General features: G+C 41.8%; 1 protein-coding gene across 2 annotated transcripts; it reads left to right on the top strand.

Moving 5' to 3' along the window:
- The first annotated feature begins 46,091 nt into the window (after positions 1-46,091).
- On the top strand, positions 46,092-222,422 carry CHST11 (carbohydrate sulfotransferase 11). 2 transcript variants are annotated; one of them, XM_054088080.1, is made up of 3 exons: positions 46,092-46,351; positions 121,110-121,195; positions 217,503-222,422. In XM_054088080.1, exons 1-3 carry the CDS (start codon positions 46,249-46,251, stop codon positions 218,349-218,351), a joined length of 1,038 nt encoding a protein of 345 aa, XP_053944055.1. In that variant the 5' UTR covers positions 46,092-46,248; the 3' UTR covers positions 218,352-222,422. The 2 variants fall into 2 exon arrangements, with proteins under 2 accessions (XP_053944055.1, XP_053944046.1); XM_054088071.1 differs by having other exon boundaries at positions 46,092-46,366.
- Positions 222,423-223,864: the final 1,442 nt, after the last annotated feature.

Here is a 223,864-nt window from a genome sequence, read left to right as displayed (position 1 = left end):
TACTTCCAGAAGCTCTGAACTTTGTTCAGTTTGAATAAATTCTTTCCCAGTAAACTATTGTACGCTGCACTGTCTCAGGTATGAATTGGCCACTTTGAACCACTCTGGCTTTCCTTCAGATTAGTGGACCTGCAGAATAAAAAAATAACCACCAAAGAACCTCCTCCACAAAACAAGCAGGCAAACACCTCCAAAAAACCAACAGTGAAAAATCTTCTATCTCAATATGCCCTAAAAGCTGTATTTAGGTCAGTGTATGCTTTGGTTTATATTTAATTAAGAAAGCAATACTTTTAAAACTGAGGTTTCCATGGAAAATAACAAAATACTTTCTTGAATATTCCTCCTGTGTTGGATAAGCTGCATGCATATTTCTCAAGAAATAGTAAAAAAAGTCTCGTCATAGTGGAAATGAGTGTGATTTCCGAACAGTTTCATTCATTTCCTTCTATTTTAGCAAAAAGGTTTGGATTAGTTTTTTTAGTTGGTTCTTGGGAGTTCAGTAGTGCGGTAGGAATAGGAGATAAATGCACCAGCCCTCTGGGCAAAGCGCCTTATGCCTAAATTTCTACCCGGTAACAAGTTTATGTATTTCTACTGAGATTTCTAGAATAGTGTTGTAAGTTATTTTTATAAACTCATGTATAACTGAAGGATTTTTAATATTTTGTATGGTATCAAGAATGGTCTATGGTGGTATTTTTATGTCTAGTTTATTAAATAAATGGAACATTTGCACAAACAGATGCTCATTTTGATGCCTCTCCCAAGCAAAGAAACCAAATGACAGCAAGATCATGTTTTCAAAGACCAGAAGAGGGCACCTTGATAAACCCAGATGTGATTTTTTTTTTCAGCCTTTTGAGTGAAGGTAGGTAGTTCCTGGAGAAAAAGGGATTGGGGCTATCTTATGTGCATTTTTTGCATGTTAAACATATGAGAAGGACATACTTAAGGAGTTAATTAGGAAACAAACATTCCATTCCTTGCACTAGCTGCCATCTGTATAACTTCTGCAAACCCAGGAGTACATTCCTGAGCTGTTCAGGAGTGTAGTTGTTCATTTTTAAAGACATGCGTAGCAGCAGCATTTTTAAACAAGTACGAAAGGAAGTCACATCCTGGACAGTAGGGAATACAGACATGTATGAGCTTGGCTTTGCAAGATTTGACCCACGTGTGTTTGTTCTGATGGGTCATGTCATCCTTAATAATGTATATTTTTACCCTAGTGACTTTATAATTGAATAGTTGTTGTTTTTAATTACTTCTGATTTTACTTTAAAACTGGAAGGATTTTTCCTCCTCTCCTCTCCTCTCCTCTCCTCTCCTCTCCTCTCCTCTCCTCTCCTCTCCTCTCCTCTCCTCTCCTCTCCTCTCCTCTCCTCTCCTCTCCTCTCCTCTCCTCTCCTCTCCTCTCCTCTCCTCTCCTCTCCTCTCCTCTCCTCTCCTCTCCTCTCCTCTCCTCTCCTCTCCTCTCCTCTCCTCTCCTCTCCTCTCCTCTCCTCTCCTCTCCTCTCCTCTCCTCTCCTCTCCTCTCCTCTCCTCTCCTCTCCTCTCCTCTCCTCTCCTCTCCTCTCCTCTCCTCTCCTCTCCTCTCCTCTCCTCTCCTCTCCTCTCCTCTCCTCTCCTCTCCTCTCCTCTCCTCTCCTCTCCTCTCCTCTCCTCTCCTCTCCTCTCCTCTCCTCTCCTCTCCTCTCCTCTCCTCTCCTCTCCTCTCCTCTCCTCTCCTCTCCTCTCCTCTCCTCTCCTCTCCTCTCCTCTCCTCTCCTCTCCTCTCCTCTCCTCTCCTCTCCTCTCCTCTCCTCTCCTCTCCTCTCCTCTCCTCTCCTCTCCTCTCCTCTCCTCTCCTCTCCTCTCCTCTCCTCTCCTCTCCTCTCCTCTCCTCTCCTCTCCTCTCCTCTCCTCTCCTCTTTCTTTTCTGTAGAGCTTTTTCTTTTCTTTCTCCAGAAGGAAAACATTTTCTGGTGTGTATTTCCATGTCATTCATGCATGATGATATATACATATATATGGTAGCATCACATAAAGATTTATTAAATGCCAAAGCAAAATATTGAATATTTTTATCAAATTAATCATGCATTTGCTAATGCATGCTTTGGAAGTATGTACTAGAAAACATAGTAAGTTAAATGGTATTCATGTTTATCTTGTATTCATTAGTTATAAACACTTTTTTTGGACTATTACCAGAGTGTAATGGTAACCTAAGATACTACAGATAAAAATGCAGACAGCAAATTTCACAGTCTTCGGCATGGAATTAATAGAGTTTCACTAACAGCTCTAAGAATTGTTTTTGTGGGTCTTTGTAAGCTCCACCATCACAGCTGATCCTTTCCTTTAACCCCTCTTATCCTTAGTGTAAGTTGTTGGAGCAATCCTAAGTATCCTGTAAGTCTTCTGTTCCAATTTGCGTGCTACCTTCCCTCCTCCAAGACCTGCTGCTGGCCCAGGCTCCCAGTGCAGGAGACTCTCTAGTTGCAGAGATGGGGCAGGACCAGTTTCAGACAAGGTGGATATCCTGAAGATGTCATAAGCACTGGAAGTTTGGTGGTAGGGCATGTGTCTTGCTGTACCTTGTGGGAAGACCTTGCACTCGTAAAGCCTGCTAATTATCGTGTCTCTGGCTGTGCCGCTGCGGTACATCCCTTGCTGCATGATGCCACATGGCAGCTGGTGGATGACTGCAGGAGAAGAGCTATGGCTTTGTGCTGCTGGTGCACGCTGTGCCAATGCAAAAGTGTGAAGAAGGGGCCAGATGGCTGAATCTTTTACGTAAGACTTGATAGACTCCTTTCAGGTCAAAATACGGTATAAATGTTTGCAGTAAGATGGCAGCTCTGCTGGCGGTGAAGTTTCAGGAGCCCTTTCTCTTTGACGGCTGTTTTTTCTGATTGCTCAGTTGTCCTCTGCGTGGGATGGTGTGAGACTGCTTTCTTGCCAAGGTCTATTTGGCCTCCATAGATATATGAAACCTAAAAATAAACCAGAAGGAAGGCACCAATGGATCTGACACGCCATTAGCCTCCCTTCTGCATGCACAAAATGGCAAAAGGTACCTGAGAGATTTCTGTCCCAGCAGCAGCGGTTGTGTCAGCATGGGGTTTTGGTTTGGGGGCTGCCAGCAGGGAGGTGGGAGCAGGGGCCTGGGCATTCATCAGAGAAGGTGGGAAGGTGTTGTTTGAGACCGTCATGGGAGGTGGGAAGAGTTGTAGATGGGGAAGGGTGGGTTGTACAGTGCAAGGCAGCATCTCTGATGCCTGTGGGGGGAGTAGCAGTGGACTTGGTTGTGAGGGTGGCTGAGAGCGCTCCCCAGAGACCACTAAGCCTGGACAATGCAGGAGTGTCTACACAATAGCAAGCTGAGCCCATCCTGCGGGGCTTGTGGGAGCCAGCAGAACTGAGCCACACATTTTGCCAGGCTGAGATGTTCTGACTGAACCCAAAGGTAGCTCCAGAAGGTGCTTGTTGCTGAAGATCGGGAGAGAATGCTGCCGGGTGCCTTCATCAGGACGCTTCTCTCCCTCCCGGCACTGGGCAAAAGCTGCTCTTTTGGACTTGCAGGATGGCTTTATTGTAAGAGGCTGTAAGTCCTCATGGCCAGGCGTCCCAGAGGCGGCGTGGGCAAACAGACGTGCCTTGGGATCTACTGACAGTGCTCAGAGAAATGGCTGCATCTGAGGGGCAAGATGCCTATGACCTGCTGATCCACCATTGCTTCCTGGTGAAAGGAATGGCTCGTGGGCTTCAGGTCTTGCTCAGCCCCACACGGTGAGGGCTCAGCTCACCTGTAAAGACCCACCATGCAGCAGAAACTGTTGCCTGGGACTGCAGGGCACTGCTGAGGGGTGAGTCACAGCCTGGTGAGGGGTCAGCTGCACCTCCAGCATGGACCTGGGGAGTCACTGAGCTTTGGGGACTTTTTCCCCCCTGCATGTTCCCTGTTTGCACCCCTCTCACTCTGCTCTCATACTCCACAGTCAGAGGTCTGCTGGATTGTTTCTTTCTTTCTGTTGGCGAGAATCATATTTGTCTTCCTTTCATTTGCCACACTCTCTTGATTTGTGTTCTGTTCGGCAGAATTTGACTTCACACAAGTTCTGTTTCATTCAATCACCTTTTTTTCCATGAAATCTTCCTTGTAACAGACTTGTCTGAAGGAGTTCTCCCACAGCGTTTTTGCCTTTTAAATAAGCTGATGCACGGGCATATATATATACGAGGACAGCGGGAAGGCTTTCCCTGGTAAAACAGCACGACTGGCCTTGCTCAGGACCACCAGTGACCCTTGCCCTGCCCCACTGTGTTGGCTGACCATCAGGTGTCTGCAAGTGATTGCTTTCTGACAGGGAGATTGTGCTGTGGCCAAACCCCTCCATGAAGCATCTTCTGCCGCTGAGCACATCCCCTGCTGCAGCCTGGACAAATGTCCATCCCCCTCTTTAGAATTTAATGGGAGATGACCTGGGCATATAGTGACATCCGCTAAAACCCAGCTGCTTCTTTCTTCTGTATGTAATTGTCTCTGTGAGCACTTCTTTTCTTGAAAATGGATTTTACTCTAGTTAAGGCACAGAGTAAATCAAGCTCTGATTATTGCTTGCTTTCAAAAACAAACGGTAACACATTTATCCTAAAGATCTCTTTTCCCTTTTAATGTCAATTGATGTGCGATACCATCCACAATAAGAAGTGCATATGTGCCATGAGATGTGATGTAAGAAAAGCAAGAGCAGTGACTTGCATTTGGGTTTGACCTCAAGCTGGTCTTCCCACTCTGGGGCTTCTGCTGTCTTTTGGAGAAAGAGAGAGAGATATAGGTAAGTGGATGGATGGATGGATGGATGGATGGATGGATGGACGGAAGGACACACGTATATGTGTATATGTGGGCTGTGCATGGAGCAACTTAAGGTCTCTCCAGGTTAGTTTCTCTTTGATATCACCATGGTGTTGCTTTATCACAGAAGGAAGGAAGATCCAAGAGAGAAATGGCATGACACAAGCGAACACTTTAGTTTTGTAGTGTAACCTCTTCTTGTGAGGAGCTGGGTCAGCCCAGCACCCCCAGTGTATCTGAAAATAAAAGTACATGGCTTGTAATAACTTCCCCTGGATTAGAGAGGTGCCATGACAGAGCCATGTGTGGCAGAAGGCATGGCAGATCAGCACTGCAGTGGCAAGAGGGGATGCAGAGAGACTCACACTGTCCTTGTGTGTGTTTTTCTTGGCTTTGCCAGCACTATTTCTCCCTTAACTGCTAAAAATAACCACCTTAAATTAATGGCTTATCTTTGCATTATACCCTTAAACTTGCATTGGTCACTCCAACACCACACACTGAAACTGCTGCTCATTGCACATTTCTAGTTTAAATTAGATTACTTGAGGTTTCTTTTTGGTAACTGAAGTCAGATGGATAACACTGATTGTGTGAGTGTTTGGGTTTTTTTAGGGCAGCATTTTCTCAAATTAGAAAGAACTTCAACTTAGCTAAATTGAATTTTACATCCTATGAATCACAAGCTTTGTGTGTCTCCCAGAACTCTTGGAGTCACAGATCTGGATGTCGTAAAGTCATGCTTGCGCCTGTCCCTTGGGGTCTTGATCCACACCTGGCCTGATCCCAAGGCTGCCGGTGGGCATGGAGGCTCAGTGCATCTCTTGCAAAGGGCAAGAGATGACTGTTGATCACATGGGCTGAAAGTCCCATTTCTGCACCTTGTTCCCATCCTCCGAAGTGGAGCCACATTAAGTGTGTGTCAAACTAAGGTGGGGAACAGCGAGATTTGGTTCAAAATGTTTGCTTCCAGCAGCAGGCTTTAATTCCTTCCTGCTGTAGAGCTATTAATCCACCTGCTTCATCATTAGCTTCTCATTTAGATAAGCAGAGTAATGGCCATTGTAGTTGTATCCCAAGTGCACGCCATGTCCTGTCTACTTGATCCAACACGGTGGAGCATTTGTGGAGGCTGGGCCAGGAATCTGTGGTGCCCTTGGCCAGCATGCTGGTCTTGTTTGGCTCCAGCTCTCTGTCCCCTGGTCTGCAGGCTATGTCATGTCTTCTGTATATGGCAGGAAGATCCTCTTGAAGGGACATGTTGGAGCAGAGTCAACTCAAGAAGGGTAGAAAGGTGTCCGTGTCTGAGATGAGCAGTGCTTCCTGAGGGCTATAATGCCAGAATTCGGGGTTATTTCTGGAGGACATTTGGTGGGCATAACCCGTCCTGGGGCTGGCATGGGTGAAGGCAGCATCTTGGGGCTATCTCTACAGAACCTCAGGACCAATGTGAGCAGCTCTCACTGTAGAGCTGGAGGAGGAAACAAAACAGAGATGCTGCTAACCCTGTTAAAAGTGTTATTTTAATCAGTCTGAGAGATGGGTATCAGCCTGTGTTTACTTCTCTGCTATCTGAAGTACATCAAAGCAATGGAAAATGCATGTGAGCCATGGCTTTGTGCTCAGACAGCTATTTGGCTCAGTTTAATGCCTTGGGGCAATTAAAGCACAATTTTTAGGCTGGAACACTGGGTGGGAAATGCATTGGGGTTTATGCATGCGTGTCTTTCAATTTAGGAAGATAAAAATGAAAAATGTGTGTCAAAGTAAGAGCTAGACTCTTGACTAGGCTGAGGATGTACACACGAACCATCAGCTGGGTATGCTCTGAAGTACCTTTGAAGGTAAAGTCGTGGTGGAAATCAAAGCAGCCTGCAAAGAAAACAGGTGGGGAAGTTGCCTTAAAGCACCTTAAAGTAATGTCTCCATTTTAGACATGCTGCCTCCTACAAATTAGGGGGAAGAGAAGAGATGCACTCAGGAAATATGAGATGCTACTGATATTCTTAGAACAAGAGGAATGGTTAGTGACTCCCTATTTAAATCTTGCAGAGCTTTACAACTCTGTGTTAATATATATTTACTTTTGCTTTAATCTGCTTCTCACTTTTCCCCTCTTTGTTTCTTTACCAAGTTTTTGCTGTTTTAGGCTTGTCTTGGGGAGTTCTCCCAGAACATGCTTTTAGTGGTGCTAAAATCTTGTGGGAAAGGCAAACAAGGAGGAATGAGTCACCATTTCTCACCATACAAAAGGTACGGCTAAAGTAGTCGAGAAGGCTGGGGTTTTTTTTCTGCATTACACATAACTAAATGAAAGTAACTGCCACAAGATCTTGTAGTCTAAAAATACACCTGTGTTGAAAAAGTGATTAATCGTATGCACGCAGGGTAGGAGGTTAGTAAAATGATGATCTGGCTGTAGCTTCCAGTGCAGGGCTGGAAGTTTGGGTGGGAGGAGAATCTACAGGAAGCATCACTTGTATATTCAGTGTGGTTTTTTAATATAAATTTTAAATAATCATCTTGTCCTGGGAAAGAGGATATCACATTAGAGGAACCTATGGTATAGGCTCTTCATGCTTAGTATTCCCCTCCTTGGGGTCTGGATTGTTCAAGACTTCCAAAAAGGATTTGTAATTCCTTGGTCCTTTTGAGGCTCAAACTTTTCATGCCTCAAAGCTTTTCCGCACAGGTTCTGCCGTGCTCTCTGCCCTGTGGATGAATTGGAAGGAGGGCAATGTGACGGCTAAACAACAAAGGCTTCTGCATGAGCCTGTTCCTCAGAGATACCTGCAGTCCACCTAGGCCTTGCTGTCCCTCAGATGGCATCTTTACTTTCCACTTCCTAGGGTCAGCATTGAATTTCCCAAGCATTTCTGAGTGAAGCGTTGGAGTTTACAAAAGATTTATTTCCTGTGAGAGTAATTGTTAACACTGCCTTTTAAGCATAAGGTCATTTGCTTCCATTCTGGAGTTGTTCTGGTATGGCACAGATGTTGTAAGGTGTGTTTGTACCATCACTAAAGAGTATTCAGGTCTTCTCAAGCAGCACCATGAGCTGAATTGATGGCTCTGGAATGCAAAAATGCCATTATCCTACCTAAGATCTTTCAGCCAAGAGATTTGTAATGCTCTCTCTGCATGCAGATGCTCTTGTACGGAGCTGCCAGTGAGTACCCTGTGTCTGCCCCGGTTGCTGACATCAACCACCACGGACAAAAGATTACAATAATTGTCTCTGGAGGGTGATTTGTAGTGGAAACTGCGAGCTCAGTTACCTGCTGAGCTCACTACTGGTTTTGTGGAGAAAGGGAGTCCTGCATTCATCTGCTATTCACTCTAGTGGATTTTCTTTTCAGTCCTTCCTTTTTTTCCTGAAAAAGGAAAAACCCCACCAAAAAAAAAAAAAAAAAGTAAAATAGGTTAAGAATCAAAACCCTGAAAACAAGAAACTGTTAAGGGGGAGCTGTGTTCTGCAGTCTTTTCCCCTCCCCCAGGTTAATTGACTGAGGACTGAAGTGGCTCATCAAGCAGCCAGATGAGCAGTAGAGGAAGTGATGGAGTGGGAGGATAGGAGAATAGGGTCAACCTTTTTGGTGAGAGAACTAATCTAACAGATCAGTTAAACCCATTTCATCTCGAGAGAGGGCAAAATTCAATGCCTAATACCTGTAGAGTGGGAACTTTCTTCTTTACCTCTGCTAGTAGAATTCCAGTACCTCCCTGTGTAATTTTAGTTTCAAGGAAGATTTACTCTGTCTTCCAATTCCTAGTGGTTTGGAAGCAAATAATTTAACTTGAACACTATTACTTTTCACAGCTAGAGGACAGTGTGTGTAGGCTCTCCAGAGCCAGAACGACTGTGTCTCCACGGCCCAATGGCTCAGTAGCTGGTTTGTTTGAAAGCTCTTCCGCACAATTTTCTTGACTACTTAAGACATTATTCTCTAAATCTGCACTACTCTAAAATAAAAGACAAAAAGGAAATCTCTACTGCGTGTGCTTAAGGCTTCATCTGTAATCAGCACACATCTACTGCAGAGCAGAGGTTCTCATTCTTAAGTGCTCTTTTACCACCGCTCAACCAAAGGAAAAGTGATAGTTTTCTCGCTGGCTTGGAGCAGAGGAGTTGGTGGCCCTGCCCCACAGCTTCAAAGAGGTGGTGGCCATATTTATAGGTGGGGCTGACCATCTCTGCTCTGGGACACCAGTCTGCAGCACAGGCAACCATAACAGCAACTCAGTGCTGCAGGAATTCTGTGGGCATTGTATTTGTGGAGACCTGTTGGAAATTTCAGCAGCTTGTTTCCTCATGATTTCTTTTCATACTTGCTGTTCAGCCTAAAATCCTACAGATACAGCCATTTGGTAGCATTTGTCCCTTTCTTTGTAGTGGGTGGAAGTATAAAGATTTGCAGATTGGTGCTCAAGGGGATAGAGACAGAGACAGATATACCTTGCCCTTGAAAATCTTGGTTATTACATTTTAAATAAAATTTGATCTGAACTTTACATGACGTGGGAGTTCAGCACAGAGAACAGCTTTATCAACCTCATCCATGCTCATTCCTAAGCACCATACTTGACAGCAAATACTCAGAGGATAATGCCATTTAGTATAACATCTTACTGATTCTCAAGTTTTCTACTGGGAAGCTGTTTTTATCTTCCATGGCACCAGTGATATAAAAATTACGCAGTCAGGAGAGGGCTTCTTTCACACTGAGGTGCATCAGAAGCCATTGAAACACAATGCAGAGTTCTGTATTATTTAGGTTACAATTCCAGAGTCTGTCAAGACCCAGGTTGGCTTGGCATATGACAGTGCCAAATTTCCATGTCATCTTGTGCTCTTTGCACAATTTGGAAACTACAGCTGCAAGTTTGACATGTGAGATGTCTGGCTTCTGATACCAGTTATCTTTCCACAGGTTATAGGAGAAGCCACTACTACTAGTTACAATAAACATCTACCTTCTAAATGGCTGAAGACAAGACAGATCCCACCCCAGGGGATGTAAAGCCTTGGCATAACTGACGGCTCTGGACTATGATATAACAATACATATTTCAGTGGAGGTGTTTTTCTGAGCTCTGAGTGGGGATGAACTGTCTCCATGGATCAGTTACTTAATCTTGTTAATATAAATAGAGAATTTTTGTTGCAATGGCACAAATCTCATTCCAGCTGGCATTCAAAGCTGTCGGTCTGGTGGGCAGACAGGCCAAGTTAGGAACAGCTACAGGAATTGGTTTACCTGTCATGTAAGGCAAAATGATATGTCACAACAGAGCCCCACGCAGAAATTCCCATCTCCCTCTAAATTCTCTGTGCTTCTCAGGCTGGGCAGCGTGCTCAGTCAGCACAACAATATCACTGCTACCACCTAAGTCTGGGGCTCTCAAAGCTAACTTCAGTATCTCCACTTGATGCTTCACTGTGCTGTGTTGTTTCAGAGCACAGGAGGGGATAGAAGAGAGGAAAGCTCTAGTCTGCTGCAAATAAGAAACCCACACCCTCAATGGGGCAAATCAACATACTGATTCTGCTCTCAGCCACATCAGGCAGGGAATCTGACTCTTGCCTAATAGTTCCCTATGGTCAGTATCCACGGCTGATCCTACATTGATTTCTTTCAGCCTTTCTTTGAAAAATTGTCTTTAGAGGATTGTTAGTTTGTTGTTTATAGTAAGAGACAATCTTTTCTCTGAACGGACTTTAGAGACCAAACAGTCTAAGCTCATATGACTTGTTAATTGAAGTCAGAGCCAACGAGCATAAAATTGTACACAGCCACCCAGAAAGGGTGAGACTGTACTTGCCAGTCTGTGCAATTCAACATGCATTTTAAATCACATCTATTAATAACAAACTTGTTTACAGAAAACAGACCCATAGAGGAGTTTATAACTGTAATAAAACTCTACAGAAAACTCTTGTGGCTTTTGCTTACTTTTCCCTTAACAAGCTACTCCTGGAGCACAGCAGAGCTGTCACTCTTAACTTGCTTGAAAATTGCTGAAAATTACCTACAGTAACTGACTTGGATATATTTTTCTATTGCTGTTTCCTACAAGAATCACCGGTTTAGCACAAGTTCAGTATGTTCCTGGTTAAGCAGCTTGTACTAGGCATTGGCTAAAAAAGATAGTGTCCCACAAGCAACATCCTCCTCTCTCCGCAGGAAATATTTGGAATTAGAGCTTAGTTGGCTTTTGCATGTGGAATTAGAGCTTCCATTACAAAACCTATGAAATACTTTGAGTGTTAACTTAGCAGAATGAGATCCTGTTTTGCAGAGGATATATTTGTATCTATTTCAGACAATGCTGTTTATTCGAAAGATAAAAAATAGCATTACTATTAAAAATGAGAAACTGCATTATTATTCACAGAGGAAAAGTTCATTGCAGTGCTGATAGCTGTTGACAGGTACTTGTCGTGGTTGTGTGCTGTGATGTGCTAATTATTCTGAAGTTCAATCAGATAGCATTTTGTGTTTTCATTGCAACTGTAAAAACACAGTATTTGTGACACGTTGACAAGTGCGTGTTTAATTGCTCTGTGGATATCTTCCAAGATCATGCGTTTTCTACTTACTTTGCGAAGAAAGACGCATAATTAGCTCCAGGGCTACAGGATGTACTGCTCATTATTGTATTTTTATTTCTGCTACCATGATAAATACAGAATGGTGACAAATACAAAAACCCATTGTTGATGTTGAATGCTACTTCAACTGGATTGCACAGGTGGAGAGTTGTGGCTGATTTTGCAAATCACGTTCATGAACCACCCACGGTGAGACCCTGTCCTCCTCCTCAACTTTCCTCTGCCTCACTTCCCTTCACAGATCTAGAGTTAAAGGAAATTAAATTAATTAGACATTAAAAGGATTGACTAATATGTACCTGGGGACAGACTTTATTATTGGTACTGCTCCACATTATATCCATTGTCTTCTTTGCCTGTTTCTTTGTAACTGTGTTTGTTCATCTCATCTGTCAGGGTTATGGTGTTCAGTGATGATCTTTAAAGTCCCTTCCAACCCAAACCATTCTATGATTCTATGATGATTCCATGAACTGCCTTCTTTTCCTGCCTCTTATGGACCTGCCCAATATTGTAAAGCATGGTAATAATGAGCCAATTAACAGAAGACTAAATTCTATGTGAAAGTTATTTACAATAATTCCAATTTTCACTGCAGCTGAAAGCTGCCATGTTGAATCCTAGCAAGGAGAGTTTTGAATACATCTACTAACCACAGAGAGATTTAGGAGGAAAAAAAAAAATCAAGTTTATTTATTCTTCTTCTCTTGCAAGGCTATTTTTCAGTTGCTTATCCAAATGAAGCAGAAGAAGAAGGCCGTTGGGTGCACATATGCATTAGGTTGTCATCAATCAAGATTCATTACATGCAATTTTGCAGAAATTATAGTTGTGACACTTAGTTTTTTTCCAAAATGCATTATATGGATTTGAAGACAGATACATACATCTCTTTCGTCGGCTGAAAGTAGTTAAAATGTAAATTAGGTTCTTTTTTTTATTTGCCGCTTGGTTAGCAGAACCCCTAAGCCAGCCTCCAGACCCAGGAGTATTCAGACTCACAGGCACATGAGAGCAGCCCCAAAGCTACTACTCTGCAGCCTGGTTTGTTTTTTCCCTTTCAGAAGTGTCTAGATCAGAAACGTCAATGTCCCTCACAAAATGATTGATACTTGTTGAGAACCTCTGTGACAGGGAGAAGTTATGAGCTGGAGATGAAAAGCATTGTCGTAGTCTTTCCTACTTGATCTGGAAGAACCAGGTACATGGTTATAACTCAAAAAACTTCCTTCTGCTCTCCTTTCTGGTACTGTAATCCCCCGTTGGCTTGGTTAGCTGTTCTCTGGGTTCAATCAGCTTATACCTTGAGATGATACGTCAATATGCTTCATCACAAGAAAGTATAAACATACCTTTTCAAATGGGAGACTTATTAAGTATGGCTGTGTGAAGGTGGGTGCAGGAGTTTGTCTTGTGTTTTCTTCTGTGGTATTCAGAAAGCATTAACGCTTTCTGGGCAATTTTAATGTTGAAGGACAGTTCTGCCTCATTAATTCTCGCTATATTTAGAATTCAGAACAGCCAGAGCGTTTGAAGGACCAGTCAATCAAGCTGTCCTCTTCTCGCTCTTCCCGTTTAACCTAATATTTCCCTGCCTTTCCTTGAGTAAATCTCATGCTCCAAGCAAGCTGGGAAGCAAAGCAGGGGCTCATTTGAAAGGGACAGACTTTGGGCCTAAATTTCAGTATGCCTTCCCTGTAACTTGAGCTGGGGGAGGAAAGGATCTGCTACTCGAAGGAGAGGAAAAGATGTGCCCTTCAAGTTACAAGCTTATGCAACATCACACTGAGATTGCCAGGATCTTCCAAAGAAGACTATGAAGTCAAAGTTTAACATTTATAGCCTAAATAAAAGTACAGGGGAAATTATTTCATTAAAAACACAACAAAGGATAAATTTTACTTGTTTCTCCTGTTCCTTTCTTTGCTGATACAAGGACCAACCACTCATGTATAAGAGATATCCTCATCTGAGCCTTCTGCTTTACTCCTGAAATGACCATAAAGGTGTTCTGTTCAGCTTTTCTGCCCCCTAATGCTATTTCTTTAAAAACAACTTTTCTCCTTATAAGACTAACTCAAATGGTTTTGATATGTAGGCTCTTACTCTGATGCTTGAGGGGAAAATGCATTCATTTGTTTTCATACACTGATATACCGGCTGTGATCACATGACAGATATACGAACTATTCCTTGCTTCCTCCCGCGCTGTGGCATTTTTTGAGTGTAATAGCTAGTGAAATGAGTTCCTTGTGGTAGAATTAGGAAACATGAAAGTAATTGCCAGTGCAATTGCCATGGCTCTCATGTGGCATGTGCGATTTAGTGTCTTTAGCTTGTTTAAAACTGTTTCACAGTCTTAGTTCCCTGTATTGTGCATCTGCTTGTATTTATTAGGCAACAAGAGAGTAACTCTTGTCTTCTGTACACAAGAATGACATTTTGCCTTCCCTCCAGGTTGATGGAAGGGAGCCACTTCAGGAGTTGTTGATTTTTTTACATCTGTATTTTACATTAGGTTTGGTTTTCCTGTAAGCTTGTGGATGTCCAATATCCTTCTTCTGAGCAGCACTGTGCATGAAAACAGACAGGGAACTGACGTTTCCATACACATATACACACGTACAGAGCCAGAGAAGGCAAACAAGCTTGGAATTAATCAAATTTTATCTCTAATGTGCTCAAGGGAAAATATTACTGCTGTGTCAGAGCACTTGGGGGAGCTGCCATGCTCTGGAGATGGCAGAACCACAGAAATAGATAAATTGAAGTTTGTGTTGCGACAGCTTGTACTATACCTGTTCTGCATATGAATGGAAAGCTCAAGTTCCTGTCCTTACCATTTTGGCACCCTTCCTACATTTAAATATTACTTTGTCTAGCCTTTCAGCTTTTTAACATATAGTGAATGCTGTTCTCCACATGGCTAAGGAATACAGGAGGAGAGATGCCTCTTTCAACCAGTTCTTGTGTTAGTGTGCTGGCATAGGCACCGATAAATATTTGCTCCTCAATAGTGGTCTGGCTGATTATGAACTTGCCCTCCCCCTTTCTGGGCTTTTTAAGAAGAAGTCAGTGAATCACCCTGCTCCTCCATGGTGGTCTCTGGCCTTTGTGGTTACAACCTGACCTGGCTTTCATGTTACAAGGATTCAGCCATCCAGTGGTGGATGCCCTGAAACCCATCACGTCTCCTATGAACGACTCATACCAACCATCCAATATGCAAGTTGATTCTTTCAAAAACCTGAAGGTGCAGACATGGCCGGTATTTTTACCTACCGTAATTTGATAATATTTGGCCTGTGGGTTTTCTTGAAAGAAAAATAAACTATACAATTAGTGCTTGGCCTATATACAGTTCACTGGAAATACTTCTAATGTCTCAAATCTGGTGTATTTGAATAATATTCTGCCCCATAAATGTTATGTAGTAACTCAGGGTAGTTATGTACATATGCTCATAAGATTCACAGCATTTCCCTTCAGAAGGTTAGGAGACCTAGCATATTTGTAGTAAAGGCTGGAATATTTTCCTTCCTCATAAATATTTAAATTGTTTGCTGAATGGATGCAGTACTAGTAGATGCATCAGCTTACTTTTATCTGTATTCTGTTAACTCAGCCTTAACATAAAAGGTCCTTATTGACTTCAGTCTGGAAAACATTTTTTATGCAAAATACTTCAAGGTCCACCCTTGCTTTATCAAGAAGCACATTCAAATGATTTAGGGGAGTCAGAGATAATCCAGCTGTATCTCACCATACAGATATTGAAGCATAAAGGCAAACTCAATAGTGGTTTGTAGCAAAAGGCAACTATATGTTTCAGGGTTCACATCTGGACCCTCCCATCCTATGTCCTTGTAACAGAGCAACACCAGAAAATTTTTCTTTAACACAGCTGCAAACGGCAAAAGTCAACTATAACAACAGTTGTGACTGCAGAATAACAGGAGTTGTCTAGAAAGTGTTAAGGTTACTGAGGCCCAGAGTTTTCAGCTTTGAGCTCCAAGCATGGATAGGAGTTGGGTGAAAGAAATATAGTTAAGCATGAACCTAAGCATAGGCTTTCTCGAAGGATCATTCAACTGCTGTCAGAGAACCAACACCAGAACAGTTTTTAAAGTAGCTGGATTGCATTTAATTAGCCTATTTAATGTTGCAATGTTCACAAACAACTTTTTCCAGTCCAATATTTTGAATAAAAATCTGGGCTGCCCTTATAGTAAATACAATATAACACCTGGTTGGTTAGTCATTTGAGGCTTGACTTTCATTTATTTTTCTCAACTTCTTTCCTTTCATTAGTCAAAACCCAAACAAAGGTATGGTTATTAGGACACAAGGCTCTTTGCATAGATGTAACTTATTTCTCTACATAAAGCCAGAATAAAGTATGTGAGGACAAGGCAGCCCAAAGCTGTATCAAAGGATACAGTTAGGAAGACTCTGTGGTCATTTGGCTTAATCTTCTGAAAAGTTTTAGCCTGAGTGGTAATGGTTTTACCAATCAAGTTAAAATGTGCATTATTGTTAGTGATCCTTTCAGGCTCACTGGTTGTACCTGGTTAGAGTTACTGGGTCAAAGACTTGTGTTTCAGATAAGAATTCATCACCCCTTTCTCCAGACATCTAAAAATATGCTTCTAATCTAGGTTAGGCATCAGGCTCCCTTCTATGGTTGACGTAGAGAGAGAAAGGATGAGACTGAGATGCACGTACAAAGGATGATTCTTCCCACTTTTCTTGGATGAATGTTTTAAAATGAAGTGGTGAGTGTGGTGATCCACTGCTTGTCCTGATGCAGCTATATGCAGTCTATTGGGATCAGCCCCAAGTAGAGGCTGTGTTTGAGGAAAATGCTCAGCTATAGCATTAAGCAGTCTCTGGACTGTCTTTCTCAGGCATGAGCAATGTCCCAGGCTTTTGAGGTAGGATGACACTTGTGCTAATGTTGTACAAAGTCACTGTTGCCAGGTATTGGGCACTGAATGCTCACAGCATCACTTTAAAGGGAGCTGGCCATCAGCGAGGGCCAGTAGCACATCCACATACCCACATATTTAACCTTATTTGGGATTCTCAGAAGTGACAGCAAGGAAAGTCACGTATCTGTTTCCTGGTGTAGGAGCTGGTGTAGGAACTAGCTTGTGTCTTTTCCTTTCTTTTTTTTTTATTATTATTTTGTTCTCATCTTCCCACCCTGCACACCTGACTGATGCTGAATACAGACCATCCCTTGGGGAATGTAACATTCATTTTTAGTAGGGAAATGGTCTTGCAATCATAAAAAATTGATGACTGTCTGAAGCAGCAGTTAATCTTGCTTGAGAACTGCATCATTAACCTACAGCACACCGTACACATTATGGACACATTTATAAATGGGAGAAAGTGTAGACTTCAGTTTCTAATTTCCTTCTTGTGGAGGCTCATAAAAGTCACAAGGAAAACACTGCCTTTGACAAACTGCCGTGCCAGACCTTTCTGCTTCTGTAGTTCCTTTCAGAGGAAGGATGGTTTTCTGTGGCTGTGCCAGTGGACTAGAACAGAAGAGAGACTTTTGTGCTCTTCCTTAGGCAGGCATGTGACTTTGCGTTCTCTGCAGTGATGCCAGACATCATGTGGACATCTGACTATCATCATGTGCCGCAGCCCAGAGCTTGGTGCAAGCAACCTTTCGGGCTCAGTGACATGAATAGCTGGGATCCCAGGCATGAAATGCCCAGCCTATCATGATTTCGTCACCAGATGTCTTGGCTGGACCTTGGCTACCCTGGAAAATATTATCATCCTCGGTAATCTCTGGGATGCTGTTTCTTCTCAGATTTTCAACTGTGATATGGCATTTCCTGTATGACCCTCTCAACTCTCACAGAAGGCATTTGCTGACTCAACCATCTCAGTCAAATAACTTGTGTTGTGAGTCATACCCATATGTGACCTGAAACAGTAGGTGTGTCCTGAGCCTCACATGAGGTCACATCACTTGAAATGGGAACAGAAGGTGTGGGACATCTAACACAACATTGGGAATGCTCTCCCTGCATTGCAGTTGCTGTAAACCTTCACCCACAGAATAAGCCTGCACATATATGTCCAGAAGCACCAGGCACATTGTCCAACTGTGAATTGGTCAACTTTTCTGCAAAGTATTTTGAGTTTAGGAGTTTTTTTGGCTGATAGATAAACAAGATTTTTTCTGCATTTTTCAAGTGGAAGACATCAATTAAAAAAAATTAAAATCACCTTTTCACAGCACCCTGCTCTTCAGGTATGTTCAACCCATTTCAGCAGCACAGTTGCAGAAACACACCTAAATTTGTTCAGCCATGAATTTTGTCCAAGATAACCCTAAATTTCCTTCCTTTTCACATGATTGCCAACCACAGATATATTTGAAAGGGACTAGTAAGTCACAGCTAGCAATCTGGTTCTCTGTTGCTCCTAAATACAATGGAGTTAGGGTTCCTAAAGAGGAATTTGCAAGTTAGGGGAAGAAATGGAAAAGATTCTGATCAGTGGCAAAAGAGAGGAGGACTCCTATTCTAACTACAGCTGGGTACCTTAAGCAATACACTTTGTCGTCTTCTGCCTTTTCTTTGAAGACAGCGACATTGGCCGGAACTGTAAAGAGTGGAAAGCAGTAGCTGAGAACTGTGTGCATATGCCACTTATATATAACCCCAGAGGTGTTTCCTGATAAGATGCAATCTGCTTGCTGTTCTCAAAGTCTTAAAATGGTGGCAACAGTACCCTAGTTATGCTGTGGCCTTATATAATTTTAAAACACACAGGTGAGTGGATCAAAAAAAAATTTTTCCAGGACCTATTGAGAGACTGTAATTGAAAGTCTCATTTCTCAAGCATACTCCTAAAATTTCCGTTCCTCCTTGTCCATTCACTATGGAAATTAATTTGGTACAGAAAAGTTATTCTTGGCAAATAGAGATCTGTCTTTGGGAAGTTTCATAGTGCAATCAGTCATTAAAACCAGACTTTGCTGTCCCAGCAGCATACCTGTAAACAACTGAGAGTGAATAGAGAGCTTAGAAATATCCTTCTTCCTAGTTTTTATTTCTTATTTAGAAAACAAACAAACTGGAAAGATTTCTTTGCTCAGGGAAGGAGAGGACTGAAAGTGCTTGTGAGAGCTGAGCTTAGCACTAGTGAGAAACACATGAATTACATTCAGTTCTGCTGATGCCCTGTGTACCTGACATAGAGAAGCCTGCTGTTTAGCTGAACCCCTCCTAAGCTGAAGGATAAAAGTATTTTCCTTACACTCCCAGCTTGCCCTCTTTAACTGCTGTCATACGCATCTTAAGGGTCTTACGTATTAAACAAAGAATCCTACGAGGCTGTGCCTTTTCTTAAACAGAAGGTAAAACATTTTGGGCCACAGATCCACTCGAGTCCTCACAGGCTCCATGTGTTGTATTCAGGGGTTTGCTGGGCCCATGCAAGAAAGCTAAGCTGTGAACATGGAACATTCACTTTGCACTACAGTTATTTCCTGCGCAGGCACCACACACGTGTGGGAGGCAGAGGTTATTTTGTTCCTCATGCATTTCAAGCAAAACTGTGTCAGGAGTTAACGTGTTGTGCACTGTAACTCACTGTCTTGCTTGCTGCACACAAACTTCTTCTTTGGAGGTGCTCCAAAGGTTGGTACGGACATCCTCTGCAAGGGCAGAATAGCCTCTTCCCAGTGCGTGTGTATTTGTCAGGAATATTCTGGAGTCCTGCTGCATGGCTGAAGGTTATGGGTACTACAATAATATAAACTGTAGTGGGTGACTAAGGCTTTTGTCTCTGCCTGGACACTGACTGCTAGGTGACTGTTGAGAATCACCTCATCCTGCCCTCATACCTTGCTGTGTCTTGGTCTGCCTTGTCTATTTAGCTTTTAAGTGCTCCAAGGCATAATAGATATTTTTAGTCAAGGAGTTATGAATAAAGAAAAATAATTTTCAAATTGTTAGTAAAGGAGGTCATGGGGGATTTCCCATTTGAAGCAAACCTACTACAGTTGTATATAAGCATCAGAAATGGACTCAGCCACTGGCAGGCAATAGTGTCAAAGCTGTACTGGGAAGAGTTGGGAAGTGTCGCCTAAGCAGAATGAAAAGCACTAAGGAGTGTGCATTCTGTGTTTTTTTCTTCCATTCATTTATGCTTTTGAAGTATCTGAGGACATATGATCCTGGACATAAGTCCTGCCTTTAACAGGCTTTGCATTCCACATCTGTTTAAGTCGTTATCACAAATTGGCATCCCAATGAAATTTAGAAGTATTAACCATATGAGCGCATTCTGTGGTCCAGGGGCTTCCTATATCACCAGCACAGCTTGCAGTCTCTGTAGGGACGGGTCAAGTCCTTTCAGGTTTGCTGTTCCCCACCACACTCGCCAGATCCTAAATATCACAAGAGGATTAATTCCTATTTCATGTGAAACAGAGCCTGCCGTCTTTCTGCAGCAGCACGTGTTCCACAATCAGATCTTGGTAGAATTCTTATCTTGGTCAGATCTATGATAAATGGCAAGTCATTAGGTCCTGACTGTCCAGACTAGTGATTCTCTCCAGAGAGCGAATAAATTTGCTGTTGGCAAGGGGGGCTTCCGTATTGCAGGCAAATATCAGCTAGAAACCAAACTGGGACCAAGCCAAATATAATTACTGAAGGTTTGAGAAAGTATGTCAGGATTTTGCCCTACGGACCTGAACGAGAAAGAGGAAACTCCTTTACCTTGCTCTAGATGGAAGCTTATTTTTCTTGTTACAAATTAAATTAAAATGACAGAAGAAAGTATAGTGAGTTATTAGAGCTGGTAGCTCAGCCTGACCTTTTCCACTCCAAAATCTAATCCCAAAGAAGCAGGGTTCCTGTAAATCTAATTTTGCCTTTGAGGCTGATTAATTATTTGATCATGGAAGCGTTGGCCAGCCAAACAGTTTACCTTTCCTGCATGGCTGCTGTTCCAGTTAACAATGTAGCCTCAGAGAATAATCAGTTTAGAGTTTGAACTGAGAAGCTGTAGAGAATTTCACACATTGTAACTGGATTCACTCCCACACCTGTTTCTTAAACAAGCAAAAATAGATGTCTGTATAAACACAAACAAACAGATTGGTTTTGGAGGGGTGGGGTACTGCAAGCAGCTACTTTGATTGCCGGTGATACAATAGAAATTGTAATGTGGTAGATTTTTTACCTTTTTATATTTCTTTACCTCTTCCTTAGAGTGGATGATACTGGGTAAGACGGCAAGTTTTTTGACTTTGCATTATGGTTTTCTGCAGTGCCTATAGAAAAGTACAGGGATACGTATGACATGTGTTTGACATCTTTAAGGCTTTTGTGACCAAAAATTTTGCCAAATGGAATTTGAAAATTTTGAATATCTGTTTGGGGTTTTGAGATTGCCAGCAGCCTTGCTGGATACAAGACCAAACACCACTACTGGCCACATCATGTGTGTCTGCTTATTTCTGCCCCGGGAATTGTGCTTAGGCATCTGAAAATACCTATCCCCGAAAGGATAGTGAGGTGCTGGGTTAAATTATGCAGGAAGACTGTATTATCTTCAGTGCTAGTAGGGGTCTTTAAGAAACACCTAGAAAACTGTCTGTTAAGCATAGCATGCTCTAGTTCGTCCCTGCAAGGATCAGGTTCTCTCCAGCTCAGCATTCATAAACTCTACGTATGAAAAATTCCTAGAGAAATGTGGACATGCCCACTCTAGCATGGACATTTGCCTTGCAGCCTCCCTGCAAATAAAATCTTCTCTGACAGGAAATGGCAATCCTGTAAAAACCTTCCACTCTTCAGAATAACCCTCTTTGTAACTGGTCACACATCCCTCTCAATGACGTTTCTCTGTTTCTGCTGAGACAAGGGCTCATCTGTAATTCTCAGCAGAAGAAGTCCACATTATAAATACTACCTCCCCCCTTGCCAAAAGGTAAAGGTTTGATCAGCAACTGCTTAAGAAAGGCATTTTGTTAAAAGTGTATTTCTCTGTATGACAACATGATTTGGAGAATATTCTGTTTGTGAAGAGTGCTTTCTCTCAAAGGTGACTGTCTGCCAGGGAGACTAGAATACTCTGGTGTGGGCTTCCCTCTCACCCTCTATCTGTATCCTGAAGCTGTTACATATCAGTTCTCAGTACTGTCCATTTCTACTACTCCATTTGCTCCTCTGCTCTGCTTATGGCTTATCGGGGAAGGTCACTCATCTACTCTGAGCTCAAGTTGACTAGCAGAGCATACAACCTCAGAGTAGGGACATTCCTTATCCTGTGCATCTCTTCCTGATCCTTGCAGTGATCCCATGAGAAAAATCAAAAAATGAAAACATTTTCAAAGGATTTATAATGTCGGGGCCAAGAAAGAAAGAAAGTATTTCCAGCCAACATCCTCATCCCAGCCCCCGCCAAAGCTCCCAAATATAGGCCATGGGGGCGATCACATTTAAATCAGCAATACAAAAGAATGTTTAATCTGAAATTACAGGGAATACACTAATTCCTTTTTCAAGCTGGGCACATAGTAGGAAGCCCTTTACTCTAAAGCAATGTTACAGTATCTGTTGAGGAGTTTGGTAAGTACCTCTGTGCCTTTGATGTTGAAATGCGGCGTTGATGGTAAACTGGTCAAGGCTTAGGTTCCAGTGAGCATAAGTTCATTGGTGCTGTGCCAACTCTCACATTCTCTGATGTGACAGCAGGGACCATCCCAGAGTATTTATTGATATAAAATGATAAAAAGAAGAGACAGAGCTAAAGAAAGCTTCTATTGTAAAGCTTCATTTCTATAGGCATGGTCACCCTCAGCACAACTTTGTTATCCCTACCCCTTAGCAGTTTCATCCTTTGTCCAAATGGAAAAAAACAAACTCAGATCTTCCCAATCATAAATTATCATTTAGGTAAAACAACCAGACAAAGCTCCTTTATCCCTGAAACAAGCTTCAGGTTGTGGATAATTATTTTGGAAAGTAGGGAGATGAAAGCAGCTGAGATCTTTTCCCCCCTCCCTTCTGAATTCTCTCATTCTTTTTGCCCAGCAGCTCAGATTTCAGGAGAAACCCTCAAGTGAATGATACTACATTACTTGCTCTACTCTCCACTTCTTGGTGGGACTGATGCGAGTTTATCATGGAACAAGGTGGTGGTTGGACTTGACCACTGACCTCCCCTTACAGGCATATGTCCTGTGCTGATGAACGTCCAGGAATGGAGGGTTCTCATTGCTTCCTTGCCATGGGCCTTTCTCCTGCATCTGTGTGGTATCCTAACCTGAAGTCATTCTTGCCATGCAAGTAACTCTGCTCCTGCCAAGATACTGGCAGGAAGCCTGTCATGATTACCTCCACCTGGACTTTAGGGACCTGAACCTCATAGACCTGGTAATGTCTGTCACCTGTCTCCACAGCACATGGCCAGGGCTGGCAATGGGACTCAGATCCCAGCTGGCAGCTTTGGGGTGACTTCCAAGATCCCAATGAAGACTGGGATGGTGGTAGGTCTGTTTCAATCACAGGCTCTGGTGCAGCTGATGGGATGGCAGTTGGGACCACAGCCTTTGGGACCTCACTCCCCTCCCTGATAGGCACAGGGGTGTTATAACCACTATTAAACTGTTGGGCAACATGACTTCATACGATAGAATAATAGAATAGAATCGTGGAATACTTTGGGTTGGAAGGGACCTTAAAGATCATCCAGTTCCAACTCCCCTGCAATGGACAGGGACACCTGCCCCTGGATGAGGCTGCCTAAGGCCCCATCCAACCTGGCCTTGAACACTTCCAGGGAGTTCCAGAACTTCCCTGGGCAATGTGTTCCAGTTCCTTGCCACCCTCATAGAACAGATCCATAGAATTGTTAAGGTTGGAAAAGACGTCTAAGATCACCAAGTCCAACCATCAGCCCAACACCACTGTGCCTACTACACCATGTCTCGAAGTACTGTCTACATATTTGTTAATACCTCCAGACATGGAGAATCCACCACTGCCCTGGGCAACCCGTTCCAATGCTCCACCACCCTTTCAGTAAAGAAATTTTTCTTCATGTCTAATCTGAAGCATCCCTAACGCAATTTGAGGTCATTTCCTTTCATCTTGTTACTTAGAATTGTAGAATAGTTTGGGTTGGAAGGGACCTTAAAGATCATCCAGTTGCAATCCCCCCCCGCCATGGTCAGGGACACCTCCCACTAGATCAGGCTGCCCAAGGCCCCATCCAACCTGGCCTTGAACACCTCCAGGGATGGGGCAGCCACAGCCTTCCTGGGCAACCTGTGCCAGTGCCTCACCACTCTCGTGGTGAAGAAATTCCTCCTTATGTCTAGTCTAAATCTGCCCCTCTCCAGTTTATACACATTGCCCCTTGTCCTATCACTACAAGCCTTTGTGAACAGTCCCTCCTCAGCTTTCCCGTAGCCCCTTCAGGTACTGGAAGGTCTCTACAAGGTTTCCTCGGAGCCTTCTCTCCCTCAGGCTGCACACCCCGGTCCCCCCGCCGCTACCCTTGGGGCTCTCCCAGCAGCGCTGCTGCCGCCAGGGGGCGCTGACACCGCGCCGCCCCGATCGCGGGGACCTTTGGCCGCTCCCCTCCCGCCGCAGGCTTCCAGCTCCTCCGCACCCGCTGGGCTGCATCAAAGGAAGGGTGGCCGGGAGGGCGGGGGAGGGGATTCTGCCCCTCTGTTCCTCTCTTGTGAAACCTCATCTGGAGTATTGTGTCCAGTTCTGGAATCCTCAACATAAGAAGGATATGAAGCTCTTGGAACGAGTCCAGAGGAAGGCTACAAAGATGATCAGAGGGCTGGAGCACCTCCCATGCGAGGACAGGCTGAGAGAGTTGAGGTTGTTCAGCCTGGAGAAGAGAAGGCTCCGAGGAGACCTTATAGCGAATTTCCAGTACCTGAAGGGGCTACAGTAAAGCTGGGGAGAGACTGTTAACAAAGGCTTGTAGAGATAGGATGCAGGGCAATGGGTATAAACTGGAGAGGGGCAGATTTAGACTAGACATAAGGAGGAATTTCTTCACCATGAGAGTTGTGAGACACTGGCACAGGTTGCCCAGGGAAGATGTGGCTGCCCCATCCCTGGAGGTGTTCAAGGCCAGGTTGGATGGGGCCTTGGCCAGCCTAATCTAGTGGGAAGTGTCCATTCCCATGGAAGAGAGGTTGGAACTGGATGATCTTTAAGGTCCCTTCCAACCCAAACTATTCTATGATTCTATGATCCCATGCAGCTGGCCCACCATATAATACAAGATGATAATGAAGCCGCTATAAATCTGCAGGGGAATGGTGTATCTTTAACTCCTCCTGAAAGGCCATTTATCACCGGGGAAGAAAAAACCCGGGGAGCAGCTTTGCTTACTGTGAGGAGGGGAAAAGAGCAAGGAACCAGAAGCGAAGCCGCACCAAAGGGAGAACGGCAATAGGAGGCAAATGGTTAAAAGCATCCCTACCACAAGGCTCACCCATGGCTCTTTTTCTCTAACTGTTCTTCATATAAAGGGAAAAAAAAAGAAACATAAATAAATAAAGTAGGAGTCTTCGGAGCTTCTCCTGCTACCAAAAACATCCAGCTGAGGTATCTGTTAGCTTATTCCTGCAGGAAGTCTGGCTCCACCAGAGTTTTCTTGTGCGCTGCCAGTTCAGGCAACTCCTGACCAAAAGCAGACCATAAACTGGGAAACAGACCAAAAAAAGACAGGTTTCTTATACAATTATTGCTAAATGCAATGGCAGCAGCTGCTGAGGCAGCTGGCCCAGCTGCTGGAGGAAGCAAAATGCCTGTCTGATTCCGCTCCACCCCCGGAGTATGCCTGAGTCCCAGGGAGCCAAATGGGCCACGGTGGTGGTGAGGGTGTGTGGAGCATGGGGGACGGGGGTGTCCCCTTTCAGCAGGCCATGTGCCACCTCCTCTGTGCTCCACAGCACAAAGGCAGGAAACCCCACCATCCCCTCTGGGGCTCTGCAGCAGCGCAAGTTTGGCTTTGATTCGCCTCCTGTTCCTCTTCTCGTAGATGCAAAATTCATTTTTTTTCTGTGCCTTGATCTGACCCTGCTGTGCTCTCTTTGCAAATGAAGAGGAAACTGTAGTTTAGCCAAAGGCCACCCAGTTAGTTAGATGTGATTCTGGGCCTTCCCTTGGGGAGCAGCTCAGTGTAGGGGAATTCCTGCTCCTGTCCCAGCGGATGAGGCTCTGCATAGACAAGAGGACAAAAAGAAGTTCATTTTCAGGCCTCAGTCCTTATTTTCTATTCTTTCACCCTAAAGGTCTCTGGGTTTTGTTATGGTTTTCATTATATGTAGGACTGGCCCTGAGAGCCTATAGAAGTCCTAAGTGTCTTAAGGGTATAGAAACTCCAGGCTCTCCTTCCTTTGTGGGAATCTCCTTAGTAAGCTAGATTTTTGCAGCTGAAGTTCAGTGCTAATTTCTCCATAAGATCCAGAACTCTTCCCCCCCTACCCCCTACCCCCCCCCCCCCCCCCCCCCCCCCCGCTCCCCTCCCCCCCAATTTGTAAATGTGTATCTTAGAGGTGGGAGATAGAAGCAGCTCATTTGATCCTCAACAGGTAAATGAAGGGGCAGCACAGCTCTTTTTATCTAATCTAAATCTGATACAGTATCCCCTCGGGCTGCATGGATATTGCTTCCCTGCAGCTCTCCCTTTCCTCTCTGGCGGGGACAGAAAGGAAGTCTTTCTGGCTATAGTCTGCTTTCATCCTATGTGATGTTATGGCTGCAGAAGCTGCTGGTCCAGGAGCTGCTGTGGCCGTCTGCCATGAGCTAAGCAGGCTGAGTTTGTGTCAGGAATGCACTGAGATGGTCCTTTGTGAGGAAGCCAGGAATAAGATAGCCTGGAGTGTTGCATGCATCAATCTGTGGCTGATATCCAGGGGAAGAAAGGGGATTCATCTGTCACACATGGTGTCTTGAAGAGGTAGGGGAAAGAGCCTGTTACCTAATCATCATCTTTCAGTTTTCCTGGAACTCTGAGCATCCCTCTAGTGACCCATGATTGTAGACCTGCTGGGAGAGGTGCTGTCTTTTCATCCAAGGTGTATCCAGTACAAGATTCTGTGGTGGCCTTTTTCACTGACTAGAGATCTGTAATGACACCATGGGTAATTAACAATGATGAACATTGACTGCAAAAGCAGAGAGTGCAGAAAACGTCCGAGAAACTTGTTCTGTTCAGCATCACTTAGAGAGTAGGTGAGACAGACCTTTTCTGTTATGATTGTGGGTGATATTGAAACTGTGCAAGGAGCCAGGTGACCACTGCTGTAGGAGAAATAGCTAAGGTTAACACAAGCAGGTTAGTTTGGATGGGGATAGTGAAATGCTGCATTCTGTCTTGGTCTCCCACTGCTGGTTAGCCCAGAAATCTTCCCTCTTTCCTGAAGCATTGGTGGCCCTGTATGGCAATATCCACGTTATCTGTACTTTGGAGGTAAAGTTGCTGAGGCAGAGAAGGTAAAGTACTGGCCTTACATGGAATCTTAGTAGTAGAGATGGACACAGAACAAAAGTCTGATGATGATGATACTAGTAATATTAGCCTTGTAGTGCTACTTCTGTAGGGAAGGAAAGACAGTACCTACAGGGCATGATGGCGACACCTCACTCTGTGTGAAGGATAGTGCTAATCCAGAACTGGAGATTCTCTTAGTGTGTACTGAATAGAAATAATTTGCCTGCAAAGCTGATGGAGAAACAAGGAATTGTACCTTTGAAAAATTGCCTTTATTAAACCAGTCTTGCTAAAATCGGTGGGAGTAATGGATTCTGAAATAGAGCTACTGAATTAGTCTCAAATGGTAACTGTGACAGCTAGTGGATAAAATTGGATTTAAGAATTGGACCTTGGGCATAGCAGGATGTCTAGGAAGTTGCTGTGCTGTAAGTGATGAACTCACATGGGGCATGGATTTCATGCTGGTGAATGGCAATGTAATGGATGTTCTACAGAAACATTACAAACGCAGACTGTAGAAATGCCCTTTAAAGAGGTGACCTGGGTGAGAAAATGCTTTGTAGACAAGTAATCTGCTGTGAGCACACTGCAGACCCAGAGGGCTACATTCACCCTTGCAACTGTGTATGGTATCTTCCCAGCATGTGAAGGAGGAAGAAGGAAATGCTCTTTGCAACGGAGTAGTGAGAACTGACAAATGCTCTTGAATGATTTCATGTGTGCAAAAGCATTTCCAGGGTCAGGCTTCAGTTACAAGGGTTCTTGAAGTACAGCATCTCTGGTAGATGAGGAAGGAATGATAACAATGATAACAACTCATAGCAATGACAACAACTATGCTCTTGTAGCATGGTAGGTTCTGGTTCCAAGGAGAGGATAAGGAAAAGGTGAAGGCAAGTGCAGAAATTTTTGAAAGGGGCTGAACACTTAGATAAGTTACGTTTCAAAGGCTGTCTGGAGGAGAGAGTGGGGTTTGTTAATGTTCTCCCAATATCAGCTTAATTCATTCACAGAAGGGAAAAAAAATGATTACTATTACCAAACTCACAAATAATACTTTCTAGTCTTGAAGAATCCAATTCTGTAAGTATTTTATGTGGAAGAAGAATCTCTTTGAGAAACACTTGTGAGCACTGCTTGTTGGAGTGTAAAGGGGTATAAGAGTTCATAGGACCAGAGCCTAAATAAAAGGCATGAAGGGTAAACAACAACAAAAACTCTCCACAACTCTACAAAGCCATTTTTCCAATGGAATTTCCTACTGATATGCTGTATAAAGAAATACAGCAGCTTTGCGGTATTAAACTAAAGGTTGTTGCTGGTTTCTTAGAGACCCATATTGCAGTTCTCCATCTGCCTGCTGGTTTCCGTATATATGTCTGGTATTAGGACTCTCTCTAGAATGCAGCAGTCATTCTTGGCACTAGCTATCAATATATTCCTTAAAATAATCAAATGAGGTCAATGTAATTTTTTTTTTTTAATTCCAGAATATAAAGTCATAGTTTCAGCATTTTGTAGTTCCTTTGTGTAAAGAGTCCACATCCGCCGGCAAGCACTGAGCAGAATCCTGGGTTAGCTGTCAGTTTTAGTGCAGACTTCCTACGCCTCTCAGATGACTTTTAACTTAATCCATCTCCCTGTCTCAACTCCTTCCCAGCAAGATGGAGGTGATAACACTGCCTCGTAGGGGTGACATGGGAATAAATGTAATCAAGAGATTGTGCAGGTGTTATTGTACTAACAAACACAAAATACCTAAGATTCCTTATCTAAATGTGAAGGTTAAGCAGGCACTAATACAACAGCACTCTTGAGAGGTAGCTGGTTTGCATTCTTTTTGCAGATAAATGGGTGCGTGCTTTGTCCAGTTTCAAACCACTCATTAAGAATACAGTCATATATTACTGGAGTGCTTTTTAGCTGCAAAATTGAATTGCAATGGGCATGTGATGTGAGTATATAATGTTACCCAAAATGCTAAGGACTGCATTTCCAACAGAGCGGAACACTCTAAATGGAGATTTGGCATTTTCTAAAGGGTGCATCTCCCATTGAGAACAAGAAGAGACTCTGGGAACTTAAGCACTTCTGAAAAAAATCTGGCCTCTTTACAGGAGCTGAGCTTTCTTAAAACTGAAAAAAAAATGGAGGAGGGGTGTGAGAAATCAAACCAGAAACGAGCTTGGAGCAGCAGCACCTTTCAAGCTGGCTGACAAATGGAATAGCACGAGTGCAGTATGCACACTCATTGTGGGAGACAGAATTATCACAGAACTGATAAGACACTCACATCAGAGCTTCAAAAGGTTAATATGCTCATCACAAGACAGAAGCTGGTCTTTACTGGCAGTAGTAGCTCTTCAAAGCTCTTCTGACTATTTGTTTTACCGGTGTGTGTCCATCAGTATTGTGGTTTTAGCTGCACATGTGGCCTTAAAGTCCTAATCCTGTTCTGACTAGGGTCAAATTCAAAGGCTTTCCTCTGCCCCATCCCCTTAAGCTTCTGATATGACTTTTATTGTGAGGCTGTCAGGCACTATGTTGATGCCTGGGTATAAAAATGCACACCTACATTTTCTTATTCCAGACTGTGAAAAGTTTTTTAGTTTTGGTTGGATTGAAAAACTTTGAAATTATGCAAATGATAATATTTTTTCTGTTTCTCAGTCACTGCTTATTTGCTCTTGTTCAGAAACTGCGTGCCACAGAAGTGCTGGAATACCAGAGCACATGGAAACATAGCTGCCGTTCTTTTGTAGCACCCTTGCCTTGGAGTGCTGTATGCTAGTAAAGGACGCACCCATCCTTTTCTTCTAGATGGTCTACGGAGGCACCCAGCTTGAATCGATTGGAATTAATGTGGTATATTATGCGTCCTATCAGATAATGAGTAGCTGTATCTGTTTCTGTAGGGATACAGGTTTTCAATGGACTTTGCTCTGAGTTCCTCTCAGGTCTGTATGGATCCTCCCTCCAGACACTCCTGGGTTGTGAGTCTGTGTACTTTTCAGCAGAATGTTTACCATTCTCTATGCTGCCATGCTTTCTTCCAGCTCTGTGTCTTGCCTTGTAATTCTGACTTTCTAGGCTATATAGTTAAAGTCTGTTTACTACTGATCAGGAGGAGTTTCAATCTGCCATATGTTCCTAGATGAACTACCTGTCATAAATGGAGGCCTCTCAAGCACCTTGCTTCAGGGGATGAATTCTAGTAGAGATTAAACAGAGTTAATGGCTGTCTTTTTTATGTAGATGAAAACCTTAGCAGCAACAGCCACACAATCCCTTTCCTCTATCCACTTTATACCTGTGTGCAACCCCACCTTAGACTGTGCTCCTCAATGTCCACTTCACAGGCAATACCACAGATGAGAAGTCAAGCTATGAAGAGGTGCTATACAGACAAACCAGTTTTTTCGAGGACACTGGAAGCATGGCTTCATTTCTTGCCCTCTGTACAGATCTGGTACCAGACCCAGGTACATCCGTTGCTTGTAGCCTGGAGAAGATCCAGCCCAGTGTGCATATGGGGTTTCAGAATCCACATTCTTCTTGTGCAACTGAAAGATTTTAAACTGAAATGCCAGACACCGTTAAACTGACACTTATTTGCCTTCTGTCTAGAGCAACTGGTAGATCAATATTTTTGGCTGAGAATGTATTTTATGCTAAATATAATATTTTACAAGGTAACTGACTTGAAAATATAGAAGAGTTTAAATGTTTTGCTTCTCAGATTTTATGTGCCATAAAATGATGACTGGTATCAAATAAGTGTAATTTAATTTTTATGTGACTGTTTCTCCCTCTCAAATTCTCAAATAAAATGCTCAGTACCTTTTTAAAAAGCCCACCTGCATTCAGAGACTGCTTTTTGTTGGCCCCTAGAGCACTAGTTTTAATTTGCTAACAGGAAAAAATCTATTGAAGGAGGATTATACAAGCTAAGAGACATTTTTAGAATGGGAGACAGAAAGTGAAATAGCAGCCAATGAACTTCAGGAAACAGACTCAAGCATAGAATAAATGGGTGCAGCCTTAACTGTTCATCTTCTTCTGCAATGTGTGTTCAAACCATTTAATTCCTGCCCCTTTTGCTTGCTTCACAGAATAGGTTCTCCAGCCAGATTGTCCTGCTGTCCCTTCTGTTGCAGCTAGCAGGAAAAGCAGAATTGCTACTGCTGTTTAAAAAGGTGTTTCATCATCTTTAAGTCATTTGGTCCTGCCCAAAGGAATCTCTCTGGTAGACTGTGCTACCTTGCTCTTCATTCAGCCTTGGGTGACCTTCCTCTTCAGTTTTATTTGTCAGCATGCCCAGGATGATGTGCTGAGAGGAGTCTAAGTACAAATATCTGGAAGTGCAGATGTGGGAGATGTTCTCTGAGACCAGCACTAGGGACCCACTCTGCTCCTGGAGCCCTCCTGTGCTGTCAGTGTCCACATCTGTACCATGCATGAAGTCAAGCAAAAGTGGCAGGAGGCCTGTGTGGATGAATGAGGAGATTTTAATCCAATGAGGGCTATGAAGTGCAACAGGAAGGGATTCTGCTAGTACATCTGTAGCAAATGGAAGAAGAGGAGAAATGTAGACCTGTGCTGAATGAGACAAAGGACATAGAAAAGGCTGAAGTGTGTCCTCAATGTCTTTGCCGTGGTCTTTACTTGTAGGACTTGCCTTCAAGGAATCCTAGGCCCCTGAGACTAAAGGGAGAACCTGGAGCCACTTTCGATGATCTTTGAAAGGTCATACTGATCAGCAGAGGTTCTTAAAGACTGGAAGAAAGCCAATGTCACTTCTGTCTGCAAGAGGGACAAGGAAGAGGATCTGGGGAACTACAGACTGGTCAGCTTTACCTTGATACCTGGGACAGTAGTGGAACAGCTAATCCTGGAAAACATTTGCAAATGTATGAAGGATAATATGATTTGGAGTAGTCAACATGGATTTATGAAGGTGAAAAAATGCTCAAGCAACCTGCTAGCCTTGTATGATGAGATGACTGGTATGGTGGACAAGGAGAAAGCAGTGGATGCTGTTTGTCTCTACTATAATAAGGTTTATGACACTGCCTCCCACTGTCTATTCTCACAGACAAACTGGTGAAGGGCTGAGACTTCCAGCCCTGGTATTTAGAGCTGACAGGTGTCCTGAACTCCAATTCTGGGTGCAGAGATTGTTAATACCTACATATTACTGGATAATATACTTGACTGTGGGCTCCCAGGTGGACGTAGCTGCAAAATGAAGTCATATAAAGGAACAAGACGTAAGATGCAGCCTTCCCGACAGCACCCTCTGAGGATGAGGATGGCTCAGCACTCTATTCCTTATCAGTCTTCAGCATTTCTTTCTCTCCTGGAGCACAAGGATCCCTCTGCAGTGATAAAACACTTAACTGCTTTCACAGATTTACTTTCGAGAAGCTCCTGGTTCATTACTCAATTTTCCAACACGTGGATTTTCTTTGCTCTTTGAACAGTAAAAACCTAGAAGTCATCTTCTTTATTCTCAAAGGGTTGTATGACCACACAACTTTTGCCAATATAAACAAGGTTTTCAATAGTTAAGGATTGCTGTGCTGAGATCATGGTGTACTACAAACAGTAAAAAAAAAAAAACCTAACATGTTTTGTTGCTGTTTAAATGGCTCAAGTAGACCATCTGCTTCTGAAACAGCTCATGTATTTTTGGATTTGGTTATGAACTGACCACAGCATTGCAAACAGCACTGATATGTGAAGATAACTGTTTTCATACACAACATGGGACTAGCAAGAGACCTGTGTCTATTAGGTGTTTAGACTTCAAATTGGTACAACCATGTCCTTGCTATATAACTTTAGTACCACCTTGTTTGTATAAAATAGGGAAAGTCTTAAATGGATGTTACTGCAATGGGAGCATCCAATGAATTCCTTATTTGTGGCAAAGGAAAGCAGTCCTTCTAAGGTGATTTCACTTAGCCTTCTGTGATTCACATGGGATGTGGAATTATGGCATTTGCTCTTAAATACAATTATGAATGAAACTGAAGACTAACCGACAGCTCAGTTATTTCTTCCTGATGCATTTCATTAACAGCCCCTGCACCTCTCACCTTTATGAAATTGGCAACTAGTGAGGTGCCTGTAAGAGGCTAATTGCCTCCAGAGTCAATTGTCCTGGAGCCAACTGTTAATCTCCTGGTGTTAATTGCCAAAAGCAGGAGTAATCAAACTAGGCAGGGGGCATAGGATCTGCATGTGTATTAAAGCTGTGTGGCAAAATTCAGAAGGTATTAAACTCTGCTCTGTGGTGCCACAGCAGAGCTTAGCAAGAGGAAACGTGATGAGGCACTAACTGAATGTACGGCTTGAATGGTTTGCTGCATTTTTCATTCATCACCTTCAGATTGCCACTCTACTTGTGAGCCGTAAAATAGGTGGGGTAAAATCTAAGCCCTGAGGAGATCAAATAAAATCTATCAGACATCTGACTGGGATGCCTGTGCTACTTGATGTTGGGATGACAGTAAGAGTATTGTGATGGGTTTGGAAAGAAAAAGAATAAAATTGCAACAGCTGTATAGCTGAGATCTTTGTTTCACCATGGCTTTTCAATCTGGGATTTCCAGAGAGAAGACTGAATTTAATCATAAGTTTAAATGAATCCCTGGTAACTTCTGTTGAGTTGATCCTGCCTACATTTCAAGGTACATCTTCAGGGTGTTTAACTCATGCTTTTGACTCTGGTTTCCTAACATAAGGTGACTGAGTACCTTACTGAGAAAGAAAGAGAGAAAAATGTGCTCTATTTTTATAAACTAAATTGCATAAAACCCCATGAAATTATACAAAATGTGTTGTGGGCCAAAAATCTGGCCTGTGTTCATTGTTTAAGTTAAGGGGAAGGAGGTAGGTTTGATAAGATGCCTATTTTGCACATATTTGGCTGCAAAAATCCTGCTAGGCTCCTCTTTCATTCTGTCAGACTGATGGCTTTTGAGCATCCCAGTTTACAGCTTCTGTCTAGACTATGGTTTGACCTTTTGTTTGTGGTGTCAGATGGTGACTTTGAAGAGCTTGAGTCTGCTGCTGTTGGTCAGAGATGGAAGTGGGTATTCCACTAACCTGAGCAGCTGGAACATCTGTTGGAAGGATAAAATGATCAGTGGTTTGAATGGTTTAGTGATAAGAGACTTCAGCTGGAGAGCTTTGTCAGTATGCGTGACAAACATTTTATCTCTCAGTTTACAGTATAATGATAATTCTTCTAAATAAGTAGAGATTACTTTAGATCTATTCTTTAATTTTTATTTTAAACCTGCACTTGGAGGAGAAGAAAAACACAAATCTTCTGCAACTACTGCATATTGCAATGGACATTTTGCAAATGAATAACAGCAATGATTAGGTTAGCTTACAAATGCCAGTCTAGAAACTGCCTGCATAAATCAAGAGACTGAGACACTTGAAAAAACCCACAACATTTTTTGATGCTGATGATTCAAACTGGGGGGGGGAGGGCAAGGTTACCTCATTGATAGCCTTGAGCTTAGCGAGAAGCATAAAAATAATAGATTCAAAGTGCACTTCTGTAAAATATATACTGGTTTGATTCAGATTTCAAGTTGGCTTCAAGCTGTACTTTTAACACATAATGCAGATATGCTGAAGAGATATTGCAAAGCTCTGCCCTTCAGAATGTGTTTTGCTCTGTGTAATATAGTACACTAACATATATAGGAGCTGTGAAGGGGGGGCGAGGGGAAGAGGAAATAAGCTTTGTGACCCAGTTTTATTCACAAATTAGAAGGCTTAATTTGAGGCACAATCATTTCATCAGGTGTGTATTGCAACTTAAACTGTCAGGATGATTGGGTCCCTGGAGAGAGAACTTCATTTTGATTTTTTTTTTTTTCTGGCCTAAATGATTCAATGACTCTATAAATGCAAAGCTACTTGATATTTGCTGTAGTATACAAGGATTTGGCACCTGCTGCTAGCGCTGTGACAGATGAAAGTAGTTACAAAAATTAACATAAATTTATAGGTAAGGTCATGAAAAGCACAACTGCAAAAGTTAAACTAAAGCCAGGGCCTGCCACTGGACTTACAAAAACAAAGTCATTTCTTTAACAGTTTTCTTCTCTCAGCCCCCTACCCTATGGCGAGTCTGAAACTACCAGTGTAACATCAAATAGAAGCAACAAAGGTATTTTAGGGAAATCTCCCCTATCGGATAGAAAGGACACCCTCTTCTAAGGGAGCTTCTCTAACTGTCCCTGAAAGTACAGTAAAGACAAGGGCTATTACAAGCCTTCACTTGTTCACAGAATCACTAGGTTGGAAAAGAGCTCCAGGATCATTGAGTCCAACCATTCCTATCAACCACTAAACAATGCCCTTGAGCGTCCCACCCAGCCGTCTTTTAAATACCTCCAGGGATGGGGACTCAACCACCTCCCTGGGCAGCCTCTGCCAGTGCCCAGTGACCCTTTCGGTGAAAAATTTTTTTCTGATATCCAGCCTGAACCTCCCCTGGTGCAGCTTGAGGCCATTCCTCCTTGTCCTGTCCCCTGTCACTTGGGAGAAGAGGCCAGCTCCCTCCTCTCTACAACCTCCTTTCAGGTAGTTGTAGAGAGCAATAAGGTCTCCCCTCAGCCTCCTCTTCTCCAGGCTAAGCAACCCCAGTTCCTTCAGCCACTCCTCATAAGACTTGTTCTCCAGCCCCTTGACCAGTTTCATTGCCCTTCTCTGGACACGCTCCAGAGCCTCAACATCCTTTTTGTGGTGAGGGGCCCAGAACTGAACACAGTATTCGAGGTGCAGTCTCACCAGTGCTGAATACAGGGGGAGAAACCTCTCTGGACGTGCTGGTCACACTGTTTCTGATACAAGCGAAGATGCCATGTTTTTTGCCATGATGTTGCTTTATTCCTGCTTTGTACCAGAAGAGGAAAGGTAATCTAGCATGCTCATACACCTTAAAGAGGACTCTGCCTTCAATGCTAGAAGAAACTGGTTTGCCTTCAAAGCAAAGGGCTGTTCAGGGAATCAGCCAGCCTGAAGGAGACCAGAAACATTGGTTGCTGTTGTTGAGCCCTTGTGGAAAAAGGGATGGTGTAGTTCCTCACCCTCATGTGGGATTTATGCCAGTGGTACGGATTGCTACTGGTTTGGTTCTGTAAAGCCTCAAATCTCATTTCAGTAAGAGTTGTGTTAATGTATATCTAAAGCCGTGCACACACTGCTAAAATCCACTTCCCTAAAGTGCTTTCTCATCATGGCTTATGTCCTACTCAGAATGAATCACAGATGGAGTTTTTTTCCTTAATCCCATCAGTTACACGGTGGGCTAGCAGGCTGTGGTCTGAACTAGGTCTGTTTAGTCTTTTACTTTGCAAACAAACTGGTGGTAATGTGGGAAAGGGGAGGAGGAAAAGTTTATATTCCAAACACCCAAAGGATTATCATATCTGCTTCCTCAGTGTATTTGATTTGTGAGTCCAGGTTTTAGTAGCGGAAAGGCTGCAGGGTGGCCTCTGTGAGAAAAAGACCAGAGGCTGCCTCCATGCCAGACAGCTGGCTGCAAAAGAGATCCACCACTGTCCAAACCTGAGCCCATCAGCAAAGCTGATGACACCTCTGCGGAGATGTATTTAACAAAGGGTAAAACATGCTGCGTGGCAGTTGTGAGAAAGAAGAGTGAGGAAAAACATTGAAAGAAACAGCCCTGCAGACACCCAGGTCAGTGAAGAAGGAGAGCATGGAGGGGCTTCAAGCACTGGAGAAGAGATTGCTCTGCAGCTCATGAAGAAGAACATGGTGAAGCAGGTTGTCCCTCTGCAGCTTATCACGTCAGGGCAGATCTCCACACTGCAGCCCATGGGGGTTCCCATGCTAGAGCAGGGGAAACATGTGAGGAGGCAGAGAGGAACTATTATGGACTGAGCACAATCCCCATCTCCCTGTGCTGCTTGAGGGAGGAGAAAGTAGAAGAGTTAGCAGTGAAGGAGTGAAGATGAGCCTGGAAAGAAGGAGGTCTTGGGAGGATGTGGTGGGTTTCTTTAGTTCTGTCTTAATTTCTCACCATCCTACTCTATTTCTAGTTGGCAATAAATTAAATTAGTCTTACTCATGTAAACTCTGTTTTGTCGATGATCGTAACTGGTACGTGACGTCCCTGTCCTTATCTCAACCCATGAGCCCTCCCATTTTACTTTCTACTTCTGTCCTATTGAGGAGGGGGAGGAACAGAGCAGCTGAGGGGGAGTCTAGCAGCTGGCCAAGGTTAAGCCACCATGCTCAGTTACAGTACCGCCACACAGAAGGTTGGTTTGGTAACTGACACGCACAAAGGTAATAGAAATCTCTGGTCTTGGTAAGAATAAATAGCTAGCACCATGTGGAGATACAGACTTCCCTGAATGGATCTTCTGACAACACAGCAATATCTCAGTCCACAAGTGGCTGATCTCCTCTAATCTTAGTCTCCCTGGTCATGCCAAATGCTGGCTCAATTGTATGGCATGATTTACTGAAAGGGCAGCACTCTGTCAGTAGAATTAGATCAGTTTGTTTTTCAGTAGCCCGAGTTTGAAGTCCTCCCACTCAAATGAATACTGTACCAGTAGTTGTTATTTATAAACTGATATGAAGTCCTTTTTGTGCCATTGGAAAAGATAGTTTGCAGTTGCATTGATGGAAAACTTTCTTCTCAAGGTTACCTAAATGTTTCCTTTATGAAAAAACAATGTGTTCAGGATGCATTTGCAGTGCTATTTGATTTTGAGGCCAGTGAAAAGGGAACTAAGACAGGTTTGAAAATCATCGAAGTTGTAAACTTCTATGCATGTGCATTCTCTATTGGTTTTACTTGAATATTGACTACAAGAAAGTAACGAGGCAGCATCGGTCCTCCAGAAAAGCATGTCATATATAGCAAATGGCCATTCTTCTTCCAGTGTAGGTCAGACAGACAGCTTAAGGGTATTCACTCCTCATCAGCCTTTGATAGATATTGTAGAGTCAACATGAATATGTTATCCTAGCCTATCTCAAGGAAGAGATAAGCTTTGATAGAACTATGACTTGTGTTTCATAAACCAGATCTGAAACCATATAAGAATAGATCAAGAAAATATGCTGTAGTTGCTGCTGTGCTCTGTAAGAAGTTGTTAACTTGCTCTGCAGAAAAAAGGTGATATAAATATCCCTTTTCACATTCTACACTGCTGAAGGAAGACTTCTCAAAGGATGAAAACGGAGCAACCTTTCTAATTGTGCTAAGTTTTCTTTATATGGCTAAACTGGTGGTAAACTCAAACCTTTTCCTTAGGTCAAGATATGCTTCACCATATAAGCTGTGGTTTTCCATAGTCTACTATCTACTGAGCTTATAGATGTTCTTTGCTGAATCCGAGACATGTTTTCCTTCATAGAGACTTCATAGTGTAGTTGGAATTGTAAGCCCATTGTAGGCGGTTCATACAAATAGGGAGCCACACCAGAGAGGAAAGGTAAGGAGTAACTCATTCTATTGATACAATACTGATGGAGTGACAAATGTGTGAAGTGATTTGGAAAACCCTCTTTACAGGTCCAATAATATTATTTCAACAGCTGCTGTGTGATTTATCATCTCTGTTCCCTCTCCTGTAATATCACATAGACATCCTTTAAATAGAAAGAGTCCCTGAAGTCACACCTTTTAATTGAGGAGGGATGGTGAAAGAAAAAAAAAAAAAACAAAGTATGTAATTAGCTCTAGAAAATGTTTTTATTTTAGATGTGCTTCTAAACCGCTCCTTATAATTGCATAGTGCTTTTCAGTTAAGCACCTTATAGCACTTCTCAAGCCTAAGGTCACTGCAGTGTAGAGAGTGAGAAAGTCCTACTTCTAAGTATGAATTGCTGCCTTTCCTGTTCAGTCTGATTATTTGCAGTAGTGCAGTGTTCCTTTGGGGACAAAAAAAAATTGTTTTCAACCTTGGATTTTTTTTTACACCTGTACTTCTACTGGCTGCAGTGGATTGTTTTCTCCTAGTGCAAGCATCAGAGGAATAAGACATAGAAAAAGCATAACAACGTGAGAGGTATGTGACTTTCCACTTAAACCAATGTTGACTTGCTGTTGATTTTAGAAAATCTTCAACACACTTAAGTACTAAGAACTTCAAGCATACATTCAAAACTGAACATAGTAATTATACATGTAAGCTAGAATAAAAAATTGCACAGAACTTATTTCACCACTGAAAAATAACAAAGGATTTTCCTGGCAAAGAGGATGTGTATTTATCTTCAGTTTTAGCAAGAAAGGGAAAAAATGGAAAAAAAAAAAGAAGGATTTCCTGGTGACCAAAATGAACTAAAATCTTGTATGAAAATATTGAATTTTGAGATAGGGTTAAACTTTAAATCAGAAACTTTTTATAAAGGAAAATGTTTATATTTGTGCCTACTTGGATTTTTTGTGTGTGTGTAGAAAAATACATAGGAAAATAAATGGCATACTATTGACCTAAAAGAACCTCTAGGGAAATTAACATGCTCAAGCAACAATGAAGAATGTGGCTCCCATTTTTGACTGCAAGGTATTTTGTAAGGTATGTGACAAGAAAACAGGATATAATACTGAACGTTAGAGAAAAAAAATTATGAGTTTTGGCAGCATTTCCTTCAAAACAAAAAGAGATTTAGAAATCTGTGTTGGGATTTGTTTCACCTAACCTTCCCCGTGTATGATACAGGTGTCTGTAGCAGAGCTTGTCAGTTGATGGGCACTTTTAGGGCATGATTCCTCTCATGGCACCTGAGATGTCCAAAACAGACCAAATGAATTCTGTCATGTAAATGTCTATTCTTTTCTGTTGGCCAACACTGTATTGACACAGATTCTATGATTATTAATCCTCAGGGAGTTGTATCTAGGCTGTGACTCTTGGCTTTGTGCAGTTTCCAGGTCTCCTTCCATCCTGAATTCCCTGTGATCTTACAGTGATCTTTCTTTCCCAGTCCCAGAAGCATTACACAAGTCCAGGTTGCATGGAGCCTTGGGTAGCTGATCTAGTGGGACGTGTCTCTGCCCGTGGCAGGGGTTTTGGAACTAGATTATCTTTAAGGTCCCTTACAACCCAAACTATTCTATTTTTCTATGATTCTATGATTCTATGACATGTGACAAGTTGAAGGCCAGCTGGATGGAATATAAGATGAATATACCCCAGGGGTGAAAATAATAATGGTTGTGAAAAAAACACTTTACAGAAAACACCAGCAATTAATTTATATAACCAGAAATAACTAAAGACTGTTTAATAAAAGCCAAACAATCATGTTAAGGCACTCTTAAAATCCCCGAACATGGAAGATGAGCCTTTGATTCAAAAAAAGTAAAATGGCAACAATCTAAGCAACTGTTTTTCCAGTGCCTTTTTTTTTTTTTTGGGTGGAGTAGATATTTTCCTTGTAAATTTCCACTCACTCTCCTTGCCCCCCAACAATTTCTTCAATGATTCTTGTCACTTCTTCTACAAAGAAAGGTGTTTTTTCTTCTCTGAGTATGTGTGTTTGCTCCTATTCAGCTGGATTTCCCGCCCCCCCCGAGTAGCACATAAGGCACTCCAACTCTTGGAGATGAATCAATTTGCTCATGAAAGTAGCTTGCTTGGATTTTAGCTGAGAAAGTGCTCCAGGGTGAATGGAGCTAGCATGCTTATGTTCTGTAAAGTACATACAGTTTGTAGTGATCCGGTGGTGTGCTGCTTCTGCTAGCCAACAGCTACTGTATCCTGCATTCCTGGCTACTAGGTTTTATTCTGAGACCCTTGTGTCTAATGAGCAGCATAGCAGGAAGCTAGCAATATGTTCTGAAGAGTATGAGTAATCCCTGGTGTCTGAGAATATGAGCAACCCTATGAAAAGCCAGCAATTCCTCCTTATTTCAGCCTCTGTGTGCTCTGAGTCACACTTCAGATGATGCCCTAAGGTCAGTCGGAAAAGAGATATGAATTACAGTGCATTTTAAGGGTGCACACCATTGCTGGAGATAACACTTGTCCATTTAAAAGTTCTTTTTAACAAAAGCAATTCAGTACAAGGGGAATTCGCATAGGCAGAACAGCTTGCTTTGTAGCTGCCCTGGCCTTTACATTTGTTAAGTTTTACTCCAATAATTTCACTTCATAAAAATTGTTCTTGACTAGCAATGAGGAAAACGGCAAAGTGCACACAGGGTGAAAAAAAAAGAGAGCTAAGCTTCAGTGGAACTTGGCAAATATTTTAGTGTCTGCTTTGCCCAGGAATTTGTGTTGGCTGCTCTGGTTGCAGCTATGGTGACGGGATGTATCAGAATTTTCTTGAATTTGATTTTTGGGGAAGTGCTCCCCAAGTGCCATCATTTGCATTGCAGGACAAAAGCCAAACTCTAGCTAATAAATGTCATATGCAAAAGTCAGTCTTTTGGGAGATTTGACCACTGCTAACTGTTGTGGGGCTTACTAATGTTTCCTCTGAAGCTAGCGACACTGTCCTGGACAGTGCTGGAACACTGTGTTTGATCCACTACAGCTGTTGATCACTGTGGGCAGAGCCATAAGTATCCATCACCTCTAGAAATTACATGCTTCAAAGCAAAGCCTAACAGATTGCTTCTATGCCTGTCTCCTCCAAATCTTTTCACTAAGACGGTTGCAATTAATATTGCAGCAGTCTTGCATCAACCACAAAAAAATTTCAAAGACCACAAATCTATTTCAAAGAATACACATTGCACTCTTAGAAATACTGCCTCTTGTCAGTCTGGTTTGCATTACCTGGGAGGCATGCAGTCCAAGAAACAATAAACTTGTTTCATCTAGAATGAAGACAGATGAAATTCTCTCCAAAATACTGGAGCAGCCGACTGGGTAGCAAAGTGACATCTAGTACAAAGTAATTTAAAATCTGAAAAAAAAGATAACCCATCTATTCCTGGTAAGGGACACTGGAGACCTACCTGGTACCAAGAGGTAGATACTGCAAGAATATGGGATTCTTTTCTTGTTCAGCACTTCAGGTTGCACAGAGTATAAAGGCATTAAGGTATTACCTAAGGTATCACTGTAGAAAATCCAAGATGCAGGAAGAGTATTTCAGAAATGCAGCAGATTCCTCAGCTTTGGGAAGATGCTAGGTGTGGGGGTCTTCTTATTTTCAGGGAAGAGGAAGGGAGCAAGACATTAATTCCAGAAAGGATTGTCTTTCAATTTTCTTTGGTAGTAGCTTCCTGGGAATGGGTGGCCTTTCATCCGTGCATACAGTGAACTGCTGACAGAGAAATCTGTGTAGGTATGTAAGCTTTGTCCTACTTCCACTGAAATCAGCTGGGGTAGGGAGGTTCTCAGTGTCTTTTTTTTTCAATGGGTTTGGCGTCAGTGTCTTAAGAGACTCTTATCATCTATTAATAGAATAACATTGCTAAACATATTTTGACTGATAGGCAATCCTGGGTTGCAACACAGGTCCTTACAACGTATGAGGTAGTGAGGTGTCTGACCCTTAACAGGGGTCTCCTTTTGTTTGACTTCCTACCTTCAGACAGCACAGTTTAGGGCAGCTGAATGAATGAAAATCTACTGACTGTCTGGAATCATTAAAGCAATGTGCCTTGGGGGACAAACCCCAAGACCTAGTCTCTTTACAGTAGGGCTGTTTTAGGCAGAGATAGTTAAAAACTATTCCCACTATCCCCACAGAATATAAACTTGTGTCCAGAAGATTTGCTGATCCACCTAATTAGACTGCTTCACCCTATGGTGGCAGAAGTCATGGTGAGACTGAAGTCATAATATCCAAGGATAGACAGAGAGTCTGAAATTTGCTGTTTCTGTTTCAAATCTGAAGGTGTCTTACACGCCTAAAACTTGTGCATGTTCCTTCAATAGTACTAGTACCCCCTGCTGAAAACATTCTCCAAAAATTCCACCTTCTCTTTTTAAGGGATGAAAGTCATCAGTATAAAACAAAGTAACTCTTTCCTGAGATTCTTTCCTTACAGATGAAAAGTTGCACAGACACCTATGTCTCTCACTGAGACCTCTATTTTGTAAGGGTTTTGTTTCACATTTCAACATGTTCTTCAATATTGGTCTTCTTGCCACTTTTTGACAAGTTGCACCTTGAGTTTACTACACACTCATTGTATTTCTGCCTGTAGTATTTTTCAGCTGCAGTTTTGTTATTTTTAGAGCTTTATCAATAAATAGTGATGAGTGGTTTTGTTTGGTTAGTTTTCTGTAAAGCTGCTTTGTTACACAAAATAATCTACAAAACACTGTCTGGACTTCTTTTGATGTCACTGGCATCTGGTTCTTAATCTCTTAAGTCTTTCTTTCCAGAAGCCTCTTGGATGATGAGACTATTTTTATTCAGAGATACTGAATGCTGGTTATTATCATGGGAGTGGTAGGTGATCACACCTACAGTACTATTCAGACTCCCTGCTGCTCTGCAGCTGCTGAAGTTTCTGCTCAGAGGCATGCTTTAGAAGAAGTGCCTGAGCTGTTCATATACCTATTCTATAACTTGGCACCCCTCTGGAAAGACAATCGTGTTTCCTTGTGTTCCCTCAGTTGTGTTCTTTTCTGTAGGAAAACCAAAGCACAGCTGCCTCAGTCTCTAAAAAACAGGCTACTGCATTTCATTGTCCTCCCTGACCAGACATTAGAAAGGTTGTCATAGTTTGAAATATGCAGAGATGCTGCAAGTGGCTGAGTGGATGTTAAGTTTGTAATCACCAATGCCCGTAATGAATTGTAATGCTTTACAATATTCTTTTAATAGTAAATGGCAAGACAGCTGGTGATTTTCTTTCTGCTGCTTTAAAATGTCCCATAATTCTATCAGAGAATGATACTCAGAAGAAAAGAGTAACTATCGTTAAGCCACACTGAGCAGGTGACCACCTTCTCTAGCAGCATAAACAGTTTCTCTTCTTGTGTTATTTGATCAAGTACCAAGTTCTAGGCTTTTGCCCTCATCCCTCAGTGTCTTATCCACATTCCTGATACAGTCCAGTTCTTTCTGTTAAAATACTGCAGTTATTATTGTGCTGCGGTATATGTATTGACAGGTGGATGCTGAAATGCTAGGTTGTGCTTCTGCTTGACTTTTGTCGACCGACTTAAAAGATTTGCCACTTTGATGCATTACATATTAGTGCCTGTCTTTATCAAGCATTTCTCATAGAATGCTTTTGTGTTACATTTGAAGTTGAGATTTAAAAGAGAAAAATCAATTTAAAGTTTCCCTTACACTAGGAAGATTAGAAAATGGTTATTGCACATAAAAACTGCTAAAAAAAAGAAAACCAACCTGGAAAATTATACAGAAAGTAAGCAAAATATTGTGTAAAACCTTAATGAACCATGGGAATTATTTCTAATAAAAGGAAGTCTGGGCCAAGCCTAAATAACCTACTCTGTTACTAATGTCTATCTAATTATTGGTTTATCCTTGAGGTAAAATCCTTTTAATGAGCTTTTGAAAAGTCTGAATGGAAGACCCCGATTACATGTTTCTCTCATAATTACCTAGGAAGGAATACTCATACTTTTTGGGTTTGTTGGTTGTTTCTTCTTTTTTTTAAGATTAAAATCTGTTTCACCCCCTCACTTCCCAGCTTTAGGCTGTTTAGGGCTATTTTCATTTTAAAGACCCCTCCCCCAACCACATGGGAAGAATAGACAGAAATCTGAGGGGGAAAAAAATAATCCTTTTACACACGAAGATGGTATCAACATCAGCAAAATGATTTTCACTGTAACAAAAAAGGAAAAGCAAGAGCAAACCAGTATTTGGGTGCATCAGAGGGAGAAATAGAACAGTTGAGACAGTGCAAGGATAAATGGGATATTGCCAAGAAGCTGATTTAATTCAGCAATGTACTTTTCAACACCCATCTAGTTCTGAGCAAGCAGACAGTGCCAGTTTGAGAGCTCTGCAGTGTGGCTAATGTTAGGAACCAAGTTCAGGACTTGGCTGATCTGCAGTTGCTCATGCACCCGCTGCTCACTAGGAGCCCCAGAACCCCAATGCACGCGTGGACAAGGCAGATGCCTTTTGTTCTGTTGCACTAAGCTCTTCTGCATTCCCCCCACGTACGGTCTCGTATCTCATTGCCTGTTGTCGCTCTCCCCTCTGCCAGAGGTAGACTCTGGTGGAGGAACCTTTTTTTTTTGTTTGTTTGTTTTTTTTTGTTTCCCACAGACAAATGAGCAATCAGCTGGTTAATTCAGAAAACTTAAAACAAAAAAAAAACCCAACAAAAAAAACCCCTTTCATTTCTGGCATGCCAGGTGGCACTGTTTTCCTCAGGGATGATTCACTGCTACTGGAAGTCAGTGTTTACACTGATTATAAATATTAGCAGCTACCGGTCGGGACAGTGAAGAACAAACAACAAGCACTGGCTATAAAATAATGTCTCACGTTGTTTGGATATTAGGAAAAAGCTCTTCACCCAGCGGGTGGTGGGGCACTGGAACATCTCCCCAGGGCAGCAGTCACGGTGCCAAGCCTGACAATATCCAAGAAGCATTTGGATAATGCCCTCAGATCCATGGTGTGAAGGTTGGGGATGTCCTGTGCGGGGACGTGGACTCGATGATCCTCGTGGGTCCCTTCCAGCTCAGGTCATTGTGTGATTTTGTTTGATTCTGTGCTCGCACTAGAGCGAGGCAAGAGCTGGGAGAAGGCGTTTAGGATCTATGATAAAGTGATAGGCACCGCGAACAGAAAAACGTGGGAGAATCTCCCTGCGCGCACGGGGCAAAGCATCCTTCGGGGCGACTCAGCACGCGGTGGAGGACCCGAGGAGGGCCACAGTGACCCACAGGAGGTCAAGTTCACAAGGAGAAAGACCAGCCCCGCAGCATCTCCCAGGAAAGACCGCAGCGACTCCCCTCCCGCGGCAACCGCCCCCCCCCGCCCCAGGCAGCCCGGCGCATCCCCGCCCGCAGCCGCCGGGCGGGACCATCTGTGCCCTCGGCCAAGGGGGGGACACGCGCTCCGCCACGGCTCCCCGCCCGGCCCGCCTCCCCCCCGCACCGCGCTCAGCGCCCCTCCTCCCGGCGTGGTCGCGCCCAGCGCAGGCATTAGCGCCCCCCGCGGTGCGAAGCGGGGGCGCCCGGGCATCCTCCGGCACGGCGGCGGCTCCATCTCTATCCCCATCCCGGCACCTCGGAGCGGCTTCTTCCAGCGCCAGCCCTGCGCGCTCCGCCGCTCCCCTCTGCGCCGCCCGGGCAGCGTCATGAAGCCGGCGGTGTTGGAAGTAATGAGGATGAACCGGGTGTGCAGGATGGTCTTGGTCACTTCCGTGGGTTCCTTCATCCTCGTCATCTTCTATTTCCAAAGTATGTTGCACCCAGGTAGGGCACCGGCACCGCCGCATCGGTAGCGCCACCGGCTCCGCAGGTGCCGGGAGCCCCGGGAGCCGCCGCTGCGGCAGCGCCCGGAGCCCCGTCCCGGCCAGCGCCCGGGGCAGCCGCGGGAAGGTCGCTTCGCCCCCCGGTCCTGCAGGAAACTTCCCGCAGGAGGCTGGAAAGTTGTTTTATTTTAACATTTTATCGTGTTCCGCTTTATATCGCGCGGCTCCGCGGAGGCGAACGGCTCCGGGAGCATCCCGGTCCCTCCGTGAATGCGGCGCGGATGCCGAGAGGAGCATCCCCGGCTCCTCACACGCCGCCGGCTCCGCTGCTTTTCGGGGACTCGACGACCGGGCGAGGGGTACCCGCCGCCGCCGGCGGGCAACTTCACTCTGGTTCGCCCGAGTTGGCCGGAGCGGCTGCCCGGACGCCCCGTCCCGTCCCTGCCCGCGGCGGGGGCGATGCCGCCTGGCTCTGCCCCGGTGGAGCCTCAGGAGCCCCTGGTGGGGCTGGGCATGAGTGTCCGCACCGATCCGAACGGCGAAGTGGTGTACGGGGGTGTAATAACCCCTGTCCGAACTCCTAACTATCTTATGAGACTTTTAATTTTTCAGTTCACAAGCGCAGTGGACGCTAGTGAATAAAGTACTGAGAATAGCGGGTGCTGGCTCCTCTGGAATTCCACCATAGGTTAACTACTGAGTCACGCAAAGGTGGGATTGGGCCACAGAAACTTTACACGGTGTCTGCTGCGCGCACAGATTCGTCCTGGGTTGCGGTGAGACTGCTTTGTGCAGTTTGGCTCCGAATTCTATCCGTCATGGCAAACAAAAAATGAATTGTGATCTGTCCGTCTGCCTCACATTTTCCCCTTCCAGCCTGAGAAACAAGGTGGAAATTACACCTGCGGTGTCTTTTTGGAGGGAACTGAAAGCTGAGCAGCTATAAGAGGTTGTTTAAAATATTTAAATACCTGGAGGTATTTAAAAGACGGGTAGACAAGGTGCTCAGGAACATGGTTTAGTGGCAGATAGGAATGGTTGGACTCGATGATCCAAGAGGTCTTTTCCAACCTGGTGATTCTATGATTCTATAAGAGGGAGTGATACCTCTTAGCAAACCAACAGCTGTAGCTGGCAGAGCGGCCACGCTTCTCCACAGGCGAGTCTTCTCTGCTGTACCTGCAAATCTCTTGTACCAGCTCTTGAGCATTGTGGCTACAGGCATAGCTGTAGCAAATAAGGGAATTGCAGCTTGGTAAAAAGAAAAAGGACATATTCAGTTTGACTATTCCCTTCCCTTCTTGTGGCTAGTAAACAACAGTTGTGGAAAAATGATCTTTCCTTAAAGTTTTTGGAGTCAATTGGTGGAGGCTTAGTGTGCTGATGGGATTAGGAATCAGTGGATCTGCTGTTCTGTGGTGAAGCCAAGTCTCGTTTGGTCTTTTTCTATCAGCTGTCTGCTCTTCCAAAGTTGGTATCATTGGCTTGATGAATGTGCTCTCGTATGGTGTCCATCTGTGTTAATACCTTCCGACTCCTTGGAAAAATTAGCATATTTTTTCTTTCCTGCTGTGTCTGCTCCGTGCTTGCTGGTTTCACAAGGAGTGCTAAGCCCTTAGCAGACCTGGAGAAGGCTGTATTTCGGGTCTTCAAGGCATCATGCAGAGTTGTTGGTTTTAAGACATCTTCACCAATTTAATAGAAGGATGGTATTTTTGTTGGTTACATTCCATAGGTTTGCATATAGTTTGCACACATATTCAGAAAATTTGTCCAAGACCTATTATTTCTCCTTGTTTCAGATGAATGATACAGTTGGAACACAAACTCAGCATGCAGTAGGTGAAAGATTAAATTAAATTTTTGAATCTAGAAAAATCTCCTTTCAGAAATTCTCAATGTGCTCTTACTGCTGAAGGTTATGGCTTTATGTTTCTGCTATTGTGGAACTATAAATAAGTTTAGATTTTAGTACAATTCAAAGTATTTACTATAAACTCTGAGGAGCGGATGCAATGCTGTGAAATTACTGGAAGGATAATCTGCACCCATTTTCCCTTTGACGCTTATTTAGGTTATTAGCGTGAGTGGAGTAGATCTGGAAATAAACGCGATCACAACCTGTCTGTCTTTATTGTACCTCTCTGATCATAACCAATTCTCCTTTTTTCATGGGCTGTTTCTATAGTGAAAGCAGCTAAAAATCTATTGAGCTCTAATCTAGACCCACATAGAGTGTGGTCCTTCGGTTTATGTATGGTTTGTGAAGCTTGAACAGCTGCTTTCACTAGGTATCTGTTATGTGATTGTATGTGTTACCATCTTGCTGGTGCAAGTGACAGATTAATATGGACTTCTTGAAGAGGCATGAGATGGGGAGGTATATCACATATATCACACTGGCATGTATGGTATACATCAGGTAGCAGATAATTTTGAGGCATTGCATCCTTATTTTGAGATATGTTAGTAACCCTTCTTGGTGTTATCTGATGTTACTGGACCCTAGGCAGAGTGCATGTCAGGTAGGATGGGATGAGATGTATTAACAGCTTTCAAAATCTTGGCTGATGCCCTTATTATTGTGAAGGATGTTCTAAATTTTAGCTGGTCTCTGCTGGGGTGTGTGTCTTTGAATGGCTACTGGAGGGAGCTGTCTCTCATACTGAGGCTTGCTGCCTGTCGCTGTTGGTAGCTTACTGTGTCCTGTAAGACAGACACTTTATAATCAGAATTAGTTGAAAAATTCCCATGCAGACCTTTTGGATGGCAAAATAAGGTGAAGTTCTTTGCCAGAAGTGTCTGCTCCTTATTCAAAATTTGGCAATTTCTTCATGCCCCCGAGCCCTCGTGGTGAGTTTCAGGAGGCTTGCATTGTGCCTACAGAGCTTTTCATACAATCTTAGGTGTGATACAGAGAGGGTGAGAGATGCTAGAAGGCCATCAAATGGTGACTCCACCCCTGACCTTGGGGACCAGAAACTCTGTCTCTTGGATGGGCATTTTCTGTAGGAGGTCTGAATGTGGATCTCTTGCTAGAGACGTTAGAAAAACAAATTTCTGGTGGCAGCTTTTTTTCTCTGGGATAAATAAAGAGGAAAACGACACAGTTAACAGACACCTTTCTTAAAAACAAACAAACAAAAACCCCTAACAACAAAAATACACCCAGAGGCTGAAGCCATAAAGGCAAGCTTAGCCTTATCTTTGTGAACGTGTTGTGTCCCTTGCATTGTATCTTCAATACCAGCATATTAGAAGGAGATGAGATGCATTTTACTCCTTCTTCTTTATAGCTCCGTACCTGGTAGTAAATGTGTTTTCCGGTTAATGCACCTTTGCATTGTCTGAATTTTGACAGAGATTTGCCTGTGTACTGGGGAAATTAGTTCCTTTACCAGTTCCTTTACCAGTTGCTGCTGGGGGAAGGTGAGCCGTGCTGTTCTCTGGTGCTCAGGAGCATGGTAAAGAAAACTTTGGTTATGATCCTGGCTTTTGTGGCTTGTCTGTGGGCTTGGGGGGGACTGTTTGCCCCTTAGGAAGGAAATGGCAGTGGGGACTATGGAGTGTTTTCCTTTTGCTTGTTTAGCCTTTTCCAAAAAGTAAAAAACATTCTACAGTATTTGCTATAGCTGGATGGAGATTTTTCCCCTGTCTCTTCACTCGGAATATTTCCACCTTTCGCTCCCCTGCCAGGTGCTATCTGGGTGACTGAGCGCAAGGTGACTCTTGCTCCATGACCCTGGATCTGATGTCTGTGTACAACGGGTCAGTTGTGGGGTTTTATATGACAGCCCATCATAGTTGTATCTGCTGCCTTTCCTGTGAAATCAGTTCGTTCACTAGTCCTTAGGCTGCCTACAGTGACACAGATGTGTTTGCTTTATTCTGTGGACATCCCATCTGCAGTGAGCAGGGGACTGTATATCAGTAACTGGAGGCAGGAGCTGCTCTGCTAGGCTGGAGTCAGACTGGCAATGTACTGGGATCCTGCTAGATGAGAAATTCCACATGAGCATAGAATAATTAATACTATCTTTTTCTTAGCAGAGACAAGTTTATGAAGCTAATTTATTCTAAATCTAGTATTACTGTCTTTGTACAACAGACCAGAGTGGTTTTGCACCGTTTTCATCTACAGTTTTAGACTTGTACTGTTCTCCTGTGGATGCTAACGAAGGTTAGATCCTCAAACTTGCCTCCTGTCTGTGATCATCTCAGTTGCATGTGCAGCACTCTGTGATTGATAGCTGCTTGTTCCTTATGGGAGGCTGATGTCTACCTCTGCTCAAATGTCAGAACAACTCGGATCACATGAAGATTTTTCCTTATGTCTAAAGACAAGCTCACCATTGGTTTTGATGGAAGATTCTGTTTGAAAATCAATGCAGCAGTCTCCCATCTTGCAATTGATCCTTGCTTTCTCCCTTGCTTATAAATTGGAATGAGATCTGCAAAGCAGTGGAGCATCCTTTGATGGACCCTGTATACTGGTTTTAAATTATTCTCTTTGGGATACAGAGAAATGGGGTTCGTTTGACAGCCACAAGAATCTAGCCCTCGTTTAATTGTGTGTAATGAAATCCAACCCCCATAAAGAGGCAGAAACCCTTCTGTGTGCCTGCGAGGGGGCCATGCTGTATCCTTTTGTCAGTGTCCTTATAAGCTTTTCATTGATTTCCGTGGGACTGCATCATCAGTGTGAGCAAGCTTACTCTGGTCTCTCTTCACAAAGGTACTGTTAGTTTAGAACAGCTTTGAGCTGAGAGTTAAACTGCTCTCTGGTACTTCTGAAAATCTTCCTGGTTAGTGAATATTCAGCTTTTTCTGTCTCAGTACATGAGTGTAGTTTTTTTTGCAACAACTACTTGCAGAAATCTCTGTTTATAAATGCATTAAAGCAAAAATTACCCAGCATTGTTAACAGTAATGTCTTACCAAATTTTAATTTATCAGAATATTTATTACGCCATGGTTACTGTTTCCACAATTTATGTTCGTATAAGCTTTCAAATTTCTTTTGTTGCTGTGAATCAATATTGGGGAAACTGTGCACTGACTCTCATAGCATTGACATTCTGTATTCACGTATTTAAAAGTGTTGTGGCTTGGCTGAAGTCTAAGTTTTTCAGAGATAAAATCAATTTGAATGGGATCTTTATTTTTCCTTTAGAAATAAACTTGTGGAGCAGAAAGCCCCAGCGCTTTTTATGAACAAATTTACACAGTTGATTGGGTGCAACTAGTATGTCAAATGTATCTCTGTATAGGGTGAGCATATTCCTGGATTCCTAAATTGTTTCCATTACTTTTCAGAAGTGACAGGTAGTTTGTCTTGTATTGTACCAAGCAGCTAACTCTAGAAGTGGTTCAGAGAATTGGAAGAAATTAGATCCATGTTACTTTTCCCAGAGCCAGCACTACTGTATTTTGTTTGACTCTGTTGCCAGATGTACTGTATCAAATCCTGCCTGACAAAGCTGCTGCAGTTGTCCTTGTGTGAATGTCATTCCAGCACAGTTTTTTTTCCCTCTCAAGCCTTTTGGGCTGATACATATGTATTATGTATCAACTCTAAGGTGATCCTGAGGGAGTTAAGGACAGGGTTGGGGGATGCAAGAGTTTGAATATGATGTTTTTTCTTGAAGATTGTTCGTGTTGTTCAAGGCAAATGTTTGAGTTCTGTATGTGACTTGTCTAAGTGTCAGCATGTATAAAATCAAGTGAGGATTCATGAGTGAAGGTCCCAGTTCAAATCAATGAAAAAAGCAGGATTTTTCACCTCCACATTAAAGGAATAAAACTAAGTTCAGGAATTTTGTGTTTGTGTGGACCTGGAGTGTCTGGGATAAAGACGAAGAGGTGTCTGTGGTGGGTCATTTAGTTTCGGCAGCCTCCTACTATATTACAAGGATAATGTTTCAAAGCACGATAGTGTTTTGTTGGATGTTCCTGTTCCCTGCGGAGCCCATTCATGCAAGATCTTCACCGATGAAGTATTGGTCAAGATATTTGTCCTTACAGTTGCAATTCAAACTGTAGAGTTTGGTAAATTCCTCATTATTTGTGTTTCGATATCCAGATTATAGACAGTGTCCTTTTGTTGTAGGCAGAATGCTTGCATGTGACAAAGTGGTGTTTCTGGTACAAGCCTTGTGCTCTAACTAGAAGATGAGACCACCAGAGACCATAGCAAACCAAGAGAATTCAGTTCCTGATTATCTCTGGCTCATGCCCCCAGACAGAGGGTTTTTCTTGAATTCCAATTTTGTGAATGTAATCAGTGGAGGATGCAGAGTGTTCCCCTTTAATGTAATTGTTTGGCACCTGAAACTAAGGTTTCATGAATAAATCAAAATTCTACCACATGTACAGTTAGACTCTGCGTCACTTCTCTGCATAATGGTGTTATCCCCCATTTTTTATTTAATGCCAGATCAATGAATGTGGTTTGTTGGCTTGCCTTCTCCACATGCTCCTTAATGAGGAGTTATTTGTCGGTGAGATTGTGAGATTGTCTGGAGTAGACCCATTCCCTTCTCTCAAGCTGAAATCAGAGGTTTTCATATGAATAGCCTGTATTAGATTTCATCTTCCTACTCACTGTCTTCTTGGATCCTCACAACAGCTGTAGCATCACCAGTGCACAAATAACGTGCACTTATTCATAAGGCAACCAGTGCACAAAGGGTGGGGACCATCCTTTGGCAGTTTACATCATCTGCTGTGCTCCTTCTGTGATGCCCTGTTTTGTGCCTGGTACCCACAGGCACGATGGGGAGACCCTTGCAAAGGATGTGGGAGTTGTGGATGTGTCTTTTGGAGCTGGCTTTTTCACCTGTTCCACTCTATGAACTTTAAGAGGGTTGGAAAGCTTTGTGCTGGCAAGTCTTGGAGAGCCAGAGCAGATGAGAGCATCCTCGTTTCCGTGACATGCTAACAGGACTTTGACTGACCAGACTAATATAAATAGGTGTAGTGCAAACATTTGTCAACTTGCAGCAACCAAACTTGTATCCTTGCACGTCAGGGAGACTTCTCTGTATTAAAGGGATTTCCCTGCCTTATGCATTTCACATTTAAATATCCAGTTGGTTTTTATTTTAAACTAATATGCTCTTTTTGGTTGCTTTTTACACCTTGCCCAATGTTGGCAATGACAGTAAATGACAGCTTTGCTTTTGGCCTTATTAATTTTACACGTTAAAAATGAGATCCTAAATAAGGCATTAACACTTAGCTTGTAAGCATCAGAAGGGGATGTTATTAAAAAGAAAAAACATTAGATGGCTGCCACTGGAAACTTTGGAGTAAAATGTCATTAGAGCGTACTGCTTGACATTGAGACTAGATTTGGAAACTTAGTATTTTTCTCTTAACAAATTTGAATCTCTGGATTAAAAAAGCTGGGTATGAGCACTTACAAAACGCTGACTTAAAAAAAGAGGGAAGTGCGTGCAAAAGGAGCGTGTATGTACACATGCAGCCAACCATCTACTCTCTCCCTACAAAATCTGTACTTGGCTGCCCAGGTAATCCAAACACATTGATTTCTGAAGTGCAAACTCTTTTCCCTTGACAAGGCTTCTATAAGGAATGTGAAGTTCTTTGCTATTAGCAGAAACCCAGAAGTGCTAAGGGCTGCAGGTAGGTGCCTTTTATTTTACTAATTGAAATGTATAGTCAATGAGGTTTCTAATTTCTGTTACTTCTCAACTTATACAATGTTAGGAAGCATCCAGCTTGAGAGAAGTAATGACTTCATGAATTTTTTTCTAGGCTCTGCAGAAGCAGGAATTTTTATGGGGTAATATCAGTTTAAACAGTAAGAGTGCCTCTTGAAGGTAGCCTTCATCTTGTTTGGGCCAGGCTGTAGACACTGAAGGATGACTTTGCATCCATTACTATCAATCACTGCTGCAATGGCTTCACACTCCTATGAAAAAACTTAAAAGAAGGTGCAGGGGGAAATGGAAAATACAACCAATGCAATCAAGCAGAATTTCTCACAGCACTGTGATTCCAGGGGTTTTGGAGATGGTAACTCTATCCAGCAAATGGCATGAAGGAAGATGTACTGCATCATGGGAAAATGCGTGTGAAATGATCACATCCTGTAAATGTTGTTTGCTTTTCATTTTGCAGTGAGAAGTTGCCTTGATTTCAAGGATGTGAGTGAAGTGATCTGCATGTGGTTTTGCAGGATCTGACCCCCCCTTCTCTCTCTCGTAGGTGAAAGAGGAGGATATGGTCCTTCTCGGCCATGCTTGATCTGCAAAGGAGCTGCTGCTGCTTTGAACATTGTCTCAGGTTAAAAGATGCCATCCTTAGTAATCTTAATAGCAGAAGATTGCATCTTCCTATGTCACTTTGATGGGTAGTGGGAGACTATGGCTTGTAATTGTGGAGTCCACACATAATAATCCATGAGGAATAAAAGGCTTTGTTGGGTTTCAAGCCAGTTTCTAAACACATTATATTCTGTAGAAAGCAGAGGACCGTGTGGTTTTTTTTTCCCCCTACTTTGTTTTATTTTAAAAGCCAACACTTTCTGGTCATTTTTAAGACATTCTGACAATTCAAGATACATTTTGTAACACTAAAAAGGTAGGTTTCAGGACCCTCAGTAATGCCTTCTGAGGTCTCTTACCTGACATACTTTGTAGACAGTGATTTTTCATGCTTTTTTGGCTGAGAAATTATTATATAAAAGGGGTCAAAAAGTTGAAAATGGATAACTCGTAGGGATTTTTGGATTAGGGAAGGTAGACATATAATTAATAAGGTGGCTATAATTGGATCCAAGGGATGATCTCTACTGTAATGCCTTGTCTTGAAACAAAGAGCTTTAGGTAGTTAAAATCCTTTTAAAGGCTATTTGCTTTATTCTGCTCTAAAGTTGATTGGTATGCTGGCAGAACAGAAATGTCTGTATTATCTGAAGTGACCTGACAGGGAATAGCACATTCTGCACCCACACTGGTGAGTACCAGGAACTGAACATTTCCTTCTGGTAATCTGTGGTTTTACAGCCTCTGTTGGAAGTAAGAGTGGAGAACTTATAGTAACTGAGGGGGAGGGAAGTAACACTTTTATTAATCACTTAGTGATTAATAAAATGTGTCAGTTGGGGTCATAAATATAAAACTGATAAAGCCTGTCTTGATTATATATTTTGGTCTTGATTAGCTTTGAAAATACATTTGATTTTCCAGATGGGGATAAGCGCTTTATCTTTGGAGTTAAGTATGTGTATATGTGCACATAATTATGAAGTTGACGTAACTGCTTATCAAGTGGAACAAATACACCAGAGAATCAGGCTGGCTACTGACACACATACTCGGCCTCCCAAGCGTTGCTGTGTCCTGCTCTCTTGGTTTAGTAGTTGCTGCAAGATCAGTTTGCGGCGCGTTGTGCGAATTTCCTTTACCTTTGCACTGGCAATCCTGTGGACCATGGCTACTAATCTCTGCCTCTGTACCTTCCTCCTTCTCTTCCCAAACCAGACTTGGTGGTCCTTTGTGGTAAGTTTAGGGAAGCTCAAAGAGGCTGAATGTGGCTTCCTGCTAGGCTGTTGGATATGGGGTTTTGTACAGGGCAAGTCATAAAACTTTTAGGAGTCCTTATAAAAGGAGTACGTTGATGAGTAGTTTGAATATGCTGGTGGATTGATTTCATGAGGTCTGTGTGATTGACTGGAGGATTCAATGCTTGTTTTTCAGTTGATTTTACTGAGTGAGTCAAGTGTACTGTACTGGAGCAGAGGCCTTTTGCATTGCATAAAGGGCACACATCCCTTGTTGTGGTAGAAATATAGGATTTCAGGCTTCGTTGGAGCTCTGAATTGTTTCTTCCCCGTAAATCTGGGTCAGCTCCATTGATTTCCTTATATCAATTCTGGATCAAAGGTATTGTAATGAAAAGCAAAATTTGTCCCTCTGTGTCTTCCTACAGAGCAATATATAACAGAATAACAGCTTTGCTTTTCTACTTTCTCATGTATTTGTCCTTCACAGAGTACTTCTGCATTGAAGTGAATGGTAGCTTTTTCCGCACAGAGATACATGTTTTGAAAGGAGTGCTGTCTGTTTTCATTAGTTTGAGTGGAAATGACATTGACAGATAAGCTATATGTAATCATTAGCTTGCAGGCCATCAATATGATCGAAGTCTTCTGGTCTTGCTGTAGAGCTTCTCTATCCCACGCAGAAAAGGCTATTAATATTTCTGGTGTGACAGCAAAAGTGTAATGGCGTTAAAGAAAAGTGGGAAAAAGTTGGAGCTTCTGGAGCTATTAACTATTTTGAGATAAAGCTCTTCTGAGATAATAAATGAACTGAAATGGATAACATAAGACATGATTTAATGAAATTTGTCCTCATATTTGACTGTCTTTATCCAGCTTTTTTTTTTTTCTCCCTTTCCCCAGAACACATCAGTGTTTGTGGTGAGTCTTTACCATTCTGTTGTCTGTTTCCCAAATGCTTTTCTAAATTTCCCAGAGTAGAGAAAGAAGAATTTTTGCAGAGGACACCAGGACAGTTTGCAAAACAAAACTATACATGGGGCTGTTGTGTCTAAATGATTAATAATGCAAAAAGCCTGTATGTCAGTATAATGTCTGTGACTTACAGCCTCATCTATCTCAAGAATGCTGTAACCAACTTGGTAACATCTCACTGTGAGAACTCTTTGTGCATCTAGAAATGCGCCTCTTTCCCTCCCGTGTGGTTGGGCACCAAGGGAAAGAGGCCATAATTCTTGCATGTGCAAACTGGCTTGGATTGCTTCCTATCGCCAATCTTTACATAGACTTTTTTCCCCCTTTCTTTTAATTGTCTTTGTATTCTTTAGACCTGTTGCTTGTTTCTGCGTTCATTGGAATGTGATATGACCAGGGAAGATTTATTTCATGCTCCCTTTCCAGCTGTGAGGGGATTGTTGGTCATCAAATTGTACCTAAGCTGCACTTGCCAGAACAATTTATGCTTCATGTAGTTCTCCAGCACTGTGCGAGCCTGGAAACACTGCTGAACGTCAAGTGATGTGTATTCTATATAGGTTAATGACAAGCCTGTGCTTTCCTGTGATCTGCTGCAGCGGAAAACTCTCACTAGCAGCAAGTTAGGAGCACTATTTCTGGAAATCTTTGAGAATTTGGGCGCAAGTCTACTTCTGGGGTGGTAATACCGTGCTTTCATCAGAAGGCTTAAAAACGTTTCACAAAGTCGGTCATACTTTCTTTTTCACTCTACAGCCAGGGCAGCTGAGGCATGGACAGGAAGGGGATGTGTGCAGGGATTTGATTAATGGTTTCCCACCAGGTTAGTATTGCATTCAGGAATACATCTTGAGGGTAGGATAGTTTTGTGGAGTCTGATGCTTGTGTGATCTGAGAGCTGCAGTCTCCTTTAGGGTTGGAATAGATTTTAGCATGAACTAGATGTCAGGGACAGCCAACGTTCCATGACTCGGTCCAAGGGACACCACTGCAGCCCCATCCAGGTGTGCTCTAGGCTTGTAAGGATGACTGTGTGGATATTCTTGTGCATCCATTATGGTGCTTCTGCCAGGAAAATCCTCCTGTTGCAGATGCATGGGGCTTTGAGAACTCCTTTTGAGCTCTGCTGTACAAGGTGTGGCCTCCATGGTACCGTGACTCACTCCCCAGGTCATCAGAGTCCTGATGCTAAGTGACAGCCATCCTCTGCTTGGTTTTACTATAAAGCAGAACCATGAACAGTTCTTACTTCTAATTTTTCACTGTGTTTTGCCTTTATGTTTAGGTTTCTCAAGTGTAAATTTTCCCTGTGTATGCCCTGACAAAGGCTGAATGGCCTCTCTTTTCTGGATCAGAAGTTGAAGGCATACTTGAAGGAAAAACATCAAAGGCCCTCAGTAGCTCTTGGGAAGTAATTCTGGTTAGTGTCTTCTAATACTTCAGCATTGTGTACCTGGCTCGAAGCCAAGTTCTATAAATGGAGCTTGGAAGCAAGCAGCAAAACATCCTTCTTTTCAAGTTGAGTACGGCAACGTTTGCTGTGTAGGAATATTTGACATCTTCAGTGCTTCCATCACCCGAAAGATCCAGTCACTGACTAGGAGTGTAGTGTTGACTAGCGTAGCTTGTATGACTGTTTCCCACAACTGCACAGGACTAACAGCCTTAGTCTACAAGCCACATTTTGAAGGGACAGCACTTCAAGGCATCTAGGAATACTTTTTTCCTGTCTTTTCCCTCCCCTGCTGATCTCAAACTCTCTGTTCCCCCCTCACAGTCAAACAAGTGTAACCAAAACCATACCCACATCTGAAATTCTGGGGTTTATTTGCTTCTTCCTTGTCTGTCAGAGGTTATTTTTGCATTGAGTTGTAAAAAAAAGTTGCTCTGCCACAAGTTGTGGTTGCTACTAGATTGCCAACACACTATGTCTGCGTTTGTATATTCAGGAGAAGGGCTACTTTAAAACTTCAATTATAGCCCCAAAACACATATAGAGTCTTTTTCTTCCCCCACATTTAACTTCCTTGCTTGAAGTAGCAGGGTTGTGTCATGTTTGTCGTCTTTTCTAGCTGTAGGCAGTTTTAAGCACGACATAGTTATATGGCAAACTGGAAAAGTAGACACCCATCATCCTCATGTGAAAGCATGTAGGAATGGCACTATGGCTGCATCAAATACCACATACATGGAAATTAAAAGGAGCTTATTTCTGAGCAGACAACCAGTGTTTGTGTTTAGCTTATGTAGTAGTCCTTACCATTCCCATCTGTTCTGTGCCCTTTGGCAAGCGGGTTTGCAATTTTTTTAACGAGCAAAGACATTGTCAAGTTCTGGGAAGGAGTCAAATTTTATTTTACTTGCTGCTTTCTTTTTCTCTGTTACAAGATGATCCTTAGGGAGAAGAGGTTGACCCTAGGAAGGACGGAAGCTTTGTCTTCCTTGGCTGCTAATAATCTCTCTCAGTACAAAGTTGAGAGATCAAAATTACAGTTAAGCACTCATGACCCGAATGTATCGCACTTTCTCATATGCAAGTTAGGCAGCTGCAAGAGGTTGTGCTGTAAATGACCATGATCTGAAAACCCCGTGTTTGTGTTTCTGTATTCATGGCTAAAGTATGTCTGGGACTTCTTGTTAAAGACTTTCATCCAGAATAGAGGGTGCGAAGATCGGAGTTCATACTCAAGTGGACCATAGTGATTAGCTGGCATGAAGGAGTGGTCAGTTGGTTCCTGCTTTGCTTTAATCTCCGTCGTTGCTCTGCTGCAGCACCAGGACACTCTCTACCTCTGTGACTCCGCTGATGCAGAGTCTCTGGTGGGCACACCACAAACTAGGTCTTGTTGTGCCTGACTTGCAGTGGCAACACCGACGCGTGTAATGGAGCTGCTTTGAATCTGTCCTAGTTCAACATAGGTAGGGGATAGCCCCAACACAACAGAAGAGCAAGTTATTGCTGAGAACAATTTCTGGCTACCAAAGCTGCTAATTCTGATGGATTTATTCAAACTCAAGTGTGAGCCTGTGTTTGACCCCACTTACCGCCTCACTTTTTAATTGCTTTGAAATGGGCTTCTGTGCAGATATAGCTCCAAGGTACTGATGGAGAGAATGGTTATACTTTCATTACTGCTGAAGTAAGGATACATACATCCCTGTCTGTGGCACATGTGAGCCAAGCATAGATTGTCCACAACTTCCCACTTGTGTTCCTCACTGCCACTCTCATACTGCCTTATACCAAGCCCATGAGCTTGTGCTAGGTAAGTTGATGAGCTGGCCAGAGGCAGAAATCATTAACTGTCTGGTACTTTACACTTCTTTTATTGTTTGGGTCCAGAAGATTTTTCCTTCCTGGTCGGAAAGTCAGTATGTTCCTTGCAAACTTTTAAAGAGTTACTTTTACTGCAAGTTTGCTTCTGTTTATCCTTTTTTTTTTTTTTTATTTTAACATGTAGGTGTTGGGGGCATCAGGAATAGGGCTTCCTTTGAGGGGCAATGAGATGGGAGGTGAGGGTGACCCCAGGTTAGAGAGTGTTCTCAATGATGGAATGTAGCCCCATGGCACCCAAGCAGGGTCATGACAGGCTCTGGCTGTTGTCCTAAGTAGGATGACGTAACGACTTGAGAATATGTCCACCCAGGCGACAGAGCTTAATGACAAAAAAGGCGTGAGGTCAATCCAGGCAGACCAGCCAGTAAGTCTGGACATTAGGAGGAAAGTCTGGACATAGGACCACCCATGACATAGGTCAGGACTGAGCTTAAGTAGATCTGCAGGCTTGTGGACTGGCAGTGTGGATGGGGGCTCCTAGGGAGTTTGGTCAGGGCAGTGAAGGCCTCTTGGTGCCCTAGTTCATTATTATGATCTGCCGATTTATCAGCTTCTGAAAAAAGCTCTTCTGACATACATCACAGATAGCTTTGTGCTGTAGAGGAGACTGGAGACGAGTGGTAGCCAGTGAGAAGAACTTGCTATGTTAGCTGCTCTACCACCATGATCATAAGGGTTTCATGGTTTTTACAGCTGTAATGTGTTATGGTTAATCATTACTTTTACACTTTCCCACTTTTGGGTGGTAAATGTGAAGGTGCTCTAGGGGGTAAAAAAGGAACATCTCAAACCAACGTTGAAGCATGTAGCAGTTACAGCCAGGAATGCTCTGTGCCTGCTGAGCAGCTACTTCTTCAGATCTGGTCAAGTTAGTTATCCTTCGCATGGTCAGAACATCATCTGGTGTCATCCTGACGTTTGCAGCGTTGTTACTTTATTTAGGCCCACAATTTTGGTTCAAATGGACGGGTATAAGAGGATAAAATGTCTGTGGGATACAAACGTGTAGGTTATCTGATCTTGTTCTGTTGAGGGGGAAGAGTGCCTACTAGGGGAATCTATTTAATCTATTTAATGTTGAATATTCTTTCAAAGGAAAACTAGTTAATTTCTGCTAAATGGATACATATAGCCTGGCACATGTTTGTAGAGGAGCAGGACTGACTTGCCAAGTGTATGGTCCCTGGTAATGTTAGCTGGAGACGTTCAGGTACACTGAAGGTCATGGCCTTTGTTGCTTCCTCTTCTTCTGCCATGAACCTACTGCCCTCCTTGTCTAGTTTGCTGGTTTTGGTAGTGCTGGCATGCATTCCATGCTGGGCCATTCTTCACAGTTTATGTTGGTACACCTCTTGAGCTGGAACAGCTGGTGAAGGAGGCAAAACCTGATCAAAGCACATGCCTAATTGGATTTTCTGATCATGCTTTTAAAATGTTGGCTTTTTAAATACTCCCCTTAGTGGGCATTAATACTGAGAAGAAATGTATCACCAAGTAGGTTTTTGAGTCAGAATTATAATTAAAAAGAGATTACTGAACTTAATAATATTAAAATAGATGCTTTTCTTAAATAAAGAACATCACTGGAACCTGTGGATGCATGTAGGCAGTGTGCTGACACATTGCCTGAAGCTTGACATTAAGATAAGAGAAGCATTTTTGCAAATACAGACAAAAGGAGCTGTTGCTTGCTGGGACTTCCTTACTGTTGGCTATGCAGAAGGTTTGTCTAGAGGGAGGGGACTGTAATTCCAAAGGAGTGAGCAGAAGAAACCTGCGTGGGTTCAGCCAGGAAGTGTCAACCTGACTAGCAACAAATTCCACCATCTGCATTGGAATAATAAGTGGAGAAGTAAAATTATAATTGTTAGTTTACATTTTTAGCCTTTTGCCATGTGTCCTAGCTAATTTGCAAATTAATATTCTTTCGTAGTGTTGCCTGTCAATCAGGTGCGTTTCACTCTGTCAGTCACGACTTTAGGATCAGGTTATCAGGGCTAACAAATACTTCACGCTAAGTGGAGAGGTGAAGAGGCACAAGTGAGAGCAGTTAATCTCCAGTTGTAAGAGCAAGTTTCCCTAATTCTCAATTATATGTCACTCAATTCCATTACGACAGGAATTTATTAACCTTGTCTTATGAGCAGTTCAGTATGCTACGTTTTACTGCTAAAGATCACATTTTTATGATGCATTATTGATTAATATTGTTAGTGTTTGTGTTTTGCCACCAGTTATTCTTGGCTGTAATTTCAATCTTGTGCTTGACTGCTTTTCCCTTTTATTTTCATGGAAATAGGTTATTCGGGGGCAATATCTTAAGCAAGACACTTCCACCTGTGCACAGGACTGGGAAGTGTAAGAATTTCCTTGTATTTCACTGTGGATTTTCAGCTGCTGTTGAACGAGCCCTGGAACAGGCACTACACCTGCCAAAGGATGCCTTTCTGTGCTGTGGTGGTGCACAGGTTTGAAATGATACAACTGACCAGTTCAGAAAACTGTCACAGGTGAACAATAATATTAAATAAAAGTCAGATTTGTATCTGAAGACAGGATGGCCAGAAAGACTTGGAAGCCATAAGAATTTCTTAGGACTTCTAGAAAGACTGACTGAAAAATGAGACTTTTTAAAAAATATTTTTATTTTAGTCTTTACAGCATGGCTGTAGAACAGCAGTCACATAGGCGGTAATGATGCTTGGCTTTGCCAGTGACTATTGTAATGCTAGAAGTAAGCTGCAGGCTACCGAGGCTGCCAGTTCTCTTGTCTCAAAGGCAAGAAGAGAAAACAGGTACATCAGTGATGTGAAAAACAAATCCTTCTTGTTTTATCTTTATATAGTACCAATTACTCCTAATTTATGTTGGTCTGAAAGAGACAGATTTTGTGGCATCAAAGAGCTTGGTCTGGAGCTTGGCATTCTAGTGAAGCCAAGCCTTAACTGAAGTTAAAGTGGGGAGTTTGTCAAGTGATCTGGCTGCAAAAAGTTAGATCTCATGAAGGAGAATTTAAATTTAAGTCAATTTATACAGTGTTAATTTCTTCAGAGAAGATCTTAATGCAAGACCGACAATTTGGGTTGTGTTTGAAATTGATTCTGAGATTGGTCCTTGATGATTTTTAGATCTGGTTCCAAAGCTGACTTGTGAGTTGGGATTGAGGATCAAAGCCTAAATGTCATTTTGTTTCAGGCTTGAGGGTGAACTTGAAGGGTCTTGTTTTAAAGTGGGTTTTTGTTGCATATGTAACTTAAAGTGCAAAATCCACCATTGTACTGAAAATCTCCATTCTTTGAGGCTTGAAAGACTCATTGAAGATGAAGGCAAAGCTTTTTTTGTGTACTTGTAAGCATTATAAGAAGAGACCTCACTAAGAATAAAAAAGATCTCTTGCAAAAAGAGAAACATTGCTATGGAGTTAAAAGACAAATGTTTGAAGGCGATGGCTTTGTCTGTGTTTGAAGTTGTGGCATTTGTGAGGAAGGATGTGCTTCCTTTTTTCATGGGGAAGGAGGCTAGGCAGGATTTGTTAGCTTCAAGAGGATGGCAGCTTTGGTAGGATTAAGCTATTTTCAGCTGACACTGCATCATTGCATAGGGTGAATGTGCTTATGGCTGATACAGTGAGGAAAAGCCAATGCAAAGAATCATGCTTGCAGACATGGCTGTAACTGTAAGTTACATCTTTAAACCACCCTTACAGCCACCTTTGAAAACGAAGTGATGGGCAGAGCTGAAGGGGAAGTCTTCTGTCCCTCTTGGACAGGAGGGAAACCATTCATCACATATTATCATCTTGCCTTTCCCACACATGTGACATACTATGGGTACTGCAGTGTGGGCATATGCAACATCTGGGAGTTGTGGATGAAGGGAACAGGACCATCAGGAGATCACAAGTTGGGGGATATAGGGAAATGCTGCAGGAAGAATGAGGGTAAGACAGTTAAATGCACATATGAAGAAGGACTCTGTTCATTCGGTTGAACTCCTTCTGTGTTTCTCACATTAGTTATCTGTATATTGTCCACTGTTTGTCACCTGCATACAGTTGGCTTTGCACTGATCTTATCTGCTCCTGCTCCACTGCCCTGCTCGCTTTGGGACTTGCCTGTTTGAGGTGTTTCAGCAGATTTTTTTTTTTTCTTCAGTGTGTGTGTGCACGCTTGTGTGTGTGTTGCGAGTTGTTAGTGCGTTGAATGCTGTGGGCTAGTAGGTCAGCGTGGTGTGGCAAGACACTGGGGAGGCACGGGTGCGAACAGGCAGTTAGGTCAGAGTCACTGACACCATGCACAGTTGCAGCCAGATCGAGCTTTCAGTGAGCTGTCAGTGTGTCTCTACCCCAACTCATCAGAGCTGATGAGTTTCAGCAAGAAGCAGATTTACTGTCTACTTGCAATAAGTTTATTCCTTCTATTTTCCCTTTCCAGTAAGTCAGTCTTGAGTGGACTGAAACGCAGCCAGTTAAAGATCTGTACAGTGAAGAGGCACGTCTGTTTAGAAATTGCAAAGAATGAAACATTTGGCAATAACGGATGTGTCTTTTTTTGGCAGGATCCAAAGAGCTCGGAAAGCATTTTTTCATTAGCGATCCAAATTTTATCACTGCTCCTGTGCTTTAGAAGCTCTCTCGGCAAGGATGAGATGATGTAATTGCATAAATCCAAGATATCCTATTTTTCATAAAGGACAGGAGCTTTGGAGTTGGACTTGGTGCTGAAACTATGCTGGCTCTAGGTCACCTTTACATCTCCCTTGGGCACAGAGAGTGGGTCTGAGCTGCTTTAGGTTCTGCTGTCAACCAGAGGCTTCCAGGGGAAGCTTTGTTATGTAGACAGAGATGAAAAGAAAAGGGGTTTCTTTTATTTTTATTTAATTTTTTCACTCCAAGCTCTGCACCTCCAGCATGCTCCTAACAACATGTCTTTTTTGGTGATTCTGGGAAAACTTAGAGGATTTTGTTTAAAACTGTCTCTGGTAGCTTTGAACTAGCCCCAGAGTCTTAATTAAACATTGTTGGTCAGGCATGACTCCACAGTGAATCAAATCCTTTGCCTTTGGTGTTTTGTTTTATTTAATCACTAGACTATTTCTATTTCTGTACAAAACACTGCAACATTCCCATTCAGCTTCCTTTCTTAGTGTTCTGAGAGCGCCCCTTAAAGACTATTTTAACTGACCGTTCGTCTGTCTTTATTCAACTTTTCATTCTTAGTGACATATTCCTTCTTGAATCTTTCCTCTTTCTTATCTCCTGCTGAATGCTAGATTATTTTCAAAGCATATGTTGCTTTTCTGTTTGTCCTTCTCCTGCAACCCTTATTTGTATTCCATTCACTCTCTCTGGTCTTGCTTTACATTAAGTCAGCTATTGCTCAGCCACCTACCAGTGGTTTTATCACAGGAGTAGATGTAGGTAAAGCTTCTTTGAAGGGTGAGAAGTTATTCAAAGGCAGCTTTGGGGTACCTGTAAAATATTTACTAATTCAGTTAGTAGTTTTGTCTGAATACATAAAAATATATGAACAGCGTACATAGAGCAGATTACGGGAGCATCTTTCTCTTTTGTCACTGGGTTAGGTTTGCAAGCTTGGTGACTGCTGACAGCCCACAAACTAGTTTGCTTGGTTAAGGGAGTTGAAACTGAGTCTTGTCTGGTCTTACCCAACTGAGATGAGGAGCTGGTGTTCCTCAGGTAGAGGAATTTAACTTCTGACTCTGTTTTTCAGAAGGGAGCCCGTGGCACTGAGCTGTGGGGTTGCTTTGGATCAGTGTCCTCTTCATCTTACACAGCTGTCCTGCTTGGCCAAGAAGATCAGCCAAAGGCTTTATATCCTGGTGGTTACACGGTTTCCCTCGAGCACCTGTAATCACTGTCTTCAATTAACAGTTCAATTGTTTCTTGCTTTCCTATCCACTTTGTGTGCGAAAAATTCAACAAAATGAAAGAAGAAAAAACTTCAGCCTTTTTTAGGGAAGTTCTGATAAACTTTTTAGTTAAGAACTAATCAAAAGAAAATTTTCTTGTGGTTTTGCTGCTAAACTACAACGGTCTTTCTTATAGCGTAAAATGCTTTATAGAATTATCAGCTGGCTGACCTACAGCATCTGAAATTGTCAGTTTTCCATGGGAAAATTCAGAGTGCTTGGCAGCTCACTTCTGGACTCTGCCTTTTGCTTCCCTGTTTGCTGTCATTAGCCTGGCTTAATTACACTTTTCAAACTCCACGACTGATCTATTGAGATTGGAAGGTGGCCCATCATCTGTGAAACGGGGGAATTTCATATGCAAAATATTTACAAATTGCTAATGAGTTCTTAGACCTTTAACTGAATAGTAGTCATGTATATCATTTACTTAATATGAAATCTGCATTTCTGGAGGGACAACCAGTCTTCTCCTTCAGGCACCTCTGTTTACTCATCTACCAACCTGAGTCTTGAAGATCACCCACTGAGTCATCCTGGTCCATGCTGAGTGCTTTTCAATCCACCCACTTATCTGCATCCTTTGCTGCTTATATATTGTGCTGCTGGGTATAGCTGTGGATATATTAGGATCTCCATGCAGTGGAAAACCTGTCAACAAAGTGAGACCCAGCTCTGAAGAAAGCATGCAAACTTGAATTCAGGACTCCTGTGTAAGCAAAACAGTTAAGTGCGAGATGCCTCCTTGCATGTTTGGTTGCAGACAGGAAAGAGGCTGAGTTTGAATCATTAGAGTAGCATTTGTTCTGGTGTCTGGACCTCATCAGCACTGTCTGACGGTAGGCCCGGGAGGTTGTAAAAATAGTGGTTTAAACTGCTGAATACTCTCAGGATTACTGAGTGAGGGCCTCAAGCTGGAAACATTTGCCTGTATGGGTACTTTTTGCGCTTTTGTGCAGTGCCATGATGTGTTTTTGATTTATTTTGTTAATACGAAACCTGAAACCTTTTCTAAGCTGAAGTAAAAGAGGTGACAGTAAATGATGTTGAGATGAAGAACTAGAATGTAATCCATGCTAATTTTATTGGTGAATTGTTCATGCTACTTCTGTATCTAATATGAGTGAACAACACTAAAATAGATTCAGCATGTGCTTTATGTTGGCTGAGGGGATACATTAATGCTAATTTGTGGTAATGAGTATGAAGTACTAGTTGGCAAATGAGGGTGTTCCCTTTATAAACATGTTGTTTCAACATGCCATGCTTTTTCTGCTGCATCTAGTGCTTATGATGAAGTTCAGGAGATTATTCGAATATAGGTTAGTGCTGATGTAATGAGCTGGAAACTGAATTCTTGTTGTCCCTGTTGTATTTAGGAATCTCCTCTTTTGTTCTTTCCCCACCCCTCTCCCTGTGTATGTGATCACAGTGACCAGTTGTAAGTCATTCCTTTTATCCCTTAAGTTTCTATTGTGTGATTTCTGGTTTTGATGTAATTTGGCAGTATGTGAGTTGAGTTCAATTGACAAATGTATCAACACCATGTGGGATCTACAGCAGTGTCTGGTAGTAGCTGTTCATGCACAGTGGTTTCCAGCATTGCCTTCATAGTTTCTCTGAAGCTGCAGGCAGCTTCGAAAGAGCCTAAAAAGTGATTTAAAGTGAGCAAGTTTGTACGTGCTGTTACACCAACCCTATAGCTTCTTAAAGGTCTTCATGTTCACTGGAAAACTTCAAGGACTGCATATGGAAAAAACTGAAATTCCCTGGTGTTGGTACACTGTCCTTTCCACCGCGCTGCAAGAGCAATGGGGTACTGAAGCAAGCAACTTTCATATTCCACAAATGTTTTTTCCTTTACAGATATTCAGTAGTGTTACGGCTGTAAGTGGGGGTGGTGAATGGAGGAAGGGAATCTTGAAGGCAGACCTTTCGTGTAAATCCTTATGCTCCTAAGAATCATGGTTGTGTTTTGAGCCTTAAATTTAATAGATCTTTGTCCATGGCCACCTTGTGGCTGGTGTCATATGGATTTTCTTGCTCAAAACCAATGTCCCCCTCCCACAGAGGGTCAAAGTGGTTGACTCTGCCTTGGCAGAACCGGTGATTCCTGATGGATACCAGGATCCTAGGAAATGCTGTCCAGAGGAAAAGCATATAAAGTTGAATTTTAGAGAAATAAGATGTAGCTGCACTAAAAATGGTGCAGGGAATTTAAGGAAAAAAAAGTAGACGTAATTCTTGGAGAAGTTAAATGCTAGGAACTAATAAAGTGATATAAATTTTTATAAAAATATTTCATATTCTATATTCAGAAAAATGAGGTGATTACTATGCAGAGGAGGGAGTACCTTTTATGCTTTCCACAAAAAAACCCCCCATGTATACATGGAAAAGAGATGAAGAGCTTATGGTGTTAAGCTAGATTTCAAATATGATTGTTTTAGGGCAGATATCTAGATGAATACAACTTTGTATAGACTGTTATTACCAAACCTAGACTGTTTAGTAATATGCAACAGATGCGAGGCGATGAAGATCAGTCATGACTGAGTGAAGTGTGGAAGGTGGCAGGCAGTTTAACTGATATCAGCCATAGCTACTGGAATGCTCTTTGCAAACAGAAGTTTGTAGAAAGCAGTTTCCATAAGCAGAGAAGCAGGAACCAGACTGACCACTGCCAGAAATTTAGACCATCTCTCCAAGACACTTGGCACACTTACTAATCCTTTCGTACACAGAGCTTGCAGCAAGTGAAAATAAAAATTCAATTAAAATTGAAATCCTGAATGGTACTGGGGAAACCGACAGCAAAAGGCCAACAGGTATTTTGTTAGGATCGTAATTTAAAGCTGTAATGAAGAGTAGATTTCAAATGCTACAAAGCAGAAAAGGCTGCTGGCATGCTTCTTTTACAAGACAGTATTGTAAGAATGATCTTTACAGTAAATAGTTTTCAGATGTGCAAATCTTAAGTACAGATAAGCAATGACTGAATGTAGGGTGGAAGAAGGAGAATGAGCCAAACCAAACAGGACCTTTTCTACCGGTCCCAGAAAAAGAGGCAGTAGAAAATCTGAATAAAGCACAGAGCAGTAAATAGCGTGGGAGGAAAGGAGAAGGAAATTATGATAGTAATATCCCTGAACAGAGTGGTTGCTGAAGGAGCTGCTGAAGTGTTTTACAGATTGGTAAATTTATATTGGCCAAAGCACTTGTTAGAACTAAATGAAGAAAGGCTTCATGGCAAGGAGGAAAGACAGACAGACAGACAGAGGTACATGCTTGTAGATGTGGAGTCTGTAATATCTCCTATCACAGGGAAAAGCCAAGTGGTAGAAGCTGATTCACCAAGGAACCTTTGGAGACTTGCAGTGACAAACACGATTTTTGGCTGTATGAGTTTGGCAAATTAAACTAAGATAAAGACTAAGATAAAGCTGTGCAGGTGGAAGATCAAGGTGAGTTTAAACGTGTGTCAACCAGGTATGCACCCTGAGACCACTGAATTGTTAAAAAAAATCCCACAAACCAACCTTACTCATGGTAGGCTTTGCAGTCTGTAATAAAGCACGTGACAGATTTTATGAGAGTTCACTGTAGAACACCCAAAGGGCAGTGAAACAGCAATAATAATTAACATCTTCAAGGCTGAATATTAATGTGAAGCATACACCATTAACATGAATAAAACCTTGAGGGAACGGCTGAGACCTGTTTGTCAAACAAATGTTCATTCTTTCAGATCTGCTGTATATCTCCTTGGAAATAGATAACAGATATGTAGGTGAACCAATACCTTGACATGAGTATGTTAGAGGTCTCAATTCTGATTTTTTTTAAAACCAGATTCATTTACCAGTATTTGAATAAAGATCAAAAGGTAGTGGAGTGTAACAAAAAAGGTTACATTCCTTCCTCTCCTTAGGCAATTATTAATGACTGCCCCAACAGTTCCCAACTCATCCATTCTGCTGGACTGTAGAAAACAAAGAAGGAATTTGAGTCATGTACCTGCAAGTTGCTGAGTGTAGTCAGTGGGGTGGGAGGTCAGCTGGCTTTGTTTCCAGTTTTCTGCTTGTGGCAGAGAACTATTTGCAGAAACCTAGTATTAAGCCATGGCTCAAAGAAATTGGGTTCTTCACTTTATTCAAAGCTTGCATGTATTGTTTGCATTGAGAGTGTGCCTCATGCGGGAGTAGAGTCCTAAAACACCAGACTTTACACATCTGTATCATAAAATTTCCTTGGTGTAGAGAAGGAGGATGGTTTCCAAAGCTTGGCATCTGCCTGCAAGAGGAACCTTCTGCACTGTTTTTCTCCAGTTAAAAGCACTAGGTAAAGCAGCTGCGCTAAGACTGCTCTATGGGTTCCCAAGCTTAAAGTGTCATGAGAAGACTTATGATAGCTGATTCCACTTGTGCCCTTGCTGCAGAAGTATAGAGCTCCTTGCTATGAAGTGCCCAGATATTTCCTTCAGTGTTAGCTGTAAATGCTTCACTCTAGTGAGAGGAGGCTGCTGCCTGCAAGCACGTTGATGAGAATGGTGCAAGACAAGGGAGACTAGTTAGCATTAAAAAGGGTGGACAAGTACATGTACATTGGGTAAAAATAAACTTAGAACCACAAGGAGAGCCTGTGCAAAGAAAGAAGAAGAAAAAATATTTTAAAGTTTGACCAGATATATGACATCTTTTATTAAAATAAACAATATGACTATCTGCAGTAGCAAGAAACAATGATCTGTCCTGAATGTAACTCCCTGGAGTAACAAACTTGTGACTCATGCCTCTAAGAAAAAAAGAAGCAAACACCGAAGTGCTATAAAACTGATAATTACTTTATTCTACCTGGCAAATATATGGGTTATACCTTAAAACATAACACTGAATTTTAGATCCCTATTGGTTTGTTTCACAGTCTGTTGCCTGAAGAGAAAACACAATTAAGTAGTCCAGTTCCATACCCCAAAGGCTGATGGAAACCTTGTCTTAGATCTGTGTGCTATAAAATCCATAACACATAAATAAATGATAACTGTTCATTTTCTTTCACACGATGTTGTAGTTTTTTTGAGAACTTTACCCATTTTGCTCATTCCAAAAGCCTAAAATACCACAAGACAATTGTACAAGTCCATGGTGATGTTCCTAATGGCTTGCTTTGGCCAAATTTCAGATTCTTTTGGGGACTGCAGATGTAGGGCAGGAAGCACATGGTGAAAACGTGGAAAAATCTCAAAGATCTTGTTAGGTTTCTGGCAGCAGGTTTTTCACTCTAAATCTTTCCTTGTTAAGGAACCACTGTCATTCCCTAATAAAGTTAGCTAAATGAGCACTTGGCTGCATCTGTGGCTAAAGCTAGTTTGAGCTACTGTCTGCGGTCAAGCATTCAGATGCTGTGCTGAATCTTTTCTTGCAGCCTGTTCCAGTTAAAGTTGGTCAGAACTCTCTGCTTGCCCAGCAGCCTGATCCAAAGGCCGTCACTATAATAATAGCAACATTGTTCCTTTTACTAGGATGTGCCCATGAGACGTTAGCTGCTGTATAAAACCATTATACTCCTAAAATTGGTTGTTGAGTTGGACAAGGTAAAACAAGCTATAAAATTAATCACTTTTCTTCAGAAGCAGTGAAAGTCTAAGAAAAGTTAGTTCAGCTCAGTATTTTTGTTCAATGTTATTGAAGTGACCCAATCTAAGAGGAGATGTTACTCTTTGATAGATTTGACTTCTGTAAAAGCAGTTTGGAGCAGGGACCGCCACCTCCTCCTGCCTGGAGGCTACTTAGCGCAGTGCGTCTCTGCCCCATGACTGGGACTTCTGCAAGCAGATAATTGTCTTGCAAGCATGTGTCTCTGTGTTATCTTGACCTTGCAGCTTTTCTCTCTGATTATAGACTATATACTGAGACAAAAACTTGTTCTTTAAAGTTGGGGGCAGTTCTCCTTTTTTAGTACCTTTATGTAGCTGTAACAGAAGACTGCTTATTGTCACTGTCGTGCTGAAATAAGGCCCGGTTAGCATGATATTACTTGGAAAAGGTCAGATCTGTGAAATACCATGGTGAATAGAATCATTAAGGTTGAAAAAGACCTGTGAGATCATCCAGTCCAACCGTGAGCCCAACACCACCATGCCTACTAAAACACATCCTGAAGTATCATATCTACATGTCAAATGCTTCACCACTCTTTCAGTAAAGAAATTTCTCCTAATATCCAAACTAAATCTTCTGTGAAGCAAGTTGAGGCCATTTCTTCTCATCCTATCACTTCTTACCTGGGAGAAGAGGTCAACACCCACCTCACTACAACCTCCTTTCAGGTAGTTGCAGAGGACAATAAGGACTTCCCTCAGCCTCCTGTTCCCCAGGCAAAGCAATTCCTGTTCCCTCAGCTGCTCCTCATAAGTAGATAAAGCTTACTGTATGGCTTTCTTCTTTTCTCTAGTTGCTGTTCATCTCTTTCTTTTTTTCCTGGTAATTTAGGCTGTTTCAAGCATGATACTGCACATTACCCATCCTTGTGTTTTAAACAGAGAGTCAGTGGTTACTTCTGGTCATGGGAATGCATAGCTTTGACGTACTTTCAGAAAGTGAAATTAATTTGAAAAACTTCAGGCAGAGAGTTGATGGGTGTAAGACAGAGACAATCTAATTATATTTCCACGAAGTTTTTTGGTCAGGCTTTGTTAGGATGCAGTCTTATGTGCCACTTACTTCATGGCAGAAACTAGCAAGATGTCTTTTCTTTAGTCAGTAACTCCACTCCAGGTATTTTGGTCCTTCCAGTGGAAATCTAGATTTTTTCCATCAAGATTTCAAATCCATTATTGCTTTTCACACCTAACTTGATCCCCGCATAATTTCACTTGTGGGCTCACGAAGGTGAGAGCTTTTCTGGGTTCCCCAGGCTGCAGTGGGAAGTGATGGCTCTGGGTGGATCTGGCCTCCTTTACTGTGGGCTGTGCGGGTGTGAGAAGGAGACTCTAGTGTTCCGACTGCAGAGGGATTTGTCATTTATCATCACAGGGCTAGAGCATCTGAAGCAGACTGACTCATCCCCTCCCTAGTGACTCACTATATGTTTTCTTTTTCCTGGACAGAAAAATAACTCCTATATTTCGAAGAGGAATGCAAAGTGCGAGCCAGACCATAGATACCAGTTTATATCAGTAAAAGCCAAATACATATTTAGAAATACTTTTATTACAGGAGACCTGGTATCCTAGGAAATGCATGCTGATGTGGTTTAAGACAAGAACTGAGTCAAATGTCTGTTATTTCAGCTGTCAGGACTGGGGAAGGATGCCCTGGTGCAGAATTGCTCGCTCATGGTTGTGTCAAGGTTCAGTGCAGAGTCAGGCAGCAAATATGTCTCCCCTGATTCATCTCTGGTTCTGTATCCCTTCAGCCACCACACCTCTCGGGATTTCAGCTGAGTTTCTTTTCACCTATTTAGTATGTCAGCATACGTGGATTTCTTTTTTTACGTTACCTACCTGTGTTTGGGAGTTTTGCTTGGTTTTCATCACTGGTGGCTCAAAGAGCCTCCTCCCATGCCAGTTCCTTTTGTTTACTTGATTGTTTTAGTTAGGGATGAGAATTTTATCATAGGAACTCTTATGCTAGTCGCTCACTTCATTTAACTAGAAGGTCTGCTTCCACTGTTTTGCAGTGTGACACTGCAGTTGCAACCGTGCCCTCCTCCATGCTCGAATGTTATATGCTCCTGTAATGTGTATACAGAGGATCTGATTCACGAGTTTCTTACTGTGTATTTGCACAGAGGCCTCTAATAGGGTTAGTGAAGGTGAATTTTGTGTCAAACCACATAATGCTGTCCTATATCTGATAGTTTCCTCTTCTGATTTTAAATTTGCTTTTCATGTATACTTTTTGCCTATTATCTGGAACTTCCAAAATCACATGACAGCTCTCAGTTTGGAAGACCTGCTGCAGTGCCTTTACCCTTTAATGTAAGCTCCCAGGTAGGACTGCATTTACATACGTGGCCACCTTCTCTCTGGGAAAAGCTGTGCATCACAGGAGCCTGTTGCAGGTGCTGAATCCGTAGCCTTGCTGGGGAGCCAAGATAGTAGGGTAGGAGCAGGCAGCTGACATGAGCTGCTGCAGTTACACAGCCCCATTAAAGTAGTTTAGCTTTTGAGCAAAAATAGTTGACTGATTTTGTGGAAGGAAAATGCTAAGAGTTCAGTTCCTTCACATTAATTCTGTTTCTTTCAGATAGCTCTAAAATCCTCTGCTGTTCCTGCTTGCTAAGACTCTGCAATCAGATCTGCATATATTAACTTTCCATGCTTACAGCTTATTCAATTCTTTTTTTCTTTAGTACTTATATTGAGACAGCAGTGAATGATAGAAACTTACTCTACTGGAAGTCTGAACGTATGTGTGTTTAAACGTGAAAAAGTCATGTTGACTGGCATCTGGCATGTTGATAGCAGTGCTAGGTCTGTGCTCCAGGCTCTGTGTACATCATTGGGGTATGCAGTATGTGTGTGATGGTGGATTTAAACATAATTTGTGAGGGTTTTGCTTGCTTTTTGATGCCATAATAAATGTTTGTCCTAGCTACCCCGGAATGGCATTGTTTATCTTAATTTTAAACTACTTGATACTACTTCATAATAGCATTGCTGTGGGTTACAGCACAGTACAGGTCTATTGGGTGGGTCTGGATGGGGCTCAGGGAAGACACAGGCACAGATGGTTTCCCAGCTTTACACTCGGACACTTATCTCAGGGAAAGAATAACAATGTGGGCAGCTCTTTGCTGGTCAGAGCATTTATTTCCATGTTCACTCATGGAATCTTTAAGATACTTCTCCATCTGAACGTGGGCAGTGTGAGGGGAAACTTGTTTTGCATCTGTATGAGGACGTGTTTGGGGAGGCAGAACAACATGCCCTAAACATTTGACTGCAGAATAGAGACTTTTAAAGAGGGTTGAATAATACAGATGCTGTCCATGTTCTCTTTAGCTAGTCAAGATGGCAGGTTCAGACCTCTGTTTCATAAAAATCACTGTGGTGAGGCACTGAAAGAAGGCTGGATTCAGTTTGTGAAGGATAATATACTCTGATTGGGAACTGAAAGAAAAGTCTGTCTAAACCATATCAGTATTTTGCTAAGATGAAACTTTCCCATGCCTGACACTGCCTTGCCGACATTGATTATTTAGACTGAAGTGCCTCAAACTGTTCTTCAGCTCCTTTGTAACTTGAGTAGCACTTCTCCTGCGCACATACATGACCTTCAAAAGTCAAAGTGTCTGTGGAATAAAGATAGATGACTTTCAGTTACAATAGTTTTTTTTGTTTGCTTTGCCTAAATTGAATTGTCTTGAAATCAATAGCTGATTTATTTGAGGTTCACTCTGTGCTGTTGACTTATTGATACTTTTCTAAGTGCACAGTTTATTAAACATTAGAGCAGTCCTCACAAGATTTGCTAATATAAGTTTTGATTTTTTTTTGCATTAAGACTTCCTTTCTTTTCCAAAACTTTTTAGAAAGTCATTAACAACCTCCAGCCCACAAAATTTATATAAAGACATTTTTGTTGACTCTGAATTTGTTAAACCTACATTAGTGTGAGATGTTACTTGTTTCTAGACAGTTCTTGTAAATTTAGTTTAAAATGTTCAGAAATATGAGACAGACTGTCTTCAACTTGCAAAAAGATGATTCAAGATACTCATCTCTCTTCTAATGAATGATTGACAGAGATTGCTTAGAGTTCATCTAAGGAACCTTTCCCAAGTAGCAAGTATGGAAATGTGACATATGAAGGAAACATTTTTTAAGAAGAATTTGGGCATTCATTCTTTATTTCAGGATTTCAGCACCAGGGTTTGACGTTCTCTTGTTCTCTCTTCCTTCTCTTTTCCAAATGCTCAGATTTGATGTAGGTGGCTTGAAAAGGGACTAGATTATTGAAAAACTCCATTATACAATTTATTGACGTTCTTTTGCAAATCTGGCCAGTGGTGCCTAAAGAAACTGCTCGAAGTCCCGGTTCTTGACCCTTTTTTTCCCTGAACAACCCTAAGGGATTTCAGAACAACTTAACATCTTATCAAGATCTTATCTGATCTTGATAAGTAGCTTTGCTGTCTTGTTGCAATGAACAAGGGGAGCCGCAGAGTAGTGAAGCAGCTTGCTCCTTTCAGACAGCATCAGTGGTAAAAAATTGAGGATGATCCCTAGACATCCTGACTCATGGATGCACATTGTAACTGTTGAGGGAAAACATTCACTCAGCATGTACCAGCATTGAATATTTATTTTATTTTCTTTCTAATCACTGCATCTATCCTGCAGATCCTCAGGATGACAAAGTATTAGCTTTGTTTTGGGCAACCCTTTCCTATAAGTCCTGTGGTTCAGAGACTACGTGAACATGTAGGGTAGTCAGAGCAGAAATAACAGAGCTTTTTTGTTGTTGTTTTTGAGTCTCTTAAAGAATCACAGCAGAAGGTAAAATCCTAGTTAATGATAAATCCATCATTTGCGTATTATCTGTTTTTTGAGTATGCCTTATGGGTTTTGTTCTTCAGTTGCTACTTAGCCCAGAGGGAGTCCAAATTCATGTCTGCTGTGTTGTGTCCCTTATTCTACTTCCAGTGCAAACAATCCTGTGGTGACAACTGGCAGAGAGGCCTCGAGGTACTGGTTGGCAGTTTCATTTACATTTGACAGTGTCTGCTTATGGCGTAGATGGAGGAACAGGGGAAATGACATTTTTCCTAACCTCTGTTTTTCTTCTCTTTCTCACTCTCTTCTCCCGCTCCTTCTCCACTCAGAGCTGGTTGCCAAGGTGGAAGTCTGCATTGCTGGGTTTTCCCCCGCACCATTTGGAGCTTGGGGTGTGTGGCTGCAGGTAGCGCAGGGGCAGCAGTTCCCTGGCAGGCAGACTGCTGTGTTTGAGGCTGGCTGGATTGGTCTCCTGGTTTACAAAGGATCGTCTTTGCCTCTGCACTGCTAATATGCTTTTGAATAGCAGCTACCACTAATATATCTTTTTTTTTTTTTCCCCTGGTTCCTGAAGTTTGATTTTCTGAGGCATCTGCATACCTGAATCTTTTCCTTTTGCATTGGGCAACTAAATACATATTTGGGTCTGAGATATTCAGGCTGAAGCTGTATTTTCAAGCTTTCCTTCCAAAGCCCAATTGGCGTCCCTTCTGCTTCATACAAGAGCTGAGTTCCTTGTATTGTTTAGCAATTGTGAGCTGGTACTGGACAAAAAACACAATATATTGAGAAGGGCGAGGAGAACTGGGGAGACCGGGGCTTTTACCAGCCTGTAATACTCAGTTGGTGCCTGGGTGCATGAAGTGCGCCCCAGGAGGCTGGCATCTGCTCTTGGGCGAGCAGCTGAAGACAAAGTCACACATGGAGCTTGGCCAGCTTTGCTGCACAGTGCCTGCTCTGGGCTGTCTTTCTCATCTCACCCATCCTATCCTGAGGCAGATGGGCTTTCTGAATGGGCATCCTGCTTGGCTCCATCTGTGCTTCCCTCCTTCCTCTTCCTCAGAAAGCATGACTGGCCACAATGCTGTTATTTGATGTTAGTGGGGACCAAGTTAAAAAACCTCGGACTGCCGGGGAAGAATGTGGCTTTGGACAGGCAGCAGTGGAGGAGTTCTGGGAGTCTGCCTGTGGTTGCTTCAGTGCTCCTGTTTCTCCCAAGCCACTGTCCCTTCTTCTGACTCTCTGGCAGCTGTGGTGGGAAACACTGTGGATGAAATATTTGCACCTTTCCAGAAACAAGTCTATAAGATTTGCAAGCGCTGCCTGCAAGCAGATGTGAGGCTTGCAACACTTCCTCGTGATACATGGGATGGAAAGCCTGAGAAACTGCTTTCTAAATCCCTGTCTGTCTGTGCAGCTGGCTCCTATGTCTACCTGGCAGATGAGGCACGAGGAGAAGCTGGGCCATGCAGGGGCTCCTGCAACTACGTAGGCTCATCTGCAGGCCAGGGTGGTGGCCTGTCGCTGAGAGCAGCTGCCTCCAGGAGGAGGGAAGCAAGAGGTGGATGCAGCATCCAGCCATCTGCTGCCAAGGCAGAGGCAAGATTAATTTGACCCTTCTATGGTCTGAATCCCCGGATGCTGGGAGGAGGAAGGACTGTAATTAGTTTAACTGGCTGGCCACAGGTGTGTAACCAGGGGAAGCTGGAGAGAAAACAAATTATAGGGCAGATTCTGGCCCTGGCTGTTGCTTAAAACAAATGGATCCTGTGCTGCCCTTGGGGCTGGATGTGTTGAGGCTTGGTCTGTGGAGACAGATATTTAGTGATTCAGACTGTTGGAGAGATGTTGTGACAAGTAGAGAGATTGACCCTACAGATGAACCACATTTTAGTTAGTGTGCTCTTCAGAGTCCAGCGCTCTTGCTTGCTCCCAGCACTGCCTGTGGATGCATGTGTTGTCTTCATAGGCTTCTCTGCAATGACATGGGTTTGACTGATGCCCACCAGGCTGCTTACAAGGTGGAAAACCTTTGTGTGACTTTCCTAGGCTCCCTAAGCAGAAGAAATTGCGTGCCACAGCTGGCCTGCTCAGAGAGGACCCTTGCTCAGTCTCTGGCCTGCCGAGGGGCTTCACATCTCTGGAGGGTTTGAACAGAGGCAGAGCGCATCTCTGGCTAACATCTCAGGGGTCTCCTGTGGCAGCACTTTGTTGTACCAATGACATCTCAATCCCTGTCCAAAGGGCTATTCTTAAACTGATGAGAAAGAAAAAGATGAGAGATGCAGCGTCAGCATGCTGGGAAGTGCAGGCAGCCATAACAGACCCTGGCTTTCTGGACTCTTCCTAAAAAATCTATTAATTAAGTTTAGCTGCTGCTTTCTAAGTCTTTCATCAGGCTTGGCTCTTTTAAGAGCTAATGCTGTTTTTGAATGCCATGTGCAGGTTACTGTTGAAATATTTGATGTCTAATAGACTTTCTTATAAGTACTTACAGGAAACTTCATTGTGACTTGTCATGTGTTTAATGCATTGCCATTTTAATTTTAATGGTTGTAGAGGAAATACTTTTATGGAACACTAACCTTAATTGACTTTATTTTAAAAAGCCAAATACAGAGCGTAGTTTGTTACTGCTCACTTTTGATCTGTAAAAGATCATAGTCAAGTAGACCTTTTGTCAGAATTTTGTCCCAGACTTGCAAAGATCCTCTCTTGAGCTGGGGACAGAAGAGTGTGAAAGAAGGAGAAATCTATAATAGAAAAGGTAAACGTATTTTGGATCTAATGCATGTTTGGCATGGAATTGGAAGACGAGTTTAACTCTCTCCTTCACTCAGCAGTCTACTATTACATCCTATGCCCAGTGCAGCTGTCTCGAGTATATAAAGGAGTGTATCCTACACACTTTGCACAGTGGGTAACAGCTTCAGTGAAACTGCTTGTAGTGAAAGGTACTGAACTGTGCGAGTAAGGGCACAGTTCATCAGCTGTTGCACTGGCACCAGCTCAGGGCTGTGTCGTTTCTGCTTCTGCTTGGTTATTTAATGTCCCTCTATGCCCCCTCTGTCAAGCAGCCGCCCTTGTCTGTGATTTATCTGATTGTGCTCTGAGTTTGTTTTTAAACCTAGTTTATTTCACAGGACCAGCTGAAGGCACAGGCAGGTATGTTTTTTAGTTTACCACTTGGCTTTGTAGGGTTAACTGTCATCTCTGATGTGGGGACAGTGACAGAAATAAGTTATCATGCGGGTCATTTATTCTATTCGTTAGCCTACAACTGTGAGTAAAAATTCAGGGTCGTTTCTACATTTGCAGTATGTTTCCTCAGTCTCCCTGTGGCAGTATTGACTGTGCTCTCCTGCTCCTCCATCTCCGCTCAAGAGCTGGAGGCTTGTAAGTGAGCAGTGGGTTGTGCACCACCAGTAGATCTGCCATGCAGTGATGGATGTGCCAGATGTGCAGGGGTAGGAGTGAATGGGCAGAGCTGGATATCAGCCCCGGGATCATGCATGCAGTGCTCAGGGCTAGGAGGAGTCCTGCCAGGGAGGTGGTTCCTCAGCTGCAAACCAGCCCTGCTGCCTCCCACCTGCTTCATGACCTGATGTGTTGCTCCTGCATTGTGAAAGAAGACCCTGTCAGGGCCAAATGACTGTATTGAATGTTTGCTGCATTGGGCACTGTCACTGCTAGATCATGTCATGTAAGCTTCTTCCTGGATGTCATTTGGTGTAAGCGATAGGGTACTGACATTTTTTTACAGTCCTTATGCTTTAATGACAATTATTTGTCACACTTCTGTTTTTGGACTGCTAGCATACAGCACTGAGATCTTCTGCAAGGCTCAGATGGATATCTTAATTTAAAAAAACCCAACAAATCTGCCATACTGTGTATAGATACATTTAGAAGTAATTTAAGGGACTTGGAAAGCTGCAGTTCTCCATAAGGGTGTTCTCTGTTTCAAAGAGATCGCTGCTACTTATGGCAAGACATCTGTTATCTGAGCAGCCCCGCAAGGCACTGAACAATAGGCCTGTTCTTTGGTAGGTCTCCATAGTCACCAGCATCTAAGAATAGCATATGGAAGAGCTCCACTCAACAGCAGTTGATGTATGCATGCAGGTGTGTATTTTAATATTTTGTTATATGGGGTCTAAGACCTTAGCTGGTACAGTTTCTGCTTCAGGAGTACTCTGTTCATAGTTAGATCCAGGTGCACCATTGGAGAAACAACTTCTATGTCGCTTGTATTCACTTGGATGAAAAGCCACTTGGAAAAGCAGCATCCACTTACTTGCTACCAGCAGGATCATGGAAACGCTTGCTGATACAGCTACAGATTTTGTGCTAGGAGTGCTGCCTCTTAACATCTTCCTTTCGTCTTACCTTTCAGCATCCCTCCATACCAAGTTGAATCTCTGAAGTGTAATGAGAGCTAAGACACACAGCAGCTTTTTCCTTATGGGCAACATTAATATTTTCTCCTCTTTGCTGCTTTTGTTCCCAAGACTTCCAGGAACTAGATGACTTGGAGATTCCTGTGTCATGTTTTGTTCAAAGTTGCCCTAAACTTAATGGAAAGAGGAACAGATGCATAGCTAGGGCTATGTCTGCACAGAAATAATGTCTTACGGTTGAAGAAAAGAAGCTTGTAGCTTACAAGGTATTTTTTCCAATACCTATCTTCAGAGCTGGCAAGAACCAGCAATTTTTGTTCCACTGGAAACATTGCCTTTTCGGTGGAAAAAAACCCTAGTACAATTCAAATTAGAAGTCAGAGACAATGAGCATCTCATTGTGTTCCCTGATGATGCTGATTTCTCTGCAAGTATCCTCCCAAAGTCAGGAGGGTCTGAGAACTGAGGCTTTGAGTTCAGGCTGGGTGTGCACAGGGAGAAAAGAAGCATGTGCCATTTGAAAACTAATATTTGTGCTTCTTGAATTCCTTGCGCCACTGATATAGTTAGATTTTCTGAGAAGAAGAAATCTGATGACAGCCCAACGCTAAGAGGCAATAGAAACATCATGCCTGGAGGCTCTTCTAGAAACTTGTGAGGTCCCTGAAAAACACCATACCTAAGTATATCCTAGTTTAGGGAGAAGGGATTAGGGGGAGAGAGCCAGAAATCAGGGTGAAACTTCAAATGATATGAGCTGATATCATTTGTGCTCAGGCTTTCAATAATGCATCTGGTGTAGAACTGGCACGATGTTGTACATATGGTCTAAGGGAATGGATAAATAGAAGAAGCAGAAACTAACACAAACAGACAGGTATTTTCTTGTGCCCATGGTTTGGAAAACTATTTTGTTTGGGAGCTTAGGTGTATCTGAGTGCATTTTCTCTAGTAAATGGAATGTTTTACAGCTCAAATCTGGTCTAGACAGTTTTGCCACAAAATTTTAACATTCTTTAGAGATCATTAAAAAAAAAAGTTCCAGCTATGTTTGAACAAATGGCTTTTCCTTGACTACTTACCCTCACTTCAGCCGTAGGACTAGAACTAAAAGGTTCTTGTTCTCCCTGGTGATCTGGCTGCGAAGTAGGAGAAGAATTGTCCTGTGGATTAGATGTGGGGGGACCAGAGGAGGTATTTTCATTTTGATAACTGCTCATTTATTAATTCTTAGCCCAGCAGCAAGCTGCAAGGATTCAGGTTACAGCTCTCTTTGCTTTGGGACAGAATCTGCCCTTGTGAGTTCCTGTATAAATCTACAGTAGTTCCAAATGCCTCAACACTGATACTGGTTTAGAAGTATCTCCTGCAGAGCAGGGCAGGGATAAAGATTGCCTGTCTCCAATTTAGAAATTGTCTGTCTCAATCCTTAGTAAAGGTAAAAATTAAGTAATGGGAGTTTAGTAAAAAAACCCACAATCAAACAAACAAAAAAAACCCAAACAAACCCCCCTATCGGTTACCTTATATAGTTTCTGTTTCTTGATGGTTGGTATGACTGAAAGTAAGCATCTATTCAAGTGCTTGCAGAATTGGAGCCTACAGGTACAATCCACAGAAAACAGGAATATTGTTAAATTTGCTTCCTTATTTTCCCTGCATCTGTTCTCAACAGTGGAATTCACAACAAGGACTGCAAGATTGAGCCTGTCTTTGACCTGGACCATAAATCCTGCTTGAATATTGTTCGGTGGTAGGCCTTAAAAAAAAATAAAGAATTAAAAAGAAAAAACCCTGCCCCATACTGTCTGATGTACATAGAATTGAGGTTTAAAAAAATAGTTTTGCATTCATTCAGTTCCCAGGAACATTATGAAAACCGTTCTTGAAAAAAAACACACTGCTATTTTTTTTTCTGGGTTATCTACAAAAAGCTGTGCCACAGTGTGCAGGTCTGGACACATGAAGGTAGTCACCTGCTGGCAAGCTAGTTCAGTTGCGTGCTGGAGATAGGGCTTTCTCCCTCATTGCTGCCGGGGACTTATTGCTGCAATTATCGGTAGGAGCAGCAGGTACTCGGTGCTCTGCAAAACTGGGCTATTTTTACTTTATAAAGTAAAAAAAAATATATGCTGAAAGTGTTAGTATGTGTTGAAGTCCTGGAGTGTACAGTGGATATTTGTACATATTGCTCTGCAGTGATTTGACAGGTTTTTAAAACATTCACAGATTATTATTGTTACTATTGCTTTCTCCATGGAAAGTAAAGCTGAGGGAAATTCTTTCCTGCTGCAGTTACCTCTCATATTTTTACATGTGGCTATTCACTGGATCTGTAGCTAAGACATGGTCTGTAAAAGAGGGCAGTGACTGGAGCCTGAGGTTCACGTGTATCTGCCAATTAGGACTTTGTTTTTGTTTCAGTACTGGTGAAATATTCTGGTTCCTGTGCAAGCATTTTTTTCATTTCCAAGTTTTGTGGGCACTATGGCAGGCATCAGCCAAATCCCTGCCCAAAGAGGCGTTTCGCAGCCACCAGTCAAAGAATCGGTGTGAACACATCCAAACTCATCCACCAGACAGAAAATACTGAAATAGGAAGGAAAGTGGCCATGTACCTGATGAATGAAGCAAAGAGGGGAAAAAACTAGCCCTAGCATAACCTGCTTGGAACATTTCTTTCTCTATGAATTAGGCAGGGATTGTGTTATCTCCTGTTTGTACGGATAAGTGATGGGCAACCTTCCCTTAAAAAAAGATAAGACCATCAGAAGATCCTTTTAAGGAGGGAGGGCAAAATAAAGGACACAATGTAGGAAACTTCCCATCTTTTGGGAGTTTCAAAGGGTTTGCTGTCTGACAGAGATTGGCCCTGAGTTAATGAACTCAGAGTGAGAATCCCTGAATTAGAGGACCAGTGTGGTTGAATGATCGGGGTAGGTGGTCATCATAGCCTGCTATGGCTGCATAGCTTCTGGAAAACAAAAGAAACTTTGAAATGGGTAAGGAAATGAAACTGGATCCAGGCTCTCATCTGATTTCAAGCTGTCTGTTTCATCCATCACATTGTCTAATTTGCCGCCCTTTCTTTCCGGTTGAGTTTTCTCCCTCCTATCCCATGCTCTTGCATCAGGTGCGAAGCTCGGCATCAGCCTGCTTGAGCTCTCCTCTGTCCATCACCCCTTCCCTCTGCCCTTGGATTTCTCCTGTCGACAAGTGTATTTTTGCAGTTTTGTGGAGCACGTGGTCAAACTGAAAGTTCCTACCAGCACTTCTCAGGTGTAAGTACAGTGCGGTCAGAAAGACCTTGATGTGTCCCCAGCTACCGCCCGCAGCTCTGGGTGCAGTTTGTGCCACTTTTATTTTGCGAGCTGTATATCTTTGAAGGGGAGTAGGTTCACCTGTTGCTTCATACAGATACTAAATAACTGCTGGTGGTGAAAGGATTGCTTTGTTGTAACTGTCATTGTCAGAAAATCTGTCACATGGAAGTAATTTACTCTTTCTTATCTAATTAACAGTGTTACTTTCATCCTGAGGCTTTCTTTTTTAAATAATTTTGTTTCTTTCTTGTGTGGAATAAAAAGTTTCAGAACTAGATACTAATATTGATGCTGAGTGCTTGGGAAAGCGGGGAACTTATCTGAAATGTTCTGACTATATCATTGACTTCGCTTCACACATCAAAGCAATTCATCTTAAAAAAAAAGAAAGGAAAGGAAAAAAAGATAATTAGGAAAGCATGGAAAGTAGAAGAGAAGCATTGTTTAATTAAGAACAAGATTCGTAGACCACTGTATATGGGGAATTAACTCTGGAGAATTTAGGAAAACATGTTTTTATAATGAGAATTTAAACTAACCAGATTGTCTCCTTCATAAAAAAGGAAACATTTGGTTGTAGGGTATAACTGCCTCCACAAGGAGAACATCTCTGATCCTGGGGGTTTCTTGGCTTCCTTTGGTTCTGTGTTAGTCAGCAAAACTCAGTCAAGGGGGGAAAAAGCATATTTTAACAGTGAATGCAGTGAAGCAGTGGAACTGATTATCAATGATGTGATAAATCCGCTGTTGCTTGGAGTGTTTATTTAAATTGGATGGGATTCTAAATAGTATGCTCCATGTTAGCTCAAAGTTTTCGAGCAAAGAAAGTTGTAGTGAAAATGGAGGCTTGTTTTATGTAGAAGATCAAACCCATAACCATCAGCCCATTTTACTTTTGCTGCCAACTGAGATCTGTCAGAAACTGGGCAAAGGCTGCAGTCAGTGTTTGTTTCTTGGTTGAAGCTCCCGTGGACTATATGAGACCTCTGTGATTTGGTTCTGGTTTTCCTCCATAGCTGAAAGCCAAACGGAGTTTTATGGATTTGCAGCACTTGCAGGTTCTTGGCTTCTTCTGTTATGTTTGACACTGAAAGAGAAAGACTCTGTTTTGTCTATTTGTAATGTTTTTAGCAATGAGATCGCTGTAAAGCTGAGAGCAACCAGGTTATTATTGCTTGAAATCACGTGGGAAAACTGCCAGCTTCTGTGGAGTGACTTGTGGTGAGAGTTGCAGATGAAGAGTACATTTGTACCGCATCGTTTTTAATTTATTCTCCATTTCCAGGAGGCTCAGTATTAATTAGGAAGTGTCTTGGGATTTTTACATCATAAGGCTGGAGGAGGAGTGACCCTATCAATGTGAATTTGAACTCCAGCTCTGAGGTGTGCTCCTGATGGGAACTAGGTTGCCCAGGTTCTCAAAGTCAAGCACCTGTCTCCCTTTGAAATCAGTGAGTGACAGCTATCACTCTGCCTTTGAAAGGCTCAACCTTCATCTCTCCCTGCATCAGCTGCTTTCTGTGGAAAAGCAGCTGTTAAGTGTTTCAAAAAACTCCTGTAAAATACAGAGACTGAATGGGTGATTGGATGGTGTGCCAGGATGCCTTCCTGTGAGGTCCCGTCTCACTGCGTTGTGTGGACCAGCATGACAGTCCCTGATTCTGCACTGGGGCTTGTAGTCAAAGTCTCTCTATAAAGGATTACAGGATAATCAAGCTCCCTGCCACAACTGGTGCAGAATTTCCCTTTGTGAGATTGAACTGTTACGTTTGCTTCCCATAAAAACAAGGACGCTATAAAATCAGAGAGAGAAAGCATCCTGGCTTTTGATCACACTTGGATGATTTACACTCTTAATTTTGTGGAACTGCACTAATTCCTTTTATAAACCAGGCAAAGTAGTAGTCAGGGAAATTTTAGGAGTAAACTAAAGTGCTCTGTGAAGATTAAATTATTTTGAATCCCAGTGGCAGATTAAATAGTTTAGTGTGGAACATTAATATTTATAGAGATTGGTAGTGATAGAATTGATTTTGATGACTAATCCTTGTAGCTTTGTAACCATTACAGATACAATTTGTTAGCTGTGTAAATATATGATATCAGTGTATACACAAAATGTTAACGTAGTTAGATAAAAACCACTCCACTGCTCTTATGCTTTTACTGTTTGTTCAGTCAACAGTCCTATCTATTTTGCTGTTGCAGAGCAGTTACCAAAATGGCCCTATCTTATTCCAGTGGAAACTATTAGAAAAAAATGTCTGTGACCTTTAACAGCAGCAAAGTCTGTTCCAGTGCTACCACTTTCAAGTAACCTTTCTCAGGATATTAATGTGCAATGCTTGCACTGTGTCTGTCTTAACATTTAGTGGAACTTCTATCTTGACTTTTGAATTGACTAATTAAAAAAAAAAACCCCAGGTAAAAATACAGAAAAATAATCACCTGACATTTCAAATATAATTTTGTTAATGGATTTTTTTATATTTTTTTTTTTTTGGATGAAGGTTACATAAAGATGTGGAAATAAAAATTTGCAGCCTTTTAGCATGTTCTTCTGACAAAAGTACGTGTTCCTGGTTATCCACTTACTAACTGTGCAAGACTTAGCTTCTAAACTGCCTGGGCTTGTCGTTGGCCTCGATTTAGTTTACTATCCAGTGAAGTGATGTTCAGAGACTTTTGTCAATTTAGTTACATTGTGTATTTTGAATTTCTTTCATGTGCTGATATTTTAGCTTTTAATTAATCTAAACTCATGACTTAGGGCCCATATCATATGCACTTATTTAAAATGTTTAGCCCCAGACATCTGCTAATAATGTATCCGGCTTTTTCATAAAGGTGGATCTTCAGTGACTTCAGCACACGAGCCCTCTTGAAATATAATTGGAGATATTCTCCTGAGTCCTCTAGACCTTTTCAAACATCACCCAAAGCATTAAATATTTCCTAGACAGACGTGGTGCATGGGAATAACTCCCTTGTTCATAAATATTGGAGAGCTGCTCAGAAGAAAATGTCCTCTTGAAGACCTTGAGAATATTTCTTCTGGTGCAGTGGTCAAATCTTAGGGAGAACAATTTTTAAATCAGGTTCTCCCTACAAAGACTTTCTCTGTGGTTTTAAAAAAAACTAGGTTTGTTTGTATTTCCTTGCTCATTTCAGTCCAGAAATACAAGTTTGTTACAATGGGCAGGAGACATTGCTGGGCGACTAAACAGAAAGCCCAGAATACGTGGAGCATACTGCACCCTGCTCTTCTGCGTCCTCTTGTTCTTCTGGTGGGTTGACAGCTCAGTTTTTGGCAGCAGAGGCTGGCATAGAAAACTTCTCCCTTTATGTTTTGCCTCCTGCCCTGCAGCTCTTCCAGATGATGGGTCTGTGGAATTCAGGCTGAGGGATGCACATACATAACAGTCTTGTGTTGCAGGGTAAGGGAAATATGGAACAAACTGGCAACCTAAGAGGTCACTCTTTTTTTTTGTTTAGTGTTTTTTTTTTCTCTCCTCTTTGTGCACTGTATAATAAAGAAAATGCTGCCTGGAGAACAGGGGGCTTAGAGGGTAAATTGGCCAAGATGAAAACTGGATTATAACAACAGTGATTTTGTTTCTCTTCAACCTTATCTTGACAGGGTGATTTCTGAGTATTACATTACCAGAGATTGCATATAGAGTTCTACACATGTTCCTTATTAACAGGCAAGGTAAAGGTTCTCCAACAGAGTCCTATACAATCTGTCATGGGTTTTTGTTGGATCTGGAGGTCCCAGAAATTACATGACACATTCTTGAGAGCTGTTTACTGGTACCTTTGGCTGCTGGCTAATAACAGATATATAGACAGAGGAAATGTGGGCCAAAACTAGGGAATAGAGGCCCTGGTGGGGGGGGCCTCAGGCCCAGACTGGGTCTGCACATTCCACATCTGCAGTGGGGTGCTGCAACGTGGCAGGAGCAGGCACGGAAGGTGTTTCACTTGCCCTATTGTGGCTGCCCCTTCTCACCAGCCTCCCAGGACTTGCTCAAGAGAGGCACTGGATAGAAGCTGATGCTGGATGACATTTAATGATGTTCAGCATCAATATCGCTCTTCATTTCTACAGTTTCATGATTATCTGAGAGCGTTATCCTCGGTTATAGCAGTTTATAGGTGAGGATGGATACCAAATCCACATAGGGAGAAAACAGAAGGGTTTGGGTTGGAAGGGAGCTTAAAGATCAGACAGTTCCAACCTCCCTGCCGTGTCCAGAGACACCTTTCACTGGATCAGGTTGCTCAAAGCCTTATCCAGCCTGGCCTTTTAACACCTCCAGGGATGGAGCTTCCACATCTTCTCTGGGCAACCTGTTCCAGCATCTCATCACTCTCACAGTAACAAATTTCTTCCTAATATCTAAACTAAATCTATCCTCTTTCAGCTTAAAACCATTACCCCTCATCCTATCCCTGCACTCCCTGATAAAGAGCCCCTTCCCAGCTTTCCCATAGCCCCTTTAAGTACTGGAAAGCTGCCACAAGGTCTTTCCAGAGCCTCCTGTTCTCTAGGCTAAACAAGCCCAACTCTCTCAGCCTATCCTGGTATCAGAGATTCTCCAGCCCTCTGAGCATCCTTGTGGCCTTCCTCTGGACTCACCTTAAGAAAAGAAGGCCGAAGGGAGACCATATCACCATTTTCCAGTGTTTAAAGGATGGTTATGAAGAAGATGGAGACCCTTTTTGAAAGGAGTCACATGGAAAAGATGAAGAGTAACAAGAAGTTACTCTTGGGGAGATTCCGATTGGACAAAAGAGGAAAATTTTTCACAATGAAAACAATCATCAGCCATTGGAATAATCTCCCCAGGGAAGTGGTGGATTCCCCAACACTAGGACACTTTCAACAGTCGGCTGGGCAGGGTTCTGAGCTGTTTTGTCTAGACCGTGCTTTTGCTGAGAAAGGTTGGACCAGATGATCCTTGATACCCCTTCCAACCTGGTAGTCTGTGACTCTATGACTATCCATGAAGTTTTACTGGCAACGAGATGATTTCTCTAAAAATATTTTCAACTTGCTTTTACAAAACCTGACATTTCCTCTCACTTTTGCCTTGACATACTGTTGAATACAAATATAGGTGCATTACAACTTCTTAATATTTCCATTTTTTTTTCTGAACACCACAGCCTAAATATAAAGTGCTGAGCATCAAGAGCATGATGCTGTGTATTACTTCTTGCCTAGGGGAACAAGTACAAGCATTGTTGTGCTCAGTGAGCGCAAAGGTAAGTGCAGGGTTTATTGCCTTTCAGCTGCTTTCTCTAGAGCTCATCATTATGACTTTTCTCTCAAACATTCGGATGAGATACTGGTGAAGATGAAGAAGTTGTTTAGAGTGGTATAAAAGAGGGAATGGTCTCAGAAAGACAGTGAGGATAAATTGGTCCCAAAGTGTATATACTAAAAATGTCTTTTTGTATGTATAGTTCATGTGAGTCTAATGGAGTAAACTAAAGTGACTGCCTGATCACTTGTAGGTGGCAGTTTGGGGTACTCCTTTATAGCTGACTTATTCTGGTCTTGAGAGCAGAATTGCTTGAGGCTCCTTCTGATGTGAGGCTTGCCTTCTTTACCTCTCACTAGTCCCTTGGGAACAGGTGTTTTTCTTCAAATTAGCTGTTTTTCCTTGCTACTACTACCTTACAATCTTTTCTTTCCTGTTGAGCCCTCCAGCAAGACGTTACAAATTTGCTGATTCTCTGTCATCTCAACATCCTTGTGTTGGACATTTATCCTATGCTGCTCTGCCTTTCACTGAAGATACAAAGAGGGGCAGTGGCTGAGAGAAGATCATAGAATCACCAGGTTGGAAAAGACCTCTTGGATCATTGAGTCCAACCATTCCCATCTGCCACTAAACCAGTTGCATCTTATACCTTGAAGATTCAAAACTGTTGTTAACGGAAGTACAGGAGAGAAAAGCACAGAGGAAAATCGGTCTGGATGGCGTGTTTACACTGATAGAAGCGTGTCTCAGCACTCATGAGTGTAGGCAGTCCATTTAATCACAGGACCATTCAGTGATTTCGTTCAGAAGAAAATTATTTCTTTTTGCCTTATCTACTGAAAGCTCGCATCTTAATTACCATCTCTGTGACCTTGCTTTTATGGAGTGCAAAGGTATGTGGCTAAATCTGGGCACTGTTATCTAGCTGGAGGCAGTGGGAGTGGAGGTGTGCGGGGTCTTGTGCTGAATTGGATGAAGTTTCAGTAATGAAGTGGGAAGAACGCTTACTTCCATGGGGAGGAGCAGAGCATTTTGAGAGCTCTAGTGAAGATGATGTTGGGCGTTTCAGTGTCTGTGTGTTACTGAGGAATTTGATGGTGCAGACCAAGTTTTATCGTCATGCCTGCACTGATTAATGCTTCTTGTGAAAAATACCCTACTGAAGTCCAAAGGCTGTTTTATCCAGAAATGTAGCCTGGGAGCTGCAGATGGGTTTGTGAGGTGTGGCTTGCATGTACAGTGCAGTGTGAGCAATGGCAATGTCAACTCCTGGTAGAGGTGACAAATTTATGGATTCCTGGCACTGTGGCACAGTGAAGTGTTTCATATCCACTTGTGGTAACAGTGAAATACTTTGGTGATCAAAATTATTATATTAAATGTTGTGTACATTACATCTTTGCCAGAAACAGGTTGCTCAGAGAGGTGATAGTTGTCCCATCCCTGGAAATATTCAAGGTCAGGTTGGACAAGGCTCTGAGCAACCTGATCAAGTGGAAGATGTCCCTGCTTGTTGCAGGGCGTGGGTGGGGTTTGGACTAGATGAGCTTTAAAGGTAATTTCCAACCCAAAGTATTCTATTATTCTATGATTTGGACATTTCCTCCAGGAAGTCAAGATTTGTAAGGACTGGATAAGGTAGGACAGGCTTTTAAGTTTGTTGCTTCTTCTTCCCTTCTAATTCCTGCATTTCTCTGAAGAAGGATGAAAGAATTCTGAATAAGATTTCTGAGGAAACTGATACAGAGAAACTAGAAAGACTTGTCCTACAAAAATGAATGTGAAAATGAACATATTTGCTGTTTACCATATTGGAAGAGAAAAGGAAAAATAATCTAACAATTCTTTTCAATATTATATGTTTGTTTCTATAGTACTCATCAGACCTGAAGAGTAAGTGTCAAAACATAGACATATGTAAGATCATATAACATGTACAATTTGAAAACTAAGAAGACAACACATAACAAAATATTACTGTAATATGTTGAATAAACACTCAATTATCCTAACTGGATCTTGTGGATGTTTATCAATGTCCTTGGTTTTGTGGTGTTGAGGAAATAGGTTTTTGGTTTCGTGCAGTTAATTCAGTAATGTCCAATGTAAACCTACAGAGAATGCTTCCCCATCTTTTACAGCTGTAACAACTACTGTTCTGTGTCCTGGTTAGGAGCCATGGGAAGCCTCTGTTGGCTTTCAGACAAGTGCTGCGTAACTTTGCTGCCTGACAAAAGCAACAGCAGAACAAACTTCTGTCAAGGGTACAGATTAGTTGTAAATTTTAGGAAGCGTCTCCTCTTTCTAACAAAGAATAGTTTTGACTTGGAGAAATAGTGTGTGCTAGAGTTTTAATGTTGGAGGAAAATTTGTTGACTTCAATATGCTAAGCTGCACTGTAGCTGTAAGAAGTTCCTTCTGTTTGGGGGGGAATCTCTTCTGCGATTTGAGTTTGGCAAGATAATTCCTTATCTATTGCATGCTATATGCCTGGGCAGCATTTTATGAAAACATGGCTCTGAACCTGCCTGAGAGACCAATCATACTTGCCAAACTGCAAAATGTGTGATAGATGAACAATAAAATAAAAGCCTGAGCAACACTATCTGTTGTTTGAGAGAGACAGCGGTGAAGGAGTCAGGTGTGCACGTACAGAGATGCTTTGTTATCTGGGGGCTGTTCTGTCAGGGCAGCAATAGGCTGGTGAGGAGGTGGCATAGATGTGTTATTTATATATGAGGAAAAGAGTGTTATAAATCTGTCTGCTGTAGAGTGCAAGCATGCCATCAGTTGCCATCATTCAACATCATAGCAGGACGCCGTATGTGATAAATGTTGAAGGAGGCTTTGGGGATCCACTGTCTGTTAACCACCTCTTCCTGACACCCTCTGTAGAAGGAATCCAAAAGCCCTGGTGAAGGGTAACTTTCTTTTTGGGGAAAAAAAAAAAGTAATATGGAATAATAAAATCAGTGATTACCAGCTTCACAGACTGAAATTTTTAGAACTGCCCTGAATTGTCATAAGATGACCTTCTCTCCCAAAACAAGCAGTGAGAGTAGACAACTGGCCAGAGTGCCAGATGTGTCCCCTGATATGCCTGCGACAGGCAGAAAGCACATTGCCTTGGGCTGTCTGTTAACAAGGCAGAATGTAAATATTTTTTCCTCAGATTAGTATTGTCTGAAATGCAGAAGCTCCAAATACATTCACTTGCTTTGAGAGGGGCTGACAAAGAGTAATTCAACAGGCACTGCAAATACCCTGGCTTGGTCAGTATTCTTGAAGATTCCTTTTCTTGGTAATATTATCTCTTACCTTGGGAGTGTCTTCTGTGAGACACAGTGTGCATCAGTGGGGACATTCAGGGAAAGGTACTATGCTCTTTGGCAAAAGGTACACTCAGACATCATTGCAAATGGACACTGTAGCTCTACAATATGCACATAGTTAGTAGAGAAAAATAGTTCTGTTATAGAAAACCACAACAGTAACTCTTCTGTGTTTTCTAAGGCAGAAATTTTGTTTTATGTTCTGCCTTTTACCTCAAACAAGTAGTTTAGCCAGAGGAAAAGAAAATCCTCTTTTTCTTTTATTTGAACTATGCCAAGTTATTGACACTTAAAATTTTATTCATCCAGTATTAAACTACAGCTAAAAGCCAGAACAAAGTGACTTTAATATTCTGGCACTTATATTGTAGCAAAGATACGAAAGTCACAGGAAGGAGAGTATTCTAGTTATTTGTGTGATATCCTCGTATCTCCCAAGCCTCTATTGCAGCACTTTACAGCTGCAAAGAGCTGTGTTTGGAAAGTGGAAGTTGCAGATCTTTTGCAGAGAAGTAGCAAATCTCTCAAGTGAATCTGTGTTCAACCTCCTTTCTAAGTGATGTTTTCAAAATCATTACAATTCATGTAATTTACTAACAAATTCCTTTTATGCTTATGTGTCAGCAAGTGCAGTATCCAAATTGGATGTCATGGTGGAATAAATTCAATTTTAATATGTCACCCAGAGGATAAAGCTGGGTTCAGAGTCTCATTGGGCAAGATTGACTCTGTTTCATGCGCACTCCTTTTCTTATGGCCCCCAAATTAAAATCTCTACTGGAGCAACGTAGTAAGTGCAGTACACAACAACCACTCTCGCCTCTTTTCACCCCAACAGTAAGGTTAATAAAGCCTGGGAAATAGCTCGAACGGGATGGTGAAGGCTGAATTGCAGAAGCATGTACAAAGCAATGAAAAAATATTTTTGTTTTAGAAATTAAACCCTTCCCATGTTATGCCTTCCCTTTCTTTGAGCAGGCAGTGACTGGTGTCCTGCAGTGGTACTTTCAGCGCAGAGCCACGGTCTGTTGTTAACCATTTCCTGAAAACTAAGGAGTATCCCTCAGTTCAAACACAAAATAAATGTGAAATAAGGGTAGTTAAGTTAAGTACGTGCGCTTAGCACCTGTGTTATTCCTCCCATTTAGCATTCCCTGAGTGCTGCTTTGGTCCTTTGAGAAAAAAAAAACCCAAAAGGAACCTAAAAAAGTGATTAGTCTGGCTTTGCTTGGCATTTGATTACTTCTGTAATAAATATTTATATGCTTCTTCAATACACACATATCATCTTTACATTGTATTAAGTGGCAAGACAATCAATATTTAATTTTATGCAAGCCTTAAGCAAAACATGAAGTTAATGAAGTTTACATTCTTGCCAAATAGCCGTTAGGGATTAGTTCTTATGTTTTAGCCAGTGTAATGAATTGCTGTCTTGTAGACCTGATTAGTTTCTAACAATTTGCTGCAGTTTAAACAGCTCCTTGAGATGGAGGGACACGGTTTACGGTCCTCTAACTACAGAAGCAGAAGGAATCTAATGGAACTTTACGTTTGTTATTATTTATCATCATAAGATATGTGTTTTTGAAACTGATGCAATGTGTGTTCTTCTGAAAATGGTGATAATTCCAAAGGATGAATGCTGCCTCCACTTTTCTTTCCCCACATGTGGAAATGGTTGATAAGTATTTCAAACAGATATACCCAAATGCTTTACAATGTCAGTTATTAATAATAACAGGAACAGGGAGAGTAAGCCCTAGTGTTCTTCAGGACAGGTTTTAATCTGTTAATAGACTCCACATAATCCCACTTGTCGTAATTCCAGCAGGGGAGCTGAGCCAGTGTTTACCTTGCTCTCTCCTAATGCCAGCATCCTGCTGACCACCTGTGGGGACCATGTGGGGCACAGCAGCTGTCCTCTCCCAGCTGGGATGAGCGGTGCTCCCTGTCCTCCTCACCGACTGGATAGAATCTGCAGGATTGGGCAAAAGGCAGTCCTGTTGTAAGTGCAGGTCCCCTGAAGGGTGGGAGGCCTCAAGATCTGCAGTAGAGGTTTCTGCTATTTGGCCAACAAACCGGTTGTATGTGCAAAGAGAGTTCTGCAAAGCACAGGGCGATGCAGAGATGCTGAACTGGATCAGCTGGAGATCGTCTGGTTTTTTTACAGAAGCCCTTTACTTCTCCTTGTGTTATTCATGTTGAACAACAAAAAATTGATGTTGGAGAGGTCAGGAGTACAAAAGAACTTGATGCAAGGACTGGAGGAAGATAAAAAGGTGGAGAGAACTGAAATAATGTGGTGCCTACAGAAGCTGTAAAGGAAAGGCGGTTGAGCTTCCCAAGTGTGATGAGGGAAGGTATATGATCTGTGTCCAGTGGGGCAGTAGGGCTTGGTAACCTGGGTTTGCTTTTCTCTTCTTATGAAATCTACATCAAAAATGGGCTTGGCATGCTGTAAATTGAGATACAGGTAGGTAATATTTATTGCTAAGAATCTTTGTCTATAATTACTGGCATTTTATGGGAAGAAAACAAAAGTTTTCACCCTAGTTCAGCCATCCAGGCTGGGGAAAAAAGTTCCATTTCAGTGGGAGTTGAAATGTGAAAAGCTGAAACTGTTTCCTTACTTAGTACATTATTTCCTATAGATAAAATATTGTATTATTTTTAAAATTGTATTTCTTCGAACTTGCTCATGGGAGCTGAGCTGCAGCCCTGATGTGTGCTGATGACTCAAGGATGGGAGCACTACTGTGCAGCCAGGTTCTGCAAGGGTTCCTCTAATCTGCAAAGAATGATCTGAACAAGTTAATGAAACAGCAAATAAAGCTGACCTGGAGGCTATAACTAATTTGGATATTCCAAATTGAAGCCTCCCTTAAAAGAAGCTGTCCTGGAAAATAAATAACCACAGGGGGAGGAGGCAATTAATCCAGAAGCTAGGAATTTGTTTTGTAATAAGCAGAATAGGGAGCCAGTGTGAGCAGAGAGTAAGTTCTAGAGATGTTAAATATGTTATTGCAGGTGGGTAGTTCAGGGCCAGGGCTGATACAGCCTGATCTGAGAGAGATCTGAGAAGATCTCTCTGAAAGAGGCTTGAATATGTGACTGCAGAAGAAAGTGTAATAAATTAGCATGTGCGTGGTTTGCAGGGTATTTTTATCCTGAAAGTTGAAGAGCAGAGATATCTTGATTAAAAAGAGGAAAAAAAAATATAATGTATTCTTCAATCTGACCAGTCGTGTTCCTTCTGCCAAAGTGAAATTAAAATATTGTATAAAAGAAGTTGTTTGAAGTTGAATGTTTAAGAGTTCTGGTCTGGTATTATACCTCGCAGTGAGTTCCCTGGTTAAATATCTAAACTTTAGGTTGGTTATGGTAATGATATGATCACCATTAACACTGTACTCGTGCAGACTGAGATAACAACCCTAACTGAAGCTTATGACTTGAAAGACCATGGTGGATGTCAGGAAATAATTTTTTATATTCAGCCCAGCACCTAATGTTTAATTGGATACTTTAACTTTCTGTAGAAAAATAGATGAGGCCACAGTGAGTTTCAAGATACCCGGTTAGATGGACCAGTTATCTTCAATAGCACAATTTATGTTCCTGTCCAAACTTTTGTGTGTTTTATGTATTCATATGAAGTTCTCCTGCTCAGATTATGATACAGCAATGACCTGAGTCCATATCTTCTACTTGATGTTTTTCCATTCTCAGAAAGCTTTCTTTCAAAGGCCTTTTAGATCACTAGATCCTTCATTTCTTCTTCTTAGCCTCTGCTCCGATATACGCTATCAGGTTTCCCAGGCTGCTATGGCTTTGTACTCTGGCAGCGTTGCTCTGCGTGTATCCGCTGCCTGTCGTCTTTTCATCAGTGAATCCAGCCTGTGCTTTCTCCAGTGTTTTGTCCCAACACGTCTTATCATTCCTCCATAATGACGGAAGCTTTTTTCTTGTTTCTTTTTACTTCTGGCTCCATTCAGTGCTTATGATCCAGCCAGTGTGAAAGCACTTGCCCGTTCTTTGATCCTGGAGTGTTCCCTGGAAATGTCCTTACCTACCTTTGCTGCACGGGATGGCAGTTCACATCCTTCCTTTTGCTGCTGAAAGCCTTCTTCACCAGTTACAGAAGTCCAGGCTCACAGCTGTAGCTTTAGCTTGATGCATTAGCTGGCTGCTTTCCCACTCTCTTATTTTCCCTGCCTGCCCTCTACCTTCCTTGGGTCTGGCCGTGTAAGTTGAAAAAAGGGATCTCTTGTTGTGTCTTCTCTGGTCCTTATCACAGGCTCCTGTATAGCAGTTGAAGTTAAAAAGTCTACGTTTGCAAACCACATTATTTTAAATGCTGTAATTCTTTATTTTTTCTAAACTAGAAGGCACTGTAGAGACTACTTCTTTTATTACTACTTTTCATCTCTCATGATCCATTTCTTGGTATTACTTGTATTTCCTTAGGCTATCTCTGTAGAATAGCTTAGACCAATTCAGTTTGTGTGCTAAAGGCAGAATCACAAATCTTTCAATTTCATACCTTGTATTATTTCAGCAGCAGGTTTTAACAAGGCAAATTAAATTAGAAAAATCAAGTCTTTTAATCAGGGGACTTTTCTTAATTTAGGTTTAGCAATTTAGTAAATAATTTAAGATCCAGGATTTACTCTTGCCATTTTGTGGTGTTACTTGATTTATTTTTATTACATAGAGGGAGAAATGTTAGTATATTTCTAGTTATGCCCTGAATTGGGAGAGGAGACAGGACTTAACCCACTGAATGTGTTTGCAATCGTGTCCTAGTTTAAAGCTGTAGTCATTTCTGTTTCAGAGCCTGTGCATGTCTCTAGCTTGGTTGCATAGGTTGCAGGGGAATGTACTGTTAAAAATGAAATTAATATTTTTCACCTTTTTTGGCATAGATTTTGGAGGAATTAGTCCAAGATTCAGATTTTCTGTGTGATTTTGAATTGTAAGGATCCTTTTAATCATATCTACATAAATCTGATTGTGTATAGCCTCTACTCAACTTGCTTTTGACAGAGTCTGTGGTCGTTATGGGCCATATTACATACAGCCATAATGACCTAGCTCTCATTTTCTTTGAGTCTTGGATCAAGACTGCATGTGGGGAATAAGCCCAGACCCTTCCCTGCTGTGGTAGAAGTTCAGCTATGTTGCACCTCAGTCTCCAGCTTGATGGCAGGAGCCGATTTTGATGTGGGATGCTGGCTCGAGCCTGCAACCCAGATCCTTCCCTATTGACCCCAGATCCCCAAGTTACGGTTTTTCTGTAGGGCCTGTGCCAGCAGGCTTCACTGTGCTATCCAAATAAAGTCCCACCACACCTCACCTCCTTGGTCTGTGGAGCTCCAGTAATTGTCTTGAGCAGTTGTGAGCCCCGCCTTGGCACAGGATTTTACTCAAACATATTCTGCGTTCACTTGTACATGTGCAACCTTATCAATTCACACTTGTTTGTGATGCTCTGTCCTTTTAGGAATATGATTTATATTGTCTATGTGTGGCTGAGTTATCTAGAGAAGCTGTAGTTAAATATTTTACAATGTATTCCTGGAAGGCTTTCTGGTTTTCTGTCAGGTTTTTGGTGCTATTTTGGGGTCTCTGTGCTGGTTTTGTTGGCTTTTCATTTACTGTGGGAATCCTATTTTGGAATTCCCTGTTTGGGATTTCCAAGAAAAAATGTATTATCTTTTTTTGTATCCTAGGTCCTTCCTGCAATTGTGGTTTTGTAGTCTTCTAAATTAATTATATATGGACTTTTCTGAATGCAAGACTTATACAAAGCTGTGCATTTTTCTACTGTCTGTAGCATATTGTTATCCTATATTAGTAATAATGAATCAGTAACAGTTTTGAGGGAATCAGCATGACTAATATTAAACTTAAATAGCTCTATATTTTTTCATGTTCTAAATGTTTTGTTCTTATATGACCATTGTTTTATTTTGTCTGTTATGGGTTTGTCCAGAAAATTTAAGCACAACGACTGCATGCTCAAATTAATGGGACATAGCTGCAGGAGTGGAGAGAGCAGTCAGTGGTTGCTGTTATTTTAAGTGGCCTATAGTTCTTTCTGTTAGATTGGAGAAAAGCACATTTTTGGATTTGCCTGGGTGCCTAGAAAGTAAAGTCAGTCTTTTTTGTTTCACTGGGGGCAGTCAGCAGGTTTTTAGATATGTACCAAAATTTAGGGTGTTCTTTTTTTATTTGTAATTGTTAAGGCTTTGGAGCAAAACTCTCAGTTGCTTTACATTCATGTAGTGTTGTCAAAGTCAGTGGATTTGCTGAAATTTGTACTGGCTGTAGATGTGGCTCTGTGTCTTTCGATAGCACTGGAAATCATTAAAAAGAACAAGGAAAAAGCCTTGAGGTTTTTTTTTGATTTTTTTTTTTTCCCCCCCCCAGATACAAACACTTCTCTTTTCTCAATTAGAAAGAAAACTCTGCTTATTGGCTGAGAATGCTAGCATGTGTACACATTGAGCGATCTCAGACAATTCCTTGCTTCCTCTAGCAGAGAATTTAATCACTTTCCCAGGGTGGTACTTCATTGCTCCGTTTAATGAGTTGGTCAGGAGAGAGTTAGCAGAAGTGGAAGAGTTGGATGCTTGCTTAGGTTAGTCGGTCAAGCTCTGCTCAATAAGAGGCTGATTAAATAAACGTTTATTAATCACCAGCTTGCTGACCCAACACCATCTTTTGCTCCTCACCCAGTGGGACAATGCATGACTCAAAAGAAATTCAGTGTGAAGGGCAAAGAAGTGGAAAACCACCAGGATTCACTACATGTGCTATCCTCTTGAGAGGAAAGGATGTGAGTTAGAGCAGATTAAGGGGTTATTATTTCTATGGTGGACTTATGCAGTAGACACACATAACCAGCACTGCTATGCTTAGTGTAAAATACTGCTCATTGTGATGTAGCTTTGAAATCTGTGTTGTATCAGTGTGGTATCAGTCTCTGCATCTGTACCCTTATATGTGGGTCTCTAGGGTGGGCAAGAGGATAAAATATTAGTTCATGTTTAAGTGAAAGGTTAAAACTTTTGAAAAGAGTTGTTTTACCTGTGGCTGTTAGCTTGCAACTGGTCCAGTGAGTTTTGATCAACATGGCTGAGAGGTTTCTCTTCTTGCAAATCAGCAGACATTGTCTTTGTGGGTACTGAGGGTGGGAGAGAGCACCCGGAGAAGTCATGAGGACCCAGCAGAGAGAACTGCCAAGAAGGACTGCTGCCTCCTCAGCATGTCTGTGGTGTTGAGGGGAACAGGGACAGAGCAGGGGAACATGCGTGCTCACTGCATGTGTTTTGTGGATGTACATGGAAGGCTGCATCTGGCTTATTTTTATCTGTTTCTCAGCCAAACTGAGATGATTCAGGAAGACTCAAAGAGTGGGTAGTCCCTTGTATTGAAGAGGCAGCCTAGTGTTGCTATTCATGTTTTCTTGACAAAGCCCTGTCCCATAGCTCTCCTTGACTTTCATCACATATGTTATCAATGTCATGGACATACCGCCTGTGGCATTTTGGTAGCTGCGATTTTAATGAAGTTTAGTTTTAAAAATCCCAAACACAACTCTCTTTTTAAATCCCACAATGTGGCATTTGTCATCCTGTGACAGTGCCTTTCACCTTGCCTGTCTCTCTTTACAACTGACCCATGGATTAGTTATGTAGATATTGCTGGCAGTAATTTATCCTGTCACACATGCAGTGAGGAATTCATCATCAGAAATGCGGACTCTTACATATTTGTGAAGTGTCAGTTTGACAGAAGTACTGACAGCTGGCGTCTTTCCAACAGACCAGTAATTGCTTAACTGTGAAAAATGGCAGAAGACAGACAAATGTATTGGAAAAAAAGAAAATCTCTAAAATACAGAAGTGGTGCTAATGTGATATAATTCATAACTGGTTGCTCTTACAAAGAGTCACCTTCAAGAGTTTGGGTCTCTTCTCCCTTCATCTCTGGCAAGTGATTTACTTGATGACAGGTAGCTCAGCAAAGCTATCTGACTGAAATCAGATGGTGTCTTACCTTGTTCAGTCTTTGTCCACTTTCTCTTACCCACATTTTGAGAGCAGGATGGGGCTGACTCGGCTAAACGTATTTTACAAATGCTTTTGTCGGGTTACAGAAGAGCAGATATTAAACATTCATTTTTACTGAGATTGAAGTGGATTTTAAATATTTAAAGGAGTAATTTATGTAACGGGAATTCCTACAGATTCCTAAAACGATCATTTCTCATAATTTGGGTTTGGATATCCATATTCAATTAATCTAAAATTTCTATTGCTTTAGTATTGCTCACTTCATGCTAGCTCTTTGTATTAAAATGTGTTCTCAGTACATGCCAGCAGGCCTGTATTTTAAGCTAATTATGATTGTCATCATTATTATATTTGATTACTTTTTCCCAAGGACAGAAATTGTTGGGCAAGTGGCATGGGGGTGGAAATTGGAGCTCTGAGCCAACAAATATAACGATGACAGAACTGGGACACATTACCTGATCACTAAAATGATTCAGACCACTTGCAGATGAATTGTTTTCTATGTTAATTCATTCAAACATGGCCTGGAGGTTAGTGGAATTGATCCTGGATCAGGAGGTCTCTGTTTTATTTCCAGCTTTGTCACCAGTTTGCTTTCTGACCTTCAGCAAGTCGTGACTGCATCAATACCCTTGCATTGATTTTCAGCTCGTGGGCATGATGTGAAATGAATACTTCAGTACAGTGCTGCATTTGGGCTGAAGTGGTACCCCCAAGGTTAACAGGAAGACTGTGAGGTGAGGAAACCAAAAGTCCAGTAGTAAACTCCAGTGGGAGGCATAAACTGTGGGGCACCTCTGCTTCCTAGGCGAGAATTTTGGCCCAAGACTCAAGCCTATTCACTTGGAGAAGTGCATGTTCAGATTTAAGAACAGGGCACGACATATATGATGATGATATGAAGAAAAACTGTAATAGGATTAGGCATTTCTCAAACTGGATTGGTTAGCTCTTGCTAAATATATAAGAGCAGTTCTATAGAAATTTTAAATACAGACAAATAATGCAGAGAGGTTTTTCTAGTAGGAAGCCTGACGTCTGTATGTTTTTTGGCAAAGCTGTTCTTGAATGCTTAATTTCAGTTGTGTTATGTTTTATCATCAGCTGTATTCTTTTGGTTTTAAGTACCAGCTACTTTGCAGTTTAGTACTAAAAAATTCTTCAGACCAAAAGTAAGAGTCATTGAAGTCACTCATAGTGGGGAGAAGGAAGGTAAGAGGAAGGCAGGATGAGTAGTTGTTTGGTGTGCAAATTTGAGAAAGGCAATGGATGTTGCTGCTCTTGCTGCTGCCTGAAAAAATTCTGTAGTTTTTCTCTTTGCTTCAAAGTGAAATTCAGATTTTACACATGGAAAATTAATCCTACCTCCTAGTGATTATTTCACTTCTGTCTTCCATACGGATATTACCCTGAACAGTGTCTTTTATCCTAATGACATTGTTAATTCTATTCTGGTTCTTCCCCCATGTTTTTTTGGGCTGGGGCCAGGCCTTTGCTGCAGTGGGGGTCGTCTTAGTATTATTGCTGAAAGCAGACTGGTTGATGCTTGCAGAGAAGACGAAGCAGTATGACAGCAGTGGTACCAGCAGTCTTGGCTTACCTCGTCCTGCCCAGCAGAGAATCCTGTGCTCTTTGCTGTCCCATCCCAACACCCCATGCCCACTCTGCAAGGAAACTTCTCCATGCCCTGCTGCTCCATGCCCTGCTGCATGATCAGGAAAACCCAGTGTGACCTGAAGCCAGCAGACTTGAAGCTGCTATCACTGCAAGGAGGGTGACTGTGAGGTGGCTTCTCTGCATACCTCCCTTCAGCTTCTTCTCGTTGTGGAACATGGGCAGCAGCTTGCGACAGGATAAGTGAAGGGTGTGTTAAGTACTACGCTTTTATTTTTATCCAGTGTAGCGAAGGCAGTGGTGGTATAACTCTAAAGAACAACCTAATAATAAACCCATGCTTGCATTTAAAATCTGGGCTAGCGTCCCTGTTTGGCAGTTCGCTTCTTGCTTCTACTCCTTCTTTTGAAGTGGTTTGCATAGACATGGGTTGGTCATGCCTTTGGCTACAATTAGCAATACAGTACCAGCCCATATTTTAGAAAACAGCCATAATTCAGGAAAGCTATTGTGTTCGGCACTGGGTTGTATAGATTGTAATTTGAATAACCTCCTGGGTGTGACTCTGTGTAAATTCAGTACCACTGGTGCCTGTTTAGTGACAGCAGATAATTACAGCATCAGATAAGAAAGTGGACAAATCTTTCCTGTAAAGGCTGTCATTGAAAAGAGAAAGGTAGTAGAATTTGGTAAGTTTTTTTTTAAGAAAAAAGATTTTTTTTAAGCTTTTTATGGTTTTTTTTTTAATTTGTGCCAAATAGCTGCAGCTTTTTTTTAAGTTTTATTTTTACTTTATCATTTTCTCCCCATTTTCTTCAATGTTTTAAAACTAGCTTTTGCTCCATTGGCAAGGAGAAAGGTCATGGGAAGGAGAAAGCGCGGATTAGGGAGGAAGTGTTTGTTCTTGCTGTGTTCTACACTTCTCAAGTCAAACAGTAATGCTAGTTGCTGCAATGTCATCTCTATTAGAAATAAATTGCATCATTAGTGACCGTTGCGGGTGGCCTACAGTTCATCCCACTTGTCTCCTCTCAGTGTGATTTGGGGACCGAGATGTATTTAAGTGCTTGTTTGGGCCCTTAGTGCATAAACAGTGGTTTCATCAAGTGACAAGTGGTGGGGTTGGCTGTCACCCTGTGTATGGTTAGCTTGGCCCTGGCCTTGATGACTGCCTTAATGACTACTTTTTCCTGGGAAGCTGGAAGTCTTTCTGTGACTTTTATCATTCCTGTCTCTGGTATTGTGCTTGATGTGGTCAATAAAAGACCTTTTGTGTTTCAGACATTACCCCTGCTTTAATCCTGACCTAAGCTTTGCTGGGCAGAAGAGAAATGGCATTGCTGGGAGGGAGCTGCTGCTGTGGAAGGAGATTGCAGGGCTTGGGCGAGTGGTGCATAGATTTTCCCATGTTGTGTCTGGATGGTGGGGAAGAAGAATGCTATTTGGGTTTGGAAGAACCATTTTGGTCACTTGTTTCTTGATATTAAAGTCTGAGTATCTTAATCTCTAGTTGAAAGGGAGGGAAGAAGCCTGTGTTTTGTTTTGTCTGGGGTGAACAAACAGATGATATTTGAAAAACACGGGAGAAAGGAAATAAAGTCTTGAGGTTTCTTCCTTCAGTGTTGTCTGTGCCGTCAAAGCTCAATGTAGCTTGTTGATTTTTGGATTAGATGAATAGCATTGGGAAACCCTTGGTGCTGGAAACCTTAGTCATGTGCATATCTTAAATCTTGTGTTTTGGCTGTAAGAAATGCTAACGGATGAAGGAGAGGTACCCTTATACTTGTTTAGGACTGATTCCCTGTGCTTTTGTTTTGTTTCCCCTTTTCTCTCCTTGCCCTGGGTGTTTTATTTGGGGTTGACTTGAGGATTTGAGTTTATTTGAGGATAGGGATGACTTGACTGGTAGCTATTTTTTAGGATGAACAAGTTGGGATGTGCCTTAGCCAGCCCCTATTCCTGAGCACCATCTGGAGGGAAACCAGAAGATTCATCTCCCACCTGGCCATGGGGAGTCTTCTTCTGGGCTCCTTTGCATGGAAGGGAGTGGGAATGAAAACTGAAGTTGCATTCCCACCCTTTTCCATGCAAAGAAGCCTCAGTGCAAAGAACTAGGTCCAGCAGGGACTTTGTGAAGCAAAACAGGTCTGGAAAGAGATGGTTGACGTTCCAATGACCAACTGGAGACTGGTTTAGCAGTAGCCTAATAATGAGGGTAAAATTTGGAAAGCTGGATGATGCCATCAGGGTGTTTTGAAGAAAAAGCCACAAGTGAAACCTTATGGAGGAGCACACACTGAATCACCAAACATATTATTCTTAAGAGCTAGAACTTTAGCCTAGGAGAGGTTTTTTTTCAAACTCTAGAACTTAGTGACATTACTAGTATGGCAAGAAGATGGCAAATAAAACCTACTACTTAAAAGGACACTCCTCAGCGATGCAGGAATTAAATAAGATCCTCTGAGTGTTGGGATTGGGCTGGACTGGTGGAATTGTAGGCATTAGGGCTGTTGTCCTGTCTTCCAAAGCAAGTAGCACAGCTGCAACAGGAACAGTTAAATTGTCTTGACAATTGTCTTGACCACCCTATATTTTCATTTCCCCATAGTATAAGTAGTACACAAATGAACATCTGCAGAGCATGGAATTAATCCTGTTCATGTGGGAGGGTCTAAATAAAATCACTAGTTACCTGCACCCTGCACTCTTTTTTTTTTTTTTTTTTTTTTACATTGCAATTACCTCTGGGTGATTATAAGCTCTGATTTTTCAAGTTCACTCACATCCTCACCTATAGCCTTTGTATCCTTCGTTATTTTCTGGATGATGTAAGATAGCAACAAAAAAAGAATATAGCTAAGGTATTGAGCAATGAAATTAGTTCTAGTGGTTTGGATCTGTTTTCTTTTTTAAATATGCATATTCAGCTCTCGTTTGAAATTACAAAATATTTGGTGGAAGCCACAAATGCAATGTAACAAATACGTTTTCCACAAGGTTAATGATAGTGGGGTTGTCATCCTGGGGTCCTCTCGTTTTCGTTTTCTGTTCAGAGGTCCCATTTAAAGAAAATATTCATAGCTAAGCTAAAGGTAAAGGTGATCATCATTTGTAAGGCTGTATTTGCCTGAAATGTTCTTTTTTCTGACACTGATCTTAGCTGGAATGCAGTCTTGGAGGGAACAGTACATTTCTTGTGCATCCTGTTGAAAAGTAACATATAAAATCTTGGACTATTTTCCATATTCACAGCCTTTAATTGTTTGAAAGGATGACTGCTCCTTGTTTAAACATTTAGGATAGAGAATTGAAAGTGAGTGTATAAAATAGAAAGGAAAAACTACTGTTTGTTTAGAAACAGAAAAGCACTCAACGACATTGCTGCAGAGCCTCTTGTCTGATTGTGATTTGTGCGCCTGTGACAATGCTCTCGAACTCTGTCATCTTTCTTAACAGCTTTAACTGGAGGAAAAACAAAGCACTGAGTAAAAACTTTAAATAAAACCATGCATGCGTCCCAGCCTTGTAATTTGCCTTATCTCTCAAGCCTTTTTGTTCATCTATTTTAGCTAATGTAGGACCACTAAGTGGATGGGGTCTCATGGGAACAGAGAAGGGGAGGTCCCAGAGTGACAGTGCTGAGCTGGGAATAGGGCATTGAGATGGTGGAAAAGGGGATCCTAGCTCAGGGGTGGGATTAAAGCCCTGGAAGACTGGGGAGACACATGGGAGAGGGCTATTTTCTGGTTCCTCTTCAGCAACTGAGCCCAAGTCCCCATGCCTTCAGCATCTCCTCTTCCCGACCACCCCTTGCATTCTCCTCCGCTTCCTGGGCCAACTCATCCCCTGGACTGAGAGGGACTTAGATTCCCAGCGTGATGGCTGGCTTAGGGACCAAGTTGGAGTTTTTCTTGGCTCATTGCTTTGGGAGTGCAATGGAAGAGATCTGAATGGTGGCAGAAGACTAGAAGAAGTAAGGGAAGAGAAATGGTTGGCAGAGCCTCAAAGATTGGTAAGGGTGTGTAGGGGCAGCAGCAGAGTGCCAAAGAGAATCGTGTGGTGTGGGGAAAAAAGGAAATGTCAGAGAAAAGAGGATAAAAATTTACGAAGAATAGAATAGTTTTTACAGGAAAATATTACATTGAGAGCGTGATTAATAGAAGAGTTGAAAAGCAGTGTGTTCTTGAAAAAAATGGTTATTAAATAAGAGGCTACTATTAGATTGAAAATTCACGTTGCTGTTTTCTCTGAATATTACTTAAACTTTCAGCCTGGAAACCTTTAATCAAATAGATTGGAGCAAGGTCTAGAGAATGGAAAGGAGAAACCAAAGTAAACTGCCATTTAATAGCTGGATTTGAACAATAAAACATGATGCAGCATGTTACAACTCTTGAAAATGAAATAATTACAAAATAAAAACATACCAGCATCTGGTGGTGCGTGAAACACTGGCATGCTCTGTCAACACCAATAATGCATAAATATATTCACTCATGTATGGATGTAATGTGGTTACTCATATCATAACTGCATGAATAGCTGCACATATACATGGAAGTGGTGTCCTTCCCAGCTGAATAAAATGCTTTGACTGCTTTGCCTGCTCAGGGCTCAAGCAGTCAATCTCAGTAAATCTTCCTTTCACAGTAGACAGTTCAGGTGCAATTCTCAGCCACGAAGAAGGACAGAGATCTGTTCGAGTTCATGGAGCTGAAGATGATTTATCTCAGCTTAGAAAAGGATAATTTGTGTCAACTCCTTATTGTAAATGTGAAATCAAATGAATTTTTTTCTCTTGCTGGGTTTTGTTATTCAACACAGCTTATATATATCCCGCCATGGTAACAGTTGATTAATAGTTAATGAAGGATTAATGTAAGGAATTACTGTAAGGATTACCCCAAAAAGAAGGAGCATTCTGAGATTACTCCCTCCAAGTCAGTCATATTTGCCGTTCAACTCTGTGGCTTGAGAAAGAATTGCTTAAGCTGTAAGTTTTATTCTGATTTATATTTTTAAGCTGAAAGTGTAAAATGTTGTTAATTAAAATGCAGCTTAGCTGTTTCAGCTTTCAAGAACTTGTGACAAAATTAACCCACACAGAGTTGAGAGCAGCCTAAGACTGTAATACAGCACAGAAGCCTTCTCTGCAGCCTTGGAAGGTTAAAGATAGACAAATAACAAGTTTTAAAATGAAGTCTCCAAGTTGATGACCCTCTTTGTTTTAATGATACAATATTTGAATGTCAGAATTACTCCTATACAGGTGCATATGGAAATGAATAAACCAAAAGTTAAATTGGCAAGTGAATGTATATCAATCTGGCACATATAATAATGATTTAAAGGATGTTTGACAGTTTGTAAAAATAGCTGTAATTGGGAAATCATTGCTAAGCAGATACATCTCCCATGGGATTCTTGGGGGACCAGATTTTGGGCTGAAATGATTTAAATATTCTAATTTATGATCCAGAACAAAACATAGTAATTTGTTGCTTAGGTTTACAGAGAATGCAAAAGTTAGGGCAGTGATAAATGGAGATGAAGAAAATAGCAAGTCTTTAATACAGAGTTGTCAATCCCTAGTGACTTAGTCATTTTAGTATGGGTGCATATGTAAAGGAATAAATTCTAGGTGGTGCTTACTGAGTAAAGAACCTTACTCTGTTGAAAGGGAGATCTGAAAAGGGCTTGAAGATGATGGTTCCTCAGCTGCCCTGGCTGCTGCCTGGGATGCTGGAAAACTAATGTTGCTCAGGCATGTGTCTGAGTCAAGAGGGGAGGTTGTTCTTGCTCTTCTTAAAGGTCCTGCTGCAGCCTTTGCTGTGGTGATGTGTTAACATATGGGGGCATCGTGGTTTCACAAAGTTGTGGTCTTATCTTGGAAGATGTTTAGAAGAAAGCAAGAGAATTGAGGAATTGCTTAGAAAACTTGCCATAGACTGATGGAAAGTTAAGGGGTGCCTTGACCATGAAGTGTAGGTTCCCATAGAGAGAAGAGAACTACAGCTGCCTTCTTCTGAGAAGCAGACAGATACACCGCAAGATCCAGTAGCTGCAAGGTGAGGATAGCTCAAATCAGCTTAGCATAAGAGGATGTTTGGGGAGGAGGGTTTGACATCAAATCAGTTTCCCGAGGTGGATTTTCTTCTCCTGGGAAGTTTTGAAAGAAGATTTTTCTGAGTCTTTCTGAAATATGAACTACAGCTTAATTGTGTGTTATTTTAGGGAAGTCTTCTGGAAAGGTTGCTTTTCTTTTTTCCTCTCTCTCCTGATTTTTCTCCCTCTCTACATGAGACCTCACAAGTTCGAGAATGGTATTAGTTTCCAGAATGCGTCCAGAGGTCCAGATTGGGTTCCACAACGGGTCCAGAACAGGTCCAGAAGAAGACCACGAAGATGATCAGAGGGCTGAAGCACCTCTGCTAGGAGGACAGGCTGAGAGAGTTGGGGTTGTTCAGCCTGGAGAAGACAAGACAGGGAGACCTTATAGCGACCTTCCAGTATCTGAAGGGGCTACAGAAAAGCTGGGGAGGGGCTGTTCACGAGAGTGTGTAGCGATAGGATGATGGGGAATGGCTTTAAATTGGAAGGGGGAAGATGTAAGTCAGACATTGGGAAGAAATCCTTCATGTGTGAGTGATGAGGCACTGGAACAGGTTGCCCAGGGAAGTTGTGGATGGCCACTCCCTGGGAGTGTTCACAGCCAGGTTGGATAGGGCCTTGAACAGTCTGGTGGGAAGTGTCCGTGCCTGTGGCAGGGGGGTTGGAGCTGGGTGATCTTTATGGTCCCTTCCAACCCAAACCATTCTGTGATTCCTATGGAAAAACTTTTTAAGTCCATGCTTTAGTCTAGCAGTTTTGTTTTCTGTCTCCTTTGGAGTTACACAGTAGGAGTGATCTGTGTTCTGGATACTTTGTGGTCACCAGCTGCAACATTCCTAGAATTTTCACAATGCATTTGGCAAGCTACTAGGGACTGAAAACAAAGCTTATTATTTTGCATGCTAATTATGAAATGTTACTGTTACCAATAAAGATCATATCCAGTATTCTGGAGATTCAGTAACTGAACCTTGAAATACTATGCAATTTCTTCATTGCTGTGTAATGCAGAAGAAACCTACTTGTGTAGTGGCCTCATATATGTATATTATAATCCCAGGCTATATAGCAGATCCATAATCGGAGGAAGAATCTCAGTCAATTTAAAATTTTCAGTCTGTCCAGCATCTTATTTGGTAGCGATACCAAAATAAGTGTCTTTTGCAACTGCTGCTTGGTTTGGTTTTCCTTTAAATGTTCTCATTGGAAATGAAGTCACAGCAAGATCTTTCCTCATTCACTCCTTTTTCTTCTGGGATATGGAGTTGGTGTGCTTGTCCTGTCTGCTTGGGTACACATGAGGCATGACTGCATTTCCTTGCTGTAGACAAAATGCATCAGAAGATTTTAATTGAACTCATTGAAGTGGTGGGAGCAATGGAAGGAGACAGAGGAACGGAGCAGAGCCTCTGAAAGATAAGACAGCACTGAAAGCTCATATTCACCGCTCTGAATGGTCTTGTGTTTGGGGAATTTCTCCTTAGAGAAAGACAGATCCAGAGTGCTCAGTACATAACCCGAGGTTGGCTGTAAAGCTGGGCTCTATAATGGAAATACAGATTATGCTAATTGAGATGAAGTTTTATAGTGCTAATGTGTATTTTACTCTTCTGTGTGCTGAAGTGCAGCCTGGGTCTGAGGGAGCTGACAATGTCCTATTCATATGTAAAATGTTTTGAAGGATCTGTGCTTTGGAATATTTTGAAACTGCCATGTTAGGGGATTCTTACATCTGAAAGCAATATTATCTCTGTAGAGCTCGCTGACAGGGCGAGAATAGTGTGTGAAAGCAGCTTCCCAGTCTCCATGTACAGATGTACAGATGCTGCTGGAAGAAGGCAGGAGTGCAGGAGAGCTTCCGCAGTCCAATGGGGCTGAACATGGCCTGACAGTGCTTTGCAGACCTAAACCTGTCCTGATCCCTGTCAGCTGAAGTAATAACCAGCTGCTGGAAAACTTGCAAAGATCTTGCAAAGGGGCTGATTGTGTCTCCGTGCTTTGCTATTCCTTGGTGTTTAGAAGTATTAAACAGAATAGACACTTTGAATAAGACAGCAAAGCTCAGCTGTGTATTAATTATTAGTCTCAACATTTTGCAAATAGCTGAATTGGGCGTTTACTGTCTGTGGTACTTTTTTCCTTTTAATATCAGCATTTGGCCTTCACATTGTCAAGGAAATAGCATCCTTAATTTATAAGAGCTTATCTGCTTATCCAACAAGCTGCAGTCATAATCCTCTTTGCTGTAATGAATGACTGCTCTGGAAGTGATTAACAGTGGGATTTCATACTTTCTCTCCCGCTTATCGAATTGTTTAGTCCTTCTTTTTTTGTAAAGAAAGTTATTGTTCGTAAATCACAGGAAAGTATCAGGAGAATGTGATCACACTAAAAATATCAGGGGCACTGATGTATTACAGAGGTGGTAAATCTTGGTCCATCTGGACATGTCACTGGGACAGAAACTATTCGTTTGATTTCTGTTTCTGTCAGGTCAGGTGTGCATATGTGTGTGTGCCTGAAGTTCAGAGACCAAAAGTTTGAGTCTTTAATTGCTCCAGGTTAAAATGTCTGCTGCGGCTCTATTTTCTATTCTGCTTGGCTTGTGAGAAGACTTGCTGTGCGTTTGAGTATATCCATAGCAAATATGATTTTGTGTTTCATCTTCAATGCACATCTGCTGAAGAACAAGCAAAGGAACAGTAGCTCAAATAGACTACAGCTGCAGCAGCTGTCGTTTTCATTTTGACCATGATTCAAGATAAATGCTTTTAAAATTACAGCTTTCTAAAGAAACCTTCCTCCTTTAGAGGTTTTTCGCTCACTCCCTCTTTTTATTTTGGAGCAAGCTCATACATCATGTTTGTTAAGTAGACTGGTACTGACAGTGTAATGGAAATAGTGGGAAATACAGTGAAAAGAAATCTAGCTTCTCATTTTTTTTAGGACAATGCAAATGTAGCTTTTTTTCCCCTGGACATATATTTACACATTTTTTATTTCAAATTTTATCAAAGAGATGGGGTTATAGTCAACTATCTACAGGCTAGAAAACCAGGCTGATAAGAAGAACACAGTAGAGCATTCAGCTCTTTGCTACAAAGAGAACCCTTCGGCGGATGTGCCTGCTGATATTGTTACAGCGAGTACCTAGAAATTGGAAGGAAGCGTGTTTGGAAACCTATAGGCTTTTTTTTTTTTTCCCCCCCTAGAAATTTTCCAGCCTTCCCAGATTTTTCATTTTGCAAAACACACAGTTAACTTGTTATGGAAAAGTAGGAAAAAGTGTACTACTCAGAAAGAGAAATTTTCTTTGTATTTGATATACCGTATCCACAGTGTTGCTTCATGCAAATTCATAATACACATATTTGTTTGTGAAATACATATAGCTAGGAAACATTAGGTTGATGTGAATGGCAAAAAAAAAGAATATAAAATAGTTTATTAATTTATTTATGAAGACTTAGAAATAGATCCGGGGGAAAAAGAAGTAGATCATTTTGATCAATGTTTTGGGACATCTGTCTTTGCTAATGGATAGCATAAACCAGGGCATACACAGAGGTAAGCAGGCAGCTGGGGTGGTCAGCGATACATCCAGAATTGACCTGTGAAATTCTTTAATACCCCTGAATGTGCATATCATCCTAGGGGAAGCAAGGTTGTGTCAGAAAAGTTCTGACCACTACTCCAATATAGTTTGGAGTTTGCACTCACAAAAACTTACTGCATTGAAAAGCAGTGTATGCATGTGTGTGACAGAGATAAACGAAACAGAGCTCTCCTTATTTGAGAAGTAAAGCTTTTGGAAAAGTATTTTGATTTTGTTTTGCGGTTAATTTCTTGAGATGCCTAAAGAAATTCCGTATGGATTAACATTTTAAAAAAATTACTGAAAAAAAAATTGCTCATTGTTCATTAACAGGAAAGATGTTATGCTAATTTATGCCACATGCAATGTCTGTAGGGTGGCCAAGGATCTAAGTCTCTGCATAATTTCACCCAAGGATATTAACTTCCCCACTGTGCCCAATTAAACCTATTCCCATGCTAATCTGAGAACAAACAGGATAAAATACAAATTTATTTCTGGAAATCTGTCTAAAGCAAAAAGTAATTAAATATCTCTCTATTCTTTGGAGGGCATTTACAACCTTTGTAATTAGTGATTAGAGCTTAGAAACAAATGTTAAGATTCATTTCCTTGCTGTGCCAGATTTATTTCATGTAACTTCAACCATCAACCCAGCCAGCCATGCTGGTCAGTGGAAAGGAGGAAAGCCACGTCCAGAGGCATGTGGGGCAACCTCTCTCTGCAGTTGTGGCTCTCTGCTAATTGTAGGAGCTTAAAAGAGTTGCTTAGAATAGTCTTCTCTGCTTAGTAAAATGAATTTGATCTGTAGCAAGTAATTTGCTTTGTGGAAGTTTTTAACCTCTTTACCTCTGTTTTTCTGATCTGTGAACTGAGGAGTGTTACTTTGCTGGTCCATGGTCCAAGCTGTAATCATTTCACCAGGGTGCGATGTCATCTTTGTTTTTTCACTTTCTGGTATCTATCCACTGTCTTATTTCAGGAAGTCCCCTTGGTACATGAGTGGGAGTGGAAACATCAGGGGAGGGTAAGATGGCCATATTGAATTAATAATGCTAAACTAAAATATATAATAGTATCCTATTCCTCAGGAGGAGTTCTACAATATCCAGCTTTTGAGATTGTTTATTTTCTGTGTACTTACAGCCCAGCTCAGCAGGGTCTCTGGTTTGTCTGTGGTGCATAGTGGTGTTACATGTGGCAAGGTGCTCTGGCCACAGATTTTTTTGCTCATTTCTCATGCTGAGTAAAACCCTGTGTTTCTAGTTACTGTCTGGTGTAAGACAAGATCTTGTTCTCCGTTAACACAGAGAATAAGAATTATCTCAATCTCTGCATTTAAGACTTTAGCACGCTCGTGTACAATACCTAGTCTTATTTTTTTAGGAAAAAAAGAGATCTGCCAAGCTGCAGCAAAGAAAGATGCACTTTTGTCTGAAGAAAGTGAAAGAAGCCAGACAAGAGTTTAGTCATAAATCCTTGTACCTGTGGCTTCCAGATAAAGGGCTGATAATTTAGTCTAAAATCCTGAGCTGAATGCAGCAAAGCACAAGGCCCCAGATGTCACAAGATGTTGCTATCAATCCGTTGATCTTTGTGAACCGCAGCTGAAGGATTAGTGTTCGTAAATCATTGCCGAGAGAGCTATCTAAAATTCCCTTACTGAGGCTCTGGAGCCAGTGCTGGGTGACAGCATTTGCATTCGCTCCTCATGCTCCTCATTACTGATTAAAAATTAACCCTTTCATACTGTTCAATGTCCTTAGCCTGATTAGTCTCTGGAAGGGAGCATAGGAATTTTAATGAAGTTTGGAATGAGGTAGTCTTTTTTTTTTTCACTGAGTTTCCAATTTTGTCTGCAATTTGGACTTGGCTGAAGTGAAGTCTTGCAGAGCAGATTGTTGTCAATTATTATGGAAGGCTTGTTTTCCTGAAGCAGAACGAGCTGGTTACTAATGAAAAGCTTGTTCAGCATGATTTTAACCAAGTATCTGAGTGGTATGTGGACAGGATGTTCCAAATTGCAAAATACTCACTCCAGGAGCCTCTGAATACTCTAGAAAAGGGCTGCTTCCTAGGGTCATTTGCTTCAACTTTATCCTGAGGATTTTCATTCTTGAAGAGGTAGCATGTGCAAAATATTGTCAAATTGAGCCTTGTTTGGTTTGTATTCAGATGCGACCAGTTTACTCTGAGCCTCATTCTTGCTGGTGCAGCTGGAGCAGTACTTTTATAATACTATTCGCAGACATATTCTTATGATTGAGCTGTGGATGTCTCAGTGTCTCTGAGAAGGTGTTTAGTGTGGTATTTGAATGTATATTTCAATGCGTCATCCTATTTACCCAATGGAATTAATTTTCAGTGCTGCTTTGGGGTCATAGCAGAGGTCTATGCGAGAGTTTGGAAGACAAACCACATCCAGATCTTTAGCTGAAAAGAATCTTTAAACCATCAGTATGGATACAATTAGTTATTCTTACTTTGCTTTAAAAAAGTTTTGAGGACAGTAGCTTATTTAAACCTGACTAGAGACTCCAAAGATGTAACTAACTGTTTCAATGCTGGTGTTTTGCCTGGCCCAAATGTCACTGTTTTTCCTGTCTAGATGGGGTAGTGTTTAGGTGAATGTTCAGCCCTAACTCAGTTGTTTACAGCTCTAGGAGAAGGTGTCAGGTCATGTGCTTGCTCTTTGCTGTCAGTGAGATGCTCCATGGAAAGCATTAACCCTGGTCTGAAATTAGGGGCAGCTGGACAGCAGTGTTAGTTGGAACGCAATGTACCTCAGCCAAAAGAAGCAAGCAGACTGCTGTCAATTTTCAGTCTTTCATACAGAAATCAGACCAGAAAAAAAATCATGTTAAAAAAAAAAAATATATATATATATATATTTGACTTTTTTCCTTCAAAACAAGAACATGATAACATCTTCCACTGGAGTCTCACCACATTGCATACTTTTTCTTCAGTGAGTCAACTTGTATCCCAAATAGATGGAATGAATTATGTATATCAGCTTTAAGCAATGCTGTATTAGCGAATTTTGTCTTTGTACTTTATACCAATGTAATGGAAAGTTAAATATTAATATGTCCTCAGAACTTTTCTCAAATATTTGTAGTAAGAGGCAGTTAATTTAAGAGGCAGTGAACAGAGGTAAAGTTTTTACATTTGATCCTAATTATTGTGCAAGTAATTAGAATGGTCCAAGCAAGGTAAATTAAATGTTACCAAGTAGGAACACAGTTGCTAGATATCAGCTGGGGAACTTTTATTCACCACAAGTCTTTGAAATGGGAGCTTCTGACATTTACAGGATTGTAGGATGGTAGTAATGTAGGTAGTAATGTAAGTGACAAATGAAATCTCACTTGTTTCTCGCTGTAAGTCCAGTGGAAGAAGTGACAATTATTTTGTGTGTCTCTTCCAGCAGAGTCTCCTCTGCGACTTGATCCCACACAGGCTTGTGAGAAATGGTTTAATTTGCCCTTCTGAGACTTTGTGAGATGGTGACCTTTATGGTTTTAAGACTCCAGGATTCTTGGTTCCCATGATTTCCACCACCCCACCCCCTGGCTTTCTCTTCTGTCTAGACAATGCCAGTGTTCACATATCTTTTCAGGCTAGTAATCTCTCAAGAGAAGCACCACCATGTCTTCTCTCTCATTTTCTCTGTAGCTCCTGAAATGGAGAGACATAAATTACATTGATGTGGCTTCTTACTTTTAGTATTTTCTGTTGTCATTGGTCATTCTTTGGGAATAACAGAGGTCTCTGATTCTGAGACAAGGTCTTTGTGTTATAGATTACTAAGTACATTATAAATGCCTTTTGCCAAGTAGATGTGACAACTTAAACCTAGTTCACATATTTCTATATGAATAATCTTCAGTCTCTGAAATACCAAACAAAAATATGAAGGGTTTATACCATGCCTCCTGCCTTCCTGCTTGTTCTCGCTTCCAACCAGTGCCCATCATTCTGGGCATTATTTTCTTGTATTTTTGGCTAGATTCAAGTAGAAGATGCTCTCATAGGTGCCAAGATCTTGTATGTGCTTTGTCATGTGCATTTACTCTGTCACTTGTAATCCTTCCTCTGCCATCATGGGTTCAGCATCTGGGGGGACCTGGGGAGGAGATGCTGGTAAACACATTAATTGTTGGACCATGGCAGGAATTTCAAAGGCTACCTGACCTTTGTGATGACCTGCAGGCTTTCAGTATGCTCCCAAATTGTGCCTTTCCAAAGGCTGTGTTTAAATTGAAGGATCTAAATTTTAATTCATGGTCATATAAGGGATGAAGACTGTGGCAAAGCTACTGGACATTTTTTTCTGCACAGGTGCTAGAGGAAGTTTTGGCTGAAGAGCACTATGTTCCTGTGCTCAGGGCACTGTAATTCACAGGTCAAATTCCTGTTCTGGGTCCTAGTGGGTTTAAATAGAGTTTTCTATAATTTGTGCATGGATGCTTCTATTCTGAGATAATTTAAGGCCTGTATGTGTAGTTTCCTTCTCTCTGTGTATATATACACAGATGATTATTATGTTGATAAGCTTTTAATTCAGCAGGACTGTTTATATTTCTCTCTTGAGAAAATGAAATTTTGGTGCCTAGATAACATGTTCTCCAGACTTACTATTAAATTAATGAATATGTTTTAACAACATGGGCTAAGATTGCATTTTGTGCAAACCATTCCTAGAGATGGAAGAAAGGTCTTGTTCTTACAGCTCTGGTATTTAGGTAGCAAACTAACAATTCATTCAGTTGCTCACAGCCCTGGCTAAATTCAAGAGACTGCTGATTTTGCTGAAGTTGCAGTATTAAAGCGACTCTTTAATCATTAAAGGCATTTAATGCTGCTGTCATCTGCTTCACACACTTAGTGTGCATGAACGTGATATTTTAATCAGTTCTTGGAGCCATGCATATGCAATACTTATCATTAGATTGTAATTAACTGTATTTATGAATGGAGATCAGCCCAAGCCATAAATCTAAATTTAGGTATCTACTATGTTAGTAAGAAGATTTAGTGAAGATAAAAGGCTTGATTTTTTAAATTTTAACTACCACAATAGTGTGACGGAGTCAAAGTTTTGTTAAAATTAGTATAGCTGCAGTTAATGTCCATATGACGGTTTTCTTACTGCAGATTGCTATAGATGAGATCCAGACCCTAAAGGTCATGTCATTCACATGATGAAACGGTGCCTCAGAGAAGCTGAGACAGTAGTAAGCAGGTTGCAGAAGCGCTAAGAGGTGAGTTTGTCCACAGGCGTGTCAATGAGCGCTTTAAACTATTAATAAACATTCCTGATAGTTACTCACCTAAGGACAATTTTGCAAAAGGTGCGAATGGGGTTTCTGCTGAGGGAAGGGGAGTGTTCCCCTTTATTTTCATGCTGCAGTTAAATTCCAGGTACAAGGATTCTCCAGGTGTGCACCGAGGTGCTGCACACAGCTGTGCCCAAGGCATGCTCTTCTTGACACTGATAAACAGAGAACTGAGTGCTGTGTTGAGCTGCTGTGTTGCTATGCTAACTCTACGGTCTTCTTCTAAAGGCTTTATTGAAAACAAACAAACCAATTAAGCAATATTTGGAATCATAAAAAAGATTTAATGGCTTCTGTGACTAAGGTTCTGCATTAGCATTTAGCTTTTGCTGGGAAGACCGTTGCTTTCATTTGTTTGTTTGTTTACATCTGGGAATCAAATCTTGCACATTGTGCAAATAATTTAATCGTTATGGTTGTTGCTGCTGCATATAAAGTGTTGCTGTGTTAATACCTGCTGGTTAAGTGAAGCAGGAAGGGATACATTTACGCACGTTACTGTTTACTGTATTTAGTAGAAATGAAAAGTGAAGTAATAATTTGGGGAACAACACACTAGAATTATTCTTCTTTATTTTTGTAACAAGAAATTAGTGATTGAGGATCCTCCTTAATCATGGTGTAATGACCTGGATATTCTCCCTTCTCCTTTTCCCCGTTCTTTGATTTTAAAATGGAAACAATGTGTTTCGCTGTTGACTGGAAAGCTTCATTTTTGAAACTTTTCTTGTAATGGTGAGGGGGCTACACCTTGTTTTTCAAAACATCCCTGGAACAAAAAAATACAAGAGTATGGGGGGAGTGACAGAAGGGGACGAGATGGGCAGAAGCTCTGTACTTAGAACGTCTTTTGGATGTCCCACAGTCTCACTTCAGTTTTTCCTCCTGGAACCACTTCCAGACACTGGAAGCTGTCATTACTCATGCAGTCTTTTTATAGTTTTAACTGTTTTAAAAACTTTCTAAGTTAACTTTTGAAAAGGCACATTAGTGCAAAACAAAAGGAATCACAATACTTGGCTGCGTGACTGAAAATGCTCAGAAGTTAGTCAGGTGTTTTAAATGTAAATTAAAATTACAGCCTTTAGGAACATTACTATCCTAATTGTGAAGAAAATTAAAACATTTAGCTGTTTTTTTGCTAAGCGTGTATGTCTGACTCCTGCCACAAAACAATCTCTCTTTGTTGAGGGGAGAAGCAACATTTTCAATGTTCTTAGATAATTAACTTCAATTGAAAAACAGATATGAAGTGAATCTGTTATGTTTCCAGACTGGAATTGTATTTAATTTTCTATGGTTCATACTGCTTGACATATCAATTATGACTGTGTATTGGTCCTCTGTATTAAAACATTGCTTGACTGTATTCTCTGACTCTTGGCTTGAAGCCTGCAATATCGTATCTACAAGGGGTGCAGCCCAGAACTGTTGCTATAGGACACTTCAGTAGCTTCTGGTTGCAAAACATGGCAAGTGGTGGTAAAAGTATGCCTGACTCTGCTTAATGCCTTCGGATTCCCAGCAGGAACATCTCTTCTTTCCTTTTGGTTATGTCTTAATTAAAGCTTGATGAGACAAATCTCCCCTTGCTGCAACGCCTGTTGCAGACATTTGATTGCCTGATGCTCTTTCTGTAGTTAGCAGAGCAGGCTGGGGCAGAGGAGTGCTTGCAGAGCATGATGTGGGCCACGTGAGATTAGAAGGACCAGCAAGCTCTTGTTTACTTCATGACTACAGAAGGGGGTAGCAGCTGAATGATTTCTAATGTAGACTTTTATGGACACAAAGGTATAACTTGAAATCAGTGATCTCTGTGCCTGCGAGGGCTCAGATCAATATCTCTCCTGGAAACACTTTATCATCCAAAATTCTGCTTGATCAGACCTCTGACAAAGCTTTTGGTTTGAAAACTTGCCGGTCTCCAACTGGGATAACATAGCATATCTTGATTTTCAGATCAGTCAAATATTCAGTTGCAATACGTAGAGCAAAACATTGTTTTGAGCAAGAATCATAGAATGGTTTGTTTGGAAGGGACCATAAAGACCATCCAGTTCCAACTCCCCTGCCGCAGGCATGGACACCTCCCACCAGCTCAGGCTGTTCAAGGCCCCATCCAATCTGGCCTTGAACACTCCCAGGGAGGGGCCATCCACAACTTCCCTGGGCAGCCTGTTCCAGTGCCTCATCACTCTCACCATGAAGGATTTCTCCCCAATGAGTGACTTACATCTTCCCCCTTCCAATTTAAAGCCATCCTCCTATTCCTATCGCTACACGCTCTCGCGAACAGCCCCTCCCCAGCTTTTCTGTAGTCCCTTCAGGTACTGGAAGGTCACTATAAGGTCTCCCTGGAGCCTTCCCTTCTCCAGGCTGAACAGCCCCAACTCTCACAGCCTGTCCTCACAGCAGAGGTGCTCCATTCCTCTGATCATCTTCATGGCTCTCCTGTGGGCTCATTTCTACAGTTCCATATCCGTCTTATCTTGGGGATTCCAGAATGAACATAGTAAACTCCAGATGTGGTCTCACAAGAGCAAAGTAGAGGGGCAGAATCACCTCCCTTGATCTGCTGGCCATGCTTTTTGTGATGCAGCCCAGGATATGGTTGGCCTTTTGGGCTTTCAGTGCACATTGCCTGCTCATGTTGAGCTCATCAATGAGCACCTCCAAGTCCCTCTCCACAGGACTGCTCTCAATCACATCGTTCCCCCATTCAGTATTGAAATCATGGATTGTCCCGACCCAGCTGTAAGACCTTGCATTTGGCCTTGTTGAACCTCATGAGGTTCACAGTTTCACTTCACCAGCTTGTCCAGGGCCCTCTGGATGACATCCTGTCCATCTGGTGTGACAACTGCACCACTCAGCTTGGTGTCTTCTGCAGACTTGCTGAGGGTGCAGGATAGATTGACTGTGTATGCATCATGTATGGCTGAGTATCTATTCTAGAAAAACCCAAAGCTTTAAAATCAGATCTTTTAATATTAAGATCCTGTGTACTTCTGTATTTAGGCTGAGAAAGTCTCCAATGTTACCTCTCAGAGATGCTGACTATAGGAATCCATCTGACTCCTCCTTGTTGATTAGAGAAGCAGGTACCTAGCACTAGTGAAAATAGTGTTGCTTTGGTCTCTATACTTGAAGTTTTGGGCACCCAAGCTGGAAATCATTGGATAACAGCTTTTACTAGAGTGGTATCAGAGAGCTTTTTTATTTTAGCAAATTCTACAGTAAAGAATTTAGCTCTCAGACAATTAAGAATTAAGATACAACACTATCTAGTATTCCCTGATGTGTTGGAAAATCTCTTTTTGCTGTAGGTGTTGCAATAGGTTACTGCTAACCAATATTGCTAACCTGTATTAATTTTAATTTCCCCTTGCAGTAATGCGTAGAAATCCATTTGGGATGGACATTTGCTGCCGGAAAGGATCCAGGAGCCCACTCCAGGAACTGTATAATCCTACCCAGGTGAGTGTCTCATATCCATGACCAAACTTCCCAGCCCAGCATATGAATACAATCTCTCTTGAAGGCATTTTGGTTTGAGTTTTTGTCATTTATATGCAGCAGCTGCCTTCAGCTTGGAGAACTGATCCTGAGACCTGCAGAGATTAGCCATAAAGTTCTACAGTTTGAGCTAACGGCCTGATTTTTAAAGATTTTTAGTTGTCTAATGATGCAGACGCCTCTAAATTTTTTTTCCGTACTTAAAAGCTTTAAAAAAGGTACCTTTTATATCTAGCTAGAATCTGAGACATTGTAACTTAACCTGTCTATAACACAAAGAGTGGCTGGGAGAGGTGAGAGAATGTGGCATCATATACATGAAACACGGAGTGCAGTAAGACTGCAAGTTGCAACAATAATACATCAATATAATTTATATGGCTTTCAAGTAGCCAGCTGCCCTTCCTGTCCTCGTTCATTGCTGGTATAGAGTCTAGACAAACATAGTAGCTCGTACTCTTCCATACACTGTGAGCTATTTAACATCTGACAGTCTTTATGGGCCTGGGGGATAGCCTCAGCTAGAGTTCTTCTTGTGACAAGCAGCACAGGAAAGCTACCTGAAATCCATGCTCCTCATCACTCCTTTAGCTTAATTTATTCCCTACATGTGGGCTGAATTGGCACATTCAGGAGCAGCATTTCCTGTTGGCAGCCGAGAGGAAGTGCTGCCATTGAGAGAAAATGCCAGCTGACTATTAAACATATTTATTAAGGTTTAACAACTGCCTATTATATACTTATCCATCAATGAATACATTGAGTTTTACTAAATTGGCTATTACAGAAAGTGACTATCCCAATAAATCTAACTTGTTAGATTTAACAAGGCAGTAAATGTTTTAAATACTATTTGATTATGAAGAGACTCACTATATAGTGTGCAAAATGAAGTCTAAGTGATTTAAAGTATTTATGCGAAGAATTGACAACAACCCAAAGGTATGTGATATCTGTTATGTAGTGCAGTAAAGCTCCATTTGCTCAATAGTGTTGTTTTTATGAACATAGACTAGCTTTTTAATTCAATTTGAATTCTGTGCATGGCTGGGAACATAAGTTTATCATACTAAAATACTGGCCTTTATTGACCATTATGTGAGTTAGCATTGCATAAAAGGAAAGTGCATGTAAAAGCCCTGAAGAAGAACAATCCAGTACTACAAAGGAAAAATATTAGCATTTGCAGGTTAAATTTAAAGCCTCTTTGCAGATGCTCAAGAAGGGCAGATGAGGGAAAAAGAGACTGGGTGAGTGATTATTCTCTCTGGGATCTGCTGTGTGTCAGTCAAAACGTCCTTGCCCTTTAACATCATTAACAGCTATCCCATAAGAAAGAAATATCCACATCCATTCAAGGGCCATAATCCTAGAGCCCTTGCAAGCCTGGTCAACTGAAAAGATTTCCTGAGCATCCTAAAGCAACAGACACAGCTGGCAGCTCCTTCTCTGCTGCTTCTTCCTTTCTCTGTGCCCTGACCAAGCAAACCTTTAGCATCCCTTTCCAGGCTCGCCTGTGAGCCAGACAGAAAAGTCAATGTTTGAGGAAGTGAGGGAGTTCTGACAAGGCAGTGTTGAACTAAGCAGATGACGTTTTTCACACTGAAGTGTTTCCATCAGCTTGCTGACATCGGTTCTTATCAAGCTTTTAGATTTTGTTCCTTCCTTTGTTCTTGGGTAGTGTTTGGTTGCTTGTGGATGAAGCTTTGCATGCTGCACTCAACCCTAAAGGGACTGACTATGTCAGGGAAGCAGGTGCATGCATTTTGGAAATCACAGAATCATAGAATCATTAAGGTTGAAAAACAGTAGCAAGAAAAGGCTATGAGTAGAGGCTGCCGTAGAAGACAACAGATGACCCCTAGGGTATTACTTCAGCTATGTGGGCCACCTTTCTTTTTCCATTTTTGCCCAAAGAGATGTCTTGCTAACCATTCTTAAGGTGGTAGGTTAGAGACTGTTCTGTATTCTGGCAGTAGGGTGCTTCTTCCTCAAGAATTCATCAGTACTTGTGAGGATGGGTGGGATGGAGATCGTACCCCTAATCTTTCCAGATGAAGCAGTTGTAATCAGCTGTTTATAAAGTCAGCTCAGAAGTCAATCTATAACAATATGCAAGAAGACATTTTGGCCAAAATATCTCTCTTAGTGATGCAGATAATGAAAACACTGGTTAGATCTCTAATTGAGTATCAGAACCTGTTGGACTCCTGGTGTTGTGAACCCACATTTTTCTCCTGGGTGCCAATGGCTGTATGCCATCATAGGATCTCTTTGGCACTCAGTTTAGCTACTTTAGAGGAACAGCGGAGCTGATGGATCAGATATTTGTAGTTCAAAGGAATCTATATTATGCAAACACCAGACTTAGGCCACTGAAAGATGCCCTGGAGCTATGGCTTTGGATTACCAAGCTAAGTGCAGTTGTGATTTTTTAAGGGTAGGAAACTTGAAACATTTAACATGCCCACATGCAAGTTTTTTACATGGTATTGTATAATGAGAGAGCCCAACTAGGTGTTGCCATCTTCTGCTGTGCAGAGTGCAGCATATATTTTACGTGCTTCAGGTGTCCTTGCATAGGCAGCACTGTGCAACGATGACTAATACTGCTGCTGCTCCCAAGGTCATCCCAAGAACCCCTGAGAGAGGTGGTCAAGGGAAGAGACTCTATGGGGCTCTCTGCTTTGGGGTTGTACTAAGGGCCCATACATCCTCGCATGAAATGTACTCCTGGCTGTTCCCTGTCAGAGGAGATGAAAGTTTGGAAATCAATTAAAATAGGTGCTAGAAAGGGTCAATACCCTCTCAAATTTAAAGTGCTGTAGTTTGACATGAATAAGGGGTTTTTACTGTGTGTTCAGCATCAGGTTGCACTGCCCTCGTAAACCTAGATGGAGACAGGTTGATTTACACCAGCTGAGAATTTGACTGTGGATATTTACTGTGTTGACATGTAACAGCCTCTCTGATCCTGCACTGTTTTATTTCCTTCTATGGAGTTGTTTGACTTGTTTGCAAATGCCATCTTTTGTCTCTTGAATCTCTTTTTGGCTTGGTAAATAGTTGTGGAAAGGAAAGGGAAAGGTAAGAGAAAGAAGAAAAGAGAAAAGAAAAGAAAAGAAAAGAAAAGAAAAGAAAAGAAAAGAAAAGAAAAGAAAAGAAAAGAAAAGAAAAGAAAAGAAAAGAAAAGAAAAGAAAAGAAAAGAAAAGAAAAAAAAGAAAAGAAAAGAAAAGAAAAGAAAAGAAAAGAAAAGAACCCCCTCCAAAACAGAAAGGAAGATTTGGCTTGAGTAAACTCAAATGTAGCGGTGATCTGGAGGTGGTTAAAAGGGTGAATTTGTAAGGGTTGAATACTGGAATTACAGTCAAATTTTCAATGGACTGTTCATAATTCTTCATATGTTTTGTGGAGAAGGAAGGGATAGATGGGTGGAGATAGCACTGAATTAGGGCTAGAGAACGTGTCCATGATGAAGCCCATGTGTTACTTATGACTTAGATGAGTGTCTGTCATTGTGATTATTGTAAAAGCAGGAAGAACGCTTTTGCTCCTTTCCCTGTTGTAACAGGACAGAATGTGGGAAATGCGTTTGTCTGTGGACAAAAGATTTCTTCTCTAGGGCTTTCACTGCAAGATTTCTCATGATTGCTGCTATACTGTGGCAAAAAGAAAAATCAATGTAACTGAACTAAGTGGATTTTCAGGCTGTGGTCTCCGCATACTTGGAAGGCGGTGTGCAGCATGTATTTGAGACCCTAGCATCTTTTATTTCCCCCTTTCATTTTCAGGTAGAGGTTTAGTAATAAGGTGCAGAGCTACCTGCGGCAAATTTTGAGGGCTGGAATGGACCATTACTTTAATGAGTTCATTAAAAAGCCAATTTGGACTTGTATTAAGCAGAACTATTTTCCTTCACACATAGTTGTAAATGAAAAGAGAAAGATAATTCAACACACATCAAGTAGCAAAGGAGAAAACCTAAGTGTAACAACACAGATTAAGAGCTTTGCAGGAATGTGACATAAGCTTGCATTGTATCTTGGGTGGGGTGTTTTTTTTTGTGTATGAAACCCCAGGAATTTAAGAATACGGGTAAACAAATATTTGCAGGACATATTCTTAGAAGACAACGTATACATCTGTGTCTTGTAATTTGTTTGACTCTGTACAGCACTACTGCTCCAAAAATAACAGATAATTATGGATCAGCCTATGAGCTGGAGTCACTTGAAGTTCAGAATTGGCCAACATCATACTTTAGGCTTGCACACTGTAGCAGTTAACATTGGTCAGTTTGGTGCAATTAATGTGCTGCTGAATTACAAGAAATTGCAAACCAAAATAGGCCAAATGTTAAAGCAATGGGAAATAATTACATCTTTAAAGTTAGAATCTATCTTCTCCTTGTCAAGATTAACACTTAACTCTCATTAAATACAGGCTGCATCATCGTTTGCTCTAACTATCTAGACTGCTGAGAGGAGCACAGCAGAGATGCAATACAGTGTCTATCAGGATCCAAATCCAAGGATGAGTTTGTTTCTAGTTTGACCTTGCCTGACTTTAATTCCTTAGTCCCCATGACTTTTTCACTAAAGGTCACGCTTTTTGCTATTTTTTGCTTGCCTTTTTAAAAGCGTTTCTTTTTGTCAAAGAGATGTATTTTTACTTGTCTGCTTTTGATGTAGCTGGAGTCAGAGTGCCTAGTCATTTGCTAAACCTGATGAGTCAAAGCTGTGGACCTTACATTGCCTTTGTGTTATGTATTTCTATTGGACTGTTTTGGAGGAGTTGTTCGGAAATGGCCCATTTCTTTTATTACTTCCCTGTTTTTTTTTTAATACCCTCCTTCCCACCAAGTGAAAAGAATAAAGCAAGATGTTGCCTTGCAGACAGTGTTTATACATCCTCAGCCACCTCAGGCCACAAATGTTCCTTTTTTAGACCTGCTGCATGATTAATCATGACTTGGGGTGTCTGAATAACATCAGCAAACATCAACCTAGTTCAGCCTACATCACTCAACTTTCATCTGATTTGGTAACTTCCTATCTTCAATTGATTTCTGCTCAATAGGATAACTCTGTGGGCAGCTATACCAGTTCCTGGACAGGTGTTTGTGGTGAGCTTCGTGGTCCAAGATCTATGTGTACATCATCCATAGCACTTTGAGTCAAAAGTCCAAGTGCTTAAAACCTGGTGTTTCTGCCCTTAGTGTTCTTGAGGTGGTGAGCACTGTGCAGTTTGTTTCTGTGTGCTACAGATTCTTGTTCTTAGAAAGACTAGAACGAAAGGTCAGAGCATTGAATAGGATGAAAATTCCAGTTCTCCTGCTGTTTACCTCTAGCAGAAGGTGGCCAGGACAGACTACAAGGAGGATGAACAGCTCATGATGCTATGCTAGTACAAGCAACCTGTTGTTTTCATGAATTTCCTAAGCCAGATGTGTCAGCCACATCATGCAAAAAGAACCTGAGATGCCAGACGATTACTCTGTCAATCAAAAGGGGGAATAAAATGTAGGTCTCCAAAGTTACTTGCCAATTTGAGTAAGACAAGAAGATTACACTAGTGCTATATACCCATGATACACACTGATTTTTCTCCTTTTTTCACATATGTATGTGCTGTGTGCCAAATTTCTCCCAGGGCCAGCAGTACAGGTGTCCTGATGTGAGCTTTGGAGTATTAGAAACAGTGCAACTTATCTAAAGAGTAATACATTAGAATTTATTGATGCTTTGTAACTGAGACAATGGTCATAAATACGTATGTGTCCTTGAGGCCAAGAAGCGGCCCAAAAGTTTTACCAATACTGAAAAGATATGTTGTGTGATTGATGCTGGTCTTTGTAGGCAAATCTATGCAGATAACAGCCTGGTAAGCGTAGCTTATAATCACAGTATTTGGTTGAACATAGTTTAAAAACTCCTTAATAGAAAAGATGCAGAATAGAGAGGGAAGAGAAGTCGATGTACGATGCCAAAGTTTGGGTACATACTCCTGTCGATAAGCAACAACTTTATATCTGATTAGCCTCCCTTGCCATAGCAAAATGCCTGCTGATGAAGGAGGAACTAATTGATATACTCTGTGAATAACTTCTTATGCAAAGACATTAGTTGCTGTCGTGCTTAGAAGTCATAGAACAGCAGCTGGCCTGGGATGAAATATTACATTAACCTTAGCAGAAAAATTGCACTAGTGAGCATGCTTTGTTATTAATTACTGATTACGAGTGATAAGAGCCTGTTTTAGATGCTGAGGAAGAAATGACTCAGGGAGCGGAGGGTTTCAGGTACAGTGTGCTTCATAGATCATTCGTTGTGACATGATGGATGCCTTTGTAAGCCAAGAGGAATTAATCAGGCAAGAATGTACAGTAACTACCAGCACTCAAGGCCAAAATTATCTCCAGGACATGCTCATTCAAGTTACTGCATTGCATTGGGATGAATTTTTGGGCACCTGTGTTTAATAAAAGACTTGTTACCTGCATGAAATTAAAAAATACAGTTGTCACTCAAAATAGCTCTGATTTCCTTGATAGAAAAAGCAGCAGCAGAGACACCTGTTGAATTTCTCCAGTGCTTGACTCATATTTAATTGTTTTGAGAGCATATGAGTTTTAATATAAAGATTTTCTGGAGACATAAAAGTACTAGAAGAAATATTTAATATACAGGAGACATAGCCAAACCCAAAAGTTTTGTATATGTTGAAGGGGAAAGAGGATAACGCAGATAGGTATCTGTATGGAATGTGTGGGGTCCCTGTTAGACAAGCACTTGGGCAGCTGTGTGGAGAGAAGACCTGGGCTCCAGCACTTTGCCTGGTGCCATTCATGTGAGGTGATGATGAATGGCACCAGGCAAAGTGCTGGAGTGAAGCTTTTTGTGTTTAATTGTCTTCAAATAGAGCCTCTGGTGACCTGAACCATGCTGGTTCAGTCAGATGCTTGCTCTGAACTGAGTAATGTTCTTATACGGCACCTGCCTCTTTCTCTGCATTAAGTTCGGGTTTTTTCCTTCCCACTTTAAAATTACAAAGCAGAAAACTTAGGTAGTCGTAAGTCAGAATGCAGAGGGATGTGGTGGTTTTGAGGACTGGGAAGCAAAGGGCAGTGAGAAAATATCAGTGTTTGCAAACAGGTATATTGAGGACAGATTTCTGCCACTGATTCTTGCAGAGGCAGAATGCATCCTATCTGCATTTCAACACTCCAGCATCACTAGCTAAGCAGTTGTATTCCAATATTCTCAGCCTGGACCTTGTAAACTGTAGCCACTCTTGCTTATTTCTGGTGCAAAAGAAAGTTTATGGGCAGCTTTTTCCATTATGTGAGGGGTAGCAACTGTGTTTATTTAAAGATCTGCCATTTTTTTCCAGGTTTTTTTTTTGTTACCAAGGAGGTTTCTTAACTCTATGAAGCCCATTTGCAACAGGGCTGGACAATCTCTTTATATCCAGAGGGCCCAGCTGCAACCTTTGTCTCTGTAAGGGACTGTAACGTACCCCAACAGGCATAATTATGAAAATGAGGGAATTTAGACATAAAAACTAGATACTGGTATTTGTAATTCTCATTTACTATCTAACTTAAATACTAACATTTTGTTAAATTTGCAATTACTTTTGAGAAATTAGATTCCCCAGGTTCTGTTCTTACCTACTTAACGGTATATGATGCAGCACCTCAAGTCCTACAAACTGATCTGTAGTATTTATTGGTATTGTATGTAATATTGATGTAAATATCATCCATGTTTAGCTATGTACAATAGAAATTAATCTCAGTAGTGTAACCAGTTGCACCTTCCCAAAGCTTTCTTCAGTAGAAGTGCAATAATTTCTTTCTCTGTTTATGCAGAGAGATCCCAGATTGCTTCTCTGTAAATACCCCAGACAAAGTGAGATTAAAATACTGCATATTGAAAGTTGTGGCTGCAGAAGCCAGCATGTCTTTTGGCACTAGAGTGCTAAGGAAATTCATGGTACTGCAGGGAGGCAGCCTGTAGAGTTCTTGTACAAGTTTGTAAGTCATTAAGTCAAGCACAGATTATTTAAGGACACTTTCCAAGTAGGTTTTCTCTTTGCTGAAGTTTCTGCAGAGGTCAAGGGTGGGTTGAACGGGTGCTACAGTCCAATCCGTACTGCTCGCTTAGAGCGCTAGAGAAGTGAGTTTCATGGTTACAGACAGGGCTGAGCAAAAAGGTCAGCTGGAAAATATGCAATGTGGGGATGACAGAAACTCGCTGTGAATTCGTACTTAATTTTTCCAGTAGAAGTAGCTGGGAAACTGGCTGATGTTGTACCCATCTACAAGAAGGGTTGCAGGGAGGATCCAGGGAACTACAGGCCTGTCAGTCTGACCTCAGTGCCGGGGAAAGTCATGGAACAGGTGATCTTGAGTGCTATCATGAAGCAAATGCAAGAGAACCGGGTGATCAGGCCCAGTCAACACGGGTTCATGAAAGGCAGGTCTTGCCAAACTAACCTGATCGCCTTCTATGACAAAGTGACTCGACTACTGGATGGGGGAAAGGCTGTGGATGTAGTCTTCTTGGACTTCAGTAAAGCCTTTGACACAGTTTTTCACAGCATTCTGCTTCAGAAACTGTCAGCCTCTGGCCTGGACAGGCGCACACTCTCCTGGGTTGAAAACTGGTTGGATGGCCGGGCCTAGAGAGTGGTGGTCAATGGAGTTAACTCCAGCTGGAGGCCAGTTACAAGTGGGGTTCCTCAGGGCTCAGTCCTAGGTCCAGCTCTGTTCAATGTCTTTATCAATGACCTGGATGAAGGCATCGAGTGCACCCTTAGCAGGTTTGCAGATGACACTAAGCTGGGTGGAAGCGTGGATCTGATGGAGAGTAGGGAGGCTCTGTAAAGGGATCTGAACAGGCTGGACCGCTGGACTGAGACCAGTGGCATGAGGTTTAACAAGACCAAATGCCGGGTCCTGCACTTGGGACTACAACAACACCATGTGGTGTCACAGACTAGGAGAAGTCTGTCCAGAAAGCTGCCTGGAGGAGAAGGACCTGGGGGTGTTGGTTGACAGCTGACTGAACATGAGCCAGCAGTGGCCCAGGTGGCCAAGAAGGCCAGTGGCATCTTGGCTTGTATCAGAAGTGGCGTGACCAGCAGGTCCAGGGAGGTTATTCTCCCTCTGTACTTGGCACTGGTGAGACTGCGCCTTGAGTACACCTTGAGAAGAGGAGGTCTGAGGGGAGACCTTATTGCTCTCTACAACTACCTGAAAGGAGGTTGTGGAGAGGAGGGAGCTGGTCTCTTCTCCCAAGTGACAGGAGACACGACAAGAGGGAGTGGCCTCAAGCTGCACCAGGGGAGGTTCAGGCTGGACATCAGGAAAAAAATTTTCACGTAAAGGGTCATTGGGCACTGGAACGGACTGCCCAGGGAGGTGGTTGAGTCACCTTCCCTGGAGGTGTTTAAGGGATGAGTGGATGAGGTGCTGAGGGGCATGGTTTAGGGAGTGTTAGGAATGGTTGGACTCGATGATTCAGTGGGTCCTTTCCAACCTAGTGATTCTATGAAACACTTGGGTTGCATTTGGATTAATCTTACAGGCCTGTGGGGGTACTGATGGATTTGAGGTGATTTGACTGTACATCCCTTGCTTTGCAGTGGGATGGTCAAAGCATGTACGTGGGTCACACTGTGGTAAGTGTCTTCAGTCTCTCCTGTTGATGCTGTCTTGCATTCTGAAACTAAATAGAAGAAATGAGCAGGAATTCAGGGTAACAGACTCTTTATTAAGTCTCTTGTCATGATGATCTGAGGCTATAAAAGAGGAAGAGTCATGGTCTTATGACTTTGTGTGCTCACCTGTTGGCCTTACTAGAAGAAGGAGAAGGTTGTGCTTGCTCTGTCAATCTTGTTTGTCTGATATGCTCAGACCCTTGCAACAGTTCACTGAAGCTGGAGAGGCCAGAGCTGTTGCTGCTGGTGGGCAGGGCACTCTCCCAAAACCAGAGAACCAGGAGCCGAATCCCTGTAACCAGAGGATATCTGTTGCAAGCATGGGGGAACACCCTAATTACTGGTTGTTGGAGTTGTTCTTATGTTTGCTTGTTTAATCGTTAGATTGAAAGATTCAGTAATCATCACCTGAACTAGCCACTCTTAAACTGCTTTTATTCACTACTTTTCAGGCTTTGTTTCTTACTCAGATGGAATATGTGTGGAAAGAAAATGGAAAAAAAAAAGTATTTTTACAAAGTAGTATCTCTACAGCATTTCAACACAGCAAAAACAGTGTTTATATTATGTATGTCTTTTCTTCCTCTATAAAAATAACATAGTAGCAATCATATTGGATCAAGTAGATCTTCCTTGCTCAATCAACCTGTAGGAGTTGTATATCCTGGTGTAGATGGGATCTTAAGTTTGAGCAACTCCTACATTCATGAGGCAACAGCAAATTGAGGGAGCCAGAATAAAAAGACATATTTTTTTTCCTTCAAATTGAGACTATTGTGTGGTTGCATTGGAGTGGGACAGTGGATTTGTTTTCTAGGATTTCCAGCATACTATTAGCGTAGGTGTTCCTGTCCACTCATAACATGGGGAAAAAATGAAACCTAATCTCTTGAAAACTGATAGCAAAACTCCTAAGCTCTAAAGAGACCAAACATTTAGTTTGATCCAGGGGATCAGAAGGGACCTATAATTGCAACCATTGTTTTATCTCCCTTTCACCATTCAACACATTCTGTTGCAGTAGAAAGCGCTGAAGTCTTATGCTGTAAAGATTTGCTGGTTTTTTTTTTCTGGTCATGACATAATAACTATAGCCAAACCAAAGAGAGTTGGCAAACTTACAGTGCACTGGAGTTTATATGTATTTCTGGTGCCTGGAAAATCCAGGAAGGAGCGTTCCTTTCTTTTCAATCTTAAAACACATCTGAACCATTATTCTGAGTGTGGTTCCAGCACAGGGCTAAAAGCAGAACATTACATCCAAGTTGCAGAGGAGTAGTATAAAAATCACAATATTCCCACAGTCAAATTGCCTGGCTGCACAGCAAATTAGCAGAACTTTGTAGCTATCAAATTAATGTCTTAATATAAATCTTTTCTCTCTTCCTTGTAAATGTGGGCTGTCTCTTAGATAATTTCAGACAAGCACCTGGGGATTAGTAAGAGGAAGTGAATATTGATTCAATTAGAGGACAGAAGATGAACATACAAGCTGGCGTGGGGAATTGACATCAGGGGCCAAAGTAACAAAGACGTCTCTAGCGGCAGAGGGCAGTTTCATCCATTCAAGTCAGGCTTGGCTTTTGCCACGCATACATTTTACTTGTGAGATGTTATTTCAAGGAGTTACATTTACTTAGCAATATAGTTAATGTCATATTTTGGGAGCTAAGCCTTGATGTCAATAGATGGATGGAGAGCTGGAGAGCAGATGCATAGTGGTAGCTTTCAGTTCATTTTGATACATTAAATATTCATAGTAAGCTCAGCTGAAGGAGAAAATAAATGTTTCATTGAACTGGTAAGAAGAAGCTGAAATAGTTGGTACTTCTCCAAAGCATAACATCTTATTTAATGTAAATTGAATGAAGGTTCCTGTGGTGAAGGTGAGATGCAATATTAGGTACTTCCACAACTGCTGCATTTTTTCTGGAAGAGATTGTTGTGCCAGTGATGTCACTCTTACAAAGTAATAGCTGAGAATGGCTATTCTGAGCAGCTTGTGTAGGCACAGCAGAGGCTTCTCTGTTCTTTTTTACAATATCTTTAGACCTATAAAAACCCTGTGTATGGACTTTCTTACATTTAAATGTCACTTACTTATGGCCTGGAAACTTATGGCACTGTCCAGGCATGGACACTCTGTCACTAAGTGGGCAAGTCGTTCTCTCACCCCCTCTATGCTCGCTCCCATTTGTGCATGGTTTGCTGCTAATCCGGGTCTCCATCTGAACAATGAAGGCTCTGCTCTGTGCTCTACCTGATGTGTGGATTTGAGTCTGCAGAGGTACTTTTGCCTTGTTTCTGTGCGGTTTCTAGCCCAGATAGGGCTTGGCCTCTGTCAAGGACTCGGGGGCTCTAGAGTAGCACAAAAAAAAAAAGAGTGCAATATGCATATACAAATATGTGGTTGTTTATGTTTGGGAGTAAATTTTACACCATAGAAAACTTTGCATTGACAGTGTGATGGGGGAGTACAATGCACATAGCTGAGTCAAGCCCAGCTCCCAAACAGCCTTGTAGGGCTCAGTTACACAGCGTGCAGGGTGTCTAGCTGTAGGGATAAGAGTGATTCCGCTGCTTGCTCTGCAGCTATTTTTATTTTGTGTAAATGGGATTAATAAACTGTTGCTGAATTCGCAGCTGTGTGGAGAGGGTGAGGTTGTCTCCTTGTCGAGACCCATTTCCTGTTCTCGCCGTTCTTCCTCCCCATTTCCTCCAACTCTGAGGTCTCCTTCTCAGCCTGAAGACATCAGCTCTGCTCAGTCTCCCTCTCCCACTCCTACTGTTTTATCTTACAAAGATGAGAATACTTTTACATGGGTTACGGTGCAGGTTTATGATCGTGGCTTTATCAGAAAGTGGTGGAGCTAGCCAGTGGGAGAACAAGGGTGGACAGTTTGTGGCAAAGCAGATAGACAGGAGAGACTTTTCCCTCTGAAAATGATGCTCTCATTTATTTGTTTATTTTTAGTGAACTAGTCAAAAAAACCCAAACAAAACAACAGGCTACAGAAAAGATTTTTGTCTGTCTGCTGATAAAGAGAGCTCAATGTCTTCTTTAAGGTTTATAAGAAGCAGTATGTCTCTTTTATGAGAAGGCAGAAAAAAATCTTTTGTGCCAGAGAAGTAATGGCAGGCCAGGCCTTTTGTTTATTAAAAACGGAGGGAGCTAGAAAACAGGTGGCATAAAGTCTGCGGTTCCACCTCCAGCAAGCTCTAGAGAAGTCATGGGAAGCTGACATGTAAATGCATCGAAGGGCTTTGTTTTCAGAAGGGATGTAACAAATCTCTTTCTGTGTATCCTGCTTATGATCTCTGAATTACACAGCTACCAATATGGAGTTTTAAAGCATCATCTTCATGCCTTGCACAGAGTATCATGCCCTGGTCCCCTTTGATGGACCCATGCCAATTTTCACTTGGGCTCTTAAGTGAGTTACTGTATAAAATATTGACGCTGAAGGAAGAAAACTGCCTTTTTACCCAAGTGTAAATGATCTTGAAACAAAATACATGGGTTAAAAGAATGATTTCTTAGGCGGGTTTAATGAATAATTGATTTCTGCTTCTCATGGCATTATCAGTGTAGTGAAATTGGTGACTGAAGAAGTAAGACAGAAGGTATCATCTGCTAAAACAGTGAACCTCCCTGTCCGACCATTGGCAAAGTACTGCCACCTCTTATTAAAGGCTGTCCTGCAGTCATGCAGGTTCAAGATCTGTCTTCTCACTCACAAGTCAGACTTGTGTAAGTACCAACATGATAATAATCCATGTATTTGGTTGTCTGTATCTGAAAATAACCTAAAAAAGGTTCCTTCCTTCCTTACCTGCCAAGCCTGCTCCTTGTTTTAGTAGCTGTACATTGAAGTGATTCTTGCTTTGTGTAGATTGGCTTTGCACAGAGTATGTAGGTATTGGCTTGTGTTTCCAATGGCTCTTGCAGATGTTGGAGCAGCCCCTTATGTCACACATAAGAGGAGTCTCATCCAGCGGCCACTGAAGCCAGCAGAAAGACTCCCCTGTTGCTTACGTTGCTCAGGCTTCAGTCCCTTATTTGCACAGGCTTAAGGAAACACTCCATTCACATTGTTAGCAGCTCTCATTGTGTTATAAATGCTACATTGAACAACTGGTCCTGGAGAATTAACGTCTGTTCAATGATACTCAGCCCTGCATACTGTAGTTTGTGTCTCTAAGTGTGGGAACATTAATACTTTCATTGAATCACCATAATGATAATACAGTAAACATCACCATGTCAAAGTCACAGCAGCAGTGGCCTAGCAAGGCGCAGTTCTTGCATCCCGCTGTGCTGCAGCTATGTTCAGCTAATGCCATTGTCTGAGCTAGTTTACACAATGAGCACACCCTACATTTTATTGCTGGCTTTGCTGTTAGTATTTCTTTGTCATCAGAATGTTATGTCTCTCATTCCACACTTGCAAAATGAGTTATGCCTGTTAATTTATTTCTCAGGGGCAAGTCGGTGGTATAACTATTGTCTGCACAGTATTTTGATTGTAGAAAATGGCAAGTATAATTACTGGTTACAAGTTAAATTGTGCATCTACCAAAACTACACCACAGCTGCCATGAGATGTATCTCTTATATTCCTCACTTACTTGAAGGCAAGCCAAATATTGCTTCTGACAATATTGAATCTAAATCAAGATGTACCCATTTGATTTTCTGACATATAAGATTGTCACTGCAGCATCCGTCAATATATATTGAATCTAAAATGTTCATCCAAGTGACATGAGGGAGAGCCCATATTGGTGTAGACACCTTTACAGACTGAGGGCAAACTGCTTTCTCATGCTCAAATATGAACATGTGTGTGTGCATACCCCAGCAGCCGCTAAAATCGATGAATTAGGGATGTGCTCAGTCCTGCCGACAAATTTTGTACCAGTCTTGTTAAGTGATGTTTTTGTATGCCCAATGCTTTGTTATACATGCCAAGTATGTATTACTAAACCTTCATTTTGATTCCACAAGATGTATTTGCATGACTGGGTGTGGTTAGCTTTGAGCTTTGAGCTGGAACAACTAATTCTCAATGGGAAGAGTAATTGTTTCAGCTCAGGATTAAATGGCTAATCATTAGGAATTCATCTGGCATGAAGTGCACAACATTAATCATGATACGCTAATGTGTCATTGATGTGGAGTTAGTGTGTACTCCACTGAAATTTGCTAATTAATATATGTGATTTTTACTGCAAAGAGTTAGCATGTGTTCTGTTGTTAAGCAGGATATGGGAGTATCAGAGGCTGAGAACCATGAGAACCAAGGGGTTTTTAGGAGACTGTGCTGCTGTTATGTAGTTAGAACAGATTATTCAGGGTTTATCTATTATTTCATTATAGATTACGAAGCTCTTAGAAAGGTACTCTTTTTTTTTTTTTCCTGAAATCTAGTACTAGACTTGACACTAAAGATGTAACTTGAGCAAAGTAGTGTACAATGCTAAATACTAAAATCCTACATGCCCCAAATGTCCCATATACCATGAGCAGAGAGTCCCAACTTATACCAACTGGGTTGAATGTAGCTGGGGCATCTCAGCAGGGGAGAGAGATGTAATGCTTGAGGTACATATGGTCCACTGTGGAGGGAGGGACATTGCCACCTGCTTGACAAGTTTCACCAACACCCTCAGACCGCAGAGGCGTGGACAGCTGTGATCTGCATCCCAACATGCTGTGCTGGACCTCTGCATCACAGTCCCAGCAACAAAAAGCCTGAGTCCTGCACCTGGGGCTGTCTGCATATTCTTGATATTACCCTGAGATGTTTTTGATCTCTGTTCTTAAACTACTGAAAATATGATACTATAACATAATGAACGATGATGAATATTATACTGAAGAGCATTTGGCTTGTTCTAAATAACTTCAAATAAAATGTTACTATTTTCCTGTGTTGCTGAAAATTCCCTACTTGCTAAGGGGCAGCTACTGCACGTCTCTGAAACAAATTTATTCATTATATTCATTTGCTTTGCAGCAATGCAAACTCCCAGGTTGAGAACTGAAAACAGTCTCCTATGTTTAACGCCTGAGGGCTCAAATGTAACCTGTTTAAATATAATTCTTCAATTATCCTTTGAATCATCTGCCTTCCAACTCTTCCCAGACTCGATAAAATACCCTTCTGACTACCTATCAAAAAAATAGTACATCTGTTCTTTCAGTTCATTTCCCTAAACTGTAATCAAGCACTGTCTGTGTAATAAAAATGAAAAGAAATGTCTAGCTGGAAGAGCATTCTTCACTTTTATTATTGAAAAATGCATTAATGTTCCCTTATCAAATATATCCATTTAACAAATCATTCCATTTCCCTCCATCTTCAGCTTTTTTTTTTTTTTTAAAGAAGGCACAGAGAGCCATTCTTCCCTGATCATAAAGGCCAAGCTTGATTTGTTTCTTATGCTATAATTTCATGAAACCTAAAAATGGATTATGGTAAATAGCCTGTTGACCTCTCTTTTGTTTAAACATAGCTAAAAGATTATAGGCCCTTACTATATCTGGTCTAAGTTGCCGTTTACATTAAAACAGTGTAGCATGGGCTGTTAGTGGAGATTATATTTTGGCGTAGGGTAAAAGCTTGTATGTCTTAGGTTGAAGTCTATTTCCAGCCTGGCTTCAACAATTAGAAAAGCAAGGAATTCATTCAGGTTTCTGGATGTTAAGTCTCCTGGACAGCACTTTTCAAAGTGCTCTCTTTTCTTGTCCTCTGAATAGAGATAGAAATGGAGGGAGCTCTTCAACTGCTCAACTTGGAGGCTTATTTTTTTCCATTCGTTGTCGAGGCTTTATGAAGTTCTCTGAGCCGGCAAAGAGATGCAGACCAGGTATTTTAATTGACCGAATCCAAACAGTGTCGTTCTGCATCCACTCTTTGCTCAGTTTCCATTGGCATAAGGGTTACAGCAGGTTCAGGGCAGTGGAAAGCTGGCCTGAAGCAGCTGCAGGTGGGTCCCTTTTTGTGGGTCCTCACAAGGCAGCAGCAATATTTAGACATGTATCAGGGTGAGGTTTGCTTTTGGGCAGATTCCAGCCACATCTTTCCAGGCAGAATCTGTCCAGCTGCAGGAGATGATAGCATTCTGTGGTCCAACTCTCTAAGGTATGAGGAGAAACAGTGACCACCTAAATTCCCCAGCAGCAAAACCCAAACTCCCCAGTACTCCATCCTAATGCTGAGTGTGCTGCACCAAAGGGAGCTGAGCACACCAAATGGACCGGAGGATCTCCTTTGCTGGTGGCCAAGTATCTTTAAAAATCTGTGTGTAATGCCTGAGACCTGTTTAGCTCAGGAAGAGAAAGAAATATATTGGTTTTAAGAACTGTCGTTAGAGAGAGCAGCTTGGTGGTGGTTTTTCTGAAAGACTGAGATATCGCGTATTTTTTAGGATGTAGACACTTGGAAGATCTCACTTGGGGACTCTAGAAAGCAGTTAAATTGCACATTAATGTCAGGCTTGGTGAGAATCCAGCAATGTCAACAGCGAGGCATGGAGCTGAGTGCAATCAGCACCTTCTTGGGTGGAAAAGTGCCGTGAGCAGCAGGGCTGCTGCATGCTAACATGTGTGGTGCTTCGTCAGGTCTGTGCAGAAGCGCTTCACTCCAGCTCCTTCATAGCATTCATGCTTTCGGTGAAGTGGCGGCAATTGTATGTGCATATTCAAGGCAGTATTCATCTTCATGCAGTATTTGAATCCAGTAATTATTAACTTTTGACTGTTCGTACAAGTGCTGAAAACCTGAGGAAACACAAAGCCCATTAAGGCTCTCTGATTCCCCAGGCATACAAATAGCAAACAGTGTGCAAGTGCTAGGATTTCCAAACTGCTTTTTTAATCTTAAAATATCACACACCTAGTTATTTTAATGTGTCTGTAAAAAATAATCACACAAAAAGACAACAATTGTGGGGAAAATAATATCGTGAGGAAATTAATAGGTATTTCAGACCCCTAGCTTCTGATAAAATGAAAAATCTTTGATTTTTCAGTAGCTAAGTAAAATAAAGCCATGGCAGAAGAAAAAAAAAAATCCTGCTGATATGCCCTTCTAGAACAGAGCCAACATCGATAATTCTTGCTTTGTGCATTAAGTTTTAATGTGTAGGCAGGCACTCTGTGCATAGCAGGGTGTCTGTGGAGTCATCAGTGAGAACTAATAAATGCTTGTCATATGAAGAATACATTACAGAGAGAGCCAAGTTAAGTGAATCATTTAGTTATCATTAGTCATTTTTCATTAATATTTTTAATGGTAGTTTTATCCACTATGCGTTAGGTAGGATAGAGGCGATAATGCTTGTAATGTTCTTTATTCTGTAAACAAAGGTTTCTTCCAAATTGTGTGGTGCTGGTAGGTATCAGGATGAAAGTTTCAGCTGTGATCTCACCAGTATCCTTTTTTTTTATTATTATTATTTAAGACTATGGAAATCCAGATTGGAAAGGAAATAATTTAATCACATGGCTTGGCATTAACCAGCACCCACCATTTACATTAATGTCAATTGTATAGTAATAACTGTGCTGGAAATGGAATGCCCATAAACATGTTTAATACTGGGTATTAAAAATAGAAAGGAATTTGCTTAATACCAAATGTGTTATTCCAAACCAATGTGTCGCATTTTGGTATATGCATCTGCTGCGGAGATCACATTCAACCATAACCTTTGAAGCACAACCAAAATGGGAACAGCTGGGATGGAGACAGGGAATGTCAGGGAATTGACCATGACCCTGCAGGTCTGGCTCTGGTCTCAAGTCACCACTTGGCAGGACTCCCTCTCCTGACACATACCTTGCTTGAGGGCTGGATGAAGCTGGGTTCCTGACAGCTGGGTCTGTCATCATGAAAGAGTTACAAGAATAAATGTTTGATCCTACCTATGCTCATAAATTTTTCCTCAGGAAAATCTGCCTCTGCCAGCTTACACTTTTTCCTTTTAATCTGTTATTTTTCATCGCTTTCAATTCTAAGCTCCCAGATTCTGAACTATGTATCCCAAAATAATGACATGGTTGGGCATATATGTGAACATGCATCCATCCCAAGCATGGAGCAGTTGCCAGGTGAAGTAAGGGATGCACACTCCGTTTGTGTGATAGAAAGACTTGTCAGCATGAATTTATGATTGCTCTCAACTTTGCATCATTCTTGACTTGCATCAATACTGCTACGCTTGTAAAACTACTCTGCAGTAACCGCAGAGGCTCCAGAGAGAGAGAGAAAAGTAAAGAAAAAATTTCAGAAACTCTTAGAAATTACTTTACACATTCTTTTCCTAATTGTGACGAAACTGAAATGAAAGTTTGGTGGTTCAGTATCTCTGAAAGCTAGAAAGGGACATTGTGATTTTTCTTTGGGAAAATGAGGCATTGCCTTTTAAAGCACCAAAAGCTCCAGCCCCCACCTTTTGATGAGTTGTGAAATATCAGCTCCAAAACATGTGATTGTCTTGGAACTAAAATTTGCACATATTCCAACTCAGACTAATATTATCCAGTGGGAAATGAATTCACACTGTAGGAGGAAACATATACAGTCTTTTCTTCTTTGTGAAGCAAATTACCCTTGCTGCTATTATCTATATAAAGTGTCCCAAATTATTTTATTATATATATTCCAAAAGTAATTTATGCCTATGTATGGACATGAATTTTTTATTTTCTGAATGATGCTGAACTGTCAGATGTGGATTTAACCACAAATCAGGTACATTACAGCTTCCACTGCTGTTCTCCAGGGATAGTCACCCAGGCAAAAAGAACAGTATTCAGCTATCGGTTCCTCGCAACATTTTGTGTTACTGCTGAGTAATGCTGTGCCTTGGGGATCAGGATGTGTGTCCGTGGATAGTGGGACAGCAACCACGACATTTGTTTCTACTAAATGACTCCTAATTTTAACACTGTACTTGGTGCAGAAATAACCTTTGTCTTTACTGCTTCATTTTAGACTGATGTTCATGGGGGTGACCCAGAGACCCCCACTCAGCTGGTGAGATCTTGTATGGGCACTGTGGCCCAGTGGTGCAGAGCAGTGATTAGGACATAGCTGTAAATCTTTGGGGGGAAATGAATTTAAGGGATGCTATCAAGCTGTAGACAATTTGCATACCAGATGAATCGTAGAAAAGTGATTGGGGTACATAAATATTCCACCTTTCTGGGTTGTATCTGTATGCTGATTATCTAGCACCGATAGCTTCTCTAATGAGTAGAAATATTTCACTGTTTCACATTCTCCAGGGCTTATTTTTCGTAAGTGAACTGCTGATTCAGTTCTACCTCACAAAATAACTCAGTCTGGCAATAATTCAAGGCTAAAAATGTGAGCTGTAGCTGCCTGCTATTTATCAAACAAGCAATTACATGGAACAGTGCATCATTCCATCAAACAATGTTTAAATTCTTATAATTGTGTTTTATAAAGTAATGTCTCCTTTTTGCTTTTGTTACTCAGCAGCTGTAGGCAGCCTGAGACTCATCAGAAGCTTTTGGCAGCCCACTGCAATGGCTCTTTTTGATGGCACTTTCTCCCAGCCTCTGCAGGTTTTGAAGGGTCAGGGTTGGTTAAGAAATGCTAATGTGGTTTTGTTGCTACAGAGTTTATCGATCATGTAGTTATATTGAATCGTCTGGCTGGGTCTTGATCTGCATTCCCTCACTCAGCAGCCGCTTGGCACCAAGTGTTTTACCGGATTGTTGCTAGCACAAGGTCCCTTGTATATTATACAATATATCATATTCATACATCATCTATATATCATCTATTCTTCTTCAGATCTTACGTAGAGAGCTGCAGAGATTTACTCTAGAGCTTAGAATTTCATCTTAAGGCTTGGATGGACTGCTGTGTCCTCAAAGACACCTTTTGCTTCTGTACACCTTATATTTGAAGGCCAGCATATGTCTTTTGATGATGATGGTGCTACTGTATTCATGTAACCAAGCCCATCATCCTTTGGGCTCCGATAAGGCAAGAGGGCTGTTGAGTTAATCAGTGTGGTGATGGGAGCATCACACTGCAGAGGTGGCGAGAGGGGCCTGTGCTTCCCTCATCTGTTCATTTCTGAAGCCATGGTCCCAGGACAGAGTTGGAGGTGTGTTTTTCAGGATTGCTATAAATAGCACTCCAGGCAGACAGCACCACGGGGAATTTGAAAGCCTAACTCTGGCATAAAATAACTGCCGCATAAAAACGTTAAATATGCAGGTTGTGGGCTCTCAGCTGATGCTGGGAAGGGCTCCTTGAGCTTCTCGTGAAGCTCAACTTCGTCTCTGAAAATTGGACAGATTTTTATCTCTTCTTCTCCCCTCTGTTGCCATGTAATGAGAAAAAAAAAGTATTCAGCAGGCCAAATGCTCTTCACAGGGAGTCTGGTGCAGGCACTGTACTCTCCAGTTTAGCCTCTTTTTGTCCCTGTTGCCAGTGCCTCAGAGGATGAGCGCAGTAACTTTGATGAACTCCTTGCCTTTGGTATGGTGGTAATTGTCTGCATCTGAAGTACTCTCAACAGGATCATTTGATGGTGGAAAAGGGGAAATGAAATGTAAACTGTGCCTTTTTTTTGTCAGGACTGATTATGGAGGATTGAAAGCAGTAAAATCCTGCAGAAATTTGGGCAGCAGGGCTTGGGCTTTATTTTTAATCACTTAGGATTGTGTATAATAAGCAGGCTTGTGGAGTAGTGTGGTGCTATTTTTTTCATTAATGCTTTGCAGAACTAAGGAATGTTTTGAAGGAGGGAAATTCTCCTTCATTTTAGTTTCTGTAAATGACTCAAAGTGGTTTCATGATTTGAGTGGATACACAGTGATCATCATTAACAAAATCAATATTTACCAACAATTTAAAGCTAAACCTGGAACAATGCAGGATTTCCCTTAATTTGGAATACATAATGCTCCTGTCAGCTGAAACACTGTGATCTGATAAATAATGACCTCGGTAGATAGCCATATAAAAAAATATCTAAGCTTGTGTGGAAAACATGTCCTTTATAGATAATTCTGTATGTGTTAGTAAAAGCCTTGAAAAACACTGGCAGGATACCGCTTTTCTTGCTCATTAATTTTTCCCCGGTATCGCAGACATCCTAGCAAACCCAAAATTGAAGTCCTAAAAATTGCATTATGCTGTCAACCCCTGTCACAAGGGTACAATAGTTGTTTTATCACTGGCAGTTCCAACTGTAAGTAATGACTTCTAAGCTATATCCCTAAATCTGAGCAGTGAGCAGTAAGTTGTGTATCCTAAGTCAGTTTAAAATGGAACGGAGATGAGATGAGATTCCTGTCTGTTAACATGAGACTTAAAGGGGATTAATAAAAACTAAAAAAAGAAGTCCATTATGGCTGCTGCAGTCATAAATAAGCTTTATAGTTAAGTCTAGCTACCAAATGTCAGGGAACCTCTGGTACTTCAGTGTAGTAATTTTCAGTCTTGTTCCTTCTCATTATAGAAATGGTATTGGATTTGCAAGGTATTGTTTCTGCTGTCTGCTTCCTGAACTCTCTCTTTTGACCCTTTTCTTGATGAGTTGACTGCTTCTGTGACACCTGGCAATTACTGTTCTTTAAAGAGCCTGGTCTTGTATTAACAGGTTAAGAGCCTTGGTGACATGCTGCAAGCTGACTAGGTGTGTGCACTAAATAAATATTGTGATAGAAGGAACACTCAAGTGAAAACCAGCAGAGAAACCTCTGCTACCTTCCAGCACCACAGAGCACATATTGATGTATTCTTCAATACATGAAAGGGCTGGACTCATCGCCGGCGTGCTGCTCATCGGTGAAGCTCTTCATGCTGTATTGAGTGAGGCTCTCAGTGTTTTAAAGATTTTTATTACACTCCTCACTGTAACTCCTGGGCTCTGCTGGCTTCTACATTCCCCTGGCACTGCTGGATGCTGAGACCTTCATTCAGTGCCGTTACTAGGCAAGAGCCGAGCTCCAAGAGCGAACTTGAATAAATTGCCATATTGAGGCTTGTATGGGGAGTGATGTATTACTAAATCTCTGTCCTTTTTACATAAGATATTAGCTGCAGTTGCCGTCTGCCAATCTGACTGTGTGGGTGAATACTCAAGAGGCAGTGATTAGGGAAACTGAACTATGTGGTTGTTCTTCCTTTGCTTTCTTCATTATTCATAAATTCACAGTTAGTGTCTCTCTAGTTAATAATTCTCTATACTTCTGTACAGCCTTCAATCAGAGGATCTCTAGTACTGTGTGAGCATCAATGAATTAGCATCCTTCCACCTTCCTGTGGGCACCTTTAATCTTGCACACTGTCTTGCCCAGTGTGCAAATGTGCTGTGCTGGCCTCAGAGCACTCAGCTTTTATTTTTTAAGGTCATTATTCCAGTTTTCTGAAACCAGTCATCTAACCTTAAAGTCAAGCTCTTGAGCTAGACTATAATTTAGATTTGTTTCATATTACTTTATGGGCCCATTTAGTAAAAAAATCCAAGGCAATATATATGTGTGTGTTTTACAGATTGAAGAGTCTGAATAGCAGAAAAAGAAATTTTAAATAGCTGCAAAACCAAAACAGGAAATGTTGAGTTAAATCTTTAATGTATGCCCTCTCTCTCTAACACTCAATGCCTAAGATACACTGGTTTGAATCCTCTTGGGGGTGTGTGGCCCAGCAGAGGTCATCAGAGATGATTATTGGAGGAGATACTCACTCTGTTTCTTAGGATGCTGTTTGAGGATAGTATAGACTCCACGTGGTGTTGTCCTCTGCTTCTCCCCAGTCCAGCTGACAGAAGGGATTACATGAGTGCTTGCTAATATGCTGCAGGCACCATTAACTGGGGTTCAGGTTAACATGGTGGTGAAGGTAGAAGAGGAATGCCTTCTTACCTTGCCTCAAATGGCTTAGAGAGACCTGTGTGACGCTTTCTGCCATCGGAATTGCCAGAGATTCTGGCTGGTGCCTATGGGGGCAAATGAAGGATACCATTTACTGTGTCTGTGCTTTGGAAGTAAAACCCAGGGACTTCTTGTGTTCTTGTTTTTCAAGTTTAGATTCACGACGCAGACAGAAGGAGAGTTGCTGGTGGGTATCCCTTATCTGATAGCTTCATGGATGTAGCTAATCTTTCACAATATGAAGAAAGTCTAGTCTGTGGCTTAAGACACTAGGTTTTTTAGGATTCAGTTCTCACCACTGAGATTGAGCAGGCTGGAGCCATCTCACCTGATAACTAAGCAGTGGGAGTGACTGGGAGAGAGACAGTACTATGGGTCATCCCACATATTGCTGTCTGCCCTTTGGAGTGAAATCACAACCTTTGTTTTCCTGTCTGCTTTGGTTTTCTCACAAGTGACCAAAATTATTCCAATCTTGCTTTAAAAGAAAAAAAAAGAAATCATCTGTTTTGGTTGAAGATTTCACATTTTGCACTGGGCAATAATTTGTGTATTTATACATGTGTTTTAGCAGCTCTGGATCTTTGTTATTAATGTAGTGTGATAAATAAAGCCAAGGGTGTTTGTAACAAATGCAGCAGAAAATTTTTGGTTTAAGAAATTGAAATAAATGAAGTGTTACTTAAGAGAGAATGAAAAAATTAGTCCAACTGAGTATTCTTGAATTCATGGAAACCTTCATTCTGGATTTGCCTCCAGCCTTTTGATTCAATCAGTATCCCAGCAGCCTTCCTAATGAAGTTATGTCTTATCTAATAAGCTTTCTAGGCTTATAAGGCTTTGCCTAAGTTTCAAGATAAGATTTGCAGCTAAGAAAGAGAAAACTCTTCCCATTAGAAATCTCTCCAACAATGTGGGTAAGGTTTATTCAGCACAGAGTAGACCCTCAGTCAACAGGATTTGAAGTGGCCACAGTATTAAACACTGAAATTTTTTGCAAAGGAGGGTCAGTTTAGTCATTGCTTAGAGAGGTGTTGGAGCAAAAATTTTGACTGTCTGTGCAAAGGTTTGATTTCCAGCTTCAGCTTTGGGGGACTTTCAGTTCTCCCTCACATTTGCTTTTGCTTATCAGCCTTTGCCCAGTGCCCTTCAGCAGGACTGTACAAATGCTGTTCTAACGTGAACCTACGCACACCTTCATCAAGTAAGCTGTTTCTGATGGCACATTCATTGAAACCTATCTCCATGTGCCTTATCTTGATTGCGCTCGGTTCACAAGGTGATGTGTTGCATGACTCATTAAATGCCTGATACATGCTAGGCCTTTTCAAGATTGATGAAATAGACACGGAGAAAATGTCAGTAATCTTCACCATAAATGCCAGTCATTTTCTTATCAGCACACTTCTGTACAGCTATTGTGTTTCATTTTTTTTCACTTTCTTCCTGCTCAGCTTCCATAACATAAAAAAGTTGCAGCAGTAACTGGAGATGTCTCCTGTTTCCACCCTGGAAATAACAGCGTCATGGGATTTTTTTCTTTCTGTTTGCTCCCACTTTGCTCTTCCTCTAATTCTTTCTTTCCATGCATCTGAACTTGATGCTACTGGTTCAACAGCGGAAGAAGGGACAGGCGTCTCGTGTAGACTACAGGGAGGAAGTGAGATTTTGCAGGGAAAAAATCAGGAGGGCTAAGGCCCAACTAGAAATCAAACTGGCTAAATCTGTGAAAGATAGTAAAAAATCTTTCTATAAATACATTAACAAGAAAAAAAGGACTAGGGAGAGTATTCATTCCCTATTGGATGCAGAAGGAACAATAGTGACAAGGAAGGAGGACAAAGCTGAGGTACTTAATGTCTTATTTGCCTCAGTCTTTAATAGTAAGGGAAATTGTTCCCCCTGTGTACAAACCCAGGAGTTAGAGGAGCAGAATGAGACTCCCATGATCCAAGAGGAGGCAGTTAGAGACTTGCTTGCCCGTCTAGACACCCACAAGTCTATGAGGCCGGATGGGGTCACCCAACAGTGTTAAAGGAGCTGGTGGATGTCCTTTCCAAACTCCTTTCCATCATCTTCCAGCGGTCCTGGCTGACTGGGGAAGTTCCACTGGACTGGAGGCTGGCTAATGTTGTGCCCATCTACAAGAAAGGTTGCAGGGAGGATCCAGGGAACTACAGGCCTGTCAGTCTGACCTCAGTGCCGGGGAAAGTCATGGAACAGGTGATCTTGAGTGCTATCATGAAGCATATGCAAGAGAACCGGGTGATCAGGCCCAGTCAACACAGGTTCATGAAAGGCAGATCTTGCCAAACTAACCTGATCGCCTTCTATGACAAAGTGACTCGACTACTGGATGGGGGAAAGGCTGTGGATGTAGTCTTCTTGGACTTCAGTAAAGCCTTTGACACAGTTTTTCACAGCATTCTGCTTCAGAAACTGTCAGCCTCTGGCCTGGACAGGCGCACGCTCTCCTGGGTTGAAAACTGGTTGGATGGCCGGGCCCAGAGAGTGGTGGTAAATGGAGTTAACTCCAGCTGGAGGCCAGTTACAAGTGGGGTTCCTCAGGGCTTGGTACTGGGTCTGAGTGGCATGGTTTAGGGAGTGTTACGAATGGTTGGACTCGATGACCCAGTGGGTCCCTTCCAACCTAGTGATTTTATGATTCTATGAGTCTATGATTCTATGATTCTATGATTCTATGAACAGGGTTTTATATACAAGGAGATGCAAGGATGGGGTTGCTAAAGTTCAAATCTCTTCTGTACTGAAACGTGCTTGCTGAATTTGCTGAGTGGCTCTGCTGGTACCCTTTGCCTTGAGACCATGGTGTTGACCATGCCTTGAGACAAGTATTACAGCAGTTTTAGCACAGAAGACGTGAGTAATGCTGAAGCTGCACACCACTGTTGTGTTGTCTCCTAAGCAGTTCTTTGTGTAAAGGGAAAATTCATTTATCAGCATAACAGCTGATATGAAACATTTGTAACCTACACTGGGTTCTGAAGTAAAAAGCAATAACATATGGTGACAAACCTTAATGTAAAATATACTGTTCACTGGAGTCATCCTTTAAAATCAGCAGCTTTGCATAAATCTGTTTCTAAGAAAAACATGCAGGTTGTATAAAATTACTATTAATAAAAGCTCCAAAGGTAGTGTGGAGATTTTTACAGCAAAAGCAGGCAGTGCCTGGAGGGATATGTCTTCCTTTTGTACCTACACATTGTTTGTCTTTAAAACACTGAGTTTATATTGTAATGGAAACAGAGTTAGTCCTGACTTTGCATGGACTTTATAGGCTCCTTGAAGTCAGTGGAAGCATTTGTAGGAGAGCAGAACTGGACCTATTGTGTTTCCTGCTTCTGTAGCAACTAGACTAATGTGCATTTGTCCAGAAGTAGCTATTTGCCCTGATTTTGGCTGGGATAGAGTTACTTTTCTTCCCAGTAGCTGCTGTTTTTTGCATTTAATATGAGAATAATGTTGATAATACATATTGTTTTAGTTGTTGCCAGGTATTGATTATGTTCAGCTGGTATAGAATTAATTTGCTTTCCAGCAGCTGCTGTGTTGTAAGACTTAGTATGAGAAAAATGTTGAGGATACACTAATGTTTTCAGTTGTTGCTAAGAAATCAAGGACTTTTTCAGTTTCCCATCCTCTGCTAGTGAGCAAGTGGACAAGAAGCTGCAAGGGTGCTGGCTTGGGTCAGCCAAGCAGGTGACCCAGCCTGGCCAAATAGATATTTGATACCGTATAATGTCATGCTCAATACACAAACATGACGTTGGCTGGGGGCCAGGGTTCATTGCTTGGGGAGAGTCTGGGTGTCAGTTATCGGACAATGAGCAGTCTATTATGCATCACTTCTTTTGTATATTCTGTTGTTATTATTATTGTCCTTGTTCTTCTCTTCCTTTGTTATCTTATTAAACTGCCTTTATCTCAACCAGTGAGTTGCCCTTCCTTCTCAGTTTTCCTCCCCATCCCTCCAGGGCAGCTAATTGCCAGTTAAGGTTAAAACCACAACAGTATTAAAGGCACTGATTCTTACAGAAATGGGAGAACAAATACTGGATGTGCTGCTGTACCTGTAATATATGTTGGTGGTACCTGCAAAATTTAATGTTGTTTTATCAGTCATCCATACATAGCAACCTGGAAGTTTAAGGAGGTAGAAACCTTTGACTATGAAGTGAATTTGTTGTTAACCAGGTTTTGTACTGTTTTCACCCTGTTGATGCTTCAAGCGTTTCAGAGAACAAAGAGAAAAGACACAGCTGCCAGCCTGGGGCAGCACAGGGACTCCTTCTGTGCTCTACTTCACTATCCTTTACAACCTGATGCATCTCCTTGCTGGTTTAGGTTGGAGAGGGAAAAAAAAAAAAAGCTGCTTTCTAAGAAAGGATCCAGAAATACTTTTTCAGACCAGGTTCAGGATAGAAATGTTTTTAGTTATTACCCTAGGCGTAGCTTTAAAGCAGGCAGCTTGCATGGAAGGGATGTTGGAGCTGAAGGCTTCTCCCTCAGGCTGTTGCTGAAGATAGTGAGGCTGTACCTAATTGGACTTAGACAGTGTAAATTGGTATTATTCAGACTTGAAGTGTGTGGGGGGGGGAAAGGCAGCTTAAGGAGAAAAAAAAAAAAACTAGCTTATTAGGCTAGGTTGAATATAGCAGCTCATTATGGCTGAAGTGCTTTAGCTATAACAGCCACAGTCTTTGGTCCATGGGACTCCCAGATTCGCATTTGTCAGGATTATGGATGCCCTGCTTGGAAACACCGTTACTGAGTGGGCTTCTCCTTTGGGCGTATTAGGAGCTGCAAAAGCTCCTTTAAACATGCTCCCCATGAAGTCTCAAACTTGTTTGGTCTTTGTGCTGTACAGAGAACATACTCCATGTTTACTTTTGCCAAATTGATATTAAAATGAGAAAAATATCAGTATGGTGCTAGGAAAATAAATCCTTTTTTTCCTTTTTCCTTTTTGTGTCCTAATTTATTTCAGAAAACAAACTTACTTTATGGGGCTTACCTTAATCTACTTCTGAATAAAGCTTAAAATAACATAAATCTATAGTCAGCTTTTTTGTCTGTACAATGTCACTATTCTCTTTTGCCTCATCCTACTTTAATTTCTATTCTCTATTAACAGCAGTCGTCATCTCTTCTCTACCTAAAGGGAAGACAGAGAAATTGAGACCTCCCAGCCTAGCCTGTATGCTTTAACCCTTCTTCGACATGATCAGTTCCTGTAAAATAAACAAAATTATATTAGGCAAACATTGCTAGCTTATTCCAATTGGATTATAAAAGTGTTAAAAATAAAAGGTCATATACTTAGCTGACATGAATAGACATGATATTCCTGTATGTTTCTACACATGATAGCTGATGTAGATTTTGACCTCTGCTTTTGTGTTAATATTTGCCTATCTTGCTACTTCTTGTAAGATAATTTACTTTCTCCCAGCCCTGTAATTGAAGTCTTAACATTATCTGTTTACTCAATTATAATAAATATTATTGCTAATTTTATGCACTTATGGTAGTGCATGAAAGGTGCAAATTGTGTAAAAACCATGCTTAGTCAAAAAAAAAATCTGCTTTGCGGTAATGGATTGGAGATAAAATTCCTCAGTCAGCTGAGACAAGCAGTGTTGGAGGCTGCTTTGACATTTCAGCTTAAACTGTTCCTCCAAACTTTGTATTTACATGAAATATTTAATCCAAGCACATGACTTTTGGTTTAAAATGACAGCTGTTTCCTTTTAATGTGCATAAAAATATTGCAAAGCCCACAGGAATTTCTGTAATGAACTTTTCAAGTCTTCCCTCTTTTTTCCCTGGATCTCCTGGTGAGGATAACAGTTATTGCCCTTCAGTGTTACTGTGTAAGAAAAGCTGATGACAACATTACCTAGGGAGAGCTCTAGAAAATTCATGATTTAGTCGAAAACATACGCTTAGAGGAAAGGTTGCTTTTGGGTCTCCACTCATTCACTAAAGTACTTGTTAAGGAGCCTCCAGAGCTCATCTGCAGCCATTCGTTGTCTTCTCGTTGCCGTGTTTGTCAGCTGCTGCTCCCTGTGCAATAACAGTGCCACTGCTGGAGGTGCCTGTGAGGAGACCCATGTTGACCTGGCCTGGGTTTGCCCTGTGCCTTTGTTAAATTACTCATATACTACAGGATCACTGGAGAGTCAGTTGAAACTGTGGCCCATTGTACAAGGATCTCATCTTGTAAGTAGATGAGGTGGATGAGAGGTTCCCATCCCTGTTCTACAGGTGGGGAAATGAAGCACAGAGAGATTACATTGCTTGGTGGAGATCACAGAGGAAGCCAAGGGGAGAATAACAATTGAATCAAGGTCTCGAGAAGACTCTTCTTTGCCTTTAATTAATCCATCAGAAACATGCCATGGTTTCTTATACAGTGTATCAGTAATTACAAAAGCATACACAGCAGCCTGTCTTTGGAGGGATGCCCAGACAGGAAAACAAAACTGTTTGTTGAGCGAGTAATGGGATTTGTATGAAGGCACAATCAATGAAATTTATTTTAAGGTAGCTTAGTAGATAGATGTTGGTGTGGTGACACAAGACGAACTCCATACAGTGAGAAAATGCAGTAGTTATTCTGTTAAATTACAGTATGAGCATCCCTACTAATTTATCAGCGAGTCTTTTAGTGGGTTTCTATGCCTGGAAACATAATGTTGCTGGCAACAAATGCCACATCTGGCAGTGGGGAAGAATGTAGCACCTCTTATTGTTGTGTTAAAGCAGAAATGGAGCTTGCTGCATGTGGCTTTGCTGTGCAGTGATGTGCAGAGTGTAGTGTCTGTTCTGGGGATGAGCTTAGCTCGCCCTTTGGAGGCAAAAAAATAAAAAAAAATAAAAAAGCAGAGAAACCTTACAGATCTGCATGATCTGGTAAGGTGAGTGGTAAAAACTTGGACTGATATCTGCTCCTCTCAGTGTCTTATGTACCTGAGTAGACTTTATTTCTGCTAACCATCTGGAGGGGATCGCCTGACTGGATCTCCCTAAATTGGCAGCATTATTTAGCACTCTGTATTTTGTAATGATGATCCCATAAAAAGTGAGGAGACTGGCTGATTGGCTTTTTGGTGTGTCTGTATGGCAAACAGAAATAATTTTGGTAGGTTAAATGGCTGTTTTAATAGTTTCTTTAGTAATGCTGGCTGAAGTTGTGATAGCAATGGCAGACCTGTCCAGATGATCTGAAGGACATCCTAAAGTGTGTGTGGGTTGCAGCTAGCCCCATTAATCTATTCCTTACCATGGCCCTGGTAAATCTGGCCATGAGGACCATTCTGCAGTAGTGACGCTGAGCCCAAGACCCACCCCGGCCGCTCTTGGCTCTCCCATCTTTCAGAAGAATTGTGTTGTAGCTCTGCTCAGTGAAATGTGAAAAAACGGTCTTGCAGGACCTCATCACAGAGCTGAGACCTTGCTTAGCTGCAGGTAGAAGTTGATTTTAGTGCAGTCTGCTGAGAATTTCCAATAGAAATTTCCTGAGAATTCTCAAAAGCCATTTTCCTATTCAGTGTCATTTCCATACATGACAGTAGTCTTTTCTGAAGGAACACCCTAAATTACTAGGGAAGTTGATTCATCTGTTGCCTTATTGAAGAATAATCTTTAATTCATGATCTATTCACAGTGGGCTAGGATTTGAGGGAAAGTTTGGCTTGTTTAATGGCTTCAGTGTTGTGCCCATGGGGTTTAGTTAAGTCTTTCTTGGCACATAAAAGCTTGGGAGGCTGGTAAGGCGCACAAGTTCTGGTATTAATGAATTATTTCTTCTAAACCTTACTTTTATACATGATTCAGTTGTTGAAGATTAAAAATGTTTTAGAAGAATAACCAGGAGAAACAGAAAACTAGAGACAAGCTAGGAGTTTCTCTGTGCCTCTCTAGATATTGTTGGCATTTTACAAAGTCAGACACTTAAGGGATTAAACCGTTAATATACAGCTGATGATAAGAAGCGGGGCTTGATTTAAATACCCATTAATGTCAATAGAAATCATTCTTTTTGACTTCAAGAGTGGACTTCAGATCCAACTGCATGCTTCTAATGCAGAAGTTTGTATGTATTTGTAGTAACCAGACCGGACATTCGGACATGTGAGTTGTCTATTGCTGACAGCAAAAGTGCTAGAGCATCTCTTGGAGAGTTTCCCTTGCTCAGGAGAATGACGGATACAAGCTGAAAGGCTGGAGGTGAAATTTTATCTTCTCTAATAAAAGCTCTCAAAGTATTCAAAGCTGTCTGGCAGTTTGTACTGTCTAACCTCCTGGACTGTTTGTTTTATAGAAAATAATATTGGAAAACTCAGATATGTTTTCTTCAATGTATTTTTTCCTTCCAAATCCCAGAGGAAGTGTTTATTGATAATGTGTTCCAGCAGCTTAGGAGACCGCACTGCAACAGGCTTATGAAAATCTTTCATGTTATTAAATCTCCGTGAAAAATCACAAATAGGATTTAAAAAAATCCAGTTTATTCAAATACTTACATTGTCAAAATGACTATTTAAAAAAAAAAATGGTTCTTGTATGTGGTAGTTAGGTATTTCTTTCCTAAATGAATAAAAATTAACTTTACCATAAATTTGAACTAAAATATTTTAATTATTTTCCTTCCTACTTCTACATCTGATTAGAACTCTGCCAGGCATAAGCACAGCTCTCATGATCTCTTCCTCTGTGAGATACCTCAGGAAGCGATGTAGCCCTGTTCTGGATAAAAGGGGAAGGACAAGGTTGTCTGCAAATGAGCATATGTTCGAGTCTGTGCCCTGTAACCGATCTCATATGTCTGGATTGTCTAACTGCAGGGTGAATACTTGCATACAAAGCAGCTGGGACATTCAGAACTCTGTCCTAAACCTAGATTGGGATTCATTAAGTTATTCTGCTTTTACTGTATCTTGGGGAATTGCCTAAAGCACCCTGGGGCTCACCAAAGCCAAAGTTAGGGATTTTATGATCACTGCAAGACCACCCAGTGCCGTGTGCGGCAGCACCAAAACGCGTGGCCGTTTGTTCGTCCCACAGCCTAAGGAAGAAGAAAGCAAATTCTCCTGGATGAAACCCCAGATCTCTCTTCATCCTGAACAGCTCAACATGGGCACGAAAATTCCCTTTTTTATTATGTCTGTGGTGAAATGTGCTGTTAAAACCAATTTCCCCAGAACCAGCACAATTTAATGGTGATTTATGCACTGAAGCAGGTCTGGCATTTAGATCCCTACTTGACTCTTTGTTATAATGTTACCACCCAGGCCACCTCTAAATTCAGTGGGTAAATGTTTTTCTAACTAAAGGTATATTTTTGCAAATGTGATTCGTTTTTCATTAGTGGTGGGTAGGATTTTGTTAAAAATAAACAGAGAATTCAAAGTCCTCAGCCCAATGCAGCAATCAGATGGTGAAAGACAGAGATGTATGTTTTCAAGTCTTCATGCTTTCAGTGATACAAGGGAAAATACAAGTAAATACAAGTAAAGCATAGCGCCACGGTCTGTACAGCAGCTCAATATTTGGATGATAGTAATAGTCTAATGATGGCAATGTCAATCTCACAGCAAGTAAGTTTATGCTGCCCAGCAGCACCGAATCTGTTGTAGTCATACCCATAACTGTGATTTATCAGGACAACTGTAATGTATGTGGGGAACAGAAAGCTATATACCCACAAAACAAATTTCAACAGAGTATGCCAGCCACCTTCTAAATGGGTGCTTGGCGTCCAGATTGTTTATGCTAAGCCTTGAAAGTTGCCCCCTTGACACATAAGAACGGGTCTCTTAAATGAAATGGAAAATGCTGTGGAGATAGTGTTTAGTTAAGCAGCTGGATGCTGTGGAAATTAGCATTAGTGCATTCAAGTCCTAGTGTCCTTGGCAACTTTCAGTCACCCAGTGCACGACAAAGTGAAACACTGGTATAAATGTGTTAACAGGGAATGCTGAACATAATAGCAGGCATTGTATTCTCATCATACATTCAGCAACACGCTGTAAAAATTATCAGAGGAATATGTCAGCAGGATGTAAGCATTTGCTAGTCATCTGTCTTCTGGGATTTCAGCCTGGCAAAGGCTCTTGGTGACGTATCTTCTTACTTCACAGTATCAATACAACAAGTATTTGAATATTTCCATATAATTTGTTCCAAGGGGAATACAGAGGATAGGAGAGAGGGAAAAGAGACTGAGATTACTGTTCTACTCAGAATAGGTTTTTTTTTTCTCCCTCTCCATTAGTAAACTGAAAAACACCATCAGTTAGGGATAATGTTTGATATGAAACAAGTAGTGGAGATGTCATTATAGCATTTTTCTTCAGAGCTCTGCCCGCTGAGGCCTGTAATCGCAGCACGGAGGGATGCTGGCTTCTTTGCTTTGCTGTCTTAACATCAACCACTTTCTTAGGGGATTTTTGACAATGGTTTAAGCGCATGGTTCACAACCTGCTGTAAAAAATTGAAGGTGAAATCCTGGTGTATTACAAGACAACACCTGAAGGTGCACCCCTGTCTTCCTCTGTTGAGAGGGGTTTAATATCAGCGAACGCAGGGCGAAGCTCCCAAAACAGATGGTGTATTGTGTACTGTTGGGCAATGAACTGTGTAATCATGGAGTCCGCTATGAACAGTGTTTTAAAGGCCTCTTTCAGCACTCCAGCATGGCTTTGTTGCTGCAGCTTGCAGCGCACTCTGGGCTCCTCAGCGCAGCAGTGGCCAGTGATAAACATGGAGCTAATAAGGAAGTATCTCATGAAGGTCCTTAGTGATCTGCTGATGGAGGAGAACTACCACTGGTGCTCTTAAATAAAGAGAAGTTATTTGTAATCCAGGACCTCTTGGGGAGAGGGGGAATAGGAGTATTTGGGATCGGATGCTCTCTTGACCCGGTATTGTTTGCTCAAGTTTGGAAACTTGGCAGCTTCAAGCTTTCATTAAATTTTGATTCTTGTGTATTTAGAAAATGCTACAGGGAGAGGTACGGCAGCTTTGGCAGACTTTTCATGCTGATTATTAACTGTAAATTTTAATATGTGCCTTATAGTTTTTGTAAGGTAGGAAAACTTATTAGCTGCTCTTCTCCTTTAAATCTTTTGCTTTGCATCCTTTCAGGCGGCTGTTGAGTTTGTTCCCAAGGAAGCAGATTTTGCCTTGAAGAGCACATGCTGTGGCATTGCAAATGGGTAGTGGGCTCAAACTCTCACCGACGTTTTGGGGAAGAGATAAATGTTTTAGTTTAGCTGCTACAGTGATCCCTAACTGATTGGCTTTCGTGTCAGTCCTGGTGCGGAAGGAAGCCTTTGCTTTGCCATAAGCAACTTAACAGCTGCTCTGCTCTAATACTCTGCTTTTAAATGCACACACTTGCATCTCCGTACCATTTTTCACTTTGCCAAACATCATTTAATCCTGCTGTAGTTTCCACAGTGCCAGTTCTTGATCACCTGTTGTGTACCGTAGTGTTTTCCTTGACAGCTAATGAATTCCCATTTCATTGTGAGTCATCTCGTCCTGGAAAACTATCAGTCATCTTCACCTCATCAGGCAGGCTTTAAGAGTAAGAAGTAGTATGTAGAGAAGAATTGAAGTGAGGTCACTCAGCTTTGCTTTCCCATTCATTCCTCTGGTTCCCTTATACTTTAGTAGTCACAAGTGGTAACGTATTTTTGTTGAGACTAATCATAATGAGATTTTTTAAAAATCTCTGTGGCTGGATGTTTATATTGGCACCAAGGTATGCTTAACACGTATTTTACAGGCCAAAGGGCTAATTTTGAGAATCCACTAGCAGCGTTTGAATGCTCCATTATAACGCCTGCATTTGTAAATTGAAGCTTGGAATAGGCCTGGTTTAAAAGCTGAGGGAATTAGATGATCTTTAGACCAGTGCTGCAAGTTTAGGCCCTAATACAAAGTCAGTGGAAAATCAATTCATCTTTCCATTTGCCTTAATGGACTTTTGGATCAAACTCATATTCTTAAAAGCATTTGAATGCATGAATAGTGTCAGGTTTTTTTAGACAGGTTTTTAATTTGCAAGCCTGTGTGGTTACTTGTGGAACCCCCAGTATGTAGGCATCTGCAGATGGAGACTTCTGCCCACACCTGCCTGAACCAGAGCCTTTGTATGCTTGTATCCAAAAAAGGGGAATCCCTCTTCAACTCAGTCTAAAAAATCAGATGTTTTTCTAAGCAGTTTATTAAAGAAATTATACCTTATAAATAATAGTGTAAAAAGACAGTCAGCTCTCCTCCTTCCTTAAGGAATGCTGGAAGTTTGGGAAAAACAATAGATTTCTTCTGTGTGGTAGTTTTGTGCCTTTCAGGCTTAGCTATGAGATAGCACTCCGAGCCTACCACTGCCGTCATACCGCAGCTGCTTTTGCTGGAGTGCCACAGACACTGAAAGACTATGAGCAGAGCTCTGACAAGATTAAAAAGATGATTTTCAGTGTTTAAGAAAAAAAAAAAATCAACAGAAGCACTACTAATCTACATCATTATGCTATAGATCCTTCAAATGCAAATGGTTTATTACCTTGCCTGTACAATAAATTCACTGCAAAAACAACTCTTCACATTCCTTATGTTTCTAACCTTGGCCTTGATTGCTGAAAATGTTCTTTATTTAATGCTTCAGCATTCCTACTGCTTGGCAAGCTTATGGTTCAGCGCATAAGGGGAATTTGATTGAAAATCTGCACTACATTTAAGATCAAATTCTCAGTGGCCAATTCACTAAGGATGCAGCACAGCTCAGTGAAGGAACTGCTGAAGTTTGTGGAAGCTGAGGTTCATTCTGCTGAAAAGCAGTTGCCTTTTTAGTTAGTGCAAATTGGCAGAAGCCTTCTTTAGCAGGTGCCTTGTTGATCTTGTCCTCCATTTGTGTGAAACCATCTCCAAGAGTGGTGGTGCCTCCAGACGTGCTGAGAAGACTCTAGGAGCTGGGATCTGCCATAAGGTGTGTGAGGGCAGATTGCACGCTGCATCTTGCACCTCCTATATATGGATCAAGGCAAATATGAGATAATACAGTTCTGCAAAAATGTCATAGAAATTTTAGTGCCCTTCACGGTGCCGTGTGTGGATGCCAGCAATGTAGGCAACTACTAATAAAATATTTTGTAAAAAGTCTTCTGAGTTATGATCTTACATATGAGTTTGATTGTTTAAGTCCAGTCTGACTGCTCCTGGATACTTGATGGTGCTCTCTTTTTTCCTTTCCCCCCCTCATTTTTTATGACCTTTGTGTCAGAAATCAGGAGTAATGAAACAAGAGAAGATAAAATACTTGAATGAAGAAAGTCAAGACCGTTTGTAGCTTCTTCTATGACTTTTATGCCTCCTTTTGTTGCATTTGATTGTTTGGCTTGAGGCAGGAAAGGGAAGTAGGAAATTTGCATGAAGATGGAATTACTTCTACTCTTTCCTCCTTGAATTTACATGGGCTGCTCAATTTTTTACTGAGGCCTAACGGGTAATTTCATCAAGATCAGCTTAGGCAGGAGACAACATATGAGACCCAGTGCTGCTGGCCTAGACAGATGCTGTCTGTGGCTTTGGTGCCGCATTGGACCAAGGGCAGAAAAAACATCACCCTCATCTGCATGAATGCAAGAGGCATTGTTTGTCTGGGACTTTGACAAGGTCCTGGCAAAGCATATTTACAGTCTGGCTCCTGAGGAGGGTCTACTCTGCATGTAGCCATTGGATAGCCTAAAGGAAGCCTGAGGAAGCCTTGGGAGTCTTCACAGTCCTGCAGTGATGAAATATTACCTTGGCCTCCATCCTGGAATGCTTATATGCTTTGCCAAATTTGAGCTTTAAGCAAATAATGAACCTGTATCACAGGCTTGTTCCTCATCTTTAATCATTCTTGTATATAAAGAGCTTTGATATTATTTGGATGGAAAGTTCCAGCTGCAAGGAACAATCCTTGCTCTTATCAACTGAGTGTTTGCAAATATTGTCAAACTTTTATTTTAGGGGAGATTAAAACTACCACATTGTCCTCATTTGAATTCCAAAGAACTGAAGTGTTCCAGCACTTTTACAAATGCATTTCTGGACATAAAAATGCTTAAAACCTTTCAACTGGCTGCACAAGTCCACAAAAAGTTAGTGGTAGAATAAGGAATTCCACCAGATTTTTCCGAATCCCAGATTATGTCTAGAGAGCTGTGTTAATCTGGCTGTAATTGTACAGCCACAGAGGGAGGAAAAAGCAAGCTTTATGTAAACCGTTGTTTTAAAATTAACTTATAACCTTTCATAGTTACTTAGTTACTTCTATTCAAGTTAAAAGAAGGGCTCAGGGGAAGGTGCATAAGGGAGATCGATAGCCAAAGTACCTTGAAATTCAATAGAAATTGGGTACTAGAACTCTTTCCGTTTCTTCTGAAAATCTCAGTCTTAGTCCCTCCTTTGCAGTGGGGTTTTCTGCAGTCTGGTGAAAAATTGTCCCCATTCAGAGCTAAGTAAATCCTAATGATTTAAATCAATCTTTTACATGTGTTTGGGGGCAGGTAGAATATTTATTTATTTATTATAGGATATACTAGCTAGATGTCTGAATTTCACTGCACAGAGAAAGCAATGAGAGACTCTATTCAAAACTGGTATTAGCTGCAGACCAAGGCTGCAGGAAGCAGAAAGTACAGAAGTGAAGGTTGCCCAGATTACCCTTCACTCCTGTTTGCATACACTTTCAAGGTAATTCTGAATTCTTGCATACTTTTTTTGTTTGATTTTGTTTGTTTTCTCTTTTTCCGGCAACATACTGGCTTTGCTTCAGAGGAGTGATAGAGAAGTTCACTGACACAATGCACCAGGATTGAACATAAATGACAAATCTGGGTGTTAAAAAGCTGCTCCGTGTTTTATTTTGTCTTGTCCCTGAGCCAAACTGTATCTGGGTCATTCAAGAAAAAGACCTGAATGATCACAAGCAACACCAATGTTAAGTTAACATAATTTTGGCACATTTACACTCTGCAGCCTAGCTTACTTGCAATAAAGGCTTTCTGTGAAGGGCTATGTGGGCACCCTGTTTTACAGTCTGTGTCTAGTTTGTGTACCTTTATACTGTTTCTCTGGAAAAAAACATGTTTTGCTTAGGCATTTTCCCCCAATTTTTTTGTTAAAAGCTATTTAATCTTGCAGAAAGCATTGGTTTTAGCCGCTGGAAATTCAGATAGCTAATTTAAAAACACTTCTGGAACAGGTTTTATGTTACTTTGGGAAAGTATGTCTCTGCAGAGAAAGTGGGAGCAAATCCTGTGGGAAGCTGCTGGGCATGCACTGTTAGACCATTAGTATCCAGTGGTGAGGCTGCCTGTTGTGATGGAAGCACCACAGCCTGAGCCTCGCAGGACTAACGTGGATTTAAGCCGTCTTTGCATCCTGCTGTTCTTGGATTAGTTGACTACTGACCAGGCATGCATCAGCCTTCCAAGGAGCAGCTGTAGGGCAAAGAGAGGAAATTAGGGAGTAATTTCTATGCACAGATTAATACAGACTTGTCACATGTCATTTGCTTGCCTCTTGGTCCTTCATGGAGTGAAGTGCCATCTCAGCACTTTTAGGGCATAGGGCATCTCAGGTGGCAGAACAACATGCCACTGAGCTGGGGCTGAATCTGTGCCTTTATAAAGGCCCAAGGTGCGGATGAGCTGGTTTTCCTCAAACCCATCCTCCTGCCACGTGATCCTGCATGCAACTACAATGTACCCTTACAGACTTAAGGTCGTTTGACTCATTGTGGAGGATTTCACTGGAGTTGAGTGGACTGTAAGCAAACCCTATGGGGCTCCTTCCTTCCCTGTTGACAGCTTCCTCCCTGCCTTTCCAAAATTGCAAGTAACTCAGCACTACTTTTTCCTTACTTCAGTCATTTTCTGTAGCCAAAGTCAGAGACAGCCCCTTTGGGTGGAGAAAAACCAGCTCTGATCACTGAGAAGCCCAGTGCTTCATCTCATGTATTTGGGGTTATCTCTCCTTCCTCCTGTCTTCTGGCCCCCGGAGAGAGAACCTGTGCCTATTGTAATTCCCTCAAAAGCTTCTTTGTTTCTGCTTCCATTTTAATCATTTATTTACAGAAATTGTCTTTTCAGAAAAATCTGCAGGATATGCCCTGAGTGCGCCTATGTATTTTTAAAGAGCTTTTAGCTGATTCCCTAGGTGTGAATGATGAGATTGATTGGGGGAATAAAAACCTGTTAAAACAGAGAAGTAGGAGGTCATTCATTACCAATGCATACTACTTGGTTTCCAGCTATTAAGAATACATGAGATACAGGGATCTTGAAAGTGGACACGCAATCCTTACTTTTATACCAACGTAGACTATAGCCGATGTAATTTAACAGTGTCCTGAAAGTTCTGCTTGTATTATACAGTCTCTCGCTTTGAAGTGTGATACTGTTAGCACTCAAGATGCAATGGGCATTAAATTGCAACGCTTGTTAAATTACGAATAATTGTAAAGAAAGAGCCGAGCAAGATTTCCATATTAACCATCAGAGCTCAGTTGTGTGATATGTATCCAGTAGTGGAACATTGCTAAAGTCTTCCATTGCATTTCCACTGCTTTTTGGAATTTGTAGATATTTATTCCCAGCTAAGGAAGTTTGAGGACTTCAGGGTAACCCATTGGAAATGTGTGGGAATGTCTCTCAATAAGCAATCTGTGACTGCTTTGGCTTAAGGTAAAACTTAGCATGCAGGCAAGCCTGTAGAGGTATAAAGACGTGCTTTCTTTTCCCCTGCAGTGTGCATAGCTGGGACTGGGAGGTGAGAGTGGAACAACGCTGACAGTGTTCCCAGACACACGGCTGCCTCCCCTGCCGTAGTTTTCCACAGTGACAGAGGGAGTTGGGAAATCTACAGAGGCAAGGCAAGCCTTTAAAGGAAAATTATGTGCGTAGAGAAAAAGAAAATAAGTCAGGGTAGTGACTCCCAAGCCAGCATCTTTGCTGTGTGCCTTCAGTCAGTCTCCAAGCAACCAGCAACGTAACAAGGACACAATGAGTCAGACTCAAACAGTGCCATTTCTGTACCTTCATATAGAGATCTGTATAAATACAGTCTCTATAAGCCCAGTCTTAGCTTCCTTATCCATGCTAATTTATTAAGCACGAAGAGCTGACAGGCTCCTGGGCACCCTGCATACTTGGTGCAGGCTCCTCAGCTACATCTCCAGCTGGAGTGGCTGGCTTGTGGGTCGTCATCCCCAATTCTGCCAGGCCCTTCTGCAGCCATCCTCAAAGCCTACAGCTTATTTCCCGAAGACACCTTTAATTTTCCAAGGCTATGTGCTGAGTCCATTCATATTCCTCCTATAGATTTGCAGTTTGCTCGGGCTTTGAAACGCAAAGGTGCAAAGAGATGGGTAATGACTTCTCCACAGAAAGAGGTTGCTGAACTTCTGGGTATGCACAGGGTTGCACAACGTGCTTCTATTTATTGGCCCCATTCTGGCAGCGATGTTGGCAGTACCTGTGCTTGGCACGGGTAAGTGCTTTGCTGAATGCCTGGTCTTGATGCCAGTGCTGCTGCTGGAGACAGCAAAGCTTGCTGTTCGGTCCTAGGAAAACACACTGGGGTAGTTTCAACTATTTTAGGTGCGTCTTTGGAACTGGCTCAACACAGATAAAATAAAAGCACACTTTATTGCAGAAAGAAAACTACTGAAAGAGAATACTGGTGCAAAAAAAAAAAAAAAAGCATGAAGAAAATTTCCACTGGTCACAGAAACCCAACTAGATACGGCCTCCAACGGGGCCGGTCAGTCCCCAGTACTATCAGAAGATGTCAATACCTGATTTTTTGATTTGTGATCAGGACACTTCGGAGGTGATTTGGATGCAGAAGTACAGTTAATATTGTTTTGGGTCTGAAAAATGTTAACAGACCCATCTGCAGCCAGTGATGGGTCCTGAGCTGGGGTCCTGCAGGGAGGCTGCTCTCCACATCTCCTTAGGTCTGGCTGTTGGCTTGGCCACAGCTATCCTATGTGGCCCTGGGCCTGTAAGAAGGCTCCATCAAAAAAGAGCAGAGGGAAAGAGAATTACAAAGCAGCATTTATTGTTTGCTTTGACTCCTTAGCCCTTTTACGTTGGCAGTAATTGTGGTGGGCTAGTAATGAAAGCTAACTCAAACCACAGCACTATGGAACTGTTAATTTTTAATAAAGATAGCAATCCACTCAGGATCCTGGCAGTCTTTTACTGTAGAAAAAAAAGCCCTTCTTCACAGTAAGTGTTGGCCCTCAACTAATGAGTGGAACCAAGAAGCCAGGGAGAGAGCCCTCCCCAGCCGGCAGTCCAGGGAGTGACGGCTTCGTGGCACCCTCCCAAGAGCTTCTTGGTGGAAAAACTGCGAAGCTGCAGACTCCTATCCTCTTGTGAGGGAAGGCGGGAATACCTTGACAAAACCTCAGGATTTTGGCATGGGTCAAACCAAAGCCTGGGCTCTCAGGGACGCACCGGCGTTGCTATATTAGCTTTTAATGGGAAATAATCTTTAGACTCTCACAGTAAACGCAGTGGTATGTGGCCTCTTCTTGCCAGTGCTGGACTGCCATGAGGTTACAGCTTGTCACCCCTTCTATAAAGGAATGTCCTGTTTTCATCAGAGTTTATAGCAGCTGAGAGGTCAATCTTAATTTATGTGATCTCTATGTCTGTTCATCCTCGTGCATTATGTTTTCTTCAAGCAGGCCAAGATTTGTCATTTTATTTTCTTGATTGATGTAAAATTTTTTCCTTTATCTGGGGTGTCATTTTAAAAAAAACAAAAGGCTTCTCTGGTAAATAAAAATGCCTTTTGATGAAGACAACAGCAAAAGAAGTTTATGTATTAAACCAGAAAACTTTGCGTACTTGAAAACACCCGGCTGTGAGGTTGACTCAAAATAGATGTCTTAACCTTACAGTCTTGATCCAAACCTAAAGATTACACTTTGTGGAGAAAGATTCGCATTTATTTTGTAAATTCTAGTACATGTTCTTTTAGTCTGCTGGAAAAAAAATCACTGTAATTTATTTTAGCTTTTCACTACTTCTTTCTCCCTCCCCCATTTTTTACATTCACCTTTAGTTTCCACGATCTATAAAAATAGCCCTAATTCTCTTCTGCTCTGGATAAACCAGTAGCTATTATAAACTAGAAGAAAAAGCCCCTTTCATATTGTTGATATTGGATGTTTGTTTAATTTCAGTGGGGCTTTCTAAGGGTGTAATGCAAGTAGAGTTTATTACTATTTGAGTCTTTAATTGCTGTAGTAACATTTTTTAACAGTTCCTTATTTTTACCTTTAAGAGTCCCCAGACACTTTGATTTATTGGCATTGGTGAATGATTGATAAATCATTGCGGTTAAATAGAAAAACTGAAGGCATTGTATGAAATAGAAATGGTGCCAGTATGACCATGCAGGAACCATCACTATTTTTAATGTGATGCATACTACACAGCTGCTACAAGCTACAGCCAAAGCTACCACAAATATCAACTGTTCCCCAGGAAGGGAGAAAAAAATGTAATAACAATAAGAGTAGGGCTGTTTTCCTACTAATCAGGAGAAGTGTGGTTTGTTCTGTAGAAGTTCAGGTTTTCATTTCAGTGTCTAGGGGTGTTTATTTCTGGAATATCATAACCACAAAAAGAAAAAAAGGAAGGTTACAGGCAGGGTTTTCACAGGCGCCTAAAGCAGTTAGGCACCTAATTTCTGTGACATTTCGATGGAAGTTGGTTATTTTCGTCTCTAATGCTCCTTTGAAATTGCAAACAAGGGTTTCTGTTTCAGTTTTGTTGAGCACACACAGCTTCCTTTGCCGTAGGTTGCTATTCTGCTTACAAACAGATTGTGGACTCAAGTGCCTGGCAGAACCCGTTACTCATATTTTTACCCTAAATTACAAACAGTTTACACTTAGCAGTTTAAGAAGTAACGGATATTTATTCCTCGGTGAATGCAGAAGACACTTTGCTGAACAAAATGCTTCTGCCGGTGGTACTTGCCATGTGTAAGGCCGCACACACTCAGGTTGCTTTTCTTTCTTCAGGTCTTATAATACGTTGAAAAGTTGGTACTTTAGGAGGAAAAGCATAGGGATAAGAGGATGATGCCTGTATGGGAGAGGGAATGGTCAAACATCACAGAAGGTGAACAACTAACATTTATTGTCAACTTTTCACATGCTGTTGGCTTGTTACTTAATTCCTAACTTTTAAAGCTCCTGATGTCTTTCCCCTCTGGTGTACATTTAGACAGGAGATAACTCCTGGGGCAGTCAGTGGATGCTCATGTGGGGCCGAGGCTGCAGCACAGTGCAAAGCCAGCCTCGATGGCTTTGTGTTTGTGGCAATGTTTTGTGGAGACATGCAGGTAGCTCGGAACAGGCTGTTCCCACCGATGCTTCTGTCCAGTCGATGATCAGATCTGATTCAGGTAATGCCAGGCAGGGCAGGAAAACAGGACTACCTGCTTTAGCTGGAGTCCCCTGTTAAACCGAACGAAGTGTGATGCAGAGCTGCACCCTGACAGACGCCAGCTGACTTCAGCTGGAATCTGGAGCAAGCCCAGCTACGGCATATGTTCACAATCAAAAAGTCATTAAAAATTCACATTGACAAGTTACTCAGCTTGGAGCCTGCCTGTGAAACGGTGCATTTCAGCTGATGCAGTAGCTGCGGCTCGATGTCCCTGGTAATCTTTCTTAATCCTATGAATCTGCAGGAGCTGGGAGAAGGGTACTTGCTCTGGTTGGATTTTAATTTTCTTAATCTTTAGGGAATGATTTCCCTTTCATCAGGCTTGGCGCAGATGTCTTCTGAAGGGCTTAGCTCTGAACATCATCTTTCTTGGCATGCATTCTGATGAAACTTGCTGAGGAAAAAAAAGAAAGTGTAATTAATTTTGTTCCTACGTAAATCATGTGGGCCAATGCAATCATCTGGTTTGGACTCTGTTTTTGGATGATAAATATAAAGGTCATTAAAAGGGTTGTATGTGAGCCCTCTCCACCTCAGAATGTAGCTGTAGGAAATTCGTAGGAAACAGGTTGTCTGTAGGCACCTTAGAAATTGAGTGAGGTACATGGTAACATGCGATGAGTTAGATCAAAACAAGTTTATTATGGGTTTATACAACACTCTGGCAATGAAAAATAATTTGATACTGAAAAAGCAACAAATTAGAGGTTGTGGTAATTTGCTGTTGGCAACCGCACTTGCACTTGGGTGCAGTGTGATTGACAGGTACTGCGGGCTTTCCATGAACACTGCTGCCACTTGAAAGCACAGTGGGCTTCACCCTCCTCTATGGGGACCTCAAGATTTCCTACAAAATATTACTTTTGGTCTTGCCCTTCTCTTACAGAGCATGTCACTGGCACCTGCTTGCCAAGGGACTGAGCTCTCTCTGGTGGTCTCCCATAAGTAGGAATATCCTTCTGTTTTCCTACACAATGGCTTTCACTGAAGGTAGAGGTGTAACTTCAGTTCGTGCTGTCCTGTCTATAAAAATCTCTCTACCGCTCTTCATCACTGTTCTTCCAAAGGTGCAGTTATCCATTAAAGGAAACAGAGAAGAGAAGTGGGAGAAGATGATTAAATTCACTTTTACTGCCTCTCAAGGAGAAATTCAGCCCTGGAGCAATTAGTTAAGAACACAAATTCTTAGTAACTTCTCTGTTGTATAAGAGTCTTTGGAAAAATAAAAATTGCTAAGTAGTCAGTCCTTGCTCAGAGTTGAGCTTTGGATAGGTTAGCAATTTTTCAAGGCAGAGTTTTGTTAATCACCAACAATTACATACTTGTTTTTGCATTAGGCCAGTTGCACTGAAAGTTCGTGTGCCTCTGGTGCTTTTCCATTTTTTGATGGGCTTGATATTAAACCTCAACAATCAGGAGCATGTTTCTATGTTGGAAAATGTTCTCTGTGTGATCTTTAAAATTAAACAGATAATTTTAGCTCCTCAGTCCTATTTACAGAGTTTTGTTTGTTTGTTTACGAATGTCTTCTTCCCTCATTTTGTTTATTCAAGTAGAGGTTTTTTGACTTTGAGGTTATTTTTACATGACAAATACTTACTTGATCCTAGAAAGAAATGCTTCTAGTTTGGATAATGTAGGTCTGAAAAACTTGGCTGCATACTCCTTTGAATATTAAATGGTTTGATAAGGTGTGAAAATATGTTTTTTTATGTTTATTTGCAGATCTGTTAAATGCAGTGTAAACCAATTTCTGAGTTTATTTGCTCTCGTACATTTGTTCCAGCACACAGACTAACCTCACGTTTGGGATGTGGGACAAGGACAAACACAGGACTGTGTAAATGAAATGGGTGTTTGCCACAGCTGAACACGTGGTTCCCGAAGTTCAGGATGTGTAAAAATATGCAGTAAAAACACTGATGGCCTGTGCCAGGCAGACAGTGCCTCTGAAGGGTGGGACTCCAAAACGTCTGTGTAGCATTTAGATTTCTTTCCTTTCTTTTTCCTCTTTAGAAAGGAGAATCGGCACAGAATCACAGAATCACAGAATCACAGAATCACAAGGTTGGAAAGGACCCATTGGATCATCGAGTCCAACCGTTCCTAACACTCCCTAAACCATGTCCCTAAGTACTTCATCCACCCGTTCCTTAAAGGAAACAGAAGGAAAACTCTTGCAGCAGCCAAGGGCACCATGGGTGTAAAGTGCAGGTTGGTCTCAGGAGAGAGTTAGGTAATAACCCACTGAAAGCATTGATACTGGGCTCTGCTATAGCAGGGCTAAAATAGGCAGAGAGATCCTCAACGCCACTTAACGACAATCCCAGAGTGACCGTGCAATGACTTGAGGTGTCCACATACCAAGAGGACTAAAGTCCCTGTGTGCCAGACCCACAGTGCAGGGATGGAAGTGGTGTGAATGGACATTCCCCTGCATCACAGGCATACTGGTTTGTTGCTTGGACCTCAGTGAACCTTGCTTGAATCTGGTCAGCATGCCTATGTTTCAGGAGATATGAATAGTGTGGATAATTCCCCAAGTAATGGAATATGCAGGTCCAGGTAAGGACATCTAGGCGTTCTCCCAGCCAATTCAGTAAAGGGGGCTTGACTAAGGCTGGTGATGGTTGGACATATTCGTTCTTTGAGTCGTCACAAGCAGAGATGTGGTGGCCTGCATGAAGTGAGTTCGGATGGCAGTTTATGTCACAACCATGTTAGGTGCAGGCTGGCACGTTTGCCAGCTCGGCGAGCACAGAGCTTCCTACAATTAGCTAGTATCTTCTGACAGTGGCAGGGGAGAGCAGGGAGACGTGCTACCATGCTTACTGCCCGTGCCTCCTTACCCTAGCAGCTCTCACAAACCTCAAATACACGCAGGAGTTAAAATAAGTGCCCTATTGAGAGAAGTGCTGACTGCATTGCAACAGTGAAGCTTTACTCCTCAACAGAATAACTCTTCTTTCTTTTTAATGCCCAGTGCAGGAAGTTGGTGCTCTTATATTTGAGTAATAAATTTATGGTTTACTGAGACCCTCCATAAAATGAAACCTGCTGTGGATCAGGTCCAAATCCCATTTGAGTGAATCACAAGGACTCCCATGGATTTGGTGGAGTTTATGAATCAAGCCCTATAGCTTTCAGTATATTGAAAATAAAAAACACTGTGTGACTATTTTTGGTGAGTCACTTGCTCTTGGATAGCTCTTAATGGGTGAGCAGCACCTTCAGTCAGTGCTCTTCTCCAAAGAATTACCTCTCCGCCTCTTCAGAAAAGCAACTTCTGTTCTTTTGACAGTAGTTTCGCATTAGTTCTCCAATCTAACTGGAATATAGCTTTACTTTGATTTTCCCTTTGCTAAATACTGTTATTAAATAGCAGACCTAAAGTTGGTAGCGTTAACTTCCCTCCCCCAACTTAACCTTGGAGATGCCACTTCACTTCTAGGGGTCTGCATGCAATCAGTGCTGAGTTTTATGTTAACTTAAGCTTAACTGATGCTAACAATAGCTTTATTCTACTGACTCTGGTTGATATTTGATGCTGTATGGATATTTGTGAGGGGAAAACCCTCTACCTACAAAAAAATTCATGCTTTAACTATTGCTTTGACTATTCCCTGGGATATTCCTTCAGACTTTTCTGGCATAGGCTCATCCTGAATTGCTGACACACTCCATAAAATTATAGTCAGATCGCAGTCTTTCCCCCAGGTCCCAGTGGAGATGCCTGACCCCTCTTCCCCTCAAGTGAGAATGTTGCCAGACTTTTGTAAGGAAAATTCATTCGCACTAAATAGAGGAAGAAAAAGTGCTTGTTCCTTCATGGTATTTTTAGATACACTGTAAAACCTGTTATTTGATTAGGTGTAGATTGCCTCTTACCCTGTGCTTCTACGCAGCTTCTGCTTCAGTGAGTCCTTGGTGAAGCTTTGGGGCATTGTGGGCATCATGAATTTTGGTGCCTTTCCCAAATCAGGGAGTATCACTGCCTGCATCTTCCACACTCAAAAATCAGGTAGCTTTACAAATAGACAGAATGTAAAGAGGTTTATGAGTTGTTTTCTTGATGCCATCACCTTGTTCCTTTTGCACACTAGTCTCTATTTGCCCTGCAGTAGCATCTGCGCACCACAGATCTGGGCCTGCCATCCTGAATCCTATGCATAATTATATAGAATGAGAAGATTGTTCTGGCATAGGAAAGGGAATAATTTATATATGATCTTATTTGGTATTTCCAATAATCTGAGGGGTCTTGTTGTTTTGTTTTCTTGTTGTTTGGTTTCCTTTCTAAAATGATAATGAGTTTCTGGTTTATGAATTTCTGGTTTGTTTTGGAAGGGCTTTTCTCCTCTGTTTCAGCACGGAGCGTAAGTGTCTCTTCAGCTACTCTGTACCTTATCCCTTTCCCCATTTAAACTGTCGAACTGCAAAGTTATTCCTTCATGTTTGCATTCTAGAAATGTCACTGGAGCCCACAAGGCATTAGATTTTGTGGGGATTTGTTCAAACGTTTATCGCTGACTGCTGCTCTAGGGGGACTGGAGTTTTAGCTGCTGCTGGCAAGAGAGATGCCAGCAGGCTGCCTGAGTCTGCTGGAGGTTGCAGCTTGAAAAAGTCCTCTGCTGCCTTTGCTTTTGGGTTTCAGCATGCTTACGGCTGATTAAGCAGACCCCAACCAGTGAATATTTATGTTCTTCAAGCTCTGTGTCCTTCTCTTTCTGTCAGCGGTGTGGTTGCAGGCACACTGCCTCACAAGCAGTTTTAAAATGCAATTTCTTAGTTAGCAACAAAGCATCACCTGTGGTAGCCAATGTGTTTAGGTGGAAGTGTCCTGTAAAACAACAGCTGTGTGAAGAGGCAGACTGGCAGGTCTCACTTCTCGCAAGGTACTGCTGTTTGGCAGCTTCGTATCAAGACAGCTTTGGTACTTCTCCTCTCTGCTTGACAGGGCACCGTAGTCATCTCTGTCTCTGCATTTCCTCACCTGTTAAGTGTCGATAGTAGTATCTGCTCATATCAGAGAGGCTTTGTGAGAATGAACAGTGGTTTTGCAAGGCACAGTGAATAACGGAACATTTAGGTAGACATTACTTTTATGACCCCTAATGATCTAAACAGCAATTCTCTGTCTGCACAAAATGCTGTCATCAGGTAAGCCTCAAAGTGAACTTTGCAACGTGCTGTCAGACTGAGTACAATGCTAAGAAGCATTCTCCCAGATTTCAATTTTCAAAGGTAGCTTCCTTGTCATTGCTGCCCATCAGGAATACCTAAGGACCAAGTAAAGCACTCACTGGATTCTTAATCAGTCAGTAGTAATAGCACTATTTTTCTTTTATATGGCATCATAATACAAAGATCTGAACAAAGCAATCCTGCTATTAATTAATAACACTTAATGAACCCCATGGGGGAGATGGGAATTATTATACTCATGCACAAGCAGGGAGTTGGAGACTGTGTAGTGTCACATCTAGCTACTAAATCCCATGGCTTGTGGCACCCTGTCTTGATTTCCAGCAACAGACATCCCATTCAATCCTTCGCATGGAAGAAGACAAAAACCAAGCTGCTAAACTGATGGGCTTTTAGAAAAACGGAATTTGGGGCTCTATCTTTGTTAGCAATGATCCTGTCCCTAGTTCCTCCTTTAGAGTCTTAGGCCCCAGTGAGAGGAGGACTGCTTGTCCACTTAAGGGATCATTGGCCCAAAGGGTTTCCAGATGCAATTGTCCATTCTTAAAGGTCTTCTTGATAACTGGCTACAGAATTAAACATGGGAAACTGAACCATCAGACAAATGATGCTTAAAACTGCTCTTCGGAAAAACACAGCAATCTGGTCCTTCTGGTCTCATGTGGATTGGCATGGTAACAAGCATTAGCAAGCATCATTTCTCCCTTTAGTACCTCCTTCTCCCCCTAACTTAAACTTTATGTCTGCTATAAAATATTGTTTGAGAGATGCTGTCACATCCCTGGCATGATGATATATTGCAGCAGTAATACAATAGGGATTTTAAGTGTTTGGAGCAGGGGAGAGATCTTGGGAGCAAATCCAGAGGTGAAACCAATGGAAGATTTATTTTGCTCCCATGCTCACTTGCTGCCTGGAGGAAGGCTTTGCTGCAGCACCACTGAATCACTCTGTATAGCCAAGTTTTATATTAATAGCTGGTTTGAGTCAAGCTTAGCACAAGCAAGCGCTTTATTTCCTTCTGTCTGAGACACACATTAACCTTGTTCTTCTTTCGTATTATGGGGTCAGTCCCCATTTATCCAAACAGCCCAGAAGCTCCACTCTGGAGGCCGGGCCATTGTATCCTTTCCATGTCCTGTGCTGCTGTAACCATTTTGCTGCCAGCTGCTGCAGAGGGTCGTTTTCCACATGTGTGCTGAAATGATATCGCTCCTCTCTATTAATGGAGGCTGGAGGCTGAGATTGTCTCCTGCTTTTCCAGAGGAAGCTATTGGCTGATGGAGCTTCTGTCTCCACTGGCTTCCAGAAGTATGGCAAGAGGGAGGGACCAACTCCCCGCAGATTCCTCCTCAGCCCAGCCCCATCTTCAGGACTGGTGGGACAGATTCTCTCTTAATCCAGTGTCATGTCATGATATATGTTGGGTACAATCTTTCAAAGGCCAGTAACAGAAAAGTGATTTTGCTTCTTCTAAGTCTCTCTGAGGGTGATTGAAAATGCATAGGTTGTCACTTGCTCCCTTAAACTCCTAGTGCAGTTCCCAAGGACCACATTTCACAACCATCAAATAACAAAAAAAAATAGAATGAGTTGCCTGATTTAAAATGAAAACATCCAAAGATGAGTGTGCTTTGATTTTCTGTTTAGTTTTTAAGTCTGAGGTTGTGCTTTTCATATCCACGCGCCCGCAAGCATCGGGGAAGTGTCCTGCTTTACCACACACACCTTGGGTGGCTGATGAGAGTCTCTTTTAGGTATTTCAGCTAGGTGGTCTAATCCCTTTTCCTAACCACTAATACTATAAGAACATACTGGTATTATAAAGCTTGCCACATAATCAAAGCAGCTGACAGCAAGGCATTCCCAGATCCTGGGTCTTCAAAATGCAGCCTGTGTTTGAAAAACTGAAATTAAATAAAACTAAAATTTTCTTGATCTTCAAGAGCACATGTCAACTGGCTCTGACAGATCCATTGGTCCTTTGTAAATTGAATTCTTGGAGGTTCACATTGCTCTGGTGTCTGAATTGTAACCAGTACATCTATCATGCACAGTCCATAGCAAAAGCAGTACATCCATAATGGCTGGTTAGGATTCATTTTTTTCCTTCTATTCCTATTTTTGTCTGGATTGACTGCAGGAAAGAGTGACCATTTTGAAAGGGATGAAAGTCTGAGTCATTCCTGAGGTACCAAACACAATTTGCACACATTGATTAAATCGATGAAACAACACCAGCAGTGCCCAATGCACAGGAGGTGAACAACAGGTTTGCTCATTCAGACCTCCATCATACACTTTTACCGGTGCAAGTGGAAGCCTCCAGAGATGTAGGATGTGCAGATGGTGCAGGCTGCACAGCTCTATCAGTCCCTTAATAGCCTGCAGACCATTGGGACATTGGAGCAGCACTGCTCAACTGCTCTGGAAGAGGGCTTTGAGCTAAACTCCAAGAGCCAGTGTTTGGCTGGTCATTTGGATCGAAACAAGTGACAGATAGAAATAATCCCTCCCTGCTCCTGCAAGATTTCAGGCAGTCTAACTTTTGGTTTTGTTTATTTGTTTACTTATGTATTTGATAGAGGAAGCTATTTCAGTGCTTATGAAAAGCCAGTACCCAGCAGGACTGAGAACAGCCTGAAACTATGCTGGCAAGCCCAGGGCATTTCCCTCACCCTGCCAAATCACCCCAGGCTTTCCTGACAATAGTCCTATTCCTCTTCCATGCCCCTCCAGAGCAATGACTGAAAATCACACCACTGTGTTGATTTCTTGTTGTTGTTTTTTAAATACATAGCATGTATGTGATTTAGTCTTTATTAGCCTTCATTAAAAAGTAAATTAAACAAGAAGCAACAAATGAAGCTTTCATTTCGAGCAGAGCTGGGTTAAACAAATGATCAATCCTTCAGTTAGAGGAGTGAATGTAGTGGTTACAAAAAGCAGATCAGAAAACATACAGAACAGCTTAAGAAAAAAAACCTAAAACAGTGGGAAACAAAGAGTTATTCAGTTGACCGAGTGATAGACACAAATGAAGGGAACAAGGGGTGCAAGACCTTGCGTCCAACAGCATTTCATTTTAAATACCCCAGCTTAAGCCTGTTCATTGGTAGGAAGTTTATACTGAGAAAGGCAGAATATATTACTGTGCCTATCAGCAGTGACAAGGCATAAATAGCAGCATTGTTTGATCAGGCTTTCACAGGTAATGTAATGTTTCCACTAGGAATTAAGCATTAAACTTTTTTAGGTTTCATAATGCAGAGGAGGGGGGGCTTGTAACAAACAGTAGTATAGTGGATATTTGCAGCTCAAAACAGCACACTAAAAAGATAGATAACAGTCTTAGTGCTTTATAGAGGTAAGGCAAAACTCCCATCTGCCTACAGATCTGTATGATCTGTGCAATGTGCAACAGCCCCCGACACAGGCCTGCAATAATTTTTAAAGCTTAAAAGACAACGGTAAATGTTTAGATGAAAACCATAGCAATTGTATGATTAATGTGGCTCCATAGTTTGTATTAGTGTGCCCAGATGAATGCGAGGACATACACTGTACACACTCAGGATGAGGAACTCTCTCTCCCTTGGATTGTATGCGCTAGAGGATGCTCAGAATCTGAGCAGAGAAATTATATTAGGAGCAGACTGATGGAGAAGCGGGACTGAGACAAGTTCTTTCCAGGCTCCCAGCATGGCCCAGAGTGATGCACTTCTGGCTAACTCCTGTGCTTTGTGCTGCAGCTAAGCTTCCATAAAACCAAGAAATGGCCAAAGGCAAAGCTGAAGATTTGCAAAATGCAGCCTTTCTGTCTTGGTGTTCCCTCCCCTGTAAATGCAGGAAAAAACCCAAGCACATGGAAAGCATTTTTTTAAAAATACATTAGCGATCTAAGATTTGCAAAATGACTCTGCAGACTTTCAAGGGTGATGTGCAACAAGAGCACATGGGATGAATTTTCTTTAATTAAAATGTTGTTTACATAGCCCATACCAAGTCAATGACAAGTTGGCTTCAACGCCCTTCAAACCAAATTTTTTTCTCCAAAGGAGATTGCATGATATCAGTCTGAGACAAATGTTGTGCAGAAGGGGAGGAACACTGAGCTTATCCCTTCCATTGACTCTTTCCCTGCCTGCAGATTAGCAAACAAAAAAAAATCTCTTCTCTCTGATGACCAATGATAGGACCTGAGGGAACGGCAGGAAGATGTGCCAGGGGAGGTTTAGGGTGGATATTAGGAGAAGGTTCTTCACCCAGAGGGTGATGGAGTACTGGAACAGCTGCCCAGGGAAGCAGTCATGGTGCCAAGCCTGACAATACCCAAGAAGCATTTGGACAACACCCTCAGACACATGGTGTGAATGTTGGGGTTGTCCTATGCAGGGATGGGAGTTGGGCTCTGACCCTTGTGGATCCCTTCCAACTTAAGACATTCTATGAAACAGCCAAACCAAGTGGGTTAGCCCCTCTTGAAGTTTTGCTAAGCAGCATGGTGCAGGGATCTTTTGATATATCCAAGCTAACTCTGAAAGGGCTGAATGAAATCCGGGAGTGATGTTATGACATGCAAGACAATTGGGATAAGATTTTTGCACAGGTATCACTGTTTCTGGTGTCCAGATTGCAAATGAAGGCATTGTGTTGTATATGGAGAGGCCTGTAGAGATCCTGGTGATGGAAACATGCTAGAGAATATGGACTTTCTAAAACTGGATTTGAATATTCAGATTCGTCCCTCCCCACATTGGGAATCTTGGCCCTTAGGAGCCACCCAGTTTGCTGTGGGAGTTTCTGTTCAAGCACAGGAGGATGCACAGAGCATCTTCTCTTTCTGCCCTGACTGTCACAAGACACAAAAATGATGCAAGTATGATGACCACAGAAAAAGAGCCTCCACCTCAAACACAGATGGAAACATCCTTCTGTAGTAGTTCAAAGAAGAGATATGAGGACCAAGGAAGAGATGCCCAGAGAACATGACCACTTTAGATTTTGGTTTTTTTCTGTGGTTGCTAAGCTGGCTTCTGGTTTGCCAGAAGTGTTTTCTGGCGCTTGTGTTCAACTTTCTAAGTTTAATGCTGAATTATTTGAGCTGGCATTTGACTTCCCACTGAAGTATTTCTAAAGAATTTCTTTGGTAAATCCAAATTATATGCTAAAAAAAAAAGCTAAAATACACAGTTGGGGGGGGAGGATAGAATGGCAGACCAAAATAGAGTGAAATCCAGCAAACTGTATTTAAGTTTGAGCTTAGGCTTGTAAGTAATAATACTTACTTCAGCTGGGCTGTTTTCATGATGACAGCTAGGTCACACTGGTGCTTAACTGGTTTGTCATCCAGACAGAGAGAGAAGAGACCCCAAAGGTGGATATGTCTTGTGACAGTGAAGAAGTTGAAAGATTTCAGCTCCAAAATGAAGTCAGAACTGTGCAAAAGACACACATAAAAACTGGGGCAAAATTCTGCCCTAAAAGAATTTGTTAGCAACTCTTATAATTACATGGTACAAGTTATTTTTCTTTAGAAGAGTCACATTTCTCTTTGCCTTTCTAAATAGCTTGCAGACTATTTCTTTTCTAGTCCAAAAAAAACCAGTGTGCTTCCCTAGGTATGTCCCTACTTTCCTTTCTAAAGATTTCCATTTATAGTTTTTGAAGTATTGGCAAGTATGCAGAAGATGTAAACTGTGCTATTGCGCAGCCCAGCACATGTCATCACCAAGCATTTACCATACAGGAACCTAAGATTAGAATTATAGCTGGCTTGACAGTAGTTGAGCTGAATACTTGGTTTCTTCACCTGGTTGGCCAGTCCAACAACATAACAGAAAATGTATGTGGTGAACAAAAGAAAGGGGTTTCCCAATTGAAATGAAATCCAGAATGGAAGGGGGTTTAATTATTTTTTTGTTCCTCAGCACAAGCTGAATGTTTTTGGTTTTTTTTTTGGAACAGAGAAATAACTTTTTGTATGTTAGTTTTCTTTCTCCCATCAGTGACTTTTAAAATGTTTTTATTGATTAAACATTTTTGACTTCTCACCCACTAAAAATATGCCCTGTTTGATTGAAATAGCTTGTTGAATTTGTGGACAGATTTGTTTACCCTGAAGTATATTTTTAAGGAAAAAGAATTGCATCGAGAAACTTGCCCTACTTGCTAGCATCTCTACAGTCCTTTCTGCTTTCCTGGACACTAGTTATGTGTTTCTACTTTATTTTGCTGTATTTAGGAAGAAGGTGGAGGTGATTAAAGTCTTTTTTAATACAATAATTATCATTTTAAGCAATGAACAAAATTATTTGGTGTGTCACTATGTTCAGATGCTTATACTCTTATGTATATTGCTATAATGCACCCTGGCATTAGCTTCTGGACCCACCATTTATAAAATCAGGCCAAGTTTTGATCAGATCATCCTAGGGCTGTTAAGATTTCCAATCCATGCCATCATGTGATGAACCTGCAATATTTCAGGCACTCGTTTATTATTTAGATTGGAAACTTGAGCACATCAGTGTATCCCCATCACCAACATAAAAAGTTGATGCTCTGATAAACTGGTATTTTTCAATGAGTCATTCTCATCTGTGCAGGTTACAAATGAAGAAGGCAACAGTGTGTGCAGGTACATAATAGCAGCTCTCAGGAAAGACAATTTCTAGAGATACTTGCTTGTAACTGCTTGAAAGCAGAATGAGGGCATTGAATTTAAGATGGAAATAAAGCCTTAGAAGAGATGCTCTAAGTATGAAAGTGTGGCAGGTGGAAGAACTGTTTGGGAGCAGTGACATTATACTAGTTTCTTGCTTTACTACAGCTTGCCCAGACATAATTAAGATTAAAAAATCTTGGGTTTCTTCTTCTAAAATATAAAAAGTCCAACAGAAATGGAGAGGTTTTGTGAGAAATATCCTGTTTTCAGTGCTGGCTCAATTTAGATCTACTGTCGTGCCAGACAGAGACTTGGGTTATTTCATTAGCTTATTGGTCAATTAAAACAGTTTTGATATGAAGGATGTGTGACATTATATAGCCTGCATTTAGAAGAAATGTTCAGGAAGCAGCAGATACTTTATTCTTTAACTTCTTAATAGCACTCCATAATCTGGTTAAGTTCTTCTCCTTCATTGGTCGCTATGGTTATTTTAGAAAATTAAGCTTTATGCATTTTAGTATCAAGCCTCTGCTAGGGTAATAGTGGATAATTCACCAGTGTTTTAAATTTGGGAGCAAAACTAGTATTTTCCAAACTCTGATTTCCATGATTTAGGAATCTGGTATCTTGACACCACGGCTCTGAACAAAGGGTGACATTACTATGAAGGGCTTGATGAGATCTGCGGGGCTGGGACAAGGTGCAAGGTTTGGATTTTTCCCAAATCCATCCCAAGGATGACTGCCGGGAGGACGGCTGCCGGAACGACCAGCGCACGTGGATGGTGTATTTGCCAAGGGACTGCACTCGAAACAGCTTGGAGAGGTGGAGAGAGAGAGAGAGAGAGGCTGAAGGAAACGTATGGGATTGGGAACTGTTTTCAGACCCTAAAAGCAGACCACAGTCTCAGACCGTGATATTATTCAGCGATGTAAGTAGGAAATTGTTCCTGCCTTTATACAGATCTGTGCCCCACTGTACATGATGCTGCACAGTAGAACAAGCTGTGTTTGGGCAGGTACTTAACCTGTTCTCTGCCGATTTTGTTTCTTGACAAACCCATCATGCAGTGGAGATGTTATGAATCAGAGGCTGAAGTTATGTCCAGATGTAAAAACACTGAGGGTCTCCCACGATACCTCCAGCAAACCAACACCAATGTGTGGGGACTGCATTGTGCCCTGTGGTAGGTTTTAGCACTGATTGTGCCTGGCTGAGGGTCATGTGGACACTTTTCTTGGCAGGCCTGGCTGCAGGACTGTGTTGTGTGCATGCAGAAACCACTGCCTAAAAGTCTCTATTTGCTTGTCCTGTAGCACTGCTTTGGGGTTGTCACCCTGGCTGTGTGATCACTTGCCCTCCAAACCATTCTTTGAATTCTCAGGCATAAGAAACTCAAGTCTTTGCTCTAATATAGAGTTTATCAGCATTTTATGTGTGAATAAAGGATTATGCTGAAGTAGTTGTACCAATTCAACATCTTGTGTGAATGCGGTTACGCTCAGTTGGTGCAGGATCTATTCAGCTTCACAGCAGTAGGAGCAGAGGGCTCATTTGGATCCCTCATCTGCATGTGCATAATCAAATCCTGCTTGCAGGCTGCCCAATTAGGCATGATCTTGGGTCTTTACTGTGCCCATTTAGTGTTTCTGAATTGAAGGTCTATGCGTGGCAGTCTCAGTCCTGTTCATTCACTGGATGGGGCCTTGAGCACCTGATCTAGTGGAAGGTGTCCCTGCCCGTGGCAGGAGGGTTGGAGCCAGATGACCTTTAAGGTCCCTTCCAACCCAAACCATTTTATGATTTTTTGATTCCATAATATATATTTAACCTCTCCAAATGCAGAATGTGGTGTGTTGAGGACACTTAGTGGCACTTGCTCCGCAGATGGCCTTCCCAATGCTCCTCTCCATCCACAGTGACATGGAGCATCCCCTGAGACAGGCTGGTCATGGTTCGGTTGCACTGATGGGACAACCTAAGCAGGAGCATTCTAGCAAGAGGGGTACCTGCCGCTGGGTGGCAGCTGCCCTGCTGGCATGGTGTGATGGGGGAAAACAGGCTAACATTTGGCGATCTGTTCAGGAATGGTTGAGGAACAGCCAAAGGAGGCTTCTGCAACCACCAGCTCCAGCCTTGGAGAAGGTTGGATCTTCAGCTTCCTTGCCACTGTCCACCTTTCTCCCCCTTTTCCATCCTCAGTCCCAGTTTTCCCGTGTGCTGAGAATGTATTTGTCCTTCCTTTTGCATTTACCAGTGGTTGTTGGGGGAGGGAGGCTGGTATTTTGGTTTTTATTCCTCCAGGAGGCGAGTCCTCATTGATACTTGCCAGGTCTGAGCTGTTAAAACGGAGACGTTTTGAGCTGAGTGCAGAAATGTCTGTGGGGAGAAAAACAGAGCTGGGTGGTTTTGCTTTAAAAATAAAATAAAGGTCCCTCTAAAATTCGCCCATGGGCCAAGGAACAAACATGATAAATTGCAGCCCAGAGGGTAATTCTTCTGGAAAGGTAAAATCATCTAAAAATAGCACCTTAGAATGAAAGTCCTTCATTGACAATAACTACAGTGTTGCTACGGTGATGCTGGAAAGAAATGATCGTTGATACTTAGACTGCCACAGAACTGCTCCCCCGCCCTCCCATGGCATGAATCAACTGCTAGTATTAAAATTACAGACAAATTTTGTGTTATATTTCAATTTTTTTCCTTGTCTGAATGCTTTTCTGTTCTATTGCACGTCCCTCAGACAAATGAAACACCATCAGAGAAAGGCATTCAGACAAAGTTTATTGGTCAGCTCGGTGTGATCTGTCTGCGTTTTGTCTCAATTGCAACTCAGTGCTATTTCTTTTTATCAGCACAGCTTGCTCCAAGAGCAGGGAGCTGGCAGTCAGAATGGGACCCAAAGATAATAGCTCGATGGGACTGCTTGCAGCTTTTCTTTTGCTTGCAGCAAGTAAAAGACTTAGCACTGCTGAAATCTGGAGCCTTTTGTTTTAACAAGTTTCAAGTTAAACACTTCCCAAGGTACAGCTATCCTGCTTTGTGAGGGTTATGGGAGAGAAAGTAGAAATTCTGTATTTCTTAAAAAAAACAGTTTGACAGTAAAGAGTTTTTCTTTCAGCTTAAATATCAACAACAGAAAAGCTGAGTGATACCCTTTTGATATACTCAGCCCATTCAGGCCCAGTTTGGGGGATCTGAAATGCAGTGTAGCTTCAAAACATTTGTGGCTCTGCCAAGACTATATTTGCAGGCAACTAAAGCTTTACAATCTTTTGTGTAGCAGCTGAAACCTACTTAACCGTCTGCCTTAGGTAAAACTGGGAAATGACTGCTTATACAGCAGCTGCATCTCAAATGTGAGCCATACAGCTGGCGGCAGACCAGTTGCAGTGTAGATGATATTTTAATTTCCTCATCAAATGCTGTCTGTAATTTGTGGGGATTTCCTTAGAGTAGTGAAGCAATATTAAAACACACAGTGGGTACTGTACAATATTTTCTGCCTTCCTTGAAGAGCCTGGAATATGCCAGTTACACTGTAGACAGTGTTGTATGAATATGAAAGAAAAATATATCCATGTGTTCTTAAAATTAAGTTTAATTTCTAGCTGCATATAGAGTTTGTCTCTGACTTTCTCCATGTTGATGTTGGGCCAGAGCCATAGGTATGCAAAAAATCGCTTCTATATGGCATTTACACTTACCTAAAGAAGATAGAGCGTTAAAGTCAGTCTCATGGGTTCAAAAAAAATGATATGATTAGACTTCCAGAGGATTTGCAGCCCTCTGAAGCTAGGAATTAAATTTTATGAAGGGTAATTTAAAGAGTGGTTGACTGGCAGTGTAGGAGGATGGAGTGTTAGATGGCAAAGGAGCATGGTTTTATTCACTGGCTTTCTCTGTCTTTGCACCAGGACAACAATTGGGCCAAACTACACTGAATACAGAAGAGATGAAGGCATCGGAGTCTTTGTCATGTTACATAATCTTTTTAAACAGCGACTCAAACTCCGGTTTTGCTAGCTGAAAGGTTTAGCGCTCTCCTTTGTAGCTGGTATTCCAGTGGTGAGGAAGAATAAGAAAGCACAGGAATGTGCGGTTTGATTTAGTTTTTCATGCTGTATGCAGGAATATAATGATGAGTTCTTATCATGATGCGGCACTGAGTGAAAAGATTCATTTCACAAAAGCGTTATAGGAAACTTTATAAAGAATTTCATAATGCTTTCCTCCACGTGTTTATATATAGCATATTGCTTTTGTTCAGCTTTGCACAGTATTTGGATATGAAAGGCTATGTTTAGAAGGTATTGTGAGTAAGGTTTGAAGTGATGCTGATCCACACTCACTGAAAATAATGAAAGCCTTCCTTTGACTTCAACACACTTCAGATCTGGCTTACAGTCAGAAAGCTTAGACACAAGACCACGAGACCTCCCTCATACATCCTAATACTGTAACATAAATTGCCCCAGCTGATAGCGCTGGTAACGGAGAGCAGAATTTGCACTTCTGAATGTCATTTGATGCAGATCTGCTTTGCTGCCTGCAGATACATGGAAATAGTATGCCAGGGGACAACAGAATTTGGCACAGTTACCAAGATGAGATGCAGAAGCTGGGAGCCCTGGCCTCCTATTCAAGGAAGTGCTTTTCTTTTCTGACATGGTCTGAAATTCAGTGGGAACCTTGCACAGAGTCAGGATACTGCCAGGCAGCTGCCAAGTGCCATGGTGCCTCTTTGAGAGGCAGCTTCTCCCAGACATGCCGAGGTCCTGTTCGTCTGTGCAGCCCCTGGTTTGGGAAGAGGGAAAGCATGTCCATCACTCTCCTGTGGGGAACTTTGCTTTCTTTGTAGCTCTGAAATGGAACTGGATCAATAGCTTTGAGAACTGAAAACCAGCATGTTAAAGGGTTGTTGATTCCTGAAGAGCTGATCACTTAGACAAAGATTTAAAGGTATCTACTGTGGTGGACCAGACTTCGTCCTCCATATTGCAACTGGACAGATGATGAAATTGCAAGTTTGCTGACTGTTGTGAGTATATCACAAGGGAGGTTACAGTGGAAACTTTGTTCCTAACTAGAAGCTTATTTTTTATTAGAGGCGTTGCTGGTGGGAGATACCACTTACATGCTGGCAGAGTCAGATTCCTGAACCAGCTCGAGTTTAACCAGCCCGGCTCATTATTTGCAATTAATTTTATAGGGTCTGTCTTTATAGTGTTCAGGTAATATAATATGGTTTGTCCTTTTTCAAAGAGGACACAGTTACAGTCTCCTGGAATCATTGTTTTGATGTGGATTAGAGTTGCTGAAAAATTTGAGTGTGTGTGGAATGAGATTTTACAAATAAATCGTTGGACTTTTCTGTTCTGGAGAAAGCACATGCTTAAGGAAGAGTAGGTATCTCAGATCTGCTTATTTTACCTTTGGCTAAGCAGTCAGTCTGAATAGACCCTGTGTAATGTGGGGTCCCTTGGGGATCCCTTCTAAGTGTGTTTAACAACCATCTACATATTTCTACTCCTTCCTTTAATGACTTGGTGACTTTTATCAATGTATATAATTCCTTTCTCTTCTACTTTGATGATAAGTAAGTTTGCTTAGCAAATGACTGCCCTATGGTGGTCTCTTAGCTCTCCTTACTGGGTTTGAAACTGAACATTTCCTCACAAATGTGTAAAAGGTACTGTGGTGTCAGCTCAAAATTTGAAAAGCTTTATCCATCCTTGGATGAATATGTGTAAAGGAAAAGTAACTAATAGAGGGCTCATTTGTGATTGCCTCCAGGAAATGAGCAACAGAGATCCTCTGTAAATACAAGCCCCTGAAGAGTTAACTCAGAGCTTTCACTTGAGTCCAGGCAGAATATTTTTCTAAATGGGGCTAGAGGCTAAAAACAGGATCAGATACTTGAAGGGAAGATAGGAAATGGCATGTGAAATTAATTTCTTCATGGAAGGCTAGCATATAATCTGTGACCTCTTTTGAGTCTCAGAGAAGTCCTTTTTACTAGCAGGCTGCCTCTTCTGAAAGTTTTTCCCTCTGTTGTAGACTCAGTGGTTACAGCCCTTAAGGAAGCATATGCATATATAAATGAAGCATGTGCCTGATACAGAGATGTGTGCTCACCCAGCAGTCCCAGCGTGGAGTTGTGTTTTTAGAACAAACAGCAAAGACCTCATTGCCTGCAGGGGGTTCGTGTCAGTACATGCTCCACTGAAACACCTCCCCAGTCTAGCTATAGAGGCACCTTGAGCAATTCCAACCGCTTCATAGCGGGGCATGGGCATGAGGCAGCCCTTGTGCGGGCAGGGGAACAGAATTAAAATGGGTTAAAGTCGAGCACCTTTCACCGGGAACAAGCATGTTTCTCATGCTCTGAAAATATGCCTACCTGAATTTCTGCATCTATATTTTTTTCTGCCCCCTTCGGTTGTTTGAAATAAAGGCCGGTTGAGGGTAAGTGAGGGCAATGAGGACATGACCTAGCCTCCCCCTGCCTGGAGGCTGATGGGCTTCTTCCCCTGAAAGACCTCCACAAGCTCTGTGTTGGTGTCTTACTTCCTACAGTAATTATCGTGGCTGATGTTGCAGGCCTGTAATATCCAGTGCATAAATTACTGTGGCAGAATCATTGCGATTTATATCCACTGGGATTAGACTAATCTGTTGTGTTATGCTGAGAGCTCAAAAAGTAAGAGGAACCTTTTCACACATTTCAACTACAATTAGTAGATGTTCTATAAAGCTTATTTCTGAATCTTGCTGTACACTCATAAAATAGTGACCGTTAAGCACTGGTCTACAGTATATTCAGGTGATGTGCTATGCTTATACTGCGGTTAGTGGAGATTGAGGAACATGTAACCAGATGTCCTTGAGAGCGATGTCAGCCTTGGCCTGAAAAACAGTGACCTCTCATAGAGTGAGATGCTGTTACGTTAATTGCTGATCTTTTAACAGCTCCAGCCACTGCACTAGATAATCCCCAGGTGTGTGAAATATCATCCTTGTGTCTTGTGTTTCTGCAATCGAATTCGTGTAACAGAGAGCTTCAAATGGGCTGCAGACTGAGATTTTATCTTCTCTGCAGTGTCAACTCAGATGATTTCCAAGTCTTTGACCACACACAAACCTACTGTTCTGGATAGGAGGTGGGACAGCAGACCCACCTGGCAATGTATTCAGATATTGCTTTGCTTTGCTTCCAGATGCTTACCAGCCCTCCTTGCAGCAAGAGTCCTGCAAAGACCATCCCTCTCTCAAGCAATTAAATTCTTCTCATATTACTTCAGGATCTTCTGCTATTCATAATGTGCTCAGAAAGACAAACAGAATCTCACCCTGTTGACTGCTAAAGAGCTACTTTGGGAAGCCCAGGCGTTTAGGTGCTTTTTGCCTACAAGTCTTAGCTATGTCTGGTGCCCTGTTTGATGTATCTGTGAGGATGCACTGTCTCAGGTGAAGTTGTGCAGGATGGCCACTCACAACCAGCTTCAGATGAACAAGGCAGCCGGTCACCTGAGTTAAATCTCTCTAAGTCTTATGCTTTGACTGAGGTCCTGATAATTCATTAAGGCTAGTAGCACTTACCCTAATGGACAAGACAGAATAGTTTTTGCTCTGATCCTTCTTTGCTTTATATATATCTTTTTTTTTAACTGATTGTACCAACAGGAGAAGGCTTTAGCTCTGAGTTTGGTGTCATCACAATATCACTACTCTCAACCTTGAAACTTGCTAATCCATATAGCAAGTGTAGCTTTTCTAATCATAATCATTTTAGCTACTTTCTGGAGCAGAAAACAGCTTTCTCCAGAGCCCTTTTTTTGTCATTCTGTCTCAATGAAACTGACCTATTCAAGGTTTTGGAGGCCATGGATCCACAGTTAAAAGCCCTACGGCAGATGCAGTACAGTTAAGTACCTGATCTTGAGCAGAACTGACAGCGAATAATCTGATCAGTCAAGATACTCACTCGTCTCGGGTTGGTTTCACATCCCTCTCTTAGGTTCATGATGTTGGTCGTCTGCCAGAGGTGAACTTCATCTCAAGGGAGTCTCCCTTGAGCAGTAACTTATTTCCTACAGTTGAGCTATAACAGAGAACATGTTGATCTTGATTTGATTGACAGGTCTGTGAGTCAGTTTTGTGAGTTTAGCTTTGGAGATAACTGAGTTTGGATCCAAGAATAAGAGCTCTATTATTGCTCATGACGCTAGACCTGCTGTCCCCACTCAATTAACTGACCAAAATAGTCAGCATCCTGAAGATCATGCATTTTTGAGCCTACATTATTGTTCCTGCAGAAAGAAAAACTCTTTGTATTCTGTAAGAAATTATTGTGTTTACATGTGTTTGTGTTGGTACAGTGCTTAAGGGGATTAGCAAAAGATCTTTTATTGTGTGTGGCTGGCTAAAGGAAATGTTTCTGGGAAGTAACTGTCTCCTTCACGTTTGTCATTTTCATTATATTGACACTTCTCTATTTACTTTTTTCCCCAAATAATTTAATTTAAAATACTAATTTCATTTACAAGAATTGTCTTAGCACATCTGAAGATAAGTCTGTTTTCTTTTTGGAGCCTCTCCTGTTGCCTTAACATGAATGCTCCCTTGACTCTTTTTGTTTCCATTGCTATTAAAAGTTGTAGTCATCACTATCTTTAAGCTAAACAGGGCTGCATGAAAAAAAAACAGTCTTTCAGAACTTAGAAAATAGTAAGATTAAAGATGCCTGGTAACCATATCACAGTCCCTCTGAGTGTTATAAAGCAGACTTTGATTGTGCAGTTATATATGGCTCAAGGGCTTTCCTAAGTTGAGCCAAAATGATGTGTAGCTCAGGACAATAGCCAATGTGGCATACGCTTTGGCTTTCCTTCCTTGTTGCTCCCAAAGCCTTTTTTTTACGCAAGAGGTGTGAGCTCTGCCTACCGTTATACACACAGGAGCATTTGCTACCATGCCTGTGGCATTCCCAGTAGGTTATAAGGAGAAGTTTCCTCCTAGACTGTACTTTCACAGACATTAGACAGCAAATGCAGAAAGCAGCATATGGCATTATAATTCCTTTCTTGCCTAGAATGTAGGCAGTATGGCTTGTAGTTAAAGCAAGGTGCAAAGATTTTGGGAGAGCTGTAGCTAACCACTTCAGTTACTGAAGGACACCACTGTACTTATCCATCCTTAGCATTATTTTTCAGAGCCTAGGAACAGGTTTTTCTTTGAAGGAAGGATGAAGGAGACAAGATGGCTAGCCTTAAATCCCTCTGAAATGTCTGTTTGTATATGAAGGATGAGAATGCTTAATCTGCACTGCACAACTTGTGAGAAGACATGACCTTGCTGACATGGCATGGAGCTCACATGAGGAAGAGGTGGTCGGTGTGCCTGCTCTTGGCTGTGCCTTGCAGCACATCCACTGCAGGAGATGGGCAGTGTGGATGGCTAGCAGGACATTTGGCATACAAGAAGATGTAGTCAGATGGTGCTGGCTCTCCTTACCCTTGTTTCTGGCTGTAGAAAACCACTCCATAAAGAAACAATAAAATACACAGACCAAGTATGTGAATTGCTGCAGTATCAGAGGATGCCATTTTCTTTTTGCTTATGGGAGTGAATGTGGTTGTACACATCAGAGTGTACGACAGGCTGATCCCTGCACCAGAGTCTCAAGCTAAAGCCGTGATGAACCTGACCAAACAAGAAAATTTGTTGTTGCCCTAAACTACTTCTGTTGACTTAAGTGATTAATTCCCCTGACTTTATCACCTCAAGCAAACCTTCTCAAACACTTCAGTAACTGCTTTCAACAGCAGTTCTTCAAGGATGGTGCATTCTTCACAAATATGTAATAATTTATCTCCACTTCTTAGTCTGGGAAGGTGAAAGCTATGTACGTAGTGCAGCACTACTTCTTGGGTCTCCATCTCCAGTTTGTGGTGCCACTTTAAGATAACAAAGCTTTCATCCATCATTTCCTCAGCTTTTAAAGGGAGTAGCAATAGTCTGGGAGTTACTGCTTTTTATGTGACATCCAGTGGTACATACCACATGGCGAGATTTTCTGGAGACATACGTTTGCCCTCACAATGTGTAGAAAATTCCAGTCTTGTGTATTCAGAAACTATAGCCATCATGTAAAGAGATTATGATGATGATTTTGTAAGGGCCTCAAAGACTGCATTACAGGAGATTAAGTTAACTTTTTTCTATTACTTTTTGTACCTATTTCTTAAGAAGCAGAAGGTACAGTTCTGCAAAGCGGCAGAACAGTTGCTTGATTTTCACAACATGTAAGCAGAGCTTTAACGTTAAAGCTTAAGTGCAGTGCTGCGTGAGCTAAGTTGGAATCTGATATTTTCTCAAAAATGCATGTAAATAAGAAGATCTTTAATACATGATCTGTTCAGGCCACTAACTAAATCAGCTGAATGACATTTCTTGGATGTGTGCTCCGAAGTAGACAGTGCCTGTAATGTCCATCCATACAAACAGCTCCCTTCTCTCTCCTCAATTAAAGGAGAAGCTTAATTCAGTTTACAGCATGATGCCAGTTGGAGTGTTGAATCTCTAAAATGGGTCTGTGTTACTGGCTATGTCTCTGATTTGCTTCTATATCAGTTGTGATGAGAAGCATTTACCTTTATGAAAAAGACTAAATGAAAATCTGCAGTTGCACTTTGTGAGTGAGATTGAAAAGGAAGCCTGAAATAGCCAAGGACTTCATCTCTCTCTGTAATGGTCTGGATTAAACTGTGTAGAGTTTAGTATTTAATTTGGGGGGGGGATATACTGGTAGCAGTGAAAGAGCTTGTAAAATGTTTAGATTTGGTATAGTCTGCTAGATGATAGTTTCTCAGCAAGGAAAAAACATAGCCATGCAAAATTTGGAAGTATTTGTTGTTTCCGTGATTGGTTTTGTTGCCAAAAGTCCAGTTTGATCAGGAACTTTCTATACACACTAATGTACCAGACTCGGAGTACAGAGGGCTTTTTTAAGCTTTACTCAATGGATTTCTAGTACTCTTGTTAACTAAAGTGAGAAGAATTTCTCCAAAGCTGCAGAGCTGCTTTAGTGGAATACTGCTCCTTACTCTGTAGGCAGAGAAGGACCCCATGCGGGTATAACATTATGATGGAAGATGAAAAGTCAGATGGCATAGGTTTGCATCTGATACAGAACTCTGCTCCTTGGGACTCCTAGCAGAAGGTTTTGAAAGAGTGTAGGAATGTTCCTGAGTTCACTGGCCATATTCTCAGCTGCTCTGTAGCTTAGTAGGAAGAAGTGCCTGCCCTCCACATCTCCACCAGACACCCAGGGTGCTGATAGAGGCTGCTAGTGCTTCAGCCAGTAGGATTGGCCATGCCAGCCCACCAGCCTTGTGGATGGACGTGGAGGCCTCTTGTCAGGGCTTAGTAAGATGGCTTCTCATGGGATGAAGCCTCTCCAAAATTCCATGGTGCTGTTTAGTGGAAGGATGAATGATCTATCCTCAGGGGACCCACTAAATCCACAAACAATGAATAAGCTATTAGAGTAAACCACAGAGAAGCAGCATGTCAGGTCCTTTTTAGTTTTTTGTAAGGAGATTTTAAAGCTATGATCCAGTGCTTAGCAAGTTCTGGTGGTGTTCACTGAATTTACTGTTCTTTGGATGCTGTACATTGCAGCTTCCCAAACGTACCATGTCAGCACCCTGCATTTCCTCCTGCCTAATAAAGCGCGATACAGTGTGGAGGGCAGTGATAACACCAAACTGTAAAAAGCATTCAGAAAGCAGTTAGCAGGCGCTGTGTTGCTGTCACGAATTGCTAGAGAGGAATCCCCGAGATATTGGATGGTTGTTAAAATAAGGAAAGATACAGAAACAGAGGACCATGAACCAGAGCAGCAGCTCCTGTGAACTCTTAGTCTGTGCGTTGGCTGTCTGGTGCTTCTTCACCAGGAGTAAAGATTAGGTAACAAAGGTGGTGCTATTGATGTCCCATTTGGATGTGTATATGAGGGAGGTCATGCAAGTTGTATGAGCAAGTCTGGTTCGGATAAAGTATCATTACAGCAGGCTGTTACCACAGTGTGAAACATGTTCTTGACTATTATGAAACAGGATTCTTTGAAAAGGTTTAGCATCTAAAGCCCAATATTACAATGGCATCCAAGTGAGTAAATGTGGGGCTGTATCTAGTGTGAAGGCTTACCTGCACTGAACTAATTATAGGATCAATATTAAAACATGAATCATGGGTTTGTGTGATTTGTATCAAGAGTAAGAGAAAGAAATCAAACAGCAGGGAGTATTTAATCTTCTAACTGCTGGAAAAAAATGCATATTATTCTCCATGTCAAGCAGCAGTAGGAACTGCTAACTGCATTTGGTATGAGGGGAAAACTGGCTAAAGGTTAATGTTCCCTGCCCAGAGCTGCAAAAGGAATTGGTCAAAGTGACATCATTCCTAAGTTTTTGGGTTTTTTTTCTAAGTTCAAATCCTGATTTTCTCCTGAAATGTGTATACTATGTGTCCAGAATGGGAGACTTCCCTTTTCTACCAACAGCACTGGGGTGCACTCCCTCGGTGCCTGAATGTAAACAGGGAGTGTGCCTCTATGTTGTTAGTTCTGGTCATTTGGTTCCTTTATTTTTGTGCTGACATCATTCCCCTTACTTTTGTTTCATCTGTTTATTTGCCTTTAACTGTCCATGTTATGGTGACTTCCGCCACAGTAAAAAAGTCACCATGTTATGGTGACTTCCTTCCCACAGGTAAAAAACCCAGATGATTTAACTTGTTTATCTTCTTATACTGATTTTTTTATTTACTATATTTATATATTCATATATTTATATTTACTAGACACTGAGTCATGTGCTCTCTGCACCTTCAGCCTGGAAGAGAAATCTGCCTTGTAGGAGGACCTCTTTCAAGAAGCTTCATGGGAACTTCTGGAGCTCACCATGTCAGACAGTGCAGAGGACTTAACACTGACACACAGCTCTCTAACTCTGGCATGACGTGGGGCTTTCTGTCCAGCAGTGCCCAGTCCTGGCCTTATGACCACAGAAGTTCAGGATTGTCCTTGCATTATTGTTGAAAGTATCCCCAGGATGAGTATGCTTACTTCTGAGACTAGAAGATGGTGGTGAACAATTTGTGCTCAGAGTATCCGGGAGGGATGTAAGGGATCAAAAGATGGCATTTAGAAAATTGCGCATTATTTAATGACACCACTGGGGTCTCGGTTGTCTCATACCCTCTGAGCAGAACTGCTGGTTGGAAGGGTTTTGCACATGAATTTTGGACTTCTGTGCTTGTATCAAGTTCTTTCTAACTGCATAAGCAAGAGTTATGACTTTGAAGGTACTGGCATTATTGGCTTAACGAGAGTTAATTAAAAGGGACATAAGGTACTAATTTTTCAGGTGGAAAAGGAAAAATTGGAGTGGAAGGGTGTCCCTACAGTAATGCTATTTTATCTAATGCCAGCTGTGTGAAACGTATCCAAAAAGCATTGATTTTTCCATTGGAGGTTGTACTTCATTCACCTCATTTACCTAAGTACTTTTAAAGGCAAAGATGTGGTAAATTGACTTTGGATAATAAATCACTGGGATTTATAATCTATGGTACGCCCGGGTTAACTGGCTGGAACTGGAGCAGTATCTCTGTCCTGCTTCTGCGACTCCCCTGACATCATTCGTAGCAGTGTGACTGGCACTGACATACAACCTGGATTACTCATACGGGTCTATAAATCATGCTGTTCCTGTCCTTAATTCCTCACCAATCTTCCAAGAATATCTTTCAAACTCCTCCTCCACTCACTTCCTGAGCTGCTGAAATGCCTGGGCATAGCAGTGGAAACCACTCGTGCATTCCTGCCATAGAAAGTCCCTCCTGTGACCACTGGGGAAACTTCCTGGAAGGAGAGAGGTTATCACAGCCTAAAGACAGCCTTTAACTTGAATTATTGTGAGACTAAATTATTTTTTTTGTACATGACGAAGGTTTATGTGGAGGCAGCTAATGTCTGTGAGCTCTTTCTCTGCAGCTTCCATGGGCCAGCCACACTGCAGATTGCTTCATCACTAATCCTAATGACTTGCCGACACCACTGCTTGCATTATGCTTTGAGAATATTGCTTTGGGCAAGAAACTGCACCATACCAGAAAATTTAGTGCATTAGAATGCATGAGATTTATAAAGGCATTGATGAAAAGGTTAAAATCATGGGCAACGTCAGCTATTTTTCCTAGTGAAAACCAAAAGACCAAAAAGGCTTTTAAACTCAAAAGCATGTCAGAGTATAAACCAAAACATTTTGCTTTTCAGAGGAGAATGAACACAAAGCTCGAGATGTAACAGAAAGCAAAGAGAGCCAGGTTCCATTCTCTGTCCCACAGATGAACCGCCATGGCACAGATTGTTTCCCTGCGGCTCACGCCCCTCACCTCCAGACAGGGATGACCACGTCCAAACTGTCCAGATGGCCCAGGTTGGGGCAAACTCTTGAACTGTGCCTAGAGACTGTCTGGGAAGAGGGCTGCACAGGGCCTAGCAGAGTGCTCGCCACCAGGATGGACAACATAAACCAGTGGTCAGGCCCAGGATTGAGTTCGTCCAGCTTGATCAGTATATAGAGTAACTTTGCAATTAAATCTCTTTCAGCTTAGAAAGGCTGGCATGTCAATGTACTGAATTAGATATCTGTAGCAGGTGATCTTGATATTTAACCCTTTTTACTGTGATGGTGCAGCATATGACATATTAGTGGCAAAGCAACCTTTCCACGACTACCCTCGAGAAAGAGCAGAGTTGGACAAACCTTCCTGATTACCCCAATTCCTGCTATGCTGTTGGATCATTTTAATGTAAGGAACTCATCCCGTCAGCCATCTGAGAGCATAGGGATAATAACAAGCAGATCACTAATGGTCATTCAATGTCGGTGCTAAATGGGTGAAACCTCACATAGAGCAGAATTAGAAGAGATGAAGTGTAGTGAAGGTCTGTTTTAGTTACGGTGCTCAAATGTAGAGGTAATGGACAACATTATAAATCTCTTGTGGTTAGACTTTTCATTATGTTTTTAAAGAAGTACTGATTACCCTGTGCTAATAGACATGAAACCTGAGCAGAGAGAAGCAAATGAACACAGTCTGACAACTGGCTGCTACCACGTATTGGTATGTCCAGTCTTTCCTTGCTGCTCATCGAATGCAGGCTGATGGGAGGCCAAGGATGAACCAAGATGGTGGTGGTATGATAGGATATGTTCCATGGATTTCGCTATTTAAGATGTCTGTCATCTTCTTCCTTTATTTCTCTTCTTTTTGCAGATTAATTGAGTTCATTTCTAGTACCTGCTTCACTTACATTTTTGTTTGCTGACTTGTCTGGGCAAGCAATGGTTTTAGGCAGCCAAGTAAAACAGAGTTGTCCTCAAATCAACTGTGGGTGAATAAAATTTGTATCTGACTTGGTGGGTTTTCATGAGAGTTTTTCAAGCTTAATTCCTGTTTGTCTATAGGAATTCTCTGCTTGCTTCCAAGAACAAGATTTTGTGCAAACTTAACATTTATGTTTAAGATAATCAGTATATTGCACTTATGGTATGTCTATAGCTGAAATGCAAGTACTGGATAAAATATTTCTATTTAATCCTGAGGGTAGGCATCTGAGAGCTTTAGCAAGATTGACCTTTCAATTGGACCTCTATTCCTTAGGATTGACTGTCAATTAAGTCGTTTCTTTGGTTTTAAATGAAGATTTTCATCCTAGGCACATAAGCACAAGTTTAATCTTGAATCATTTTAACTTGACTTTCTGAAAGTCAGGTTAAAAGCTCAGTGCTTGCTGAAAATTAAGCTACTTTATCTGAAGTTGATTTTTGATGGTTTGTTATCCACTTTAAAATATATAGGCCATTATCTCTTGCAGTGTAAACACTGTGGAAAATGTCACATTTAATAAAAACTGTGAGCTCATTCTCAGCCTTATTTTAAATTAGTTTCATTATTTTACTCAATATATTATTTATTCATGTATTCAAATATATTTATTCAGTGAAGGCAGAGATATTTTGATTAATTCAAAGACTAAATGCTCTATACTCCTCATGCAAATTGCCAAAAAAAAAAAGGTGAAACTCTCTTTGTACTCTGAGGGCTAAATGCATCATCAGAATGTAACAAATGCTGCTACTTTTGCGCAGTCGAGTGAGGATTCCTGTTATCATGAATCTCTCTCCGTGGCTTTTATTATTATAGCAAAAATAAAATTCGGCACATGGGTTATATATCTGCTCAGTGCTTATTTACCAACACCGTCTTAAGTGGTCAGATGAGCCATGCCAGTTACCGAGTTAGATATTGTGGAATGACTCCAGTATTGCTATTATTGCTACTATTGCTATTATTTCTGTATTTCTCGCAGCTTTGCTTTTCTCAGTTGAAATTTAGGAATTTTTAAAAACCAACAAAAAACTGCAAAGCAAGAGAGGTGGGCTTTCAAAAAGCACTTGCCATTGTCTTAATTAATTTCCCTCTGAAGTGGGGAGTTAATCTCATGGACCTGACTTTGGTGTGAGCAGAGCTCAGGCTGATACTTAGCACTGTTTAAACACGTGGAGTGGCAATGTGTTGTAAAGTTTGCATAGCTGGACAGTATATCCAGGCTCCAGGAATCTGAGCAGGGTAAGACATAAAAGGGGGCTTCGGACCAGGCTTGTTATTTTCAACTAAAATCACTCAAGCAATTTCAATAGACTTTATTTAGCTTAGGAAAAAAAGCCTAGTGAATTTGGTTTCTTTTGCTTTAAATACACATTTAGGGCAATACATGTACTTCCTGTTCCCTCAGTGCAGTCGGTGGCTTGCCCCTTCGCACAGGTCCCAGACAGAAACCTGGTTTGCCACGACTGATCTCACCATCCCCAGCTGGTGATGAGGGTGGTGGCAAAGGTATAGCAAGCACAGGCTTTTCTCCAACTCGCACACAGTAAAGTCAGGGTCAAGGCCTGGGTGCCCAGGGGCCAGAAGACCTTATTTTGCACCACTCCAATCCTGCTGCAGCCCCTGTCCATCCTGTGGCTTCCAAATGAAAGGGAGAAGCTGGTATTGCATTGCAGAGAAGTTTTGTTGCATGATTCCCCACCTGGTGCATCTGACCTACGTATCACATCTGTGAGTTGAACACCAAAAATGTCCACGCACAAGCTGCTGTAACACAGGTTGCCATTCATATGTCTTTGGTGCAGGGCCCAGTTGCATACTGGGCTGCCTGCCCAAAAGGCTGTCAGTTTTGGTTGGACCCTCTTTGCAGATGTAGCTGGAAAAAGGTCCAAGGTAGAGGAAAAATAATGCTTCTTTGATATGCAGTGTTGTACAGAAAGTTTGACAGTGGGATGGGCCAGACAGTTGAGAAGGCTTTGGGGAGACCTTTTAGCAGTCTTCCAGTACTTAAAGGGGCTACAGGAAAGCTGAGGAGCAGCTCTTTATCAGGGAGTGCAGTGATAGGAAGAGAAGTAATTGTTTGAAGCTGAAAGAGAGGAGATTTAGATTAGATATCAGGAAGAAATTTTTTACTGTGAGGGCGGTGAGGCACTGGAACAGGTTGCCCAGAGAAGTCGTGGATGTGCCCCCCATGTGTTCAAGGCCAGGCTGGATGAGGCTTTCAGCAACCTGATGTAGTGGAAGGTGTCCCTGCCCATGGCAGGGTGGTTGGAACTGGATGATCTTTAAGGGGTCTTCCAACCCAAACCATTTTATGCTTCTATGATTTTCCTGAGTACCTTCCAGAAAACAGCCTATCCAACTGCAAGGTGAAAATTTTATTCTCACATCTCTGTACTCATCTCTCTCTCTCATGTAGTATTGGGTCCCCAGGAAGGATTACCATTGCCATTAACTGATCCTTTGTGCATTACATATCTGAAAGCAGAAATTCTGTGCTTAGATTGCCAGACTCTATGCAGATACAGTTAAAAATGACAGTCTGCTGCAACCTTGTGCAAATGTGTGGAGAAACAGTAGAGGTTTGTTCTGGGTCTCCATAGATCAACCCTGAAAAACCAGTCTGAAGGTTCCTGTATCCTTGTGTTTCAGCACCAGGCAATATTCTGCCTTATAGGAATTTTGTACCACGATATGGAAATTAGTGTAATTATGTAATATGGAAATTTCCAGCAGGGGTGCCTGTTCCCCTTACCTATGATAAGGCCTCCCTAGTTATACCGTTTTAAAGGCATGCCGTAGATAATCTGAACCATGAAGTGCAAAGTGGCTGATTTTTTTGATCAAGGTCCAAATCAGAATAAGAGCATTTCTCTTTCACTTAAAATACATGTATTTCTGGATTGCATTAACAAGATTCTGCATTACAATAAATACTTTTTAACATGAAGTATGACAAGGCAGTAGCTGTCTATCTGTCTAATAATAGATTCCATTAGCTACATCAGTAAGTTGAAAGTGTCCATCTGTCTACCAAGGCATGTCCCTCACATGGGATTTGCCCAAAATGAGAACTTAGAAAACTGTGGTTACAGAAATTAGATTGTTACTGAAAGCATGAAATACTGCCTTGGCATGACTTTCCCATTGGCTCCTGGTGACTGAAGAGTCCTCCAAGACTGGGAAAATGTCTTCAGGTCAGAACTTACCAGACCTCAATAACCTAACGGAGATGTTATGTTCTTCAAAGTGAGAGAGGTTAAGACAAACATCAGCACCACAAGAGGCACCTGCAGAGCACTGTCAGTCTGTTGATATAGACATCAAATTCTTCTCATCCGTTTGCAGTCCTCAGTCACATCATCATGTAAACTTTCAGGACTGAGGTCATGCTTAGGATATCAAAATTGTTGCCCCTGTTGTTTTTTAATTCCTCCTGTGTGGAACTTAATAACAAAATCTGTGGGCAGCTCTCCTAATAATATAAATCTCACTTGTGTTAGTGAGTCACCTGCTCAGCCCTCAGCAGGGTGCTTTGCATCCTGCAAAAATTCTCATAACTTTCTCAGGTGGATATTTTCACGATAGCTACTGGACAATTCCCATCATTCAAAACCGATGAAACAGAAAGGTTCCATAGAGGCACAGAGATTGAAAACTTTGTAGTTTTTTTGGGTTTTAAGTTTTTACAGAAGTCTGGTGTGCTTCCATCACTATAAAAACTATTGCTTTTCTCCGAAACTGCTGTCGATGCATTGGCCTGAAGGCATTTGAAAGAAAATGTTTCTTACCCAGCTTTGCAATGAAAAGAACGTCACTATGAAGAGGCAACACATGTTAATGTTATTTGTCTGTGTACTCACTGTTACACATTTCCTTTTCTTTTTAATTGGGGTCTGCTCAGTTTCTCCATTACTTTTATTAATTATTGGAACAGCACTTTTTGATCTCAGCTGGCAATCAGCCATTATGGCTCTGGACATTGAACAAATACACTGGAGAAAATTCTGAATTCCTTGACGTCACTGGCAATCTTGATATTAATTTTCATAGGGCCCACAATCTGAACCACAGTCTTCTTGCAGTGAAATGTAAACATGGTAAAAAATCGTGCTGTGCTTAATTCCAGTCTTGTCAGTGGCAAACACATTTTTCATTGAATGCTGAACTCAATAAGAAAATTTAAAAGCATGATGCAGAAGGGGAAACATTGAACTAGAACCCGGGAAACGTTTATTTTGATTGTCTTGTTTCTTTGGTAGATTTACCACTTGCAGAAGCTGATGTTAAGGACTGGAGACCAGGGCCCTGTTGGGTGTCTAGCTTGGCTCTGCCACAGACTCACCATGTCAGCTTGACCAAGTTTCGCATTTATTGAACGGCAACAGTGTTTATGTGTTTCACAGTGGGACTAAGAGTTTGTAAGGGTATGGACCACGTACACTCCTACACAGATATAAGCTGTCTGCTTGTTCACAAATATCCCAAATGAAGGGCTGCTGCTTTGTGTTTGGATGATAGATGGGTCTGGTCTGCTCATGTTTTTGTTGGCCTTCTCCTGTTCAGTGTACAGCAGTGAGAGTACTTTAATCTCAGTGCTCTTCTTTAATCTCTAAGTAAAATACGTGTTTTCTCAATCTGCAGGTTTTGCTAGGTTAAATATAAAAAATAGTCTAGTGTGACTTAACTGTAGTGTAAATTACTGTTGTCTAGTTTTAGACTTTTAAGAATTGAGTCTGTAAATAGTCTGTGGTTTCTTGACTTTGTTGAGCCATAGAGGAGGCAAGCTTGCATCATGCCTGATGACCACTGCCAGAAGTAGTTCAGTGGTTTCTTTGATATAATTAGAGATTGCTTTTATTTTTAATCACTTGCTATTTAAAAGTCCAGGAAAAGAACTGATTTACAAGTCCTCTCAAACTTTGCATAAGGTTCAGGAAGGCCATGAACACACAGAAGGCAGGGCCATTAAAAAAAGCAAAATGAAGGCATCAGCATGTGCATTTTAAAAACACATAAATTTCCGACCCAAAATTATATTTGTTATTCTTTGCAGTAGCTGTATGGCTGTGAGCTGTGTATTGAATGACTCTAGCATCCTTGAACATAAAATTTTGTTGCGTAAATAATTTCCAAAAGCATTTTCTTACGATGCTAGTGAATCTTTTTAATTATCCTGTCTCTACCCACCGTGTCTGATCTCGGATGCAGAGCTTTTTAAATCTCCATGAAGTGATATGTTACATCCCTAGCTGCATTGCTACAATTTCACATATCTATGCATTTCGTTTATTTTGTTAATTTGGCAGTGAACCCATCAGATTGCCCAGTTCTGGGAAACCAGATGGCTAGAAGTGCTCAAGGGTCTGTGAGTCACAAAACGCCAGGCCTGGTTTGCCACAGGCACATTCATGAGTTTGGTTCTTCCAGCACAGCCAAGCTCAGAGGACGAGTCACTGCTGCTGCCTTTCCCACCTTTGGGACTCTCTGGAAGCTGGCTCAGCCATAGCTTTGGTCCTGCCTGTAAGCTCTCCAGTTTTTTGGGGTGTCCTTGGCTGGGTGAGTGGACCCACTGCTGCTTTTTTTTCAATGGCGCAGCAGGGAGAATCAGGCTCCTTCACAGGCTTCACCTCTGCTGTGGTTTCTCACAAGGAGTACGAAACAGTCCTGAGCCCTCCTCAACCTGTACATCTTGCTCCCATTGTGGCAGTGCTGGACAAGGGCGTTCACCAGCCAGTGGCACAAAAAAACATCAGAAGTCCAGCACAGTTCGTGGATTTTCTATAAAAAACTAATTATAGACTTTATTGCTGAGTGCCAAATCCATTTTCCCCTCTTCTGGGAGCCATTCAATAAACTTTATGTTCTGAGGTAGAACAAAACTGCTGCAGTTTAATGCAGTGTTTTATGTGTCTTCCCTACACACTAACACCTAATTTTTGCTAATAGCCCAGCCTGGAATTTCTTTTTCTTTCTAAATTATATTAATAGTCCTAAAATGCCCCATGACCTGACATTTCCCACTAGAGGCTCTCTGCTTCTTCCCCAGGAAGAAGCTGGTATTTCCAGGAGCAGTTGCCTCTACAGATTTGTCACCTAGTTGGCCATGGGTTTAAGGTAGGATCAGGCCAGGTGGCACCCCTGCTGCACCGTCATGCCTACACAAACCAAAGGGATGAAGGTGGATTAGCATCACTCTTGCTCTGCCGCCCCTGGGGAACACTGCATTTCCTCCCCTGACTGCACAAGGTGGGAAGGACTCTGGCATCCCACACAGCCTTGACCCAACTTTTAGTTGTCTTCGGGTAAGGATTCCTCTTCGAGTTGGTGCTGGGTGCTGAGGGCTGCTGCTGTGAAGAGGGTCTGAGTTGAGGGTTTGCAGAGTTTTCCTCTCTGTGCACTGTGAGAACCCAGGGGTAAGGACATGCTTGCTTCTTGCTGGATGAAATACTCTATCAAACATGATCGCTTTGTGAGGAAGGGGTGCTACATTTTACATGGTGTTTGTAGCTCTGAGCCTGGGGATTTGGGCTACAGTTACATCATCTAAAGGCCTCAATCTGGGAAGCACTTTTGAAGAAAAGGAATAGTGCAGAAGCTAGGATTTTCAGATAATTAGTATCTATGTTTATACTCCTTACACAGAACCAGAGAGCCTTGTCAGTGCAAGTCTTTGGGCATTAAACAGAGCAAATCATGCCTGGAAATGAAAAACTACCCTGCCTAAAATGAAAACCCCATGCAAGAAATGAACCCACAGAGAAACAAACTCAGAATTGAGGTTGTCACAGTGGTTTTCATTCAGCCTTTTTTAACTGAGCCAGTTCCACATTCATGATCTTCTGGCCGTTGGTATATGTAATGAAAAAAAAAACAAAAGCAAAAAAGGAAACATAAACTTTAGCAGAATATCAAAAGATAATGTTTCTCAACAGAGAAATGCAGTAGGATTATAAAACATTTTCCTTCCCAAGAGCAAATGGGCTTTGAAATCAGGATTTCACAGTGTATTGAATATGGCACGCTATGATACTCAACGGCAGGAGGAGGGTCTCTGAGTGAAAACATCTTTCCTAGCTCAACATGTGATGGTGGAAGATTTTGCAAGGTTTTAAGAAGCCATTGGTGCAGCAACTCTCATAAAAATCTTCAAAACAATCATCTCCATGACAGTGCAGGTAACACCCCTTACACCTCACACCAAGATTTAGGCTGCACTGTTGTTCTCTACTGAGCAGAGAAGTTGTTCAACATAGAATCATAGAATCACCAGGTTGGAAATCCTTTGGCTCTAATAGTATCTTTCTGTGCCACTGAGTGAGCTTTAGGATTTCTATTTCTTTCCACCTCTTAACAACATCAGAAATTCCCGAAGAGTCTAATCAAAAGCTTTTAGAAATCAAGAGGAATTTTTCCATTGACTTCACTGTTTTTTGGATCAGGCCTGTACGTGGGGTTTTTTGTTTTGACATTGCCTGAGACAAAGGGGAGTTGGATTCTTGATAGTACAGCACCCGATTGCAGGCTCAGCATCTTGTTTTTTTTTTAATTCAGAACAACTCTGCTTTTATTAGGTTTGTGTTATCTCTTACTTTACTACAGTCGTTTTTGCATTTCATAAATATTAATTCTCCAGACAGTCTCTTTTGTTTAGTAGTTTTCATCTATCACAGGCTTTTCTGTTTTCCTTTTCTCTGCTGTCCCAGAGAGATGTCATCCTCTGCCATCAAAAGCGAGAGCTTCTCAAAGGAAGCTCTTCAGCCCAGAGATGTAGGAGCAATATTTTTACTACATATCATTTTTGTTTTCTTGTCTGTGTTCCTTCCCCTTCACTTTCTAAAACCAGAGACGGACTCTGATTTCACTTGCTTCCTTGGAGAGGACTGTAATGCCATAAAAGCCTGTTCACCAACTTTTTTTCTCCTGTAGTCCATGGGCAGGCATTTTAGGGCATTTGTTTATCTTTGTACTGTTGTTGAGGTACCAGACTGCTTTATCAGATGCCATTCAAACCCAGAAAGCTGTTCCCAGGCAGCATGTGGCTTTGTTACTGTTTTTGGGGTTTTTTTTTCATGGAATTGCTCAAGCTACTTGTTATCCTTCATGCTTTCCTTCATCTGTTCTAGTATATTTCCAGTTGTTTTTAATGCAGATGAGTAAGATGTGGAAGGCTGAAGCTGGTAGATGGAGGTGTGGTACTTCATTTAATCTGTACCCACTAACCAGCTTCTTAATGCTACTTCTCTGAATTGGATTGGTTTGACTTATTATTATCCACCTATTCCAGATAAATTTTATGATTCTTACACCCATGTTTCTTGCAGTGAACCCAGTACTTTCCCAGAAAAAAATCAAATGCTGCCTTTTAACTTCTCACCATGGCCTTTATACATCTGTGAACTTTATGATTTTTTCCGGGTTGATTTTCAGGGGCATGGCAAACTCATACTATCAAATTAAAGAACAGACCAACACATGTAACTCTCCTTTTTTGTACTTTGTTTTTTTTTAACCTCAGTACAACATCTTGGAGTGCTCTGACTGTACCAAACTTTGATGGCTTTCCATTAGATCTCAATGGCATATAAGATAGCAGTACATGCTATACATTTTCACTAACAGCAGTGCCAAATATCTATTATTAATTTCTTATAGACACCAGTTTGATATGGAAGTTCCACCCAATGGTGATTCTCACAAGTGTTAGTCAGGAAAGAAATAACAGAGTCTGAATAAGTCTGAACCAAACACCTTGAATATCCGCAAGCTGCTGATACCAGCATTCTTTACTGCCATAATTTTTCAACATGAGTTTTCAGACTCCAGTTTAATCCATTTACTTAACCTCGATGTAACTGGGAGAACTAGAAACTTCAGGCAGGACAAATACTTAAAGAGATATTTTGTTCTGAAATTCTCCCAGAGAAGTAAAAGAAACCAGGGCTGAAAAATAAACATAATCCCCCGTCTTAATTTATGAGCAGAATCGGAGAAAATTGAAAGTGCTGGTGGCATTGGATTGTCTTGCCTTGAACCCAGCAGACCGGCGCTTGGGCAAGGAAGAGGTGTTGGGAGAGGACTGGGTGTAGCTATGTTGAACTGGTTCTTTGTGGCTTGCTTCTCACATCTGGAAAGCAGGGTTGATGCATTATGCTTTGAAGTTTACAGATTGTAAAAGACCAGATAAGTACTGAGTGTTATTTTTATCCCAGACCTGAGTCTGCAATAGCAGCTCCAGATGCAGCTTCATGAGGAATTATCCATCCTGCCAGCACCTGCAGATCCCTCTGCAGTTTATCTGAGGTATTTTGGGAACCGGCATTTATTCTCATTGAATGTGTACGTTTGTTGCAGTCAGTCCCTAAAGATACTGGTCATAGTTAAAATATGCCTGTATTTTAGTGGACTCAGGACTGCTCCATTGCCTCGCCACAGGGAGCAGAGACATCTCATAGTATTTTCAACAAGCTGTGACTTTAGGCTACAGTTGGGCATGTAAGATTTACTGTTCTCGGTTGATCTAATTGGGGAGGGGGAGTATGATAGGGGCTTGATGGCATCTGCAATGTTGGGGTGGATGAAGAGGGAACAAGAAATATTATTAGGGTGATGTGTGGTCTCTGCATAGCTTAGCTGGCTGTTCAGCAGTTCAATTTTTCTCAGCTAGTCTTGGCAAGTGTTTTCTCCTCCTGGAAATGGTATAAGTGAACCTGCAGTTTATCTCTGCTCAGGTGGTCCTTCTCTCTCTGGAGCTGCAGACAAGAGAACATGAATCCTTAAAAGAGAAACAGGAGCAGATGTTCTGCATCAAGTTTAAACTAGTAGTGTATGGTAGCTGCTTTATCTCCATTTCCTAAGTACTATGTGTGTTTTGGAGTAGCCTCTTACTCATCCTGTTTAACATTCCTGTCTTCCTCTGAAAATGTTTGCATCTCCCCTTGGTGCTCCCGGACCTCCCTGGGTTTGAAAGTTCAGCCTGAGCTGTATTGGCTGCAGCTTGCAAGACAGATGCTGGAGGGGTTAAATGAAGAGCAGCCAAGGAGGCTGAGGAAAGAGCAGTGAGAGGTACAAGTGAAAAGAAGCTCAGGCAGAATGAAGAATTCAGGCTAACCTTAAAATAACTGGGATTACCTTGGACTTCATATCGCATTAACTAGAAGCTGAGAGAATACAGTGATGTTAATAAGGTGAGTTAGAGGGCCTTGACCACTTCTGAAGAGCACTGGGGAGAGGGACTGAAGTTGGCGGCTTGCACTTGCATGTGCATAAAGAGAGGTGTTGGGAAGTTGGAAGAAGAGAGCATCCAGGAGGACGGAAGTTGAATGAAATTGCAGTTGGTTGCTGGAAGCAGTGAATCCCACATAGTGCTTTCCCCTGTGAGCAAAGCTTATTTTTAAGCAAATAAAGCCAGAAATAAAGTTAGGTCATGGAGCAGGAAGGGAAGGGCTCTAAGAACTGTAGGAAGAGTGAGATTTCTCTGCTTGTGCTATCCACTGCAGCTGGAAAATACACCCCAGGATTACAGAAATGGATATAGGGTTGCACACACCTGATCAGAAGCGTTTAAGCGTGGAGGTATTGATAGCCAAGCAGTTAGTTCCCCTGTGAGCCATTTCCAAGGCTGTAATACCAAAGAGTGGCACAGTGGATGCAAACTGCCAAAAGGACCTTCACGTGGTGAGCTGCTCCTGCTAGTATTAAACTCCAGAAGGGATTTAGAAACAACAGGATAAGAAGCCTTTCATGGAATCAATTTTTTATTTGAAATGCAAAACTAAAAGGGGTTGAGAGCAGTTGGATGCCGTTGTTAATCTCTAGGTCAGCTGTGCTAATGCATCTCATAAAAGGCAGAATACGTTCAAAGAGCAAAATCCACTGTTAATTATGAGCATGTTTGTAGGAGACATGTGTGCCATGGAAGCCCTCCCATGGGGTGAAGGACACAGTGGTGCTTGGCAGCTCTCTCTGTCTTGTTGAAGACAGGCTCTGCAGCAGGCAGTGCTGCAAGTTGGAGAAGGAAATGTTAGCTCTTCATTCATGGATCCAGTGGGTGGAAATTACTGCACAGAGAATCTAAAATGACAGCTCTCCTTGCTAGAAACTGTAATTTAGGTTTGCTTCTCCTGTCAGGAACATCAGCTACTCCAGCACTGTGTGAACTTACCACTTTTCCCCACTTGTAAATCCATGTCACCTGGCAGCTCTGCGGAAGGACAACCTCTGTTAAATAAGCCAGAGCGGTGTCAAGTCCTGGTGTTTCTTAGGAGCCATCAGGTGCCTCTGTTGTCTTGAGTGAAAGTGTCAGAGAGGTGACAGTGATCCCCAAGTACTAACTGTGGGGACCATGGGTGCTTCTCAGACCACCCTCCTAAACAAGATCAGCACCAGTACATGCTTCCTCACCACGGTGCTGCTGGATTTTTTCAGTCCCACCTACTTAGGCATGAGAATGTCTTTCAGTGCTTTGATACTGCCTGGAAACCCCCGTGCACCCTGGTTTATGACCAACAAAGATTGCCATTTGGGTGCCTGGCTCTAGAGTATGGGCAAGGAGGTATGTACATGTATGAACCTGTATGAATATAGGGAGATATAGTTTTCCCACCCAACCTACTAGAGTTATTTGTAATTGAAGAGAAACTAAGTAGCTTATAAAAATTAAAAGCCCTGAGAACCGTAGCAGGCTGGTAGCGGTAGGCATGCAGAAACCAGTGTTAGCTGGAAGGATTGATAGCCAAGCAGTCACTTCCCCCATAAGTACATTTCTAAGGCTGTAATACCAAAAAGTGGCACAGTGGATGCAAACTACCAGGCTCTGTGTTTTACCTGGGCCAAAGGAAAGCTGTCTGTGCCAGCAGCTGAAGGCAAAGCACACCCCTCTGTTGTGTGAGGAGCCCCGTGGGAGGTGGAACAGCACTGGCCCTGTGTGAGGGACAGAGCCGTCCTGTTCCCCACTGTGAAGGACAGGGCATGTTTCCATCGAGCGCACGCTCTTGGCTCCCCTCGCCTGCATAGCTGAGTGTCTCGACCACACGCCTCAACTCACTCCTGGCTTTCAGACTAGAGTTCCTTTGGGCCAGAGGGTGCTGCGGGTTGGCACCTCTCTGCTGCTCGCCTTGCCCTGCTGCTCGGGGAGAAGGGATATCTCCCCTGTCTTTCAATGCCCTCCATGCTCACAAATGCCATGAGTGCATGCGTAACACTGCACTCAGCTCAGGGACAGCAAGGATCTGCTTTGAAGAATTGTACTTGCAGAGGCAGCTGAAAACTGGGTCCTGGCGCTCCTTTTTCTTCTGATCTTTGCTGGCATGCTCAAGCTGCAGGTGGGACAAGGCAGATGACAAGGATGTGAGAGTAGCAAAAAGGGAGCCAGCCCTTTCACCAGATAGAGAAGGAGCTGATGAGAGACTGGCACATGTTCAGCACCCGTGAAAGGAGCAGAGAGTAAGAAGACAGTGCTTGGCTGCTACCAGAGAAGGAACTCAAAAGCAAGAGCTCAGAGAAGCCTTTTCTGCTTGTTTTCTTGGGGAAGTTTAAAAAAGAATGAGCATTTAAAAAGAGGAGAAAAGATGATGTGCAATTTCTTTCAGGGTGTAGTTGAGGAAGCGTTTTCAAAAAATAGCTGCCATTTAAAGAAATACTAAGAATTTGTTCTTCCATTGTAAGTCAACATTTAGTATGCAGTTCCTAAATGGATCTGTTATGAGATTAGACAGAGGACCCTTAGAAATCGCAGTAAACACAGCTGTAGAGATGAGGAAAATTAACAAGGCATCATGCTAATAATTGTACCTTCCAGTTGTCTTAAATCACTGATGAAAGTTACTTTTAACATTGCACTCCTGCTCTGATGTAAGAAGGCTTAATGTGGAAAGTCAGATGCTTAAAAATACAAACAACACACTTTCATGTTTGTCAGGATTTTAAGTTCTTTTATTGTTGTGCTGAGGTCTCCCCCACTGCAGTTCAGAAGGACCAAGGGAGACAAGAAGTTTCCAGCGAGGGCCTGGTGGTCAGATCCACAGAGCATTGGTTGTTGTCATCTGCGTAGAGCTGGTGCAGTGGAGGGAGCAGGCTGGCATTTGGGAAGAGGCATTGGTGGCCAACAGAGTGGGCAGCCTCATGCACATACTTTTTGCTTCCCGGAGAAGCCTGGGGTGGAGTAATTTGTGGTCGGCCACTGGCAGTGAGTGTCTTTCAGTGCACAAAGACTGAAACATCTAGGTTTTTGTCAAAATCAGAAAATATTGCAAAAGCAAATAAATTCCTCTCCTGCGTCATGAGACATCTTCAGTATTTTTCTTTGGTCCTTCTTTGGTACTAATCCTGACAGTGTTAGGGTTGGACTGAATGACTGCTGCTGGCCCATTTGGGGCTGAGCATCCCTCAAAGTTGGAGTCACTGGTATTTATCTCCAGGTAGGAGAAATCAGACCTAGGAAGCTATTGATGAAACAGGCTTTCCATGTTAACCCAGAATTTTATTTCTGTACCAGCTCATTCTATGGCAGCAAGGTTTCCTGGGAAGCCTGTTGTAATTAAGATTATAACTGGATTCAAGCATTTTAATAGAAGAGGCCTTTTGTCTTTTCAAGCAGCGGGTCATCTAATTCTTTTTGTACAGCAGCAGAAAGGTGACAAGTTTCCGGTTAACTGTAATTAAGGCTGTGGAGAAAGAGCAACCCTGGTTAGTCGCCTTCTGTGATCATTAGTGAGCAGCACGGATAAACGTGCCAGAAAAAGTTACCTTGGAATAGCAAGGTTTAGTCTGAGCAAAATATAACCTCACCAAGGGGAAGTAAAATAAATTCAATGTTAATTTGTTAGTTTTAGGTGAAGAGAATAAAATACAATATCAAGTGTATTTAGGTATTTTGCCACTGTGTGTCCAAAGAATTCATTCAAATCATTAGGTGGATAAAAAGAGTCAGACTAAGATAGGAGATTAAATCTGTTCTTATTTCTGCCACTGACCTGCTGGGAGGGTGAGATCAGCTGTCTCTTCACTGTCTCCTCCAGGCCCTTGCATCGTCCAGTTAGACAGCAAGCAAGCCTCACAGGGGAGAGCTTACAGCAGGGTTATACACCCAGACATGATCACGCCTACTTTCAGCAGCCTATCTTAAAAAAATGAGCACCAAGTTTCTTGCTGGTGGCCTGAGCCTCTATCCCTGGTTTTGTAGGAGGGGACCATTTTAGAAGGGAACGTTCTGCAGCATTCCACACAAAGTGCCTGCCCTGGTCATGGGGGATGGGGGACTCAGTACAGCTAAGCACGTAATTATGGGGTTCTCCTCTCCTCCAGCAGGTTGGTAAAGCCTGTGAATTATATGAAAAAAAAAAAAAAATCGCTATGCAGCAACTATCTTCTGTTTTTTCTATTTGGGTTTCAGTAGCTTTGGAGCAATATTTGGTGCATTACACGCTGAGTTAAGAATTGGAAACGTATTATCCTGATTTAGCATGGGACAGAGCAAATTGTATTCAGTTAAAATAGCAGATATACTGCTGAGAAGAAAATAAGTATTTCTATTTGACTGTGTGACACCTAAGCTGCAAGCCAGAGGTACAGGAGGAGGATTTGTGTTACTGAGAAATCCATTAACATCATATGCCGGGTTGGAGTTGCTGGGGTGAGTGGGGCACGTGTGTCCCAGGCAGCTCCAACATTCCGGCTGCCTCCATCTTCTCCACCATGTCCTGTGCAGGTTCTTACATGTGTCTGTTGTGGTGGTGTCTGAGCACCTGTCTGGTCTCTGCCTGCCCTGTACTTTGATGTTCTTGTCTTTTCCTAAGGGAGATTTCATTCAAAGCACTAACTGGCTGTCAGCCTGTGTGGCTCTGCAGCATTTTCTGAAGGCCTTGTTCCTGAAGTGTATAAAATACCTACATTTGCAACGGTGAGCTTAGCTTCCAGAAGCTACTATCCCAGGTTTGTGAAGCTTGGTGGACCCACAAGGACTCAGCTGCCTGCATGGCAGGATTATTTGGGTCCCTCTGACATCTTCTCAGGCAAGTTCTTTGAGCTTCCCAATGCTGGAGATTCCTCATGCTGTTTCAGCACAGATATATCTTATCCATTCTGTTGGGATTTTTTTTTTACATCTAAACCGAATCTCTTTAGTTAGCTTTATTGTTACTTGTCCTAACTACAGTGAGTCCAGAGAGCAGATTATTCTCTTCATCCTTGTGGAATTTTTAATGTGTTTTTGTATTTACTTCATCCTGTTTCCTCTCTCCACCCAGTTTATCTCACCCCTACTACCAAAACTTCTTGCAACAGAGAAATAAATATCTGTTCAACGGAAAATAAATGTCAGGTTTTACATTGTCTCCTGGTTGCCAGCTACGTTGAAACGCGGTTTCTTATTCTGTTTTGTAAGGGCTACTCCCAGCTCCACCCTGCCTGACTCCATGCATCTCCAGCTCAGTGCTCCTCCTAGTGCACTGTTCATCAATGTCCATGGCATGCCTTTTCATAAACAGTTCTCAAGCCTTTCCTTGAAAACCACATCTACAGCTCCCACAGTAGAGATGTAATAGCAGAGTACAGCAGCTACAGGTCACTCCCTTGGCTTTTCCATGAGTTTCCCAACCCATGCACTCACCCCCAGGCTTGGGTTGTCCCAGTTTGTAATTTTATCTATGCTTTGATTGCAACCTGGGAGTCCTGAGATAAACAGTGGAAGTCCTTTGACCCTATCTTGTGAGACCTCATCTGGAGTATTGTGTCCAGTTCTGGAATCCTCAACGTAAGAAGAATATGGAACTGTTGGAACGAGTCCAGAGGAGGGCTACAAGATGATCAGAGGGCTGGAGCACCTTCCCATATGAAGACAGGCTGAGAGAGTTGGGGTTGTTCAGCCTGGAGAAGAGAAGGCACAGAGGAGATCTTATAGTGACCTTCCAGTACCTGAAGGGGCTACAGGAAAGCTGGAGAGGGGCTATTCATAAAGGCTTGTGGGGATAAGACCAGGGGGAATGGGTATAAACTGGAGAGGGGCAGATTCAGACTAGACATTAGGAAGAATTTCTTCTTTATGGAGTGATGAGACACTGGAACAGGTTGTCCAGGAAGGTTGTGGCTGCCCCATCCCTGGAGGTGTTCAAGGCCAGGTTGGATGAGGCCTTGGGCAGCCTGATTTAGTGGGATGTCCCTGGCCATGGCAGGGGGGTTGGAACTAGATTATCTTTAAGGTCCCTTCCAACCCTGACTATTCTATGATTCTATCCACAGTCCCTGGTGACTTGGAGGCAGTTCTGCAAGCCCAGCCCTTTCCCAAACATGTGGTGTATCCTCAGGAAGGGTCTTCCCCAGGTGAGGCCAGATGCAATCAGCTCCCCCTCAGCCTAGAAGATCAAGTGCAGCCTCGCACTCTTGGATGTAGCGTGCTGCTGTGTCCCACTGCCAGGTCCCTGCTTCCTGTCCCCAGCCGTGTGAGAGGAAACCTCCTTATTGCTGTATGTCTGTCAAATCACCCATTAGCATAGTTAAGTCCGTCAAGGCTGATAGGTAGGGGCTTCTACGGGCTACTTGAGGCTGCTTTGAGTGGCCAGTGTGTGAAGATGAAACATCCATCCTTGGGGACCGAGGGTGTTAGAAAGACTGCAGTTGTGTGTTACAGGTTATACGCACAAGTACAGAAGGTGTGAGCTCAGCTCCAACCATCACGTGTGTGCACATCTCTGTTTATCCATCGAAGGGGAAAGGTCAGAAAGTTTTAATTTTAAAATTAAATTCATAGGATAGGCAGACCTTTCAGCTTTTTAATACAAACAGTGATTTATGGTTGCACTTAAAGAATGAGCCAGGAGCGGACAAATTCATCATGCGCTGTCCTTTTCTGTCCAAGTGGGGGTGAGCCGCTTCAGCTGTGGTGTGGGGAGGTCGAGCTCCCAGCAGCAGAGCCTCTGCCGCAGGAAGGCACTGCAGTCCTACCACCCTCACCCTGCCACGGCAGCTGAAGTCCCGGCCTGGTGTTTCATCTGCTTCTTTTTACTGTGAGAAAAAATCAGGGATTGGCCATCTGCCAAATTCCTGTTCTCCCCCTCCCTTCCAACATCTGGTGCTAGCTGCTGGAAAGATGATGCAAAGTGCTCCTTGTACATGCAATGCAAGTCTCCAAATTTGTCTTCCATAAATAAAATCCCAAGAAACCTGCTGACATGAAGATATTTTTGCTTTAATTATTCCCAGCTCTAGGCTCCTCTGGCCTTCATGATGATTTCTTATCTCTCAGGTGTATTGCACTCAGACACACTCATTTCTATTTTGCTTGCCCTGTGTTGGTAAGACTCCCCTGGAGCTTCAGAACAGCAACATGCACAACAGCCTATCTTTCACCTGCTGTGTGGCCAGGCCATTGATCTTTCTGCCTGGTCTTTGTGGGGGCTTCCAAGTTTTCCATCTCCTTATTCAGAGGAGACATTTTACAGGATGTGTACATTAATCTTATTATCCTCAAACCCTACGTATTGTATGAGTTCTGACACCAGATAGTTTCGAGCAGGGAGAATAGGAATAGGCAGGCTTCCAAAGGTATTTGGGATTATCCAGGAGAAGGTGATATGTAGAAGGGGGGTTGCTCTTTTCTTCCCAAATCCATACCTTATTGTGTGTCAGAGTCTTAGGCTGATTAAAAGGCTGGTTTTAACATACAGATAGTGTCACTTGGTGTCGGTATGTGATTTTTCAAGGAGCTTTTTTGAATCATTTAGGCTCGCTGTGGTACTCTGCTTTCTCTCCCAGACAAAAGGCCCAATACTTAATGATCTAGTTGTGAGGTTTTCCCAGGAAACCATCAGCATCTGTGGCTGCATGTGTGCCTACTGCCAGATTTTGACTAGTTTAGTGTTGTTTCTTTCCTAGCATCCAGATCATGTACCTGGACAAAGAAGAGTGAATGCCAAAGGTGATGTGGGTTTGGGGTGTGTCATTACTCCAATAATCGTAGCCTCCAGAGCCAAAGTAATGCAAGTGCTGAATTACTTCACCCTTCCTTTATATTATACATGCGTGCACATGGATGAAGTTGCATAGGAAGAAGAAGGAGGGAATGTGTGAAGTAATTCAGGATTTTTGACAATACAGTGCTAGCAGCTACTGTGCACGACTGTTCTACTCTCAACAGCCTTGATCCTTCTTTTCAAAGCCCTGGTGCTTTCTGTGCAGAACTGAAAACGATGTGCTTATCTTGGGTTGCAATACAGACAATTATTTGAAAAAATGTATATTCGGCCTTATCTTCTTTGTGAGGCAATAAGTTCAATGCATGAAAGAAAGCAGCTTTGCAATATTTCAGGAGTTTCCGCCAGAGGATATAATTTGTCTCTAAAATTTTCTCAATTAGTAAGAACACTTCTAGGTTAATATTAGTTCTATTATCTTATATTATTCATTCACTCTGTAGAGACATATTCATACCAAATTTGTATTCCAGTTTGCTGTCTGCAAGTTGTCAGGGAAGATGTTAAGCATTTCCGTCTCCAGTAAACATAATGTGCTTCATAGTCTGCTTTATTGGACTCTGAACAAATATTGATTGAGGTTTTGGTGGGGTTCTCATTTGAGTGCTGGGAATTCTTTGAAAAAATTAAGTCAAGAGTCATATACTCTGAGTGTCAAAAAAATCAAAGTATGAAACATTGCAAAGCCATTACTTTAAAAAAATTATTGCGATCCAGGTCAGTTTAGTAAAATCCCTTTATCTAAAATGCAATTGTTCTATTAGATTCTGTGTTTTGAGTCACACAGCTATAGTTGTCTGACTGTCGTCTGTAGATATCTGCAAAGAGTAATAATTATTCATGGTGGTTTAAGAAATGCTTGGACTGTCGAGTACGAAAAATTGTTAGTTTCCCTTTATCGTCTAATGTTGAAAGTTTTTTAAAAAAACAATCTAGAATTTGGTGTATAGAATATATATACACCAACTAGAGTAGTTATGGACCCAAGCTCTAAAAGTCAAGTATTAAAATAATCTAAAGTATGTTTGTAACTTCAAGGCTGTCCATAAAGTTTGGAGGAATCCCATTCATGCTTTTTGTGTGAAAAATGGATTGGAAATGTGCTTGCATGTAACCTCCTGCTCAAAAAACATTTTGGAAGATATAAATAATACCAATAAACATTTTATATATTGAACAATAAACACCTAGAATTTTGATAATGTGGTTGGTGGGCTCAGGGAAGGCTAGCTGTGAGATTTTAGACAACTGAAATACTCATCTCTTGATGTCCCATAATTAGGACCATTAGTGCCACCTATAGTTAGTCTGTCTGACACTTTTCACATTAAGACCTTGTTTTCCAATGGTTTATGGCTCTGCTGTGCACACCTTCTAAACAAATACCACTTAGAAGAATTTGATGAAGATGAGCTCTTCTTAACAGTGCTACCGGATAGACCCAACTGGGTGTTCAGCAGAGATGCATCCGATTTTGATTGATAGCTGCTTAGACCATAGATAAGGCGAATGCCACGACAACTTGCTTAGTTCTAGTATAGGACAGAATCCAAACTTCCAAACACAAGTCTAACTGAAGAATTAAAGGCAGACACAAAGTCTTTGTTAATGCAGATCTGAAGAGAAAAAGCAGTTTAGCAGGTCATGGGACTGCAAACCCCATTCACAATATATGTTACCCTTATTCCACTCTAAGCGAATTTGTTAATGTTGCTTGTTAGTCTGTCATGCCCCAGTGTCATGTTAGCACTCAAAATGTAGGCTGGATGTGAGCCTTGTTACAGTAACATGCAGAACTAGCAGCAGATGCAGGCAGTGCAGTAGAAGTAAATAAAACACTGCCTTGGAATTGTGGTGCATATTTCTTTGCACACTAATTTTTTATAGCAAGATAAAATTTAATTTTGAGTGACACTTGGGTATTTCCATTCTTCTATTACAAAAATGCTTTCAGTGCAAGTACCTGTGACTTGGATAAATCTCTGCTCCTAGTTTGCAGTACACTACTGCATTCAGAAAAAAAACATTAATAAAAAGTGTCCTCTGTTTAAATCTGAACTTGCTGCTTGGCCATCAAGCTTGGAAAGGCCCTCAAAGATTATTTTATCCTGCTGTGCCTAAGTAACCAGAAGAAAATATCTCCCAGCTCATTACTGTGATTTACCTTGAATAACCTTTGCATGTCATGAGTGGATGATTGTCAGTCAGCATGTGTATTTCTGGTCAGTATATTCTTTAGTACATTACACTCAAAGTTCCTGTATCCATGTGCGCCCCCCTCCGCCCCCCCGCTATACAGAAGACATCCACGTGAACAGAGTGTGCTGGACTTAGCTTTCCTCCCTCGTTGTTAGGTTGGGATTGATGGAGATGAGAAACTTCTGGGATCAGAGTGTCCCTAGACTACTTTTTTTCGTTCTTTTAAATGCTGCTGAGCTTGAGTCTCCCGCTGCTCTTGTTGCCTCCCTGTTCAACTCAGTTGCTGCATCAGAAAAGGAAGAAAAACTTTGATTTTGACGTGGCCTTCTTCTCTGTCCCCTGTTACAGCTTCTGCAGGCAAAAAAAAACTATGATCAAGTGCATCTATGGTGTTGTCAGTACTTTCGGGAAAGAATGGATCCTTTTAGCAGATACCTTCCCAAAGCCTTTAGTGCCCAGTTGAAGTGTAAGATGAACTATCAGAGGACAGACACGAGCACTGGCTATGTCACCATCTCCACACTACTGTCAGGGTAACATACGCACATGCTTAAAAAGGCCCTCTCCAAAAGTGGAGTGAATTTAGGCCATTACTGACTGTGGCTTCTTGAACTGCGGCATCAGCAGAGATCTCTGGTAAAGACCATAGATGCAGCAATCAGTGTCCAGGCAACAGCTGCACTCTCACAACTCCACTGTAGCCACATCTATAACAGCTTTGGAAAAAGACAGTTGGCGGCCCTTATTGTTTGACTTGCCCTTCACCATCCATGGGTTTAAAGATATCTGTCCCTTGGATCTTCTCTCTCTGGCTGCTTAAATCTGTAGGGTATATTTTCCTTGCTGGTTGTGAGCACCGTTTCACCAGCCAAGCAGACCTCTACTTTAAATAAATGTAGTTCCAGTTTCATGTAATCTTATTCTTTTCCCTGTTCCCCTCAACAGCTTTGGGAGAGGAACTATTATGTGGCTTAAAAGCCTTGCCTGTAATTTAAAAGGAGGAGGAACCAGATTAGCATCAGATAATTCAGTGTTAATGTATCATTTCAAAATACCCAATTGACAAACGCTGTTATGATTACTTCACATGGTGCTGTAGGCTCTGGGGAGCATGGAGCATGTCCTCTGGGATTTGCAGCTTGCAAGGAAGAGTTTGGTTGTTCTGCAGGAGCTCCGTTAGAGGCTCTCTGGTGCCTTACCTGACTTTTCACTAGTGCAGTACTTTCATGGCACCCACTCTGTCAGCAAGAGGGCTGTTATCATTAAACCTCAAGGAGAGCTAGCAGGACTCCCTGCTTCTCTGGGAGAAGCTGATAGGTCAGCTCTTCGAGGGAGCATCGGGTATGTTAGTCAGCTGCAGAAGGAAATGAGTTTTGATACAGCTAGCATTGTCCTAGGACAGTCACTAAATTGGTGCTTTTTTTCAGTAAGCTGAAATCAATAGGCAACAACAAAGAAAAAGGAAGTAGGCCTTTCAAAATTAGATTTCCTATGTGGTCTTTCATCCATCAGCCATACCAAATAGTGCTGTAATTTATTAGAACAGGGCAATACCTTTTTTTAGTGTTTCACTCCTGTTTAATACCTGTTCTGTGTGCCATCAGACAGGCCAGAGCATGTGCAGAGCTGACCCTGGTGTGTGGTCTATACTTCGGAAATGTAGCTAACCAATCTTTTATGCCATTTTGTCCCTGTTAAAAAGAGTGGTAGACAAGTATCTCAAATGCATCTTCAAAATGCATGAGTGTCATCTTTTAAGTGAATGTAATGTAGTACAATCTCATTTACCGTTGCAGGAACTAAGGCTGCATTTTCCCCTGTACTCCAAATGCCTGAAAAATCTCATTTATGTTAATATATGGGGAAGTGGTGCTTAGCTTATCGATGTAGGAATGAAATCAGGAGGAAAGCACAGCTCTACAAAGATTCATTTGCAGATTGGCATCTGAATAGAGTATCAAATCTGACCTTCTATCTAATACTAGCCATAGAATCTCATCCACTTAATTCTGTATTTATCCCAAGAACAGCAACGGAAAAGCAAATACGGTGCATTAACAGATTGCAGTGTAGCAATATATTCAGGCATTTCTTTTTTTTTACAGTAAAGCCAGAGGCAAACAGCAGGACTGTGCTATATGATATTGATGAAAATCTGCAGGAAGAGAGATTTCAGCATTTTGTCTGTCTGCAGAGAAGAATTTGTATGTCTTTGTGTTTGCATAGGGTTTTGTTTAGATCTTTGAAGATCATTCACCGGTAACACTAACCAGTGTAGAGCTGACCATTAGTTCTGTGTCATTTCTGATAACAGCATAATTTGAAACATGGATTTTAGTTTTTATTTAACAGATAAAGTAATCTTCTTCATAAATATGTGTGGTTCTTGACAACTGCTTTCTAACATCTTATTTTGAAACTCCCTGCTAGTCAGTTTTCCTGCACATTCACATCTGGCTTCTCATCTCTTGGACTATAACACAAAACTGCCCTTGAAATGCACCTGGGAGGTATTTGGGGGATACCACACATGCACAAGAACACAAGCCAAGCTGTCTAAAAGAGCTGCACTGGGCTGTCGCATGTTTCAACCATTAGCCTACATTTTGTTGAACAAAGCGGCTAAAGAGATGAGACGAGGAAAGTATCAAGTAATTCAGAGGAGAGGTGGTGGGTGGCAATGTACAAAATACAGAAGTCCCAGACTTGCAATATAAATACTGCCCTGAAGAAAAAAATCTTCCTGCCCAAACTTGAGGTGCACCAGCCCCTTAGTGTTGCCCGTTCATCAAAAGCATTACTCTGCAACCCACCACAGCGCAGAGGAAGGAAGAGTCTCTGGAACTCATGTGTTGCAAAAGTATTTGCTGCCTCTTGGGTGGGTGAAACCTGAGTTCTTAGGTTTCATTCTATCACCTTTCCTTCTGAAGCTCAGAAATGCTTCAGCTGGCTTTGTCTCATCTTGGGGTTTGGTTTGGGTTTTGCCTGAAAAGTGCATTTGTATCTTGTTCTTGGGGGGATTTTTTTAATATGAATTAGGGCTAACCACTGGTATTGAAAGCAGAGATTTGACCGATGACTGCAGGAACGGGAGTTGCAGTATGAACCCTTAAACTGGTGCAAAACCAGTTGTCAAGGGTATGACACCAGTGAGGGGGAAGACCCATATAAACAAATGCTAAATACTCCTATAGTCTATGTATACTGTCTGCACTGCCTTAACTGCTTCATCGGACCATCCTGTGATTCCCCTTAACCTAACAAGAAGGCATCAGATAAGCACTTCAAAAGACTCAGCATTCAAGAAGGAATCTCAGACCTCCTTGCTTATCAAATTGGAGGGTCAATACTTGCCTTAATACTTGTCGTTAAAGCTAAACTAATTATTCTGCGTAAGGCTTTTTGAAATGCACAGGTTAAGTAAAGATAAATAACATTACCAAAACCTTCCTGCTGTTGCTTTGATTCAATTTATTCAGAATATATAAAAAGGTTTTTGTAGTGAGGGTAAGTCTGCAGAGCCATACATGCCATACAGAGACACCTCAGGTGGTGTCTCTGAGTAGCCAAACACAGGAGCCCTGTGTTGGCGTGGTCCTTTGCTTGGGCTAATACTCCCAGTTTCCCAGAGCAGCTCATTACCTGCCTTAGCAGGAGCTCACATGAACTGTTGTTGCTAAACACAATCTGGGCAGGAGGTGGCTGGTGGTGACAGCGTGGCCATCTCCATGCAACTGCCTTGTGGTTCCCCCATAAGCCTCTCCAAAGCACCCAGTAACAGTAACAGCAGAAAGTTAGGGCACTATTAACAAAATAGTAAGGGGCTGTGGTTGAGTGTAGTGCTCTGTATATGAGTGTCAGAAAGCAATGCGTTCTTTCCTTCTCTGTTAATATGGCTTTAGGAGAGAGGCAAATTTATAGCTAATACTTACCCTGCTCCTCAGAAAGTCACATCTGAGTGAATGTTCCCCTTGGGGAGTAGCAGGAATCTCCATGAACTTCATTTCTTCTGCCAAGGTCACAGCCAAAAAAAACAAGCTAAGATTATTAATTCTCAAGCATAAAAGACATCAGCAACAAGAACCACATACTGTTTTTATGTTGACAAATTTTCTGAATCTGGAGTCTTCCCTGTCTCAGCAGCAAAGGGTCAGGCAGGGTCCAGCACTGCTGTAGCTGTGAGACAGACTGCAGAGTGGTGGGGAGATCCATTTTCCACGACTAAGAAAAGCAGTGACTGCATCTCAGGATGAAGGTGCTGTAAATACACTTGACAGTAGGCTGTGTGAGAACTTGTGCTCCTTTGCGTAAGCTTCAAAGCAAAACCCTGAACACCTCGTGAATAGCATTCACACAGCACAGAAGAATTTTGGAGGCCAAAGGGCTTGTCTTTTAGCACAGGAACAGTTTTACACAGCCATATAATGAACTGTTCTATACATGCTTATCTACTTATCTGCTTTTCTATGAATTTGTACAGTAAGCAAAAAGGGAGGAAGAGTTTCCCGCCTGCTTGACTTACTGATGCATGTGCTTTCTTTGCAGTTGTCCAACACAGCAATTCTTCATCAGATTAGACGAGACCAAGTGACAGATACATGCCGAGCAAACAGTGTATCTAGCAGGAAGCGCCGTGTGCTGACGCCCAACGATCTCAAACACTTGGTCGTGGACGAAGATCATGAAATGATCTATTGCTATGTTCCGAAAGTGGCCTGTACAAACTGGAAGAGAGTCATGATGGTTTTGACAGGAAGAGGCAAGTACAGCGATCCGATGGAAATCCCAGCCAACGAAGCCCACGTGTCTTCAAACCTGAAGACCCTCAACCAGTACAGCATCCCAGAGATCAACCACCGCTTGAAAAACTACATGAAGTTCCTCTTTGTTCGTGAGCCTTTTGAAAGACTGGTGTCAGCATATAGGAACAAGTTCACACAAAAGTACAACACTTCCTTCCACAAGCGATACGGCACCAAAATCGTGAGGCGCCAGAGGAAAAATGCAACCCAGGAAGCTCTGCGTAAAGGTGATGATGTGAAATTTGAAGAGTTTGTGGCATATCTCATCGACCCGCATACCCAAAGAGAAGAGCCCTTCAATGAGCACTGGCAAACTGTGTACTCCCTCTGCCACCCTTGTCACATTCACTACGACCTCATAGGAAAATACGAAACACTCGAAGAGGATTCAAACTACATCCTCCAGCTGGCGGGAGTAGGCAACTACCTGAAGTTCCCCACCTATGCAAAGTCTACGAGAACTACTGATGAAATGACCACAGAGTTCTTCCAGAATATCAGCTCTGAGCACCAAACGCAGCTGTATGAAGTCTACAAACTAGATTTTTTAATGTTCAATTACTCAGTGCCAAGCTACCTGAAAATGGAATGAGGGATGGGTCAGGGGAGAGAAAGCCTGTTTTATTTAAGATTTTTATTTGTCATAATAAATATGGAGAATGAGTTATTTTGTAAATTAATATTTTCTTTTTTTTGAATGATGCTGCGAGCAGCACAGTCAAAATTATTTAAATCAACTGTAAGAAAGGACAGCTCTCTTTGCAGGGTAACAGGATTGTGATGATCTAGTTGTAGAAATGAATAATACTGCAACACTTTAAAAAATGTTAATTGTGGTCTGGTGAATTTCATTGATCTTGCATTCCTCCAATTCTAATTAATGTTATTTATACTTATTTAAAACATAGTCTCTTGGTAGGTGTCACTTCAGCAGCAGGGATAAGATAACATTTGGACAAAAGGCATTTGGTTTTGTGCTTTCCTCAGTTGAGCTTATCTCTGGGTAATAATATCCTTCCATTAGCTGTTGATGCAGGTAAATACGGGAGTGGCTCCTGACACCGCACGCTTTGAGAAGAATGGTGAAAATAATTTCTTCAGAAGGTTATATTGCACTTAAGGGTACTAAAAAAAAAAAAATGTCTTTCTAGCCCTGAAAAGGGAAGGTAAAACAGATTTAGATGGATTCATGATATCTCAAACCCATGACTGAAAGAAATGTGAATGTATTCCTTGGGAAGAGAAACCATGAACTTTTTATCTGGACTTAGTGATTTTATCAAGAATATGACCAGTCTTGTCTCTTAATTCAAAGCCTGCCAGCCCAAATGAATGCAGATTGGGTGATCCATCAGAAAAAAATCAGCATTTTGAAAGAGATTTTTGAAAGCCCAAAGCAGTTGACATTCACTTAGATAATATCCAGGATGGGAGTGGGGGGAGCTCAATCGTCTGTTAATCATGCTTCCCTAACTGATCTTAAGACGGGCAAACAAAATTGGCTCAGAAAACACTGGTCATGATACGTTGCTGTAAAGGATGTGGGCATGTTATTTGAAAAGTCGGAAAGTCATCTTCATGTTGATCTCTGAGCATGCAAGGCAATAAAAAGAAGATCTAATCTTCTTACATGCTGGTTTCATGGCTTTTTCCTAAGGTGAAGGGGAAGTCATCTTTTTTTATTGATGCCCAAATACCATTGAAAGGGATGTTTCTAGTTTCCAGTGGGTTGGTTATTTCATCTAAGTGTGCTCTTCTATGAGATCATGACCTTTTTATTTTAGATGAACATCACAGTAGCAGTTGTTTTGTATATAACAGCTTGTTGGGACGGTAGATTGTACCAGGCATGGCAAACAAAGCAATAGTTTTGGGCAAGCAAGTAGTAATCTAATCACAGCAAATAAATAACAAAAAATGAGATTTCAGTGCGGATCTCTTAGCAAGCTCAGTGTGCAAAACTACAGGCTTCTCCAAATGTTTGCTTTAATTTGATGCAGGTAAGGTCTATCGCCAAGCAGACGGCAGGCGCCTGCCTGGGGGACGGTCTGGAGCCAACCCATCCTGGGCCAGCAGTGCCAGCAGCCAGCTGATGGGCAGAAGGAGGCAGAGGTTTAAGTCAAGACACTTGTGGGAACCTAAAATCTATTTTAAAGTTAATTGATATTTAAAATAGGATTTTGGCTTGCCTGCGTGTCAAGCTTATGATCAAATCAAACACTCCCAAAATTAGCAAATATTTAAATAAACTCAGATAAAGGCAGAGCTCTTTCGACAATATTGGAGCCAGATCCTGAAAACATCATATTGTACAGTAGCCAAATTACATCCACTGAATTATATTAGTCTCCAGGATACATATGTAGTTAAAGAAGAAAAATAGGTTCCATCTTATTTTATAAAAATAAGTCACTGAATAGATCTCAGTGAAGAACAAATTAACATAACAAACAGCAGCTGAAGTGCTTTCACAATTGGGTTTGTTCTTAGCCTGGATTTGGGTCAGTATTTTTTTTTTATCATGCCCTACAAATAAATCTCTCGTCCATTCTGGAACAGCCACAGTTTTCATAACCCAGGTCCTGTTTATAAGGCAGAGCGCTGACCCAGTGGCTAGTGAAGAGCTCCCTGCACCTGACGGCTCTGAATTCCTGAGTGGTTGCTGATTGCTGACTGGTGTTTCACTTGAAAGCAGTTTTGTCTCATTGAGAGTATGCGAAGCTGTTGCAAGTGCCTATCACGGTGTGCCCTAGCCTTCTTCTGTTTGTAGTTCAATGGTTATATGTTTGTTAAAAAAAAAAAAAAAAGAAACTGTCTGAGGGTAAGATTTCCCCTCTCCCCCTCCAGTATTTCCCACAAGTTATTTGTGTGGTTGTTTGGTCTTGTATCCAATAGTGCTCATATTTTGGTCCAATTTTCTCTTCAGTTAATTCCACCAACAGATTGTGATGTGATTTTTTTTCATTTAAGCAAAAAGTTGCTTCTGAAAGTAAATATTTATAAAATGGGATGTACTTTCCTTTCTTTTTGTACTTCTTGTCATCACCGTATTTTTATCTGTTCTGAAATCCTCTCTTTAGTTTCACTGCTTTGGAGACAAAAAAAAACCCTATTTGACAGCTATGACAGAAAAGCTTTAGGTGAAGAACATGTTCAGGAGATCTGAGGGGTGAGCACTGCTGGAGGTAGGATTTTTAGCCGCAGCTTTGGGTTTGATTACCCAGATTCTGCCTCCCTGTAGAGGGCTGCCCTACAGGCAGATGCTCAGCACTGAGATGTCTTTTATGTGGTCTTAAGTGGGTACTTAAAAGGCACTTGCTTTTTAAAAATCTTGATCCCAGACTACCACAAACTGTCCATTTCGCTGATGTGTCTATTTTGGGGTGCTGTGAATGGGCTGTAGATTTGTGTTTAAAATGAACCGCTGACATGCTGGATATGATCATATCCTGCATAGTGAGCACAAAGCCCTCACCAGGTCAGAGGAGGACCACAAATGTTAAGGAATAGCCCTTTTTCTTTTTACTTTATTGGGTGTGTTGTTTAGACTGAGCCACAAAAATATCTTTTCACTGCACCCACACAGGATGGCATTCAGGGTGGTTCCTCCTTATCTCCGAGATCTGGCAGCCACCAACTGCAGTGACAGGACAGCCAGGGACCTGGGTTGGTTTTACCCCTACCTCTTCACTGGGTTTCCCAGCTGGAGGAACAGAGGGGCTGGTCTGCTCCAGAGCCCCATCTCGTTCTTAGGTTCATTTCTGCTGCGGCCACAGCTGGTCCTGGGAGACAAATGAACAAAATGACAGCCACAGCTAAATGCAAAATACAGAAGTGTCATTGAGGCTTTGAGAGCCACCCAGGGAGCTGCTGTTTTAGAAGGTTGTACATTAGTTATGGTCAAGCAGTGGTGAAAGCGGAGAGGATGGTTCCATTCCCCACCCCTGTCCCCAGTCCTTTCAAAGCTCCTGGGCTCAAGAAGTGGTGGTCCCCATCTCTGATCAGCCAGTGCCTCCCTGTCATTTGGCAGGGCCAGCGCTGAGTCCAGCAGTGCCTGTGGCTCTTCATCCAGCATGATACCCACAGCTGGACGTTCATTCCCCACAGACGGCCCCAAGCACCTTAATCTGGAACCCAGGCTAGATTGGGCTCATCTAAACATGGTGGTGACTTCTGGGCAGTGGGAGGCCCCTCCAAACCTGACTTGGTCCATGCTTCAGCCTCTTTGTAAACCATGTTCATTATGACATAAATTTGCAAACTGCCTGAACAATGCGCTGCATAAGACAAGTAAAATAATCCACAAGCGGAAGTGCTTTTAGAAGTAAATTGACCCCAGGTGTTTTAGGGTTTCACTGTAGTCTGCTGCACTTTTCAGGTACAAAAAGGGACTGTCCTTACTATTACTCTTGTTACAGAGAGTGTTATTTTCTTACATGCATGCACAATACAATGTGTACGAATAATTTAACATCGATGTGGGGTTGGATTTTTTTTTTTAAACCTATTTGTATGCAGTAGAAGGCTTGTTGTAGAAAAGTATCTCCTCATACCTAAATTTACTGTTAATAAAGAAAAAAGCTAAATTATACATTGCCAACACAAGTGTGAACTGCTCATGAATCTTTCCTTAAAAGAAGCCATTCAAGCCTGATTATTTTTCTAAGTAACTTCAATTAAATTGAAGAAAGAAAGTTTCTCTCTGTGTGCTTTATTTCTGGTTCATGCTTTCAGGGTGGACTTTTCAGGGTGGACTTTTCAGGGTGGGCTATTGGTCTGCATGGCTTTGCTTTCCCACAAGGGTTATTGTGGCAGGACAATCAGAAAGCTAAAAATTATCTAATGCTATGGAGCAGGAAAGCTAAAGTAATCTAACAATATCCCTCTTGCTCCCTTCCTTCACAGGTTCCCAGCCAGCAAGGACGAGGGCTGTGAGTTTAAGGCCAGTAACATGCCCAGAAACTTCAAGCAAGGATGTTTTAGAGTCAGTCAGATGAGCCATGTACTTGCCCACCTTCATGTGAATTCATGAACATTGACTTTGAGTTAAACATTTCCCACAGTCCCCAAACCTACACGGTCTCGTGCATGGTTTTTAGAGGCCACATGTAACCCAGAAGCAGAAACTTTCAGCTGGGCTTTGAAGACAGAATTGAATGGGGAAATCGGCACCATAAATTATACTTAGTAAAAACATGCATTTAGGCAACTGCTGCTCCCTGTTGTGACTGTGTTGTTGAAAGGTACCCTGGAGCTCATCTGGGCCACCCTAATGCTGAAGGTTACCAAGACTAAGTTTGGGTGACCAAGACTTCAGCACATTTAGGGATGGGAGGGCCCACAGCCTCTCTGGGACACCTGTTCCAGTGCTGTACTACCCGTCCAGCAGAGACCTCTTTTTTTTTTTTTTTTCTAGTGGTCACTGTGAAACTTGTAACCTTTAATATGTGTCCATTCTCTGTCACTACTGGAGGAAGTGTTTGGATTCACTTCCATTGTAAGTCTCCTTCAAATAGTTGTAGAGTGCTATTAGATTGCCAGTTAGTCCTGTCATTACTAGATTAAATATGGCTCGATGTCTCAACATCTCCTGGTAGGTAATATGCTTTAGGTCACTGAACATCTTGGTACTCTATCGCTGTAAACTCCCCAGCATCTCAACATCTGTCTTGAATTGGGGAGGACCTCCATACTGGATGCCATATGCTGGATGCAGCACTGCCAGTGGCAAACAGACTATTAAATCTGCAAGCTTCACTCCTCACAATGCAAACATTATCCACAATGAGAGCAGAGACAAAGGGAAAACAGGAAATCTACTGAGTAGGTGTCATAGCACATGGTGGGTCACTGGCTGTGTTTAGAGCCCAAGCCCATTCTCACCTCAAACGCCCCACCACCCTGCATGCCCTAATTAATAGGCAGAATTGCAGCATAGCGTCCTGAAATCAAAGCCTGGCTGTGCAGCATTAAGACAAAAACCTTCACATTTTAAAACATCAGTGATTTGTTTCCTCTACATTCTCAGTCAGAGAGGAAGATAATTAAGGAGGTCTCAAGAAAGACTCAAAGTGTGTGACTAGCCTGGCTCAAGCCACTGTGTTG

Source organism: Cuculus canorus, chromosome 1 (assembly GCF_017976375.1).
Source record: "Cuculus canorus isolate bCucCan1 chromosome 1, bCucCan1.pri, whole genome shotgun sequence".
Taxonomy (NCBI): Eukaryota; Metazoa; Chordata; class Aves; order Cuculiformes; family Cuculidae; genus Cuculus; species Cuculus canorus.
The sequence above is the reverse complement of the archived record's forward strand: the minus strand, read 5'-3'. Positions and strand labels throughout refer to the sequence as shown.

Excerpts from the sequence above, each read along its gene's own strand:
- CHST11 (XM_054088071.1), top strand. The coding sequence starts at position 46,249 with ATGAAGCCGGCGGTGTTGGAAGTAATGAGGATGAACCGGGTGTGCAGG. Across the intron at positions 46,367-121,109 it reads CCAAAGTATGTTGCACCCAG|TAATGCGTAGAAATCCATTT; the intron begins GTAGGGCACCGG and ends TTCCCCTTGCAG. Across the intron at positions 121,196-217,502 it reads AACTGTATAATCCTACCCAG|TTGTCCAACACAGCAATTCT; the intron begins GTGAGTGTCTCA and ends CTTTCTTTGCAG.